This window comes from Lichenostomus cassidix, chromosome 13 (assembly GCF_008360975.1).
Source record: "Lichenostomus cassidix isolate B80296 chromosome 13, HeHo_3.0, whole genome shotgun sequence".
NCBI classification, from domain to species: domain Eukaryota; kingdom Metazoa; phylum Chordata; class Aves; order Passeriformes; family Meliphagidae; genus Lichenostomus; species Lichenostomus cassidix.
Window position 1 is genome coordinate 11,379,686 of NC_139494.1, and position 262,970 is coordinate 11,642,655.

The window sequence follows — 262,970 nt, forward strand, 5'->3', positions numbered from 1 at the left end:
AAAATCCAGTGATCTGTGTAAGCTCTGCTTCGTGGCTGGCAGAGCTGAGCTGGACTTCTCAAGGAGTGCAATGTCCTGTGAGGGGAAGCTCTGCAGTGCCTCACTGCAGCCACAGCCAAACCACAGCCTTGCTCCTGCTGCTGCTGGTCCTTGGACTGGGCCCCCAGTGCCCCCAGGATCCTGCTAAAATACCCCACTGGGCAGCTATCCTGGGGCACTTTGGCAAAGGCAACCTGGTTTATAGAAGGCAAACACTGCAAATATTTTGTACCATTTCTTTTTAAATTGCTTGTTCTCTGTTTCAGCTTTGCTGCTCTCTTCCAGGGATGATCATCCAGGATATGTTCTTGTAGATGCTTGGAAGTGAGGAGTAGTCCCTTGGAGTTGTGCTTACTCCCTCAGGGAAGGGTGCCAAAGAGAAATAGCACATTACAGCCCCCTTTCTAATACTGGTAAGTGCACAAGGACCATCTGTAACACAGTCAGAGGCTATAAGGGCACCTATTGATTAGGGGAAAGGAACAGATGTAAATGAGCAAAGGAAGAACAGTGACGACTTTGAGCTGGCATTCAGTGCAGGTCTTTATTCAAAACTAGACCTCTGCCATGCCAGGGAGCACCCAACTCTCCTCCTATTTTTTGGGGCCAGTTAGACCTACTGAAGCTCACATATCTTTATCTCACAGCTGGTAGCTTGACTAGAGCATCTGAGTGGATACAGAAAACTAACCATTCTGGGGTTTGGGTTACAAAGCAGGCAAAATTACAATTGCTCAGTTCCCTGTAACATTTTGAAATCTACTTTTTATATATTACTAAGCTATGTATGAGGCAATGGTCAGTTCTGACTGAGAAAAGCTGGAATTGGTATGTTCAGCTGTCACTTGTGATATAGGAAGGAAAACATCTGCATCAATTCAGTCACCTCTGTGAGCAACAGCGTAGATCAGACACTACAGAGCAGGCAGAACTTGTATTAAAAATCTGATGATTAGGACATATTTATGCAACACCTTTTATTTTTTAGAACATTTAAAAACATGTCAGAAGACTAACAAACAAAAGCAAGCCTTGGGTTACACTGCCCATAGTGGTAACCAGTTAGGGCTAAACCCAGAAATGTCTGGGGTTTTTTACAACTTGGTTATATGTAACATCACAGCAGTTCAAAAACAAAGGCCCTCAAAATACTGCCCAACAGCTCTCCTGCCAAATGAGAATGATTTTGCACCGCATAATATAGTGTAATACACCCAACACACCCTGTGACGCACGAAGTAACTGTGTCACTAACAAAGTTACTGGAAACTATGTTAAAAGAAGTAATTTTCGTTAAAAGAGGTGATTTTCGTTAAAAGTGCTTTCTCACCCTGAATTATCTGTGTTGGTTTTTTTATCTGACCTAAAGTGGTGGTCTGATAAGCCTCATTTGAATTCAGCCAGTCCAGCACGAAAGAAAATTTTCTTTTTCAGCAGTGCTTGAATGTTTCAATTAATTTTTTTTTTCTTAGAGCCTTTATAACCATGCAAAGCACTCCAACACCGAATTTTAAATACTCCACCAGGTTCAATGGGACCAATGAAATTACCCACATTCATTGCATAAGCACTGAAATGCTTTGTAGGACCATGCTGAGCCTATACAAAGTACAAACCAGGTCCTTTGAACCTACACACCTCACTTCACACTTGGAGAAAGCAGGACTGAGGCTGCAGTCTGCTTTTCAGTGATAACTGACAGAATTCCTGAAATCTACCATCCAAAAAAAGGGTATTTCTGCAGCTTGGCTTTGTCACTGCTGGGTCTGGAGCAGATGTCCCCTCTGCATTCCTGCACGATGATCACCTCCACTCCCCTCTGACGTCTGCAGCTTGGGCTGCTCCTCCTTCTCTTCCAACTCTCCCATGGAGATGAGCCAGAAGGTTCCTTCACCTGCTGCAGTGTATTATGATTCTCTTCATTCAATTGTGTGCTGGAGAGATACAGTTTGTGACAGGGTCAGTGTGTTCCTTAGGGCTGTACAAGCCTCCAGGGATGTACATTGTAAAACATACAGAATAAAACACCCTGAACAATCCTGACCTCCACAAGCATCACCCAAGCACCACAAACACTTAAATGAAAACTCCTCAAGATGAGAAAAACACAGGTATGTTCTGAATCTCTTTGGGCAAAGCTCCAGCTGAGAAGCTCTTTTTTTCTGTCAAACAAGACTTGCGGGACCTGGCCTCTGTAGGGAAATTTGCCACAACCTCTCATGGAAAAAAAAATCTTTTTCCTCTGGCTGGACTCTACTAAACCCAAAAATCTATAGTAAAAGCTCTAAATACATTTTCAGCTTGCCCTCGTTCAGATCCACCTGGGAACACCTCAGATTCACAATTTCCTTAAGTTAAACATTTTGTGTCTGAAAGCTGCAGACATCAAAGGTCAGTTGTGGATTCTTATCAGCTTTACCAGAGTTTTCCATGGGAATCTCCCATCAGGGTACTGTATCTCCACCATGTAGGGTGGAGTTGCTCTAATTACTAATGCTCTCCTTAACCCCCATTTATAGCTAATAGCAGGACACTGTTCCTGCCTGTCCTGGCCAGGAGCCAGACAACTCAGCCTCTGACATCCTACCATTTCAGTAATACACCATGTGAACCACAACCAAGGGGGTGAATGGCAGAATGCTCAAATCAGAGAAAAACCTCTATCAGCTCAGCTGGCCTTTCAGACTGAAGTGCCTCTGTTCCTGTATGAAGGTCTGTGACTTGTCTCTGAGCAGTTCCATCTATTTTTTTTTTTTAATGCCAGGACTGAGAAATAAAGTTAAAATCATTTACACCACTAAACAAAACCAGACTGTCACAGTCCCACCTCCATGCTAGTGTTTATTCACAGCTTGGGTGCTTTTGCTGGGAGGCACAAAAGTCACCACACAAAGGAAGGAATTAGCCCTGGACCCTGGTCCAGCCTCTGATACCATCAGCCCCAGGTATGAGGAGATGGAAGGGAGACTGAGGGTTTAGGTCCTGTTTACAGAGCTGGGCAGTTTCCTGCACATCCACGTCCCTTCTCCAATTCATAGCATGTTCCCTGCTGTACTGAAATTAAATAATAAAGGACTGACCAGCCTGTGGGGGATATCTCTAATAACATGAGCCATCTGCACTCCTACAACGGGTGGTTCTTCCCACGTCACCACAGTGAAGGTTACTGGCAGGACACCCAGTCTACTTTAGGACTTGTTCCCAGAGCTGTCCTATCAGCCCATCCTGAAGGGAATTTTACTTACACACTCTGATATTTCTGCCTGCACCACCCTTCAGAAGCAGCACGTTGCAATTACACATCAGAATTTGGCTGTTTGACCAGCAGCTTCATATCAGTTACTACTTCTAACATTCACTTAAGAACAAATTAAACATCACCAGCAAATCCCCTTATTCTCCACTTCAAATGTGCCTTTCATAGGATGGTTTATTAGAGAGCTTTTTTTTTCCTGTAAACTTTACAAAAAATGCAACATTGACTAAACGTTTTTGCTATTAACAGTTACCATGTGATTTACCAGATACTGGGACACAAAATTAATATTCACTTTTCTGGAAAAGCTGGGGTTTGGCTCAACTACAACTCTGGAAAGCAGGAGGACTGCACTGGTAATTCATCTTCTAGATTATCCAGATGAAAATGAATGAGGTTTTACTGGTAAAAGTTTAATGAAACAAAAGGTTATATTGCCACATATGATAATAAGGACCTGCCCAACACAGGCTTGCACTGAAAAACAGATGACACAGTGGATTGACAACCAATTTAAACTGCACAGAAGTTCTAGAAGATTTGGAATTCTGGAAGTCCTTGGAAATTATTTTTTTTTTCCTGAATTTAAGTTGGGAACAGAATCCCAGCCTTCTGCTGCAGAAGAAAAGTTCTGGCTTGTCAAAATCAAGACATAAAAGCTTGAACACAATTTAGTTACAATGGACTTATACTTCAATACTGAAAAAACCTAAACAGTTCAAAATAAGCAGAGCCAAGTTGAATCACATATTCCTGTGGCAGTATCCATTTCCTAGAGTGGGCATTTTTGTCCTCCCTGCTATAAATAGATATATACAGATATAACAGATTAGATGTATAGTGTTTTTTACACAAGCAGCTACACCTGGAAACACAGGCCATGTAGGAGGGTTCAGTCTCCTGCACTCATCAGCTGGGCTTGGGCCCAGGTCTGACAAGGAAACAACTCTGTGGTTATCCCAGTGACCAAACTGCAGATGTTGTTGTCCACATGTGGGCGTTTTTAAGGGCAGTCTGAAAGCAATTATAAACCCAGTCAAACAAGAAACCTGAGGTTAGATTGTCTTAATTTTATTTAAGACATTTGAAGCTCTGCTTTTCAGGCCACAGTAGACTGTCATAACATGTCAGTTAATTATATAAGTCCAGCTATTAAAAAAACAAACAAGTTTGCACTTTAATTGGAGCTGAAATATTTCCAAAGCCAGCAGTAAATGAAGTGTCTGTATTAAATAAATCTCAGGATGAATGTATTATTGACATATGGATTAACTGGGCTGGATATTTCGAAACCACGTCTGTGCCTTTGTCCATGCAGACGTTCTCACCATGCCAACAAAAAGTACTGTCTTATCACAAACCCTGCAGGAATATTTGTCCAAAAATTATTTCACTGCTCCTGTTGCCATTCAGCTTGCAAGGCAGAGGGATCTGTATATTTTGTCTGCCAGCTGGAGGGTGGGCTCAGCCCAGTCTGTCTGACACGCTGCCCTGGCTACCTTCACACCTCTCAGGAGGATTTTGGGCTGGAAGAGAGTGTTTCCTTTCAGCAGCCCTGGTAGCTGATGCAACCACTTTAATTCAGCTTTAATTCAGGTCCACAGAGCCCGTGTGAGCTCACTGCTGTTCCCAGCCCCGGTGCTCTGCTGGCTCAGCACTACCTGTGCACTTCCACAGGGAAATTATCCTGTAAGGATTGCAGTCAAGCCAAGACAAGCTCTTTCAGTTACACAGTGAAGGAGCTGCTGGAAGGAAAGTGTCTGTAGAAATGTCAGGGGCTTGAGCTTTCATGGAAAAACTGAAAAACTTGGAAGCAAGCCAGGTACTCATCCTCTTCAGAAGCAGCCTTCCCACCCTTTCCCTTTCTAGAAAATCAGATGAAGCTTTGCAAAGCCTAATTCTTTTCAAAAAAACCCCAAAAGTGATGAAATGAACATGTGCTACCACCTGCTGTCCATTATTTGGAAGAGCAGGGGCCCCAGCAGGGCCTGGCACCCACAGTCTCTCCACAGCTCCAAGTCCCTCTCTGGCCCCAGGACACTGAGAGCAGCTTCAGTGCATGTAGGACCAGTCTTGGGGAGCTCAGGGGCACCAGTCACTCAAGAGAGAAGGCATTTTGTTGAATTCTCATGAGCGAAAAGCAGCGTGAAGGAGAGAATTAGGAGATGAGGTTAAAGGGAAGGTCAGAAAGGTGCCCAGGCTGGTGCAGTTTCCTGTGGTGTCAGATCCATGGACAGCCATGGGGGTACCAAGATGGAGAAAACAGCAATGGCAGCTCCAAACATCCACGTCCTGGGTGCCCTCCTGGGGTCTCTCATCACCCACTGGCACATCCCTGACAGGCAGCTGCTGTCACAAACAGCCCTTACAGCAAACGATTCACTGAATAAATATGGGTTTAAATAGACCAATTTCTGCACAGGTCACTTCACTTCCACACGTCCCCAGCAGGGACTGGCAACTCAGATCTGAAGCAATAAATCACCTCGGGCTGGCAAGAATAACGGCCCAGAGCTCACAAACACAAAGAATGCATTTAATCCTTTTCTGTTGCTGTGGTGAGCAAACACAGCGTGCCTGGTGCATTAGGCAGCTCTCAGTGTTAATGTATTACCTATAATTATTTGTAGAACAAAACAGAGACCAGTGGAGTCAGTCCAGGTACTCACCATTCACTGCAGCCAAAGGGCTCCCAGGAATCATCGTCTTCTCAAAGTCCTGGCAAAATAAAGAATTAAGGGACAAAAAGGGTTTGGTTCTAATAGTTGTAAAAAGAGCCACGTATGTCCTGAACCCATGGTTACACATAAGATCTTACAGGAGAAAAAATATGGAAAAAAATTCTGCACAGATCAAAAATCCACATTTATCCTTCTAAACCTGTGCAGAATCTTCTGTTTTTGCAAGGGCCCTGGGCACCAACATTACCCATCTCAAAGTCTTCTCGCAACACATCACTGGTCCATGGTGTTCCTCATCCAAAACCCTCAAAACACCTCTACAACTAATTAATCAAGCACATTGTTTTACACAGATTGAATGAACTAATCCCTCACATACAATGTCACATAGCTGAGCAGCAGACTTCAAACAGCAGCTCAGTGCAGAACACATTACAGACATGTCCTGAACAGCTGAAGTGCTCAGCTCTGCTGGCAGAGACCACACATGGAATGTTTCTGAATAAGAAATTGGGAAGAAGTTGCCTTTTCAAAGATCATGTGTGAAAATAAAGTATGGCTAAATTTAATTAATAAGTGACTCAGATATAATACCCTGATCAACATCAACAGAAGGTTGGATTGCACCAAATATTTCATTGGTAACTCCCCTGGACTTCCCCAGCCTGTTGCAGTTTGCTCTGAAAGGAAACCCTGCCAGGTTGGTTTGGAAGGGATCATTTCCATAAGCAAGTGTACCCCAGTTTTATCTGAAACCATTTCTGCACAGCCAACATGCTGGAGCAGTAACTATGAAGGAATAAAAAGGCCAATACAGCATCAGTGTCAGCAGAAAGGCAAAAGGTAATCAGAGAAAAAGTAAAAAGGCGAGTAAGTTAACGTCAATCCAGGCTTTACAAACACGTCAAGGGCTTTTCTCTTACTTTCCATCTGCCATGAAGACAAGAAAGAAACATTCTATGGTGAAATAAAAATGAGCAAAGGAAGAAAACAACATGTGTGCTAAACCCATTTTTCCAAAGCCTCGACGGCATTTCTCCGCCACAGCACTGCACATCTCTCTGTAGGCTCGAGCCAGCAAGTGGATGCTGGGTTACTTCACTCTCATAGCATGAACTCGTACTCCTTGCTATTCTCAATCTGTCACATTCAACAATCACATGCGAAAATGACTCAGGCTGCCAGTTGTCTCCGTGTTGTGCTCGTTGAGCATTTGCCAGTTCCTCAGGAGCAGGCTTGATATTGAAAGCCACACTTTGGGAAACGTGATTTAGTCTGAGCCTGCTGCATTAGGCTCACACATTTTGATTTTTCTACCCGACAAATTTTTATCCTTCTTTTAATCTTGCAGACCAACAGTTCTGGACACAGAGGAAACAACAGCAGGTCAGATCAGTGGCTAGTTCAACTCGGCATTTTGTCCCTCGCAGGTGCATTTATTCAAAGGGCCTAATATTTTGGAAGCAGTAGAAAAGCCCTTAATGTACCAAACCAATCACCAGCTGTGAACATTGGACAAATCTTCCTGTCACCTGCAGTGATCACCTGGGAAGCAGGCAATGATTTTCATGCTTTTTCTGAGCAAAAGCTGTTTTGTGGTGCAGCCTTTTAGCCAGCCTGGCTGCAGACCCAGAGTCACCCCCTGCCCTTCACAGCACTGAATGCTCTGCGTTCCTTCCACTCACTGAGGTCTCCCAGAGCTTGGAAACAAACCTCTTCCAGTTTCATCATCTCAGCTCCAATGCCTGCCTTCAAAGCCTTCAGAAAGAAATTAGAGCCCCTGGGATGTGTTCTGCAGCCTCCTCTGAGTGCAGGGGCATCCTACGGTGAGCAGCTCACACACAGGGAAGTGCTCACACTGCTTCAGGTGATCCAACTCCAGGGTGTCCCAGAGCAGTGCACCCAGCACGAGGGAACGGATTGAACGTGCAGCTCTGTGAGAAGATGATGAGTTTTAGTATTTCATTATTTTGGCTGTGTTGGTGTTTCACCCAATACTGTGTTGTCCCCTTTCTCTGCAAACCTAATGACCTAAGGAAAGTATTTTGTCAATTCAGATAATATAGAAATAGCCACACTTAACTACCAGGTAAATTTATACAGTCATTTTGTAATTTTTTTTGCAGCCACCAATGAACAGAAAAGAATAGTAGGCCTACCATAGCTTCAGTATTAAAGTGTACTTTATAAATTCTCTGGAGGGTTTTTCCCCACTGGAGACTTCCCTTAGCCAAAATTCTTCAGACAATAATCTCGTATACAAAACATTCAGCAATGAGGACATTCAACATCTTAGAAATGTGAAACATATAGCAAAAATAAGACTATGTATAAATGTAATTGGAAATTTTATAAAGTCACTAGCTGTCAAATAAGCAAAATTTGGGCCTAAGATTTGACACAATAAATAATAAAATTAAAGAGATTGGTTCCAAAGTCTTCATGCAACCATTTTATTGTCATTCAGAGTAATTAATCTGACTTACTAATTTATGAAAGGTAAACAATAAATCACTCATTCTGTCCCTCAAATATCAAAAGTAAGGTCATGGGAATAATAAACAAAGTTTGCAACGTCTTGTAATAACATAGCAAATGGACTTTTTCTTCAGGAAGCCTCTCTAACTTCCCTCAATTACACAGATAGCTGTCTGAAAGCATACGGTTTGTGTAAAGCCTGCATGTGCCATATGCACGTATCACTTCACTTGCCACTGAAACAGTTGTGTCATGGGTGGAATGTGGCAACTCTACCCACACACAGTAATGTGATACAACAGATGAAGATAGTGGAAAGCCGTGAAACTGCATGGAGAAATTTAAGTAGATTGAGTCCATCTCTGCTTCAATGGGAATTAGATCAGGCCCCAAATGAGAATTTATGCATGACAGCTGGATTAACAGATATATTTCCTGAAAGACAGTACCTTTATAAACTGAAGAGTTCCATAGTGTCACACTGGAGCATTAGTTCATTTTTTATTAAGAGAGAAACCATCATTTTGTAATTCACGGTAATTTCCTCCAGGACATAGGTCTCCTTAGTTATCTCCTTTGAGTCCTGATCCTACTTAATTTGCAAGGGATGAGACTGCAGCAGGGACAGCTTAGTGTATATTTGAGTTATAGTCCTCATATATTGTGGTTCATGAGCAGGAAGCAGTGCAAGCACAAGAGACCCAATTAAATTAAAAGTTCAGCACTCTTCCATTTCAGCGAACGGTCAGGCGGCAAATGATTACAGCATTATTGCATTTTCTTACACAAGAAAAACTGCCCACCCTCTTTAAAAAAAAAAAAAACAAAAAACCCATGCCCAGTCAGCAGTGCCCTGCCTGCCTGCTCCACGGTGTGAAATCCTGGCACTCCGGAAGGCTGGAGCTTCCCACCCGGCGTATGAAACTCCATCAGACATGCAGTGCCACGGCAGGGGGAAGCTTTACAATGCGGGAGCACAGATGGGATCAGCTTGCAAGTAAATATGTTTCTGTTGCTAGAGAAAAGCATAGAAAGCAACGATGAATAAAGATGAAAAATCAGATGCTGACAGAGGAAGGGGGGAGAAACCGCCAAAACGGATACAAAGGGAAGAGGATATGGTAGAAAACACCAAAAATCTGGATGGCTAGTTTGAGCACTGGCTTTCCACTAAAGAGAATCCTTCCATCTTACATCAATATTGCCATTATTTCATACTTAACCTCTCAGTTGTGACTCCATAACTGGGCATTCAGGTGTTTCATAGCAATTTGCTCTATTCACTCACATACATAAAGGCTTTTGCTGTGAAAGGCAAGGCCTTGTGCTTTTTCGCAGAGCTCTGAATGCAACCAGGAGCTCTGCCCATGTAATGAGTGCAGGCAGGCCATACCATCAACATTTTCTTTCATATTATTAACTTTGTTCTAATATGAAAAGATGGATATCTTCTCAGAGAAAGGTGACCAAGAACAGGAGAGGCAATTCTAGAAACAAAAACATGCAAGAACCAGCCTGTGTTTAAAAAATGACAATGAGGTAAACAACATCATGGTTCATAAATCCAGCTTCTTAATGGCCTTCAGATTTTAATATTTGATTAGGACAAGTAAGAATTATGGCATTCTTAGATCTGTTACTTCACTGCTACAGTAAAGCAGAAATGCATACACTAGAAAGTATTAATGACTCAATGCTCCGCATACCTGCATGCTCAAGGCAGAGAACAAGATTCAACACACATTTTAAACTGCTAAAATCCTGACAGTTTCTCAAGTATCTAAATAATTATAAGAGTCATTTAACATGATACACAAGCAACTCAAGTGGTGGCAGAGTTAAACAGTAGTATCCATAACTGGCAAAAAGGAGCTAGGAACTCTACTCTCACAGTGGAAGTCTTCCTACTAAAATGCAGATATTTCTAGAAAGAAAGCTTTTGATCATATTCAGTTTTTTTAAAGTACGTATTCCACTTTTGTCTAACAATGCATATTAAAGTAATTCTAAGGCTGCAGAGCCCTTACCTACAAATGGTGCCATCCCAGGATTAAAATTCCTGAATTCATCTCTGTTGTGGATATGCATAAGGGGAGTTTTCAATTACCTTTTTACATAGAGGTCTTCTGGAAACTACTGAACTCCATTCCATGCAGAGGAAAGCAGGAATATTAATTGCCTCAATGCTTTTTGTATGGAGCTTTCACTGTAGTTTTAATGCTCAATAAACATCAAAGATTTATCTTTACTATCCAGCTGTGAAAGAAGATGCTCTTACATTCACTCAGTAGATGGAGAACAGGCCATAAAACTTAAGGCTGAAATCATTAAAAATGCAATGATTTCAGAAGCACAATATGAGTGCTCCAAGTCCTCATTTTTCAGACTACCTGTCATTTTAGGCATATGCCATGTTCAGAGCTGTTATCCCACTGATCTCAACAGCCATGGAAGCTATCCTGCAGTTCAGATCCCTGTATCTACATCCACGCAGACTGAAAATGCAGACCATAATTAGGTTCTGCCCTCCTATTTGGGATCCCTCTCCATCTCCCAGTTACTCCTTCTTTCATCCTCATTATCTCCCCTACTTCTCCACAACTGCACTCTCCTCCCTGCTTCCTTTCCTGCCTCCAGTTACATTGGTTTTGTCACATTTCCTGGGCACAGAAAGTGGGGGAGTGGGTAGAACTGAACCTTTCCTTGACCACCTCTTCTGAAACCCCAGACACAAGAGATTCCACAAGCCATGACACCTCTGTGCCTGCTCTCCCTCAGGATGGGCTGATGTATGAGCCATGCAGGATGAAGAACATGAACTTAGAAGTCAAACAAGCCTCAACTGTGCAATTGTATAAAGATATTTCAAGAGTGTATCTTCACCAAATTTAGCAATTTAAACGAAGCAAAAAAGTACCAATGCTCAGCCACAAAGACAACTCTCTACCACAAGTTTCACATCCCTCTGTCAGTGCACAGAGGCACCAGGACCTTGAACCAGCTCTAAGGGCTGGTCAAATGGACTCAGTGACCTCCTTGGCACACTCCCAGCTCCAAACTCGGACATGTGCATGCACAGGAGAGATGGTGGGGGTACTGAGATTTTTTTAACCACTCACAGCAAATACTTCCATCTCCAAGTGTAAGGTGAGAAATGTTGTAGGACATTTACCTTCATAGGGTGGGACATGCAGCTGTGCGGGATGGGAGTTTGGTCCAACTGAAGGCTTATTCCACTGCACAAAAAGGCATTTTGGGGTTAGGGTTAATGAATGAAAACTTATGCTCAGAGTACAGTACATCTAATGTGTTTTAAACAGTGAGTAAATTCTGCTTAACCTGGTTGTCTTTCACAGCACTTCTGTCCCAAACTCAGGACAACAACACTCAGTGTGACATGGCAGCTCCTGAGATGTATGGAACTGTCACGGGCAGGTAAAAGATTAATGGGAAGGGCTCTCTTTTGATTGATGAATCTGTGACCTTGAGCAACCAGAGCACTTGCACCAAGTATATCTGCCATGAGAGACAGACAAAATGAAAGAAGCTCATGTTACACTCTCAGATCTCATTAAGCACCCAGACCAGAAACACCGATACTGGCACTGGCCATCTGCTCTGCTGTTTGCCTGGTTACAGGTCTGATAACACTTGCAGCGAGCAAAAGTTAATCAGACGTACAGACGAGAAACAGCACTTCTGCACAGGAAATTCAGTGGAACATAACAGTTTCTAAAAAAAACTCCTACATACCTGTTTTTACTTCATTCTGCTGTTTCAAACCACACAAGCTAGCAGATAAAAAAATTGTTGACATAAAAGGTCATAACTTTAGGCTCTTCAAACATTGCTGGTTTTTAATAAATTATCTGTAACATCATCATAAAGTTCATTAACTTGAAATCTGCCAAATTTCTGTGATCTTCTGTTAGTCTATGTAATGGGCAATAATACAGAATTATTTTTAATTGCTTTTACATTTATTCTTCTAATGTTCTCATTTGCCTATCCCAGTTATTTCAGAATTACAGTATTTTCTGCCATTTGTTCTCCACTTGCAGCGATGAAAGCCTCTGCCAGTAGACCTTTCCATGTTTAATGTAATATTACCCCAGCATCCATCCCTGAGGAATGAAGGTTCCCTGCAAGCATTTTTCGACAGACTTATGATCAACTGAATTTTCTTTGCTGAGCAGCAATTCCTGGAAAATCCTGCAACGTATTCAAAGACTTTCCTACTGCTTTTGGAGAATTAGCTCTGGGCAAAATGATATAGTCTATTGAGGCCATATCTGACCCAGAAAGTATTAACTGAAGAATGTGCAGGACAGCTGCTTATCGGAAAGAAAAGACATGCAGTGCAGGAGAATGACATGTAGAGCTACTCGAGTTAGTTCTGAATGACTGTCAGCTCTCCAGAGCCAGCCAAGACTGGGAAGCAGATACGGCATTCTGCCGGAGCCCGTGCGCATCCGTAATGGAGCAGGCTCGGGTATCTTAGCGCAGGACTGCACCATGTGCAGAGGAGATACTTTATCATCCAAGAGCATTTCAGATATATGATATGATAAGGCCGCGCAGAAATCTGAAGTGTAGCAGGATTATTTCCAGCAAAGTGTCAGCCTTTTAGTGGAGGACGTTCTGTGAGCAGGTTTGGTCTGCAGCATGCCAGGGTCATGTTTTCCAAAGCTTTGGCCTTGGTGGATGGGGGTGGTGTTCCTCAGAAACTGGACCACGTATCACCCTCTTTCACATTATGGTAAAAGAGAATGCCTCATTGCACAATAGTGTGAGTGCCATTTATTTCCAGCTACATATCCAGTTATACCTAAATGGAGGCCTCAGTTCCTATTCACCTTGCCCAGATCAGAAACAGGGCTCTGTATCTGGGACAGTGTCTTTTTCTTCACTATTCCTTTGGATGAAGTGGTGTGTATGAAGTGCTCATTTGCTGCCACATCATCAATGCTTCAGCATTTTAACCCTCTGAAAAACGGAGGAAATCCTTAATTTGAAAGTCATTATTCAGGAGTTTTGCTAGCACTACCATGTATGGCACTTCCCCACCATCATTTCACTTGGCATCTCTCATCATAAAATCTTGCTGTGCAGGGACAGTAAAAATAACAACAATTAATAAGAACGTACTTTATTTTTCTAAATATCTTGGTTTGCATCCAACAATTGGTTCATGGCAGAAAATTACATGAGCTGCAACCTGAGCTTCAGAAAGGTGCTGCTGGCAATTCTGGGGGACATTTCACAGTAAACACAGTTCCTGAGTATGTCACAGGAAAGGGTCCAAGGCACTGGTATACCATTAAAGACACAAATATAGAATAATGTTCTCTTTCCTAAAAAGCGTCCGGCCTATCACCCGCACCATGTCCGACCTCATCGACTTCAAGGCTGAGCTCTCCACTTGGGCTTTTACAGGAGAAAGAAGTTCTTTTCCAAACAAGTGCCTATTCCCATTCGCCTTCCTTGGGCTCCTGCTAGGCACGCCTCCCTGCCGCACACCATTTGCACGGTTTCGTGCCTTACCCCGCAGCCCACACGCTACTTTCCCCCGCTTCCCCCCGCCGCCTTCCTGCGGCCGAGCCCCGAAACAGGCTGCAAACTCCTCCCTCCGCATCACCCCGCGGCCCCCCCGGCCTGCCGCCCCCTCCCCGCGCTCCCTCCGCGGCCGCGGAGCGTGCGCGCAGTGCGGGCGGCCTGGGCAGGTGGGGCGGAGAGCGGAGAGGAGCGGAGAGGAGGAGGAGAGGAAGGAGGAGGAGAGGAGGAGGAGAGGAGGAGGGGGGCCGGCCCGCCCGCAGCCGCCGCCGCCGCCAGCGCCGCCATGATGCTTGTTTGCTTTCAATGAGTGTGAGGAGGAGGCGGGGGGGAGCCGCTCTCCCGTCCGGCCCGCGGCAGGAAACAAAGAGCCAGGCAGGCGGCGGAGCGAGGGCGGCGGGGGGACGGGGATGCTGCAGCCACAGGTAGGGGCGGCCCCGGCGCCCGGCCCGGAGCAGGGGTCTCTGCCCGGGGGGGCAGCGCTGCGGGGGGAGTGCGCTGTGGGGGAGGAGCGGCGGTAGCTCGGCGAGGGGAGAGCCCCGGGCTCGGCGGGGAGAAGCCCCCGCGCCGCGGCGCTCGGGGGTGTCAGGGGGGCCGAGGCCCCTCTGGGCGTGGGGGGGTCCCGGGGGGGGCGCTGGGCCTGGGCGGTCGCTGCTGCGGGGTCGGCCGGAGGAGGCTCCGCGCCCGGGGAGGCGGCGGGGATCGCGGCTTTCGAAGCGGGGGCGGCGGGGAGGGGGCCCAGCAGCCCGGCCCGAGCCCGGCGAGCGCCCACCGGCGAGCGGGAGGCAGGGAAGGAGGCTGGGGGAGCCAGGCCGGGCGGCGCCGCGCAGGAGCCCGGCTCTGTTTGCATCGGGAAGGCAATTAAGAGAAATTAGTATAATGGCATCGGGAAGCCTGAAGTTGTTTTTTTGTTGTTGTTGTTGTTATTATTGGTGCGGGTAGGTTTTGTTGTTTTTGTTGTAATTTTTTTTTCTCACCGTGCAATTGAGTTTAAAATAATTAAACAAAAGGCAGGGGGGAAATGACATCAATCGGGGGAACTGCCCGTCCACCCTCCACGCACGGCGCCCCGCTCCGCTGCCTCCCCGGAGGCCGATCCGCCTGGCTGGGCGCGCACCGACGGGCGGCAGCGCTGCCTGTCAGCGGAGCGCTTCGGCTGCTCCGGAAGGAGCCGCGGCAGCCGCCCGCCCTCCCGTGCCTCCCCGCCCCGCCGGCAGCGGGAGCCGCGGCCGCGCTGGCGCCGGGGCCGGAGCGGCGCTCGCTCGTTCCGGCGGAGGGAGCGGCGGGGCGGGCGGCGGCCGTGAGTGGCAGCGGCGGCGGCCAATGGGAGGGCGCGGGGGCCGTGAGTGGCAGCGGCCGCAGCCAATGGGAGGGCGCGGGGGGCGGGTGCGCGAGGCCGCGGGACAGGCGCATGCAGGGATAAACAGAGGGAATTGGGGCGGGGGGCGGCGGGGCCGGATCGGGGTTGGGAGCGGAGCGGCCGGCGGGCAGGCCATACCCGCCCGGGGGGCCAGCGGGGTCACTGCCCCGGCTGGACACGGCGGATGTGCTGCCTGCCTGCCTGCCTGCCTGCGGAACCGCGTCGTGCGGGGGAGCGGCGGTGGGGAGCCCCCGCACCCCCGGACAGCCGTGGGGCTCGCAGGACAGCCTTTCCTCCTCCAGAATTTTATGGAGAGCGATAAGCGTGGGATCAGACAAGGCTTTAGAAAAGGACATACCTAATGCACCTGTCTCTGTCTTGGTACCTATGGTGAACGCATATTTTATCAGCAATTATCCACAAACGTTAAAAAAATAATATGAAATCGACTACGTTGTAGTCCTTGGTTGGACTCGATGATCTCAGAAGTCTTCTCCAACCTGCTTCTGTCAATCTGTGCTACTTTGCTTCGTGTAGTATAAGAAATATATTCAAAACAAATGCAGTGAGCTAAAGGTTTTGTTGGTTTTTTTGTTTTGGTTTGTTTTTTTGTTTTGTTTTGTTTGTTTTTTAATACAGCCGTCTGTATTTCCACAAATGCATAGAAAATTGTATCGCTGAAAATATAGCTTTATGGATGGGTATTTGCTTTGTAACTAGAGTTGCAGATTGCCTGGTTTTTTCATTCGATTTCTGGGGCTTATTTTCATAATCTAGATTTCGCCACAGTGGGTAACTAATTCAAAATCCAAGGGATTAAGAAATACCTGTGGTATTTGTCTGGCTTAAATACAAAGATGTGCAAGTGTTGACTGGTAATTGTATTGTATCTTGCATTTTTTTTTATTCTAGAGCAGGTCTCGTAATTGGGAATTTATCAACATTTCCACTGGGGTAATTTTACAGGATTATCCGCCCTCTGTTCTTCCTGCTGGTTCATCTGGACTCTGTGGAGTTTGCTGCTAGCAATGGAGCCTTCTGTGGGGGTTTATTCATGCTATTACTGAAATGGAGCCCTTCACATTTGGATTAACCCTTTGTTCACTTTTCACCTGAATCGCTTGGATCTGCCCATGTTTAAAAAGGATCCTACCATGAATCTCTTTTCTCTTTGCATTCTGAAGTTGAACTCTGAATACAGTTTCATGTTCAGGCTGTTTACTGTGCTTGAATTTTAGAGGAAGAACTGAAATATAAAGATAGATGAAACTGTAATACTGCATGGGCAGGTAAATACATTTGACATTTTATATATGAAGACTTGAAAACATGTTATGAAGGGTCACAAATCGAATGAGTATGGTACCTTTCTAATATAGGACTGTGCTAGATATTAGGAAGACATTCTTTTAAGCAAGTGCAGTGATGGAATCCACTGTCTTTAAAATGGTTCCAAGACTGAGCCAACTAAAAATTCTTTCTCTACAGATGAACAAAAGAATCTGTATTTAAAAACATGGCTGTAAAAATAAAAATGGTCCTGTTAATCTGTCACCAAAAAACTGGAATATTACTGTTTGTAGAGCAGCATGCCATGTTATTTGGCTCACCGTGATGCCCAAGAGTCCAGGTGGTGAACCAGAATTCCTCCATCTAGTTATGCAGTCCCTGTTGCAGAGGCCCTGGTTCTGTTTGCTAACAGACTGTTAAGTTTTAAATTATTTTCTGGTTTTTTCATGTCTTTTTGGCTGTACACTTGTGTATGTGCAGTCTGACCATTATATCCCAGACTCAAATGGGGCCACATTAAGCAAAGATTCTACACAGAATGAGGATGCCTTTCAGTCTTCAGAATTGAAGGGATGTGCAAGAATTGACACTTCTATAGGGGTTTTAGTGTCAGGAAATATATGTAGTATTGAAAGGTTATGGTTGTGTATGGTGAGCTTTAAAAAGCTACCAGCAACCTTAAAACACCACAAGAATTTTCTGAACAGACCCAACCACCAGATTTTAGTCCTAGTGGCATGAGGCAGAGGTTGACCCATACCCTGTTGCATACAAAGTATCTGGGGTTTTTAATCCATATATTGAGGTTTTACACTACTTCCCATGTCAAAATACTGACATTACTGATTCCAGTCTAAATTTAGCCTTCTCCGTGGTGTAATTTTGAAAGCTTTGTGCATAAATTGCTCAAACTTGAGTCACTGCGGGGTTTCATCTGTTTTGTTCCTTCTAAAGTGTTGGTGCTTCACACTTGGAAGTGTGATTATTGTACAATACCCTGCAAGGTTATTAGCATTGTGTTAAGTGACATAATTTATGTTCGTGCATTGAAATTGGGTTGTACAAGTCCACTCAACAAGGGAATCTTGGCATGAGCTTGGGGATCTGCATTCACAATTTCTACATGGAGCGATTTCTGCAGTTGAAGTCTTGAAGAATTTAGGAATGCTTAGGCAGGTCCCAAAGAAAAAGCTGTTTAAATGCTTAACATGTACTTTTAGCTACTAATTGCACTTCCAAGATGGTGCTTATTTTAAAAAAAAAAAAAGGTTGGCAACAACTCAATTTTTCCTTTTGTAAGACTGCAACATGAATCCTTTTGTTAATGCCTCAGAGACCTTTTTTTCTAGTGTATGAATCAAGGAGGGTCTAAGAGCAGTAAATATATACAGTTGTTTATTTTAGAACTAAAATACTTGCTGTTAGGATTCCAATTTATGCTACAGTGGAGATCTGCAGGAAGAGATTGATTTGACTTCAGATTTTTTTAGACTGGGAATGCTGTTAGTTGTTCTATGGAGGCTGCCAACTCGACATTGTGATCAGAGCCTGGATATTTGGATGGCTCTCTTGTGCATCTTAGTTCATGTTCCTGGTATGCAGCCTTTATTCTGCAAGTGAAGGGCAACCTACCTGAAGACATTCCTAAAGTTTTTGTTCCTTTCTATAATACAGTATCTCCAAAGCATCCTTTGAGCTTCCCCCATTTCCTTAGCAAGGCAGCACTTTCAGTTGGAAGATGAGTTTTCCAGAACATGCTGAAGCAATTTGAGTGATGGCTCCTGTCATGAGGGTGCAGCATCTTGCCATGGTTAGGAGACCAGGAATGTACAATAATGTCATATCCTGCATGTTACAAATAATATGTGCAGCTTTATGGCTTGAGCTATTTTGGAGTATATTGATGGGTGAGATGTGAATCCTGCACATTGATCTGACTTAAATGCCGTTCCACAAAAGTATCTCTCTGCATAGGTCAGTTTGCAGAGTCAGGGATCAGAAAAAAGCTTGCTTCAGAGACAGATCTTTCATGGGATTTTTGCAACAAAGGCCACGTTTGTCCTACAAAAACAGGAAGGCTTGAAACTAAACTAAAACACCACCAGGGTTGGCCATGCACCATCTGATGTGTATCACCTGTCAGCAAGGAGATGGCATCGTAATGGCTAAATATAAGGAATGAGAGCTTTTAGGAACAAGTGCTAAGTGTGAAAAATAATTAAAACTAGGAAGGAATCCTAGTTTTTATGAGGAATATGGTGAAAGATCCACCTCTGTAGATTTGTGGTGGTCAGTCGTGACATAGGTGCTTTCTGTCCGGGGAGCAGTGGACTAGATCACCTCATGGTTTCTTTTGATATAGTAAGTCAGGGCTTCTCTTCAGTGGCAGAATTTGAAAAGTTGCTACTTTGGTTGCTCATTAAATCCGCGTAATCCATGTCAGTACAACTGTTGTTGGAGTAATGCTGCTACCAGTGATGTGGCTGAGTGGTCATATTTCATTATTTAAAAAACCCCAACCCCCACAACCTATAAACCTCACTTTCTTAGCTGGGTATCATTGTTGGTTTTCAGTATTGTCTCACAAACAGCTGCATCAACACAACAGAAGGTGGTGATGCAGTGGAACATGGGGACAGGAAAGAAGTCGAGTTGGCTGTGCTGCGCAAGATTGTGGTTGTGGAAAAACATTTTCAGGCTTGTTGGTTAAACTTGAAGTAAAACCAATCTGTGAATAATTTGCTTGCTTCTGTCAGGATGTGGCTAGATGGGTAGAGCACGTGTGCGATGAGTTCTGTAACATCCTGACCCTCAGTCAATTTAGCAACACTAATACTAAACAAGCATTTAGGTATCTAGAAATTGTGTTTTAGGAATACAGAAATTTTCGGATTTAGATACTGACATTTCTTGTCAAGCTCTAGTTCAGTTCTACAGCTGGAATGCTGAAAATGAGCTCGTGTCCAAACTTCATTTAAGGTAGCTAAGTTCTCTTTTACTCCTTAGTTCTACTGTAAGACTAAGAAATAGTGTTTTGTGTGGTGATTTCATGTTTTCACCCATGAAGCAACAGAAATGTGGGAAGCATTCTGCAGACACATAAATAAAAATGTGGTAAGGAATGTGGTGGTGCATATGCCAGTATTTGGAATAGCTTACTGAGTTGGACCAAGATAAGAAATTCTGCACTAGGTCTCCTAAAACAAGAATCAATGTTCCATGTATTGTGAAGAATCATAAGTAAACTGCCAAATATGATTGGATACGACCAGTGGAGTGGGAGTTGGTACTATATTAATGTTTTGGAATGTAAGACCATTTTCAGCTTTCTAGAGACATTTGTAGGTGAAGCTTTTAAGCCCTGGTGTCTCTGCCTACGTTTATTAAACCTGAAGCTAAATGTTTTACAACACAGCTCTTGCTTTTAAAGCTGGTCTTTTAGGTTCCATCTGACTCGTACAGTGTACAGTTCTGTAATGCAATGCAATGTATTTAAATTCTTAAAGTAATTAGTGAACCTGACATCTCTTTAATGTATTGGCATTTCAGAAGACACTAACAGAATGTGCAAAAAGCTGAATGCTGTGTAGTACTCATTAGCTAGCCAATGTGGTTCCAGGGATACGAGTTAAGGTCAGTCTTTGCTGTGCAATTTGGTTTTGTGTTACTGTTTGTTTTGTATACAGCAGCCTTTTACTATAGTCATAATTAGATACAATTTCTGATAATTAAGAGCTATTCTAATCATCTGGACCATGTTTGTTACACTGAGAACATTTGGACGTCACATTTCTAAATGATTAGATGTTGTGCAGGGTAAGGGGTGGGAATTTGAGGGTTTTTTATCATGAGTCTGATAAAACAGATCTGTCTTGTAGGCCTGTCTAGAAAATGGAGCAGTCAAGGACCTCTGTGTTGAATTGTGCCTTTTGTACTCTGACCATTTTAGAGTACTCTTTTGAACCCAAACTAGTTTTTGTATGGAAGTGACAATTGCTTCTTTGCACTCGTGAAATGATGATAAACAAGTTTTTTGCACTGTGCAAGGTTTAGAGGATTACATGTACACCATTAAAATACTGAGCTGCACATTGCTTATCTGTGGGAAATGGTAATAGGCAGGGGTTGGGTAGGAAAAGCAGAAGTTTGGAAAATGACATCCTCCCTATGCCTGCCACTGCCAGCTGGAACCAGCCAGTTTGCATTTCCGTAAACAAGCAGTTACGAAGGACAAAGAAACCGTAATTAAATTTGAAATACCTGCAGGTCAAAATTTAATATGTTCTTCTTAAAAAGATGAAATGACTGAGTTTTGAACTTAACAAAATTTAAAGCCTGTTCTAGACAGTGCTCTCTAGTCTAATGGAGCCTTCCTGATTTGAAGACAGCAAGTAAATCCTTTGACATTTATGGCCCAATTTATCTGAACTAGGATGCTTTGCTCAAGTTTCAGGAGGTTTATGTTTCATTTTAGTCAGCTTTGGCTAGATTAAGGGGTTTGCTGAACTTTTAACAGCTTTATAGATTTTTGAAAGAATATTAAAGCGTTTGTCAACTTCTGAGAACTTACATATGCAAATTCAAATAACTCATCTGATTAGTAATATTCCAGATATACTTACATGAATTAATGGATATTGAATTAATCAGTATCTTGTATTTATTATTACATAGTTGTGATGCATGTTCACATCCCACTGCATTTTCTTAAGTCTGAAAAAGAGGAAGGGTAACTGCTGGGTTTGTATTGGCAGTCATGTAAAATTACAGTCTTAGAAGTCCTCAAAATACGGTGGAGAAGCATTACATCCCTGATGAAGCTGTTACATCTTAATATGCTAACTGCTACTAAAATGTGGTCTTAGCAGGTAAAAAAGCACTTGGAATGAACCAATTGACTTAGTGTTGATTCAACAGCTTTTTTAAAAATATTTTTAATTTAGATTATTCCAACATCAAGCTGTAAATTGGGTTAAAGGGATCTTGACACTTTCCCACATGTTATGGTTGGGTCTCTTGGGAGTGGGGAGTGTTTCAGGAGTTGTCCTTGTGCTGTTGCAGTTCTGCGTATGCCCACAGCTGGGACGTGCCATCCCTTCCCACACTAGGCAAGAGGAAATTTTTCATTTACAGCATGTGTTTTGAAAAATTCAGGTGCTGGCCTTTAGCTGATTTCCCAATTGGATTTTTCCTAGCCTTATTTTTTTCAATACTAAAGACTTACTGTAAAAAAAAAAATCACTTGAACTGCCTTTTTCAAATAAAATGCCAAGAATGTTTGTACTAGTCCACAAATAATAGGTGTTTACACAACAGACTTGATATTTGCCTTGAAGTAGCATAGTAGTAGGGAAAAAATAAATATGTGGTTTCTTGCAACACTGGTGTTTTCTTTGTATATATTTCAATAGAGGGATCTGCTTCATGCCTGCAAAATTAAATGTACGGTTGTATTTCAGTAGATAAGCAAGTCCTTAAATTTCTGTTTATTCTGAAAATATTTGTGATTTTAGTTCTAATGTACTGTAGTGTGGATTTCTCAATTTTGAGGCAGATTTAATTATTTCAGATTTTTTTTCTTCTGGGTGATGGCCCACACTTGCTTTCCTGAACTTTGGTTTGTCTGCTTGTTCAGTGTAGCAAAATATATATTGTATAAAATACACGAGTAAAATGGGTAGCATAAATATATATTGTATACTGTACTGCAACAAAATATACATTATGTAGCAAGTTATATTTCATAGCAGAATGCAAATATTCTTCCATGTTATGGTGTATGCCCGCTATTAGTCGGGAAATACAAAACTACCGGCACATGTTAAGATTATTTTTTAAAAAATAAAGTTCCAATTTAGTATGTTTTGAATAAGACATTGATAGCAATAAGGTGACTTGAAACTGTTCCTACAAAGCCTTCTAAATTTCAGGATACAGAAAAATACCTGCCTTTCTAGTTTAAATTTTAACTCTTAGATGGGGGAAGCTGGTACCAAATTATTTAAAATAAGAATTTGGCTGACGTACATTAAATTTACATCACTTGGCAGTTGATGTTTATCTGGCAGGCATTGGGTATTTGCTTCCCTTCCTCATCATGCTATCTTGCCCATGAATGTTTTTCCATCAGTTTTCAGTATTGACATCACTGTCTAGTTTGTTGCCCAGGCATGGAACAGGCTGAGGATAAATACAGTCATTGACTCAACTCATCAAGTCAAGTGTGTAAATTCTGCAGGGACTGACCTTTACCATAAACCCTGTTCAAGCTGCTGTTGCTTTTCTGTGAGGAGGTGACAGATGTTGCACCTTGTCATCCTGGCCAGGGATGGTGTTGCTGCTTATTTGCCTGTACTTCAAGCTGAAAGGTATTAAGTTCCCATAGAAATTCATAACTTGCTCAGTAAAGCGCCACCAGTGACAGGACAGGGAAAGCAGCAAGCTTGATTCATTTTGGAAAAGCACTTTTTAAAGAAGGGGTAGCGAGTCTTTAAGTAGCAAAGGGCAAATCTGCAGTTTTGTAGTAAAACTGAAATACAACACGGTGAAATTACCTTAAAGATTTTTTACCAAAGCATGGTAGTTATCTTTTAGAGCTACTTCTGTTCCCTTTGAAGAGGGTCACTTTGGAGTTGAAAGCAATAATTTCTGTTAATTCTAATAAAGCTCAACAGTAGAAATTAACCCATTAAATACAGTTTAACACATCTGATTAGCCTGTACATTGCTAGAACTGCTGCAGCCTTGAGTTATCTGAAAGGCAATGTACTTTGCCTTCAGTTAGGATTTCAGACTTTGTTCAGTGTTACTGTTTAACTGGGTGAGGGTAGCTGGAAGCAAGAGCTTGCTTCCTGCTATGGGAGAGGAGATTTTGTGTCAGTGTGGCCAGAAATGCCATTACGGTGGTGTCCTGATTTCAACAGCTGCAAATCCACACATACATTCCTGTGATACAGGAATAATAACACAGGAAGCTAGTCTGCTTCAAACATATATTTTTTTCGTCTTCCCCCCCTAGCCAGTTTAATTCTCTTCAGCAGCTCCTTTGTTATCAGACAAGGTCCTGGGGAGGAGGAACTGCAGCAGGACCAGCTTAGTTCTGCTTCATGCATTGTAAAACCACAGTGCAAGTGGTTGAGGGTGTGGAGGATCCTAAATTAACTTTGAATTCAAAACAGACTAGTCAATTTAAGAAACATTTATATTTGTGGAGAAGGTCATTGGAACCCATTTTCAAATGAAACTTTGGATTGCATGGAAAAGAGCTTCAGGGTTAAAGGCACAAGGTTACAAAAGAATGGTCTGGGGTGAGCTTCCAGTGTGAGGGTTTGGAGAGAGAAAGGGACAAAAAAGTCTCTCATATGTGCTATTGTTCTCTTACGAAATCTTCGAGCAACTTAATAGATTGCTTTCTATCCTGCTACTTTTCAGTGGTTCAGAAGTAATTTATTTGGCAAGTAATACTGCACTGCATCAATAAATGGAAAATGTACTCCAATTGTCTTGTTACTCACTTTGTTAGACCTAGATTTGCATAGTTTATTCACTGTTTTTAATTAAAGTAGCAAAAAGTTTGAGTAATTCTGCACTTCATCAGGTGTGGTGCTCCTTTGTTTCTTTTCCCCTCCTGGCTATCTCCTGGTCTGCATTAGTTTGCTAGTGATAAGTAATAGCAAGTAAAGGGGATGAGGGGAAGGAGGAAAAGTCAAAAGAAGTCACTAACGTGTTAGGAAGCTTCAGAAGCAGAGTTGGAATGCTTCAGCATTGTGATCTTGACATATTCTAAAGGTGCTCCCAGATTTGTAAATGGGTTTTACAGATGGCATGTAGTAAGTATTGAAATAGTTACTTTAGAATAGTTGATTAGAGCAGTTAAAGTTGTATCTGAACACTATTGCTCTTATTTGTTCATCATTTTCTACACAGTTTTACAATTCAAGTTTTCTTTTCCTCGTTAAAAATGTGATATGGAAGAAGATGCGGTTTTAGGGGCAAACTTGATATCTACATCCCTAGTAACAGTATAAAGGATAGATTGTACTTGGCCTACAGGAGTTGTCCAATACATTTAGTTATGAAATTGATTTAGTTTATCATGGTATTGTAGAAAGCATTGCAGGAAATGAAGAATTGCTCTGGTATTTTCTGTTGATGCTCAAAAAAACCCCCAAAATCCTGCTCTCAAAGTAACTGCTCACCTACCTATTTGGTTTAAATCTTCCTCCTTGCCATCTTCCAGTTTCATAAAAATGGCAGAAGTGTGGAAAGGCAAAAAACAAAGTCATCGTCTTTCCTGCCCTGTCACTCAGAGCGAACTAATTCCTCCATTTAAAAGACATTATTTATTGGTAGTTTCCATAGTCGCCTGGAGCATTACCTACCTCATAGTCCAGCTTCCACTTTGCCCATTGTCCATAGCCAAGGACACTTACCATTCCAAATGTCTTGTCAGGCAGTGAGCTGAACTCTCTTCATTCTTCTACAGGAGCAGTGTATCTAAACCAGCTTGGCCTCCAGGACGTCCTTTTCTAGGCCACCAGCTCCTCCTGCTGTGGTGCACTCTATGGCCCTGGTGCTGCAGCTGGAAGTGCACCCCAGGAGCTCCTGGTGCTGCTAATGACATTGTCACTGTCCAGGACAATTCCAAACCCAGTGCCCAGCCTGGCTGTGCATGGCCTGGTTGCAGTCATGGCTGTAATCTGGAGAGACAGGCAGAGTTGGGGCAGGTGCAGCTCAACATGGGAACATTTGGCTTTGTCTCCAGTGGTCTGTTCTGAGTGAAGCCAGAGCCAGAGCTCCATCACCCACCTGCTGTAGTAGCCAGCTTTGTCAGCTCTTCTTCCAGCAGGTTGCCCTCCCTTGACATAACAACCTTCAGGTTTTTTCCTTCTCTTTCTGATCCTGGTCACCCTTCCCTGAAGGGGCTGTCAGTCCCTGCTCCCCCTCACCCTGTCCCAATACTTTTCTCTCATTACCCTCTGTAAAATAAGGACTTAAAACAGTGTCTGCGCTGGAGGCTGGAGATCTAATTCCCTGTCTCAGAATCGACATTGACCTTATTGGCCTTGTATGGCTCAGTGTCTTTGGGGTTAGGGGTGTGGGGACTGAGTGACCCAGGGTGGGAGTGGGCAGCCACACTCACTTCAACTCTCTTCTGTTTTTACAACTATTAAAATGACAATCTTAATAACCTGGTATGAGATAGTAAACAATTTCATTTAATTTTAATTCATTTTCCTTTTAATTAAATTTATGTAATATGGAGTGTGTTCCAGGAATCCATGTCATATCTTCATAATAAAGATTTTCTCCTTTACAAACGGATTACTGTCTGGGATAACAACCTAACATTAGTGGTGCTTTCACCATCTGTGTTGGTGCAAGTGAAAATTACAAGTGGTATAAGCTCTTTTGAAAATTACCATGATGATTGTTAAAAGCTGCAGTTATCAATGGTTCTAAGGATGTTCAACACTATTTTATGGGTCTTACTAAAAATTGCTTTAGTTTGACAAAATTGTATCACTTAATCTGATGTTTACCTCAGCTTTTGTGTTTAACTGTAGCAGCTCAGCAGGTGCTAAATTTGGATTTGGGGAGGTGGAGAAAGGAGACAGTAAAAGAGACTGATTTTCTTGAGCTATTCCATGCTGTGAAGTTTTGAAATGCAATTCAAGGTGTTGCACTTGTATGTTTTGCTGTTCTGTGAAATACAACCCAAATTTAGCCTTGCTGTCAGTTCCTGAGAAATTTTCAGTTCTGGGTGATAGATGAAGATGTGCTAATGCCTGGTGTGACAGTACCCTTGATATGGCTGATGGCAGTGATGCTCTTGGGCAGCAGCAGCTTCTTCAGCCAGGAGGCTTCAAGCGTTTGCTGCTTTTTTGGCACCTGGTAATCCTAAACAGCAGGGACTGATCCTCTGAGAAATGCAGCAGTGAGAGCAGGAAAAGCACTGAGAGCAGGAACTTTATTGAGAGGAATGGTGGTGCCATGGGTGGACTGGGAGTGCAGGGTCACCAGGATCCAGCGTTAAACCCTCAGATTCTTAAATCTCTAATTGTTTTAGTGTTCATTAACAAAACCCACTGGAAAAGTGTGTCATCCTCTTCCAGCAGCGAGCAGTGATACGCTGCTGGTACCAGCAAAGCTGTTAATTAGTGCATGTGATTGAGTGTGCTCTGGGGAGCATTCGTGTTTCTGTACTGAATGAGATTTCTGTCTTTCCTATACCTGCTTCTCGAAAAATTGGAACATATTTATTAATTCAGGGAGTGGCAGGAAGAGAGAGCAGTAAATATCTGAGGAAGGTAAATGTTTCCTGACAACCTAGAGTGTTCCTAGATGGTCTTTGTGAATTATATATAATTATACATAGAAATTTTAGCAGTGATGCTCTGTACATTACTTTGATATATATATATTCTTGCACCAGTTGCATAGTTATTGGAGGGAGAAGTTATGCTTTTACCTTTCTGATGATTATAATCCACTCTCCTCTCATTTAATTAGTTAAGTTTGATGAAAAAGGTGTTACACTTGGTGATTCCAGCACCCTGGGTACTCAAGTGCCTTCACTCTGGAAGGAGCCTCACCCAGCTGCTATTTATAATCTGATCCTTTTACCCACAATTCACTTCTTAAAGGGGAATTTCTTTTCACTGCAGAAATCTGGTTTTGACCAGTAGTGGGAGTAGGAAAGGAAAGGAGCAGTGTGAATTCGTAAAAGAGCTGTTGTATTAAAGTAAGCATGTGATTCTTAAAAGCTTTACTTTAATTAAGATGCATAGTTAACAGAAAGTTTTTGGTAAATTTCTGTTGTTTTGTTTAACATGCAGAGTAAATACTTTTCAGTAAAATCAATGAACAGATTACAAGTCTAGATAGTCTTACTTACTTACTTACTTAGATTATTTTATATAAAGACAGTATTTTTCACTTTGTCCCAGGACATGAAAAAATGAAAAAGCCTTAAAAGACCTGGTAGGAAGATGTCCTTAGAAATTTGACCAATATAGCTGCTTGTTTATTGAGTGGATTTGAGTAGTATTATCATATTGCTGTAATGTATTTTGCTGAATAATTGCATAATATTGCCTGTAATGTGTTTTTAACTCTGATTTGAGCCAGCATTGTTTAATTTCTCTTTCATATGAAGAGATTTATAGCTCATTGGAGAGGAATATTTGCTTCTCTCTCATGGTGCATGATTGAATATGGTAAAATTAACATAGAAAAATGATTCTTATAAAGTTACCAGGAAATATGTGAAAAAGAGTGAGAAAAATGGAGTTAAATTTCTGTATTGAATACCTGGCTGAAGAAAGTGACAGAAATACCTGCCTTGGGTGCAATATTTCAGATTGTAGAGTTAGGGTGAAGGTTGGATTAGAACCTAGCATTTTGCAGATTTAAAGAATTGAAAATCTTCTTGAAACCTTAATTATTTTCTTGATCCTGATTTGTGTGAAAAGTTGAGAATTGCAGTAAACCTGGAACTGATAGATAATCAAAGTTGTTAACAAATGTGTTCTGTATGAGTATAAGGGAGATCCCAGTGGTTGGTGACCATCACTTTTTGAAGTTTCCTTGATGAACCACCAAGATCCTGCAGTAGGATGTGTTGCTTTTGAAGGACACAATGACATTACCCATGGAAGGTGGTTGTACTTAATGTTTAGGTTGCTTTACAGATTTTGGTAAATTATTGGGTGAGGGGTTAGGCTGTTGTCTGCCATTCTATGAGCATCAGCAATCTGTTTCTCTGTTTGACAGCACTGTTTCCCATTTGTGAATGTTTGTAAATGGGCACATTACCTTTATCTGTAGGTTTGAAAAGTATTCAGAGCAAATGACCAATATGCAATTTAACTGAAACGGGAGATACCTTCTAAAGAATTCTCAGTATATAATATCTCAATTAATCAGTTGCCTTTTGGTTCCAATAGGAATGCCCAAGGAAAAGTACGATCCACCTGATCCACGGAGGATGTACACAATTATGTCCTCAGAGGAAGCAGCCAATGGAAAGAAATCACACTGGGCAGAGTTGGAAATAAGTGGTAAGAAACTGAGGCATGGTCCTGAGTTGGGAACTCACTGTGAGTAGTGTGGGCTTGGACAAGTCTGGAGTGGAGTTACCTACCTTGCAGCGAGCCAGCAGAACCCCAGGATAGCAGCTGCCAGCTGTGGGGTGTGTGGGGGGAAGAGTTTGGGTTGGGATAACACAGGGAGCTGTAGGAGCGGTGAGGTGGGGCAGGTGGGGAATCCCCATGTGTAGGAAAGTTGTGATGGTGAGGATGTGGGTGTGAGCTCTTTGTGTTTTAAGAAGATGGAGTGAGTGAGAGCTTGAATTGAATATCTAATTTATCAGAGAGAAGAGGGTGAAGTTGGGGTTCATATATAGATGTATGCTCTTACTGTAAGTAATGCAACAATGATGTATTACTCCATGACATAGTTTCTATTGAAGCAGAAGGTTTTTTTTTGTTTAAAAGCAGTTGTAAATTTTGCTTTGTTCTTGAGGTTGAAAACAACTCCCTGAACGTCCGAGATTTGTGCAATCTTTGAGATACTGTTGGACTGCTGAATCTTTTCTGAAAAATAAGATAATGCTCAGAATTTATAAGCATGTATTTCAACTGGTGTGGGCCACCTGTGCCTCTTGATTTCTAGAGTAAACCCTGGGTTTGCTACAAAATGTGTGTTTACAAGGAAATTTAAGCAAACATTTTAAGATTAAAAAAAATTATTTTGTGATATTGTAAACTTAGGCTGTAATTTTGTTTAAATATGGAGGTTCTTTAAGTGACTGCACAAATTGCTATGTGGTATTTGTAAATGACTGTTCACTAGAGAAATTTATGAAAGAAGGAATAAACAAACAGTTCTTCAAATTGTGAAGAGTCTTTCCATCCAGTTCACTGAATCTGTGTCTTGCTTCCAGTACCACATGCCTCACCATGTGAATAGCATTCTTTACTGAAGGTTACAGATGCAGAAACCTAGTTAAATGCTGCTTCAGGAATCAGCATTATACATCAGCATTAGGCTTGGAATCCTCTTGGACATCTGCTGCTCTGCATAGGAAGTGCATTAAGTGATGGCTCTTTCCTTTCATGCGTAGTAATCTCACTATAGACTGATTCCCGCCAAGGGAGGTGCTGGAGTGGAGAGCCTGGATCAGGGATGTTGATTAGAAATCCTTTCAGCTACAAAGCTTTCTGTGATCACAGTCACCTGTTTGCATTGGGGGTGGGGAAGAGGTGTTAATTCAGTTTTAAAAATGCAAAGAACTATCGATTTGTATTTAAAACCTCTCAAAAGACTTCTTAACGAGCATTAGAGTAGCATCAATCCTTTAAGAGCTGTATGCATTTGCCTTGCAAAATAAAATGTGTAATGTTTTTGTTTCATTGCTGTTCACACTATCCTTTTCCTTGCAAAATACTTGGTCAAATAATACAGAAAGCCACAAATGATTTAACTGAGCTCGTTTAAATCACTTTTTTTACTGCTGGCTTTTTAATGCCCCTCACTTTGTTATAGCTCATTGGAAATTATACCAGTATTAAACATTTTGCTGCCAGGGCCTGAGTCCCAGATACACATTTCAGTGTATCCTTCCCTGGGTGCTAAATATGCATTCTTTTATTTTGAGGAAAATGATTTAAGGAAAGGAGTTACAAAGTGTGTGTGCTGGTAAAATATTAACCAGACGGTTGTTTAAATCAATGCTTCACAACTGGGATTTTAAAGTTGTTCCAAGTAACTTTTTGCCTTGGACACACAGGTGTTGGTACTCCTAATGCTTTTGGTACAGTGAGATGATCTATGCAAGTGAGAAGGGATTTACCCCGGAAAGAAAAAAAATTTTGGAGAGAAGAAATATTTTGAGACCTTCGGATGATATCTCACATTCTTTGCATGTGGCGCTGTAAAAATCTTGATTCTGTCACACAAATCCATGTTTCCACCTTTCAGTTTATACAAAAGATCATACCTTTTTTTAAATATCTGGCAATAGTTTATACAGCTTTTAGTTGAATGCCAGATGGAAATCCATGTTCTCAACTAAGCATCTTAGTCATCCTAAATATAGTGTTTCTATCTGTTCTTGCCTGGATTAATGCCATAGAATAAAGATTTTTTGGTTTGAAAGATGTGCAGAAATAAGGGGTGAACCGAAGCACTGTCTTTCATCTCAGACATAAACTATAATTGAAAAAAATCTGTTTCTTACATCTCTGTTAATGATAAATTCATGGCCATCTAGTAAATGTTTTGTCTTGTATGGAACCAGAGAAAGACAGATGTTTAATCCTTAAGTATGGATTGAGAAAAACAATCTTCAGCATCCTTGGCAATATCTTGCATTCTCTCACACAATGACAAGTTTTTCATCTATAGAATCAGTGATTAATGGAATTTTCATGGAATAAAATAATAATATTAAAACCCACCAAAAAAACCCAAGCAAAACTCCCCTCAAGCTCCCTTGCCCCATCCATACTTGAAAACTGTGCTGTTATTGCTAAATCTATGTATTTTAAATGTTGTATTTTCTGTTGTACCTTTTTTCCATAGGGAAAGTGAGAAGCTTAAGTTCATCGTTGTGGACACTGACCCATTTGACAGCTTTGCATCTCAGTGACAATTCCTTATCCCGTATTCCTTCAGACATTGCCAAGCTTCACAATCTGGTATATCTGGACTTGTCCTCTAATAAAATTCGCAGTTTACCAGCAGAGCTCGGAAACATGGTGTCACTCAGGTATGGAAATCCTAACAGGAGTTAAAATTGTTCTTTTATTATCTTTGTAGCGACAGTTTAAATTTCAGCAGAAGTAAATTCCCCTTTGTTCCCTTCTTATCTGCCTCCCTGAGTACTTGCTGTGGGCTGTGCAACTATAGCAATACTGCCTTTTCTCTGATCTCCTGTCCTGATGTATGACAGCACAGAATGAGCCTCAGAAGTGCTTGGTTTGATGGCAATCACCCATTTTATATTTTTCCAAGTCAGGTTTCCTCTCAAGCATCTCCTTCCAGATTCTTTTACAAATCTTTTACGTGGTGTTTTTCTCAAAAAGCAAGTGATGTGCCAAAAAAAAAATTGCTTTTAACTCACAGTAAGGTAGGGAAAAGGTCAGATTAAACATTTATAATTGTGCTAACTATAATGTTTTCCTCTTTATTCATATTTAATAATTAGTAATAGTTCTTGTTCTGTGTATTGTATAACAATTGCAAAATGTCTACTATCATCTCCTCCCCACCTTTGCTGTGATGTAACTGCATTCCTGTGCAAACTGGGGAGGAGAAAAAAATGTTCTAATCACATCTTTTCAAGGTTTTTTTTCCCTTCAGTTTTGCAATACCAAGGTGTACAAAGTTAGAGTGGAATGAAAACTCCTTTTGGAAGTGAAATATGAATAATGATGCCTATTTAGATTATACTTAAGGCTGCAGCATTTTACTTTGTTTTTGAAACACTGTTACATAAATATATAAATTATTTATATAAGACTAAATATTTGCAGGCAACAGTCTTTTGCACTTGACCCACAGGAAGAGCCTTATCTTAGGTTTATTCGACAGTTGCCAGTAATTGCCTTCATTGCTATTAATTTAGAAGATATTTATTAACAGCTTTCTCAAATCCAGAAAACATAGAGTCTGAAATGTTATTAGAAGTAAAGACAATAATAGAGAAATGGACTGCCAGCACAGCTTTTGTGAAACTCGAAGCAAAGCAAGTTTGCACATAGAAATATCTGTCATTGCATTTTCCTCCCCTTTAGAAAAGTCTGCTCTGTTGGAGAGGATTAAACTAGCTGATTAAATTGGTACTAAAAGCTCAAATTCCAGAGCAGTTCAAGTCTCAACCTTGGAGGCTGAGCAAAGGGACCTTGCTTTTTGAAGCATAATTGGCAGCTCTGTTTTGTAGCATGTTGTATAGTTGCTTTCAACTGGGAAGGAGTCTGTTCTAAGCTCTAGTTCTTTGCATTACTATTTCAATTAAACACAGTTATTAGTGACAGGTTCCTTCCCTTCTTTATCTAACTCCTTGGATATTGTGAGCTAGCAACCCTAAATTTACTGGAATATTCTCAAATTCATCTTTGTACTTCATTAGCCTCCTTTCAGTCTTTTTCCTTTGAAAACATTTTTGTAAATGTAACACTTGTGACATGGAGATAGCTTAGCGGTGCAGAGTCATCAGTAATGTCAAGTCATTATGCCTTTTTCCCAACACTTCTCTTGATTTATTCTGGCTGATTCTATGAAGCTTCAGCTCTTGCAAGTCCTAAGTTTCTTCTGAGCAAAGAAGGCTAAATCTTGTAAATATGAAATGTGTAGCTATGGTTGAGGATCACGTAAGTTTTGTATTTATGACCAAAACATAACACGAGCGTAGATCTCTAGATGTGAAAAGCTGTGCATGAACCCACTGTGCTCCTCAGTAATTGCAGCTGGTACATGGTTTTTTTTCTCTGTGGTGAAAGTGAAGAAAAACCCATAAGCACATCCCATGTGATAGCAGACTGCAAGTCCCAGCTGGGCTGGGGTTTTGTGTTTCAGGCTGGCTCTCGCTGCAGACACTTCCCCTGGATTCTGGGAAGTTGTTCAAACTAATGGTAATTCAACCCTGGGCATTGCTGATATCCAGAGCCACAGAAATCATTTGTGCTCTCAACGCTGAGAGCTGATAACAGCTCTCCCAGCTCCCACATCTGGAGCGCTGGGTTTAGTCTATACTGTAGAGCTCACCCAAGACTCCTTTCATCTCCCTTTTACTGCAAGTAGTTGAAAAAAGAGGTGTCAGAGCAGTGGGACTCCTGATCCTTGCAGAAAAAGGAGGAAAAAATAAACACTGTAACATGTTATCTTGGAAAGCTCAGCTGTAAAACAGATTCTCTTGATGTGCTTGAAAGAACTTGAGTGCACCCCCAGTGCATTTGCAGATGACACAGAGCTGGGTGGAAGGGTTGATCTGCTGGAGGGCAGGAAGGCTCTGCAGCGGGATCTGACCAGGCTGGATGCAGAGGCCATGGCTGATGGTGTGGGGTTCAGTGAGGTGAAGTGCTGGGTCCTACACGTGGGTCACAAGCCAGCAGCACTCCAGTTTTGGGGAACAGTGTCTGGGATGCTGCCTGCAGGAAAAGGACCTGGTGGGGGTGGTCAACAGCAGCTGGACATGAAGCAGGTATGCCCAGGTGGCTGAGAAAGCTGATAACACCTGGCCTGGATCAGCAGTGGTGTGGCAGTAGGACCAGGGCAGTGACTGTCCCCCTGTGCTGGGCACTGCTCAGGCCACACCTCAAACCCCGGGTTCATGCCTGAGCTGCTTATGACAAGAAAGACATTGAAACCCTCAAATGTTGTTCTGTAGAAATCAAAAAGAGTTAAATTAACTCTTGCCCTCCAGGTTTCCTTCTTTTTTTTTCTCTTTGTTGCCAAAAATACTCGTCAAGTCTCTAGGCGCCAAGTTGTAAACACTTTGAAGCAGCAACTTTATACTGATTGATTCTATGAAAGTCTTCACTGCTTAGTGGGAATGCATTTAGGAAAGTGAAAAGCTCCTAACAAGTCTATTTTCTCTGCCCAGTTTGTTGGGATATCAGAATTCAGGACATGAATTCTGTTCCCGTCTGCATATTGGTTTTGTGAGTTACAAAGCAAATATTTTGTCTTACCACTGAAATTATGAAAAGAAAACCTCCCTAACCAACAGAAAATTACTGTTGTAAATGACTACTGCATAGTAATGTCATTGTTGTAATCATAGTGCCATGATCCTGGATTTTTTAATTTGGTTTCAGAGATATAATTTCCCTTTATTTCTTAATCGCAGCTGACCTGTTTCATGGTCTAGTTTGTCTGAGCTGTTACTGCTTCATCACTTATAGATACAAAAGTGTTGAATTATTGCTAATGTTCACAAAATGTCTGACTGTTTAAGATAAACTCTCCAAACAGCTCCATTCCTCAGTACTTCAACATAACGTGTTTTGTCTAGGTGTGTGTGTTTGAGTACAGCAGGATTTCCCTAACTCTTGCTGTTTAGTCTCTGAGTTTTTCAATAATGTGGTTTGCTACTGTATTGATTCTCTTTTAGTTCAATTCTTGTACTGCTGCAGATAAACATTGCTCTGTTTTCAGCCCCATATGATTCTTGCTCTGTCTACAGGGAACTACATTTAAATAACAACCTGTTACGAGTTTTACCTTTTGAGCTGGGAAAACTGTTCCAGTTACAGACTTTGGGTCTGAAAGGTATTGCTGCTTTTTTCTTGGTATCTGTCCTTGTTTAGTGATACTGCTGCTGAGTTGTAATGGCTGTAGTCTGCTAGTTCATAAAATGTTACTGATTAGCAATCCCAGATGTAGCTGCTCACTCCACATTTATAAATACCGTTATTTAGAGATTATTTAGAAAAATAGCAGGTTTGGCAGAGCAGTGCCCATAGAAAGAGGTTTGCTTTTCTTTTTGCAGAGTGAGCAGAAGCTTTCTGTTGCTTGCATAGGAGTTGAATGCAGTTTTGCTTTAACTAAGAAATAGTCTGTGGTTAACTGTGGTACATCTCCAGCCAGAAAGGGAACATGCTTTGTACAGCTGCAGGGTACTGTGCTGTTTATGCAAGCAGCAATTTAAGTCTTTTCCCAATTTTTTTTCCTCTGAACTGTATGGATTCTAGCTATAAAATTGCTGGCCTTGGGGAATTTTGAGTGACAAAATCAGAAGCACTGAGAGATATAAAACCTCTAAACACTGCTAAGTCTCCAAAGTCTGTTTTTCTCCCCCTTAAAACTGGGCAATGGCAGTGTGCGTTGTCCATTACAATTTTTGCAATCTGCTTACGTTTGGCAGATGGCAGTCTCTGCTCAGATCTGACTGTCAGATCAACTACTGGTGGATGTTTCTCACCAAGCAGAGGTGGCTCCTGTGTTTGTTGTGTTCATCAGCTCTGCCCATTAGACCACACCAGTTCTTCACTGCTCTTAGTCCAAGGAGTTACCCTCAGGGTGCTCAGTCCCTAAGCAGAATCAGCAAGGAACGTGGTTAAACTTCACTAGGGCTGTCCACACATCCAGGGTTTTGTGGGATTGAAGAGATCTGAAACCCCGAAGTAGTTCATAGTAGGTCTTGTCTCCAAGATGCCAGCTTTAAACACTGATGTGCAAGTCTGTAATAGTTTTGTATATTTTATTCAATATTCCTGTGAATTGGTTTGTAGGAAACCCACTTACACAGGATATTCTGAACCTGTATCAGGAACCAGATGGGACACGAAGGCTACTGAACTATTTGCTTGATAATTTGGCAGGTACTGCAAAAAGAAGTAAGTGATCATTCTTAAAACATTTATTTCTGCTGTGTAAAATAAATGTGATTATCACTTGTTGTATCTCTATTTTAAAATGTTCCCGTAGTTTCGACAGAACAGCCACCTCCAAGATCTTGGATTATGTTGCAAGAACCAGACCGTACAAGACCAACAGGTACTGTAACACTTCAAGGATTTCTAAATTCTTCTGTTTTCCTTTTAATAAAAGCTGTTGATCTTTACTGGGAAAAAAGTTAATGCTTGAATTAACCAATCATCTCTGCAGTGCTGACCAGCCAGCTGAAGTCATTCTATCCCAACTGGAGCACCTGTTCCAGATTTACCCATCTTTTACTCTAAAGTAATTTATTTTTAATTAACATCCGCCTCACAGGAATTGAAACTGTTGTCCACAATTAGTTAAATAGTGGAATTGTAAAAGGCTTAATTTAACATTTGTTGAAGATTTTAAAAAAAAATTGAAGCATTTGAGCATGATTTCCAGAAAATGTAGAATTGTTTTAAGTAACCAGGGTATCATCCTTGATTCAGCATTTTTCTTGCTGTTGGGATTCAGGTAATATTTAATTCTTTACTATTTTTTTTTCCCTCACATAAGTTGTTTAAAATACAGCATTTTCTATTTACCTGCACATCAAAAATCTTAGTGTCTTTCTCAATTATTATAGTGTCCTCCCTTTCAGGACTGATGTTCATTACTTTCTCCTATTATTAAGGTGATTGTTTCAAAGATCATGATGTTAATGCAGCTTCTATTTTGATGTACCTATTTATTTGTTTTCAAAATGCTGGACTTTGATCCAAGTCAGCTCAGGATTCTTTTCCTCAATTTTCTGTATCTTCAAACAATGATCTTGTTTCTTTTTTCTGCATTTGAGAGGAGCTTCCAAGTATCTCGTTTTTGTACTACAAATTCTTTAAGTGCTTTTTAAAAACAAACAAACATAAAACCCCAATGAAAACAACCCCCCAAATCCATGCTGCTGGATTACCTGTCAAGTTGCCCCAGGCTGTCTCATTATTACTCCTGTTTCAAATTAATACAGAGATGAAATGTTTCTTGCCCTATGCCTCAATGGCTTTTTGAGGTGGAAGTATCTGGGGGGGTTAATTTGCCTACACTTTGTATGAAAGGATTCTTACCCTGCCTACGGATCTGTTACAGTTTCTGGTGACAATAATTAACCTAGATTTTAAAGAATCTAATTGTAGACTTGCAGACCTTTGTGTAGCTGGCAAATACAAGTGTTCAGATACACTTACATTGTTTTAGGCTTTTCACAGTAGAGCACCACTTAGCACAAAATACATTTGTCTGCTCTATTCTGCATTAACCATATAAAGGGGGTGTTTGTTTCCTAATTAAATGCTAGAAGACAGCTGCCATAAGTCCAAACATGCAATTTGTCTCCCTAGAAGAACCAAAAATTTTTTTTAGCACAGATACACAGGCTGTGTTTTGGTTGAAACAAATGAAGCGTGAATTGATAAATTCACAGAAGACAAAAGTCAAGAACATAATTGTGCATTTTTTTTTAATCTATCAGTGTGTAAGTAAAATTATTGTTCTGCAGCCTTGTTCTCTGTCATGTGTTACAACGTCCTCTGTGACAAATATGCCACCCGGCAGCTGTATGGCTATTGTCCATCCTGGGCCTTGAACTGGGAATACAGAAAAAAAGCCATTATGCAGGAAATACTGAGCTGCAATGCTGACATCATAAGTCTGCAGGTAAGAAATACACCATTATTTCTTTCCCCTTTCTATTCCCGTGTGCTGGTTTCTTCACATTAAGTGTATTTATAGTAAATGGTCTGTTTTCAAAACCTTCTGCAAACAAAAGAAAAAAGAAGTGATGTTTAGAACGTTATTTGTTGCTTGACATCAAAAGAAGGCTCTCAGCCCCCGCAGTTGGAATGGGAACCAGCAGCCCCTGATCAAAGCAGTGTTCGTGGGGGTGTCTTTGTGCCTGTGTGTGTATGTGGGGCTGTAATTGACACATTTTCAAATAAGAGGCTTGAAATAATCATAACTCCAGGGATTACAGAAATTCATTTATATTTTCTTAAAATAGGGATATTGCTCTTGAGTTTGCATTCTCTGATGTACTTAATTCTTAGATTCTTTTTCCCTTAAATCTAATTTGAAAGTGATTTACACTTCTGAAGAGTCTAAATAATATCTGTTTTCCGTATTTTGCTAATAGTATGTTCATGCTGTGCTGCCTTTACTTTACAGGAGGTTGAAACGGAGCAGTACTACAGTTTTTTCCTGGTAGAATTGAAAGAACGTGGCTATAATGGATTCTTCAGTCCAAAATCTAGAGCTAGGACAATGTCAGAACAGGAAAGAAAACATGTCGATGGTTGTGCAATATTTTTCAAAACAGAAAAGTAAGTGATGTGGTTTGCAAAACCTTCTGTGGTCTCTTGCTGTCTTTTACATAATTTCTCAGGTTGGTCTATAGCTCAAACCATTTGGCTTTAATTGCCCTTTTGTAGCCAGGCAGGGTTTCATACAGAGCATTCCTACTCCATGGTTTGTTCGAGAGAAATCAGGCTGTGTTGAACTAGCAATAAAAAATTTACCCCTGAAATTTTGTTAAGTTGAATGAGATTTCATTCTGTTTGAGCAGTGCTGGTTGGGAGCTCAGTAAAAACAAACAAACTTGAGTATGTGTGTGTCCCAACCTTTAGATGGTAACAGTAGAAAATTAGGGAAATAATGAAAAGTGAAACAGATTTTCTTGCCTTTTGGGTTTTTTTTGAGTAAGGGAATTTTTATCTCCCAAATTGCTGAACTGGGACCTCAGATGAGATTGACTTTTTGATACGTTAGCCTTCATTAAAGCAAAAGACAAGGTACCACTGCACACTGCTGCAAAAAAAGAAAAACCTAATCATTTAAGAGCTGCAGCACTTGCTGGTTGCACTTTTACAACTGTTGAAGTATGATGGCAATAATGTCCCTTCCTGATTCCATTCCTGTGTGTTCACAAGTAAATGAAGGTGCCAGGTTTAATATCAAATGGCTTAGAAAAATTATTTCATGTCCCTCTCTATTAAGCCTGCATCTTTGAACTAGGAACAGATGCAGAGTTAGAAACAAACCTGACTTCCCTATAATATCCCTCTCTTAATAAAATCTTCTAATTGTAACTAAGGTACTATAAACTATATGAAAATTACTAGGAAAACTATATCCCTTGAGTTCATTTTAGAATTTTACAAAATTATGTGACTGGCTGAGATTTTCACATTATAAATATGTTTGAGCTTTAATTAAAAGAAGAATTACCCATAACATTTCTTACTGTACCTGGCTGCTGAAAAACATATATATTATGTTTTTCTTGCAGATTTACTTTGGTTCAAAAGCATACTGTTGAGTTCAATCAACTAGCAATGGCAAACTCAGAAGGTTCAGAGGCTATGCTGAACAGAGTTATGACAAAGGATAACATTGGAGTTGCTGTTCTGTTAGAACTGCGAAAGGAGTTGATAGAAATGTCATGTAAGTCCCATCTCGTTTATTTTTTTAATAGATGGTATTTTGTAAATGAAAAATAAATTACTTTTGTCATATTAAACAAGAGGAAGTAGGTCCTGCAGGTGAGTATGCAGGCTTTGTACAGTGTATGTTCACACTAATTTATTTCCAAAGAGGATTTTAGGGAAAAGTCATATTGCTTAAATGATGAAGATTTTTTTTTTCCTCGCATGTATTTAAGGAAAAAAAAAGATACAAAGACTTGAATTTGAGTGATTTTGTTATTGGTTTTTTTGGTTTTGGGGTTTTATCTTAAAATTATGTACAAGTATCAAAGAACCAGGTGCTGTTAGTTGTGTGTTTCTGGATCATGTGTCTGCATCATTTTAACTTATTTTCTTTACTGTCATGCTGACACAACCTGTTTGTTCTGCCCTGTCATTCTTAATTTAGGAAATGTAAATTGGCTTTATAAGTATCTCAGTGGGAACCTACTCAATCTGCGTTATATTTATCCAAATGATATTTTATTAATTCAGATTGTAGCAAACAAGCCTTTTAAGGAACACTTCTAGCAAGAGAGGTAGCTTAGAATGTGGACAACTTAGAATTCAGGGCTTGCTGCCTAGTAAGATGTGAACAGAGCCTTTTTGCTATGATAGCCTGAGGAAAGCTGCTGTAATTTTTTAGAGCAACACTATTTGCCCGTAATTAGGATTATCTGTTACTTATGTTAATTTTCAGTGAATACAAAAGCATTACATGTAACAAGATTGTCTGTTAATGGTCTTGAATGCGAAATACCATTCCTAATGCTTTATATCACCTAAAACACTTCTTAAATGTAAGAGGAGTTACCTGACCCTCTTCATTCAAATTATTTTAACCCTCTTGAATTCACACTGGTATTTTATTTTTTCGTCCCCTCAAACATTTTGTTTAAAATTCTGTAATAGTGTTTTCTGTTGCTGACTGATTTTCAATAAATAACTGATTTTAAATTTTAGCTGGAAAGCCACATCTTGGGATGGAAAAGCAGCTAGTTCTTGTAGCTAATGCACATATGCATTGGGACCCAGATTATTCTGATGTGAAGCTGGTTCAGACTATGATGTTCCTGTCCGAGGTAAAGAACATTATTGATAAAGCTTCTCGTAGTCTCAAACCTGGTGTTTCGGGAGAACTTGGAACCATTCCACTTGTACTGTGTGCAGATCTCAATTCTCTACCAGACTCTGGTAAGAGTTCTATTTCTTATTCTTTAGACTGTTTCAAGTGTGTAACAATTTAAGTTTTTCATCTTAGAGAATGCATTGTTTGATAATATAAGCTCTAGAGGTACTAAGGGAAGAGAAGGTAGAACTGTTTCATTTGCAAGTGACCTTATTTGTCTGTCCCTATTAGTAGAGCTGTGTCAAGTCTTTCAGAAGCATTTCCAGTATTATTATTTTCCCCGGCTTTGTTCCTGTATTTTAAAATATCTTCCAAAAATGACTAGAAACATGAGTTTGTTACTGATAATTGGGTTTTCTTAATTTTAAGTGTGAGAAGATAATTTTTTACCTTTAAATTTGCTACCATACAATCATTTTCTGTAGCTCCAGTGTTTTAAAACTTTAAAACACAGTATGTCCCCTTCAAAAGGGGACTTTCCAGAGCTCTTTACTAACATGGAACTTTGTTTCTTGACTTGGTGGCAACTTTATAAAGTGCAAGAAAAGAACATCTTCAATTACTGCCACCTTGGCTTCCTCAGCTGAAGTGCTGTACTCAATTGCAATCCTTCTTTTTTATAGCTGATTGTTCAATATAATAGTCTCCATTCCTGATCCACTTCTTTGTGGCCTCATCCTGGCAACTGTTAACATTTGTTAGGGGTTTTAGGAGCAGTTATTGCTCAGCAGTAATGGAAATGTGATTCTTTTTGATCCCAGGAATGCCAGTACCGCTAGTGGTGATTGTGTCTTCAGAACAGCTAACTGCTTCTTTTACCTTCCAGAACATTAACACAGTTAAAGTTCTGGAAGTTCACACTGTTCTGAAATTGAGGCACAATCATAGTTTTCTATGACACAAATCTAATCAATTTGGCTTTCCAGCCCTCTTAAAGTTAAGTTCATTTGAAGTAGTGTTTCAGAAGTTTGCTTTTTTGCAATGCTTTAGCTGAAGAGCATTGAAGGGCAGGACCTGAGCACAGAAGCAAGGAGAATGGGAAGCTGATAACTAGCATTGATAGAATTTTACTTCTGATTTTTTCATCTTGCCCTTCCCAATCTATTCCTTTCTAACCTTCTCATTATTTCTGATCAAAGCGTGGCTCATTGTTCTGTGTTACAGTTGTTTTTGATACACATTTACATTGTCCTGCAGTATTTTAAAAGAACTACTGTTGACTATATTGTGTATTGTTAAGGTTTTGCTTACATAAAACCTGAAGCTGCATGTCTGACTTCAAGTACCTACACACACTTGTTTGTTGAATGCTTGTTAATACCTTCTTGTTTGTGATGTGTCTCCTCACAGGTGTCGTTGAGTACTTGAGCACTGGTGGAGTGGAAACAAACCACAAAGATTTTAAGGAACTGAGATACAATGAAAGTCTTACTAACTTCAGCTGTAATGGAAAAAATGGGACAACAAATGGAAGAATTACACATGGTTTCAAGTTGAAGAGTGCCTATGAGAATGGTCTAATGCCTTATACAAATTACACATTTGACTTCAAGGTAAGGACTTGCTGATATTTTGGAAATGTTTTCCATTTTCAAGTGTAACTAATATGATTTGCTCTATGAAGTTGTTACATAAGTTAATCTGTTGGTGTAGCTAAGTTCACCAAGTTTATATTTTAAGCATAGCAAACCAGAATGCCCAGCACTTCAGTCTCCTAGAAACCATCTTATTCTTTTTAGTAACTTGAAATACATTTGCAAGAGTTGGGGTGCTCTTAACCTTCCCTGTAAACAGTAAGTTTGTAGCGCTCCAGTCTAAATGACAGAGGCACTTAAACTGTCTTCTGCAAGGAAATAATCCATGTTGCTTCTGGAAAACTCTCAGTTCTCTGTTGCCCAGGGAAAACAAACATGTTTTTTTCCTCTTCAGAATCAACTAAATCTGATTTGAAGCTCTGTAGGAGGTTGCAAATTGAAACCCACAGAAGCATAGAAGAAGTGATACAGGGTGGGATTGTATTTTGTTTTCCTAATCTATATTGAGCGTCCCATGGGATGCAGGAAGAAGAAATCTCCTGAAGTGATGATGTGCTATAGAGAAGGAATGGGGTATTTCATTACTTGTAACACTGAGCTCTCCTCTTGTTTGGAAGAATAACTTGTGACAAGAATAAATACTAACAATAATCTTTCTTCCCCTCTTCTTTTTTTTTAGGGTATTATTGATTACATCTTCTACTCTAAACCTCAGCTAAACATACTTGGCATTCTTGGACCTTTGGATCATCATTGGTTAATAGAGAACAATATAAGTGGTTGTCCACATCCACTCATCCCTTCTGACCACTTCTCACTTTTTGCACAACTGGAGCTTTTGCTGCCTTTCCTGCCTCCTGTAAATGGAATCCATCTCCCTGGCAGGAGGTAGTCAAATACATTTTAGAGGGCAACCTCAATCTAACTTGTACAATTGTAAAATCTGAATATAGAGGAGTGAGGTATGGCCAACAGGGATTTTTTTTTTCTTAATAATCTTAATCTTAAATCTAATTATTTGCTAAAGACATAGTAAAAGCCAGGTGCTATCAACAGACACAATTCTGAGCCCAATATACTTTGTATACTGTTCCACAGCGATTGGTGCATTTGCACCTTTCTTTAATATGTTACAATTAACCTTCCTGTTTCTTTTCTCCAACGTGACATTTTCATGCCTTGAAATAGGGAATTGTTATACAGTGTACTCTCTTTGCACAGTTATCTGTAGCACTACTTTTTTGAGGCCAGTAGGAACATCCACAGAACATTCTCCGTACTTCACTCCCTCCTTTTTCAGACTTGTTTGTAAAATATAGAATTTGAATTTAGCCTTTATTGATTGTATATGAACAACAGAAAACCTGATTTATGAGATTTTGTACTTTAAAAAAAAAAAAAAGAAAAATCAGATTTGGAAAATGATTGTATTGTAAACTAAGGCTAAATTTTTATCTGTTTTCATGTGTTATAAAGGCCAGCGTATAAAAGAGGTTGTCACAGGTTTTCTCTGCTAATGATTTGCACTGTTAGGGTTTCGTTAGCCCTTTTATACTACTTTTTATGTTCAATTGAGAACGTTGCTTTCAAATTCCAAACCTGTAAAATCTTAATATCTTACAGAGATAACTAAATACATTCTATTTCTGATAAAAAAAAGAAAGAGGCATAGAGTTCTCGCAGAACAGATAAGCTGAGCAGTGAATATAAGTAGACATCTATGGATTGCAAGTTATTGCTGATGTGTATACACTCACATATTTTTCTCATCTCTAACTTTTGAGGTAAAATCTAGGGATACTTGTGTACAGCTTCTTCATTTCTGTTTTCAATATTTGTCCTATCTCCACTGTGCCTGCTTAAATTTGTTCTCAACTAGCACTGCCTGTGCATGCAGAGAGATCCTGTGCATCCTCTTTTATTTTTTTAAATAATGTTAACACTTGTGAAAATTTTATGAAGATACTTTTGTATAAGCTGTGGCATCTTTTTTTCCTTTGTGAAGCATTGAATATCACACTTTGGAACATGTTCAGGTTATGGGTACACAGTTTCTAGCTTCTAATGCCCATGCACTGCTTCTTTCAGTGTCATTGCACAGTGCCGTTTTTCCCACTAATTACTATCATGTGGATTCTCTTTCATTTGTGTGTTCCTCAGTTTCAGAAAGTATAATTCCTTGAAGATAAAAACCTAGCCCTACATTTTCTATTAATGAAGCAGTGTAAAATAAATGCATTTTCAATACAGGTCCCAAAGACAATTCTTCAGATCATATTTTAAAGTGACCAAGTCTTATTTTAAAGTGTCAAGCAAGACTGAAGTTATAGTGTACCCTCAGTGCCATTTGTGTCATGAAGCCAAGTATATAACAGCTTACAAATTTAACTTGTCTATTTGTATCCTAAAAGGGAGAATTCATCATCTCCTTAAACTAATACAACTTGAATAATCAATGTGAAAAAAAAAAAATTAATAATGGAAATAGAGCTTGGTCTTAAACAGCTTTTGTTTCAGCTGCGGGCAGGGAAGCAAAAGGACACTGAGCATTAAGAGAAAACTTTCTAAATATTGTGAATTTTTTATATATAAAGAGAGTGAATTGGTAATAATGATTCAAAATTTTATTGAAAAGTAGTCAGCACACAAGTGTGCTCAAACCATTCTGTTTTAAGCTCAAAGTAAAAATTACAAACAGTTTGGATGTGTAAAATGTACATTTTAAAATTTCAGTGCAAGAAATTTTGATCTTGAATCCTTGTCTGGGACCTGATCTCTTGGGGTTATTTTGTTTTGGTTTTAGTTGTAAAAACACCAAACATGTCCAGTTTATAATCAGTACAATGAAATGCTGGTAGTATTGCTGTAGTAGATTTAATGCGTAGTGTTATTTTTTTTCTGTTTGTTTTTTGGGGTTTTTTTGTAAAGTGTGAATAAAAGGTGTTTTACTCATGTTTCCTTAATGATGTCTTGGTAATGTACATCATGACAATTTCCAGTAATGATGAGCCAATTTAGCTTGTCAGACTAAGCAAACTATTTTTCTTTTCTGATGTCTGGATTGTGTAAGGAGTCCAGGAAGCTTTACAGAAGGGGAAGGGAAGCACTTACTCGTTTTGTATTTTTTAGAGGGGGATAATTTACTTTAATAGATGCTGGAGCTTGAGTGCACTTGTTAGATTCTAAAGGTTTGAGCTTTATCCAGTATGTGTTCTCCTCTATTGCTTAGTCTTAAAAAAAACTTTGAATTTATGACAGCATGTGAAAATATGGCCCCTTGTGCTTTTGGAGACACAACTGTTCCTGCTTAGTCACCTTATGGTCTAAGGGTCCATTTGAATAACCATTTCCTCCAGCTTTTATAGTAGTCCATCAGGTCTTGATTGAAAACCCTCTGAATCCATTGAAGACACTCCTTTGACTTCACTGGGTTTTAACTGGACTGCAGCTGTGACTTGGGGGCTGAAGGAAGGAAGGAGAAATGTTTTGAAAATAGGGAAAGACCAGATGGCACCAAAACACAGAGCTGAGATAAACTTTGTCAAACAATCTTTCAAAGAAAATACATTCTTGTGTCAAACAAATCTAACTCAAAAGTCTCAATTTCCAGCTATAACATAGAGTAAGGCAATAAACCATGTCTTCACAAAATCAAAATGTTTGCTTCATAGTTTTTAACATTAAATCGTTATTTGCAATATTTTTATTCAAGGTGGTTTTGGGTGTTGCCATAATGTACCTTCAGTGTTCTTATTGTAAAAGCACATATAGCAAAAGTCACAGAACATCCTTGGGGTTGAAAGGATTTATTTAGGTAAGACCAGGCTTTTTTCCACTTAAAGTACACTCTGCCATATCTTGTCTGGTTTTATTTACATTTACCAAGAATTCTGGGTGTCAAAGTGTAAATTGAACTACACCTTTAACTAAAACAGTTGTTTAGAGTACAAGACTAATACCACAAGTTACTGCTTTTAACATAACACAAGTAGGGGGGAAAGAGCATATAAGTTGGTGTGTGTTGTAATTATTTTGTCCTTTTAGCAGCTTTAAATTAAAGGTGAATTTGGCTAGCATTTGACAGAACTGATTTTAAGAACATTGTATGCATCTTTGATGTAACTTCAGCAAATCTCTCAAGGTTTTTTGTTTTTTTTAGAGCAGGCTTAGAAAATAGCTTATGCTTTGCTTTTTCAACCACACAAAACCTGCATGAAAGACAAAAGAATTGCAACACCATTGTGGGGGAGGGGGAAAAAGAAAACTAATTACACTGTAAAACTTTAAAAAGTTCAGTTAACCGCTTCAGTTGCAAAGCCTTTCTCATCCAGCCGGACACAGTATTTTTTAGTATGTTAACTGCTATTCTTTTCTTTTGGTTGCATAAATTTGTAACACTTAAGTGTCTTGGTATGTTTAAGTAGTGTCTAAAATAGAATATCTTAGTCTTTATTCACAGTACTTCTGTATAATGTGTAATGCACTGGACTAACTCTTGTTTACCATTCATGTAACAAAAACCAGCACATTATCTGCACTAAGCTCAAAGAATGTTGCAATTGTCTATAGGCAGCTCTTCAATAAGATAAATGGGAAACTGAATATGGTCTGATGGTAAACAAGGGCTTTTACTGTTCTCTTCAGTGGAACTTTCTTCTTGGTCAAATTTTAACTAGTTAGTATTATATTTATATACAGGGTCTTCTTTTTCTTTACCAATGTATTTTCCTACTCATAGCTGACCAATAAATCCAGTATCTGTTTCAAACCTTCTTGAAGTCTAATTCATATTTTAAACTTGATTCCTAAAGCTCTTCCTGAGGAGTTACACACACAGCCAAAGTGAGTGAAGTGTGTGAAGGGTGTAATGGAAGCATAAGGAACTTGGTAATCCCAAAAAGGTCTTGCTTTGCTTCCTGTTGCTGTCTGGGTCTGCACACGAGAAATCTGCTCCAGTCTGTTGGGTTTGGATTGCAAAGTGAAGGAATGATCAGTAATGCCTTCAGAGCCTGTGGTGTGCCCTGTCCAAACCTACTCACAGCTCAGCCCCATATGTTCATAGCTGCCCATCCTCTGGCCTTCAGGTCAGTCTGTAAGGTCAGTTGTGCAGTGGAGGTTTTCTGGTCCTGTAGACCCTGTGCCATCCTTCCTCTTACTGCTCCAGAGGCACAAAGTAGACTTGGGGTCTGTCAGCAAGAAGAGATTCAAATACTCCATTAATTTACTATGGAAGGGGGACAAAGTGAAGATTCCTTCCTTCTTCTTTTCCAGGAATGAGATTCAGCAAACTTCTGTCATTGGTATCTTCATGCCACATTCTTCCTCAGCAAGTGCCTGTTTCAGTGTCATTGTAATGCTGCAGCCTCACCACATTTGCTGTGATGTTCCCATCCCTGCCAGCAGCAAACACCAGACACCTGAGCACATTCGTGTGTGTGTAGCACTGAAGCACCAAGACCTCTCCTGGCACTGCTGCCCCCTCCTCAGAGCACACGTTCAGTATGTTGGTGCTGCTTTGCTATGAAATAAGTGATCTAGTTCAGTGTTCCCATAAATGCTACAGGCCCCAGAGTGTTCAGCTTGTGTGCAGGTTTAAAATATGCTGTCTTGAAGCAGCTGTAAGTCCCTAGCAATGTGATGAGTCCATTGCAGGCCTAGCAATGATTTCTCCTTGGTTTTGTCTCATGGGTGAGATGTTAATTCCCATCACATTTGCAGGATTGCCACTAGATGGTGTGGGAAACACAGGCTTCATCTGCACACAGCCTGAACCTCTTTCAGTGCCGTTGCACAAAGCCTGATTTGTAGAATTATTCTTCAGAATATTTGTGGGAATTCGGGCTCAGGGATGAACCTTTTCTAGTGGCAGCAGCTGGTTTGGTAACATCCATGCCAACTGATAACTGGATTTATAAATCCAGCTGTCATGATGGGAATGAAAAGGACCGAGTTGGTGACAAACTCATTCAATAGGACCTTCCCTTGCTGCAGTAATCTACCTAATGTTATGTTTTCAGATGAGTACAGTTGTTAGATGGTTCCAGATTGGAGTTTACAAGCTCTTAAATAGCATCTGCTAACCTGACATGTTACTGTTGGGAGAGCTGTTTGTAGGGAAACTGCCAAAATTAATGGGGAGGCCACTGTACTTGTCAGAGAATGGAGAGAGAAAAGAGCTTCTCTCCCTCAAAGGCAAAGGACTGAGCTGAGCTTGTGTCCTGTGGTCCTCAGCCAGGTCAAAGAAACTCTGTCTTTCATTAACTTGCAGTAAAATAACTGCAGCTATATTAATAGAATTGACTACACAATCTGTCTGGGCAGACTCGTGGTTACTGGTCCTTCATACCCTGTGTCCACCAGCTCTTCAGTGATAGAAAAAGAATTATATTTGGGCTTTCTAGGGTGAGAACTTCCCAAATCAGAGCAGTTGACTGTATGGCTCGTCTGTTCTACTGACCTGGGTAAAGCAGAGGAGCCTTAAAACCTGTGGAACTGAGCCCAAAGTGAAAGAGGAAAGAAGGAGAAACAGAAAAAGGTAAGTGGAAAGGACAAGACTGCATAAGGTACATGGAGTGACCTTTTGGGAGAACTCATGCTTCACAAAGGTGAGTGTTCTAGTTATTTTCTTGTTTTTCATTCTCCCTTCCTAACCCAAAGGCAATAATTGTTTGCTCTCTAAATGTTCCCTTACTCTGTATGGAAAGCAGTAAATTTAATTAAGCTAATTATAGGGATCTTTGATGCACTTGAATATTTTGTTATTCCAAAATAAGCCTAATGTTCTCACAGAATATCAGTTTTTAAAAGACAAGGTGATACGTTTTGGTTAAATCTTCCTGGTGTATCAGTGGACAGTACTGATTTATTTTAAAAATACTAGATGTTTGTTTATTGTAAAAAAGCACACACTACAGAAAATAAAAACATATATACCCTCCTCCTGGGTTTTAGTGACCACAGAGATTTAAGTAACACATCAGTCACTTGATGAGGCTATGACTTGATGACCTTTTTTTTCCCTAGTTTGGGTTTACTGTGCAGTTTTCTGGGCTCTGGGAACATGCCAGGCTCCAGTGGCTTGTAGGAGTCATGGCCATGGTGGTGGGGATGCAGGGAACCAAGTTCTTGGTACACTTGGGCACCCACAGGGTCATGGGGTAACGAGATGCGGCGCGAGGGAAAACTCACGGCAGTCTCAATATGAGATATAAAGTAAGCTCCAACTTTATTTCGCTAAACGAGAGACTTATGTACTGTTACAGAAGTTTCTAATTATAGATAACACACACCTGCAGCTGTTCTCACACATCAGGGATCCTCTTGTAACTCCCTTATTCTTTTCTCATAACACTCCTGACTCCTAATCTTTCTCATGGCATTCTTCCCACAAAACATTCTCAGGCAAACAACCACTGCAGCTTGTCGGAATTTCACTGAGGCCTGGGAACACTGAAGCTTTGCTCAGTTCTGCTCGGTTAGCATGAATTTTGCTGGAAAATTATATTTTCCAACAATTCCCCCGTTTCTCTTGTGAGAACAGACATTGTCTCGTTATCAGATTAATTTACTTTGCTATAAGTTATTGTTATTATTAGAATTGTTATAAAGTTAACTAGTTAGATATGTTGCCATGGTCTAGAAATTGTCATTGCTGAAAACATTCACTTCACAGGTAAAGCTTAGAGAACCTTTTCCGGACAAGGGTCTAAGTTTACCTAGCAGAAGATTTAGCTTTTATAAAATCAATTTGGTAAATGAAAATTATTTGATCACATTTTGTGCAAAACACTTTGGACTCATGGCATGTTTCCCAGCCAGTTAGAACCAAAGCTTGGCCAGAGCTAGGTGCTAAGTGGAAGGGTTTTCTAGAACATCTTATAAACAAGCTTTGATTAATATCAATAAGAGAGTATCTTAACATGTTACCATTTTTGTAGATAGCTATATAAGGTGAGATGAATATTTGAAAAAGTAGATATTATTACTTAACTTTAACTAAAAAGATAAAACTGCAAAGCTTTTGTGAATAATAATATAAACTAACAAATTTAAAACTTAAAATTAATATCACTAAAATGAATAAAACTTAATCTTAACAACTCTTATCTTAAACAACAATAGGACTTAACTATAATGGAATTTAAAATTAATATTATCTTAACAACTTAACTCTAACAAGATTTAAAACTTAACAGAATTTAAAATTAACATCACTTAATATTACTTAACAGAATTGTAACTTTAACAGAACTTACAACTTAATAGAATTTAAATCTACTATTACTTAACTTTAATAGAATCTATGCTTAACTAAAGATACTTAACAGATAATTTAAACTATTGATAACTTCACTCACAGGTTTTCATTACACACTAAAACTCTCAAGAATCAAAATCACACTTATCAATCACAACTTCATTTACACATTAAAGCATTCAAAAACAAACACTCTCAGTAGGCCTACAACATTCACACATACACACAAATGCTTTAGCAAAATTCAATTTTCTTTAAGGCTTTTAGTATTCAAGGTGTTATTATTTTTTTATCAGGATAATATCTTGTTACAATGCTTCTTTATTAGTATGTTGCTGGAAATAGGTTTTGGCCTGTTGGTCAATACGTGGCAATGGATGTTTCACTCTGCAAAGCGAATAATTAGAGGTTTTGGAGAAAACAGCTGGAGAACGTGTTCAAAGATTTGTTTCTGAAGCTAGAGAGCGCGGCGGGATCGCTGCTGCCATGGGGAACGACATGGACGTGATTCCCGAGCGGGAGATGAAGGATCTCTAGTTCAGAGCATTGAAGAAGATTCGCATCTTTGAAATTCTTAAAAGTTCTCCATGATTACAAAAGAAACAACTCTATCTTGTATCAAACTGCTGTTTCTGCTGGCAACGCTGTTGGTTAGTTCTGGTTCGTTGCTGAAGCTGTCAATCAGTAGAATTTAGAGTTTCACCACAGGCATCACAGTTGGGGCAGTGAAGGAGGCGTGGATGGCTCGTGGCTCCGCCCACCGGGGTACCCTCTGGGACTTCCGCTCTGGTTGTCATTCGGCTGGAAACCACGGTTGGAACAATTTCCGGTAGGAGCCTCCTTTGTGTGGTGTGCCCTGCCAAGGGTAGGAGCCGCCGCTGGTTTTGGTCATTCTGTTTGTTCTTTTTGTTTTTGCAAGCTTCTGTGCTGTGAGTATCTTTGTTACAGTAGAAACACCAACTTTTTCTGCTACAGTTTTTCTGCATGCGTCTCTCACTCCCACATCGGTAACATCGGGATGAGTTCTGGTTACTCTGTTTCTTTACCCGCGAGGAGCTCGTTCTAACAAAATGTTCAGTTGTTCTGGCAAAAGTCCAACAGTGACTCTCTCAAACAAAGCAGCTAAGATGTTTTTCGCTGTAACATTGCCATACTCTATGATATATTGAGACAGGAACAGACTTTTCATCCAATCGAGCAACTTTGAATTCTCGGCTACCAGCAGTCTCTCCCCCCCCCTCCCCGGCGGGGGGGGTTTCCCTGGCAGCTGTGCCGCGGCTGCCGAAGTATTACGCATATCAAAAGCGGCACAGTAATTCACAGGCTTTTCTCTGCTTAATGCGGTACTATGTCCTGCGCCGTGAGCCACGTAAGGTTTTGCTCTGTGGCATGTATTTGTAAGCAGGCTACAACTTTACTCCATGATTTGCCAACTTTCTTGCAATTTATCACAGTCCAAAAGCAAAACACTCCGTAATTCGCCATTCTGTTACACTGAATACTGTAATAGGATTTATAAAAAACCCATAAGCTTGTCCTACTGCCATCAGGCCAGCCAAATAAAACAGGCTACTGAGTTCGTGCTTTTCTAAAAAGCATAACAATAAAATTCGGGCTACCTCTGATTCCATTTTGGGTCCAGCTGGTTTTCAGGTCCTGGTCAACACCGTCTAAGCACTCGATCGAGGCTCGCAAGTTGCCAGAGTTGTGCAGTTTACCGATATAGCCCTCACGGTAGGCAGGTAATCACCTGTGTCTTCCGACCTTTCCCAATTCGGGCAAAGACACGACACGCTGAGGCTGCACTCCCAGCACCTCTCCGTTCGCGCCGCTCTCAGAAGCCGGGTCGTAAAACTCCGTTGTCAGGGTCCGTTGCTCGCTCCGTATCACGTCGGGGTCACCATTTAACGAGATGCGGCGCGAGGGAAAACTCACGGCAGTCTCAATATGAGATATAAAGTAAGCTCCAACTTTATTTCGCTAAACGAGAGACTTATATACTGTTACAGAAGTTTCTAATTATAGATATACACACACCTGCAGCTGTTCTCACACATTCAGGGATCCTCTTGTTAACTCCCTTATTCTTTTCTCATAACACCACCCAACCCACACCCCACAAAACACCACAAACAACACCACCAAACACCAACACAACCCCACCCCACAAACAAAAACCCAACAATGGGGTGCATGTGTGGCCAGCCAGATTGCTGCTGCAATCTCAGAAATATGAATTACAGCTTACTGTGCAAAGGAAACAAATGGAGATAGTGAGTATTTGTCTTGGTTAATACCTTTAAAAACTGAGCTTCAGGGGAAACCTCATCCCACTCTGCAACTCTCTGGAAGGAGGCTGGAGCCACGTTGGGGTTGTTCTCCCAGGTAACCAGCAGCAGGTCAAGAGAAAATGGTCTGTCAGGAAAGGTTGAGATTGGATATCAGATTTACCTAGAAAATTTCTTCGTGGAAAGTGTTGTCTATTGAAACAGGCTGCCAGGGAAATGCTGCAGTTGCCATCCCTGGAGGAATTAAAAAGATGTGTAGCTGTGGCACTTGGGGATATGGTGGGCTTGGCAGTGCTGGGTTCATGGCTGGACACTTTTCCAGTGAGTAACACCAACTACACCCAATAAAAAGTCCACATGCATTGTCCAGTGAGACAAGATCAAATCAAACATGCTTTTCCTTCAAGCTGCTCTTTGATTTTCAGTGTCTGACTTCACGAATTTATGTATTTTCATGCCCTTTGCAGTGTTTTAAGTGGGTGTGTGAGGCAGCTGAAGGTTTTTAGTGCCTTAGCTGCCCTCTGAGAGGATATAGCTCTGTTAGTGGAGGCTATGCCTGCTAATGCCTGCAGGTAGTAAACTAGAAATATTTCTGGTGTAAATTGAGGTAATAGACCACAGGAAGGATTGGGATTACTCTGTGTAACATTTTTTCCCTTAGGTGGAATCATTTATCTAGGGACCAGCGAGAGAGTAGGAGATGAACAAAAGGCAGAAATTTGTGTCTTGGCCCAAAACAGCCTAAAGGAAATTTTCCATTGACTCCACGGGGCTTTCACTGGGAAAACATAATCAAGAGTACAAAAAAAAGAGAAGTTACCACGTGTGCATGTGGAACAGGCTGTCTTCCCTGAGACCTGTCCTAACCCCCCAGAGCCCTGCAGGCAGCAGGGCAGGGTCTGACCTGTGGCACCCAACACAGGATTCACATTCCACTGAACTGAGTTTGCATTTTTGCTGGGTCCAGTGCCCAGTCTCTGGCATGGCTGTACAATTTAATTAAGCTTTCAATTTGATGGTGTGAAAACTGCAGTTTCAACTTGTTACATCATCCTCAGGAGTCAGCCAGCCTTTCTCTTACATTTGTCCATGTATTACTCATGTCCTGTAGGAACTGGTGAAATGAATAAAGAACCACCTGGAACTGCAACACATGTTCCTCTTTTACCTCTGTGATTCTTTGCTGGCTCTGAAAAAACTTTCTGTAAAATTATTTTTTCTCACGGATTTGGCTAATCTTACAAATCTTCTTCCCCTAGGTAGGAATGATTCCCATTCTACAGAAAGCAGAAATAACTCCAAAAGCCAGCAACTTGCTGAAGGTCCTGGGTGTTTGGGTGATGGATCAGGTCACACCTGCAGCCCCCAGCTCAGACTCTGGGATCGGTTCTAGTCCCTCTTGTCCTGCAGGTGAGAATCTTGTCCCATGAGCTGAGGGACTTTAGAAAGGGTAAAACTGCTCTGCATTCAGGCAGATCAAATGGTCTGAGGAGAGTATAGAGCCATGGCCTTGTCCTGCCTGAAGCTGCTCTCCACAGCAGGATGAGCACTGTGCCTTCAGTCTGTCAGGTCACTTGGCTCCCTCCTGTCCCCAGGAAAAGGAATGCGTGTGGTGCAGTGCTTTGTTTTCACAGTGGTTTTAAGAATTCTGTACTGCTGGCCTGGAACACTCTGTACAAGGTTCTGAGAGCAATGACTTCTTGAATACATCTGCAAAGGCCCTGATCCATAAAGATACAGAAGTCTGTGCTCTCTGTTGAAGTACAATGGAGCTGAAAGGCCTTGGGAGCTTGTGGGGGTCAGGATAAGAGTGCTTGTATCAGCAGCAGTAAAATCTAAAAGTCCAACTCTTTTATGGTGGTCTAAGCAAAAAGCACTTCTCTAAAAAAAAAAAAAACCCAAGCATGTGCTTGGTTTTTTAACATAAACTGCCATGTAAATGTGGTGCTTCATACTGTTGGTGAGAAAGGAAAGAATTCTAATAAAGGCTAATTACAGTGTTTGATTTGATAGCTGGGACCTCACAGTCCCTACAGGTCGTGGAGTCTGACAGAGTGAGACAAGCCATATTAGCCATTGCTAGTCCTGGAAGAACAGAAAAAAGGGAAACAACAAAAACATTTTGAATTTCCCTTTGAAATTTAATTGCTAGAATTAGACGCAACAAAACGTGGTGGGGTGGTTCGGGGAGGGTTTGTTTCCTTGTCAATTATGGCAGCAAAACCAAAAATGAGTGGCATCAAACTGACAGAGGGCAGGGTTAGATTGAGTAGTAGGAAAAAGTTCTTCCCCCTGAGGGTGGTAAGGCCCTGGGAAGGGCTGCCCAGAGAAGCTCTGACTGCCCCATCCCTGGAAATATTCAGGGTCAGGTGGATGAGGCTTGGAGCAACCTGGTGTAGTGGAAGATGTCCCTGTCCTAGCAGGGGGATGGATAAGATGATCTTAAGGGTCCAAACCAAACCATTCTGTGATTCTATGAAAATTTTGAATACGATGGGCATCACAACTTCTGCCAAGCCTAATGGGGTGATACTTAAATGCTGATATGTTTTCCTTTTTATCCTGTATTATTTGCAGTGGACTGTAGGAAGAAGGCTTTGTCTTTGGGCACAGAATCCAGAGATTTCTGCTGCCTGTCTGTGATCGCCAGGTAATTTTCTGTTGGCAGCATTAGCCTCAGTGAGAATTTTCTCTCAGAATCCTGTTGTTGAAGACAGTGAAATTCAATGAAGTGAACTGATGTGCTCGGAGCAGCTGCACTGCCCTTGCTGTCACATGCAGTGCCTTGTGCCTTCTGGCCAATTGTGCCAGGAGCACTTTTTCATGTCAGAAAAATGTGCAGAGATTATGGATGTTTGTCAGCATCTTTCTGCTGAAAAAGAAAATCTTGGAAAAGGTTATACTGGGCGCCCCAGCCTCCACCTTCAACCGCCATGGCAGCTCCCACCCTGGAGCACCCAGTGTGGTATCTGCTGACCTGGAGAGAGAACTCTGTTCCAGAATCCTGAGGATTTTGCTTCTTTGCTTCCCTATTGCAAGACTCAATCTCTTCTGCTCTCTTTGGTGGTAGAAACCATCACTCCCAGTACCCCCCTGACACTACCCTGCAATACCACTAGCGGATTTTGGATTCAGCTCTTTACCCCACATGTTTTTCTGGTTAACACTATTGTACAGTTATAGAATTAATTTGGTTAATTATGCTTAGAAAAGGGTTTTAGGGTGGAGACACAACCAGCTCATTTGCAGCCAGTTTATTGTGCGCTTCATTCCCTTCTTGAGAAATTGTTGATCTGAAGCTTAGAGGCAGCAGAGAAAGGAAACTTTCATTTTCTGCCTTTAAAATGACAAGGGGAGGGTTTTGCTGAGCACTGCAGCATGGATCAGTTGTCACTTTGGTCTCGAGGACTTCCAAGAGCAGGCAATGCTTTATTATTCTAAGGGAAGAGAAGACACTTTGCAATAGATCCTGCTATTTGCTTGCTGCTATAAAAAGACTGAGAAAGGGAGGTGGGGAGGAATCTGTTCTAAATCCAGCTGGTACCAGCTCAGCCCTTCAGGGAAGCACAACGCTTAATTTCTCTTGTATTTCTTTGACCCAGTTAGCATTGCACAAACGTTCCTGATCACAGGACTGTCTAATCCTCTCTTGAATCCTGCTGAATTTTATCTTGTTGACATCCTGCAGCAATTAATTCCAGGAGCTGACCCTGCACAGCAAGGAGGCTGATTTGTTTTCTGTCTGGGTACCCTTGTTCCAGCAAGCCAGGTTTGAGCAGAGGAGGTGAACACAGACTGTGGCACCTGAGGCAGGGATGTCACCATCCCTCCAGGGCTGGGGATGCCTCACACCCCACCACACCCAGAGGAAATGTCACCACGGCTTAGCCATGCTTTGTATCACCTCCTAGTGCCTGGAGGAAGAGGTGCTGAGATGTTTTGGAGAGTGCTGGGGCTGAAGCAGGCTGGGAGCAGCAGCAGAGCCCCAGCTGCAGCCTCTCTGGCCCATCCCTACCAGCTCTTCTGGGCATGACCAGAAACTCATCTGCAATATTTCTGCCACCAAACTGTCCTTAACTGCAAACAGTTGTTAGACACCCATTTGTCCTAAACTGAGGTCTGGAGTAGAACCTGGATGTTTCTGGATTCAAAATTGGGCATGGCCAGGCCTGTGCTTGAATTCACTTCCCCTGAAAAACAGATTCATTTTTCACAAGCTGTTTTTCACAGCTGCCTCTGCTGTGAGCAAGGACCATGTGCACATTCCTTTGCTCTTTGTGCAACTCATCCTCAACCTGAAGCTCCCAGCTTGCCCCAAGGAGGCTGGAATGGCTCACAGGCTCAGGGAATCAAGGATGGCCACTGTGCATTCACACAGAGCTGAGCAGGGGCTGGCAGGATGCTGCCACTGCTAAACCATTAAGGGAATTTGGGAGTCACTGTCACAATTTATTCTGTGCAGTTTTGGATGCTTCTGTAGCATGACCTGAGGGGGAATGTGAAGAACATCTGGAGCAAATTTGATGTTTCTTGTGCAATTGCTTTGGAGCCCTGGACAGTGGGATGTGGCATCTCCCTGTTGTGAAGCTGAGCCAGTGTAGCTCAGCCATTGCTCATTGAGTGAGTTGGAAAGATACAAAAACATAAAATAGAATCATTAAGGTTGGAAAAGCCCTCTAAGATCATTGACTTCAGCCCAGCACTACCAAAGCCACTGCAAACCACGTTCCCAAATGCCACATCTACGTGAGTTTTGAACACTTCCAGGGACAGTGATTCCACCACTGCCCTGGGCAGCCTGTTCCAGGGCTTGACAACCCATCCAGAAATTTTTCCCAATATGCAGTCTAAACCTCTCCTGGAACAACTTGAGGCCATTTCCTCTGGTCCTGCCACTTGTTCCCTGGGAGGAGATGCCAACATCCACCTGGCTAGACTCCCTTCAGAGTTTTAGAGAGCACCCAGCACCTCTGGTACAAACCATTTTCTCTCCCACATACTTGCCATCCAGGAAAAAATAGCAAAACACTCAGCTAAGCACAGCTGACTTGCAAATGTCACATTGTGCTGCCAGATGAGATGTGGCAGTGTCCCTGCTGGCTCCTTCTGCTCTCTCCATGCGTGACCACCCTCTCTGCAGAGCCAGGATTTGCTGATCCCGAGGGACAAAGCCACTGCAGGTGCTGAGGCACAGGCAGATAAAGCCTTGTGGTTTGCACACAGTTTTTGCTAAGCTCACAGCAGGCTGATGGGCTTTCAGCTAGGTTAATTTAAAAGCAAAGATAATACACACAAATAAATAAACAAATAAAAATTTGATCTTCCTCATCAGCTGCTATTAGAAATCTGTACTTTAAATGCAGCAGAAAATTATTCCCATTACAAGCCCATTCCAAAGCACTTAAAGGCTCCCTTTAATTTAAATGGCATTTGGTCAAACTTTATGTAGCAACAAGCTGCTATTCTAAAAATGCCCAGTTTTTCTACAGCTCTTTGCAACAGTCCTAGGAAGCGTTGCCTCCAGGACCATTAATTCCAGGAAGGCTGCAATTACCAGGAACAATATCTCTCTATTTACACAACATGTATTTTGCATCAGCTCTAGCTCGTGTCAAGCAAATCAGATTATATTTGAGAATCCCAGAGCATGGGGAAAGGCCACAAGCCCATGATGTGCTGCTCCAGAGATCATCCCTGCTGTCAACTGTGGCCCACATAAGTGGTGCCAGCCACGAAAGCACATGTGGGCCCTGGTGTGCAAGGCAGAGAGCTGTGCTTGAATGCTCTGGCTCTTCAAACACAAGCAGAAAAGCTTTCAGCCATCATTTCAGAGCTCTCTTCTGCCCATGGTTACAGCTGCAAATGCAAAATACAAAACCCTCTGCCATTAATGCCATTGCTGATGGTTCAGTCAAGGTTTCATTCAAAGCTAAGGGATTCCTGCTTAGTCACTAAATGCAGTTTAACTTCATTCTATGCCATGATAAATGAAGTTAGACTCCACTTAGGAAGGCTCAAAGTTAATTAAAATTTGCCCTCAATGAGCAATTAAGCCCACATGCAGGCACTTCAGGGCAGGGGGAAAGCCTGAAGCACCAGCCACAAAGCCACTGCTTTCAGCTGAACCATCCTGCCTTTTGCCTCGGGCTCAGGTCTGATCTCCTTAAAAGGTGGGAGCTTTAAGATTTCCTTGGAGCTTTAAGATTTGGATTTTTTTTCCTTAAATCAAAAATAGCTGCTTTAATCTTAACTTCAGAGTTAAAGACCTTTTTTAGAAACCGATTTTGCTAACCTTGCTCATAGCCCTCCTGCCTCTCCCTGTTAGTGTGGAGCCCTTCAATCTGCTCCAGCTTGTCTCTGCCACTACAATCCCTGGCTGAGAGAGCTCCATTCACCGCATATCCCTGGCTGGAATCATGCTGCACTGGCTCATATTTCAGCTCTTATGACCATCTCTCTTGCTGGCTGTCCGTGTGGGCACAGAAAAGCCCCTCCTGGGCTGGGCGAGGCTCTCTGTGCTGTGGCTGCTGTAGGAGTTTTTGAGCAGCTCCTGCACTGCACAGGTCTGATCAGCACAGAGAGGCTCGTGGAGCTGCTGCTGCCTCGCCTTTGGTTTGAGCTGAGGGGTATCTTTGTCATTTAAAAGACAAGAATCTGAAGAAAGAGTGGGACAGCTTCTTTCTGCCTCGCCGTCTCTGGTTTGTAAATTCTGGTCATGATTTTCTGTGTCCAAATGCATTTACCGTTTGCAGCAGGGAGAGGCTGCATGATCATGCAAGCAAAATTGCACATTAGCTCACAGTCTGCTTGTGAACTGGATGTGAAGTCTGAGACTGAAAGCTGCCTGTAGGATTTGGATACCAATTCCCCATTCAAATTAATCCAAATCCCTTCGGCAGTTCCGATGATCTCAATAAATGAGATTTTTCTGCCAGTGACTTCAAATGCAGAGCCTGCCATGAGATTGGCCGTGGAAGCAGCACGGCTTTTATCTCACTCTGTGACCTAAATTCCTAGATAAGGTTTTCTTTCTTATCTGAGAGCACTTCTGAGCAGGCAGCAACTTCTGCAGGCTTATCCTGACCAGTGATTCCCCAGGGGCTGTTCTGCAGAGAGGCAAAGAGGAGGAGCATTTTCTGATGGCCCAGGTGTGCACCCATGGGGTGAACAGGCAGGAGAGTGCTGTACAACTACACACCATGTTATCCCACCCAACAGCATCCAATTTTTTTTCCTTTGGTAGAACTGCAGGTTCTCTCAGCAGCTGGGGGCAGAGGGGCTGTGACTGGGGAGTGACAAGGCTGCCCCACTCCCCATCCCCTCACTGAACCAGCCCAAAGTGCATCTGCAGCAGGTGGGTGATGATGTACAGCTGCTAAACTGCCTTATCCAGGGAACTGGTGCATATTTAAGTGTGCAGTGATTTCACAGGGACCAATATGGTCATTTCCAACAGAGCTGAGAGTGAAGAAGGCGAGGACTGTGCTTTTCAAAACAGAATTTAACTGAACCTAAATGGAAACAACCCTCCCCATCTGCTGCCTCTGTCCTGTGTTAAACCAGGTTTTCTGTTCTTACCTGTCACAGCTCTCACTGCACAGCTGGAATCCCTCAGCCTGGGGCTCCCAGCCCTGACACCACTCGATGGCACCACCTTTTCCTCCTCCCTTCCCTGCCTTGCCACTCCTGTGACCCTAATTTGCTCATGCCTCTTTGTCCCCATCTTTTCTGCATCCCAGCAGCTTTGGCTCCTCTTGCAAGACCCAGTTGCTTGAGTAGAACCTCACTTTTCACTGAGAAAGAAAAAGTTTGCTCCAGAAATAGACAGCTTGCTCCAAAGCCTCATTGCTCCAAACCTGGCTGCACCTAACTCCAAACTCCTCATGCTCCATGGGCAAGGAGCAGCCACTGCTGAGCAAACCTGGAACTAATTCTTTGATTTCAAATCCCCCAGCTCTGAGCCCAACCTTGCCATCACCCCAACCCCCACAGCCTGCTGCCTGTCCTGCATCAGAGGAGTTGGAGGCTTTTCCTACTGTATCCTGAATTGCACCTCTCATCTGCTCCTGTGCCTCTTTACTCTGGAGAGAAAAGGTGATGGGGTTTAGGGGTTTAGAGACTTGCAGGATTATGTGGCAGCTGAGAAGGAATCACAGTCTAGGGCAGCAGCTGCTGAAGGGGTGAGGTGTGAAGGTCTTTGGTGACCTTGTGGAGTGAGAAGGTGTTTGCACAGCTAGTCACAGCCCATGTGCTCTGGACCAACCCAGCACCAAAAATAATCCCCCATGGAATGCAGAATGGAAACAACAACTGGATGGAAGGATTTTATTTGTTTCCTCTGTCAAAAGCAGTGATACATGCAGTTGGCATAAGACTTGTTAGGCATTAGAGTCATAAATATTCACATGGAGAGAATTTTGAATGACAGCAGAGCAGTGAGGAAAAGCATCACTTAAACCTTTTACCTGAGAAGGGAGGAACAGGTGTGGAGGAGGCAGAGCAGACTGGCACCTCCTGGGTTCATCTTTCTCCAGCAGCTTTAATAAATGCTGGACCTACCTTCACTTTTGTTCTTGCTGTGTGGTTAGTTCAAAAACAGAGCTGAGAAGCAGCTCATCTCCATAGCACTAATGACTCTCAACAGGAGAAAAAAATATTTGAGGTAAGAGATGTGAGGATGAGAAGCTCAAACACTCTCACCTTTTGATCCTTGAGTGTATTTACACTCATGTTGGTACTGAGTAGAAGTTGCTTTTTCATTTAATCTGCTTGAGGGTGATTTGGAAATCACTTGTGAGCATTTTTATAATTGCAACTTTCCAGAGCTGTTTCTCATCTTAGCTGCTGTTGAGCAAACAGCCTGGTCCCTCTGCTCTCTGCTGTGCCAAAACATTTATTCCTAGTAATGTAATAATTAGGCTGGTATTGCTTTGCAGTTTTCTCACCTACTTCTCCCAACTGGCTATGGAGAGTGTGGCCCTAGACACAGGTGGGTGAGGTTGCTCTGAGTGCAGGAGAAAGTGCCAATGACAGCTTCTCTGGATGGAGAAGTCTCTGTGTGGCAGTGAGGGATGGCCTGGGCACATACCCACCACCCCATGCCAGCACCTCCCAGCCATGTGGGAATGCTTCTTGTCCTACAGACATCCCATGTAGCAATACCATCACCATGAGTTGTTTGTGTATGCCATGTGTTGGATGGTTAAAACGTGCTCATCTGTTTTTTGCTTGTTTCAGTCTCACAGCACAAAGCGAAGCACAGTCAACATCGTCAGCGTGGTCAGGGAGGTGAGAATACAGAAGCACAGACATGAAAGGAAACACACAAGTTATTTTTTTACATTCAGGTTCTGTGAACACCAGCCCAGCATCCCTAGGCTGCCCCTCAGCCAAGGCTGCTCTTCTGAGCCTGCAGAGCTGCCTGGGGGCTCCTGCACCTCCTGCACCTGAGCAGCAAATCCCGTGGGGTGCAGCCTGGCTGGGCAGTGCAGACTCCAACACGATGCCTGGTTTCACAGCTGGCTCCAGAACAGCCACAGCACTGCCATGGCACCACCAGGGCTCCCAGCTCTCCTCCTGCCAGGGGTAAGTCCAGGAGTAAAGGGAACAGACTCGTGCCAGGTAAGCACCAGGAAAATCCCCACCCAAGGAGTTGTAATATTCTCCATGTTGCCCTCCAGCAAATCCTCATCAAAGACTTCTCATGATTTTTAAGAAATATTTCTTTATGCTGCTGCTCTAATGGATGACCTCTCCAGTGGGATCCTGGTGCTGATTTGGGGATCTATGATGGGTCTCCCAGTAAATGTGTGTGTCAGAGAGAGCACATTTCATACTGTCCGAGCCTTGGCCAAAGAGTTCCTTTTTGAATAACTGTACCCAAGTGTGAGCAACATCTGGCTGCTTGGCATTGGCTGGAAAACATTGCTATTTCAATGTTCCCACTTCTTCTCCAGCACAGATGGAATTTGTGCTCTCTCCAGCTCTCTGCAGCTTTTCTTCATGCTCAGGGCACTTCTAGGCAGTAGGTGGGAGGAGATGCTTTATGAACTGTTGCCTTTCCAAAATGAAAACTGATTGCTGTTTCCTTAGCAGATGAGACTCTGAATTGTCCCTTTGCCCACGGATGAGGGATATGATGGATCACAAGAGTCTGCCTGACTCGCATGCATGTTCAAGCCATGTTTTCTGTGTGAGGACTCCAGGGAGAGCTGCTAGAGCACAGGGTGGTTATATCTTGTGAATAAAATTATTCTAAGCAGCTACTTCTTCACACTTCAGCAATGGCTGGGAGCAAACAAGCTTTTATCTTTGCTTCTTTCCAGATGCATCTGTGCTCTGAAATCCAGTTTTGGATGGTGGCTTTTTTAGGTACCTGGAAAGACTCAAAGTATCTCTGCTTAGTTGGGACATCACCCATGACATTTTTGTCACAATGAGAAGTTTCTCTTCCTTCTTTTTCATCCATGCCTGCTGTATTGAACAAACTCTGCCTTCTTACAGAGCAGGACACGGCTGAATTTCCTGCCAGCTTCCCTCTGGGTGAGGCTGCCTGCAGCTCTTCAGTGTTAATGGACACAGGGCCATTTTCTTTCTGACTGTGGTTTCTCCCTAAAACTGTTCCCTCATCCCTTCTGAGATATCTCAGCTCTGAGCATACTGCTTCTTTCTGAGCTGGTCTCGGGGAGGGAAGCCTTGGAAAACTGCACACTCGTGGAAAACTGGTTTTCCCTCTGTCTTTTTCTTCCAGGTTTGCAGGATGAAGGTCACCATTTGGGGCAGAAGAGTTGTACTGTGAATAACCAGTGCTGGCACTTTCACCATAGGAAGAAGCCTTGGAGGACCAAAGATTTCCTGTATTGGTGTAAATTTGTTCCAGGGGGTCCTCTCTGGACCAAAAGTCGATTTCTACAGGTGGGACTTTTCCCAGTGGCACCACATTTGAGATGAAATTGGTCAGTTTACATTTTGACTTTTCTTGCTGTGTCCCCACAAGGGGTGGGGACCTTGACACATCTTCAAGGGTCTTCAGGCTCTTTCTGTCCTGCCCCTTCCGTCTGCTCTCCAGAAGGGCAGGGAAGGTGGGCCTGGCGAGGTGGCAGATGGATTGGATGTAGTCATCACTGGAGTACGAGTCTGAGCTGGCTGCAGCACTTCCAGCACGCTTTGGGTTGCTGCTGGGATCTTCCATCGCCTCCTCATGGGTTTCCCGGATGGTTGGGAGAGGCTTTGCAAGGCTCAGTCTGCTGCGGGGTGCCATGGCTGCAAAGAGCAGAGCACACATGGTCAGCATGTGGAAACCTGCTCTGGCAAAGGAATCCTGGCCTCCTTCCTACCTGAGCCACTTGATGTGTTCTTGTGGCAAAAGGGGCTGTTTGCAAAAACTGCATTTGAAAAGTTTGCTGGCAGTACTTTTATATCTGTGGCTTCATAAAGAGCTTCATTAATGTACCAAAGAAGCCAAGTCATTAAATGTGGTAGTAAATAAAAGGTTCATTAAGGAAATCAGCAATGGTGCTCCCTCCTGAAGGGAGCACAGCTGGTGTGGTGTGGGGCAGGGGCATGAGATTCTCTCACTGTCCCTGTTGTAGCAGCAAAGCACAAACTACTCTCCTTAACTCTCCCTGTAACAGGGCCCTGACTTCACTCTGTGTCCAAGCAGGCAGGAGGGGACCCAGCAGGACAGGGGCTGCCCTGTCCCTGTGAGGAGCACCACCTAAGTGAAGTGACATTATAATGGTCTCTTCTGGAAGGTGTAGGTGAGAATGTCCATGGTCACTTCTCTCTGTGCCAGTGGTTCATAAATGTAGTTAGGGACAGGTATATCCTTCACTGAGTGCTTTGAGTCAAAGGGGTTTAATTCATGTCCTTTATATTCAAATAGTCATCCTCAAGTCCCTTTAGGATGGACTTCCACCAAACTGCTCCCACTACTCAGTTAAATATATAGAATTACAAATAATTCAGTATATTTTGTGCTGCAGTGTTTTCTAACTGTACTGATTTTTTTGTTGTTGTTGTCTCTGAACACTCCCCCAGTGCTTTGCTTATCTCCCCTTCTGGCAGAAATGACCACATAGCCTGGATTAAATTTTTTTTTTTACTGCTTCCCCCAATGAAATCTGTATGTGACTAATCTGCAGACACAATATAGCTTTGTTGTGTGATTAAACGCAAAAGTGCTTTGCTAGCTATTTTAATGCCTTGCTTGTCATTGCTGGAAATAAATCTGGCTTTGTTGAACCTCCCTGCAAAGCTGCAGATCACACAGGGAGCACAAATGAGCAGCTCGTGCCGAGCCAGGGCAGAGCTCCCATCGCTTCCCAGGCTGCTGCTGCCCTTACTGGTTTTTCCCAGGTGCTACTGGTAAAGCCAGCAAAGCTGGGATTTGCTGACCTGAGCGCAGGAGATGCTTGTTTTAAACCTTGAGGCCTTTTTATTATCCTTTTCCCTGCCTGCTCCGTTTCTCTCATGTCTTTAAGCATTAAGGAAAAGCCTTGTTCCTTTGCCTTCTTCCCTCCCAGCCCTTGCCCGAGCTCGGCACTGTCAGCCTCTGGGCTTGGGATGAGAGCAGCCGGATGCTCCTGGTAAGGGGCATGTCGTGTTAAATCGCGATAGTGCTAATCGGTAACTGAGTCCTGCCAACACGCCCTTCCTCCGGAAGGAAATTAAATTACCTATTTGCAGTAAAACTCTTCCGATGGGATGGATCAGTTCCCACCCGGATGCGATCCCCTTCGCCCTGGACATGGCCCAGGTCACCTCCCTCTCACCTGCAGCCCCGGCGACCAAGAGTCCCTGCCCTGCAGCTTCCCCTGCACCACACCTCGAGCATCGCTGGCTCCCAGCATCCCGAGTATCCCCAGCCGCCCCAGGACACAGCCCTGGCCAGACCCCTGCCTTACCTGCGGGCTGCGGGCTCGGCTGGCTCTCCCGGGCTGCTCGGCTGTGCCCCTCTCCTCCTGCCTGCTCCGAGCACAGGAGATGTGCTGTCTAACACTAACCCATGCGCCAGCTCCCTGCCTCAGTCAGCTGATCCCGCTGCCTGTTTTGTTGCTGTTGCTAAATATATCGCGCTGGCTGCCTGCCCTGCCCGAGCCGCAGCCGCCGGGCGCCGAGGCACTGGGGCAGCCCTTGGGCACCGCCCGGGATGGGCCAGCGCTGCCACCGCGCATCCCTGCGGCTCACACATCATCCCTGCGGCTCGCACATCACCCCAATGGCTCACACATCCCCACGGCTCACACATCCCCACGGCTCACAAATCATCCCCATGGCTCACACATCCCCACAGCTCACGCATCCCCACGGCTCACACATCATCCCCACGGCTGACAATTCATCCCCACAGCTCACACATCCCCACAGCTCGCACATCATCCCCACGGCTCGCACATCCCCACTGCTCAGCCGCCTGGTGACAATTCCCCGTGTGGAAGGGACCGCGGGTCCCTGGCCATAGTGCAGGAAGGGCTGCCTGTGCTTCAGGCTGGTCTGGGAAAAGAGGAGCCATAGTTCCTCCATGGTTTATTGCTGAAAGATTTTTCGGCTTCTTTTGCTCCTTCTCGGCCTTATTTTTTGAACAAATTTGTGCTGGTTTGCCCAAGAGGCAGAGACTGCAGTATTGTTAGCACTGCTCTCTGCTCTCTGTGTCTGCTCCCATTCTGAGCTGAGCACCCCTGGGCCAAGCTGGACATCCCTGGGCTGAGCTGGACATCCCTGGGCCAAGCTGGACATCCCTGGGCCGAGCTGGACATCCATGTTGCTGTGGAGGCTCAGCAGCAGCCAGCCCTCCATGGCACCTCCCAGGGCTCTGCTCCACCAACTCCCCTCTCCTGGTGCTTCCAGCATCCTCTCCCTGTTCATGTTTCTCTGAGACCACACAAGTGCATTAAAGCAAATTGCTTTGCCAGGAAGACTGGCAGCATCTGACCCTGCAGGTCCCTGGGCAGCAGGGATTTCCCTTTGTTTCCTGGCTTATTAACATGCTGCAAACTGATTGCAATTCTAGAATAACCCCAGTGTCCTTCTCATAGCCCCTCTTGCAGCATCATGTTGCGTGGGGAGATGAATTGTTACGTTGCAGCAGAATCTTCCTTCTGTATTTATTTCCCAACCCTGTCCTCAGAGGCAGCCCAGCAGCTGCTGCTCTTTCCTGGGAATAGCCATCCCACACAACATCCCTGTGAACCCAGCCCGGGGAGTGTGACTGCATTTCTGAGCCTTGCTGCTCCCCACAATGCCTGTCCTGACCTGCTGGAGGGATGGAGAGAAAAAGCAGAAATCCTAGATTAAAAATCACTGCTTTAGTTTTAATGCAAATATTCTCTGTGTTACCAGCATTCAGGCTGCAATTGGCTGTAACTGCTGATTTAGTCACCCAAGCCCACATTCATCATTCAGGTTTTTTCTTTATCTCCAGTAAAAAGAAATAAGCAGCTCAATAGACTTGTGCATCCCTTCAGGATATGGTTCCAAGCAGATTTTTTTTTTTTTTCTAGAAACAGCCATTGCTTAGCATTTCAAAATAACAGGTGTGTAAGCTTAAGCTGTTTGTCTGGACTTCTTGTGCCAAACAGCTGAATTTAGCTGAAAATACTTGCAACCTTCATGCATTAAATTCACTAACAGCAATGATTAGCTGGGATCTTGCTGTAGTAACTTAGAGCTTCAATTTTTCCTTCTTGCTTGCAGGAAACATAATTACCATCAAAAGGAGAAAAACCCTCAGACAGCAGCAATGCTTTGCAGCCACAGTGTCAAGCTTGGGAAAAACATTTCATGTTCCCACTGATCTGGGAACAAATTCTACGTGTGCAGATGTGCAAGGATGCATTCTCTTTAAAAAGAGTCTTCAAGATGGTTCCTCTGCTGTGATAAATCCCTCCTCCCTGCTGGAGTTGCCTCCTTCTCAAAGGTCTGATGGCGTGAATAGAACATGCCTGGTGGGAGGGACAAATATAATATACCTTTTTTTTTTTTCCCTCAATCACAGCCATTTGGTTTCCTCTTTCATCAACTGCATCCTCAAAAATCTTAATTTAAAAGAACAAGGTGCAACTTTGCTTGTTGCAAAACTGCCATGGCTTTCTTCCAAGCACTTGTGAGGACAGCTCTGGGTAAATCATCCTGGTCTCCTGTACTCATATTCCCCAAAAGTGCAGTGAATCAGCATTCCTGGGTGCATGAAAACCATCACCAAATGGGATTAATGGCAAAAGAAAACAGCAACAGCAGCAGTGCCTGAGCTGCAGAGGAAAACAGCAGTTGTTAGCTCTGCAGGGCTTGGTTGAGTGTCTGAGATACAAATTCTGACAGCTATTTTTTGGGGTTGGTTTTCTGTTTGTTAGCTTTTTTTTTTTTTTTTTTTGGAATGCTTCCAGTTTTTGGGAAAGCCTTGTATCCATGCAGTTTAGCAGAGTTGGGTAAGTGTAACAGGTGATTCTCCTCTGGGTATTTTGGAAGCTTGTCGGCTCTTGCCAGGGATGCAGGACAGGAAAGATTTAGATTAGGAAGAAATTCTTTATTGTGAGTGTGGTGAGGCACAGGTTGCACAGAGAAGCTGTGGCTGCCCCATTCCTGGCAGTGTCCAAGGCCAGGCTGGACAGGGCTGGGAGCAGCCTGGGATAGTGGAAGGTGTCCCTGCCCATGGCAGAGGGTGGGATGAGATGATCCTAAGGTCCCTTCCATTCCAAACCATCCTGTGATTCTGCGTTTCTATGTTTGTCATTAAAAGTTCAGGAAAGGAAAGTGTTTTGACCTGATATGTGCCAGATTCCAGATGATTTGTGTTCTCTAATTACATCCCCCAGCCCATTAACCTCCTGTGCTTTACAGCAAGCAACCACTGCGGTGCCAATGGAGATATTGCCATGAAACATTAATGAGCTGTTTTCATATTAACTAGACAGAGCTGGGTTGGAAATGTTGCACCCACAGCTGTTGCCTTGACTGCAGTTCACGCAGCAACTGGTGGTGGCTCTGTGTGCCAACACTGCCACAGATGCACAGAGATTTTCTGGAAGTTCCTGGCTATTTCCTGCCCTTTTGCTGGTAAGGAAGCAGTTGCTGTGAGGGCTGGGTGACTGCAGCACATTGCCACATGGCACAAGGCTTGTTTGCAGGAACTGAGCTCCCCATCCTGCCGGGACCTGGGTGGAGTCTTGTGGGGAGACTTTGCAAAGGCTCAGAGGGATTTAGTCCCATTGTTTCATTGGGAGTTCAATTCAGTTGGAAAATGACTCCTGGGAGCCTTTGCTAGGAGTTTCCAGGCCATGCCAGTGTCATGGCTCCATTGGCAGTGGCTGCTCATGGCCAGCAGACAGAGAGAGATCTGTGCCAGGACAGACTTTTCCTGAAATACTTTGAAGTCTCAGAAATGCAAACCATGGTGACAGCTCACTGGCAACTTCCCCTGGGAATCCAGCCCAGGCTATTTACTTACAATAATATAAACATTTTTATTTCTATTATTACTGGTCTGCATATGATTAAATTGTATCTTTGTATGATGCATTTTTCATACATCACTTTAGATTATACATACCCCAAAGTGCCCAAAGGCTGGTGTGGATTGGTCCCTTTTGGACACACCACACACAGAGGGCGGAGAGCTGAGCTCTGTGGATTGCTGTAGGGCTCAGTGAGGGCAGTGCTGCCATCACTGGAAAGCCTTCTCCTGCCTGGAGTCACATGAAACCCCTTGTCCTGCCAGCAGCCTGGGTCACCTGAGACAGGTTTGTCTTTCCAGAGCTGTTGTGTTTCCTTAATAAAAGATTAAAAAAAATTAAATGACAACCATCAGTGGAAAACCCTGCAATGTTACCAGCTTCTAATCTTTCTTCTTTTCAGAGGAGCTGGGTTGTGCCCTAAGAAATAAAAACACCTAGAAAACTACTTACCTCTTGAGTTATTTTTAGTGGTTTGGGTTGGAGATCAATTGGAGAAATTGATCCTGGCTCTATTTCTGCCCTGCTGCTGCTGTCTGTGTTTCTCTCCTGCAGGATCCCTGCTTGTTCTTCAGCCCCCAGCCGCCGTCAGGGCACAGACAGCAGCAAAGCAGCATCTTCGACTACATCCACCCTGTGCTGGGGACTGAGCCCGGCGGGCTTTACTCCATCTGGCCCTTCCTGAGCCACCTCAGCAGAGCAAGGGATTTTTCAGGCTGGGATCAGAGTCCAGCGGCTGTTTCATAATCGCACTTCTTGTGCCGTGCCACCATCTAGTGGCGACTCCAGCAGACACTGATCCGAGAGGTGAAGCCTGCTGGAGCCCTGGTGCTGCTGGGGCTGCCAAGTGCAGCTCCATGGCTGGGAGGACTCTGCTGATGAGCCATAAAACCCAGCAGACTGACTACGATGAGGTTTCTCCCGTATGTCATCTTGCTCTGCTCCTTCTTGCAATGAGGTTTAAGGAGTGGCACTTGTGTTCGATGCAGTTCTGTGGCTCCATCACCTCAGTCCCTGCTGGGCTTTGGGAAGCTGCTGAACGAGGAGGGGTGTGGGGAGGGGTCAGGGGGAGAGCAGAGATGAGTGATCCTCACACACACACACATCCACATGCACACACACAGTTCTAATGGGATTTCCAGGCATTCAACTCCCAGGAAGGCTCAGCAGCATTTTTTTGACCCCTGTGAGCAAAGCCAAGTGTTGAGCCAGAACACGGAATGGGAGGCTGGAAATCATCCTGTGTCCCCCTCTCTCTGTGGGAAGGGGCAGTCAAATTTGCACAGCACTTTGGAGGAGCTGCCTTCTGCCTGGTGTAATTGAGAATAACCTGAATAATTGCTTTCCTGGCCTGGAGTTGTTCCTTGAGCTGCCTTTTTAAAATATTTTCCTCAGCCAGATGATGCCAAAAAGGGCTAAAAAGCTGATGTAGAGCAGGAGAGAAAAAGGCCTCCTATGGGTGATTTTGGCATTTCGGACAAAGAGAGCAAGACTGAGGGGGAAGGAGAGGAGTTGGATATGACTGACCCCACCTTGGGTGTCTCTCCTGTCTGGGATGTGGACATGAGGCCCTTTCCCATGGCCACTCTAAAAATCTCAAAATCTGTGGGTTGTGAAAGCAGAAGGCAATTAAATATAAGCCTTGTCACAGCTGTAAATGCTGCATGAATTATCACAGTAAATGAACCTTAGGTTTGGGCTGCCCACTGTTTTATCAGGGCATTTAAGTATGTAAATTACTTTTCCATGTGGAAAATGTTGAGGTGGTTCATTACCTGATTAAAGAATGCTGGACTTGAATGCACTGCATGGTGCTCACTGAATAACCACAGTAAGCAGGGATCTTTCAAATCCTCAAGCAACAAACTCCAATTAGATGGGAAAGATTCAATTATGCTTTAAAGGGAACCTGGCTATGAGTGTGCAGGATATGGCAGGAAAATTTGGGCAAAAGAATTTCATGGAAAGGAGCAATTACTTTATCAATACGACATGCAAAGCAGAATTTGCTCATCTGTCCTGAATGGAAGCCCAAATAACTGAGCCTTTTAAAGAGATGATACACAGCCCAGGATAGATTTTGGCCTCAAGCAGGTTTAAGTGAGTTTGATTAATTTCTGTGCCGTTGTCAACTGAGGTTTTGGTCCAGTGACTTCATGATATTTAGCCTTGGATAATGGATGTTGTAACAAGGATGTAGGACTTTGGCAGCAAGTGTATCCCAATCCCACTTCATTAAGTTGTAGAAATTGAATTGGTTTTGAATCTGAAGATGCTGGATCTTCATCCTCCAGCATCTCTGCATAATATAAACTCAATGAAAAAAGCACAGGGAAAAGCCAAACACTTTTTTTTGCAAAAGAACACAGACATTTGAATTTAATAAATTATAAAATTAAAGATTCTAATTTGTATATACATTTTTAATATACAAGAAATGGCTATTTATTGCAATTTCTGTTAAGGCATATGTAAGTGAATGGAAGTTGCATATAGATATTCAGATCAACATAGCTAATACTGTGCATTGTAGGTGAGTAAATAAGACATTAAATGCATTACTTAATAAAATAAAACATAAAACCCTTTGAGTACTGGTAGAGCACCGTTTCTAGAATTCACAAAATATTTGAGAGCATTCTATGGAGATTTTGTGAGACTCTAAATATTGAAAGGATATATGAATATAAAAAGTGATGCATTCATAATAGATAGAAATTTTTAAAGGAATGTTGGTGAAAAAAATGGCAGATGATTGGAGCCAAAGAAACCAAAATTTGTTTGGGATTCTTTTATTCATGAGAGGCTGTCACTTGGATTTTAAGTTTAGACAACCAGAAAAATGACAATTGAGAAAACTGTGTACTCGCATGGTTAGACCATAAATGCATTGCTTCATGGGAGCACATTGCTTTATCTCTCAGATCTCTGAGATGGTCTCTGCAGGAATATATTTGTTTATAAGCCTGCTTTAGTTTCTGGGGATTAAGTTACATTAAAATATTACTGTCTGCTTGTTGTGTCTGAAAATGCAGCACCTGGGCAACAGCAAACTGGTTACAGAAGATTCACTGTGATTATGCTCTTACCCAATAACAGCATTGTAGAAAAGATGAGACAAAGACTTGTCAAAGTTCAACCAACCCAAAAAATGACCAAGTTTTCCACTCCATGACATGAAAGACCATCAGCTCAGGAGACCCCACCCTTGGCCTGGGGCTGCTTTTGCTTTATCAATAGAGCCCTGTGTTCTATTTTCCAGTAGAAATTATGTACATGTTCTTAGGGAACAACCATCATGGGGAACTGCTGAAAAAAAACACCTTCTGAAGAACCCATGGCAGCTTGAAAAGAAAGCATCTCTCCTGGTCTGAAGAGACTTAACTCCCCCCCTTTTCACACAGGAAGACTGTGAAGAGAAGGCAGCTGTTGGCTTCTGCTCCTTGGAGAGATGGAACGTCAGCCTCTCACTGTCTTGAGCAATCTAGACTGAAGCTGCTGCTTCAAGTAGTCCAGTGTTCCCCAAATAAGAGCTAGAGAAATATTCAGTCGAATTTAAACCATTGAGAAAAAAATCAAATTAAGTCCCCCAGAAGGTGACTGAGAAGGAAAAAAGCCCTTCCACAATGCAGATGCCACCAGGCATTCCATTGGGTCCCTAAGGAACACTGGAACAAACATAGCACCAGACCAGCCTTCCAGGAGGCTGTTCCTGCTCCCTGAGGCAGAACTTTCTGCTTTATCTGGAAAAAATGCTTTTTTTGAGCTGTGGGCACTACCTCCTGTGGTATTTCTTCACACTGCCTGGTTGACTAAGCCTATTCCAGAAGCTAAGACAGAAGAGAATCTATTAGATGAGTTTTCTCAGGGTTTGGAGCAATGGGTCTCAAAAAAGTCCCAGAGATTAAGACTGGAACTCTCCAGGCAACAAACCTTTACCTCCCCATCTGCGTAAATCCAGCACCAACCCTTTCTATCTTTGGGTTTGTAACTGTTTTTCCTAGGTTTCACATGCTTGGATGAGCTTCTAGGCTATGAAAAAGCTGGGGGTTGTGGTTTATTTTTATTGTCCACAGAGCTAAAAGGATATTAACTTGAAGGGGAAAAGATGAGCTTTATACTAACCACATCTGTGTAAAGGAAATGTGGAAGGCAAGAAATACTATCACTCCAGGCTGGGAGCCCAGCTACAGCTTGTGTCTCCCATGGCGCAGCAGCTGGAATGTTGTTGATTTAGACACGTCTTCCTTGCTTATAAATAGCATGGTGCATATAATAGCATTTTTTCCCTTCAGTGCTCATTACTACACTGCTGTTGTGCAGACGTGACCTGACCCTACACTGTTACTAAACCTTGTCCTGTCTGTAGGCAGCCCCAAATCCCTTGGCACAAGGCTCCCAGGGCTTGCCTGCACACCGTGGTGGCTATGTGATGGTCAGCAGGCCATGGAGCAGGGTGGGGACAGGGCATGAAGGATGAGCACCCTTTGGCTGCAGGAGAACTCTCCGTGTCCCAGGAGTGAAAGCCTCTGGTGGAACTCTTCCCACTGTGCTGCCAAACTGCTCAGCCTGAGCTTTTCTTCTCCAAACCAGCACAGATTGTTGCTTGGGCTGGCTGCTGCTTCCACATCTGCAGCTGTGTCTGCTTGGCCCAGGAGATGTTTCCTAATGCTCTGGACTCTTAGCAGGACTGTTGGGCTTCCCAGTCTTCGTGGTCTTCAGTGTAACTCTCATCCCTGCAGTGTCTGAGCTGCTCCAAGGGTATCACCCTGGTTCTCTGTAAGAAGAGAATGTTTTCAGCTGTGACACCAGCTGAAAACATTCCTCCTCTGCTTGGGCTAGTATCTCCATATAGTATTTTTCTTAGACCAGGTCTTGTGCTTCAAAGACTTCTGGCCACAATTCAGGCCCAAACAGTCCCACATGCAGGTGCTGTGAAGCCTGAGGTTCCTGCAGGCTCTCACCTCCTTTCCAGCAGGAAAGGCTCCTTTGGAAGAGGAGACTGGGCAGTTCATTCACTTGTGGTGGTCGAGGGCAGAAGCTGAGATCCCAGGGAGTCACATGTGGTACACCTTGCAAGACCTGTGAATCTCTTTGCCAGCAGCTGGGCCAGAGAAGAGCTCACCCATTGCTGGGAATGCAGCACATTCCCAATAATTGTGTGATTCTATGGGCTTGTTGCTGGCGCTGCTTCAAACCAGGACCAGCTCAGGCTGGAGAGTGAGATCTTCCTCCCAGACTGGAAAATCTGAACTTGGAGCCACCAGACCTACCTAGTGGTAAAGGGAGGATTTCAGGGAAGCCCCAGGCTCTGCAGGAGTTTTACCAGCAAAGAGGAAACACATGGAAGAGTCCAAGCCAGGAAAAAAACTGCTCAGATGCCACCCACAGCAGGAACCAGTCCATGCTCCCTGTCTCGTCAGTGTTTGAGCCAAGCTTGATTCATCTTCTGTTTTCCAACCAGGAATTCAAAATGACCTATGAAAACCATGATGACCCTGAGGGGAAAGAAAGTACTCAAAGGGTTGTCAGGTTACACATCTGAAAGTTTTCTAGCAGACCTGGTGCTGTGAATACATGTGTGTGTGTTCATGTAAGGGTACAGCAAACAGTTGTTCACTTCTGCACCAATAAGGCTGTCCTAAGGAAAGGAAGATAATACAAAATTATTTCCTCAAAAATAACTGCATCCTATGTGGGGAAAAAATTCCTTTTCTTAACAAAGCACCAAAGAAAAGATAACAAGAATCCAGTCATCTTTAAGTTAAACAGATTGTGGGTAGGAAAAAAAATCAGACCAATAAAAAAAGCACCAACCAGTAATGATCACTGAGGCTGTTGCATTACAAGAACTTAAAGACTATAAAAAATATGGATAATTGTAAACAGAAAGACTAGGATATTGTCAGTCCAAATTGGCCAGATCTACACTACTAAATGTCTTGCATGTATCCAAAAGTTTAGGAGAATCCTTTGAAATTATTTATGGAAGTATGCAAACTACTGTTTGTCAGTTTTTCATTTACACGTAAATATATGGCTACAGAATTTTCTCTGTATTTTCTTACACAGTCCTGGTTCTGGAAGCTATGTGAGCACATGCTGAGCTGTGACCACAGAGGCAGCTCTGCCAAAGTCAGCCAAACAGAGCCTGGCATGTCCTGAAGAAGCTTCCCGAAGTGGGCTGTGTTAGTGCCAGGGTTTGTGCAATGCACAGAAGCATCACAGGATTGCTGACCCCCTGCTTGTCAGTGTTAAAGGGATTTATTATGTCTTGGGACTGCTTTCCTCCATACTAAGTGTAACTCCCATTACTATTCCCAAGCAGTTTTACACAGGCATTGAAGACTTTCAGGAGCCCATAACTGAGAAACCTGCAAACCCAGCCTAAGGAATATGGTTTGTTTGGATTCAGTGGGACACTGTAGGGATATTGCACTAATACTCTGCCGTACCCTGTACACCTATCCTAGCCATCAAAGTGTTCAGATTAGCACTTATGAAACAATCTGTCATTTCCATTTATAGTAGGCTTGAGAATTTGGTATCTCTGCCATAGCACCACTTCAATATTTCTCCATTTTTAGTCCCTATGATGGCCAATACTATGATGTTGGTAACATCTCTATAAGAGAAAAATGTTGTTTGTGCCATATTTCCATTTTAGTTTATTTTCCTAAGAGTCTCTCTTTTCATTTTCTCAGCAATCAGCTCCTGAATTCTTTGATTCCTTGTCCTTTCATAAGGCCTCCTCCGTGTAATGATGTTGTGCTGTGGTACTTCGTTATCCAACCCATCAACTTTATAGGGAACATCCACGGCATTGATTTCTGGGTGCTCCTCAGTCCCATTGGAAGGGGGTGCCTGTGTTTTGGAAAGTAGAGGAGGGCTGGTGGCAGACTGGGTGGTGGACAGTCCCACAGGAGGGCTGAGTGTTGTCAGGAGCTCCTCCTCAATGTCATTATTCTTATTTACATTAGCATCGGTCACATTGCCATCCTCTGTTATGTTGCTGTAAGTGTTGCAGGACTTGCAACACAGCTTATTGTACCCAGGAATGGAGCAGTAACGGGAGAGAACTTCCATGCGACAAAACATTGACTTGTCTCCTTGACAATGATCTTCTGAAAGAGAAAAAGGGAACAGATAAATAAAGAGCATCTTCACATTAATCAGAAAAAGAAACACAGCTGAAGCTTTGGCAGTGGGCAGAGGGTTTGATATTTAAAGTGGGATGGGAAACTGGCAAATGAGCCTTCTATAAGCAGAAGCAGGCTTATAGTCAACCTAAAAGTCAACTCACTTCAAGAGCTGCAACAGCTGATCTGAACTCTTTTTACCAGCCCCATCCAAGCTCTAGACCATAACACTCAAATTTTTGCCTTCACATCCTGGAAGCACTACCCTGAAGAGCATGAAACCATGATGAATTGTGCTCCTGTCTTGGTTTGAACTCCAAAACACACTGATTGTGCTGTGTTGTTGCTAAAGCTACACTGAACTCCCACAAAGTCACCAAGGTTTATATTAAGAAATCTATTTTTTCCCTCTTTGCTCCTTTTAATGCTTTTCTGCAACCTAACAGTGACTAACCATGGTCAGGGGTAACATATATTTATCTGGACTGTCTGAGGAAAGTCAAGTCTAATTTTGATGTGTACCATGTAACTCTCAGAATTAATCCATCTCCCATTGGAGTGATATTGTTGCCAGGTACTTCTACTCTGATAACTGCAGCATTTTCTCAGCATGTCTCTTGTTCGAGAGAAAAGCGGTGCATTTACCATGAGGCTTTTCTCCTCCTCCTAGAAGGGAGCTAAGATTTTTGGAACAACAAACTCCAGTGCAATGGAGCCAAGCCAGTCCATTAATGACTGGGAGACTCAGTAACAAGTCCTGATTTTTGTGTCAATGACTGTAATAAAAGAGAAAGAATGATAATTGACAAGCTTTAAGCTGTCAATAGCTGTTACAACAATCTGCTCTATAATAGAGGTGTGATGGCAAATCCTGATCTTGCTGAAATGCAGGTGGCAAATTGTAGGCTGAGGCATTAAAGGTGAAGTGGTCAAAGTGTAACTGCCTGAGAAACATAAATAGAAGCCTCCTCAGAGATTCCCCAAGCCCTTGGGATCTCTGCTCAGAGCAGGCAGACTGTATGAATTGGTGGCAAATGGGTGGTGAAGATCTAGCAGCTCCTTGGAGAGAAAGCTGCCTGTCCTCTGTCCTACACAGACACCCCTCAGCTCCTGTGCCTCCAGGATGAAGTAATGGAGCCAGGCACTGCAGTGAAGGAAAAAACCCAACACACAGCCCATGTTGAGAGAGGAGTCAGAGGGTTTGGAGGAGAGGAGGGGCTGAGGAGAAAGGCAGACTGACCAACACTTGGCATCAGCAATAACAAAACATTTTCTCAGTGACCAGAGTGCTGAGACAGAGATGAAATCACTTGTGTCATTTCAACCTACTCTTACAGTAAAGGATGAGAAACTGCAATTATTTGCCTTTATTTAGAGTGCACCCAATGGCAGACAGCACTCCCAGCCTGTTCCTGGAGCTTGTATTTCACCCTCCTGCTATGAGCACTGGCTTGTGTCAGCACCCTACAGCAAAGGAGAGAAGCAGAGCAGGTTCAGAGATACCAGGAGACTCAGAAAGCGTGGGTGCCACCTCTTCACTCATCCTCAGTTAGCAAAACAGGGCATTGTGGGTGTTTAATTGGCAAACATATCAGTCTAAAATAAACTGATAACTGGTGCTGCTGCTTTAAAATGCTAGTGCTGGCCGAGGAAGGTGAAAACACCTCCTGCACACTCTATCTCTGCCCTGATTGTTGCATTTGTTGCAGAAAAGCAAAATTCTAGTTCCTACTTTAGAATGTGTCAGGTAATTTTCGTATTTTTCAAATGCTAAACTGGAATGCTGCTGGAAATAAGGAAATTCTCCTTCCTTAGGAACCTAAGAATAATTCCTTGGTTTTGGAGAGATTTTCAAGCCAGCCTTTAAGGGCTGGAATTGATCATACCTGCAGGCACAGCTCCATGCAAAGGCCTGCATGTGCCTATACAACTTTATATATATTTTTGCATACCCCATACGAGTCCCCTTTGAATATTTTGCCTTGTGTTGCATGACTCCTATGCACATTCCTCCAAATGGCTTGCATAATAAAAGCCAACAGATATAACACTTAATGTGGTTCCAATAAGGCAGGTCTGTTCTTGACTTTTTAAGAATCACTAACAGTACCTTTAGAAAAATGCCTTTTTTCCTAACAAAAATATGCAATGTCAAGCTTAAAAATACATGGAAATAAACCTGCATTATGTAATAAGTTTAGTGACATCTGATAAGTTATATAAACAATCTCTGTAACTTCTGAATGTCAGAATGAAATTCTGTTCCTCTATCCAAACCAAAATATCCAGATTTGCTGAACTTTTATTTATTTTTACTTGCAGTATGCATGACAGACTGGAAGTATATATTCAAAACATCAGTAAGAAAAAAATAAATCAGTTTCACAGTCACTTTGGTACACATTAGTCTCATAAAAAAATATTGAAAAGCAAACTGAATTGGCACATCTTTAATATTATGTTAAATACATACAAAACACTAATAAAATATCCCTGATAAACCAAAGTGCATATAGACATAGTGCACAATGCCCAGATACCTTATTGCACCATTCTCTATAGCCACCCATCTCTTGAAACATCACTAAACATTGTCTATTTAAAGGTAACAGTCATGAATATATTTATACAGTTAAACACCGATTATTTTACATAACAGTATTCAGTGCCAGATACGTGTCTTTGCTTTTTCACTTTGTCATGTAAATTGTTAACATGTTTCAGGAAATATTAACAGCAAAATTTAAATATGTGATCACATGATAATGACAAGTTTGAAGTGCTACACTGTTGACGACCCAAAGATTCAAAAATGCCACTTTTCCAAAAAATATGATCAAAGCAATAAGGTAGTAATTTGCTCCAAGACTGCAGTTTTACAGTTGATACATTTCTACTATTGGTACTGACTGTCACAAAGAAGTTTATGACTTGTGAATTCCAAATCTTCAACACAAACGCGGAAGGTGAAGCACGAATGCCAGTTAAATTTCAGTAAGTCAGGCCACAATCCTGTCTCGATGAAGATATGGATATGCACTGTGCAAATTAACCTCCAATTAAATTTACTGCCTTCCAATAGTTATCATTCAAGTAAAAACACTCCATATGAAGATTAACTCAAGGTACCAGTGTACTGTTCATATTTAAAGCTGGATCTGGTAAATTAATGCCATTTACATTTCAACATTAAGGCATTTTTCTAAAATTCATCTCCTAAGCAAAAAAAGCAATAAAAATTGAGGTAATTCTGTAGTAGTTCACACTGTTATGTTTGCCAGTTGACACATCTACGAGCACACACACGCACACACACACACACAACCGCACCACTCAAGTCAGACATGCACATGGTGAAAAAAGACCAGAGATGTAATGAGTATAAACAGCTCCATGCTGAGCAGCTGGAGACATCGTAGTCAATGAAAACATCATATTGCCTCCGCCACATTAAGAAAAAACACCACCACGCCACCTTCACCATGGACCACGCCTGTTCTGCTTTGGGTTTGTTTCTAAAGTGAAAGTACGCAAAACTGGCAAAAATTGTGCGATGGGAAAAATGAGTGCAGCTTTTCTCGAGAAAAATCCCACCAAACCACCACTGGGAGTCTGGCACCAGAGCAGCACGGAAAGTACCGACAGAAACTCAGCTTCTGCTTCCCAGTGAGCCCTCCACGGGTCACAAACATAAAGGTGAGGGTAGGGAATAAAAAATGAGCAGCAAGGGTGAGGAAAGCAACAGCACCACAAAGGAAAATGGAATGAAAAAATTCTTCCACTCATCAGACTACCCTGTCAGCGAACTGAAACCAGAGAGTTACAAGATTTCGGGTTTTAGATAAAGGAGAACTTTAGCACTACAAGGTGTCATTATTGTGATGTGATCACATTCACAATAAGTTCTCAGTTTTGCTATCAAACTGAACATCAGGAACCAGTAAGAGCCTTTTTTCACCATCACCAAGCAACAAGCAAACCGATCCCAGCTCCCTTTCAGAGGACTGCAACATACTGTGGAGATCCAACTTCACACATCCAACACTTCAAGACCTCCACCACCAGTGCTACGCAAGCTCCAGAGAAGAAAGACACCGAGCACCAAGTGCCTGGTGTGAAAAAACAGATTCAGCCCAAGATTTGAACTTGGCAAAGTCAAGGGAACTTTCCGCATAGAGAGAAGAAGAGAGCAAAAGGCAAAGTCCACATTCGATGTGGCATGCATTTAAGGGCAAAGGCAGAGTTATAAATGGGTCTTTTACTTGAAGATATTTTCTGGATGGGGTAGTCTGGATCGGGTCTTGACAGCCATTGTATCATGTAGGTTTTCTTTGAAGGATCAGAAACGTTTCCTTGAATAGAGGAAAAGAAAGATGCAACACAACAAATGTTAGACAGCATTAAGCAGTTGCCCTGTCAGAAGGGGACAGGTTCATGTGATGAATGGGCTCCAGCTGTGAAGGAGCTCAGGGAAGGATTATGACCAGGCTGTATGGTTTTGGGCAAAGGGTGGTGTTTGGGGAGTTTGCTACAACTCGTGCTCAGCACTTCCCAGCCAACGCTGAAGACAGCCCAAGGGCCAGTTCCCCAGCAGCACTTCTCATGGCAGTGTCACAAATGTCCCCAGAGTCATGCAGTCTAGTTTAGTTACACTGCCTTGTTAAAATCTTTGTATTGGAGTCTAGAATTGACAGCTTGCTTCTAATTAATTAGAAATCAAAAGCTGCTCTGAGAGATACATTGAAAAAAAAGAAAAATACTAATTACTTAATACTTAAGGAATATGTGAAATTATCTCACAAGTATCATTTGTAAACAGCTGAAAAGCTAAAAACGATAAAGGCTTCATTGCCCTGGATTAAGCAGGAAGAAATTAATTATAGCTTTTAAAAACTGAGTTAGATAACCCCTGCAGATAACTTGTGTTTGACAGAATGGAAAAGAAGCCTGGAACTGTTGATGGAGATGGGGAAAGCAAAGAGGCATCCTTGGTCACCCACAGCCCAGCAGCCCTTGCCAAGCCCCGCAGGTCTCAGGGGTGCAGGGCTGGACTCAGGCACTGCTCCTCTCACAGGGCAGCTGTCAGCTGCTGGCCACATCCAGCCATCAGCACCGTGCTGAGCTCAGCCCCAGCCTCTCAGCCTGTCCTGGGCCAAGCAGTGCTCCCCAGCAGGAGAAGAGATCAACCATGTGCCCAAGAAGTCCATCGGCCACAAAGCAGCTCCACAACTGGAATTCTGCTCAAAACAGAGACTACAGAGAGGTGTCCCCCCAGGAAGATATGGCACACAAGTATCACTTTGATGAAGGCTTTGCAAATAATTAATATTTTTTCAACAAGCAATAGAAGCTATAGAAGACAAGGCCTTACTGGGACACGGAGGTAGTCTGCAAATCCGCACGTTCTCTGGTTTGCTCTCCTTGCACAGGCCGAGGGTGTTGTCCCTGGTGCGGCACAGCACCGGGCGATCCTGGGTGCCATTGCCACAGCTGACAGAGCACTGCAAGGACACGCAGCAGTTACACCCCAGCCACCCCCTGCCAACAGCAGATTAGAAATCAGCCTTTCCATTTCAAATGACTGCCCTTGATTTGGCTGATGCAGTGCATTATTTGAGCCACTGCAGTGCCTACAGTAACAAGGCAAGAGGGAGAACCACTCACTGCTTCTTGTGGTGCACCAGTAAATGTGAAATACTCCAAGAATGAGCTTATGGTCTGGGAAATAATCAAACAACTGTACATGCCAGTCACCTATTCACAGAGCCATCTATTCATTAAAAAATACAGGTGTGGCATTACTTGTCACACCTCATCCACCCGGTCAGAAATTAGTTGTTGGAGACCTCCAGAAAGAGACTGACCTGTGACCAGGGTCCTATTCTCCACTGTGCAGGGCACAGCTCCCTGTTGCAGGGCCTCCTGCCCTCGGGGCGGTCGTTGTTGCAGTACTTGGTGTGGACAGAGCGGTTGGTGTTGTCGTGGAGAGGCTGAATGCAGCGCACTGAGCGCACCTGATAGCCTGTCTTCCCACAGGATTTGCTGCAAGGCTCCCATTCTCCTGTAACCCAGCTGGGTTGGTGAAAAGAGAGTGAGCAGAGTAAAATCAGACTGTTGATCTATAACTCTTAAACGCAGGTTTAACAGGATGTTAATACTAGTTCTAATACAGAAAAAAAGGAGAAGATATGAAAAAAACATAAACAGTTATGGTGAGGGTTATTTAACTGCCCCTGAAATATCATTAATCAGACCCAGATCTTTAATATTACTCTTTCTCATTATCTCTGAGATAAGCATTATTCTTACTTGGCTGTATTTGCTGTGATTTTAAGCTGCCATTTCCAAGACTGAACATAAAAACACAGTAGCTTTTATGCCAAAAGCAGCCACCCAAGGGTGCTGCTGAGCTTCCCAGGTCGGAGTGCATGAGATGTGCCTTGTCTCATAATGCAGCATGAATCAGCTGTCTCCACAGCTGGTTCCCACACAAGTGAAGCCAAAACATCTGGGCTAGAAATGCAGCTCCAGCCTGGCCCACATCTGGGCACTCCATGGACCATATCCCTGGCCATGGTAGAGTCAATCTGCTGAAGCTCTGACAAACCCTGTGCTGGAAGTGCTGAGCTTGGGCAAACTGGGGTCCTCATCACCATAAATGTTTGCTCTGGGGGAAGGCAACACTCCACCAAAAAACAGAAGGTTTGAGTTCATAACATTTAAATCTGTTTGGCCACTAAGAAATTAAACCTATGGTTTGTAACATGGTGTATTTGAAAACCTCACTGATCACTCAAATGGGCTTGTGAATTACAGCTAAAAACTGTAAAGAATTTAGAGAGGAACAACAGGGACAGATAGGACCAGAGGAATTTTACCTAGGCTAGTGAAAGCTTGGTTATAATTAATTAAGTGAAGATATAAAGCAGTCTATAAATATTTACAGAGTGCAGAGATCTGCCAGATGGAAATATTGTTCCATGTAAACAGTAGTCATGGGATAAACTTAACCAAAAAATATACATAGTTTGAAGAAATGTCCTGAGCTTGAAGGAATTGTCCTAAAGTACTCAAAAACCTGGGTTTAGAAATAGTGAATAAGTAGCACAAGGCACTGCACTGCACACTCCAGTTGAACAGAAAGTAACAATTTCACCCAACTTTGTCTTTGTAACCCACAGAAATTACACAGCTGTGGAGAAAGGCGAGTGCTGTGGAGCCAAGAATCCTGAGGTGACTTCTGAGACAAAGATGAGTTTTTCCCAGAAGTGAAGAAGGAGCATATTAGTGTAGTGGGTGTCACAGAGCTTTGTAAAAACCCTTAAATAATTGCCTCTCCTATGTACAAGAGCAAAACGCTTGGATGACATTCTATGGAAACAGAACTAACTGAAACTTCAGGGATCCAAGTACAATTTAGGATCCTATTGAGTCTTTGTGGTACCTGGGTCCAATTATATTTGCAGCTGAAAGAAGAATACAGTCCTTCCACAGAGCCTGAGATACAGTTAGGTCATTACTTCAGTTTTCCAATAAATAAACGTTCAACCCTGACCCATGCTGAGTTTATGGGGCATAGTTTCTTGCCTTTTCTCTCTTTCAAATCTCTTTTTTTTTTTTTAAAGGAAGTTAGGAAATATTGTGTGGTATGTTCTATTTATTTGCTATGATTCCTGGAATATATACTTGGTCCCCAGAGATAAAAGCTGGGATCAACATATTCCTTTTTTGTTGCAGTAGCAGCACAACGAATATATTAGACCTATGTGTGGCAGGAATAACCTGCGGCCAGTCAAAAAAATCACCTCTAAAATGTGAATTAAAATATTTATAACTCTTGACTATGTAGAGCAAAAATGAAGGTACTACAGGCATTTTGTGCTGTACAAGGGCAGCCAGAGATATCTAACAGGTCAAATATTTTCCCCATGTTTAAATGTCCAAAAATATGCTGTGAACTTTATGAAGATTTGGATTTGAGAGGCTGGATAACATTGGTTGTCTTACGTACAGCACCCTGTCCATTTGTTCTGACATGGCAAATTCACACTGTGTAAAATCCACTGGTATAAATTGAATTTATGTTTATTTTGTATAACCTCAAGATGGCCTGAACACAAATATCTGGATCAAGACTGAACTTCTTTTCTAATGCAACTCATTTCATAAGTCATAGGAACCAGCAGCCACAGAAAGAACATTTCTATGAGCAGAACAGAGCATGACATCCTCCCAGCTCTGCAGTGACCACAGAGGTGCAGCTAAAGCCACCTTCTCTGAGGTGACAGTGCTGGCTGGCTGTGACATCCCCTGCACCCCCGGGGAGCAGGGCTGGGGTGCTTACATGGGCTGGGAGCACTCCTGGAGGTTGCACACCCTGCGGATGGGTTTGGGCTTCGGGATCAGCTCGCAGTAGCTGCGATGAACCATCTTGTGGTCTGTCTTCCTGCGGCAGCCGTACTTGGTGAACTGAGAGCCTGGGGAAAGACACTTATTCTTATGCTCTTATTCTCAGAACTGCAGAGCTCACACAGGACTCGAGTTCCAAACAAACTGCACACACACTGTCAGAGGAGCTGCGGGTGAGCTTGCTACCAAAGGAGCTGTAAACTGCACTGAATAAACACTTCGCACACAAATCTAACACCCGTAATTGCTCACCCCCTTTACTTTTCACTACTTTAATGAAAAGAACAACATCCAGGATTACAAAAACATTCTGCAAACCTGCCCAGCCACAATCCAAAGCAGGGGAACAGCACCAGGGTTCACATCTGGCCCCAAAAGCAGGACTCTGACATTGAAAAGGTCACATCACAGGGTATGGATTTACAAAGAGCTGCCCCATGGCACCTTGAAGTTTGGCACTTTCACAGCTTGGAGACCCTCATACAAATCTTCCACATTTGTCCAATTTTTCAGTTCCATAAATATAAACCATAAATGAGCCAGGCCAAATCTGCCTCCAAGCCATTTAAGTCAGATTTTAACCCCATTCACTATTTATTTATCTACTAAAATAAAACTCCTCCGATATTCTGGTCTCCCCAATGTCGCATGGCAATGAATCCATTTGGAATGCTCTGGAGTTTTGTTTTTACCTCCTCCACAAGGTTTTGAACATTGGGACCATTTCTTCAAAGCCCATTCATATGCCACTGAGTCCTCTTCCAAAACATTATTGTTATCTACATTCAAGGAATCTTCATGGATCATGTACTTGTAAGTCAAAGATATTTTGGCACCACCGTGAGGAATCACCTAGTAAGCAAAGCAGATGTAAGGAAAAAGGATATGAACAACTGATATCAGGAGCTATGTGAGATGATGTGAAATAGTGATCATGGCTCACATAGAAAACATCCCCGCAGGGATTTCAGCCTTTTAGCTGCACTCAACACATATTTTCCCTGATGAAGAAGTATCTCTATCGTTATGACACAGAGTTTCTAAACTGCATATTAAGAAACACTGTTGTTGATTTAGACTTATTTTCCTTGCCAGCATTGGACTGACTTCATGATCCTAAATATTTTCCATATCCCATCATAAAGGAAGGAAATTTTGCACTGAAATGATAATGGATAGTTCCACTAAAAGACAAAGCAAATTCAACTGCAGAGATAACTGAAAGTGGCAAAGAAAATCGCTTATATTTCTGATAAAACACAAATATTCTTTTGATAATCCTAGAATTCTACAAAGCTTTTTACTTAATCTTGACAGAAATATAAACTATTTAGAAAGAGGTTTTGTTATCACATTGCACTAAGACACATGCAAGAAAACAGAACTCAATGTGAACAAAGTGCAAAATATTGGTCCTTTGGAAACATAATATTTATTCTTTCTTTGAAGTTCAGCTGGTGTAGATCAACACATTACAGTTTTTTTCAGGGGGATACTAAATCAACTTATCCCTGCTCATTGAAGTCTGTTAATTGCTGATTTGCAATGAAAAAAGAATGTACTTCAGTGGTTTGGGGAACTATGGGACTGTCTGTGTCCTGAAAAAGGGAGCCAGGAAGCTCAAGAATCCTGCATCTGACTTGGAGGATACATTTTCGAAACATGGATGGGAGAAGGAGCTATTAGATTTAGCTGATATGAACCACTTTGACCTTTTTTGACTAATGCTCACATGTGAGGTAGGATAAGTAAGCTTCAGAGTCTTTACTCAGTGGCAGATTGCTAGGCCATCCACAGGAAATAATCAGGACAGCTGGTTGCTCAACACATAACCCTGAATTATAACAACTCTCATACAGAGCAATGAATTAGCGGAAAGGAATTAAAATATATCTTCTATTGTCTTATAATTGAAGCAGATGTCTTCTTGTAACTCACAAGAGGAATGTGAATGATCTGCTAGCCCATCATGGCTCTGTAACCCTGACACTGTGTTCCATGGAAGGTGGTTTTTATTTGACTTACCAGAATAACTATTCCATTACGCAGCGGCCCCATGGTCTGCACCGTTTCTCTGTCATCATCATTCCGATATTCCCACTCCACACCCATGTCAATAAATACTTTAGAGTCTGGCACATAGTTGTCTTCACTTAGAATGAATTTCCCCGTTTCACGATTTTTAATAGCTGGGAACAACACAGGGAAAGTGAATGCAAGAGGTTCACATCTCATCTCCAGCTTTGTTCTGCTCATGCCTCGGTGGAAGAAGCTGAAAAGGCCAGTGTGCATTTTCCCCTCTGTTCCCTCACGGGTTTGGAAAGACTTTTTCAGGTGTTTCACTGAACTGCCAATGCTTTTCTGCTCAGTTCCAGAATCATCATTGTCCTTTTCTTTCCTTTTTCATAGCCTGCCTTGCCAGAGAAATGAGGCCAGAGCGGCTGCACCACAGGAGTCCAGCTGCCTGCTCCCATCTAACAACTTCTGAATCCACTGGCCAAATCCAAGCCAATTTGAGAGCCAGTGGGGGTCCCAGAGCTATTCAGCTCTTTCATAGGTTGTAAGGCAGCTCAGGAGGCTGTTACTGCTCCATCAGAGAAAGGCTACTGGGCTAACCTCCAGCAGGTCCTCACAGTGAGAGAGAGAGACACTAAAAATGTCATTAATTCTCCTGCTCAGATCCAGTCCCAGCACCACCACAGCTCTGTTAAGCTCCTGCTGCTCTGCAGGCACCTGCACACAGATCCTGGTTCCTCTGCTTCAGCTCTCACCAGTGCTCCAACCTTCACCTGGACAGACTTCAGCCACCTTTGTATGAGGACAAGTTTCCACCCGAGATGGAAAATTTGCCCTCCTCGTTAGAAGAAGCAGGAACTGTTATATAACACCAGATTTCAACTCCGTTCTCTCTCTGGCAGCTACCTGAGCATCCTGCACCCTGGAATACAGCACGGGGAAATCAAACTGCCAAACAAGTTTCCTAATTTAATAAACTTAGAGAAGGTACGTGATGTGGGTGGGTAATGGGTAAACAAATTTATAAACACACTGTCAGCCTCCAGAGACAAAAATAAACACCAGAAAAAAATTATTCTGACTGGAAATTTTCCTACTTGTTACTTACCAAGATTATGAGCGGTGGCATCTGTTTCCTGTATAAGTAAATGTCTTGCACCAGCAGGAATTTCAAACATCTTAACGTACCCTATATTGTAGTATTGGAAAAGATAGTTATGATTAATATGCCACAAACAGGGGAGGTCTGTCTTAGGTTTTTAAACAAACCTTATTTTCTGAAGCAGGGTGTATTAAACAAGATGAACCAAATCCAGCATTATTCCCATCCCCATTTCTGTGCCAGGTGATGGAAATGGGGGAAAAAGGGCTTTGGGTCAGAAGAAAGATGCCCGTAAGTGTCATCAACAGACTTTACTTCAGAATAAAATGGGCTTTGAGTGCCATATGCAGCCACAGAGACCACACAATCTCCTGGCTGACAGTGCCTGAGCATGACATATTATTGCAGCACTGACTGGGACAGAAAAGCTGGGTGACATCAGCAACACAAGCTCCAGCAAGGAGCAGGAAAACCATCTTCAAGGCATGCACAGGCCCTAGTATCAGCAGCTTTAACTGATCACTGGACAGAAGCCTTATTTTCAAATTATAAACACATCTGGAAGTAAGTCCAGACTGTTTACTGGAATTAACGATGCTGCAAATGACTTGTAATTACCCTGGTACTTTCCATGAAACAGAAGAGATCAAGAAAAAATACCCTGAATTCCCCAGGACAAACCCCACTGAATGTACTGACCTTGCCTCTTTGGCACTCTTGAAAATGTTCTTTTCACTACTTTGCAGTGGGAATTATCTCCTCCACAGACACCACACTTATCTTCCTGCTTCGTGGAACCTATGACCCTGTCACACCCGACTTTCTGTGCACAAAAGAGAAAAACAGTCATTATTATTTATCCATCCTTTGATTCATGCATCAAACCCCAGATTCTGCTACAGCAAAGCAGCACAGCTTGTAGTATTCTCCTAGATCAACACCTAAACAGATTTTAATACTTCCAGTTCCTATAATAGCTGTCAGTTGGGTGATTATATTTTTATCTTATGCTTCACAGTGGTTCTCTCACTGAAGGAAAGCAGCATGGTTAAGGAAAAGCTCTTAAGCCTCAGCTTATCTTAAGGCAGATGCTTAAATTCCAGAAGAATCTAGGCATCTATATGGGGATAAGCACTTCCACCAGGGCTTTGCTAGTCAGAGACTAATTCCTTTGAAAGATGACCTACAGCAGATCCTGACTTAGAGGAACTGTCATTGATTTTTTTAAAATAGCATCATCAAATAGAGACAGAATGCACATCAACCATATCCTAACACCACTTTCCTTGAAAGCTGCTGTGCATTCCTGTTTCATTGTACATTCCACCCCCACTAAACCTCAGCAGGAAAAGCTTTCCTTGAAAGCTAATTGTAATAGTTCATCTTAAAATACTGGATGAAATATTACTTGTGTAGGTAGGCGCTTTTGGAATTGAGTCACATGCATGGCAACTGTGAGTAATCACACATAATATTGTGACAATAATCCTAATGAAATCTCCTTATTGCCCAAAGTGTTATCATACTTAGTCACTCTTGGAGAGAAGCACTCAAGGTGCAATTTGTTTTCCCCATCCTGAGCCCTGAAACAAGCCCCAGACACTCACCAGGCATTCCCCCCTCACACAGACACTGTAAGCATCCTTGTAGGAGCAGCGGGTCCCATCGTGCACCATCCTCTTCATGTACACCACATCCCCTGTCTCCTTCGATTCGCAGTACAGGTGGCACCTCTCCTTAGCTGAAAAATAAAATGCCCCAAATGGTTTGTGTTCACCTCTCACAGTTTAATCTCTGATGTTGTGAGCAGCACTTTCATGAGTGTTGGTTCTCGTTTCTTCCTTGCACACATCACAGAGCCCAACGTGGTGCCCATAAATCATTGATGCTTATCCCCTTTAAAAAATTCTGTGATCCCTTGGAAACTGCTGAATCATAAAGCATCCATGTGTCACCATTAGGAGACAGACTTAAAAATAACAGATCATTGACTTTGATGGGGGGATCTGTTTCATCCTTTGAGGCTGATGCAATCTGGCAGAGCTTTCCTCAGTTTGCTGCACAACCACCTGTGAGAGATGCAGGTTTCTCCTGCACTATACTTAAATCTGAAAAAAAAGCCAGAGTAACTTTGCCGTTAAAAGCAGCTGTTTGACACTGAGTGAACCTGGCATCTGAAATTTCTTTAGAGATGGCTGGGCCATAGCATTTCATCCTAACCACAAAGTTACTTTTCCCTCATGGTTGTACTTGTATTTATGATAATTTAAATCATTAAGATGATATGTCAAAAACATTGAGACAAAACCCAATTTTTTACTGCTAACACATGCACAAACTGCCAGACAAGTGGTATTTTCTCTAGTCTGTTCCAAAGAACTAAGAATAAAAAATAAAGCTGAAAATGCCTAGTCAGTGGATGAATAAAGTTGTATCCACTAGTGTATTTCATTTTCTCCATGTCTCTTGCTGTCCTCAGCCCCATAATAGCACTCACTATGCTTTCCTTGGCACTGAAGCACAGATGGACTTTCTGCTAGATGAAACAAATAGAAATTCTGCTATTTTAACAGGATTTAAAGTTGGAACACTTTTCCCACCATTTAAAACAATAACGACCTTTCCATTATAGCCGTTCAGCTGAAATAAATCTTCACAGGCCCTTTGCATTCTTCCCCTGTACAGTTCCATGGCCTCTGCCCTCTTTTTATAAAGTCCTTGTTATTGCTGTTGATGTCCTCAAGGCCACTGGGTGTTGGTACTTCAGAGACCTTTGTTATCTCTCCCAAACAATGCAGAGAAGTCACAATAAAAATCCAGTGTCTATTAAAACAGGTACTTTTTTTGGTGCAAAATCTTAACAGGAGACTATTAAGATCGCAATAATGACAGATCCACTGTATTTGTGTATGTTAGAAACATTAAACTGTGCACAAGATAGAGGTGCACAGCCACCCCCACCCCACACATACCACACATTCACTGCATGTGATTTAATGAAAATATCAGCAGGTCTGACTGGGTGCCAACAACTCTGTACAAGGGCTTCATTTTAGAGATGGTTCTGTTCCCACTGCTCCATGGGAACAGTAACTGTGCAAGTGCTGTTAAATTAGACCCTGTTATTGTAAAGAATTCTTTTCTTCCTAGTCACTGACGCTGGGCCCAGCAGAGGTGCAGGACCCTGGATGTGACAGTCTGTCTGCTCCCTGCTCTCTGGGAGTCCTTCTCATTTAACTGAGGCTGGGAGCTCATGGCCAAAGTCACTCCCCAGCGCCCTGGCAGATGCAGGAGTCTGTGAGCATGGCAGGGCTGAGGGCATGGGGGGCTCAGAGGGCTTGGAGCAGGACAGGCCATGGCACAACAGGGCATCAGGATGCTCAAGGACACACTGGGCTGTGCCCCAGCTCAGTGGCTCTTCTCTGCCCACAGCATGGGGCTCTCCTCTCTGTTCCTATCCCTGCACAATGTGTCAGACACGTCAAGCTGAGCTGCATGTGAAGTGAATGGATTTGTGTCGCTTCTGAGCCACAGCTGCATTATCTGCACAAGTATGTCTCTGATACGCCTTGTCCTTACAAAAGGGAGCTTTAAATAGATTGGAGTTCAAGCACAAGCCTGTCTCTTGCCTTGTTTTCACACAAAAGCTGTTCCCTTTAATAACCTTACACAGGTAAATGTAACTCTCAAGGTGTCTGCAGTTATACCAGTTATATGGGAAACCAGGGATCAGTGCTCAGACATCAATGAGCTGATTTCTGACCCAGAAGCCATTGAATTTAATAGAAAAAAATCTGCTTTGTTTCAGTGGTCTTTGCAGCAGACTGCTCCAAAGGCTAATTCATAAGCAAAGGTCCTGCAGGCCACAGCCTTCATCCCCTCACTCTGTGCCAGCAAAGCTATTTCGTGAAATTAAGCTGTGAGGCTGTGTCTGTGCCTTTGAAAATCCTGGACTGACCAAGATGGCATGAAAAGAATGAGGGAACTCTGAGAACTCTTTGGGAAAAAAGTCAGGCAAATTAATTATAAGGAATTTGCTATTAATTTCTGGCAGAGTATCCTCACACTGGAATGCAAAATGATTCACCCAAAGTGACCCTTCCCCTTCCAGCTATGGGAGCTGGGCTGAGGACAGGGTGGGTGCCCAGAACCTGCCCCTTGCCAGGCCAACCCTGCCCTCAGCAATTTGTCATTCAAGTAAAGTGACAGGGTTTAAAAATAGTAAGCAGCGAGCACTGCTCATTCAAGTTGAGACTCATTGCCCTCTGCCTTTTTGTTTGGTAAAACATCTCAGTGTGTTTCTGGCAAGAGCAGACATAGCCCAAACCAACCAGCTGCAGTTGCATTGACAGCTAAGCCCAGGCATTAACAGGAACAGGAACATTTTTGTTCTAGGAGGTGATCTCTGCTGAGAGGTCACAGCATCAGCCTGACCTTGCTGGTTGAGAGCAGCACCCATCCAGCCCAACACCTGCTCCAACACTGCCAGCAGCATTTGCAGGGAGATGGAGAAACAAACTGGAAACTTTTTTCGGAATATTCTCTGAGTACCTTGTACACTGCGGTTTGGGGACTTCCAAAATCATGGCTGGAACTTGGTGTTTAATAGTTCTTAATGGACTGTAGAACTGTCAAGAATTTTTCTAAATAATTTCTAAAACTTTGTGGCATCTGCAATGTCCTGTTGCAGTGAATTTCAGGATAATTAGATGCTTTGTACTAAGTCCTTCCTCTTATTTGCTTTAAATCTGCCACCTGATAATTGTATTTGATGTTCCCAGGCTTATGTTATGAGAAACTGAATAATCATTCCATGTTTAATCTCTCTGGGCCACTCACAATTCTGTAACTCTATCTTCTTAATCTACATCCTTGCTTTTCCAGGGTGGAAAGTCCTGGTTTATCCAAACTCTCCTCATCCAGAAGTCATTGTTAGTGTTTGCTTTATTCTGGCCTTTCTGAGTTTGTCTGTGGGATTTTCAGCAGTGTGGACAGCAGTGAGATGAGCACTGAGCTGCAATGGCTGAGTGTTTAAAGTGCAAACACAACATGCAGGCACACAGAGACAAATCCATGTTCTTCATCTCTCCCTTCACAGACACTGAACTGATTTTTCCTAAAGCCATTCCCAGCTCCCAGCCTTTCTCTCCAGAACCCACCGTGGATACAGATCCATACACACATGCACACGGGTTTTGACCCCATATCCATTACTGGCATTCATTAACACCAAACTTCCTTTGCCATCTTCTGTCACTTGGTGTCACAAGGTCCTTCTGTAGCTCTCAGAGTGGGCCATCCTCCCGTGCAAAACCACGCCCTTTTATGTCATGACAACTCAATTTAATAGCTGTCATTGGGGAATAGAATCCTAAGTTTTTTGAAAATCCAAGTACATTATATGACCTGGATTCACTCATACACTGATACTCACTGATCCCTCCAAACAATTCCTGACAGATTTAGGAGGCACGATTTCCCAGGAAGAAGTTTTACCCCTTCCTATACAATTCTTACTCATATCTGCAGCTGAGTTTTCATAGGAAAGAGGCTGCTCACCATCAACATGCTCATAGGGGAGCCAGTGGTGTTTGGTGTTCTGGTACTCAAAATAAGGATCCCACTGCCGGCACTGCTCCTCTCTGAAATCCTCCAGGTCCTTGGGACACTCCTGGGTGTTGCACAGCTGGAACTCATAGCTTGGCCCCACACACGTGCGGCCCCCGTTGGCAGGACTGTGACATGGAGAGACACCCGTGGTTAGTTCTGACATTATTTCACTAATCAATTGTCTATCAAATCTTTGGAGGAGCAATTTATTTCCCAGTCATGCCAGCAGGCACTTGATGAAGGGAGAGCTGTATTTCTGATATGGAAAATACGTATTTCCTTTCAAAACCTGCTGTCACTATTTAGCTCATAAAAAGCAACTTCTGCAAGCAGAGGCTCAAACCACTTGATAAAGGCAAGAAAAGCCATTTTCTTGGTGCAGCCAGGAAAGCAGAAGTAACTCATTCCCATTCACCCCTAGTTCAGCAGCAAAGGCAGAACAGCCCAGCCCAGTGCTGTGCCCCCAGGCAGATGTGTGCCAGATCCCTGGCACATCTGGCAACACAGAGCTCAGGACCTGCAGCTGGGTTTGCACCCTTTTCCAGGAAACACAGAAAACATTTTCAACAGTACATTAGGCTTTTCCAACATGTAAATAGATTTTACAACTAAAACTGTGCCCACAATTATAAAGGTCACTTCCCTTTTGCCAAAGTAATAAAGGCTGAAAAGAGAACTGGCAATTTTTTTCTTAACAAAACAATTTCCATTGGAAAATGCTGCTTCATAAAACTCGATTAAAAAAAAAATCAATGATAAGAGGATTTTTAACATCAGTCAAGTTCAATTGCTTTATCAACAAACCGCAAAATTCAACATTAAAAATATTCTCTCTGTTAAAATAATTTAATTCTGACAATTGTTTTAGTTCTTGCTGTTAAGATCTTGACATTTTATGATATCACACTAAGACAGCAATAATTAAATATTTCATATCACTTGCATATATCAATCTTTATTAACTACACTTTACTTCCACTGTTGCTGAAATGGAATCATTCCACATTATCTAGATGACCCATATGTAAGTTATTAAAGCAAGACAATTCGAAACTCCTAAAATTAACTCTGCGGAAGGTTCTGATCTCAGGAGCTTTGTTCCAACTTGGAATGAAAACAGTTTGAAAATATTTTAAGACCTTCTTGTTGAAATATCCTAAAAGGTGGATTAAAGAAAACTTTTTAAAAGGTTTTTTTTTTAAAAATCCAGCAAATCACTGCTATTATGTCATACTTACATTTTAAAATTATATATATAGGGCCCTAAATTTTTACTCATGCTTTACACAGCAGTATACTAGCAATTTCAAAATCCTTGTAACTGCATAACCAGTTTAATGGATGCATAAACTGAGAAATAAAAGATGATTCACGACTTTCTAAGGACGAAAAGTAGAATTTCCGACAAGTTATACTATAGGTCACATTTAACAACCACCACTCAACATCCTTTACTGCCCTAATCATGCCCTGAGGATCCTCCCAGCGCAGCCACTGCACACAGTGGGACACGAGGGTGTCACTTACTGGGGGTTGTCACACTGCCGGGTCCTGTACTTCACCCCAGTGCCACAGGTGCGGGAACAGGAACCAAACTTACTCCAAGCCCCCCAGTGTCCATCCTGCTTCAGGATGTCTGGTGTGAGCCAGATGCAGTGACCTTTAAAGCAATGCTGAAAGAGAGAATCAGATGTCAGAATGATTGGATGATTAACTTACATCAGATGAGAAGCTGTTGTACCACACATTATAATTTAAGGCACAAATGTGGATATTTTTTTCACCTCTCCAGCAGAAAGTAGAGGGACTTGCTGTCAGATTGTGCCCATGATCCCAAACTCACTCAGATTCTATAAATTTACACATTCAGTATGCAGATGTGTGCATGCAGGTTTCAAGCCTACCAAGTTTGTTAAACTGCTCTCAGAGTTACATTCCCTCATCACCTGTCTGCAGCAGGGATTTCATTTAAGGAAAATGGCAGAATCCCAAACCTTGGAGGCTAACAGTAACATCCTGCCTCCACCACTGCCTGCAGACTCTCCAGGCAGCACTGTCAGGAGCTCTGGCCACGGCAGCATTCTGCTCAGCCGCTCCCAAATCCACACACATATTCCTACAATAAATGTGAGCAGTGAAGTGTCATGAAATTAAAGCAAGCTCTCATTGTAGACATTAATGCTATTAAGTAAAAACTTTTGCAGTGTCTCCCTGGAGATCTCATAGTAAACCTGACCAAAATACCAGTATTCCTTAGGGAGCAGCCCTGGACAGTCCTAATGCTGCACAGGTCATCGTACCCTACCACACTTTCTCTTTTCTTTTACCTGGTTTTTGTCATTCTACAGCAGTTGAAACACATAATTTGCTACATTCCCCAAAACATTAAGGGATTTATTTTATTTCTTTAAGAGCTTTCATAGCTCCAGTACTGATCATCTCTATGGTCATCTCCTGTTAAAGAAACCTGTCAATGCCTTTCCACCAATTTCTCCAGTGCCTAATCACGGAATTTTTTCTCAGCTGAAGTCAGAACGAATTCTTCTCAAGGATCACAGGATTCTGGCCCCTTCTAGCACTATTTCTGCTTTCATAAAAGTCTACTGATGAAGTGTGGGTGCTGGAAAATATATTCCAGCAAACAAACGACTTTGCATGAGACTGTCACAGTTTGTCTGCGTTAACGGTTACTGCTGGGATGAGAGCTCTGGCTCAGGAGCACAGATGGCTGCAACAACAAGTGAAATCAGTCACTTACTTTCCTTAACATTCAAGTCAACAACAACATTTTACACAGCTTAACAAGCCCTGGAACGCAGGAATTTGGCAGGCTGCACAAGACAAGCATATGGCTAAATGCATGCTGCCAGCAAAAACAAAATCAGAAGATATATAACAGGAGAGCATTCTTGAGCATAGAGCGATTAGTGATCTGGAAGGCAAATTTAAAAGTGGTGGATAATCATTAATAATGCTGAATGTAAAGAGAGAATCATTAGTAAAATGGTGACAAGGTGCAGCTTACTGATTCGCTAATCTGCTCAGTGCCTGGCTCTTTATTCATGCAATTTATTTTGGTGCTGATTTGGTTGGACAAGAATTAGAAGAGGGAGTAGAAATTAGGTTTCAACTATTTTTTCCTTTCCCATGACTTCAGATATTTGAAGTCAAAACCTATTAAATAGATGAGCTACCACAAAGCCAATTATACCAATCCTGCTCCAGAGCTGTAATGGGCAGATTTTTCTTAGATGTTTGACAGAACAAGAGATAATTCAGCAAAGCATGAAAAAAATGCAAAATGCTAATATGTCCTTTGCTTTTTTTTTTTTGTTTTGAAGCTCAGGGCTGTATCCTTCAGGGACTGTTTACTTATGGCTTTAGAGAGGTTTGTTTGAACAAACAGTTTGAGTCGTGGGGCCCTGAGCAGCCAGGGAACCATTCAGAGATGCGGGGGAAGCTGGCAATGCTTCAGCTTGTCAATAGAAAATTCAGCTGGGCTTGGAAGCAGATGTGAAGTGACAGCTCCTGATCTGTGCTTGCTCACACATCCTTTTATCAGGGTGCTGCATCTCTCCAGTGTAAGCTCCACAGCAGCCACCAAATCCATTTCAGGAGTTATTTAGCCTATGTTCATTATATGATTATCCAGAATCCAGTGCTTGGACTCATACAGGAGAAGGAGAGATATGTGATGACACTGTGTTTCCCAATCTCTTTTCCCTGATTTAGTCAGGAATAGAGGGATGTAGGTTTGCAACAACCTCTAATAAACCCCCTCTCTGACATTGAGACTGGTCCCTGAACTGAAGGCAAACATGGAAAAGTGTTATTGACTATGCTGTGTTAAGGAAAGAGCAGCACTGATTTTTACTGGAGAAGCTGTTCAGATGCTGATTGTTGGGAAGCTGAGGCAGAGCCATTAGGAGAGAAGCATTTGTGTAAAATGAATCATCCACAGCGCTGCCTTTTTTGTGGATTAAAAGAAAGGAGTCTACAGAAAACAAAATGATTCACTAATGAATCTTACTCTGTGCAGATTTGTGCAAGAAAATGCATGAGAAGGTAAAATCAGAGACAGAGCAATCTCCAGTGTAATAAAGGAAGTTAAAGCCAACCCTTCCTATTGCCACTACATTAACTACATAATGAGGTGGAAAAGAGCCAATTTCAAGCACTATTCCCTTCATAAACAGGGGGTTTCACTTAAAGAATGAAGCATATTAAATCAATTTTTTTAAATGAGAAAAAAATGGGTAAATGCAAATTGTTTTCTTAGTAGAAGACAAGATGACTTCTTGCAGTCTCGCCTATTTTTCTGGCAAACAAGACAGTCCAAAACAAGTGCAATTTCCAGGAGAGGAAACTTAAATTTCTTGCAGTAAAACATTCCATTGCTGTTTTCAGCAGTTCTTTGAAACAACTGCTGTGGACGCCAAAAAAAGAGCCAATGTGTTCCTGTGGGCTTAACACATCTGCAAGTCAATTTTCCAAGAAAAGACATGAAGATCTTCTGTGGGTATCTTTAACTGTTTTATACTGGGCAGCAATGGGCACCTCTCTGATTTCACTTGACACCTCAGTTATCTGCCAAATAACTGCTCCATAGCTGGGGGTCCTCAGTTCCCTCACTCTCCTGAGATCCTATCAGGAGTGGCTTATTTATTTGTATTCCTCATCGCTCTACTCCATCTGCTTGAGAATAATTAGTTGCAAGGGATGAACTGAAAGTTCCAACACTAAAGACTACTCTGAGCCAGTAAAAGTTTCTTCAGTGGAGAATCAAGTATTCTCCCTGTTTCTGTGGTGACTAACACAGCACACACTCACCCATCTGTCTCCTGTCTCCGAGAGAAGCTGAGGTCAGCTTTCTCAGTGGGAAATGATCTGGATTTGCTTTGAGCACACATTAGTGTTTTCAGAAACCTTTCTTCTTGGTCCATTTTTCTTCTCAAAAATATCTATTTATTTCAATATTTAATCATTCCCTTCCTTTCCTGACAGAGTAAAAAAATCATTCCAAGTTTGACTCAGATCATCTCATTAGCACAGTGCAAGCAAAGAGAAGACCTGCTAGGTTTGTGCTGGATCCTTGGCACAGAAACCAAATCCAAGAGCAACATCAGCTTGGTTGGCAGGGGCAGCTACCAGGCTCTTGCCTCTCTCCAAGAAAAGAAAGAAAGGAGGCTCAGGTGGTGCAAACCTTGATGTTAGTCACTGCAGCAAGCAGATGGACTTGAGCATGTGATCTCCCTGCATGAATGACTCTGGGGTTTATTTCTACCCTGTGGAGAGCAGTTAGCTACTTCAGCCGACATAAATGGCTCCCCAGAAGAGTAATATTTTTTAAAAATGGAATAACAAAAACTGATGATATATTTCTGAAGTTTGCCTGGAGTCAGAAGCCCGAGGCTAATGGCAGAGCTGACAGAATTGTATACAAGTAAATAAATTATGCTGACAGCATATGTTTTCTTTCAATTTACAGAATGCCGGGCAGAGCTAAGTTTTGCAGTTATGTCTTGTCTGCATGTTTTACTATAGCAATTTATGGAGTGTCTTTGACTCCACAGTGAGACTCTGAACCTCCATGTGCTTAACTTTACACACTGGAGTTATTTCGTGGAAGTTAATGTGACCATTGCAAGTGGTTGCATCATCAAACCTTCACAAAACTGATAGAATTGTCCCTCTTGCAATTGAAAACCCAATCTGGTTTTTAAAAATCAAGCTGGGAGCAATATCAATTACTCTATTTCCTTTAGGATTCTGTCAAAATAGTAGTTTTCTTTTCTGGCTGGGAAGCTCCAGGAGAATATGTTAGTTTTTTATCTTTAAATCCAGCAAATTATTAGTTTGCTGCCAATTAATGGTTGCTCGATATCTCCATTTGCACAAGACTTATTAAGAAGTTTTTGAAATAGCAAAACCTCTCTCCTTTGGCAATTTAGTTCCAATAGCCACGTGCACGGAAGAGCTAACATACATTTACATAAATATACACTTATCTCTACACATACATACACACATCCAGATGGCGTTAGAAAGCCTAATCTTGCCTTTTGAAGGGTCAATGCTTGGGTCCAGGACACAGCCTGGCTGTGCAGAGACATGGCCCTTATCAGCCTGCCTGCCAAAAATATGCTACAGATTTCGTGTCTGCCATATGTCTGCTCTTGCCCCTTGACCATCAGTTAGGAAGAAGGCAGCTGGACTGGATTCTCCTCGATGGCATCTGCTAAATTTGGGATCAGCTATCAGTTATGTGAACACCAGCCCTAGGTGAGAACATCCACGCACCACACGCTGTGTTTGCCTCCCCAACACCACTTTCGTTTCTGGCATTTGGTCCCCTCAGCTGCAGCAAAGCCAGGATGTTTCTGTGACACATCAGCAGTGTTGTGATTGGGTTTGAGCTTAAAATAGGCCCTGGGAATTAGTGGTATGAAACCATGAGAACTGCAAGTCTCTAAAGTCGGAAACAAATGAATCTTTCTCAATTAACATCTTTAAATGCTTATGTTTCTGTACTTTTCTTTTCTGGCATGATTCCAAAGAAAATAGTGGATCAAGTTTGAAATTATTGTCCACTTTCTCAAGTGCTGATGAGGTATCATGGGATATGTACCTGAGAGGAAGCTGCCCCACAGCAACTGAGTCCTAAATTTGGGCAATAAATGCATTTTACAGCCCTGTGCATTCAGGCAAGAGCCTCTGGTATTCTCCCAGTTGGTGAAAAGAGTGAACAGGGGAAGGAAAAATCAAGGGCAGGGATGAAAAGGAAAGGAACAGATGTAAAAGCATTGATCTGATGTAGCTGTATTAAAACCACCAACATCTATTAAATACACTGGTCAAATGCTGAGCTCAGATACATAAAGTCAGCTATATAACCTTCATAACTCACACTATTTAAAAAAACCCCAAACATTTAGTTCAGACTGCTGAGCTTTATCTAATAAAATGGTTTTCATTTTACAACATTTTCTCAGGTTCTTCTGGAAGGTGGCAGCAAGTTTATTTATCAAAAAACTGGGACAGCTCCCTTGAGAATAAAACAGTCAGAGTCCTATCATCTACTGAAACTTCAGAATGTGCACATACTCTCTTGCATCTCTGCTGAGCTCAAAAGCCTGGCTGTCTGCACAGCTTGCTGAAGCCTTGGATCCCAAGTTCCAGTCCAAAGAAAATTTTTACAGCTGAGTTGCATAATATCCTGACAAACTGTTTATAATGGAAGCACTGACAGATCTTTAACTGTAGGGTTACAAATTCCTTTTTTCTCCTCATTTCTGTTCAAATACTAATATGAATGAACAGCACAGGGAAGAGGGTGATGCAACAAAATGGAATATAACTATTTTTCCGTTGGGGGTCATGAATATTTTTAATATAAAAATCAAGATAAAGAAAAGTGTATCCATATAAATTGTCTAAGATTTTGGATTGTAACCTTTTTCTTTTTTTTTTAAATAAGAAGCAAAGCTGTTATAACAGGAATAATTTAAAGAAAAGAAAACCAGAAGGGAGTGGTTTATATGGAGCGTGACTTGCTGGGGAATTAATTTAACACAATATTTTCATAAAAAAGACTTTTCAAACCATAACAGCAGCTGCTAATACGGTTCATTTATCACATCAATGATGTCATACGTTGGGTTATAAAAAAACCTTTCCAAGTAGCGACATCTTCCTCTCCCCCTCAGTCACTGCATCCAAAACCCAGGGAAGCCAGATTTTTTTCAGCGGACTTCAAAGGACTTGGAGTTGAGACCCACTCTGAGCAGAGTGTGATGTCCACAGAGGATAACTGGGGCTGGGAGTAGCTCCAGTGTGGTGGCTGAGCGGCCAGAGCTCTCTGAACCTTTGCCACCTCACACCATCCCTCCACAGCTCCTCGTGCCTCCCTTGGCCCTCATCAAACCAGCAAATCCACCTCCACAAACCTGCCCTTCTCTCTTCACAGTCCCTCTGGGCTGTCATGTTGGCTCTCTCTAGCTGGCACTCAACTCCCACATCCATCCTTTCCCTCTGGGAAGCTCCTGTGGCTTGGCTGTGTCTGCAGCCCCCACTGCTCTCTGCACCCCCGCACTGGGAGGTCAGTCAGCACCACAGCAACATTGCTGACACAAGAACAACACCCTGACCTCAAAAGAGTCATAGCAGAGCGGAAACTTCCCCGTTTTTGGCTTTGCCACAGAGACTTGCACAGAGCCGTCTGCAGATACTGCGATGACCTGCCCGAGGTCAGGATTTAATGGTCCCAGAGTGGCCATGCAGGATTTGCCCCTGTCCCTGTGCCAGCCCTTGTCCCTGTGTCCTCCCCTCAGGCTGCTCAGAACCACAGAATATTCTGAGATGGATGAGACCCACAAGGATCATGAAGTCCAGCTCTTGAGTGAATGGCCCATGCAGAATCAAACCATGTGTTATTAGCACCGTGCTCTGACCAACTGAGCTAACGCTCAGCACTGCCCTTGCACTCAGGACTTTGCTCCACATCTCAGCAAACCCCAGGTCCTCCAGACAGGTTCTTCTCTTGTTCCTCCTGATTTTGAGGGGAACACCCCCAACTGCACACAAACACGCATGAACACACGTGTGCTCTCACCTTTCCTGGTGCACACATGGTCCCGTCCAGCGGAGGCCCTTTCTTTGTTTTGCAGAAATAGGGGTTCTCGGGGTGGCTACACCACAGCTGCTTGCAGGGGTCAAATGTACGGAACTGGAACACAGGAAAAATCAGAGTGGGTGATGCTTTGAGAGAGCTCCCACTGGAAACTGCAACAGAAGCTGCAGATGGGGAGGAGTTCCTTTCCTAGGTGTAAAATGCCAGCTGTTAGCACTGATTCCTTGAGGAACACTGTGATGTCTGTGGATTGAATATTTGAGCTTTCATACAGAATCATGACTCTGAGTGAGATCCCACCTGCATGTGGTGGAATAAAGTCAGGCACAAGTAGTTTAACACAAGTAACCAACCAGTTTCCCCAGGCAGTGAGACACACGCTGCCTTTTCTTGCAGCTTCTCCAAATGGGGCTGTTTCATTTGGCAAACAAAGCAAAAAATCCTTGTGCACTCATGGGAGATGGAAATGAGCTGCTCACACTGTAGCTCAGCTGCTGTAATCCTCTTCTTAAGGGGATAGAAATTGGAGATCAGGCCCCAATCCAATGAATAAATCAGCATTTTACCTACAACGCAAAGGCTTCTATAGGATAGGATGAGAACCACCCATCTCAAAACATACTAAAACATGACGTCTGTACATGCTTTTGGCTATTTTCAACAAAGAACAATAGAAAGCCTCCATCTCCCAGGCTCTGGAGAAGGGCTGTAAGAAAAGATTCTCTTTGGCTGGGACATTCTTCCAAGGCAGCATCAGTGGGAATTGTGTCAAGACACAATACTACAGCTCATGCTCTGAAGGCTCTCATCCATTATCTAGGGACACTGCTCTGCACATATATTCCTGCAGATGGGAATGAAAGCAGAAATGTTATGTGTCAGCAGCTGCCACCAGCTGAAAACATCTCTTTCCATTTAATATTTTGTTCTACTTGAGGAGCTGGAGGTGGGAGGCACAGCCCTGCTGCAGAACACTATTTTCTGACACCATTCCACTGAGAATAGCACTAATCTTGCATTGCTTTAAATTTAGACTTTGCCTCTTGTTTTCCTCATGCACGAAGAGCCAACCATGTCATCAAGAGCCCTTCAAGTCGTTTTACTTGTTGTCACGCTTATTTTCTCTTGCTAGGTATGAAAATGCATCACACTTTCCATAAAATTGGATCAACAAAAGCATGCTGCCCTGCGCTAACACTATGAGATGTGGCAGCAAATCCATCTCCTTCACATCTGGGTGGGAATTTTGTAGCAAAATAACCAGCTGCCAGCAAAAGGAAGTTCAACAACACAGCAAGTTTGTTTACTTGAAAACTACAGGTACTTATGAAACAACGCAAGAATTACTTCTGTAACTCCAGTTTAAACAAAAACCAAACCAAGAGACATTTAGAATAACATATATTTCAACATTCAGTTGTTAATCCTTGCTTACAGCTAAGCAGGCACAACATCTTTCCTTGTGGGCTTCACTGCTCTGTCCTTATTAAAGACATTTCAGAGACGCTTAGCCCACTGCTGGATGAGAAACAGCAGAAGCAAAAGTTCAATACTCACAGCTGTGCACATCATGTATCCCAGCCCAAAGTCAAAGCGGCACTGCTCATTCATGGAGTAGTGAATCCCTGGCAGCTGTGGAAGAGAAGGCCAGTCGTGTTCGAAGGGATCATCCCGCAGACAATCATAGGAACTGCAACAGGAAAATATTACAGGAACAGATGGGGCTGTGAGGCTTGCACAGTGTTTGTGGTTTTGTTGCCTTTTTGTTCCAAGCAAAATAGAGCCTACTATTTCTCAGATGCTGGTCCTGAAGGGCAGCTAATATTGCAATTACACTCACATTCACTTTAGCATGTCGTATCCACCTTCAATGGATTCTACATATCTTTTTATGAAACCCTTCCAATGTAATTTCCATTTAGCTTGCAGGTAAATTCCTATCAGTCTCCAGGCTCCTTATGTGAAAGGAATCAAAGGAAGAATACACGTGAGACCAAGAAGAAAAGAAAGTTTAATTAATTTTCCATTTGTGGAATTTCTTGCTGCCTGCAGCTGTCTTTCAAGTGAGGTTTCAAAAGCAGAGGCCAGGGTAACCAGCCCAGAATATCACTGAACTTAGAGTTTCCCTGTGTCCTCCCTGAGAAGCAGTGATTCATTTTCAAACTTGCAGAGGTGAACTTTACTGCCTGCATTAACCCCCCAGGTTTGTTCCCTCTCTCTGCTTCTCCTGATAGATCCCAACTCCATCCACAGTTTAAACTAAGTTTCCTTTCTCTGTGATGAATGTGGAAGTTTCTCCTCTGCTCCTAAGGAGTGAGGACAGGCTGTACAATTACATCTGACCAAGTCACGTCAGGACAAAGGACTGCTGCCAGTACCACCAAATGGTTAACACAGCGTAAGTATTGGTTAATTCACTACACCAGCACAGTCCACAGGATCTTTGAAATATCTCCCAGTTATTTAACAGACATGAGGACACCATACATGAGCCTATCCTGGCAATCATTAAGGTTGCCTTGAAGATACCAATAGCTGAAAGCAGAATTTTGAGGTTAGATTTACTTCAAAGCAAACCATAGCTCTGCTTTGTTATAAGACATTTTAAAAATAGTTGTATTTAAAAGAATGTAAAGCAGCCCTCTAGGCCAGATGATTTTTATTTAATGGCTAAAACTCTGGAGGATCTTGCTAATTGAAACAATCACATTTCCCTCACAGTATTTTTATTCCTTATTGCCACACCTAAGATAGCTACAATAATAAAAATACTGACAAAAAGACTGACTCATGGTTACTTCATGTATTTTGCTGTACTTTTTTCCTCTTTGTTTTCAGCTGTTTATTGTAGTAGTTTCCCCATATTTTCCGGTACAACTTGCACATAACATGGGGAAGTTTTTTCTCTGTAAGGAGCGAAACCATGGTCATGAACAACAGAGTTTGTCAGGGGTCTCCAGCACAGGCCTAATGCCTGAAGTGCTAGGTCCAAAAGGAAGGCAAGGGACATGGATAAAGCTGTTTAAACAGATTTTGCATTTAAGGCACTGAAAGAAAAATTAACAACTTAAGAACTAATTCTAGAACAATGTTGGCTCTTCAGATATCTACTAAAGTCAAGAGTAGTAAGAGCAAGCCCTGAGCATTTAAAGGACAGATTTTCCTTTCTAGGCAGCACCATCCCATCACTGACAGTTATCATAAGCAACAAACAGCCCTTGAAGCCAAGTGTGATATCTGCAAGACAGACACCATGCTGCTGGGTGGCCAAGTCAACCCTCAGTTAGAGGTCAGAGTTGGGACGGAGGAAAGTTAGCAATGAGGTTCATAACAGCGCCTTCCTTAACCTTCCATAACCCCTGAGAGGACAGCAAACACACCCTCAATGTCCAGAAAATAAACAGACACAAATGAAATGAGACCAGTTTAAAATGGACTGACATCAAACTGAATGCTGGATGCAGAGCTGTTCTCCCGTGCTCCCTGCTGGAAGGGGAGAAGGCACTGAGCAGTACTCACTGGAGATAGCGGTTGAGCTCCTGCTGGCTGCAGCGGGACCAGTGGAAGCGGTGGAAGGCGGCTTGCACCAGCGGGGCCATGATGCTGCCCAGGCGGACCTCGTCCCCACAGCGGTTCCCTTGGCCGTCGTGCTCCATTCCTAAACTGCCCCGCAACGACAGAGACACAACAGTGACACTGCAGCTGGGCTCTGAGGGACCCAGGGATTCCCCCTCCCCAGTGGCACCAGGGGTCGATGCCAATAAGGTTCTGAAGTGCCACAGCCCTTGTTCACATCAGCAAAGTCATGAGAAATAAGACAGGGTGAGGCTGAAGGTGAAGAGTAACTCCCACATGGAAGGATTGACCCTTGAGACTACTTTTATGCCCTTAGCCTAATCCAGTTTCAAAAAAACTAAAAATGCCTTCTTTGGACTTCTGTGAACACACACATTTGTGAATTACTACAGCTAAATGTGAATCCATTTCTGAATTACTGAGCCAGCCCACCCTCCAGGAATACTAATAGAAATGTACCCATGCTCAAATCAAGAGCTATTCAGGAATTTATATAACTTCAAAAATCACACCTTAGCTTAATTCAAAGTATTGTGCAACTGTAGGCTAGTCCTTTGCATGGAAAAAAAGAAAGGCACCACAGAGAAAGCTAGTTCAGACAAGCTGCTGCTGTTGCCCAGGAGCAATCCCACATTGTTTAAATGTGAAACAGCCTGGAAAGTGATGGGTGCTTTCTAGAAAATGATCTCAAGATAGAGATATTTAAAAATTTTTTTGGTTTTATTATGAATATGTTTTCTCCTTTCCTTTGTTAGGATCTTATATTGCATTTTTTAATGAGCACTATTGGACTAATATGGGCAATATCTGTCCATAGTTAAACCAAATTAACAGATTGGGGCTGAATATGATTTGAGGGATTACAAACTTTCTTTAGTGGTGTATCTTTCAAAGCTCATGCTGTATTCTTTTTAATCCTAATTCAAAAATTCTGGAATTAAATACTATCTGGATATCAAATAGATGTTTCTGTCTAATTAAGACATTTATAGTGATTTCAATAAATTTTGGCACTTTCTTGTTTAAAAAAAAAGAGAAAGGGCCTCCAGGCTTTCTTAGAGAAAACAGAATAGATTGAAACGATTCAGGAAAAGCCTTCTGGTTACTGTTATTCTACCAAAGAGAAAATGGGAAATCAGTGGGAGTTCTCTGCAAACAGGGAAACTAAAAAGATCTGGGAGAAACCAAAGCTCTGACAACTGCTGGCCAGTCATTTGTTCAAATCATATCAATAAGTGAAATGATTGCACTTTTTATATGAGATTTATAGAACAGTTGTAATTGCAGTGCTTGGCACCTCTCTTCTATTCAGTATTGTTTCCTTTTTCAGCAGTAACATATACATATGTAGTTGTTTAGTATGGATTGCTTGCAAGAATACTGTGTTCCACTAACTCAGTGAAGTCATATTTCTTTATTATGAGTACTTCACATTTCCACCAGGAGACTATGATACATCATTCAATCTAGTCCCACAGCAGCCCTGGAAGATATTTTGGTATTAGTTTTTTTCCATTTGAAAATCCCAAAATGTAAGGCTTACTTAAGATTTTAAAGAAAGCTTTGTGAGAGCTGAGACCTGAAACCAGAGCTAACCCTGAATATTGTTTCTTAACATCAATTGCATCTCTCCAATGTCATCAGCATTTGTCTGTACCAGAAACCATTTAAGGTACAGTACAGGTGTTCAGTTGTACTCACACATGTCCAGTTTCATGAGCCACCACAAATGCAGATGAAAAACCATCCTCATGGTTGAGAGTGCAGCTCCGGACAGGATGACACATCCCAGTGACAGGAGCATAGCCTGTGAGAAACACCAAGCATTTCAGAAAATTAACAAGTCTGGAGAGGCAACATGGTGGGAAGCTCTAGGGTGAGCATCTGTCTTTGGTTGTGACACAAATATAGTTGAAGTGGTCCTCTCAAGACCTCTTCCCCCAAACATTTAACAGTGTGCTCCTTCATCTATGAAACAGAAGAAAACAGCCTGTTGAACAAATTAAAACCTCCCGGCTCACCAAGGAAATTCTTAGCACCCCTTGGACTGCCCTACAATTGATTTTTCTAGGTGCATAAGACAAAGAGGCAAAGAACACCACTTGCTGCTGTGTGGAGGAGCCCAATGCAGTTCCTGCCCTCAGGGAGAAACACCCCAGCCCTGTGTGGACAGCAGTTCTGACCAACTCAAAATGAATGGGAAAGCTCTGAGATTTCTCCCCTCTGGTGAAAAACCTGATCTAATAGGAGGCAGAGGTCTGAAAAAAAGGAAAAAGTGGACAGCGCTTGGCCCTGCTGTTCCAGAGCTCTCCATAACAACATTTCTTGGCAATTCGGCTGTAAAGCAGTAACAGCTTTGGAACTTTTTAAACACAAAATCTGTTCTTTAATCTTTGAGCATTTTTAGGACTGTTTACATATGGATCCCATTTTCTTGGCTTCAGTAAGAGCACAGAAATGATCCAATAAGTAATCAGTAAGAAAGGATAAAATAATAAGTGAAGCAGTTACAACTGAAAATGGCCCAATCCGGAGCTCTTGGGGAAAGAAAGCATTGAGCACAGCTAAGCAAAAGATACACAATTAAAATTGTGATGGCTAGCCTGGCTCGGTGATAAATGCCAATGCAAAACAAAGCCAGACACACACCTTGCATGCCCGAGGGACCAAAGTCCTGCCTGGTGAGGAAGATGGCATGGTCGTGATACTCGGCGTGCCCCGTGTCGGGTTTCTGCTGCAAGTACGCCCAGCGACACACGTTCTCCAGACTTTGTGAGGGGTTCCCAATCTCTATCAGACTCATTGACTGCACACACACACAGAAAAATGAAGACACCAGGAGTTATTAAAAGCGTGGGTAATTTTTTTCCCAACTTTTTCAGGCACTTGACTAAACATCCCATTTCCATTACAAGTTTGGTCCTAATTAAGAGATACTTACACTTCAGAAACAAATTTTACTGGATTGAGAAAGCAAGAAAATAACTAAAGTTCATGGTTAGATTACAATTTCTGCATTTAATGAGATCTAAGATATAACAAAAGAAAAAGAAATAAGAGAAATAAAAAGATGTGTATTTTTATGACAAAACTGATACTGGGTTGTGCACTCATAATTATTTCTATGCCACCCTGGTACCAGTTCACATCACTTTATGGTCTCTTTACCATCACTTCAGTCTGGATATACAGTTTTTGATGGAGTTCATGTCCCTGTTGGAACCACAGCAGGTCTCAACCAGCAGAGACTGACCCAGTGTGGGGAATAGTAATGAATGCCTAATGGCCAAGGGAAGCCAATCACAACAGCTGCCCTGCCCTGCTCATCATCTGCTTTTGTCATGAAACTGAGCTGTCAAGGCTGTTCTGTCAGACCTTGGCACAGTCCTGGGTGCTCTGTCTGTGTAAAACTAAGTCTACTTTTTCAGCTGTGCTTTAATCATTACTTCCAGAAATGGACTTTCTCAGTGACTGTCTTTTAAATTGCATTTTCTTTATCCCATTACTCATCTGAAGATCATTCAGAAGGTAGAACACAGAACTTCCCAGTGTGGGATGCCATTCTCCATGTAAACCACACGTTACATGAGTGGTGAACTGACACAGCTTGGCTGGCTCCAGTGAGCTGATGTGTTAGATGAGGTGCAAAGGACAGTTCTCTTGAGCAAGAGAAAAGTATTTTAAAATCTAACTACTACATTTGCCTTTTTTTTTTTGCAATAGTACTTTCTTAGTACTATTGAAGAAAGGTCCCAGATAATTCTGCTTAACATTGTGCGCTGCTAAGACTTTAGAAAGCTTATTGTATGTGGGATACTATAAAATGTATGACTAACTGACCTGTCCCAGGCCTTCCAGGATTTGTAAGAACTACATATGTGAACCTTGGCTTTTCATTTGCAAAAATTATATTACCATGACAACACTGTAACCATAACAAAACCCACTACAATTCAGATGCTATACTGTACTGCAAGCATTTGTCATTCCAAAATACTTAATGTAGAGCAAAACTTAGCCTAAGCCAAAAATAAGAGAGCAGTAATACAATTCATGTTTAAATACAGATGTATTTGACATGCCCTCTAATTGAGTGCATGATGGAGTACATAGAGTATTGACTACATGAAAAAGAAAATCCTCAAAGGGTTGTGCAAGAACAACTGGAATTGATAAAAGAAGTGTCTGCCAATCTGAGGTCTGATTTTGGCAAAACTAAGATATTACAATTCTGCAAATGTTCAGGAAAACAAATTTATAAACCAAATAGGCGCAGTTTGGATTCTGATACCACTGAGGAATGAAAAAGTTGTAATGTAATCCTGTGTTGGATCATACTGCTTCCAGCCATAATTCTCTTGGAAATTGAACTAATAACTGTATTTTAAATGGTGGGACAGTTGTGGTGCCTTTATTGAATCTTTGTATATTTATAAGAACATACTTAAACAAACTTAGAGTCACTAATACAGGGCAAAATCCTGGCTCTTCAAGCAAAAATCCTAGTCAGTTAAACAAGGTTTACTACTGCTGAAGGTCTTTAATAACATCCATCTGTGGTCAAACAGAAACAAACAAGCAAACACACACAGAACTTATCTACATCATCACCACTCTTCTTATTTCTTCGAAACAGCACAAAAGAGATCACTCCTTTCACGGAACTCAGTGAAAAATCTGACTGCAAGACTCAAAAGCAAAGAATGCTGTAAAATGAAGTTGAGAAACCTCCAGTTGTGAACTCTTTGCTAATAGTTTCTTATTCATAATGACCTCCTTGTGTATGTTCTACCAAATGAAAATTACATCATGTAAGACACATTGATCAGAAAACAATGAAAACATACACCCGATCAACTCATGCTTTGTTTAAGGGTATCCAATTATTTGCACAGAAATCTTGAATTTGCATGATCAGCAAAAAGCACAGAAAATAAAACATTAATGATTTCCTAATAACCACTGCTTTATAGCTTTCCTCTGTCATATGTCATCTGTCCAACACAATGGGGAGAATGAAAAAAAAAACCCTTTGGCATAAGAGGGGAAACTGAGAACACACAAGTCCTATAAATCATGTTTCAGCTGACCTAACGTCTTCGCCAATGACACAATTTTAACATCATAAAACTCAGCCTTACTGCTCTTTGTGCTGGGAAACAAGACAGCCAGTAGGAAGTAAATTATTTTGAGTGTCCATGTGCTATGAATATAAGTAGCAAGTTGAGGTCCTGTCAGTGAGGAGGACTTCAAAGAGTGAGATGAAAAACTCAGATTGCCTGCTGAGTACGCCAAGCCCACTGAGCATTCAAATCATCTAGTCACTAATCTCTTGTCCCTCCTCACTGTAATGCAGCAGCTTGAAAAAAGAAACCCACTTGATTCCTAGCAAATTTTCACCTGAAAGGCCACTTTCTGCAATTTGTCAAAGACTTTCCAATCAGAAAGGCTTCAACAGTACCAACAGCAAATATTGCATGAACAGTGAACCATTAGTCTGACAGTGAGTCAAACTCACTGTGGTGTGCAACTGCACTGGCTGAGACTGAAGAACCACAAACACCATGGTCTCCTCACAGTAGGCAATGGTATGGCCATGGAAGGGAATTAGAGGTAGTGTTTTGCTTCAAGGAATGTCCATGGCTCCAGCGGCCTTTGGATCAAAGATTTTTTAAGCAAGGCATGCTTTTATATAGAATTTTATCCTCTTTTCCAGCTGCCTTGCCTTTACAGATAAATGCTGCTGTCCTCAAAGAAAGGAGCTTAGAAAATCATGGAACCAGGCAGAGCTTGTTAGTAGACAGGGCAGATGTCATATGTTTTAGAAGGATGTTGTCCAAAAATTACTCTTCTAGAGATATCAGATAACACTTAATAATATTTTCTCTTGGAAGTCAATGTGAGCTTTCATCAGACACAGGAGAGCCCAACCACTTATTAAATGCACAAAGCAAATGAGAAAGAGGACAAGAGATGAGCTGTGTACAGCAATAAGGACTGTAAGGTAAAATCCCTCTTTGTCACACTGCAAACAGGGAAGTTTGGGGGCCAGAAGGCTGCACATGGAGAAGAGGTGTAGGTGTTACTCTTGGCCAGCAAAGTGCCCACAGTGCCAGGAACACGCAGGTCCTGCAGCTGGCTGGGAGCTCAGACCTGGCTGGGAAGGACCTCTTTCCAAGCAGGACAGCAGGCCTGTGGAGAGCATTATTCAGCTGATCAGCAGGAAAACTGCCAATGGAAAGAGAAACTTTCCTTCTCACAGCAAGAAAAGCAAAAAAATCTGTGAACTGCTGATGGAAACAGATGGAGATGTTGGCCAAGAAGTGGAAAGGGCTCAGCTGGGAAAACATCCCCCAGGGGAGGGGGCACCACAGAGGGTGACGAGGACAGTCTGCCCTACAGAACTAGCTGAGGCCTCTTCCCTGGGAAACTCAACATCTACCAATGGTGTGCATACATATCCCTTCTTTTTTTTTTTTTTTTTTTATTCTGCCTTCATTTCTTCCCCAATTCCTTCCTTCTTAGATGGAAGCAGCAAAAAAAACCAACCCAAAACAAAACAAAAAACAAACAAACAAAAAACCCCCCCCACAAAAATAGAAGGCAACTGAATTCATACAAAGTGGAAAAGCAGGGTAATAAGAAATGGTTGAAAGCCATTAGAGAGGTCTCTGAAATTTCTTTGATACTGTCTCATCCTTTGGGAAGTTATCAATGTGATGTTCAGTTCTTTCATAGGAACACACTGAAGAACAATTCATTCATGAAGCTGACTGGAAAGTCCTTCAAATACTTGTGGAGAGTGTGGGGCAAGGAAGAAATATGGAAATTTTCTTTTCTTTAACAATTTCAAAGTTTTTTCGGAAAAACCTGCAAATTTAGTCTATATTCTACCCAAACATTTCAAGAATGTTCAAGTTGCCAGCCCATGTGAAAGACACACTGGTATCACACACAGAATGGCAGCTCCCCTTAAACAACTGTTTTATTTATCTATTTGGCATCACTGGGTACAACTTTGCAAAAGTGATGATGAGCAGGTACTTTATGATAACAACATAAGAAATTTAGGCGTCAGAAGCTTGGGACCTTTCCTAAGTCATCCATTAGGTGGTGCTCCAAGAGTACCAATGGAGAAAGCTTTGCAGCTCTTCAGTAGCTCCAGGAGGAGCAGAAATACTCTTAGCATGACAGGCTTCAAACTATGGTAGCAAAAGTTGGACCATAGCAGTGCACACATTCAGGAAACAATTTAACATAGGAATTTCCCTTCCTGAATGTGTAAAGTCTCTGCAAAACACACTGTTTACATTGCTTCTACTTGGCACTTCTATTGTTCACTAGATATTGGATTAGATCTTCTATATTCTTCTGTCATCCTGAACAAGACAAGCCAAAGATAAATAAATACAATTATTTAATGTCCATGGTAACCAAACTAACAAAAATAGCTCATTCAGCAAACTGTCATTCTGCATTCAAAGGATTTATAAAGCTTTCTTATGGCAGCAGTTTGTAAACATTTTTCAGTCTCTAATTCTGTATGAATGTAAGCAGATCAGGAATACAAAGCACTGTTTATGCTATCAGCCAGCTCCAAATTCTTCAAGGTCCCAACAAAATACACCAAGAAATTACAGGCTCTGAGTCTAATATATAAATAAGGGAATTCAACAATTCACCCAGATAAAAAACAGGAGGGGCAATAGCTCTTCTCTTTATCCCCACCCTAAACATATGAAAACAGTGCAAAAATATGAACAGCTGCCAGAATGCTACATAATATGTAGGTTCTGGCCTTGCAGCTCAGCCTGTGCAGAACTGGTTACTGGATATGGCCAAATGCTGGGGTCAACAACTCCATCTTCAGACACATTTGTAAGACAAGAGCTTGATTCCTGCTGATTCTTTCAGGTCTTCTGCATCTACCAATGTCAGTGGAAAAATAAGATACTCAACTCACATTCATGATAAAATGCAAAGAGAGGCTGGAAGAGGCTCAGGAAACTCTCAGTGGATAGTTAGGCAGGGGCAGGGAATAAAGATGACTGAGATAGAGTCTTCTCAGCGGTATCCAGAGAAAGGAGAAGAGGCAACGGGCAAGGAAAAGAGCCTTCAGGAGTGTTACTGTAATTTTACCTTAAGAGTGGCCAAACATTGGGAAGGAGTGTCCAGAGAGGTTGTTGAGTCTCTGGAAATATTCAAAACCCAGCTGGACAAGGTCCTGCACAACCTGCTCCAGGTGACCTTGCTTTGAGCAGGGGGGTTGGACTAGATGATGTCCAGAGGTCCATTCCAAGCAAAGATGTTCCATGTCCCTAATGTGCAGCTAACAACCTCCTTGCACTGCCAGGCACAGGTGCTCTCAGCCAGAGCCTTTGCACCTTTCTGGGAGAAGCAGAGATAAGTGGAGGTGATCATCCCTTTCCTTTCAGGGTCAACAGCAAAACACCAGATTTCAGGGATAAACCTGATTTGTGCTTCCAGGGCTACCCTCTGGGAAACAGAGAGAAGAACCTGACTCAGACTGAACCAGCACTTCCCACCCTGGTTGAACCAAGAACATCTCCCCTGCTTGCATCAAGCTTAGACATGAAAAGGTCAGATGGCAGAGATAAAGAGAGCATCATTTTATGAAAAGATCGAAGGTAAAGTCTTGTCCCAAATGAAGGCAGCAGGAGCTCTGCTAATATCTCAGACACACACAATTGAAAAATCCTTCTCAGTTGAACAGTCCTGTCCAGTTAGATTGCAGGCATCCACCCTGAACTGCCACCTCAAAGTCATTTGGGTTTTCTTCCCTCCCCTAAGCTATTTGAAAGGCTCTCTGCATTGGCAGTCAGGCTCCTCTTTCACTCTGACCAAGTTAACACATAGTCAGAGTCCAACCACTTGTTCTGGGGCCAAAACTGGTTTACAGCTGACGTGGGTTTTCTCTCCCTGTTGGTTGCATTTCCAGATGCTACACAGCAGACTCAGCACCATCAGCCCATCCCAGCCTGCTCCAGGCCGAGTACAGGTCACTCAGGCTGTGCATAGTGTCAGAGGGGAGCTCAGGGATGTCCTGCACTTCCACTTTCACATTTCCCAAGAAATAACCCTCACAAATCCTCAGGTGGCCACATTTATTGAAACCCCTGCAGTTCCTGCAAAATTCCTTCCAAGAGTTTTTTCATTAATCACTCTATTAATTACATCCATCCCAGCTAACATGTGCTTTCCTCTGCGCTGTGCAAGGGCAGCTCATCTGCACACAGAGTCACCATTGTCAATGGACAGAGCGTGGGGCTGCAGCCAGGAATTTATGAGGTCTTATCCCCAGCCTGCCAGTGGCCTTCCGTGTGGCCTTGGAAAATAACACTTAACATCTTTGTTTTTTTAGCTGTAAAATGGGAATAATAATCTTTATTCATTCACCTCAAAGAGGCGATGAGAGGATTTTATGCAGTGCTCAGTATTTAAATGTTTCCAAACAAATTATAGAATAACCAGTCAGGGTTTTTAAATGCATGCTCAGCTCATCTCTTGCAACCTCCTCTGCACTTGATGCTCGTGGTTGCTTTGCTTATTTCCCTGAGTATTCTAGAGCTAGCTGGATTACAGAGCTGTTACAACCAAAATAGGCCTAAGTGGAATAATTCGCACAAACATTGAATTATATTAATCTCAAATGTATCTGCAGTTGCCAAAATTTGGAACCAATCTTCCTACTACTGAAGTCAAAAAGGCAGAAGCGAGCCAGCTCATCTTTTTCCCATTTGAAGAAAAATGCACTGCATGTACCCTGTTTACTTATTTGCAGTATCTCATCACATCAAAAAGCCTACGACTTTGGAAGTCAATATCAAGAAAATGCAGAGAAATGCATTGTGGTTTCTGAAGCCAACAGAGATATGGAGCAGCCTTTGCAGAACAGATTTTTCTATCCTAATGATGGAATTGATAAATGAGTGGGCAGCAGCAAGGCACAGTTGAAGCCTTCACATCAGTCTCTGGTACATCATTTGATGGAAGTACTAAGAGAAAAGTGGGGAGTCAGGGAAGGGCTGGCAGCTCCTGGAAAGTCCTGCAAACCTACCCCAGCCCAGCCCAGCTGCACTCTGCCTGCTCCCCAAACTCATCACCCAAGCCTGGTGCTCTTGGCAGGGCTCAACCTGCCACCCCCTGCAAGTCCTGAGGTGAGAACTCACACAAAGTGCCAATTCAATAAAACCATGTCAAATCTTTTGAATTCGTCCCTGAAGTAATTTCAGCATGTGATCACCAAGGAATATCTTACGTTTTTTCATTTTACCAGGGCAATTAACGCTATTCCTGAAATTACTGAAACTTCTGAATGTAGAGCTGCCTGTGCTTGAGAATATTAAAAAATAAGTACATTTGAAGGAGTGGAGTACCTTCAAGCAAGAAAGGTTCGTTGCTATGCAACTCAAGTATTGTCTATATTATTCTTATCAACAGATGACATATTGTATAAAATAATATAATCCTCTAAAAAAGCCCACAATACAGTAGAAGGCTGCTCAGGGGTGGAGAATTGGCAATAGCTGAGAGTGCTGTCATAAACCTGACGTTGATGGTACATACTTCATCAATTACAGAACCATAATGTAATTATTATGATTATTTAAATGGCACCCTTGATAATATATATAAATTGCCTGCAGTGAAGCAAATGAATCTGAAGATGACTCCATGCTTTCAAAAGAGATGCTTACTCAGACAAGACTGGGATAACATTTTCATGTTGTGAAGCCATCAGGCTGCTTCATTCATACACTGCATTAACTTGGACATGTGTCCTTCTTTTTATTATGTACTTTGAATACATATATTCCTAAAAATTGTTAGTGCTGGTGTGGAGGATAGTAAAGTAACAAAACCTTTGGTTTAATTCCCCAGAATAGGTTCAGAAATTAAGAACTATACACTTCTCTCTCTGTTTTGCCACTGCTAAATTATCCCAAACCTCTAAAGAAAAATCTCACCTTCTACTCCCTGGTACTAGTCCTCTGATCAGGAGCTTTAAGAACATGAACAGAAAAGGATGTATTCTTATACAGCCATGGCATGCAGGTCCCTACACTATAAAGAAAAAGAGCTGTGAAATTATATCTTTTACATATAGATTTCACTATTTTTAGAAAGCCATAGATTGTCTTTCACATAAACAAGAATCAGATATGGAAATGCAAGGAAAAATTATCTTAGGGCAAGCTTGTGACAGTAGAATTATTCCACTGAAACCAGGACAACTCAGAAGCTAAAGCACTGTCCACTGCAGATTATGGATGGAGAACCCAGAAGCAGAAAATCCACAAGCAGATTACACAGACCTGCAAATGCTGCTTTTGTAATGTGGCCAAAGACACAACAAAAAATGGTGGCTTCTGTCCTCCACCCCAACTCTCCTCTCTAAATATGAAACAGATAACTTGCAAATTATAAATGGACAAGGCTTTGCTCTTGACGAGAAAACAGAGAGCCTTAAGATGGAATGATGACTGCTGGAGCTACTGCCTGCCATCAGGAGACTGGCAGAAGTTACCAGAGCTCAGACTGGTGGAGATCTAGAAGGCCAAAGATGGACACACATAAAAATTATGAAATACCCAGGAACTAAGGACTGCAAAGAAGTGGCTAGCCCATGCACTGATTCTGCTGGCTTCCACCACTATTGCAACATCAGATTTGTATGAGATTTATTAGTCAATCTGCAATCAAATTTTTGCCATTATAGCAATCACAAGGATATTTCAACTATTTTGTAATTCAATGTTAACCACGTACTACATGAACTTTCAGTCACAAAATGGCAAATATGACCTTTTTAACCTTTTGTTTTAAGACATACATCTGATTAAGCTTATCCAAAATGCGTAACTACATCATCATCATCACTGCAGGAAAAGCAGAGATGGATTGGTGTGTTGAGTTCTCAGATGGGGAAGCCCAACAGAACGATTTAACCCAAATCCAGGTAATCAGTCTCCAGCAAAGTCCAGACTAAACCTCAGAGCTCCCTCATTTGCACCAGGGAGGAAAATTCTTAGCTGATGTCAAGCAGGGTAAACTGGTGAATGCCAGTGGAGCTTCTCCCCTGACACCATCTGCACTGGCTTTTTGCTGATAGCATTCCAGCCACTTACATGAACAGACATGGAGTCATCCAGAATCCAGGTTTACTACATGAACATGCAAATGCCAGCAACTCCAGTTACAGGAAGGTGCATTAGACTTTAACATCCTGCTCTGAGCAGCTGGGCACGATGCTGCATTGGAGAGCACTAAAATCACGTCCTTAACCCAAGTAGTTATTAACATACTTGACATGTCCTATTCCTGTTTCCATGGAATCTGGTGTTGACTTGCCAATTAACAGGACACAGGTACTGAACAGATCAATACTTTTGAAACCCATTTAACATTTTTTTCCTCTTTACCCAAGTTTTGCCTGTGGAGCAACCCCTTCCACTGAGAGAAAGAACACTTGATATTCTTAAATACAGATCTGATCTGCAGAGCTCTTGTCTTCTGGCCCCTATTCCAGAGGGCTCCCATTTAACTTTAAGCACATGTGTAGTTCCACTGATAATAAGCACAAGTATAAATGAGCTCTTAGAAAGAGGCTGTAGCCCTCAGAATATTGCAGAGCTGACCTTGTGTTTACTGTTACTTACATACAGTTCTACCAGAACACATTGTGTTTTCTCTAGGAACCAAAATGTTCTCTATGTTTCATGGACTATTCCAAACAAATCTGAAAAGACAAACTGCCAGAGCTAAGCAGTAACTTCAAATGACGCAGAGAAAACACAGAAGAAATTGAAACTATTTGAAACGTAAAGTTCAAATAATAAACAGATATATATATAAACATGAAAGTTCTTTATATTCATAGCCTGGTAAGGATACTATATGTGAATTAGAATACAAAACCTATACATGTCACCAGTAACTACACTGTCCATAAAAGAATGAAGTCTACAGATATTGATATCTTCCTTTTAAATTAACCTTTCCTTACCTTGCCGTAGCTCAGCAGGATTATCCTCACCAAGACGACGTTAATGTGAGCACCCAGGGACTCATCATGATAAATTTCATTAACCTGCAAAAGAGTTCAGCACTTTAACAACGGTAACTATGAAGGCAGTGATACAGCCAGGACCTTTTATGCTCTGTCATTAGGCCAGACACCCCTTTGTGATCATATTTAAAACATGAAGAATTCCCCTAATGAGAGAGGGAATGGGATTTTTTCCAAACTCTATTGCAGCCTCCCAACAGGTCATAACTTAGGGAATCATTTAAAATAAATATATAATCAGAGACTTTGTGTTGACAGGTATAAAAGTGCCAGCCTAACTGGACTTGGAGGTATTGTGGTGCACCTACAGGATGCAGCCGAGCTGACCCATGTGTGCCCACTGGAGCCTGGAGCACAGCAACACAGGCAAAATCCCAAATGTCTCTCTGCTGAGCAGGACCATTCACAGGGAAGGGGATGAGTGAGCAGAGAGATAAGACCTCTCTCCAGAGAGCCATTCACCAGATCAGCTCAGCTGCACCCTGTAACTCTTCCATCGGGGACCCATCACATCTCACTCTGCCAAGAGGATGTGCCTCCCCCAAAAAGCTGCTCAGGCACATGGGCTGGCTTTATTGTGTGTCAAAACTCATCAGTGTTAAACTTTGCAAGCAGAACAAAAGCTACAAAATGCCAACAAATTAAAAGTGTCTTCTTTATTTTTAATAGTGGAGCGACATAACTCAACATGCGCATGGGGAAATCACCCCAGGAACACTGAAAAGAAAACTGTAAATATTTAGAGTAGAGAATGAAATGTGGATGAATAATGATTACTTAGGAAACACTGCTACAAGCAAGCTGGGCAAACATTAACTGTTAAAGAGGCTGATTTAAGAATTCAGTGATGAAGACTGCATGAGACTTGGCCAAATGGCAAGGGTTTAGCTTTACAAATTAGAAGAGGCAGATGAGATCCCTGCAAGGCAAGTTCCTTTCCTTAAACCCCCTTCCCCTGGTAAAGGTTGCACCAAACTGAACTGTTTTGCTGGCTGGACCTAGATTTCATTTATTCCTGCAAACTAGATTCATTACTTCAAGCTAATAAATAACTTTCAAGGAACCTTTCATTTGAAACATGTCCTGCTACTTCAATCAGCCCCAGTTTTAATGGCCCATATTTTAACTCTTCAAAAATCATTAAAATTAAATACATCAGTGTAGGTTTTGCTAAGCAATCCCCACTGACATTTTAAAGTGAATTTTAATTCGTTTCATCAGTATTTTTTGACAGAAGAGCCTTATTTTATGCCTGGTAGGCATCCAAGTTTTCAACAGTCCTGAGTGTCCTGCTGAACCAGCTCCAGGAGGAGGCTCACACCCTCCAGGGCACCTGGGGAACCTTCTGGGGGATGCCTGGGATCCAGGCTCATTCCTGGTTGATGAGCAAGTAGATCCTTGGATTGAGATGGTGGATGAGGAGCCCATGGCTATGAGTGGCTTCAGGGGCTTCTGTTTCCACTGTGGTGTAGAAGGAGCTGATTATGTTCAGATCTGCTTTGTAAACAACTCCTCTAGAAATCATCTCTTTGCATGTTTAAATAGGACTTCAGGAGACTAACTCTATATTCTGATATTTTAAAAACTCTCTTATTTGAAGACCATTGCTGAACACAGATTGTGAAGAGGTAAGACATAAACACATTTTGCTTTACAAAAATTCTTTCACCCAGGAAAAACAGCCTTGTTGTCAAGAGAGAAAGGGATATTAATTTGCCTCCCTCTTTGTGTAGTGGGAAGAGAGCACTCACATCAAGGATATGAGGCTGAAATAAGCTGTAAATTACCTGCACATGAAATGAGTATTAAACAAAAACTGCTGTGTATAGAGGACAGTAAACACAGCATGTAAATAAGTATTTAATTAGTTCATAAAGCATAATCCAAATTGGTGCACACCGCTCTCTCATTAACTTCCAGAATTTAACCTAAGCCTCTTTTAACAATAGCTGAGTAACTGAATAACTGTATCGCTGCTGTGTGCCAAAGGGAGACTTGGCTTGAAAACATTGATGGAACAGAATTAAAACACTGTTTGACTATTCATGCAAATGACATCTAACAAACAAACTGTGAATGAACAGAAAAGCACAAGCACTGTAAAAAGCTGCTTGGTTCTCTTGGGATCCTGGATTTTCTGCGAGACAGTGGGCCAATTCAGAGCTCTGGGTCTTGGTTTCATTAATAAGGATGAGTCCAAGCCCTCTTCACACAGCATCTCTCTCTGAGCTAAACTGTGGTTTGCTAGGAGTGCCTCACTGCACATGGATAATATGCTGAAATAGATGCTTTTCTTTTTCTTCAGCACAACCTAAATCACACCAGTTTGTTTCAGGAAGCTACTAGAGATACAAGATCCAAGCAAATGTTGTGCTCTCAAAGGCTCATGAAAAGTGCACACACTGAAAGGGTTACCACAGTGATTCTCCCCATTTCCACCTGTTATTTTAACAGGAAAGCAGAGACAAGCTAATGCAGCTCAGTGTATACAGCAGCAAATGACCAACCAGCCTGTGCAATCAGAAAGCTCCAGGCTTGAGAGCAACTCACAACTTTGAAACTTACTGTTTGAAAGCTGAGATAGACAATTGAAATACATGTTCAGATGTCTGTGCAATAAATACACACAGCTGTGAAAAGGAGTGCAAGTACTCTTCCAGCACTGCATCTCCATGTAATCCAGCAGGACATCCTGGCTCATACCAACAGAAGAAAAGCCAGTGTTGATCTCTTGTTGCCCTTAAACCAGTAAGTCTAAAAGTTGCTGCATAGGAAAAAAAAAGTACACAGAGACCATCTCAAAATCACAGCTCCTGAACTGAATGCATTAAATCTTGATAGATGTCCTACAGTGATTCAGCATTTATAGAAGGTGATGAAGAAGGCTGGGTGAATCTCAAAGAATTCAAAGCACAGTGAAACACTGTAAAGAGACTTTCATCAAGCTATTGTAGTTTGCTAACTATTTTGGGATATCTTTGGTTTCTTTTTCTGGGATATTTCAAAGGAAAACATGCATTTCTATTTAAAGTTTCTGTGTAGAAATCAGGCTGGCACAGATTGGTGCTACATAAGAAAAACAAAGACTTTATTTACTTTTTTCAACTGTCCCTCTCTGCTAATTTTATAATTCTTCTGCCTCGAGCAAGTTTCAAGTCAGCACAGTGAGCACATAGAATACATCAAAAAGCTTAAGGCAAGCCAAGCGCCTGTGAGGAGCCTCATGCTTTGTAAAAGAAGCACTGGAAAGTTTTGATTACCGAGCAAAGCAGGGCCCAGTCCTAAAAGGGAATGTTAAAGCTCCAGTAATACAAATAGTAATCAACAGCCTGCAGTTCTGCTAGTCTTGGTGCAGAGCAGGTTACCTGCTGATGGAGCTGGCAGGATTTTTAGGCAAAGTCAGGTGGCTCCCTGGATCCCTAATTAAACCAATGCGCCACAGGAGAATAATCTGCGTATTTTGGCAAACCATCAGCAAACTCATTCATGCAGTTTGAAGGAGTTCCCAGCCTTGCAGAGTTTGTTAGTATCTGCCATGCAAAAGGCAGATCATTTCATCACAACACAGCTCCTGAACCATAAACCATCGGGTTCATCCTGAGGCAGCTCCATGGATCTCTCCTCACGCCTGGGTAAGCACTGCTCCCTCGGGCTCCTGAGCACACACCCCTGGTGGACATTTAACAGCTTCAACTTCGGGCTACATCAGTGTCAAATAGCCCTGACCCAGCAGCAGCAGCCATCAGAGGGCACATCTGACCATTTGGAGAGGGCACAAACCAGGAGGCATCTGGTTTTGCAGCCACCACAAACTGCTGATCCATCCAAGCTGATTAGCCCTCTCTTTGATCACCCAGCATCCTTACAGAACTACTGCTGCAGAAACTACTGATGGCTACGTGCTCCCGGGCAGAGCTGGGACTCCTCCAGAGCGATACTGGAGGAGCTGGAGAGCATCAGCTACTTCCCTGTGGGATGGCAGAGCTCCTGGCAAGCCATTGTCAGAGCCCAGCCTGAGATGCAGCTCATTCATCAGATCATAATTATCTGCAGCAAAGCCTCGGTGCCTGGTGGGCATCCAGTGATTGTCTATTTCTGTAAGAAACGTCTGTTTTGAATTACAGAATAGGAACCAGAAATGTCATGGTGGATACTGTGCACAAACTTCTGTAATCTGACCCTCCCAAAAGCTTTCCCCTCTCACTTTATTTTTCTGTGGTCCCACTTCAAACACCACTATGCTCTTCAATTTTCATCACCTCCTTTATGCTTTTGAAGATCCCAAACGAGCATTTCTGACATTCCCAAAGCTTTATCTTAATCCCACAGGAATAACATTACATCAATTCCTCTGGTGGATGTACTATGGTCATACAGAAAGTCATCAGGCAAAATCAAGGGCTCCTGGTCTCCCTTTCTAGTCCTTAGAAGGTATTTCCTCATTTCCTCAGAGAGGAACTCCTTTTTTTCCTGAAATCTTTGTTGAGCATTGCAAGGAAAAAAAGAAGAATGAAAGCACACAACACACATGGAACTTAAAGGTCAAACTGTGATCTCACATTTGGAAAGCATCTATCATTCTGCTCAAAACCACATACAACAGGCAGTTTTAGAAGAGCTTGGCAATGTACATTGCAAAACAGAGATAAGAATCTCGTATTTTCGATGCAAATATGAATCCAAGTCCTGATTTACCTTCCCTGGTGTCAGAAGCAGTAGATGTTACCAAGTCCAAGTTAGCTGCTTCTGATCAAAATGAAAAACATTCCCCAGATGTGTTGGCAAGGCACTAGGTAGCTTCATGTTACAGGTCTCTATCTCATCTTCAACTGTAACATTGGCTTTAGAAAGGTCGTAGACTTTGCTTTCTGACTTCATGACTAATTTATTTTTCTTAGATCCTCCTGCAGGCTCTTGGAACTTCTCATTCTTGCTTATAAGCCACTGCTGTGAGAAGTTTCTCTAAACACTGTAAATTACCGTTGCACCAACAGACTTAGTATTTTTCTGAATTACTGTCTCAAGATCATGTTAATAAAATCAACCATAGCATCATAAAATAATTAAGCAGATTGATTTATCACATTACGACAAGGGATAGGGGTGTGGTGTCAATGTAATAAACATGGTGACCTCTTCAAATCTAAGTGGTTTGGTTAAGAAAAGCATCCAGAATTTGAAAGCTGATCCTAATTATCCACACTCCATCATACAAACCACACCGTCACAACTCAAAAGTCCCTGGCTGAAATCTTTGTGGCTAAAGCTCATGTTGGTATTTGGAGTAAAGGAAAAAATCTATCTTTTAACAGTACCTACTCTCTGCCTCGAGGATGGTACCAAAACCTGTGTGATGCGCTGTGCTAGGGCAGCAAGGCACATTCCAGTTAATAATAATGAGCAATGCACACCTAATTGACACTGGAAATAATATCCCTGTGAAAATGAGCTCAGCCCTTAAGAGTTCTGAGAGGGTCTTTCCTGTGGGAGCCACTGAATGCCTGGTCACAACTACAACTTCCACTGTAGGGTGGCAATCAAGATAATGAACAAAATAACCTCATGGAGGCCTCTTCAGACACTGTTCACACCAGTCCCAGCTACTGGTTTATAATGAACAGCCTAAACGGGGAGTTAACTCACATACATATATTTAAAGTTTCAAACAAGCTGTAATTCAGTTACTGACAGTCCCTCAGATGAATAGAGTTGGACTTACATTTGTTATTTGTGGAACTTCTTAGAGTTAGTTCAGATTTCAAGTGCACATATTAAAATAAACTGATTTTAAATAATGAGCATTGGAGCTTATGAATTATTTAATTTTCAAAAACCCAGTCAAATTCTACATTATTGAACTACCCTTGCTGTCTAAAAAAAATGCTTTTTAGTTTAAAAAGCATGATTCTGAAGACAGGGTGCACCATTATTTCAATGTATTCAATCATCACTTTCTTTTTAACAGCTTGAATTAGACATGCTTTCAGGTTTTTATCCAACTGTCAGTTAGAAACCGATGGCATTTCTGCCCTTTCCTCTCATTAGGGACTTGCTGTTCTGTACCTGCAAATCTTCATCCCTCATCAGCCAGAGATACGAGAGCAGAAATCTCATCTATAATAGTAGTATCATGTACATCCTATTAAAGAGGACAGATAACACATTCAACAGCGCCTCAGGGCCGCAATTTCAAAGACATGTGTAGTGCTGAAAGACGCAGGTGAAAGACTCCAGGGACTTTCCAAAGCCCCCAGCTGCATAACTCTCATTGATTTCAGTTATTCAAATGAAAAGTTGTTTAATGTATTTGTTCTGGAGTTGAAGTTTCACTTGAAGGCTGGGGGATACATAATCCCATGAGCTAATTTTTAATACTGATTCGCACTGTTTTCAACGGCAGGTAAATGACTAAATATTCGGATAAATCTAGCCCAGAGTGAGGCATAATTCTTATTTAGGGTCTATCTCCCTTGAAATAACAGCAATTAGGGAGTTACCTACTTTGAGAAGATGGGGTTTAGTATCACAAATATTTTGGCCAGATATCCATTACATGAATGTATATAAATATTGTAATATCAGTCCTTTTACGGTAAAGGAATGGAAAAGAAATTGAAGTTTTTTACCCCCGAAAACTGCTTAATCCTGGAAACTACTTTTAAGAGGGTTTTGATACAGAGAATTTCAATACCAGGACTGGGTACCAAGAACATCCACTTGTGAATCACAGAACCATTTAGGTTGGAAAAGCTCTTTAAGGTCAAGTCCAACCATCAACCCCAGCACTGCCAAGGACACCACTAAACCACATCCCCAAGCACCACATCCAAACATCTAAACACCTCCAGGGATGGTGACTCCATCCATTCCCTGGGCAGCCTGTTCCAATGCTTGACAACCCTTTCCATGGAGAGATTTTTCCAAATATTCAATCTAAACATCTCCTGGAGCAACTTGAGGCCATGTCCAGATCCCACTGCAGAGCCCTCCAGCAGATCAACACTCCCATCTACCTTGATGCACCTGCACATGTACTGAGGATGCTCTCAATCCTCTCATCCAGATCACTGATATTAAACAGTGCTGGCCCTGGGGAATACCCCTTTGGACTGGCCACCAACTGGATTTGGTTCCATTCACCACCACTCTTTGGACTTGACCATCCAGCCAGTTTTTCACCCTGTGACCAGTGCACTCTGAGCCATTCAGCTCAATGACTTCCATTCAGCACTTCTCCTCCTCCCAAGCATCCTGCAGTGAAAACCTTTTCTTTCCCAAGCAATAAGGTAATTCTCCAACCCCACTTCCAGCCTTTTTTATTATTTCCCAAACAATTGTACAAGCAGATAGAATTACTGGGGGTTTGAGATGCCTTCTTGCTGAAATTGAATTACCTTCTATGTTCTTGAGTAACTATAGAGCTTCAAGATTCCACCCAAATATCTCTCCTCTGTGGCAATGCTCCTGCATGCTATAAATACAAAGTTAATTTGTGCAATATGTGGGCTCACACTTGGAAATGCAGAGGACTATGCAGGCCAATATCCTTCCCAGGAAAAAACACAGCATGAGGTACAAATGAAAATGGTGTGAGCAAGAGGCAGCCGAGGGTCTCTAAAGCAAAAACAATGGCATATTTTCCAAAGGTGACTGAATATCCCAATGGTGCTGAGCAGAGAAAAGAGAGGAGGTCAAGAGAAGCCAGAGTTTTGTCTGAGGAAGTGACTGGAGGATGAAAACGGGGAGGCATGAGGCCGAGCTCACTGCAGTGGAACGGCTGGCGCACAGTCAGACGATACGTGGCTGCAGCCCAACATGTTAAAAATCCTCTGGCATCTATCACCATTTGTTTGGGAGTGACTTCATTTCCAAACTTTGGGATAAATATTAGCACAGCTATTGAAGATAGCCAGGACACCCAGCCCCAGTTTTTTCTCACTTCATGGCTCTTAGGTGTGGACTGTAACACATCACTTAAGCTGCACAAAACAGATTTTACTGGATTTGCAGTCATTGCACTGGGCTTGAAAAAAAAGGAAATTGTTTTGATTGGGTTGGTGGTAGGGTTCCACCCAAGATCCCTGGGAAAAGTTAGTTAAGGACAACTGCTCATGCCATCACACACAAGGAGATCAAGCGCAGTGGGGAGAAGCAGCCATGCTGGGAGTTGCTTCTGGGAAAGTAATGTCTTGCCCTGGGAGGGACAATTCACCTAAGATTTATTTCATTTTTGGAGCCTCCGAAATTTTACTATTTGATCACCTGTTTTATCTCCAGAAAATATCTTCACTATTATTTTATTTTGTTACCATGCATTCTTGATTTTCTGCTTGCTGCCTTGTTACCATACAAAGCTAATTGATTCTATGCCTTGTTACTACAGGGAGCTAATTGATTACATCCTAAAACCAGCAGGGTACACACAATCTGATGGTTATGGGAGGATGTACAACTGGATTTAAAAATACAGCTGGAATTGTTTGTATCTGTCTCTTCTTTTTCAGTGACCTTGGACCTACACATCTCATCAGAAACACACTGTATACTTGTGACCCCTAACAGCCAGGGACCCCAAGGGTTTTTTATACTGGGCTCATTTTCAGAATTAAAACCCCCAGCTATTCAAAGTGGTAGAAAAGAGGACAATGGGGGAGTGTGGCTAGCACAGGCCTTTCCCATGAGAATTCTTTTTGTTTTTTATAAATAAAGATAATGTTTGGATGTTATTAAAAACAGTGTCCCAAGATCTGGACGGTGCAGGCCTGGCCAATCAGGCCTAGGGGGAGGCTTCTCACTGACCAATCTGGGTGACCTTTGAAAACTCTATATATATGATGAAATCAAAACAATAAAGGTCTTTCCTTCTTGCCACTGAGAACTGACTTCTTTCCTCTGCTAGCTGCTCAACAGCGACAGGGGAGTCACTGTGAATTTCAGGAAAGGAGACCAAAGGAGTGTTCCACGCAGAATTACACCTTGCACCCATCTAGCACTGAGGGCAAGAGCTGGAGCTGTACTGCTGGGGGGAAAGAGAAGTTCTGCCTTGTGGTGTCCCTCGACACAACAGAGGTCCCCAGCACCACCACGTGCAGTAACAGACCCCTCTTGCCTCTCTGTGCTGGAGCTGGAAACAGGACTGGTTACCATCACCCATCCCTCTGCTAAAACACTGACTCTAGAAACCAGCTGAGTTTTGAAGCAGGAAAGAATAGGACAGCACTGATGACTGCCAGTGACTATCCAGAGCCTTTCAAGAGGCCTTGGGGATTTCAAACAGCTCCTCGAATTTGGGCACAAGGCATGGGACACATCCTCAGTCCCCAAAAGACATGTTTCTACCTCAGAGCTCTCAACAGAACAATTGCTGCCTGTGCCAAGAGCTGCTGTGCCCTGTGGGGATGGTTACACAGGCTGCACTTTCTAAACCACTTGCAGAGACAGCCTGCTTAAGAGTTGTTATTTCTTGCAATTTGCGTCTTGGATGGTTTACTAAAATTAGGAAAAAGTATATTCCAGGGCTGGAACATTTATGGCTTCTTTACCATTACTGTATATTTTAATTCTTAAAAATAGATTTAAGTGACATGATAAGTAAAGAGTCCTGTTTAATCTATTTTGGCCTGTTTGCCACATTCCTGGCTTGGCCTGTTTGACTTGTTAATTTAGAGATGCATAAAACCATCTGTTTCACTGTAGACTTTGTTTTAAGCCTCAGAGGAAACAAACCACACAAATAAATGAAATTCACTCTGTCATTTCTGTTAGAATATATGCATTTACAGCCATCAGAGCAGACACCAAGTACCCCATAACTCTAATGTTAGGGCAGGTTTTTAACTATTCACAATGCTGTTATAAAAAGTCATAACTGAATTCATATCACACAAGGGATTTTCTTAAATTGTATTCCACCTCTCATTTAAAGTGAAAAACAGTGATACTCTGCACATTGCTAAGAGAACGTAATAAAGAAAAAAACCCCAAGCTTCATAATTAAAAAAATATATCTTGGAAAAACTGTATCCCAGGCAAATCTACCTAATAGCCTGGATTTCTGCCTCTGTGGTTTGTAAAGTGAAAGGAGTCCCCTACAGGCTCATCTTCTTGACACGACGGTAAACTTCAGCAGTCAGACTCCATTTGTCAAAAACAGAGCAGACCTACAATTTTTTACTCAACACTATTTCACTAAGAACACACATTCACTGAACCCAAAGCTTGTTCAGAAGTGTGTTTTATTGAGAAAAGACTCCTATTCCAGATGAGGAGGAGAAGGAAGAAAGTCATCCCCAAATGAGTTGCCTATGATGGGGGCTGCCACTTACTTCTATTTTTTGGGCAAAACCAGAAAATATATTTTGATTTTGATCTGTAATAGAGATGATTTTTCAAGTCTTTTTTCTTTTCCAAAAAATAGTGTCTGGAGTACTAGAGGGCTGCTGCGCTGCTATTTAGAAATAAAAAGTGATTCTTTCAAATATAATATTCCCTAGTGTCTCCTTTCATCACTCCTACACTATATAGTCTGTTGCATAGACTATGGTTCTGAAGATTAAATATTTAACTAAGGAAACCTAAAGATGTCAGTCATGGAGTAAATACTAAATCAGTTTAAGAAAGCTCACTGTTACACTGCATAATGTTTTACTGCAGTGTGAACAAGGAGCAGGGAGGTGGCTCAGGACCTAAAGTGGCTGTTGAGAAATCAAAGAATTCAGCTGAGTAGTTTTAAAAATGTAAAAGCCAATTGTGATTTCTGTTAGAACCTTATTTGAAGACAGCTCCCCAAGCCATGTTCCTCAGCAGGAAGCTTAGGTTAAGGGTAAAGCTAAAATATAATTACTTCCCAAAAGCCTGAGCCCCTGACCTTGTGTCCCCACCCACCAATGCCAACTTTGAACATTTTAACAGTCCCACACTCAGCTTCTCTCTTGGCTCCTTTTTATTTTTTTTTTTTTTTTTCACTTCTGCCCTATTGGATTTTCTGAAAGTGGCCTGGATTTGCCTCCTAGAGTTATTCTATCTCCTGCCACGAGAAAAATCTGTTACGTGTTATTCAAACGGCTTACCCAACCTACATTCCCAGCCTTCCCCCAGGGCAGCTAGCAGGGCTGTACTCACAATATTCATCAAGGTCAGCAGGTACTTCTGGACATGTTCTTTCCCGTGGAACTGAACAACTGAGTCATCAACCCCCAGAAGGACTTCGATGTTGTAATCATCCTCTGTCGCGTGCCTTCGACGGCGCTGCCGCGATCTCTGCAGCTGCTCTCCGACGAGGCTCAGCGCACCATCCAGATTGTCCAAACCAGTGAGGTTGGAGCCTGAAATCAAACAGACAAACGAGCTATCAGCCACGACAGGTTCATGTTTCAGCTAAGATAAATTCGGAGTAGCAGCTTTATGTTCTGAGTGTTATGTAACAGCATTAGTTTCACGTAATGTCAATTAAAAATTACCTAAATGAGAGAGAAATATGACCCAAAATGTTTTTATTTTGCAAAGTAAAAGCAATGCTTTCTACAAAGTAATACTGGGTAATAAATACAGGCCCAAAAGAGCTGCTACCAATGTCTTGATGAGAAGAATGGAGCTGTTTGCAGCAAAATACTTGTTGCTTAAAAGTACTTTTAACAAAAATACGCTGTCCAGAGGTCTTGTGCTACCCAGAATAGGCTCTATTTAGAACAATTAAACATAGACACATACTTCAAAATCTGATCTTACTGCTGTTTCAAGGTGAGTACAGTTCCAGTACAGCCTTTTGCCATCCAGGCAGGTACCAAACCAGGTCCCCCAGCTTCAACCCATCAGCTCCTTTCCTGATTACACACATTCAATCCAACAGCAGTGACATGGATCCTATTTATCATTACAGCTCAGTACCACATTTTAGATACGAGATTAATTAATTTATAGCTACGTCCACAATTTTTTTAACAGCTTTTCATCCTTCATTCCCAATTTTCCATGTCACTTTGCATTACTGCATGTCAAAGACCAACCCACCAGGCACAACAGTTGTCTCCTTCATTAACAATGATTTCTAACAGTTCCTGTGATATGAAAAGCATGTTCTCTGACAGGATGGACATGCTTAATGTGGCACTTACCTACTAAAAATTAACATGAAAATATGGAATCTTGACATTTCATCCCACAGAATATTAATGATTAGCATTAATATCATTATTACCATTTGCATTACAGGAGACTGGAATCACCACCAAGAACTTCTTGATTTTAGCAAATGTCGGGAAAGACTCACTTAGAGAGGCCAGGAAAGGTGACAAGAGGACTGTGGGTTGAGTAAAGGTCCCAATGCTTCACTCACAGAAATATAACAGGAAGCAAAGGAAGGAAGCCCAAGCCATCACCTTCAAACCAGAAATGAGAAACAACTCTTGGAAATGCTACAAAAGTGAATTCTCCACTTTCATTTATTGAAGTTTTCACATCAAAAGTGGCTGCTTGGGAAGGGACGAATGAGTCACCAGATCACTGGGCTCATTACAAGAACATCTGCGCTCTTGCCTGAACTTTGCTGCCTCAGGCTGCTGTGTCAGCAGGTCCTGGGCAATGTGCAGCCTGAGCAGAGTCCCCACAGCTCCCCACTGGGGTGACAATGACACACCAACCTGCACAGCCTCCGGCTGCCAGGAGGGACACAAACCAGGCCTTCCCAACCCCCATGGAGCATTCCTTATGCCCCAGCCCCAGGCTGGGCCTTGTATGGTGAGAAGCTGATCTATGTCCTCCTTGGAGAGAACTCCAGGCAAAGGACAGCCCCTGAGAGACACAGCTTCTTGCCTTTTTTCCAGCAAGCTTCAAGGATGTGTTTGTCCTGAGATCCACAGCTGCAGGGATCTCCCCTGCACTGCACTGGACAGTGGACAGAGAGAAGGTCCTACATGGTGGTCCTACATCCCCACAGAGCCCCAGTGTCCTTCTCCCTAACCAACAGCCTTTAGTGTAGCTAACAAGCACAGCCACCACGTTGTTATTGCTAGCCTCAAGGCTCTCAGCAGCTTCGGCTCCTAGGGCCACAAGCTTTTAAAATTAGTCTGGTCAGAATCCATGATTCAGCATGAAAATTCATTCTTCACGCAGAGCCCAGCTGTCACTCCCAGGTGTACCATGGAGAGTGAAGGAGTCTGGCCTGGCAGCAATGGAGCAGCTCTTTATCAGGCTCCAAACCTGCCATGCAGCCAGCTCCAGCCCTGCCTCATGGTTTACTCCATCAGGAAAACTTCAGTGTTAAAATTTCCTTGCTAGTGCTCAGAAGTAATGACCAAGCCCTCACTCTGGGGACTCGCTGTGGGACCATGGGGCAAGCATATATTCATGATCTATAAGACAAATCATGGTTACTGTAAAATTTGACCATAAATCTTAAAAGCTCTGTAGAAAAGTAAGCTTAGGCTGGCAAGGGCTGCAGGTCACATCTCTCTGCTGCTCATAAAAAGCTAAAGTGATCAGCAGCAAAGCAGAGCTATCAGTGCTGGGCAGGGGGAGAGCCTGTGCCCTGCACTCAGGTTGTGGACAGGAAGCTCTGCTGGCTGGGGGGCTGTCATTTGGGTGGGTGATTGGCTGTCAAGGTATCTTGAGCTTTTGTGCTTTCATTTCTTTCCCCTACGTGTCAAACTAACTCCTAGTGCAGTATCTTTATTCCTGCTGTGAGTAAATCAGCCAGAGGCAAAATGTGATCCTACCCTCCTGCAGCGAAAACTGCCTGTCCTCCCTCTTAGCTGCTCACTTCATCACTGTCACACTCTAGTCCCTACAGTCCTGCCAGCTCCTGAGAAAAGTTATCAGTAGGTTCCCTGGAGGGCATCTCACTGCCAGTAGGTGCCAACCAACCACTTTAAATTTTCTTTGGGGCATAAAAATTCCCCATACACACAGTTACCTTCACCCCTCAACTGTTCCCCCTCAAGACAACACACCCAGTGTTGGGCACTGGGACCTTTGAGGCATCAAACCCATGTGCTTCCCAGCAGAGAGAAAGCCACACTGGCTCCAGCTGGTGCTGGAACCATCCCAAGAGCAGAAACACAGCTTAAAACATTTACAACAGTAGCTGCAAGATTTCTGGTTGTGAACCAGAAATCCCAACTTCCCACCCAGTGCTCTTTCCCGGAGGCTCTCCCCAGATGGGCAGGGATGCCTCCACACACGCCTGACCACAAACCCCACAGAGTCCTCCTCCAGTGCTGCTCTGCCTCTCAGGCTCTTGGATGATGAATTGTTGGATTTGCTGGACCATGTGATGTTATTCCCATGTTGGATTTGCTCCTAAGTGACAGTTACATCCAAGTGAAATTAATACCCGTATCGTAGCAAAGAGGAAGAGAAACAAAGTTCCATCTGTAGTAAACGAGAAATTTGTGGTGTTTTGGCATCTTAACTTTCCTTAGTTAACATCAGTGACTTTGCTGTATCATTGTACCAGTAACAATATGCTACAAAAGCCCAAGAGGAAGCACAAAGAACTAAATAAGACACCAAATTCCTCCTTCACATTTTCCGCATTACATTCCTTCTGATCACCCCTGCACTTTGCACAGTAACATCACAAAAGTAATCTCAAACTGCACTGTGTTTTACTAAATCATCCCAAGACCTCTCCATCAGATGTCAATTTTCAGCAACTTTTGCCTAATCAGCCACTAATTATTGGTGCCAACTTTGTTCTCCATCTCCCAAGAGCAGACACTTGGCATTTGCAGAGCCTAACAACAGCCTGTGTTGAAACCTTCTTGCTTCTGCTAGGAAAAATTCACATTGCTGAAAATTAACCACTCAGAGACAAGCTTCTCTTTTTCTCTTTTGCTGCTCGTTCAGAGTAAATCAAAGGAGAGCAGCACTCAAACAGTCCATCCAAAAATCCCTCAAACCCCCTCTTTTTTTCTAAAGCCAGCTAAAAACTCAGTGATATTTCAGTAATTTTCGCCTACCACTGCAGACCATCTTCCACTGAAGGAATAAAAAATGCCCAAGTTGTTGATTAGTTTTGCCTTTGCAGGTCTTCAGAAGAATTCTCCATTTGCAACAGTTCGGGATGACACCACTTTGTTCTCTGGGAATTTTTGCCTTGCTCATGAACGTTTGATAGTATGTTCTTTATGGAAACCAAATTACATGACATCTCCTGATTCTGCCTCACCCATCATGGCAGGCAAAGCTCAAACAGATGCTCTGAGTTACTGAAGCATGAACACACTGCCTGCCATGAAAACTGCCTCTCCCTCTGTTTTCTGTCACTCCCTTTAGGGCATTCACCAAATCCACTGTTGCTGGCTCATGATCTTGTTTTGTTTTTTTCATGACCCCTTTCTAAAAGGCTCAGGAAAATACAGCTGTACCTACAGCCCTTATGAAACAACTGCACTTTAACTGTACCAGCCTTAGGGTTCCCCAGTCTCACAGCAGCAATATTGTCCTAGTAAAGCAGTTTCTAAGATTTTACCTCCTTTTTTTGATAGGGAGAAGGGAACTTTCTGGCAAGCCCAGAGCAGAGACCAGGATGAGCAGCTGGGAGACTGAACTGTGTGTCATGTTCACAGCCATCATCTGCAGCTTGTCAGCACAGCAACGAGCTGGAATTTCATTTCAAACCTGAGTGTGCAGCATTCAGACCAGCCAGGCACCATTGAAATGCAGCTGGTTTGCTTTTGTGGACACTTCATCTGTCAGCGTGGGAGCAGACGAACACCTGAGCCGACTGCTGAGCACCTTCTCTGCAGCCACACGAGGATCAGCACTTCTGATGTGCTGCTTTGCCACTCATCTCCATTCCTGGGACACACTGCTGAAGGAACTCCCAGCCTCCCATTCCTTGCTGCAAACCAGCAGCTTTTGTGTTGTTGTTTTTATGTTTTGACCCCAGTGACTCAGACTGAGCACCAGTGAAGCACAGCTGGAGCCCTCTCTGCTGTGGTGGCAAATAAATCTGTGCCAGGGCAGGAGCTGAGCACACCCAGCCCTGCCCAGCTGCACCACAGCTGCTGGCAGTGCCACTCTGAGCCTGGGACTTCAATCCCAGCATGGGCATGAGCCCATCCATCCCTCAGTGCTGCAAATGCAGGAGGAACAGGCTGTGTGGTAGGGAAGCAGAAGGAGGCAGGGTGGACTTGCTTTAGCCCTCAGTTTCCCACAGGTCAAGTACATCTGCACCTCTGGAAAATATCAAACACCACTGACAGCCTGACAGAAAACTGCTCTTTTGGGAATTGCACCTTAAATCATGAGCCATCTTTCTGCAGCACTCCTTGCACATGGATCCTGTGGGCTTCTGCTGTGTCAATCCTCTGTGATCAACTGACTCCCTAATTAGCCTCCAATTAGCCTGTTCATGTATTCTATCAAAATCCTCACTTGTCTTCCACGGTAAATTGGAGCCCAAGCCATGGAGGTTGGAGTCAACAATGAAGAGTAATCAAACCTTGGATTATGTGCCCTAGCAATTTATACTCCAATTTTTAAGTTCCCCATTTTGGGGTTTTGTTTTTCATTCCAGTTGCACATATTGTGTTTTGTTCATTTTTTAATCAATAGTTTCTTTGATTTTTAATTTCTTTAAAAACTTATTTCTGCTGGTTTTACAGCCCTGCTCACCTTCCTGTGCTCTGTGCTTTGTTTTCCTAATGTCCTCTACTTGTCTTTCTTCTCCTCCTTAACTATCCTGCTCAGCTACATTGGTGTTTCATAATTTATAAATCCCTTTCCCATACTAGAGTCTGAATTTGGACCCTTCTGGTATAGATCACTCATAAGAAAACTGGGTAAAGCCAGCAGGGAATTAAAACGGGAGAGAGCTTCTGTGAGGTGAAAGCAAATTGAAAACAGCCTAAACAAGAGAAGGAAATCCCACAGAGTGCACTGGCTGCATGATACCAAGCTAGGCATGGTCAAAAGGCATCTCCAGGAGGACTCTGCCTCAACACAATTTTAACTTGGAGCTCAGTTTTCATGGGAGTCTTGTGATTTCTTGAATCACAGGTTAACAATGGCTGCTACTTGGCAAATCCTTAGCCAAGAACAATTACTGCAGCAGAATTCTCTTGAGGAGTGTGATCAAATTCTTACTCTCACACTTTTTTACATAAATCAAAAGTAAGACCCTGCCAAGTAGACTGAAGACTGGGCATGCACCAGGCATCCTCTCCTACATTCCAAATCATTGTCCTGCCCTTATCTGCAAAGAAGCAACCACTTAAAAGGAAACTTTTAGGCTGCATGCCTTGCTGACCACATGATCTCATTTCAAGCTCCCTGCTTCTGAGTTATGGCAATGCCATTTCTGGTCAAATCACATTTTAACACAGAGCCTGCTCCACCTTTCAGCTGGCCAGGGGGAGTTTGCCACAGCTGTCAGGGGAAGTTGGGTTGGGCTCTCCAAAAACAGGTCTCAGGCTCGATCTGCATGAAGGCCAGCAGATACAGCAGCTGAACTCCTGCTGGAATAATCTGCTCCTGGAATCTGAAATCAGAAGCTCAAAGTATTTAACAGTATGTCATACAGAGAACAATTCTTGTAAACTCCTTGGGGCAGAACTATTGTGCCCCAATTGCAGAGTGAATGCACGTTCTTGCAAACACACAGGCACAAGCAATGCTCCTTTTCTTTCTAGTCACCTTTGCAACAGCACAGTGACTCTAAAACTCAGGACATGCTCAAGGGCCTGCCTGAATCGTAAAATCACAAAACTGGGTTGGAAGGGACCTTAAAGCTCATCTCATTCCATCCCCCTGCCACGGGCAGGAACACCTTCCACTGTCCCAGGTTGCTCCAAGCCCCATCCAACCTGGCCTTGAACACTTCCAGGGATGAGCAGCCACAGCTTCTCTGGGCAGCCTGTGTCAGTGCCTCACCACCCTCACAGGGAAGATTTTTTTCTTAATATGCAATCTAAACCTAGATCAGAGAATCAGAGTTAGAAAGAAAAATGAAGATGAACCTACCGAAGTTGAAAAACAGAGAACTTCCAAAACAAAACAAAAAGAAACAAAAAAAGAAAAAAAAGTCTTTCCAAAGGATAAACCAATTAGTGCAGTGACAATGGCCAGGTGGACACCATGGCAAATGGCCAGGCCAGAGGCACTAAGAATAACAACAGCTAGATGTTGCCAGGGAGATCTTTTTTGGCATATCACAACAAAGAGAAAAGATATCACAATACTATAAAGAGAAGTTGAAAACTAAATTGATCTCATCAGGGCCAGAGTGACACAAAGAGTAACATAAAGATGAGAGATAATTGCACTGTTAGAAGATTAAGTGAGAGGAAGGTAATAGAATACCCCAGGCTAATTTTTTTTTTTAATGGTGAAACATACTGTGTTAAAATTTTAACTTTCGTCTTACAACAAAATAGTCAAAAAGGGGAAATGAAAGAAATGGCAAACCAGCCAGGAAACCAGTCTGTGTGACCTGGTTGAAATGAAGCTCTCTGAGAACTGAACATTTTTTCCAACAGTGAAACTTATCCTTTGGAAAATTTTCAGCTATCAACCTTACTAATGCAAACACAGGTTTCACAATTTAGCACCAAATAATGCATGAGCAAGATGTCCAAACTCAGTGCTTAAAAGTAAGCTCAGAAAGGGGCAAAAAAAGCTACTCTAGAGAATTATTTTAGGAGCCAGCTTCTAAGTTTCACTGACTTAATTGATTACATCTGAGAAGTGCTATCTGGCAAATATTTTGGCAAGTCATTGCAAGCTGGCCTGTATTGCAGAGCCTGTGACTTGCAAAACAAGGTGCCTGATTTACCACACCCCACCCACCCCGAGAGCCCACCTCTGGGCTGGGAAAAGGATGGGAAAAGGGCTCCATCCCTCCCAAGCCCTGGAGTGCACGTTGTGCTTGGGCAAAGCAGGGTTTGCTCTGCATCCCTCACAGAGAGCTACACAGGGAGCTCAATGCTCTCAATCTCATTTGCAGCTGATGCATAATTTATTAAACTGCAGAGCTCAGCCACATCTCCACACAGGCACTGGGCATGGAGCCACAGCTCCGTGGAGCTCCACGAGCCCCGAAGACCCCACCTGAAATCCCAAAGGCAAAGGATCAGCAGCCCCCCACAACTCACTTCTCCCCAGCAGGCTTTAACGAAGTGTTTATGGGCTGCTGGAGTCCAAGTCTGCCACCGAGATACTCAGATGTCCAATCCATATTCCAAGCATGATTAAATTACAGCAAATTAGCACATTAAGTAAGCTGCCAAGCTGACCCCCTGGCTTTGTAGGTGACATGTCTAACAATCCTACTTGCATTTTTAACAGAATGAAATGCCAAGCCAAGGTACAGGACCTGAATAACAACAGATTACATGGGATGGCAGTTGTCTTTCCATAAACTGAGTATTTGCAAGAAAGGGAAATGGAGTTTAATTACAGTTTAAAAAAATAACATTAAAAACACACAGAGATAACAAAAGTCAAATTCCTAGCCAGGGCAGGAGGGTGAGATGAGGGAGAAAAGACAAAGAAATACATAAAATAACCATACAAAATTGGAAATATTACTGAAAAATAATGGCTGAAACAAATGTGTATACTTCCTATGCTTTTTAGCCATAACCTCAAGTCTTGCCTTTTGGTAACATTTCAAAGTGGAATTATTCCATCCTTTTAAAAGGGCAGCAATTTTCTCAGTTATAAAGTCTCACAAAGTTGTAAATTATACAATTGAATGTTCTCAATGTCAAGTAGAATATAAAACTCATCAGTGTAAATAACGTACTGCAAAAATAAAAATGCAAACAGCTCCTGTTTCCTACATAATCATAATGATCTTTTAATTAGACAAAGTAAACAGTCTGCTCATTTCACCTTGTGATGAAAATCATAGGAAGAAATTCTTCCAAATTCTAAGGTAAAAAATGCCTGCATTTTGCAATATTGGTAAGTTCAACCAACTCAACCAACTTCTTGTACATCTCAGAATATTATGCCATAAATCAACAGCCAGACAGACCAAAAAAAAAACCAAACCCCAGGTTAATTTGAGTATTGCAAGAAGAAAACCTCATCTGGACAGGCTGAGCAAAGGCAGTGCAATACACGAAGCCTTGGCTACTTCTGCTGGCAGAATTTTAAACTGAGTGAGAAGGAGTTATAATTTTACCTATGTTTTGAAAATATCCTTGTTCCTAAATCTGCTTGGACCTTCTGCACTAACAAACCCAGCTGCAATTGATTAGAGACTGTAGGAAAGACAAAGCTCACTTGGAGCATGCAGGGATTTCTTAAACAAAATGACAGTAAAAAACCCTGAAAGAGAGAATCAGTCTCTGCTCCAGTGAAAGAGCATGAAGTTTAGTCCCAAGGCATTTCAGAATCAAGGGCAGAGGCTTCTTTTGTTATTCGTACAAGAGCTCTGAATCTGTCAGGCCCTACAAAAGGCAAACTCTGAAATGCTGCCCTTCTATTGTGGTGGGTGGGTGGGAGATGGGTCCTGGCAATGACAGCAGAGAAGACATGATTTCAATGGGCAGTACTCCTCATGAACATGGGCTGGGGCTGCAGAGAGAGGGAAGGAAGGTAGGGAGGAAGGAAAGAAGATGAATGAGGGCAAGGATACCAAACCCCTCCGGGGAAAAAACAGATTTAGAGGCAGAATTTGTGAGGACACAAATGCAATAGAGGAAATTGAAATCACCCTCAGTTTTCCCACTGCAGTTCCCCACTGGCCCTAGGAAAGCAAAGCCAGGGCTTCCTCCCACCTTCCTTCCACCCATCCCTGAAAGCTGTGTCCTGGGAACAGCCCCTGAGCTTCAGGGATCACAGGGACAAGAGCCAAGGTTTGCCAGGCAAACCATCTCCCCAGCCCCTGCAGGCAGGGCTTTAATGTTCCTTTTGCAAGATAAATTTAGCATTAATATCTGTGAGCTTTAGAGGGATTAGAACAGGTTAACATGCATTTATTTCATTTTCTGGCAGGTCCAAAATATTTTCATTCCTTTCAGGTCAAATGGACTTGAATACTGGACTTTTTTTGAAGTGAAGAAACAAACAGAACACTTCAGTTTATCTGAAATCATGTTTTACTCATTTGACATGAAATCAAGCACTTTGAGTCTCAATGCACAGAGTAATTTAATATTATAAAATATCTCAAAGAAAATAAGGGAGATGGTTTGTTTGGAATGCGTTGCCATGAAAACCCTCAATATCTTCAGGATTTTTCTTTCTTTATCCATGTGAAGTTAAGGATTTTTTATCACCAATAAAAAATTTCACCCAACTCAACTGTAAGTGCCAAGACTAAAGGAATGATCATCATTTCAGGGCTTCTGTATTTTTGTTGGGTTATTCACGTTATTGATAAATAAGCTGTACTCAGCACTGACTTGTCCTTCAACTTGGCTTGTAGCCTAATCAAACTCAGGTCATTTGTCTACTAAATGAGATGTAGTTGGTAGGATGTAGTGCTCCTTGGCAGGCAACAGACAACTCTCCTATAGGGACAAATCAGTCCCACTTCAAAATAAAAACTTTTCAAGAATTAGGTAGCAAGGAATTTATCTCCTGAATTAAAGACATCATCTTGTCTGTGCAAATAAGGCTTAAAGTAGTCAGAAAATGCATTTGTATTCATTTTGCAGAGTGCTATAAAATTGCTTTAATAGTAACGACTGCTCTGCTCTTACTATAGGGAATGAAATCAGACTTTGAAAAGCAAAGGCACAATGCCCAGTAAGAAAGGCTGGGAAGCCTCTTACATAGATAGATAGATAGATAGATAGATAGACACACATGTATAGTTATACTTTCATGTTATAATTGCTAAAATAAGAGAACCATGTATTTTAACAAGATACAAAGGTGGCTGGAGAGTTGATGGACAACTCTCTTGATAGCTAACATTTCTATTAGAATTGTTTTTAAATTAAGTCAAACATTAGAAAACTGTCAGAAACAACAGCAATTAGGGACATTAAGGTTTTTTAAACTCAATTAAATTCTCTTTAAATGGTGTTAACTCAAATAGAAGCTAAGAGGACTAGACAAGTCAACAGATGTTAGAGAAACAGTGGAAGCTGTTAAGGACAAAACTAGACAGCTGTTCCAAAACTCCAAGTAGTTTCTGCCTCTGGAACTAGAACAGTATATAAAGACCATTTAGCTTCTAGCCTGTTACTTTTGCATAGTAAAAAATGAAAATGTTACAGCCAACACCAAAAAAACCCTTTCAAATTGCCTTACAAAGCAGTTGCTAAAGTAACCAAGAAGTTGACTGAGAGCAATTACATACATGGTGAAGACATACAGTAATTAACAAGTTCTGTCTAAAACTGGTAAAAACAGAGTCACTCCAGATCTGGGTTCCTGTAATGAATTACGGGTTTTATCCAAATACTGGACTTGATTAGTTGAACTCTATCATCTGTTTCCACCTAGTCAAGAACTGGCTAATCAAGCCACGCCTAGTTTACCTGATTCTAAAAATAGCTGTGATCAGTTGAACAACAATCATAGGGAAAAAACAGAAATACAAAAACCTTCGACAAATCATCAGCTGCAACACCACAGTTTATGTTCCATTTTGGAAATCAAGAGGTAAAAACTTGTTCATGAGTATATTCATCTTCTTCATTCTTCCAAAACCATAAATTTTTAGGTAATAGTAGTGATCATAAACTCTGATAATATTCATTATTAATGCATACTGTGCTAACAGAAGGAGCAACGTGGTTCCCTCATCTGAAGTCAGAACAGACTCCATCCACTTTCAGTTCTTGCTGAGCAAGAGAATATTATTTCTTCAGTGTTTCAACATAGAAATTCTTTATATTTTCCCATTATCCCAAAAAGAAAATTCTACAAAGATAAACAGCAAAGTTAACAGTAACTGAACTTACTTTAAAGGAATAAAGTGACATTTGTAGCAAAGGGGAAGCAAGGCTGGAGGGAAAAGTAATATTTTTTGGCAGCTGAAGAAGGCACATGTTGGGTGTCAGGGTCTGTCTCTTCAACAAATTATTGTTCCCCAAGAGCAGCTTCCTACCTGTCTCCTCAGCAACACAAGTGCCACAAATGCTGTCTCCTTCAGTTCACCTATTGTATCTGTTCAACCAGATCTGAGACCATAAATCAGTGCTGAAAAAGAATGTTTTTGAAAGTCATATAAAACAGCATTTACTTGTCCAACAACAGTGCTACTCAGTTATGAAATCAGACATGAAAGTACTACAGTCAATAAAGACTCCTCTTTGCTGTGGTGCTCTGGAAGTCCCCATGAGTCCTCAACAATTACTTTGGACTTGCAGGACTCTGAATGATCTTGTGCAGTGTGGGAGCTGGACATGTACTCACTGAAGCTGACACTAATCAATACCCATCACTTTCTCACTGGTTTCAACTTTATTAGAAAAATTATATCAACAGCTGCTGCAGTCCCAGTGAGCCTCAGAAGAAAGCCAAGGGTTGATGGCATCCAGGTGCTCTCATTGCCTGTTCTCCAGTCTCTCTTCAAGTGAGCTCCAGGCTGCCTTTTCAGTGCAAAGCTTTCCATTCGACCTTGCCTATATTTCCTCTTAGGATCAGAGAATTTTAATGTATTACTTTTTCACTCTTTCCTGTCTATTTCTGGCTAATCTCTAAAATTTCTGAAGCATTTGGAAAGGTTTCTTACATTCTGGTTTTAGTCCAAGGTGCCTTGGTCTCAAATACTGCAGTGCAGCTGGGAAACTCTTACATTTTGCTGAATAACTGGTTCACCAAAATCAAAGTTGTGATTGTTTTGAAATTATTTTCAAATTGAATCACAGGGCAGTTTTAGTGATTAAAAATAAATTAAATAATGAAGTAAGGACTCACATTTCATTTTGGTGAACATATATTCCTCAATATTAAAGTGTCCAACCAGCTCAGGCTACAGCAGAGAGGAAGACACAGAATCATAGAATAGTTTGGGATGCAAAGGACTTTTAAAGGGCATCTAGTTCAGCCCCCTTGCGATGGGCAGAGACATCATCAATTAGATCAAGTTGCTCAGAACCTCATCCAGACTGTCCTTGAGTGTTTCCCAGGACAGGGCATCTACTGCTTCTCCAGGCACACTCAGCCTTGCTGGCACAGGGGCGTTCATCTTCCAGTGTCAGGAGCCAGCTCTGCCTTGTGAGGCTCCAAGTGAGGCTCCAAAGTAACTCCATACCTCAGGTTTTGAAGGTTTAACAGGAATTAAAGGAGTTGGTTCACAGAAAAAGGCAAAGGGTTGCACCTTGCCAAAGGACTGAAATGTTTGAAAATTCAACACAACCAGGAATACGAGGGAGATCCTCAACCCTCCCACATGAGAGCTTGATTTTTTCTGCAGAGACTGCCTTGCTTTAAGCTTTGAGCTTTTAGTGTTGACCTTGACTTCTTGACCATTTGAATGGGCGATTGTTCTCCGACTTCGGCAATGGCTCTTATCCTGGCTAAAAATCAGAAAACAGAGCAAAAAGCTTGGAGGGAAGGAGGTGGAATCCACACCAAACAAACCCAACCACAATGAAAAAATTTACAATATGAAAAGAAGGGAAGCAAAGCAGCTTGCGAAGGAAAAAAAAAAAAAAAGCATTTTTCCCTTTATTTCCTGACAAAGTGAGTGTCAAACTGTGGTATGAAATTAGTGCAGCAACCATTGCCCATTGCATGAGTTTTAGCCATCTCTTCTGACCAAAGGTGGGCTCCGCAGTGAGGTTTTTATGTTTGGGGGAGTTAAATACTTTCAGACAATTCCACTAAAATTATGTTTTAAAAATTCATCTAGAAAGCCGGGCAGTGCTGTGGGAGACAAAAGAGAACACCAGTATTTGGATCACCTAAAGTACAAGGAAAGTCAGCAAAGAACAAAATGTCTGAAGCATTAACCTGCCAGGATTATATCTTAACGTCACAAATTTCAGGTCCATTTGAAGTCTCACAACAGAGAAACTAAGGCAACCGATTGAACTTCCTTGTGAAAAGATTTTTAAAAACCCAAAACCTATCGAGTACAGCATGTGGTCTTGCCTATATGTCCCAAATTCACCCAGGGAAACCAACTCCTCTTGCACAAACCCTCAGTTGCCATTAGTCAGGGAAAAGCACTTTCTCATCCTGCTGCAAAGGCAGCTCCTGTCTCTTTGTTTCCCAGCCTCTCAGGCCTGGATCTAGCTCAATCCAGACATTACTTACAGCTATCAACCTCAGCAAGGCCAAAACATGCCCAGGGGCTTATGACCAACATCCTGCCCCACTGGCATCAGCAGCTTAATTTCAACAAGGATGTGTTTCCACCTTCTCTCTCCCTGCAACTCAGAATAACCTCCAGAAAAACAACCCCCTTCCCCAAAGGCAAGTCATGGCAAAACCCCAGCAGGTTCTGTAGATAACCATCTGAGCAAGGAAAGGTTCATGCCAAAAAGCATGTGTGAGGGGGAAGAGAGGTTGTTTGGAGAGAAGAGCTGCTTTGTTTGGCAGATACTTGTAGAGTATGACCATGGAGCTAGAGGGCTTTGGGAAGAGGCATTTTAATGTGCTTCCAAGTGCTGGAGCACTGATGGAATCACAGGTGAAGAACTGCAAGAAGGGAGGCTGAGAGGGCCAAACTGAGCCATTTCATGTACGTGGGACCAGCACAGCTCAGCTGGCACCAGCACAGCCTTCTCCTACCCCTGCCTTCCTGACACACTGTCCTGGAATAATGCCCACATAAGTAATACCAACTCTCAGCTCATGAAGTTTCCACAGATTTACAGATGCATGGAAAAGCAAGAGGCCAAGACAAGAGTAGAGATCCCAGGAGCTTCCCAGAGGAAAGAGGCTGGGAAGACACATCCAGGGACTGAACTTGTACCAGGGCAGAGCCAGTGCTTGCACAAGGCTCTGAATTGCTGCACTGGCACCATGGCATGTGGAGCTCCTGCCAGATCTGCTCCAACTGGAAATCCTGCAGGGCAGGGAGTGTTCCCCATCAGTGCTCATGTTTGCAGCCCAGGCTGGGCATTCTGTATAACCATCATGTAAAGCACCTGATAGCAACAAGATATTTTCTCCCTGGAGCCAAATGCTTTCCAAAACTTCTGTAACTCTCTTAACATGGAGCTACCACAGACCCATAATTATGGATGTAGAAGAAGGAGCAGACAAGCTGAATTAGGCTTCCAATTGCATGTCTAATTTATGTACAACTGCAGCAATTACAGATGCAAATTAAATAACTGTGCAGAAAATGGGTTTTATTAGCCATAACTAAAACCCAATAAAACTCAGTAACTCATGCACATCTCTGCACTGAATATGCCTCTTTTGAATGTCAATTAGAAATGTGAGAAAAGACCAGGATTTTCTATTTCCTAATCTGAAAAAAAGAAAAAAAAGGACAAACTGTCAGGACACGTGTCTTTCTTCCACAACAAAACAAACAAGAGACATAATTGGCAATTTCAGAGCAACACATTATTTTACAGACAGCAGTTCTATGCAGCTTTTAAACACATTACTTATACTCAGTCTTTCATGTCTGACATGGCTGAGAAAAGTCTCATCTAATAAAACCATATGCTAAATGTAATTCAGCTTCACAAAAAGCCCATTCTGTCTGCCTGGCAGGTTGGGATTTAGAAGTTTAAACTCTAAGCTGAGGAACACCATGCTTAACTTCACAGCCCTTTTGAGATTTGGGAAGTTGGGGGCTTCTTAGCATCACATCAACTGGGTCCAGGGCTGTGAAAAGCCTCTCTGGATGTTTTAATGTCGAAACCACTCAAATCTTCTGTCATTCAGACTTAGCATGAGAGCTGTCATGTCTAAGGAGCCAGTGCTTACCTGTCAATTTGTTTAAAAGCAATAAAAAAATTGTTCCCATTAAATCAAAGTTAATCCTCCTGCATAGTTCTTACACAATTCCCTGCTATGTGTGATTAAACCTACTCCATACAAACACCTGGATAGAAGTTTATATATATACAACAGTGTGTCTTTACTGTCCGTTTGCGTCATTCCTTGTTTTGCAAGGGTAGGGGTTTTCCTGGCTGGCTGCATTGCACACATAGAAGTTGATCACTGGGAGTGACCACTGGCTCAGCACAGGAACCCAGGTGTGCTCCTTACAGCTACCTATGCCCAGCAGGTCAGAGCAGACCACCAAGGCCAGGACCTCCACCTCCAGCAGAGATAATTCCCACACATACCCATCCAGCTGTAGACAGAGGCTTAGAAAGGCTCTGTTCTTCCAGGACACACATGCCAGGTGGGGTGGATTGCCCAAGTCCCTTCCCCAGGGCACTGTGGCAGCCCCAGGCAGGGCCAGGAGGAGACACAGACACCTAGCTCCTGGCAGGGACAGGCAGCAGACACTAGAAAGGAGCAGGGAGTGCCATGGCTCTTGGGTCCCCTTGTCCCCAGGCTCCACTGAACATGGCTTGCACTGGCACCCTCTTATCCCACAGACACCCACAGACACTCCACTTCCTCAGCTGTCCCACTCCTTGATGGGTTACTTCCAACACAACACCTTCCTCAGTGCACACAGCAATACAGGTGGCATTTAGCTCAGAAGAGTAGCAGGAACATTTTTATTCCTATATCACTTCCCAATGGAGCTGGTGCTGCATTCAGTGTCCTACAGTCATGAGCCTCTCCTGCCAGGCCACAGCGTGGACACTCATTCCAGATGCAGAAACCTCCTTCAAAATTTAAATACACCACAAGCACTGACTTCCCCTTATCTCTTGTGGCAGTTATATCCTCAAACAACTCCAGCAAATTACTTAAACATGACTTCCCTTGCCTGAATGTCTGCCAGGTAGTCTTAATTAAACTGTGCATTCCCACATACACTCTCCACAACACCCTAAGGGACGTTTCCAAGATTTCCTCATTTTGTGTATTCCCTTGAATCATCTATCATTAAACAGCAATAATGATAAGCAAAATGGAAAAGACAAGAATAGTTTTGTATCTGCAGAAAGATAATGCAAAAAAAAAAACTAACTATAAGTCAGTTTTACAGTTATTAGACAGGTCACCATGTTTCTCCCAAACACAGATCCTGAGATGGTGAGTACTTTCCTACAGCTACTGAAGGTAAGGCTTTCAAACCTCAGGGTGATGAACGTGGAGTAAAATCCACGAACAGGTTCAGAAAAGGTCTTACCTTAAGAAGGATAATCTATGTTGCTAAAAGAGAAGGACCAGAAATACTGATGTTTTTTATAATTCAGACAGGAGAAGGATTTACATGGAATCATCTTCAGCTTTCCTAACCAAGAGATTCATATCAAAGGCATTATCATTTGATAATTATTTTTTTATGTTGCTGTTGTAGATGCAGATGTTACAGATTCCATTAAAAGCTTGAAAAACCCCAACTCTCAGTGAGGCCACTGCTCTCCCCAACCTGGTCCCTCCTCTTAAATCAAGATTAGACCTGTGGGAGCATCCTGAGGCCACCGACTGCACACAGCCCTGCAATAAAGCAGAGGGCAGGCAGGGCTCAGCACAGCCAGCCTTGGCACTCCAAGCAAACACCTTCTCTTTGAGGTGAACTGCTCTGGAAATGGTGATTTCATAACACTGGGAACAGCCAAAGGACAGAGAATGAACCACACTCTCCAAACCTCCAGCTGACAGTCACATCAGTGGGGCTGTAACCCAACAGCAGCAGCATCCTGGGCCCCAGGAGCCTGGGACAGAGCATATGACATCCAGAGAAGGTGAGTAAGGTAATGTAAGGCACAGGTTTACTAATCCCACTGAGAAAAAAAATCAGTTTAAGGAGATTTAGGATTTATATTTATCCCATGCCTGATTTAAAAAGATATTTTAAGATAGCATGCATTTGTTTCTAGATGTATTTTGTAGCTGACCCATTTCTCTTCATAATTAATTGGGGTTTTGTTTTACTCCAGGATCAAGATACATACAGAAAAATTACCTGGGTCACATCTGAACTGACGTAACAAGGTTGTTATCTAAATTCTAGGTACAAGACTGTTGTTGCTGATGAGGGGAGGAGGAGAGAAATCACCTTGATTTTGTGACCCAAGCTTGACTCCACATAGGTCAGCACTCAAAGAAATGCTCTATTTCCAACAGCACAATGAAATCTGGCAGCATTTCACAGCAATGCATATGGAAGTCCACAATGTCCTTTCTGCAAAGTCATCTTTCAGAAGAGAATTGCACCCACAGCTGCACCATGCCATCAAAAATTCCTCCACTGCAACCTAGACCAGGCTATGTCAGGCACATAAAAACAAAAACACAGCTGGGATCTTACAGTAGTAGCTGAACATTTAAAAAAAAAAACCCCAAAAAATAAAACCAAACAAACAAACCCCCACCCCCCAAAAAAATCAGCAAAAACCAACCTTTTGATTAAAACCAGTTTTAATAATTCAAGAAACTACCTGCTCCTACACCTGCTGCTGATGGTCAATTGTCTAAGGACACTGATTTGAGCAGAGGGTTGGGATGCTCCTTAAGATAGATGAAAAAGCCAGGGGATATGGAGCAAAGGATGTAATAAGAGCAGTTACACACATTCACAGTGGTCTAGAGAACAGGAAACTCCATGTGAGATAAATGAACTATAGCACAGGAAATACACAGGTACATCCATTTCGGCTTTGGACCTTGTGAGTGCAACTGGTGTGAAACCACAGACAAGACTTGCTCTTGCCACCCGTGGTTTGTGGGCACTGCTGCCAGGACAGGGGCAGGATGCAGACTCACTGCAGCCAGCAGACCTGCTGGGATCGTCTGGCTAGAAAACATCATTTTCTTACGTTGCATGCAGTGCATCTGTGTTAAAAATTAATGAAGACTTGGGTACAGCTATCAATAAAGATGGACAAAAGTGAATACTATGTGCAAGAGGTCTCTGTGCAGCTGAGGAGAAGAGTGACTTTCAGGCTCGCAGGCAGAGCACCACACAGGGGGACTTTGCTAGTGCAGCATCCCCAAGAATCAGCACATCACCAGATGCCATCGATCCCTGCCAGGTTATGCAAGGTCTAGAGCACACTGCCTACAAAAACTTGCCAAAATAGAGATCCTTTCAGTACTTAATTTGAGATTTTGTTAAGATTCAACTAATCTGCCTTCTTAAAGTACATTTATAAAAGCTAAAATGATCAATAACTCCACCATTAAATTGCATTACTTTGCATAAGTAATTTGTGACAATACATTAAGTAAATGAATGAATAATCCTTGAAATCAACATTCAGGAGGACAACAGCTTTAATAGCAAATCTCTGCTGGAAGAAAAACCAGCTATTCAGATGACTAAATCTATGAGGCAAGTTAGGAAAACCAAAAAACAATCAGTTTCATAATGGCAAGTGGATTAACTTTACCAGACACCCGCATAGCAATTTATAGTTATTACAATTTTTTTGACAACATAAATCTCCAATTTCAGCAGCCAGAGTAGGTGAAGCTTTAAGAACAAAGAGCTCATTGATTCAGTATGTCTGTGCAGTTTAATTCTGAGAAATCGATCACTGTGCATTTCCTCCAACACTTTTTTTGTAGCATCCTCCTAAACAATTTATTATTATTGCTTATTGCTAAAATAGAAACGGTGATTCCACCACTCACAGCCCTAGTAAATCATTGTTTAATGCTGCATGGCTGCCCTGCTTATATAAAGGGATAGCTCAGTTTATTTTCAAGACAATTATTATTAAATGTTTCTCAGTTGTGTTTATAGTTGGTTGCTATTATTTGAAGAAATCTGTTTTCCTTTACTGTATTTCCCTTGCCCCACCTATGTCGTGTCAAGCTCTTGGAATCACCTCTAAGGGAAAGGGTCACTTTTGGTTTATGAAGTATCCCCAGGCAAAAGCTAGAAGCTATAAACATGAATTTTTCATTATATTAATTGTCCTAGTTTAACTATGCTACATGACTCTTCAAGATAACTGATACAGAATTTTAATTGTGTGTGAAATATTCAGTCTTCATAAGCCTCCTTCCTAACCTTTTTTGTACTGGAGGGAGCTTCTGCCAACAAACACTGCCTCTTAGCTAATGCTCAACTTTCTCTGTAATTCACTTTCCTGACCTTTTATTTTGACATTTTCACCTCATATATTAATTTCTGCCTGCACTGAATACTGCAGCATTATAATTACTTACATATAAACCTTTCATCACATCTTTCTCTGGATTTTGTTAGAAAATGCTGCATATCAAATAACAGCAAATTTCACGTTAATCAGCTGGCCTTTCAGAAGAACAGGGAGATGGCAGCAGGAGGAGATGATCCCACCTAAGAGCCTTTGTGCCTCCAAGGTTGGTTCAGAAGAGTCTTCAACTTTGAGAGAGCAGCACAGGCACCCAGAAGAGAAGAACCAGCCTTTCCAGACCTTCCAGAGGCTCTGTGGATGTGTTCTCAGCCTTGTCCTTGCCCAGATTTAGGGCAGCAATAAATTAAGCAGGACACTGAGCACCTCCCAGCATATCCCAGGAAAGCCCACTGCCTCATTCAACCTTTAGACAAGCTTGAGGATTACCCTTCTCATCCTGCTCCCTCCACTGACGGATATTGCTGGTAATTTAAAATGTATTTTCCAGTGAGTTTCTTGTCCATATAAAACAAACAAACAACAAGGTTCAGCAGCTGTTCTCTGTGGTATTTCTGATGCTTTAGGATAGAGATGTCATTATCCAAACTGCCCAGCTGTCTGCAATATCCCACAGTGACTTCCACACACCCTCGTGGATTTCAGCTCTCCTCTATCCCACTGGTTCCTCTTCCCAGCACAGTGTTTCAAGCAGTATCTTTCCAGGGACTGGCCAGTGTTGGGATGACAACCCATGAGAAGCAAGAGCAGGATTTATTTGCTCAAAATCCCAGCCCAACTTTTTTCTAGTTCTGTTCCATAAGATATCATAAAAAGCGTTTAAATTCATTCCACAGCAGCTGCCTTCAGAAAGTCTCTTGGATGTGACTGCTTTAAATGCAATTCCAGACTTTTTTGGGTTTTTAATCTTTTAGTTGCACTGAAGGAATCGTAGGACCTTCACAGCTGTCACAAATTTTTGATACGTAGACAGAAGAGATTTTCAAATAATGTGTGCAAGCAGCACAGATGTTCTTGCATTGTTCTTCCAGCTTCCATTCAGCCAAGGCCCTTAGTTCTGTTATTTACCATGGAGACCAGTGAAAAACTAATCCAAATATGTGGGTGAATTGAAGTAACCTTGTCAATAGTTCTGAGAAGTGGGTATGTGCTCAGCTGAGCAAGAGACAGAAAAACACGCCAAAGCCATTTCAAACATCATCCAGTGTGAGCTGCAGGCACACTGGAACTGTGCATCACTGGAAAATCGCCACAATTCTGCTATCCAGCCTTTTATTTTACCAGCTAATAGAGATATAACTCAAATGTTTGCAGACAGGAGCAGCTGAGTATCCTTCATGTAGAGGTCTAAGTCATCTTCGAGTATCCTGGACATTAAACAGACTGAGATTCTAGTGAGGTACTTAATGTGCAGCATACAACTGCACAACTGAGAAAAAGATGCAACAGATTATGCACGTGCTGCTATATATTAAATACATTTTCTGGAGTAGAAAAACATTTAGGAGCAACACCACAGATGCTATTGGGCTGCTCAGCCTTTCCTATAAGGCATTTCATATTTCTCTTCCTTCCTCTTATCAAGGTCCCATCCTGCAGCAGACAGTTCAGTACTGGTTCAAACCTCCACTCCAAAATGTAGAAGCACATTTTCAACTCCAGACAATAAGGAGAGATTTTCTCACTAACTTAGAGCACCACAGTTTCTTCCTAATCTTTGCAAGATAACCAAAATGCAACTAAGAATATAAGCATTAATAAGCAGACATCATCTGTGCCAGAGATAATCCTGTCACTGAGAGGACTGTGAGGTATTTATCTTGTATTTTTGCTTTCCAAGACCACCAGAGCAGTGTTTTGTTAGTACAATTGGAGATATCATTAGCTCAACCAACATGCTGCTTCATTGGTCTCAAAATCAAAAAAGTCAGCCCAAAACCCCAACCACAGTTTTTGCTTCTGACTTGCTAGGAAGAAGCAGAGAGCTCACAATCATTGTCCCACTATATTTTAAATACCATTTCAAATCTCTCTGAGCAGATTATTTCAAAGCTTGATCCCAGCTCACCGCAGAGTGATGCTCTTGTGGAACTCCGGGTAATGGGAAAAAAGCAGGCAACACAATGGATATTTATCAGAGCACATTGTAGGAGAGAAGCCTGTGCCCATAAAAGCACAGCCAGGTCCCTTGGGCCTGTCCAGACACCAGAACTGCTGTTTAATCGCTGGAAGCTGGAGGAACATTCAGAATTCTGGAAAGCAAGTCAGTAAATTGAACAAGCAAAGTTTCTTTTTTCTTTTTAACCCATTCCAAGGAATTTTCAGCAAAATTCTGAAACCCAGATGGTATGGATGCTTTATAGCCAGCACAACTAAATGGTAAGAAACTTTCCCAGGTTTGGCAAAGGGAGAATACAATTAGTATTGTGGTTTTCGGTGTGTATTCACTGAGTACCTGCACAGTCTGCAGAAGGTTTTTTAGAAGGCCCCAGCCATCTTCATATGAAGGATACAGTATGTCCTGTCTGAAGTTACAGAACTTAATCACTAAGAACAGCATCCTGCCCTGAGAATATAGATGCAAATCTATTTTTTAACTTAAAACTTTAAGTTTAAAAAAAGAATTAATGCTTCCTTTGTGTTTTTGTGTCTTCACTTGCTAGGATTTCTCTGACTATAATCTCAGTATTGGATACACCTCATTTTTGTTACTCCTAATTTAGGGATAATTGCATCATCTAAAATATATATCTTTTTAGATTACTCCCAATTTTAATTTCAATATACATAGCCATTTTTGGCAATATGCTATTACCAATCATAAATTATTCTGATTCTTTTCCATCACAGTTAGGAGTAACTGAAGGCAGTTAAGTTGGCATTAGGGAAAACAAAGGTTAAATTTATAATGCAGAAAGATGCTGTCTGCGTGGCTAATGAGACACTATTTAAAACCAGGAATATATCCTGTGCTATCCCAAACCCATAAATTAACTAAAAACTGGCCCAGTAATAACATAAGCATTTTGTTTTATTTAGTGTAGGAATGGCCCCCAGTTAAGTGCAGTAACAGAGATTGTATTCTGCAGAGAGGGTAACAAGCCCTGGGAGAGGCACACACAGCCAGCACCATAAAGCAAAACTGTCTGCAAGAAAGTTTGTTAATCTCTGCTATGGGACATTTCCATTAAAACATGTTTCATAAAGCCACAGGTTTGTTCTGCCAAACCCAGGCAGTGAGACTGACCCGTCAGCAAGCAGAGCCACGGAAGACCTCAGTCTCTGTTTAATGACCATTTCAACAAAACTTGCATTTACCCAAAGACCAACAGCAATTCATGTTCTGCACCATTTCCCAAGCCAGGCACCTGAATCCAAACCTGTGTGCCCACAAACTTTTCTTTATTTTGCTACACAAGCAGGGGAAATTCTTCTAAAACCTGAATACTCATGAAGCAGTTAGAGCATTCCAAAAGAAACTGGGTTTTATATCCATAATAATATTGAAAAACATCTTTAACACTGACTTTACAGTAGGAGATAGCATAAATTTAAGAGATTGAATTGAGACAAGAATAAACAAGACAGAAGAGAAGGCTAAAGCCACTTATTACAAATACACAAAAGAAATATCACTACAACATCTAGAAGTGATAGATTACTTTCAGCAGACCCCAAAGGTCAGTTGATTTGAATGACTTTGGAAAAAAGGAACACATTAAGTCTGAAGCTGAAAATCCACTGCAGAGACAGTCTAGACAGCAAGTCTTGAATCTCACTCCTAAATCAACTGAGCTGCAGCTCAGCTGTCCCTGCCATGTTGTCACACTGGGTGAGAGGAAAGTCTTGGTGAGGAGCAGTTCCCAAAAACAGAAAGGTGAGCTCTGAGGGCCTGGGATGCTGCCCTGAGGGCAAGGGACAGCCCTCCCCACCCTGCAGAGATGCTCTGTGTGAACAGTACCAGGTCAGGGTGGGTTTTTAAGGAGCCAATAATGTTCTGCCCAAGCTTCCAAGTGGATTTAACAACGACATCTGCAGCAGCAGCACCGGGAGCAGGAGCAGGAGCCAAATTTTTAATCTACATGTCTCAAAACACTTACAAAATAGATTTTTATGGTTAAACCATGGTATAGAGAGGGAAAACGCAGCTCTGGGAAGGGAGGTGACTGATGGAGAGCAGACACTGCAGCCCAGTGCCACCACAACATCCCACCTGCAGCCCCCTTTGCTCTCTGGAGGTGCCCACTAGCTATTCTGCACCTTTAATAGCAGCAAATCTTCCAACTCTTATCCTTTTCAGGTATACTCTGACCACAGGCATAAGAAAGATCAACATCATCAAAAGTTTGGAGTCTGTTCTTCCCCACAGTAAAGGATATAAAACTCCTTTTACTAATTTCTGATTCCACTGCCTGTTTGGATCTCCTTCAAAGACTCAGCCACAACATTGGGTTGTATTTTATACACCAGAGGGTAAAAGCTGTAAATTGATTCACTTTGGGTGCTGTCTTCAAACATAATTTATCAGACCCAGCTCACCATGAGGAGTATTATGCAGGGGAAGAAGAGTGATAAATGTCATTAATGACTGGCCTGAGAACACGCAGGATGGAGCAGCAGGATAATGAATAGTGGGGGACTCCTACCTCCTGGTCATGGCTGCAGATCATTAAACAAAGATATTGTTTTATGCTACAACAGGTTCAGACAAACTCCATTCTTTTGTTTAATCCATGGAATATAGATTTATACAAGAAACAGATATACAGTAATTAAAAAACAACAGAGAAACTTTTCCTTTTTCCTGCTTTTTTTTTCTTTAATTTCTCCCTTTTATTCATTCCTTTGCTTGTTCTTCCTCCTCTCCCACCCCAAACATCCATTTCTGTTGATTTTGGATTTTGTTTTCCCTGGATAAAGACAGAAAGAAGCCATCATGACTGTGCCTAAATTTTTGCCAGTCCTTGGTCTGACTCTCTCTAATTTCAGAAAAGATCCCAGAGCTAATAAACAATTAAACCACAGAGGAAAGCCACCTGGAAGATGTATTGCAGAAAGAATTAAACAGCAATTTTTTAATTTTTTTTTTTTTGGCTAAGCAGCCAGAAATTGCAAAAATATTTTGACCAGTCTAACGGCTTTGAGATTCACAGGGTGAGACTTATGAATTTGGTAGCAACTGCATGCAAATATCAGTAATTTCATATAGCTGTTCCAGTGAGGAGAAAAGTAAAAAAAAAAACCTTAAAGAATAAATGGGGAGAGAAAGAAATTAAGGGGTGGTGCAGAAATGGAAATGTCAGAGAATGTCGCAGGCAGAGGGTAGGTATGGGAATAACAGATCCAGAGCAAATCTGCTGGAGATGTTAAGAGCTGGCAAAAGATCAAAGTGATAAGAAGCAGGAATGGAAATAACCTTTAATTCTGTGCCTACAAGAGGATGTCAAAAAAACATTGCAGCAAAGGCCGGCCAAGGTAACATGGAAAGGGGCCTAGTCATGCGCTGGGAGCTCTGCTCAGCTGGTCCAAACCTACGGCTTTTGTCCTACTTTAAAACCGTTCTGCTAAAAACAGAGCACAGAGAAGCTCTGAAACAAAGCTGAAATACTTTGGGGATATTTAGTAAACCAAGGCTGTAATTGCAGTTTTGGAGCTCTTCAGACACCCTAGCTCTGCAAAGATGCATTTTCACTCCTCTTCTTCCAGATATGGAAATGAGCCAAGTCCATTGTCCAGAAGTGCCATTTGTGGCACCATGTCTGATTAGGTGACAGAGCAGGGACAAAAATGACCAAATGGGCCTTTGCTTCCAGCACTGTGTTCCCCTTCTGGAGACACTCAGTTACTCAACAGACTCCAGATATTCACTGTACCCTGCCCTGACTGACCACTGTGAGTTTTCTAGGAAGACAACCAACAAGCAGATGTCTTCTCCTTGGAAATCTCATCATTATTGCTTTGCTACAGAGCAGGTCCAACCTGCCCAGGTGCTCCCACTGCAGGTCCTGCAGCCCAAATCCCCTTCTTGGAGGACACACACGCTCAGACAAGCCCTTACCTACTTGCCTTCAAAGCTTTGCTGGACCACACTCTAAACTTAAGATTTTCCTGAATTGAGAAGAGTGTGTGGAGTAGACATAAAGTAATCCCTTATCCAAACATATTTTTGTCTTTGGAAAACCTGTTTACACCTTCCTCATCCTCATCCCAAAGTGCCAACACACTGGCAGGGAAGGGTTGAGGATATTACAGCTTGCTCCCAATCTAGAAACACTAGAAAACTCTTAACTTTACCAGAGTAACAAAACCAGCTTTGCAAAACTTGAGATGCTTAAAAAACTTGGCAAAAACCTGGAGAACTGCTCAGCTTTTGAGCAGCATCCGAATTGAACCACAGGGAAAAACTGAGGTTCGTTCATCACTAATTAAGGGCTTAACTGACATTACCAATGCTTAGCATATGTTCCTCCCTATTAGCTTCCAAGAACAACAACAGGCACGCAAGATTATTTTGAGCTGGAGTTGAAATAAGGTGAAACATACCTTAGGCCAACAAAGTTTTCCAGAAGGAACAAACATTTTGTTTACTCTGAAGCCAATTCTAAGACACAAAGTGTTTACCCAACTTTAGCAAACACAGCCACAGATCAGCCCCATTTCCAGCAAACTGAAGTCTGCTTTATTCTTAATTCTTCATTTCAGGAATTTCAGTTTGCTAATATAAACCTAAGGGGTGATAATCCATATCATATTAAAGTCCGTTACATTAAATGAGCATATTTTTTGAAGTTGCATGTTTTTCCATGGATGGTTTTACAGGATTCTGCTGGTTGCAACAGGGCTGATATCTCGTGTGTCTGCATTTTTTCTAATGCACATAGATACAATATCCAATATACAATAAATGCAATATATATTTGTGATGGGAACTACCCACACTGAGCTCTATCAAAGACCTCAAAAAGGCTAAAGGGAGGCACTGTGGAGCACAGAACTTGCTGCATGGGAGAAGTTTAATCCTAAAGTGGATTTCTTCCCATATTATGGTTTAAAACTACACAGTGCTCACTAACATCCTTATCTGCAGGCACATATGGAGTTCCAGAAAACTTGCTATGATGCTTTTATATTTAAAAGTTTATACGGTCAGAGGCTCAGATGTCATTATTCATGAGCAAATAAAATTTCAGAACTGCAAGGCACTATGGAAAATGTCAAAGGCAGTTCATCTCATTTTCATGAAAGTTTTTACCCTCATCATTTCATCAACATAATTTAATGTTATTGTTTGCTATACAGGGGGAAAAATATCACTTCTATTTTTAAAATGGAACACTCAGTTAATAAAGCAGCATATTTATTTATTATTTTTAAAAATCAATCTGGCTCTTACTAAAGCCAGCAGAAAATTCCATTGATTCCGCTGGGAAATAGGTCAGGCCTTCAAATATAGGCCAAAAAAGTGAGGTTTCCTGCAAATGTAGAATAGGTTATATGACTGAAAGGCCTAAACTCATCACATCCCAGCTCTCCTACAAATACTGGGAGGAGAGGCAGGAGGTTTCTCCCATTTGGCTCCAGATAACTCAGTTCAGGGCAAGGGGAAAGGCTCACCCAGTGGCTTTTGTAACACAACCTGGATTTGGTGCATGCACCTGAACTGAAAGCAAGTGGAAATATTGTCATTTTCTTCGGGGATCAAAACTTCCACCATTGAAAGGTGCCGCTATTTATTTTGCTAGGTCCTGCCACATGACAGTTTAATGCTTTAGGGCTGAACTCCTGCCAGCTCTCCCTTCCTACCACCTCTGGTAGCTTTTGCTAGAAAACCAGTATCACTGGCTTAAATAAACAGCTGGCAGCAGGCAGATTTCCATCCACTGTGAAAAGGTCAGACACATCCCAGACTATTTTTAGTGTGTATTTAGGGCTCATTCGGGCTTGATTTATGCCTTCTTTTAATTCAGAGAGTAAAGAATAGTATAAAGTTACAGCACTTTAACACTCATTAAGGAAACAACTAAATGGAAAACCTAATGAACTTCCAGTGACCCAAGATTGATTTGAGTATGATTAGCAACAGAAATGAAAATTCATTTTCTTGCAATAAAGGATAGTTGACTTCACCATTATGTTAGAATTTAGTCTTAAACCAATTATATTTTTAAAGCATTGCTGGTATTTTCACGGCATTCACTGTCTGGTGAAATAGTTTCCTCTATCAAAATCCAAACACAGTCTCAGTAATTGGGATGTTCTCAGGCTGCAAGTGCTTTTTGGTGCTTGAAATGTCTTCCGTGAGCCTGACTTCTCAAGCAAGCAAGGCTCAGCAGTTTTTGAAAACAAGGCCTTTGCAAAAGTATAAAAATTGTAACTTAGCAGATACCTTCAAAAATGTAGCTCACCTGTTGCACTCAGCAGAAAAATAATCAGGATTTCAGGATAATCAGAAAAATAATCAGGATTTCAGGATAATCAGAAAAATAATCACTGCTTGTTCTCTTCAAGCCAGCCAAACTAGCTATGAAATTTGATTTCCCTTCTACAGATTGCCAAAGTCAGCTGTGTAAGAGATGCTCAGGTTTGATGTTGCTTCTATGTGGAAAGACAATGTGCTAAGAACAGCTGAAGGGGACTCAATCACAAATACATCCAGGGCAGAGGTCTTCATGAGCAGTGCTGTAAAGGGGCATTCAGCATGATTTCAGGGACTGAGGGGAGAAAAAAGGGGAAAACATGTTTGTGAAAAAGAAGTCATACAGCTCATCACCTAAAAGATCAACTAGGAAACCTCTTCTTCTATTGAAGCACGAGAGAGTTTCCATTCTCATCAAACACACTTCAAATTAATGTAGAACAGTGACCATAATGAAGAGAACCAAAGCAAAGCAGTCATTTACTTCTTCTGGTCATCGATTTGTACATTTAGCTCTCCCTGAACAGGTTATTTAGACAGGCAGACAGACAGATAAACAGGAGAGTCTTTCACCCATCCAGAGCAACAAATGCCAACAACCTAAAAATCTGTCACTGGAGACTGTACCTGTCTCCCAGAAACTGTAATTGCTTTCTTAGTATCACTAATGAACTGAATCCCTGTAACCTACATTCAAGCTGTCAAATCTTGCATCCCACTAATAGTCACAAAAACCAACATATCTCTTTGCTCTGCATACAACATACACTATTTTCACTAATTAAACTGTGGAATATAGAGGCAATTTAACTGTCTTTTCATTTCTTAGACATATGTTGCTTTACTTGAAGAAAATATTTTTTAACTGAAAGAACTAGGCTAACTTCAGAAAAACTACTGTGAAGGCAGGTTGGTAAATTTATGTGCTGGACTATAGATATGGTTTTTAAATGAAATAGCATTTCTAGAAATTAACCAAAAAAAAAGTTTAATTATTAAATTTTGTTTTCCCATATCCACAGGAAGTATAGCTGTACTGCCCTCCCATCCTGCCAGACATCCTCCTGCCACTGGCATATTTACAAGCAAATACAAGAAACATTTGGAAAGGTACTTTCTTGGCCATATGAGCTCTAAGAATTCCTCAATATTAGCTCTATGGATTTAGAAAGAAGCTGAAACTTTTTAACTCAGCAAGTGAGATGGGGTGGTTTGTTCTTATTCCTTCCAGGAGAGTAATCACTTCTGCTTGACTTCTCTGTCTTTTCAGTAATACTCCATCAGCAGCATTTGCTCAGTAGTTCCACAAAATTAGTCTTTGAGTTAAAATCCTGCATAAACTTCATGCACCCCCCCCAGTGAGAAACCTTTTATATATTTCCATGTTTGTGTATTTGTTGCACATCCTTAAAACCATCCACTCAGCACATCCAGTAGGAAGGTGGAGTCAGTTGTGTACAGTTTAGGAAAGCTTAGCTTTTCACGAGCTCCTTTCCATCCTGGAATCTGCTGTACAAAAGATCTGTCCTACAAAAACACTACACAGATGTAGTGGAATTTCCCCGGCACACCCAGCTCCGTGGCTGTTGTTATCCTTACAACACTCCCTGAATCCTCACACACCTTCCCCTGCAGACAACTCAAACTAGGTCACTGTCCATGGAGTGAGTCATCGTGGCCAGCTGGAGCATCTGATGCAGCTGGCTCTTCAGGAATCTGCTCACCTTAGATTCTCTAAGCAGTCAACAAAGATAAAAAGGCATCTCCTGACAGTGATTCAGAAAAAGACACCAACAAAAATGCTCCCTTTCCAGAGGAAAGCAGTGATTGTCACCCAAATTTCTAGAAAATTGTCAGGGCAAAGGAGAAACTATGTGACTAAATATTTTAATGCACATCCTTTGATGTTGCATTTTGAAGAGCAACATTTTTTGAAATGAGAAAAATCAGTCAAAGAAGCCCAGACATTTATAATATGACATTTACAATACCACTTATCCGTAGCATAGATATAGATTATTTAGGCCTTCTCCAGCAGTCTGGTGCTAGAGAAGACCAATGATATTGCTGAGCTGTGGATTAACTCCCACTTGAAGTACTTCAGGAATCAATCAGTGCCCAGCAATCCATCAGAACACACTTTGAATCATAGAAATAGGAAACAAAAATTACAGATGATCCTTTCAGCTCTCTAATACAGAAATATAGAACTCCTATGTCTAAATAGCATCAGTGTCAAAGGTTTTCTCAGCTACAGAGTTTGCTTACTGAAAATGCATTAATGATTTTCAGTAAGCTCGTGTGACCCTACCCTGGACTCCAGGCTTTATGTACTATGATGCAGATTTCTAGGAGATCTTCACATATTCTTTTTTCCCACTGAACCCTTGACCATGCAAGCAATAACCATGCATAGAGATGATTCAGGAGAGGATAGTGAATAATTTTCCATGGAATATCTTTCATCACGTGTTGCAAAAGATGAGAAGTGTGTTGAAAGTGTCAAGGAAGGGATACAAAGTGATGTGCTAGAGAAGCAAACTCTGCTCTATCACATGCACCATGAAGGTTTTCCTTTGCAGGTACCACTAAGATGTGCTGCAGCCATCTGGCTTGAAACATCAGCCTTGGATTTTCAAAAGCCTCGAGTTCTTCAATCTGCAGCTGGACATTAGAGTTGCTCAGTGTGTTCTGACTGTTTAAAGCACTTATAAAAAGGTGCCTCGAATGGGCTGGTCAGAATACCAGGGAAGTTCAAGCTTCAGCCACTGGTTACTTAGTTCTCTCTTCTGTAAGATGTGGAAAAAACACTCTTCTTGTGGAGGGCTATAAAAACAGATGCATTAGTGGCTCCGGTTAGAGCATCAGAGAAAAACCCTGGAGAAAGTTCAGTCATCAGAGCAGGAATGAAGGGAAACCCCAGAGAGCAAACAGAAAACAAAACCCTAACTAGCCTCTCCCTGGAGAGCCTTTTTCACTCTGTTCATCAAGAATGGCCTGAAGAGCACTGCCAAAAGCCAATCTGGCCCAAGCCTCCAGTGTAACTCAGCCCTGGCAGACACCTGACACAAAAACCTTCAGCCCAAACCAGCAAGGTTTGGCAAATTTCTAGCAAAATTAAATCAGAGATCAATAATAGGAAGCATGGTGTAAACTCAGCGATAGCTGCTGCTGCCCACTCTGCTTACAACTCTGCCACCTCTCCAGATAAACCGCCAGCTCCAGCTGCCCACACGGAGATTCATTGAGGCGCCCGGAGGAAAGAACTGCGCTGCTTTGTTCGGGGGAAAGTGTGAAATTTATCATATGCCTTTTATTTTTTGCTTTCCCTTTTCCCCTTACTTCAGACTGACAAGTGCAAATTAAAATTTCACACCCAGCCTCATAGAGGGAGCATGAAATTCTGATTTGGAGGATTTAGGTAGATTTCTCCAGGATTACACAGATGGCAGCTGCCCAAGTCAGTGCCACTGGGGCTGTCCTGGCCAGCCTGCCCTGCCCTTGGGCAAAAATTTATTGATGCTAATGTTTAAAGAGAAGGCAATGCAGATGTAGCACAAACAGAACTACTGCATATGCATCTTTTTAGAACTGATAATAACAAAATATATTCATACTGGAAACTACCCTCAGATCAATTGGACTAAGGCCACAGGCACTCTCTGAAGAGTTGTCTGGTCCTCAGTGTCACTGCAATAGAACCACTTACAGGGTAATCACAGACAACCAGAAGGTTCTCATATCTAAACACCTAAAACTTAATACATTATTAGCACTGAACACAGATTTTTACTGTGTCATTTCTAGAAACAAGGAAAGATTTATTATTTTGGATAAAATGGTTTTTAGACAATACCTATCCTTCAAAGCTTATTGACATTTATGATTTAACTAGCAAAAACTGCAGTGAACTAACAAACAAAAGACTATTTAAAGAAATAGGCTGGCTATTTTAGCTAGGAATTTTCTGGCACCAATTCCTATGTTTTAGTTAGAATACACCACAGCACAGACATTCACTGTGCTGCTTTTCTCTTTGCAGAGAACAACATTCTCCCCATTTTTTGAGATGATCTAGGACATGGAAAAGAAAAAGGTGGGACTAGAGTCAACTCTCAGTTGTGCTGGTAGATATTTAGTGCAATCTCAGTAAACTCAGTGTCTTTGAAGAGTTCTGGACCATCACAAGTGTCGTTGAGAGAAGGTAATGACTCCAACTCTTAAAAATGGCACAGACCTAGGAATCCAACACACATTATTAGGGATTTGGGTTGTCATTACATTTGATTAACTGAAACCTTTTTTAATTTGAAGTCAGGATGGGATGCTATCCCAACACCACACAGCCACAACACTTCTGGAAAAGCATCCCTTACAGAAAAATAACTACACCCAGTGTCAAAACAGCACTGCAGGATTAACAGCGGCCTCCACATTTGAACATTACTTTGTCCCAGTTTTGAATCCATAAAAAACAGCTCTGCTCAGTCAGGATGTTTTAATCACTGAGACTTATTTGGGAGTACAAACGTATGAATAAGAGTCATTCCTCCATCCAACACCACCAAACCACAGCAGAACATGAACTCTGCTCAAGGACACACATTTACTCAGCTGAGGACTCTGCTGCCAAGCTGCCTACCCATTGCTATATTTTTCTTGTTTTCAGGGTGTGGAAATCTTTGTTCACTTAAAGGCATGCTTCTGGTTTATTGTCTTGTATCACTTACCTTCTGGGTGATAATTAGCAGTACAAGTACCAGTGTGGGTCCTGGGATAAAGGTGCTTTATCCCAAGCAGAGTTTGTCTTCCCACAGAACTAAGTTACACAACGACACCAGTGAGGTTGCATCATTTTAACTACAGGAGGTTACATTAGTACGATTTCTGTATTTACATAAAGATGAAGAAAAAAAAATAATGATCCACAGGAACTAAAAAGTACATCTTGATTGAAAGATGGCTGAGACAACCTGATAACAGCTTATATGTCTACAAAACACTGGCACATGAAAGGGAAGGAATTTTTTTTAAGAAGAAAGTGGGGGAGGGTTAGCTACAAAGGATAGATTGTGAAAAATTATTAAACTTAGACCCAAGAAAACATTTTTAAGCAGTGAGATCATTTAGACTACAATGTAGGCTCCAAGTGCAAATTGTTGAATTTCTTCCTCTGGAATTGTGCTAAATGAGTTTGAACAATGCACAGGAGGGAGTGGTGGGAGAAAGGCTCAGGGCGCACCAAAGGACCAAGGAGATCATTTCCGCAGCAGACAGAGGATACTGACACTGCTATACAAGGGACTGCAGAGATCTGGAATATTTGGCTTCTGAATCTAAAAGAACAACAAACAACTCACATTCTAACTCCATTTCTATGGTTTTGCTCGCGCTGAGAATTCATCCATCAATGGAAGGCAGAACGGCGCAGGGAGAGACAGATGTGAGAAGAGTGTGGTGGGCTGTGAGCACTGCAGAGTGTCCCTCCACAGGGAATCCTGCATTTCTGTGGGTTACATGGAAATTAAGTACATTTCCTGCCCATTTGGTCAGAGGGAGTGGATGTGAAGAATAGAAAGTTACAGCCTCTTGAAGACAAAATTTGAGAATACCGCCGTCAAGAAACAGATTGGAAATATTGGAAATAAAATAGGACTTTGATTTCAATACAGCAAACCATTATCAAATATTCAAAGCTAGGACAAAAATAAAGTCAACACTAACTAATAGCAAGGCAAATGGCTTACATCAAATAGTCTAAATGCTTCTCTATCTCATGTAGACAAAGGCTGTTATGTATGAATCTGCCTAATCAAGAACTTAGAGCCTTGGTGATAAACCATTTGCACCAAATCTTCAACTTTATTTTTTAATTTTTTTCCCTTCAGCTAATTATACATTACTTGGAAAATTCAAGCCACATTTCAATCCTGCTTTGATAAGAGAGGCTAGAAAATGAAAATAGGCTCTGATTTTGGCCAAAATTTTTCTGTATTTTTCCAGAAGGGAAAAAAACAAAACCAGAAAGAGAAAAAAATAAGATATACCTTTGTGGGTGGCCTCCTGCAAAACTGGCAGAAGAAACCCACTGCTTTCCAGTTTCACTTCTATATTCAGACATGTTTGCATAACTTTTGCATTTGGAAAGGATCTTTCATATTTCAGGGGAAGATGGTTCTAGTACGAAAAAAATTCTTTACCCAATAACAAATTCCTTTTGTCTTCTTCATTCTAAGTTTAGCAAGGAAAGCTTCATCTCATTCAACAACACAATCCAAACCCCACTGAAACTTGATTCTTATCAAACACAATCCTAACAAAGCCCTTGAGGACAGTATATCCTTGAGACCAAGGTTTTGACATTAGTTTGTTCATCCAGGTTTTCTCCTACTTCTGCTCTTTATCTTCCCAGAAAATTCGCCCAGGTGGAATTAGAGAACACTGGCCTTTTGCCTCACATTTCTAGATGTCCAGATCTCTGACCAAGCTAGTGGTGTTTTGAACCACTCATCCAAGGAAAAGCACTGGCCAGGAGGTAACCAGTTCCAGAAGCCCAGTAAATCTGGTGCAGCTGCAAAGTACTGGAGCAAGTGAGCCACACAGGTACCCAGTGAAATTTGGGACATCCTTCACATGTCTCACATGTCAAAAGCATGCTCTGAAATCTCCTGAGCATGTCCACCAACCAGGGTGTAACTGGTTTGTACTGGGATTGCAACATGGAGGTGGACCAGTGCTCCAGGACATGCAGCACACTGAGTCCCACTTTTGCATATTAAATCCCACACAGCTTGGATACTGCAGATTCACTCTGGTCAAAGCACACACAGATCCCTGTTTAGAAAATCCTGACAGAATGATGATCTACAGAGCTTGACAGATTTGTCCAAGTCCTATTAAAAAATCCATCAAAAATCAGGTGACACTGAAATTTTTCATGCGACTCAATAATTTAGCCGTAAGTATAGAGACTTCTTGCAAGATACAGCTAAATCAGCAAAGAACACTTTAGATTGGAAGGCAGATTGGAAGATTCGAGTATCTTGACACTGCCTAATTAAGCTATGCTGCTTTTCACACCAGGACTGCCGGCAGAAGGCAAAACATATTGCAAGCATACAGTTCTCTCTACAACCAGACACTAAATGGCACTCCTGCCTTGCTTCCTCACTCCTCCCTGTGCTGTTCCACCTTGCCTGCCCACCGTGCTGGCAGGGAGGCACTGCACAGGGCAGGCACCAGAGCTGCTCTTCCCAGGGATCAGGGGAGTTGTGCTGCTGTCCTCACCCAGCCCACTGGGAGCCAGCTTGGCTGGCAGGAACAGGGCACCACATGGCCACGCTCTCAGCACAAGAGTTTTCTCCTTGCCAAGGGCAAGAGCCTGCAGCAAAGGAAGCACCTGCAGCTGTGGTGCATCTTTAGACCCCTCTGCAAAGAGAGAGCAGATCCCAGCTGGATTTCCACAGCAGCCTCCTCTTCCAGCCCAAGGTCAGCACTTCCAAAGGAAGGAAATTCACCCCGAGCTCTTGGCAACGTTTCTGAAACATCCTGTTAAGTACTTGGTGGGTTTTTTTTAAGAGCAAAACATGAAATGAAACAAAGTCCAAAGGCTTACACTGTCATTAAGGTGACTGTGAGAGGGAGAAACAAGACGAGAGCAGCTAATGGGAATACAGAGGTCGGACCAGGAGCTTCAAAGTCTGAAGGGGCCCTATTGATTCTCCCTTCAGATCCTGAAACCAATAAAATTGTCTTCTTGAGATCCTTTCTATAAAGGCTAAAGACAGTGATTTCTCCTGGGTATCTAAAGAACTTGAACCTTGTTGTTAAAAACTTGAACTATTTATCTTTATTATGAAGGAAGTGAGAAAGGTATTTGCACGTGACAATGACTTCTGGAAGAATGTGGAGAAACCAATACTGCAGGATATTTTTTGTGTTAGTGCCCAGGAAAGTGTGTTTCTACCCTTTTTAGCTATATCAGAATTAAGGGCTGCTTTGCTTGGATTTAATGGATATTTTGGGAGCAAAGTTCCATGTTTCAAGCCAAATTTGCCCATGAATGAGAAGCTCTTCTAAATGCTAACTCAATGTCAAATTCTTCCAGCAATTTCACTATAAATTGGGAGTAAGTAAAATGAGTGCAGTAAAAGGCCTCATGCAACATGACATCTTGGCATAAAGTGGTCAAAATACTGAGGGGGCTTGATGGTTTCCTTGAAAAGTGTGGAGGAGAAGCCTGAAAGATACCAGAATATGTGGGAAACATGGGAATCACCAAGACATCACTTAAAGACCTAAATTAGACCAATTGTTGTTTAAAAAAATAAAAAATAATTTTTTTTTTTTAAAAGTGGCTTGGCTAGACAAGACAAAGAGAAAAGCACTGGAAGGACAACCAGCAACAACAGAGTTGATGTGTCAAAATTTTAGATTTCTTGCAGCTACACTGTAGAGCTGAAATAATTTTGGTGAACTGAAGAAACATACAGAAGCAAAGCCCAATGTGAATCTATCAATTATTTAAATCAGTTGAGAAGTTTTCAGAAAATTGGAGCAGAGGGATGAAAGGATACTTCTACATGCACACAAAGCAGTGATTTTTGGAAAGTACTATGGGAAAAGAAGGCACTATGCATTTCCTGAAAATTGGATTAAAAACGAAGTATGAATGGAATAATGAGATTGAACACAGTGAAGTGCATACCCAAAGAGAGAGCTGTACAAAGAAAATTTTAAAAATTATTGAATTGGAAAGCACAAGGAGGACTGGAGGTGCAATTGTTACTGGCAGAGTTTAACAAAATTCAACCCACCTCTAAATGCATCTAACAAACGCTGGAGAAAGACACACCTGACCAGGTAAGAGAAGAAAGACAGTGCTCATTAAAACAAAAAGGAGCAGCACTGAAACCCCACAACAAATAACTTGGTCACTTATGATCTGGAAGATTCTTATCTGGTTCATTAATGACAAATTGGCTGAACTGGTTGAAACTAATGAGGTGTTTCTTGACATAAGGGAGGGTATCCACAAAGTGTAAGTGGGGAGGAAAAAACCCATCTCCTGGTGGCCAAGCTGCTGAAGGCAGGAAAAGACTCTGCCTGAATTCTGAGCAAATGAGATGAATGTGTGTGACATTGTCACAAGTCTTTGTCTTTGTCCTGAGTGGTGAAAGCACATCTGCTGCAACTGGAAAATGGCACAAAGCACACAATCCACAAAGCAGTACAGTGGGAAACCAGGGAAAAATAAATATATTTGCAAAGGGCCTCTGATAATTTTTCATGAACAATGAAAGATGCTGCTGTCTCTCAACAGATATAAAAGGAATGTAAGAGAGCAAGAACCTGTGTAGTGTAGCTTCATTAGGAATACCTGGGTCCATTCCATCGTGTCTGTAGATACACTCCATCATTAGCAATGCACAGGTCATGTTCCCAGTGCTCAATTCTTAACTTCAAGTTATAAAATCTCAAAGTAAATCATGAAACCAGAAGGTACAAATTTAATCTAAACAGAAGCAGACTCTTTGAAATTCAGGCAGATTCAGACATCCAGTTTCCCACAGCCTTGCAATAGGTCTGCTCCCACTAAACTCACTGGGAATTTTTCCATTAAAATTGGTGTGAACAGGATCAAGTGCAAGGCTTGGCTGAACCCTAGCCACTTGCCAACCAGTAATTTATTATTACAAAGACAGTTCCCAGAAAATGCATTTGTATAAGGTCTGTGAGAATTAGCTATCACATAGCACGTCTTGCCTACGGGGATTTTGAAAGAGACACTGTAATTTATTTGGTGGGAGCACAGTTCTGTCTCATGTTGCAAAGACTCCAAGTTCTCCTTTAAAAAAACTTCAAAAAACTGAAATAATCTTGAGGAAGAAATGTGGTCTCTTAGCTGAGGGGATTCTATCTTCCAAGACTTCTTGGAAATGCCTTCACCATCACTTCAGAGACAATCAGGCTTTCCAGCTGTCTGACCTGAGACCCACAAGGTCTGTGAATCTTATCAGTGCCATCAATCTGATCTGCTGCAAATCTCCAGAGCTGAGATGCACCAGTTTCCGTGCAAGGAACACTCTGCCCTTTGCTGGCACTTCTCTCCAGGGTTTCAACAGCACAAAAGAACATCTAATTCTCTTCAAGATGCCTACCAAGAGGCTCCCATGTGGAACAGCAGGCAATCCATCATTACGGAGCAGTAAACACCTCCACAGAGATCTGAGGCTTAACTAATTCAGGCCATGTACCCTTCCCACCCCTCTCCCATCACCAGTGACCAGTGGAACAGAAGCACAAAGGGCCACCTTAGGCTCCTCAAAGTCTGTTAGTGCCTTGAATAAAATGTAATAAGAATTGCTACAACATTTTTACAATCATCTCACCCCTATCTCACATCCACCCACAAATACAAACCAGACCCACAGCCAAAAAATGGCAGAAATGAACCCCTTGGGGCTGGCAAACTTGATGTTACTCAACACCAGTGGAGTCTTAAACAAAACCTCCACCTAACTTTCAAATCCAGATTTTATTCCAAAGCTTGTGTCTCCTCATCTGCATTTTGTTGCTATGCTGTTGCCTGTACATTTTGCAGTAGACTGATAGATTTTGCCAGTCTTCCAAAAATATTCTGCTTCAGTAATATATGACCTGCAGGTTAATATCTGAAATGCTACAATGGGTTGCCATGGAAATGTCAATACCATCCATTTCTCTGCACACATTTAATTGGGATATCCTAGAAAAATACCAGGAAATTTAGTAATTATATTCAAGTCATCTTACAATGACTCAAAATCAGATTTTCCCCATTTGCTATATTTTACTGCATTGAAGTTGGAGCAGCATTTTTGGGCTTCCTTGGACATTTAATACCCTTAGACAGAGCCTTTGGGCTGCTTTTTTGTAACTATTTCATAGTTTAACAAGTCTCCAGAGGCTCTGCTTAAAGAAAAACAAAGAAAAAAAATACTTCAGCTTGCAAGTAGAATATAAAGTTAACATGTATGATTTTCAGCCTGCTCTTTAGTCAACAGTTTCTTAAGAGGAACTGGGAAAAGGCCACATTGAACTGGCAGAAAGAACAGCCAGCAAGTCTGTGAACTAGTATTCAAGCAGAGATTTAATCTATGGCTTTAGACAATACATCATTTTAAGCTCAGGTCCCTGAAAGATCTGATTTCCCAACCTCAAGAAATACATTTATTTTTGTATTGAAAAAAAAAATTGCTTTAAAAGCCTCATAACAAATAGATACAAGCCCCAAATATCTAGAGTTTGGCATCCCCAGTTTCATTGTGAATAAAATGAAAATGAGAGCTCTGTAAAATGAGATCCAAACTTCTGCCCTGCTCCACAGGGAAAAAGGCATGCACAACTGCAGTGTGTTCATTACTATATATAACAGGGTCTCTCTAAAAATGGAAAACCCTAGAAAGAAAGAAACCCAGTGTGATGAATGAACTCTGAACACTATGATCTAGCAAAGCTCAATTAGACAAACTGGATTGCTGCCCACTCATCAACAACAAAACACAGCTCATAAGATGTAATTCTCAGTGCCTGCTAATTTCATACATTTTAAAAGTCAGGCAAGGGCAGTTTCTCATGTCACTGTTGCTACCAGTCACACCAGATGCTTTCCCATGAAGTGACCTGGGTTTGCTGATCTGTGGAAGAATGGCGTTTCCAAAATGTCATGAGCTCCCACATCCAAAGAGCCATTCAAAAACCTACATCACTTAAACCATACCACCCCTTTATTCCTAAAATTCTTCACAAAGTGAAGGAAAAACTATCAGACAGAGAAAAAAAACTAAAAAAAAAAGGTTCATATTTATTTAAAAGTTAAAAAAAAAGCCCTACAGCAGCAAGGTAAACTTTCCCTGCTAAGTGTGTGAGGTGGTTTTTGAAGGAAGCACAGGGATGGGCGTTTTGGAGGCAGCTGCTTCAGGCACAAAACATTTTTCAGTGTCTCTCACATTCACAATCTGCAAACACCTTCAACAACTGCAATATGCCTCCACATGTACCACAGGAAAAAGATCTCTTTGACAGGCAAACAGATGTGGTCACAAAGTGCACAGATACCTGACGAGATTACAAGTTTAAAAAATTCCCACAGGTGTCTGTTCATAGAAACCACCACTAAGCTTGTCTTTTCAGGTTACTTTTAGACTGAGCATGTCTTACGTGCAACTCTTTGGTAAAATAATCCTTCCTCAAATGTTGAGTAAATAATCACTCCAATGTTTACAAAGCTGTGATTGTTGAAGCAAAGCTAAAATATTAGTGTTACCAGGAAAAAAAATAACCCATGTCTCTTAAAATTGACAGTCTGTAGTGACCAAACCCTGCAAAGTGGAGCAGAGCCCAGGGAAATTAATTTTGTTCCAAGGACAACTGTCTGAAGCCCAGCAGGGCTGGAGAAGGTGATCCTCAGCAGGAGGAGGCTCCTGCAGCAGGAGGGTAGTGAGGGACTGCAGAGCTGAGCCGCCAAGGACCGCTGCTCCCAGCTCCTCCCTTGCACCTGCTCCTGCGGGATTTCTGGACACCTCTCCTCACACACCCATCAGGCAACCCTGCCAAGGGCTGCTGAGAAACCTTCCCTGAAGAGCTGCCTACCTGTGGAACTGTCAGCTCTGCAGTGGGAATGAAACCCATGCCTAAACCCCTCACCATCCAGATTGTGATTAATAATTTTTTCCCCTTGAAAGCAGCACACACTGACGGGCAGCCGAGCCATGCCAGATGGTCCGAGCACACACAGAGAGCTGGAACAGGGAAGCTACTGCACAAACTCAGAGATAAAAGGAAGAGAAAGATGCATCTCAGGCTTTTAATCAAAGAACCTGCTGAAAAATTAAGTACATGGTGTTTAACCCATTAACAAACACTGCAGGTCCATGAGCTGAGCAACAGTATCATGTAGAAAACTAAGAACGTGTTGGTCTGCAAGAGGCTTCACCGTTTGCAAGGGGATGGGACAAGTGGACACCAGAACCAGGTGCCACTCCCTGAGGGTCTCTTTCAAGATACAGAGCACAGAGTCTTTGTGGGCATTGAAGAAAACCATGCAGTGATTCAATTGCCTGCCTTGGCTCCGTTGGAACATCCAACAGCTTCCATCTGGTAACTGCAGCCCTTCCAGCAATGAGGATCAGATAGCAACAGCTGGCAAGAGACTGTGGCCAGGAAGAGAGAGGAGTGGTCTGTCATTAGCATGGTGTTACCCTGGCTTAAACCAATTATCAGACCATACATTTGCTCTTATTACAATAGTAAAGTGTCAGTAATAGAGGATCAGGATGCAGGTCTGTTCAGGCAGCATTGCAGGGATAAAGAAAGCTCCTCTGTATTAACAAATAACCATTGTTTGGCTTGAAAGTCCAAGTCAGTCCTGCTGACAAACCATTTTTAAACTAACATGCAAATGTTACGTAAAACAACTCCTGAGGTTTATATTCAAATGAGCAAAGACATTTAAATTCAGACTACTACCATCAAGCATGCATGTGGGAATTTATGCTCAACACAGTTTAGGACAAAATATTTTGAAAAATAGTTATAAATCATTTGTAACATGATGATTTAGGAAAAATCGGAGTTTGTACTCATAGTTTTCAGTAACAGTTTCTGTTACTGCTTTACGCCACTTATCCCACTGTTTCAAAACAGTGTTTCTGCTCCATGGAAAAACGCAAATTTTCAAGAAGAAATTCATTCACTACTGTTACCAAACTGCAGATTCAAAGCAAATATGATCAAAAATGTTGCTGTTTTTCTCCTTGGCTAAAACACTCTTGCCTTTTAGAAATTTGGGAAAGTGGAGGGTAAAGAAGCCTTGCACGAGCTGATAGGAAAGTTAACACTGCTGTTGCTTGCTCTTCAAGTGAAAGTTATTTTTACCTAAAAAGTCCAGGCAGCTCTAAGCACTGCTTAGGGAATTCAAAACACCAAAAAAAAAAAATAGCAAGAACAAAAATAAAAAAGTAAGCAAAAGTTACAAAATGGTTATGGAAAGTTATTACCCAAAACAGGCTTTAGCTATAAACCAAGGCTGGACAGAGCAGGCACCTAATTCATACCAACCACTGGGTTGCTACAGGTGCACTGCCCACCTCCTGCAGAGTGGAACACATGCTTGGCTAAAGCAGAAACATCCAAGAAGCACGAGCTTCCCTGCTCATCCCTGCACTGGCACACACCAGGGGCAGAGTCTGGCCCAGAAAGCTGCATTTTCCTCTCACCCCATCTACAAAAGGCAGGAGAAATGCTCTGTGTGCTCCATCCTGCCAGTTCAGCCAGCAGCAGTGCTGGTGAGCAGCACAACCTGCCCTGCTGAGCTCCCCCAGCACTGCTGTGTCTCACTGACCCACACAGGACCTGTGGCTGCAAGGGGAAGGGAGGCAGGACAAGCAGTCTTGGCTGTGGGTTTAGGGCAGGGGGAAGAAGAGCTTTTACAGGGAAGGGTTGCATAACACAGTGATTAAATACATTATATGATGTATCATATACACAGTCAGCTAAAGGAACAGCCCTTTAGCTCAGGCAGTGGTTTTTACTTTGAAGGTGCTCAATGATGTCTGCAGCACCAGCTCAGGAGCACTGAAAGTTTCTCCTTTAAAACATCACTGAGCTCATGAGCAACACAGGGTTGTAGGAATGTGTTTGGTGGCAACCATGAAAATTACTGCAGGGAGAGACCAAGCCATTTGTTTCTCATTCTCCAGCTGGGCTCACACTGCCATAAACACAGAGAACCTTCCAGTGCACTTCTGCAAACACCAAGATAACAGCACCACACAGCACTGCTTCTCTGGCCAGCCCACAAGGAGCACATCTCACACAGCTGAGAACAGGCAGAACCAGCTGAAATACATTTTTAACCCTTGGACCACTTCACAAGGCCTCACATGTGGCTCTCCTGTTGTGAAAAATGATACAAATGTAGATGTTTGAAGGATATCCATCTCCCTTGCATCTCTGGACTTGCCCATCACTTTCATTTGATGATGTCTTTCAGCCTCATCAAACCACTGCATCATCATTATCATGGACAGCAGACAGAACTTATGCCACTTTTTGTCAGAAAACATTTTAAACTGAAAACGCTTATCGGCATTTTCTACTAGAGCTTATTTTAGTGATGCCTACCAGATGCTATTTTGTGTATTGTTATTAAACACAGAGTTTGAATCCCATGGCACAAACCAGCAAACACTACATGCTACCCATATTTTCGAATTCTCACTTTCAGAATCCATTTCCTAAACAGAGATACATGTTGCAGAGCACTTCCAGTTTGTCAGGACAGAATATTAAGGTCTTTCTGTGAACAAGTTTCTCCCTCTTTGAGCCTGGCAGGTCCCACTGGATCCTTGCCATCCTCTGTTTTTCTCAGCAGGTTGGACAACACGAACACAGCTTGTAAATAAACAAACCCCAACAGGATGACACTTCCCAGAAAAACACACCAGTAAATGTGAAATTGCAAAAACCTCGTGGGTGTGCACATGCATTTTCATAAGCCAAACCTCCCCACACGCCTGTGGGAGGCTGCACACCCTCACACATGACAGCTCTCACTGGGGCTCTGGAGGCAAGCTCTGACTTCCCAACTGCTGCTCCAGTGAACTCTGCCCTTCCACGAGGCTCTCACCAGCAAGACACAGGGTCAGCTCGCAGTGAAAACAAGGTTTATGTTACCCTCATCCAAAAACGCAAATATTTTGTTCTCTCTTTCCTCCCAGGAGACTGAGAAGCCAAATCCATTAAGGGTTGTGAGATCAATGGATATTAGAACGAAGAATAAAAACGAACTTTAATGAAATCTGTTGGAAATGTTTTGTCTCTATAAAAAAGAGTTGACTAAATGTAAACACAAACAAGTGATTGATCAACCTCAGTTTCACACAACCCCAAAGCTGAATTAATCGACGTAAGGGCATGAAAAGTGAAATGAGCGCTTTCTCAATACTTTTATCAGAGCTCCTCATAAAAATTTTGCAGGAGTATTTGTATGAGAACTGGAAACTTGTTTTATAGACCAATATCAGCTTTATTATCATTTTGTTATATTTAGCAACATTTGGTAATATTCAACTCCAGCTGTAAGCTGTTCACAGCAATCATTTTGGAGAGCCTTATAGAGTGTGCATTTAGCAGAGAAGCTAAAATGAACTCATCAGTTGAGAATTAATTTTATTTTTACATTAGTTATTGATACATGCAAATCAGTGATATTTAAACAAGCACAAATAATTAAGTTGTTCACCCTCAATTGATGCATATCTGAATAGAAGTAACTTGCTCCAGTAACTTGCCTCATAACCACAACAGAAACCCATTCAGAATAAAAAAAACATTTAGCCTAAGGTACAACATATCTGAATCCCAGTGAAATCAATTTGATTTAAGTACCTGCTCAAAGCTGAGCCTGCACTGAAGTGTTTCCTTGAAGTCTACGTGGCTCTCAAGCTGCCTAATGAGAAAGGCAGGAACAAGTACAGAAACTGAGTTTCTTCACATACTATTATTATGTCCCTGTATTCCAGGAAGATAATCATAGTTTAGCAACAGCTTATTACAGTTTGGTGGGGGGTGTGGGAGAGGGAGATGAGAGCTCAGTGCCAGGAACCACAGTGGAGCTGGCCCAGGTGGCAGCTCTGTGCTCCAGCTTCAGGCCACCCCACCAATTTTTACCTCTGCACAAAAGGATTTCTGTTCCTGGTGAAACAAAATGGTGCTGCAGCAACTACAGATTTGATATAATGAAGAAATAATAATGAGAAACTATTTAATGAATGTTGAATCCTTCTGGAAGCGATTTAGAGCACCTGGAAAAAGGAGATGTTTAATTAAAAGAATAATCCTTTGAAGATGCAATATACTTCCCAAAGCACTCCAAAATTCAAAAAAGCCCACTGCAAAGGTAGCCCACACAGCTTTGCTGTGGTCCTGATATGCATATGCCTCACCACGCATCTTTAGCTACACGAGCACGTCCCCATAAAAAAAACTGAGCAAAATTACTGGTATTAAGAAAAAAAATTCAATTTATTTCATAGTAGTTTTATTTCCAGGCAAAGTAAAACTGACTACCCCAGAACCACTGGGAGGGTTGACTTTTTACCTGACACCATTCTGTGGCCCAGCTAAGGCCACCTACTGAGAAAGTCCATGTCAAAAAACTCCATCAACTCTGGAGAAAGAGAGGCTATTCCTTGCATTTCCCATCCAGCACATGTAAGAGCATTGTTCATTAGCCTTCACCTAATCATCCCAGATGATTTACTGCCCTGTTATAAAAATAGAAACCTTTAGATTTTTCCCCAAAATTACTGCAAGGATCTCATTTGCCTGTGCTAGCAAAGAACTGCTTTATCAGCTGTAATGGAGATGGCTGAGAAGGATGACATCCCATGGCCTAAGACCACTCACTCTCTGGAGATTTGCCTTTTCCATGAGTGCATTAACCTTTTTTTCTGATTCAAAAGCTATTTGCAACTGAATTCTCAGTCTTCCTATCCCCAGAAATCCCCATGAATCTGCAATGTGGAATTCAGAAAAAACCCAAGACAGGAGAGAAAGACAGATGTATTTATCATGCACAGATGATGTAGGAAGGAGACAAAAAATATTGTCATCAGAGTCTTACTGACTGCAAAATAAGGGAACAGTAATTAATCAGCCAGAGTGCAGGCTGAGAGGAAATATTGATTGGATTTGGAGAAACTTCAGTTTCCTGAAGAAACTGTTCCCCTGCAAAGGTAACCAGGAAAGTTTCTGTAAATTAGAATGGCAACTGGCCAGCCAGCAGCCAATCTGAGTTGTTTCAGGCAATCCAGAAAAATATACACCAGATGCACGTTGGTTTCTAAAGAGTAATTTAAATACATTAGTAAATCAATGGCATTGACAGTTTGATGGACTATGATGGAGGAGTCTTCCCTTGAAATATCATCTCCAAAACCTGCAAAGCTCTGGCAAGTGAGTTGTTACAACTTTATCATATTTTTAACTTTCATCTTTTCAAAAAACTTCTGGAGTGGGGTTGTTTCAGCTTAAATTTACATGGATTTCTCTCCTGCTGAATTGGCCCCTGACTTGTCAGGGTTCCTAAATGTCCAAGAGTGTTGTCCTTTTGCATTGTGGAGGGACAGGAGATGCCAGTGACAGGACTGAGGAGCAGCTCTGCTCAGGTGAGGTTTGGGTGTTTCAGAAAGGAGCTGGATACCATTAAAGAGTAGAAGCAACAACTTATTTCTGTCTTTTTACCTGACGAGCAAGTGCTTATGGCCAGGGGGATGTTAGAACCCCTCAATGTAAAAAAAAAGGAAACAGTTGAAAAAATTACAAAATAAAATAAAATTAAAAATTACAGGGTTTGCCCCAGGAAGTACATCACGGGGTCACATTCAATGAGCACATCATTCAGCACCAAGGCACAAACCCTGTGCAGGTCTGAGCTCCAGCAGTCCCAAGATTTGCCATGGGAAGGGATCATAAGTCTCCTGCAGAGGCTGTGGGTTTGTCCACCCTGTCAGCCCAGAGCTATTCATGATGGGGCTTGTGTCAGAATTGGTTTGGCCATTCCAAGGGATTTAATTAGCACTTACAGAAACAACAACTTTCTGGTTTAAGCACATTTGGGGAGTTACCTTACTGTCTTCATCAGTAATAAACTGTTCTTGGCTAAGGTCATCTTTCATCTGCACAGTAAATAAATCTGTCACTAAAGCTGAGTTTCTGCTTCTCATCAATCAAGTAATACAATAAAACTCAGAGCACTGTATTTAAACAATGATTTTTAGAGAAAAGGCAAACCTTAAGGAAATTTTAGTATAATCATTTCCTCTCAGCTGATCAACATAACAGACACAGTAATTTAGCTGGGGAAATGTGATATTAAAGCTTACAAGCCTGATAATCAAATTGACTTTAGAGGCAAAAATCAAGCTGGCTTTCCAGACCTCCTCATAACCATTAATTAAATACTTACAATCTCTTCAGTTAACATCCAGAGAACATTTAAGCAAAAACCCAGCAGTTTCAAGAAAAAACAACTCTAGCTTATCTATTTAATTCCAGTTCTCTTATGTAGGTAGTTTTACTGCTATCAAGGAACATTTCTCATGTTTATAAGAAGGAATTCAACTGGAAATATTACAATATGTTCAACATGCTGCTTCTTTATATCTGGAGGAAGATAAATTATTATATGCACGCAAGCACTAAAAGCAGCTGCCAGAAAAACTAGGGGTTATTCTCACCACACCTGCAATATTTCAGCCACTACACAAAAATACTTCTCTTTCTGAAACAATTAGCTTAATTTGTAGTGAGTTCACACAGACTTTCACAGTGCTATTCTGCTGAACATTATCGCTTGCCTAAAATATGACGCTTGCATTTTTCTAGTACATTACCAAATAGCATTGTTTGAGAGGGGAAGACCAGGCAGAAGTATTACACCCCGAGCTCTGTGATTCTCCCAAACACCAGATAATCCCACACCAGTCAAAACAAATTATTCGAGTTGCCAAAACAAGTAGTTACATTTCCCAGTCTTCTGATAAGGTTTTACGTAAATGCAGAAGCAAACCTGGCACGGCCTGAGATCAGGGCAGGGCAGATGTCTCGCAGCACATTCCACTTCTCAAAACTCTGCACGTCAGCAGAGCCTTCATAACACAAGATGCACACCTTGATCTCTGCAGGGCTTAGGAGGTTGTGAGGTTTGTTTATAATTTTTAGACAGATGGAATAAAATCTCGATTCCTCTTGTTGTAAAAGATAGATAACAGCACATGGAAAATGCTAGAAAAAATCCATCGCACCACATCTGCTGACATAATCTAGAATTTATTTCCATGGTGGGGAAAATGCAATTTTTTGTTTGGGTTTTTTTGTTTTGAATGGATCTTCCATTAGTCCTGTCTGTCTTTTGGGGAAGTTCAGCTGCCCACCGGCCTCAGGGATTCTGTCTCCTGTCCTGCAGCCCCATGTTGGAGCTCCTTGCCTGGGCAGCCACAGGGATGTACATTGACTTGGGGTATGGAGTTCTTTAATAAATCACCCTCCAAAACAACTGCATTTAGTAGTAAATCCCAAACCCTTGTGCCATGGGAGGTCCAGTGTGACCACTGCCCACTGCAGACCCAAGACCTTGAAATGACAACTGACCCTCTCAACTCCAAGTTCATGGAGCTTTCAATTCCTTCACCTCCTGTTACCCTGAGGAGGGAACATCTTGTCCTATTTCTTGTGAAAAGAGTGCCAGAGATAGGAATATTTATAAGGCATTTGTATCTATCTATCCAAACCAAAACATTCAAAAATCATGACTCACAATCCCCTCCCAAATCATGGGATTAAATTAACATATCATGGGATTTTGAAAGATGCTGTTTTAAAAATTATGGAATACATAAACTTTGTGTCACGCATTACCTTAAAATATTTACACAGCCAGAAACTACACATTTTTATCAACAGTTAAAAGAACCAGAAGCTCACCTAGGGAAAAAAAATCATCACATATTCATAAGATTCCTGGAGGCTGGACTTTTAAAAATAGTCCAAGTGTTACAATTCATCACATGTAAATTTATGGGATTTGGCAACAATGCAGTTGTCTCCAGGGATGTTGGAAAGAAGGGGAGTGCTCTTGGTTAACCTTTTTTTTTTTGATAGATACAGCATGCTGAAAGTTCCCTACTAAGTATTTCCTAACTCAGCCCATCGATCAGTTTAGAGCACTATGGAAATACATAGCAGAGAGTGCTTATCAATGCCCAATCACTAAATGTTTTGGTGTTTGTTAACCAAAACTCGATGCATTCTGGAAAAAGACCAAGTAGAAAATAAAATTACACTTTCTGAAAGCACATCCTGCCCATGCCTTTTGCCTGGAGCAATCAGTGGTGGGAAGCCAGGTTTAATAAAATGTAGAGAACAAACCATTTTAGAGTGGTTGTTCACTTTTTTTGTTAAAGGCAAAGACAATTTCATGGAAAAAATCCCCTTTACAGTATAGTTTTTGTTTTTACTGATTTTGGTAACAGTGGGGTTTCTTTCCAAAATAAAAACTCACCTTTAATCAAGTTTACAAATCAAAAGGTGATGGGGTGGAAGGGAAGATTACTGCCCTTGGCATTTTTTCCTTAGTTTAAAAACTTGAAACACCTGCTGTTCCAGACAAGGTCACTGCTGCATCTCAGCCCAGCCTGCACAAGTTCAGCCTCCCTTTTGCTTTTCAGTCCCACAGTGCTGGCTGGTGGCTGTGATTACTTTGTGCCTTGGAACCAGAGTTTACAAACTGCAGCCATGACATAGGTGAGGTGACAGACAACAAGTCTGGTGGCATCAGACACGGTGTGTGGCTTTGCTGCATCTCAGACACTGCTGTCAGAGCCTCCTTGAGCAGGTACCAGGTGCCAGTAACTGGAGCTGATCTACAGTTTGTGCTTTTCTACGCACCAGACTCCCACTCCTGAGGAATATTTACCATCCAAAACCAAAAATACTGCCATAAGGTGTGAACAACATCAAGTCTCTTTTGTTTAAGAGGAAACGCACTGAGCGGCTGGTATTTTCCAACATGAAATAATTTTATAAACATCTACTAATTGAGCAACTTCCATCATACTTACCAGCCAGTCCTTCTGGGATTGTGACACTGAGACTTCTGCATTGCCCAGCTCTGCTCCACAGTGAATACAATGGCAACCAGAAGAACCCAGCAAAGCACTCTGCCAGTCACAAAATTCACAGCTCATTTCCAAAGTGGAGAGTAAAAGTTGGTTGAATGCTATTGCTTACTTTTGTTTTAATCTTTGTTCCAACCTGAACACTGAGAAATTTATATTGTTCACATGGCCCTAATTTCAGTGTGTCACCCCTTTGGCTCTCTGTCCCATCCTTCCTATACTTGAAACCCCATTACACTGAAATAAGATAATACTAGGGTATGAGTGAGGAACAACTCTGCAGTTTGGTACACACATTTGGAACAAAAATGTAGCTATTTTGTTGTTTTCACTCAAATGACCCAGTTAATTTCAGTGTTAACATCAGCTGTCAAAACATCCACTTAGCACATTTGCATCCCTTATTTATTCAGAAAAAAAAGGTGCAATAACCAAGCAGTTATCAGAGAAACAGAAACACTACACAGAATGGGTGTTTATGTTATTCTTGTTATTCCATCACTGTCTATCACATACTTAGTACATTGAATTCCACGCTTGGCAACACATAAATAAATCAAGAAAGTTTGTGTTCGTACTGGAGACACAATTATTTTCCTGTCGGGACTAATCCAGCCCAGTGAAGGCACTGTCAATGAAGCTCATGTACCATGTCAGCCTTGGTGTCTTCATTGCAGCCTTCCAGCACAGCCTCTGCAAAGCCAGCACTGCCACCTGTCCCCACAGGCACAGCCACCTCTGCACTGCTGTGTCACCTACCATTCCCTTCCTCTGCCCGGACCCAGGGCTCGGGGGGACACACAACTTTGTGTTGGCCACCTCTGGAGTCAAAGAAACTCTTCAAAGCAAAGACAGTCCCACCATCCCGGAGGTGGTTTCGCCTGCTGCAATGTTTGCTTAGCCCATGCAAAGTGTTCAACTCCTTCCCTACTTTTCCTTCCTTGGAGGGAGAAGAACACACTTCCACTTTGAAGGATGAAAAAGCCAGAGGCAGCAGATCACATTGGCTACATGCCTTCAGCCACACTTGGCCACAGCCTGCCTTACCTCTGTACACGGTATCCACGTTCTCCAAAGGGAGCTGCTTCTTGGCGGCTGCTCTGCGATAGACCACGTGTGTTCTGCCTCCTCCCTCCTCCTCCTCCTGGGCCCCTCTCTCCAGAGGCTCGATGAAGAACTCGTCCTTGTCCGTGCGAATCATGCCAGCCTGCAGCGACAGGGCAGAGATGGAACACTTTGCATTACTGCACATACAGCAGACGCTGCGAGTAAACAGCTACAATATGCTTAAGCACACTTTAGTGCTCTCCAGAGAGCAATTAGGATGCAGAGAGGAAACCAGGTGAATTCTTTATTAGAGCAAAACGAAGCATCATTTCCCCAACTTGACAAGAAAGGACAAAAGGTACAACCCTTAACCAAAAGGAACAACCCTGAACCAAAAGGATTTCTCCTTGAGCCACATGAGCCAAGTATAGGTCTAAGAATTCAAACTGGACACAGGAGAAATCTCAACACTGACACACTTCATCTGCTATCTGAGCTTCTGGGAGCCTAAATCCTCTGCTCAGTGAAGCCATACCTCAACCTTCCAGAAGAACCAGTTTGGCTCTTTAGAACCCAGTATCCTCATTTGAAATAAGTAACATCTAAACATTCTTATCATACTCCAGCACTAAAGTTCTCATACAACACATATTTTTCTTCTACAAGCAGCAAACTACATTCCTACTGCTATAAATACGGTATGTTCACTGGTTCCCTCCTTGGAAAAATGTCAGGTTCATTTGTCATGTCTTAACTTACATTAGGCAAGGTTTCCAGTCCCAGAATTCATATATATAATGTATACAAAAACAGATTGAAGAGGAAGGATTAAAGAAGTAAAATTATGTTGAAGCAATTTGAGCTGATGCCATCCTGCCTGTATAGAGGAAACTGAATTTGAAATCATGTCCTGTTTCTTCTTATCTAATTTAGATTCTGCATCAGACACAGAAAAGGTGAGAGGCTCAGCAGCTCAAGGAAGCCAAGACAACCAAGCAAATAAGTGCTGAACCCACAGATACAGCAACTGATCTTTTACTGTAAAGTGGAATACATGAGAAATTCAGACTTAAATTTACTCTCCTTTTAATGTTATTCTAATTGCATTAAACACACATTTCTTCTGGATATTAAATATTATATCCAGAAATTTGGAAATCTTTTTATGATAAATGCACAACTAAGCAGCAAGAAGGAGCAAGCATTTGCAAGTTCAACAGCACAGGTTACAATGCACACACTATATGTACACCCAGGAGAAACACACTGAGAGTGTGTTTCACATTGACTGTCATGTGAAAAAAATGTGATTTTTGCAGGCAAAAGGTTTTTGCAAGCAAAAAAACCCCATAGTTGTGCACATGTTCCTATGTATTTTTGGATTCATTAAGGCTAATATTAACTAAGCAACTAGTGCCAGACCTTAGTTTGGAATGTAGACCATAATTCAGGATATTGGGGGAAACACTGCTGTACACTGTGTGCAGCAGGGAATACTGATGGGAGTTTGGAGGAATTTAGATCTAAGAAAATGAACAGATAAGCAACTTTTACAATCAGCAGCTGAGCTGATTGGACAGAACAACTGTTATAGGTGAACCTTAGCTTCCAGGGCATGGTGGCCTTTTGGAAATAAAAACAGTTGGTCAGAGTGAATTCTCCTCCCTGAGAAGATGAAGGTGACACCCTGGCACAGGCTGTAAGACTAAACAGAAGAGATATTTGAATGCTGGATCCCAAGACATAAAACCAGTGCTCAAAAATCGACATTTCCAGCAGATCATTGTGCCTGGTACTTTTGCATGCAGGGCAATCCACATGGCCCTGGAAGCTGCCAAAGAGCAGGACATCCATCAGGTGCTCTCATTCCACACTCTGCTTCTTGGATGGACATGACACCTCCCTGTACATCCCCACGGCAGCATCCCCCCAATTCTGTTGGGGTGTAGAAAGGAGGGAATTTAACCTTCAAACATAGAATCATAGAATCTCCTTGGTTGGAAGGGCACCCCAAGGACCTCAAAGCCCTGCATAGCTGAATATTTCTTTTCTCATTTTAATCTTGGACTACACTGGTATTTCTCTTCTTCTTTAGTGCTGAGAAACACATCAATTATTTTTGATCATAATTATTAGGAAAGAATGTGTGTTTGAACTGTAAAAGAACTTTATATATTTACATATTGCATGTCCTACACAGTCTTTGATTTAGCCAGCATATTGTCATGAAATAACATAAGAAAGAATGGCTGTTTCAGACTTTGAGAAGAAAATTCATTTAGATGGCAAGGCAGAGTTCCTACAGCAATCCACAGTTCAAGTCATCTGCCTAATAATATAACCACAGCTATAAATGATTCATTAAGAAATATGTGGGGCTCCTGAAAGTCTCCACCACACATTTCCTTACTGCTTTGAGCAAGACATTTAACCTCTCTACTTCCATTTCTCCACCTCTGAACCAGGATAACAACAGTCTTGCAGGATAATTACAAGGCCTGATTTGGGGGTTTTTTTTGCCAAATGCTTTGAACATGAAAAGCTCAAGATGAATCACCTAATGCATTTTTTTCTGATACTACTCAGAACACCCTCAAAAAGCTACCACGAAAGGGAGATTGCTTCTAGCCATCAACTCAACACCAGTATTGCACACAGCCAAGCGAGCGATAGGGCAGCAAACGAGGCAGCAGGGGTTTGCTCACATCCTTCACCTTCACCCTTCATCAGTCTTGCTCTTACCCACAGCTGCCTGTGCCAGCCCATCATGCCAAGACAACTGTCAGACAACCACCAAGCTTGTGATGACAACAGAGAGCATTAAAGTTGCTGCAATTTCCTGAAGAATGCCTCTGGATGACTAAAAGAGAAATGCTGTATTGTTTGAGAACACCTGTGCCTTCCCTTCCACTGGAAGGGCTTCAGAAAATTCTTGGACCATCATCATCTGGGCATTTACCCCACAAGATGTGAGAACAGATTTAAGCTTTTCAATTACCAGTTTCCCCAAAAGTTCTGAACAGAATCACAGCAAGTGCTTTCACTAAGAGCTTAAAAGTACCTGCTAGCAACAGTGTTTTTCTATCCTACAGGGCCAACCACCCATTCCAGGAATGTTGTACCTCCAGGCATTATGGATTAGCAGTGCTCACCCTGCACTACCACCCTGAAGACACTCAAACACTGTGTAATTCAGAACCAGGCATGGGATTGTGCACCTCCACAAAAAGGAAGTCCAATTCTGGAAAAAAACCTCTAAGCTCTAACAACTTCCCCTCTTCTTCTGGGACTTTTAACTTGAAACTAAGCTGAATATGAGAATATTGATGATGGCAGCAGCAACTGTGTCCTGTGACTAGTGAAAATATAAATTAATAGAAAAATGTTTGCCTTTGTAATCCAGCAAATTGTAGCAAAGAGCCTACAATATCCCACTGCTTCCCAAAGCGGGACATCCCCAGGCCTTCCTTCCACAGGCTTTTAGATCCCAGCTGCAAATTACTCGAGTCAAGCACTGCTTGGCACTCATTAATATGCATTAAAGACTAGAGCAGAAAACACTTAATCAAAAGGAAACGGCAGTTCAGAGAATCAAAACCTCTGCCAAGGTTAGCAAGGCGGTTATTTAGAAGTGAAAGCCGCGCAGGAAAAAATTCACAAGGAAGACTGAGAGTGACTGTCCTGTCTAATTATGACACAAATTACACTGATAAGCCACAAATGAGTCCACTGCATCACACAGAGTTGGGGTCTGGAGTTCTACTAATCTCTTTGAGGGTAACAAGGCTCCTTGGAGATCTCCTCCCAAGGCTTTCAAGGACCACAGGACCTACATATATTGGCAGTGGCTGCAGCCACACGGGCTTTGTGCTCAGGTTAATGACACCAATCCCTTCCCACACAACAGAGATCTCCTCTCCAGCCCAGGAGACCTGCCGGTGCTTTGCCACCACACCACAGAGCTCAGCTGAACAGCAGGCTTCTTCTCCCATCTCCTCAACATCCCCAGCCCCTCGTGCATCTCTAAAGACATTCTTCAGAAGCCTAATTTGACAGAAAAACTGTCTGGCATATTTAGATCTACAGAAAACTCCAGGTTTTGGAGCGTTAGCTCCTGTGGATAATTAAATGTCTCTCTGGCTCTGCACTTGGTGAGCGACTTAATTGTCTGCTCATTGCCATTCACATCACAGCTCCCTGTTCTGGGCTGTAATGAAGGAAACCATCCAGCGGCTGCTTCAGGACTCCAGAGCCTCAGCCCATCCTGCAACCACAAGTTTAATTAATGTTCATTTTCTTCCTCATTAGTACAGCTTTACAAAGTTTCTTATTGTCATATAAAGGCAGATTTACGTCCCAATATCTGAGCACATGATACAGATAGGAAGATAAAATTAAATGTGAACAAACCTGAAATTAATAATAATAAAAAATCCACGTGTCTGGTTAATTAAGTAAATCAGTAACCTACAAAACCAGCATTTCAGAAACTCTGAGAAACAGCATTTCTGTAAATAGAGAAAACACTAATTTTTCTGAGTATTTGATTCTCAAAGAGGTAACTAGAAAAATTACTCATCTGTGAATGAACAAATCCTAAATACCATCTTGAAATATCGATTATTTTCTAGAGACAAAAGTGTGGTGCAAACTATCTGATATTTAACCTCAGTGCTTGGGTTACAAGCTTGCACTCCCTGCAATGCCAATGAACACTCCAGATGGGAACTGGCAATATGGGATTCTCCCAAAAATCAATTCACAGAGAAGCTGAGAGAGACTGGCATTTAAAAGTAGAGTTGTCAAAATTACTGTGTAAATGACTTGAAAGGGGAAATATTTATCTTTTCAGGACAAGATATTGGACAAAGTCTTATTCCATGTTTATATCAACATGTCTGTACCCTAAACACAGCAGTTCCACGTTTGACCAAAGTGGCAATAGCAAGCACAGAATTTGAAAGCAAATCCCACAGGTTACTGTCATGATCCTTCTCTAGGTCTTAGAGCCACAGGAGCATGCTTTTTCCAAACAATAGCAGATGTGTCCTCCCCATAAAGCCAAGTACAGAAGCACTCTGCTCAGTTACACTGGAATGAACCTGATGCACCAGGAGCTCCAATGACTGGAGCAAGATCAACAAGGAAGTCTGTGGCAGAGCTAAGGACATAACACAGACCTTCCAAATTCATCCCTGCCCATGTGGGATCTCTCAGTATTTTCCCTTCTGCAATGTGTTCATTCCCAATCACACAGCACATTGATTCAGGAACAGATGTGTTTGGTGTTTTACTTCCATTCAGCTTCATCCATGTAGATAACAATGCAAAAAACCCCAAAAACCTCCTCATGTCATATTTACATTTGATTCTTTGAGAACATGCCCGGAACTACTGAAGCATTGCAGAGGAAGAATTGAGCAGTGCTGCAAATTCATCTTCCTTTACAATGAAAGGACGTACTGAAGGAATTGTGGCAAATATTTGGAACATACTGGCATTTACTGGATGTTGCTGCGGCCCTAAAGCTACACTGATCTATTCAGGCCCAGGCTGGATAGGAAAGAAAGTTTTCAATGGACCAGATATATTTTTGTTACTGTTAGTATTTTTCAGCTTTTTTTTCAAGTAGGTTTTTGTTAGGTCATGTTATTTCCACATAACCTCAAAAATAATTAAGAGGGAGAATAATTATGAGAGACAGAACCTGAAGGGCAACCCAATGGAAGCTGTGTGTTTCTTAGGGCCCCTATTTCTCCTCTGCATGAGGATAAGGTCACATTTTTACTGCACTTTGAGATCTCCTAATGAACAGTGCCATACAGGAGCTATTGCTACTGAGAGCTCTTTCATGACAGGCTGCTTTCTACTGTCCTTGCTGCTCAAGGGAGGATGGGTATCCATCCATTCATGCATCTATGTGCTTCCACTGCTACCAAAAATAAAATTTTGTCCCTGGAGCCCAGCTTAGTCACTACACAATTGCAGGTGTGATTGATAACAGCGGGGGAACAAATCTGAGCCAATATAACCTGAAGTTAAGAGAGCTGCATAAGTTTTTAGCAGATGGGAATCTGGACCCAAATCTTGCAGTTGCATGGTATAATTCATTCTGGAAACTCAAAAGCATTTTCTGTGGTTTTTAAGAGACACAATAGTGAGACAGACTGTGTCTCATTCTCAGTGAACCATCGAGAAAACAGACACAATTAAAGGGATTTCACAAAGCGATGCCAGCAGATTCCAAGACAAGGCTCCTGGCCAAAGTGCCTGGCTTTTACCAGAGAGCAATGCTAAAAACATTGCTTCCAATTTCTTTGCCTTTACAAGAAAATTACCAAATTCTCACCTCTGTCACTCAGCGCCTGCCCAGGGCCAGCAGCAGCAGCAGAGCAGGGCACAACCCCAAGCACTTACCTCCAGTAAATCTCCTGCCTCTGACCTCCACAACCTGCCCCATCCTAGCAACTATGCACCTATGAATCCTCATAGATCCCAAGAGATAAATCTAATTTTCAACAAGTTTAGGTAATATACAAACCCACAACTTTCTGTATTTGCCTCAGATACTCCTTTTGCAGAGCACAGCCTGCAAAAGTACAGCAGAGGCTTCAGAGCAGGGAAATTCAGAGCAGATCTCCCTGCAGCTGCTATCCAGGGAATAGCTTGGCACCTTTGCCAGGTTGGCTTCCACCTTTCGGATACCTTCACCACCACCAGCAGGAACCTCATAGTCCATGAGCCCAACTGCAAAAGTGTTACAATTCTGCAGCTTTCCAAACAGACACAAGCAGTTCTTTTAGCTAAAATGATGCATAAGCGAGAATATTTTGGAAAGTCTCTAGGCTTGATGTCCACAGGTATGTGTAATTCCAAGTGGGAGAGAGGTGAGTTATTAAATAGCTGTTAAGAATGAAAATGATAAATGTGGCAGATCTCTCAGACTCAGGGGATTGCAAACTCAATTGCTGTTGTTGCAAGCAGGGAATAGTAATTGCAGTGCCCTGCAACAGAGTTTCTCAACTTTAATCTTTCAGGGAGGAAAAGCATGAATATCAAGTCCATGAATTCACTAACAGCAAGATCCAAAAAGATTAACTTTCCCAATTTTAACACACGGAACCATTTGAAATAAAGCATTTCTGAGGACACTTTGACAAAACACATGGTTGAGTCCTACCCTCAGCAATAAAACTTAATTGACATTCTGCAAAAAAACAGAACAAGTCTGACTGGAAAGCTCTTCAGCTCAAACCCTCACAAAATGGGACAATTGCTATACAAGTTTCTTTTCAAAAATGTATTTGCTTAAGGCACAAATCACCCACTTAAGTCAACTGGTGTCACATTCAGAAATCTCAAGGCCAGAATTTATAAATGGATTCATAAATACTAAAGCAGTTTAGTCTGATGTTCTATATAAGACAGGCCAAAGACTTTTCACCAAAGCACCATTGCAGCCTCCCAAAAACTGTCTTTATCCTGAATTCAGCAGGGCTAGAAAAGATCCATTAATGGGTAGGAAACAGAGTCCAGGTCTTTGCTATGATAAACAAGATAAAAAGATCTAGACCACAGAAACTGCCTAAAAAGGTTTACTATATTAAAAAAAAAAAAGTTTAATAAATTCATCATAGTAGAAACTCAGCATTTAAAGTAATTTCAAATTATCTTATAAAAATCCTGACTCTGTCCTTGGGAAGATGTTCTGCAGCAACATTTCACATTCCAGGAATGTGTGAGCTGCAGAGCACAAGCTGCAGGGCAGCAGGAGCCAGCCTGGCCTGGGTAATTCCCATCTCCTGCTCCTCCCAGTGCCACCCCACCCGTTCTGGCACAGCAGCCCCAGTGCCCACCCCATGAGCAGGTTCAGGGAGCTCACCCCAAAATCCCCACCCTGGGAAGTTGTGCTCCTTGGCAGAACCTGGTCTGCGGCCTCTGACATTTGCTAGCTCAGAGAAGGCAAGAGCCCCAAGCAGGTCCCACCTGGGAGAGAGCATCTCACACACATCCCATACTGTTCCATGCAACAGCTCATAACCCAAATCCAGCCACATGTCTGGATTTGTGGCTGGGAAATCAGACAGGGCCTTTGCTAAATGCAAGCTTTACTCTAACAGGATGCCCATAAGAGTGCAGGAAAACAAAAGTAACAAAAGGTTGCTGCAGCTGGGGCTTGTTTTTCTTTTCACATTCTATAGCCAGGCTCACTGTAACCTTTTTCTCTTACCATGTATTGCAGAAACGAACCTGGAAAGCAGTTTTTCAAATGAGAGCACAAAAACCTAATGAGAGATGAGCTTTCAATTTTATACTGCACTCAGTTGTAGGCTCCCAGTACAAGATGTCAACAAAGTGCAAGATACAGTACAGAAACGAAAATAATTAATCCCTGGAGGAACAGTCTTATTAAGAAGGATTAAATCAAAAAATTAATGTGCACGATTTGTCTGTATGACAAAGACGAAGGGAGGCATATGATAACTCTCCAAGATCTGAAAGCATAGAAAGAATAAAAATTGCTTATGAAAACAGCTTGGACATTGCTTATGAGAAAAGCTTGAAAACAAACAAAAAAAGAAACTCTGACAATAAATTTTTAGCCTGCAATGTTATAGACAGTCTTATGCAAAACCAACTCAAAACTTGTCCTTAGAAATCTTTGAATTACCAAACCTTATTGTTTCCTTATTGTTTACACTGTACTAGTACCTACAGTTCAAGGATCAAGGTTTAGGCATCGTACAACAACAAAGATATTTTAGCAGACTTCTGCAGAGCAAGAAATAAAGAATATCAGCTGAGTCCAAAACAGGCTCAGGGAGCTCAGCGGTAGCTGGTGATCTACGTCCTTGGAAAAGCAAAATCCAGCATGAGCTAGGTTATGACACCAAAGGCAGTAATTTACTACTGGCTGGTTTTGAAGACAAGATAAAGCCTCACATGGACATCAGGTCCAAAACAGTGGGGCTCATGTGATTTTCTTTCCCTCATTTTGATCGCCTCCATTTTTTTAATGTTTTTTGCTGCTTTAATTTTTCCAGATATTTTTTCTCCTCTCCTCCCTCTAAAGCTGCAGCTACTAATAAAACAACTTAATATTGTGTGAATTGAAGAACAAGAATGTTCCCTCTGTTGCTTAGACTATGGCTCCAGTAACCATAAACTTTTCAGCATACTCCAAGCAGCACAAAAGGACTTATATTACCTACATGCATACACATAACTCTAAAGGACAAAACCACAGTTAGATAATAACTGTAGAAACCTGAAAAAATAGCAAGTGTTGCAGTAGAAGGTAGACTGGTAGTAACATTTTATTTTGGAACACAAAAAGCACCTATACTCTTATGCAAAAGTTAAAGGTGTCTGTTTTCCCAAAATAAATAGAAATTAATATCCATCAGCACTCAGGAAGTTGGAAGTTGGACACAACATACTTTTGAGTCAAATGGAGCCTGTAAAGGAACATAACAGAGTATGGAAAATAAAGGCAAAGCAAGAAGCATAAGTCAGCCTGTAAATCTTTCAGAACTACTAGAAATCAAATTACACACCATATGTCAGTGGGCTAATGTATTCACACCAGTAGAGCTGGGTTAGCACCACCACACATTCTGGTAAGTTTACAACTGGTGTGTGTTTATTTGGACAATACTATTACTATAGAAGATATTAAGGGGTAGGGTGGTTTCCATAATTTTCATATCTACTATAAAATGACGTGGCTTTCTTACTTAGAGTTGCCTTTAAATCTCAAGGGATTGTTTTATAACTAAACAGACTTTATTAATTTAGTTTACTAGGCAGAGAGAAAAAAAACCAAAAACATTTGTAGTTCTTGTGCCAACAACAATGCTTAAAAACTTCTCAAAGTCAATTGTCCAAATAGAATTACAGGAACTGCAAGCCAGGAATCTGGGTCAGAGGAAATTTTCTAGTAAGTGTGCCAGTTATCTACCTCTATAAATGCAAAATAAAATTAGTTTTCAAAAAAAATTATCAGATAATCTGTACCTACTCCACCACTCAATCTGAAGTCAGTTAGTGCAATTTTCTCTCCGAACCCTGTCTCGAGGAGGATCAAATATTCAGCACAGAACAGCTGAGGACACCAAGGGTGCTACTGAGGATACCCAGCGGTAACATGGGGGATCCAGGGCCTGACAGGGAAACATCCCTCATCCAGAAAACAGAGGTTCCAACAAGCTCATATTTATCCCAGACTGGAAAGGTGAACTTACACACTGGTGGTAAGTTGTGGCCACATGACCAGTGAGCCACTGAGCTTCACAACAAATTTACAGATGTTTTTGAAAAATTACAAAGGAGGTCAATACAATCCTTGCATTTCCACTTTGAATTTGCTGCTAGCTACACAATTTAGATTAGAGATAGCACTACCAGCAGCCCAAGAGACAGACCACAGGACGATCAGGGAATGAATGCACAGGAACTTGTCAAATGGAAGCTAACACACACAAAAAACTACAATGCTTTGTTAGAAACATTTAACCAACCTACTCATCTTACCAAGTCCTAAATTAGCTACTTCCCACTCAGGTGAAGGATGGACAAACTATTGCAACGATTTCAATAAATATTTCCTTTCACTCTCAGTCTACAAAATCAGCGCCAAAACAGCAAATTTTTAAAAAGGATGTTTAAATATGGGATAAAAAAAGACAAGACAGATGGCATTGTTTTGTTGTTACACAAGTCAGTGCTGTAGCTGCACTGAAAACACTGGATGCAGGATGCCTGCAAATACAAGCAAACTGAAATGTTTCCCAAGAAGTTGAATGGGAGTGACCAGGATCTGAAAATCACCCCCATTTCGGCAGGGAGACTGAAAATGTTAAATATTTGTTTTAACATGAATGAGAAGGACAGAGAAGCACCATTAATAGTATAATTAGGACTACCTGAAAGTTATCTCTTCGTTTCACAAGAGTGTCAATTAGATTAAATATGCTTTCCCCTGCCTCCCTCTGCCTAAAACAAATCACGGAGTAACTCTACCATTTTTATTCTCCAGCTGACATCTTATAGCAAATTAAAGACCTTTAATACAAACAGTGAGGAGCCTCAGAAGCTCCAGGGTGCCCCACAAAGAACAGAAGCAGGTCTGGACTTCTTGGTCTTGGACTCCTGCCAGACCAAAAGACTTTATTAAATGAAAATGCCCAGAGGATCCTAAAGAGAAAATCTCTTTTAGTTTATTTGTTTAACTAGTGATATTGCTTCATATTTACAGGCTGAGTTTGTACTGGTAGCTTTTTGTTTTTACAAGCCAGTGCTCCAGCTGACCCTGGATTCACAGGACTTACACCTACTGTGACAGTTTTACAACCTGCCCCACGCAACATGGCCAAAGCCAAGCTGCTCTTTTGGTAACACTGTCAGGTTTCCAGCTCTCCTTCAACAGGTTTCAAATTCTATTTAGGTCCTTCATCTCTATGGTAACTGCCAACTCCACGGAGCCTCACAGCACCGTGCTGGAGGAAAGCAATCCCCCATTCCCCACTGGGGAAATGAGATGAGGGTAAACTGGATGACTTGCTGAAGACATGTAGGAACTCTGTGGCAGAGATGGGAAATCAAATGTCCTGAAGACCAAGTCCAGAGCATGATCCACAAGGTGCCCTTTTCACTCCTGCAAAATCTCATGCTCCACGCAGCTCTTAGCATCAGAGTCACTTCCAACCAGACCATGGCTCTCCATTTATGAAGTAGGAGAGTTGTGGGGTAAGTCATTACACACTGTCCCTGTCCTCCTCTGCTGCAATGAGCTGGTCAAGGAATGACCCTCTCTGCCAACTGTTCAACACCAGCACAGCCACCAGCCCTGACTGACCACAGCACTGCAACAAGGAGCTTAACACAATTAGGCTTTCACAGGATTCATCTGAACTCTAGGGAAGCAGGAATTTCACAAAGCTATAAAGGTTGTTTTAAAAAGTTTTTCCAGATTTTACCATTTTTTCACACAGTCTGCAATTCTCCTTCCTGGCTTTTGAAAAACGACACACAGCTGTGCTTTGGATCACAGCTGTGACTTCTGGCAGCAGGCAGAGGGGGCCCAATGCTAGGCTGGGTAGCCAGCATCACCCCAAGCTCTCTGGGGCTCCTTATCAGCCCAGAGGGACCAGTTCCCCTCCCTGGCGTGGCAGGGTGAAGCACTGTGGGCTCCTGCACTGTGACAGCATTTCTGGGCTATGAAATACCTTCTAGATCTGCTCTCCTGAGTAGAATCACCAAGAAAAATGACTGTGTGCATGAATGGCAGTGGGGAAGATACAAGAGAAAAATCCAATGAGGGTTGTGTTTTTCCCTATTTCAAGGCAGTTTTATTTCTTGTGTTTGCTACTTCAAGTGTTTGTTTTGTTGTATTTGGTCTGTTCTGGTGTTATCCAGGCTCCTACCAATTCTCAGCATCTTATTTTCACATCCATCTTTTCCACAGATCCTGAAGACAATCCCTGCCTTTTCCAAAGAGCTCGCTGGGTCTCCTGTCACTGCAGAGCAGATGGCACAATGTTCAGGTTTGCTCTAGCAAATGGACAAATGCAATCGCTTTGTTCTGCTCTGCTCACAGCTGCTCCATGAGCTGTGCCTCTGCAAGCCAAGGACAGGGATGCTGTGGCCATCAGCTGGCACTGGGGCAGGACCAGGCACTCTCCAGATCTCCTGGAGCCAAACTGGGCACCATGGATGGGGACAAACATGGCATCTCCCAGCTGGCAGCACGAGGATCAAACACCAATAAACACCTTCCTCCCAGGTCCACAAGAATTACAAACCCTGGGAAAGCACTGAAGTGCAAGGAGAGGTAGGGAGAACTAGGAGAACAAAAGAACAAGATATGCTGGCTCTCCCAGAAGAGCCTGAGGGTAAGTACTGTCATTTATAGCCATATTTCAACTTCTTAAGCAGCCTCCCATCAGTCAGAATTACAGTTTGTGGAAGGAACCTGTTCCATCTTGGAAAGCCAGAGGCCACATAGCCTCATGACAGCAGACTGGGATCACACAGCTTCTGAACAGAGCACAATTAACCTCTGGCCTGCCAAGTGCTCTGCTGTGGTGGCAGACACATGGAGCAAGCCATCCCTGAAAGCTGTAATTGGTGATGGATTAAAGTCTTTAAACATCCAGGTGTGGCCATGTCACATCACAATTATAGACAGGACCCCACTCGTTCCTCAGGAGAGCTCTCACGTGCCCACAGAGCACAGACACAAAGGGCCCACAGTGCTCAGGGTGTTCCTCAGTTAATGGTGCAGATTTTTCCTCAGCACAAGTGCCCCAAAAGAAGGAAAAAGGTGAGTTTTCTCTTCCAACTGATCACATCAGCAACCAGAGGTGTGTTTGAAGGAGCCTTTCCTCCTCCTCCTCCTCCACAGACTCCCCATCCCATTTCAGAGTGACCAGAGGGAAATTCTTCAGGCCACTTCGATTCATTAAGGAATTTTCAGATACACACTGTTGGTTTCCATTTGAGCTCATACCCATTAGAAAAATTACAAACTACCATGGAGAAGGAGATGTCATTTTTCAAGCCATGGAGACAATCCCAGAGAAGCAAGAGGGGAAGAATAAGGAAGGTTAATGAGCCCTGAGGTCTCACTTTGGGAAAAAAACCTGTGTAGAAGAAAGGGATTATTAAAACACCTGTGTGATCTCAGAGCTCAGACTCCTCCTGGATTTACATTGGGCGTGTGATCCTCAAAGCTCTGCTTTTGGGATCTCCCTGCTTTATCAGCCAATATTAATACAGACAAAATTTTAAATGTATTAATGCATCCTTGGTTATAAACACATCAGTGTGTTCACAGGAACCAAATGATTTTAGCATGAATCAACTTTCTCATCCACTCACTAACTCCTACATTCATTCACAAGAGTGTTGGATTTGTAACTGGGCACTAAAGGTAATGACACTTGACAATAGCTCTGGCAGAAATAGTCTTTGTGATCTACTTCCTACCTAGGGCAAAGAGGAGAGTAGTGAAGGCCAACATTTTTCTATAAGTTTTTTAAGACAGAGTTTATTCTGATGTTTCTATAGTTTATTGGAAGAGAAGAAAAAAAGTCATTTTAGTTCAGTCTCAGAGGAACTGAAAACTACTTCTTTTTTATTTGACTCTCTCCAAGTCTCTTTATATATCCCTCAAGAGTGAACAAAACTTTGCTTTTTTCCACATCTCATAGATTTTTTTAATTAGCATAATGCTTTAAAATTAATTGCATTTTTAAAATAAGAATAACTTCCGTTTTCTTGCAGGCAGCTAGTGAAGTGAAACACATGATTATACAAACCACAACCAATATTTTGGTGCCAAAAATACAGCTCAGCAGAGAGATGTATAAATATTGGCCAAACCTTGGAAATTTTGAGTTACCAAAGTAGATAACAGAACTTTCCTTTCAGAAGCTATTCAAATTTCCTTCCTTTTTAACTTCCTTGGAAAGAAATCAATTAAAAACCAAACATGAATTCAACTTCTGCACCATCTTTTTTTTTATTGCTTCTGTCTCAAGGGGTAAACTAAATCACACCTTAAAAATTCTCCTTAATATCTCCTTTCCAAAAGCAAAGTCACTTGCTATGGCCAGAAATCTCTGTGCTCAGCTCCTGTGCCTGAGTAGTCCTGGGGCTATAAAAGCAAAACCTCAAAAACTACAAAATTCAGGTAGCAGAAGCTGGGCTTTGGAACTCTGTTCTTCTCCCAGACTTGCACGTGACTCTGCAGCAACCAAGACACTTGGCACACATGAAAGACTTGTGCTAACAGAGGGGTTTCCTGCTTTACAAGTGATTCATTGGGGAGAAATTGCTGAAAGACCCACTTACTTTCAAATTCCTTTTTGCTCTCTGCTAAGGCAAACTGGGGCATTTGTACGTTTCTGATCAGCACTTGTACAGATTTTATAGAGAGCTAACATTAACATGCAGGTATTCTTAAATACATATCATTTAAAAAGAGCTGAAAAATAATCAAATATCTGCATTAAAAAGTAACTTGATTTTCAAACCTGAACCTAATCTTTCTTCAGTGAAGCACACAGGCAAAGAGCAGCCAGGTATCTGGCATGTATGACTAAAACAACAGCTAGGGCCTGATACTGGGAGGCCCCTGTGAATTTTATGGGGGAAAAAAGAGTCATTACTTTAGAATGTAAGTACCAGAGGCCAGCTTTGCAGTCCATATACGTGTAGAGATCAGCATAGACCCTGTGATTGCATAATCTAATGTGACCACAAGGTTTTTCAGAAGCACTGGATTCATATGGAAAACATGAGGATAGAGAAGCCTTAAAAAAAGCTCCTCCATTTGTCACCTTTCCCTCCCATAAATCCTGTCTCACTCAACAGTCGTGCTAAGCCTGCAGCTCCTCTCAGCAAGGAAAGGATTAACCACACTCCCCATTCCCACTGGAAATGCCTAACCCAGAATAGTTGCCACTCTTAATATCAGTATCCATGGCTGTAGCAAGACCTTGGACACTGTGTTTAAAAAAGCACATCCCTCCACACAGGGCATACCTATGGAGACCTGGGCTCATTCTACTACTCTGTAGAAAACAGCAGGTGAGTTAATGGGCTGATTTTTTTTCCATTTGTTCTCCACTAATCTGTTCTGCATCTTTTTAGTTAAGCAATACAGATAAGACCTAGGTCCTCCTGAGTGAGCTAATGCTCATTAATAATACACATAGGTTTATTGGAATTTGTTTTTCCTCTCCTTTGACCCAAGTATAAGGAACTGTGCCCTGAAAAAACTTACAGATATTTGGGGATTTTGTCTTTGTGTGCATTTCAAACAGTACATTGTGCCTCCCCTACACATCCCTTTTAGGGATTGTAATGTCAAATCTAAACAGGTTATGTTCATCTCATCTATTATTATCCAAGAATCTTCTGTACAGATTTGAGTATATGTTTACTCTGTGAAAACCTACACAGTGCAATCTACAGCTAAGAGCAATAGTAGACACCTACAGAATCACAGAAAAAGAGGGAAGAATTCTGCAAAGTAAATGAGCAAAAGCTAAATAGATCCTATTATATTGCTCTGACTCTGTGGAAAAGGGAGAGCAAATATTGAACATGCAGTATTTCCATTTATTTCAGCTGAAGTAGCTCAGGAGTAAAGAAGCATTGTGTAAATACACAACCCGCAAATTGCTGATGATCAAACTACAGCCCTCCACACGAGGATTAGATACAAAAAACAAACCAGGAGTGGGGCAAACACCAGGTAATCACAAAGAATTACGATCTGCCAATACACAGCAGCTGGAGAGCTCGGGTTTGCCCAAGCCAAGTGCAGTGCTGCTGTTCTCACAGGAAACCACAGAATCATCCAGGTTGGAAAAAACCTTCAAGATCATCGAGTCCAACTGTAATCTGCACAATCCAAGGCACAGGACCCCGGGGGCTGACTCCATATGGGAGGCACATGTCAGGCTGAGGGCATAAAACCATGCAAGAAATGATGAAAAAGCAACACAGGTTACAACAGATTGCCAGAGTTATCAATTCAAATGCGACAAACGATCCCTGTGGGCAATACTATTTCAAGAAGTGTCTACCTGGCAGGGAGCAGCTGACTCCAGGAGCGTGGGCTGCCAGCCTGTGCTCTCCTGAAGTTGCTCTTTCAGGACTCATCCAACAACAGTTGGAGTAAATTACACACATTTCTTTGCGTTCTTTCAGGATTTTAAATTGCATTTATAATGACAACTTGATGACCGAGACAGACTAGAGAGAGAGGCAGCAACACAGGGTGTTTGACAAGGTCAGCTTCGCTTCCCAGCCTAGCACAGTGTAATAAAGTGCAGCCTGAGCCTCTGCAGCCAGCAAACCTGGCATGGGGAATACACAGCACCTTGTCAAATAAGCAGCACTGTACATGTCTAATGCCTTTAATTTTGTACATTGCAGCCTGGTTCATTAATAAAGCCTGTCATAATGGGCACAAGAAAATTTGGAGCAATTTCTGTGCATCAGTATTGCATTAGCCCCCAATTTAGAAAAAGTGTAAAGATACATGGTTTTCATTAGATGACAAGATTTGTGAAAATTATGGGAAAAACAGTTGAAGGGAACAAATTCCTGCTACTGTGCAACTGAGTCCATGTTTTTAAAACAAAATAAAAAATAAGAACAAAAATTATCAAAAAAAAACCCCTAAAGAAACTAAAAGAAAAACACAAAGAACCCACAAACCAATCTATTTACAGAAAATTTTATGCTCTGTGTATGATATGGAGTTGTTCTGACCCATTATTAGGAGCAGAGAGCACACAAAAAGTCAGCATGCCTCTTCATTCTGCAAGCTTAGGCCTGAAAAAGTCAACATGATGCAGATGGTCTGTGTATATTGATTAGTCCAAAAATCAGAAGTTCAGTCTCAAAGTATGTAGAAGACAGAAACAACTGTGACAGTCTATTTTTAATAATGAAATTGCTTCATCTGCCTTATAATGAAATAATTTTTGGCAGAACAGCTGGCCGAAACATGAAATTCTGGCAAATATTACAATATTCCTGTACACTTATGAATCAGAATACCCTGCAATCTTAGTCAATTCTTTCAACAAAGCAAAACTTAGCAAGTTATGATAATCTAATAAAAAAATGGAAAAAGAAATCCTGGAATTTCTGTGTCCAGTGTAACACATGAGCTTCTAAACATCAACTGCTCACAACAAATCTCTTGTAAATGAGCTACAAAGCAAGGATTGCTGACAGAAATTATTTGGTGTATAATTTTAATTAACAACTAAATTCAAGTAAGTCATGCTTTATTCCCAGGCAATTCAAAATAGAAAGAGGTGACATTCATAAAATAAATTACTCTTTATGAATTATTCACCCAGTTCTAATATCTTTTTCAGACTTTCCAATCTGTTCACTAAACCCTACTGTGAAAAGCTCAATACCATATTCATTAAAACAAACTTAACTGAACCCTGAAGGAAAGCGCACACAGATTGGTCATTACAACCAACTGTTCTGCATCTGAAATTCCTGTTTTACACAAATGCAGAATGTGTTCTCTTAGCTGCAGTTTAAAAGACCCATCGACACCTGGATTACAAGTGCTATCCTTAAAAAGAAACTAAAGATATCTGGGCATGACCTACTGACCTATTTCCAAGACAATCACTGGCACACTTAGAAGACATTGCCTCTCTCCTGACAGTGGTTGGATATAATAAATCTCAGGGTGAAGCTCTGACCACAGACCTTTTCCCTTGCCATGTGGAAGAACATGCTTAAGGTAAGGTGAGTCACAGGCTAAGAGAGTAAATTTTCCATGTCCTGACCTTCCCCTTGCACTAAATCATCACTCAGAACTGTCCTCCAAGAGCAGGAGAGAGGTACAGGCTCCTTAAACTCTCTTGGTCCATACTGCCAGGAAGTAATCACAGACCCTTTAGTGACTCATGAACTTAAATCCTACAATGGAGGCCAGCAAACTAAACACACTCATTGACCTTTGCCTGGGGAATGCAGTGCAGTGATGAATGAAGAGGAACTGGAGCTGCTGCTGTCTGCTTTACTCACCATGGAGAGTTCACTTCTCCCCCATTAGTAAATACAAAAATATGCAGTTTTATCATCAGCCAAATAGCCAGGCTGTGGTCCACAGAGGATAATCTGGCAGTCATTGCTGCAAGGTTTCTCCATTTGGCTTGCTATTACGTTAAATAAGATGTCTCAGATCTCTCTCATAACAGTCATCTGGTGTGTTATCTCTCATGTATATTAGGAGGGCTGTTTTCCCGAAACCTGATGTATCATTGTAACCAGCATATGTCAGGGAATTGCAAATCAGCACATTACAGAGCACTGCTGTAGTCCCAGCCCTGAGAACAAAATGCAGCATCACACCAGAGGACAGGACCACATGTCAACAGAGAGGCCTCTGCTCTGCTGAGAAGCTGAGCACATGCTGCTCCGGGCACACCGTGATCCCAAACGCCAGGCAGCACTGCAGGAAGGAGATTCACAAAGCAAATCTAATATTTATATTCTTTCCCAGAATCTTTGCCAAATTGTCAATGGTTTGTTGGCAGCCCAAGTAAATATAGAAGTATGCAAAAAGCGTGATTCTGCATTATAGGGCAATAAACAAGAGGACCCAGGACAGGTAGGGATGTACCTCAGAGCAACTTGTGTCCCTCCAGGTTACTGTGACAGAGGGGAAAGCCTGTGCTCACTGAGGAGGGACTAGGGGCATCAGTGTGCTTGCTGCTGCTATGCGCAGGGGATGGAGAAAATGAGGAGAGCAGAGGCAGGGGGGCTCTTTGAAAGGCTAAAAATGGTGCCCCCATTCCCTTTCTGAAACATAAATCAGCATTAAATAAACTAACTCTGTTCTCAAATTCCCTGTTCTCATTTTTAGTGACTGAGTTCTCTGCAAATCCCAGAGAAGTTGCTGCTTCTCATTTTTGAAGGAAAACCTAAATCTTATGTAGATATTTCTGAGCAAATGGAGGGCTTGGGAGGGTGGGAGAAGTGTTCTTTTCAGAAGGAAAATGTACTAAAAACTTCAACTAACCCGAATGGATCTCCAGCTGTTTTCCCTCTGCTACGTCACCACCCTGACCCTATGCAGCCACAGCCTCCTGTTTGCATCCAAGAAACATGACTAACATGCTGGAGAAGTAATCTGATGACTCAAAATGCTGGACAGTGACTTCTCATGTCTACTCTGTGCCAGCCTAAAACCCCAGAAAACATTTTCCTTGGAGTCTCAGATGATCTGCAGACAAAAAACACAAAGATAAATCCTCTATTTGCTGTGAGCAGGAAGGAAGATGGAACGGGATGACCCATGACTCAAAACACCCAACGGAAAAAAGAAAAGAGAGAGATATGGGACAGGCAAAATGGGAGAGAAAGCAGAACCTTCAGTGAAGGGTGTAAAGGTCCAACAGAAAAGGATGGAGTGGTGAGGAGGAGAACAGGTTTTCAACTGAAATGTCACAAGTGGTTTGTTATACAGCTGCCACCAATGAATTTTTAGAAATGAGAAATTTATATCACAGGAAATATAAGGTGATGAGAAATGATCATGCCAAGAACATAACTCAAATTTCTTTCTCACCACTTACATACCTGGAATCATTCCTTATTATTCTTATGTTTTTAAAGGAGAGATAACCAAGCCCATCTCGCTGTTCCCAGAGATCACTGCCTGGCACAGCAATACAACACATCCAGCAAGAATGACCCACAGTAAGGGAACACTCATGTGCAGTTCAACAGCTGCACATTGTTTTAAAGATGAACAGAAACAGACAAAATACATTTTGTGCTATTTTAATATCTACATATTTAAACTTATCTAGTAGGTAAAGGAAATCGAAATCCAAAGTCCTAGCAGACTGCCAAAACCAAGGAAAAAAAAAAACCATGGTGTTGCTGTTGGCTCCAAAGAAAATGATTTGTCCCTTCTTCCAAGAACTTTAAAAGATAGTGATAGAAAACAAAAAGAAGGGAGAAAAAAATAGATCTAAAAGGAAGAAAATTACCATGTAAATGGAAACCACATACTGGCTTCCATATGTGTATCACATAGTTCTGCTCATGGTGTGTATCATGGTGGATACTCTCCACCGTCACTGTTCTCTCTTTAACACACACCTGGCTCTGGGCATTAACACATACTGGGGCTTATTTGTTTGTGTAGAGCTAAAGGGAAAGGCCATCTCCAACAGTCAACTTACATCACTAATACAAAATGAGTTTCCATGGGGAGATTCACGGATCAGAGAGGAAGTCCTTATCTTCTCTGTGGCAATGAGTTTTGCACTTCCTGAAGGAGCAGGTGGGGAAGGCTTTGGACCCAGAGGAGCCCCTCACTTGTGATCAAGGAGGAGAGAGATGAGGGGCTGAGGTGACCCCTTTCACAGCCAGTCACATCCAGGCTAGCATTTTTTGTAAACCAGATTATTTAGAAAGAGGACACTCCACCGCACCAGGTAGATGTTGCTGCAACTGATTTAAAAACAGGACTGCAGGCACCAACCAGGAAAGCAGATCTCAAAATATATGAAAGGGGGAAATTTGGATGATGAGATCTGCATTTGAGAGATGTTTAAGGTGTTTGAGGCAGCTTGGAAAGAAATCCTAGCTTTGCAGGCTTCCTACTAGATAAAGAGACATTACGATTTGAAGCTAGAAAAGTGAGCAGAATAAGCAGAAGTAAATGAATCAACTAGTTCTACAAAGTTGGTGCACATAAATGAAAGCTCACTAAGTGCTGGGGATTATGCTCATCTGAAAGAGGAATTTGTTTGTCATAACTTAATCCTACCCAGATGAACATTCAGCAACTACACTCACTTCACTGCCAGCCAAAACCATTCTGGCAGAGGCTTGAGATGTTCTAGCTAAGTCTCAGTAACTTCAAAATTTTAGAGAGTTTTTACCAATTTTTGGGTTCTTCAAATAAACCATCCTCTAGCCTTGTTAAAGAAATCTTCATGCTACTGCACCAAGTAAATAAATCATCATATTTCAGGGAAAAAAAGCAACCCCTCACAGCTTCAGAATGGGATGACTCTACGTCTGCTATTAATCGTCATGTACCTGTGGCTGGAACCTTTGGCTTTTGACCATTTTCAAGGCAGAAAAATCTGATTAATGGGAAAACAGACGGTAACTGATATGATAAAACATTTATTCTTGACAGGCAGAAACAACACAATCACATTTACATCCAGTGCAACCCAGTTCCCCCTGCCCTCCTCAGAAGTGCAATACAATCACAGCTCCTGCTCCACAGCTGTGTTTCCTCAAGGAAGAGGAGAAGGATCAAGAATGTGAACACAGAGAATTCCTATTGGTAGAGAGGCAACAAAAACAAGTCTGTGAATTCAGACTGATAATCTAAGTTTTTACCACCACTTTTCCTCTCATTGCACCACCCAAATTAAATGAACCTGGAACAAGTTATAAATTGGCCTGTATAGAAGCAGGATTTGTTGTCTTTAAATGCACAGGGATCTGCCATCTTGCAATGCATGATTTCTGCAGCCTTTGCACTTTAAGGGACATTAATTCAAATGAATACAGTAGCAGACCAGTGCCATATATTACATTCTATTTTTACAGATGTACATAGTTTTCCAATTGAAAGAGAAAATAATGCAAACCGAGGCAGAGGAATTAGGCATGCAGGCAGAGTCAATGCACAGGTATGAAATACAAAGTAGGGCTGGCATGCTGACAGGACATTGCTATTCTCTAGGGAATGCTAACATTTTAAGAGGGTAGAGTGTGCAGCTTGAGAACATCTGAATGGCCAAACACAGCCCCCTGTTTACATAAATTATTAGAAGATTAGTCTTTTCCAAGCTTTGAGTTCAGCAAGTGACGTGTAAATTCCATGTGACTCACAAATCCTTTGCATATGGCCCGAGTACACATAGGATTTTCCATCTCAAGTCAGCACTTAAGTCCAGCATTTTCCTGTAATGGTGATTTCTGGGAATGGAGATAGGAACTCTAAGATCTTTTTCTCAGTCCATTCTTCTAAATACATGTGGTAACTTTGTTTTGCAGGAGTAAGCCTAGTAAAAATGCAGACCAGATGGAAATACATGGCTATTGTGAGCCATTTGAAGAAACATGCAGTATCTTCTCAGTCTGAGGCCAAAGTCCTAGTGTTTCTCCTGCAGAATGGTGAGATCTTGCTCACTTCACTCCCGACATAAGCATCGGAATAAAAAATTCCTTTACAGATGTCAAAAGTCTACATGGCGACCACAAGGTGATAGGAAAGATGGAAAACAAATTCGTACTGTATTTGGAATTGCATCTGTCTTCCTCAAGGGAAATATTCAAACCCACCTCCACTGCATTTTCAAGCCTCATGCATGCCACAAAAAACAAGATCTGAAAAGCCTGATGGCTTCATTCTCCATTGAGGCCAAGTGCTATCTACTACAAAGAGGGACTGATGATTGCCCCACTGCCAGGGTGGGAAAGGCACGCTCCCAGCAAGGACGGGCAGCACTCTCGTTCCACACTAATTGGAAGAATCGTCTGCTGCCTGCTTTAGCTGGCCTTGCAACCTCTTCACAAACAGTCCAAACACTCCTCGTGGGAAAGCTGGCAAAAGCCCCAGAGAATTACAAAATGATGAATTTTTCTTGGACAAGAGAGATTGCCAGAGTTAATTATGAACCATTATTTAGACGTATTGGTGAGAAAGACGCAACAATTCTCAAGACTCAGACTTATTATGAGGCCTGCCAAATGCTTGCCTCTGGGTTCAACACTGCACGTAGACTAAGACATTTCTTCAGAAATTGGCATTGATGAAATTTTATGAATAAGCAAAACATCCCATTAGCAAGAGGTGTCTGAACACCCATTAGTCAGGGCAGCAATAAAAGCATGGGATGGAGCAGCCTCACTTCTCGCCCTGTCGCAATGACATGGATCGTGAGAAAGATTTTCAGCCACAGAAAGACCCAAGAATCTGGATAGCTTGGGAATAGGCTGAAATTTTGCCCTGTTAAACTAGAGAGACTGGGGAAATGAATTTGCACATTGCCAAGAAATTATATCAAATTTAATTTCCCCATCTTGGGCTTTTTTGTATCTTCTCGACTTCTTGCAAATCAGTCATTATGCCAAGAAAATATCTTAAAAATATCACAACGAACACAAACCCCATACTGCTAAAGCAAATGGTGAGTTAGAAAAAGAAAACATTTTCTCCAATGTCTGAAAAGCTTTGATGCCAACTAACAGGAGATGGGAGGAGTATCATAATAAGAAACTGAGAATTTAAATGTGGAGAGTGATGGGATATTTGGACAATATAATATAGGAAAGTTATGAGAACTGCATTAACAGCAAAGCTCCAAGCCACTCCGAACTGCAATGATGAGATGTGCTGATGGGATTGTGGAGAAATATGTTATTTTTTTCATACTACATGATGCATGACACCAAATGTCTTTCCTGGGCCAAAGACAGACACAGAGTTTTTCTATCTAAATAGAGTATGATAGAGAAAGATATGACAGCAGTGTTTGTGAGGCTACTGATTGCCTGTAAAGCCCCAAGGGTCCCCAGTTGCAATAAGAACAAATATTCTCAGTACTTCGAGACTCCCAAATAAAAGTTCAATATCCTGTTTCCAAAGGTGTCCTGTAACTGCTTCCTAAGAAATTATGTAAGACTAAGGCGAACAAGCAGTGATGTTCTCCAGAATACACCTCCTAATTCCAGCAAAGTGCAAGTCTGGGATTTCCTGCAGCAGGGCTGGTGAATGGATACTTCTCAGCCCTTAATCAATTTTCCTTCTGTGAATCTCTGATGACTTTTTGAGCTCTTGCAGCACTTTACCATCCACAGTATCATTCAGCAAGTAGTTCCATGGCTTCATTGTGCTGAGCTGGCTTTCTTGCGCTTGTCTGAAACTGCTTTCTTTAAGTCTTCCTTGATGTCTCTTAGTTGTCACATAGGCAGAGACATGGGACCTTCTCCTGATCACTCATGATTTTATAGGTCTTAATATCTCAGTATTGCTTTCCATCTTGCTTCCCCTGGAATTGTTCTGCCCTTTAAACTGGCAGCACTGTTTAAACTGCCCTTGAATATAGGTCCATCGTAGTCCCCATTCTACCCTCAGGGTCTAAGAACACAGTTTATGCCATACAAACCATTTGGATGCCACTCTGCCATACAAACAGTCTGGTTTTCTAGAGACTCAGATGAGGAAGACGTGTGTGGAAATGCTAAATATTGTCACTGCAATTCAGTGGCTGTTCCGTACATCCTCAGTTCTGTAATAGTGCCACATTCCATAGCTTTGTTTTATATTATTTTGGTATTACACATCATACCTCCTGCAAACTTGCCACAGAGATCCCAGCTAAATGTGTAGTCTGAATTTAATGTTAAGCTCCAATCTGAATATAAGATTTGCAAGTTGTATTTCAAGGTGACAGAACACTATTGTTGATGAAAAGTGACAGACAGCAAAATTAGTGGTTTATCCTTACACAACCACAGCTTCTACTTTCCCAGTGAAGTCTGTTTTCTACCACTGTAAAGTTCAAGCAATTCATGCTTAGAGGAAAGAACTCATTTCACAATTTTATCACTGTTGTTATGATACCAGCAGGGGTTTCTTTTAAAGCCTTCTCTGGCAGGAGCATAACTCCCTGTGATTCTCTCCCTGCATTTAAAACAAAACAGCTCGAGCTGTTGTGGTTGCAAAGAAACATTTGAACTTTAACACAATCCTAAAAGCTCAGGGGAGGCAGCAGATATAAACCCAAACATGATGAGAAATTAAGCAACAAATCTCAGGATTTTTCACCAAATCTCATTTTCTGAGCAATTGGATTTAGCATGTGAACCTCCCTCTACACTCTACGGATTATCTGTCTGTTTCCTAACGTCATGCCTACAGCTCATACAGGTTTAAAACAGGTTCCTTGGGTATTCATTTCACCACGAAGTTTAGCTCAGGCTCATCACTCTTTTTGGGATGAGGGAGGCCACAGTTCCAGGTTGTTTTGGAGGGGTTGTAGCCTCTCCTTCAAGCTCTTGGTGTCTCAGCAATACTGTGACCAATATTCAATTCAGTTAAAGCTATTGCATGTGGTCTACACAAGCTGTAATCCCACTTTTGACCCCAGGGCCATAGACCTAAATTGAGTTCAGAAGGAATCCATGTCGGATTTAGCAGCTCAGAGCTTCACTCTGCTGCTTTCCACAATTCAGAGTACAACTGAAACATCTTTTTAATTCTGCACATCCCACTAAGTTACAAAATACAAAACACTAGAAATTCATGTTGTAGTTTGTATCCAACTTCTATGTATTTATGTCTCCTTATATGAAATCATTGCATATTTTAAGTCTCTACATAAGATGAGAGCCTAAAAATGGTAAAAGCTGCTCCAGGAAATTGTTATTCACTTACAGTTTGTTTACACTTGATTCAGAACTTTGTCTCAAAAGCTTCTCTGAATTATTATTAGCAGCTTTTATACAAGGCAGAAAACACACAGATCATTTTACAAATAATATGAAGAACATTCTCTGTCCTGAAAACTTAATCATGGACCGAGTTAAATTGGACTCAGATTTCACAATCATCTTCTCAATTTGAGAATATAAATGGCAATGTTTGTAAGTATAAATATAAATGACAATTGTCCCTGCCATGGCAGGGGGTTGGAACTAGATGATCTTTAAGGTCCCTTCCAACCCAAACCATTCTATGATTCATTCCATGAATGTGCCCTCATTTGAACAAAATGGCTTGGAAGTCAGCTAAATACATGTTTGGCTGAAACAAGCAGGCATTTATCTGACAATCTTGGCATGTACAAAACTTATTTACAGCAAATGAAAAAAATGGGGAGTTTGAAGATAGAAAGTTTCAAACATTGAGCGTTATAAAACTGTTCTACAATTGTTCTAGGCATGATCAGTGGAGGCTCACTAGCTGCATTTTGTGCCCAGCTCTGGGATCTGATCCTACTCATCCTCCTTAATTTGTTTGTGGCTTTGGCCAACTCTGAGCCTGTCACTTCCACAAGCACTGATGTGCTTCCCCCAGCACTGCATTCAAGCCTCTGCTCTCCAACCGTGTCTGAGCACATCCCCAGACACTACTGGGAAATTCCCTCAGAAGTTTCCAGGTAGCTCTCTGAGAAAATATTCCAGCTGGGAGATGGCAAATTATTTATATTCTACTTTCCCCTTTTTATTTTTTAGTAGAGACCACATTACATTGCTCCCATATCACTTATTTTAGTTGTCTCCCTTTTGTAGCTACAATGAATTGGCAGAAGACAACTCTGCCCAGATCTCATTCTCAAGCTAGGCTTTTACATTCACTGTATTCCACTAAAAACAATGGCACTATTTCCCCCCTCACTTTAAACATTGGGTGTTTGAACACACATCACTGCCCTCTCAATGACCAGGCAGCTCAGACTCAAGAAATCCACGATGGAGCCACAGGCTACAACCATCTCTCTCCATCTATTCCCAAAAGTCCAGACTTCACATGGAAGTGTTTCCATGGGATTCCAAGGGAAAATTGGTATTTTTGGAAAGGGAAGTCTACTCTACTATTTTACCACTTCAAGCTTGTCGAGCTCTTCTGAAGGAGAATGTCCTGTTCATGGGGTTACTGAGTAGAAGAGGATAAGGATGGGAATATCATTTCCTGAAGACCTTCTGGTGTGCCCTTCTGATGGTACAAGAGCAAGAGTTGCCCCATCCATCTTCCAGAAATGTCAGCACTGACACTCCTATGAGTTCCTGCTTTGGTTTAAGGCTCAGCACATCATCACCTGGAAGCTCTGAGTAGCTACACAAGCTGCAGCCAAAGCAGTCCAGGCCTCTGAGTGGTCAGCTATGACTTGTGATCCCTGACAGTTTCTATTCATTTTCACAAAAACCTGAAAGTAAAAGAGAAGAAAGAAAAAAGCCCCAAGCCCCCATACACTCATGCCTTAAGAACCAGCCAAAATCCTGAGACAAGCAGTACCCCATTTATCTGGACAATCTGACAACCACTCCTGACATGTAAAGCCAGACCTTCTAATCTAGCCAATTTGTAAAACTACAGGAATTCATTCCAATGCTGCACAGCAGGCATGCTCCAGCAGAAAATCAATTTCAGCAAGCAAAGGACTGTGGAAAGCACAGAATACTTATTTTAGTCTTTGGTGAAGGCTGAGGTGATTATTAATTTTTGTTTCATCATTATTATTAATATATTTTCTGATGCATACATCTAACAAATTTCCAGGGAAACAGGGCATCAGAGAATAAAGAAATTATCTTCCTGCTTATAGGTTTGGTGAGTTTAGTGCTTTTGTGACCCTCTTCGAAACATATCACAGATCCCAATGGGTGATGCACTGCAGAGAGAAAAAGACATTTCCAGTGCATTCACAAAACCACACAATCATAGACACAGAGCCTAATTTAGTGGTCTTTTATGGGATATATCCAAGCATGAATCCATTCCACTCTCCATTATAAAGTCAGGTTTTGCTGGTTAACATACCACTATTTCTCAGAATTTTACAAGGAAATCTTAAGCTCAAAACAGGACAGATCAGAATCACAGATTCCCAAATGCCAGATCTTGAAGGCAACCAAAATCCTGTCAGACTGGATTCTCACCTTGAGCTCACAATGGGAACTGAAACACTTATTCAAAAGCAGATGGCTTTCTCTGCCTCATTAAATATTTAAACCACATATCATGGTGGGATGTTTTGTGCATTGTCCATCCACAGCAAACAAATGAGAACTCAGGGAAAAATCCTGACACATCCTAAATATTTGCCGGTAGGCTGAGGAGTGCTGCTGTCCATTGATGGGCTCTTTAAACAGCACAGCTCTGGAACACTTGACAGATCACTGTGTCAGGGAGAAAGTCCCACTGGAAGGGCTCTGCCTGCAGGGTCGAGCACAGAGCTGTGGTAGGAGCAGACCCTAGAGATCACACTGAAGGAACTTCTCCAGCCCTTAGTGATTATTCAAATTACAGCAGCACTTCGAGGAACTTAGTATCAATCAGAGTGCTTGCTCCTCCTGTTCCCAGCGGGACCAGGATATGGTGCAGAAGGAATCTAATAGACTCCCAGACCTAAAATCAATTATTGAAGTTTTTGAAATCTATTGTCTTTTTAATTGTAAGCAACTCTACATTTACTCTCCTGGTTTTATCTGAAGACTCATAGGATCAAGTTTCAGTTCCAGTCTTTAATCTTATATGTTCATATTCATACAGTGGGCTTTAAAAAAAAAGTAAATAAAGAAGCAATCACAATTTGTAAACAACAACTTAGTACAATCAAAAATATATGCTCAGCATCAAGCAACAAAAAGAGAATGACCACAAAAATATTTTTTATTATTTTTTTACATTATTCTGTACTTGAGGGTGGAGGAGCAGGATTGAGCCAGAATGCTTTAAATTGGCTTCACCGCAACACATCCCCAAGAGGATTTAAATCCGGCAAATGAGAGCAGAAGCCTTGGTGTTCAGCCCAGGAGCTGTCTGGATCAAAGGTTACAGAAGAAATCATAAAGCCACTTAAGCATTTGTACTTTGACATGCAGGACCACTCCTAGAGCAGGTTCTGCCCAAATTCTTTGCAAAATAACTGCCAGTAGCAATGATATTTATAAACTGTGTTCACGAGGCAATGATATGTCAGGTTTTTTGAGTTCTTCAAAGGGATTAGTGAATTTCACGCTTGCCAGAAAAGCAGATAAATCTTAATATTCCCCTTTGTTTTGCAACCAAATAATAATTGTTTAAGAATAGTTCTTATTCCTTTATGCCTTGCTTGAGTAATGGAATATTTTATGCACATGAAATTTGTCCCTGTCTGTGACCCCTGCTACCCCATGTAAAGTGCATATTTTAATAGAATATTTAATTATAGGCCAGTAATTCCAGCATACCACAATGAGATTATTTCACAATACCCATTTGTGTTGCAATTCTGATCAGTTATTTTTCACACACGCTTGGTGACAAGGCTACAGCTCCAAGGACTCCATCAAATACACCTGCCAAGTCCGACAACGGCAAGCAGAACAAAATTAAACATCCTGTTTATAAGTATATATGTTTAATGGAGCATAAATGGCAAAGCCTCATGTCTCCCACATCCTTCCCCATAAAGTCAGGTAAGTGTTAGAAGTAGTTTGCCTGTCTGGAAGAGAAACATGCATTTTTCTATGGCTGCTTATCTTAAATTCAAGCTTTCAACCTCAAGGGGTAAATAGTGTGAGGATTTAAGAATAAATCTCAGTGAAACACATGGAAGATTTACTACAGACAATTTGAAAATGTAAAAGGGAAAAAACATTCTGACAGAAAATTATTTAGGTCACTGGGATAATTCATTGTTATGTGCCCTAGAATTTATAATGCCACTTGCTCACTATAGTATTTATATGTATGCATTAACAGTTACACTACACATCATGATTCTGACACATGCACTCCACAAACACTTTTATATCTATAAACATCTTTATATGGAGAAGACTTTTTTCCTGTGTTTTTAAGGGCCAACAACCTTTACTACTTTTCCCCACATCATCTCTAGTACTGATGAATGAAACCACAACAGCTTCAAACCACTCTGTAAAATTAGCTGCATAACCCTTCGACAAAGAAAAGGGCAGACACCCTCCAGAGTTTTTAATTCTCCTCATGCCTCTCAACCTGCTGACTACACAAAACATTTTCATTCCTCAGTACCACTTCCATCTTATTCAAGAGTATTTTAAGACCTGAACTGAAAATCCTGCCCTCTGCTTCCCAGTCTCATTGCCAATAACCTCCACACACCTCTAGCAGAAAGAGAATTTTGTTACATATTTTTTCTATTAACATCCTTGGGATTTTGGAGTGCTTCACACTTCCTAAAATCAGATCCAATGTCAACATTCATACCTTTGGAGACTAAGGAAATTCCTCTGGCCTGATCAGTGCTACTCAAGTGCTGTGCTGAGAGGTTAGCAATCTACTTGAAGTCACAAATTAGGGTGAGAACCCTTCAGGAACTCTAACAATAGTCAAGACTGCTGTTAAGAGAGCATTTGCATGCTGGCAAGCTAGCTCCAAAAAAGAAGTTGATTAGAAAAACTACTTATTAAATACTTTGCAAAAATTTATTACCATTCTCAGCTGTTTTCCAAAAGCTCTAGTAATGAACAAAAGATTCTCATCTCCTCCTCCTCTCACACTTAAACTTGCTAATTATACCCAGCCCATGAGGAAGCCTCATAAGAACTACACTCTTAGCTGGAAAGGCCACCAGCCAGTAACTACTACTGCATGTTCACTTCCATTATCTGCAACTTTCCATGATAGTTGTCAACACTTCCTTTGCCTTTTGATATTTATTCTTTGCTCTTTTCCTAACAATGAGCTACGTGTAGGGAAACTTCTCTTTCTCTTAGACTCCTGCAATGCACAGAGGCTGCAAAATCAACAAAGCACTGGGAGCAGCACTCTTTGGTTTCTGCAGTTTCTGAATTAGCAGGAAGCTCATAATGGCTTGTGGCTACATATCTATGAGACTCTATCCTCCAGCTCAACCAGCTTCCTAAACAGACACCAGATCATAAAACAGGCCCTTAGGCTCTTTGTGTTCATGTAACAATTTCACTGACCACAACGGAGTTAGTGCTTGTTTCCACCAGTGCACGGCAGGGACTTGTACCTTCCAATACCTCCATCGTAAAACACTGAAGACCATTTTCAGATTTAAATTGTTTCAGACAAATATATGTATCACAAAATGAATTTCAGTCGAATTATTCCATTTGCTTCAGAAATCTACAGTAATTATTGGCATTCTCCCACGCTATTTGTAAATCTTCACAGTCATAACACACAGGGATCATAGAAACTGGCAGAACTGCTATGGAGACTTCTACACTTGGTGAATATTCTGTTTAGAGGGCAGCGTAGTGTAACTGCAAGACAAAACCCTGGCTTTGTCCTAGCCCTGCCACTGACCCATCTGTGTAATTGCCACAGATTGCTGGCTTGTGAAATGGAGATGAGGAAGGGACAACCTTGCATGCATGTGGCACCCGCCCCAGCACCAGAAGGCACACAGCAGCTCAGGAGGTTTCTTCCACTCCATGCTCTTAAAAAAACCTAAATTTATGTGAAGTTCTCTGGAGTCCTTAGATAAAAAAAACATTATTTAATTGAAGCTCTTTTCATAGGGCATTTTGCATCAGTTCCCTATGGAGCGTAAAAGGGAAGGAAATAATTTTTGGAAATTTTAAGAATATAATCTGGCCAACGTTTTTACTATTTTAACTTTACCCAGATTTACCTTTTCAAAGCAGACCAATAAAAGATGGATTCTATTCCAGTAAAAAGGTGTAGGCGTACAAAACAAAATATAACTTAAGTTCAAAAAAAAAAACCAAAACCCACCCAAATCCAGGATGGATCTATCTATATCTGCAGCCTATCATTAGTCCAGGCACCACTGCCAACGCATTCACAAGCCTTTCCCAACATCAGTAGCTTCCAGTGAAGTTCCATCACAGTAAGCTGAGCTATACAGAGAAGTTACAAACTAAAGAAAGTGGTAAATATTATCTTTCAGATTATCTCCTATAAAAGTCAGGCTCATCTTCGGCTTTGGTCAGTCCAGTTCCAGAAGCTGTTCCAGTTTACAAGGAAACTTCCATTGCACAGAGCAATGTCACGCTGGAGGATGATACCAAACACCAGAGTACATTCTGTGCAGGGCAAGTAATCTGCACAGAGTGGATGTCAGTGTTGGGATATGTGATTTGGCCATAACAGCAGCTATTTCAAAATTCAGGAGCAAAGGAAAAGATCTTGAGATTAAAGTCTTGGCAGGTACAATAAAATAGATAAATAAAACAGCTTGCGAAATCTCAGATCGTGATTCTTACTAATAGATTAAGTTCTTACAACTGGATTACAAATAAGCATTTTAAAAAGCGTGTCTTTGGAGGAAGGGGGGTTACTATTTTTTTTATTTTGGAGGAGGATCAAAGGCAGATGATCGGGATGAGAAACTGCCTACAAATCTCAGAACAACAGGAAAGAAAGAAAGAAAGAAGAAAAACCTCACAAACAAATGGATAACTGGAAAGAAAAGAATACCTCCGTCTTTCATCATCTTCTGCTAAGTTCCAGGCAGAATATTTCTTAAATTGTAGGCTGGGAGCAGTGAAAAAAAAAGAGATGGGGCATCTGTAATCATGATGGAAGCAAGGGAATATATCAAAACAGCTCTAGGCACAAACGCATTAGCTGGTACAGCAAGCCCACTGCCTAAGCCTGCTACCACAACTCCCTGCCCTGGCCATAAATTAGTCTTAGCATAATGGGAAGCATCATCATCACAGAAGAGGTAGAGCTTGCCTCTGGGAGCCAAACAGCAAAATATGCCAAGAGAAGGGAGAAGATGAAATTCCAGCACTGATCTCCAGTGATGCTCTGCTGCCAGAGCCTCCATGCAGGTCTCTGAGCTGGGACTCTGCAGCTCCTCCTGCTACTGGCACAGATGCTCCATGTGGCCCCTGGCACTGGAAGGGACACAGGGATTTGGCATTGCCTCACTGTGGTCTTTTTAATATTGTTTATTTAAAGCCTTTCTGAAATCTCCTTTCAAACTACGGCAGAGCAAGGGAAGGGTAATTAAAAATAAAATGAAGTTTTCATCTGTTTCATTAAGATCAAAGGAGAAGGTAAAGGAGCATGTCAGTCCTGAGGGACCTGCATTCCCCACCATGGCAGTCAGCTACTGTCATAAAACATGGATCTGTATTTTATTCAGACAGTTTTGCTTAACAGAATAGGCTAAGACGCAACATCTCATTTTCATAAGGGGCCTCAGGGGACAGAGTGAAAACACCCATCCTGAACAAGTAAAAGCATTTAAATATAAAAGCAAGAGGGGGAGAAAAGGTAGAGCAAAACACTTTGTCCAGCTACAGAGACTAATGAACGATGACCCAGGTTCATTTACCATCAGCTAACTGAACTTCCTTAGTGTAAGCAGGGCTTGGGATAAATTGGGACATTTATTTCATCTGACAGGACCAGAGTAAACAAGTAGATGCTTTTTAATTTCTCCTTTTACTTAGGGGGCCATAAAAATTCCATGGCAAAGAGACCAAATAGAAGATTTAGATTAGCACAAGAAATTTAACATTGTCATCTGAAGTTTGCCTTAAGAAATAAAATGAAGCTTTTTAAGTTTAGAATGGCTCATCCTTAAAGAAAAGGACAACTTTAACTCTTGTACACATTCTTGCTCTCTTTTCTGCCTGCATGCTGGTGTCCTGAGCATCCCTTTTTCCTCTCTTCACAAAAGTAGCAGTGGTTTAAAATCCTCTTGCATCTTGTGAGGAAAACAAAACAAACACCATCACCAGTAGTTAAACTAAAACTGGAACACTGAGCTGTGTGTGTAAGTTTGGCTCTTCAAATCCCTATCTGAGCACTTAAAAATGACCTAATTTTAAACACTCAACTTCCTTTCATGCCATTTAAATTGTGGAGCTGGATTAGCCATAATATTGACAGCAGCTGCCTGTATCACTAGCCCAAGGAAATTACAGCCCTGATGTTACACCTGAAGCAGCACTTCTAATTCAAAGACAATTAAAGAAGGGGTTAAGAACACCTTAGGTACTTTATCCCTGAGTAAAATAACACCACCCTATCTCATACATAAAGGATACACCAAGCAAAACCAGTTATCAGTATGCCATGCATGAGTGTCTCTGCTAAATAGTAACACAGGGATATCAGAGGAGTCAATCCCATCATCATTTAAGAAAATTAAGCAGTGCCATGACATATAAGTAATGTAACCAGGACTTTACACACAGCATCAAGTTGTGCTATCTATAGAAAGCGTTTCCTTTATTGAGGATAACGCCTTGGCTCTCATGAGTTATGTCAGTTTTTTATCAAATTTTATCTCACTTTTTATTGCTGCTGTTTAAGCCTTTAGGAATCAAAGTTTTTACAAAACCTTTCCCTAATACAGAAAAAAAAGCCAGAAGCCTTAGGAGTCTGCTGTATACTCTACTTTCCTCGCAGCTATCTCTGTTGAAGACTTTTTTAATTACAAAATGTCTTTTCGAAGGCACAGGAGTGGTTCAGCAAATTACTGCCTAGGGCACAGCATAAAACCCAATGCCAACAAGGGGACACGTTCAGAATTTCGGTCTTGAAGGTCAGAAATTCCAACTGTAATGAAAGATGGTTCAATTTCAAAGTGCTAAATGACAGCTGTGGTCCAGAGATTTTTTTGTCAGATATGCAGGAAGGCAGAATAATAAAGAGGAGAAACTGGTCCATGCACATCTGGTAAAACAGCATCCAGAGATTTCCTAGGGCATAATAAGGTCTCATGGTTTTAAAAGACAGGTTTCAAAAAGGCACAAAAAAAGGCATCAATACATATGAAACTTCTATATAAGCAGTTTAAAAATTCACTGTCTTGTTCTTGGATCCAGTCCATAGCCTGGAGACAACTGTGGAATGCCTCACTCAACATCAGTGATTGAGGTCAGAAGAGCTGCACTGGAGTGAGAGAAGAACAGGAACTCTGCATGGAGAAGTCTTTCAGATACATAGATTTAAATTTCCCTTTTCATATGGGAGGAGGGGGAAGAGCTCTCTGACTTTGGTAGAACCTGAGCCAAAGACAAACACTGTAATTAAGAGTTTTGTTAATGCATTTGATTGATCCTGCAGAATTCTATTAATCACAAAAAATAAATAAAAAAATAACACAGTGGAGACTGGAACTTAACAGTATAAGGTATATACTGCTCTTCAGACTTTTTTCCCTAATCATTTCTGATCATGACCAGATGTATGAAGAATCTCTGATAAGTGCAAAGCAATTTTTTCAAATTAAAAGCAATGTTTTCCTTCTAGATACAACGCAATGTACATTTTGTGTTAAGAAACGCTGCCAAATTTTATCACTTAATTTGAAAAAATTCTCATTTTCCTTACTGTACAAATTGCTACATTCCAAGCACATCCTACACAGCCTGGCCAAATTAACATATTCTAATAAAACTTAGCAGATACCGTTTTCACTTGTCCTGCAAGTCAATATGATTAAGGATGAACATTGCCTATGATGCTATTAGAAATATTTAGAAAAGAAGGTACAAAACATGAATGTGAATAACTCAATAGTATAGGACTTGTCTATTTTTCTTCCCCCAAATTATATTCTTAGTCATCATTCTTTATTATCAGAGCCTATTGCCCAACAGATCATGTGTAATTTTGGCCTTTTAATTGCAAGTTCATCTCTTTTGCATTTTCAGTCCATACTTTTTCGTGGACTTCAGCTCCAGTCTTTCCTCACCCTGGTTTACTCAGTTGCATAATGCAACCTTATTAAAGATTACAGTCTGCTGCAAAAGGCTTTCTTCTGCCTGGAACTACAGAGAGAACGGAACTAAGGCGGGCAGCATTTCAACAACAAGTCAGACTAATTCCAGCAAGGCAAACTAAATCATTTTCTGTCCCAATTACTTTGGATAATCTTGAATTTAGCCTTATGCCATCTCTCTATGCAGTATTTTGCCATGAACTGGAGACTTGCTAACGCGCCCTGACCTGCTTAATTGGAAGCTGAAGCATAATTGATATCAAAACAGATATCAGAGGAAAACGTTAGCCAGTTCACCAGATTTCCCATGCCCAAAAAACTTCAACTGACTCATTAAGAAATTACTTTAAGAAATGAGATATGGAAGAGCAGTGACATCCTAATTAACAGAACAGGAAACACATAATCAGCGGGAGAACCGTTTTGTGTGGTGGATGCACTGTGGGATTTTTCAAGTAAATAAGGCAAATGATGAACCCAAATTCACATTTCCCTGCATTGATGCTGCAGTTTTCTCAATATCACATAATAATGAGAGTTTAAATAAACCTGCCCAACAGTTAAGTCTTAGTAATCTGCCTATCAAAAACAGATCCATTTAAAAGATGTTTGAAATCTTAACCTCAGCTCTTGAGATGATATCCACTTCCTGTCTGTTTCAAGGGTATTTAAAAAAATACTTTTGCTCCATTGCAGAAGAATGTATTTTAACCAGAAATAGGCCAAGACTAAAAGATTTCTTCCAAGCCCTTAACAATTCAGGTGGGGCACCCATCCAAATCCACTTTGGATGCAAGTCAGATGCACAACTGGAGAAAAACTGTTCTGTTGTTCCAGTTCAAATATGGACAAAATCTCAAAATCTGTCTTGAGACAATGAACATGTGCCTCAGATGAAACACGATTAAAAATACTGTTCTCCTTCATCTCCGGTTTTAATTCTTTGTAGAAGGTCCCACTTTTCCCTCTTGCACCATTTCACCCAGCACTGCTGAAGGTCCATGTGACACTGAAGCAAAGCAATCTCCTCTTCCCAGCTACAGACTTTGCAGCACTTTCTCCTGTTCCAACTCAGATTTAGCACTTTACCAAATTATGGTGCGATCACTTCCATTTCCAAAGTAGATTTCCACAGATTAATACACATGGATTTATGAATCAACACATGGGAGGTTTAACTTAAGAAGTTCCTCCCTTTCTGTAACCACAGTCCATATTCTCAGGTACAGGAACTACACTGGAATAGAGTTATATCTAAAATCATTAATTAACACCTTAATCCATCCCACAGGAAACTAGCAGAGGATTTATTTTCTGCAAAACACTGCTGTAAGGAAGGCTGATCTACACTCACCACATGTTTAAAATCAGCAGCTTTTCCTCCTCCTCTAACCCTCATTCATTTTCACTTCCACCTCATAAAAATCACTTGCAAAAAAACCCAGAAACATCAGATTAACAAAACCCCAGCAAATCTGACTTGCAAGGGGTTTCTTACATCATGACCACCTTCCTCACCCCAGCAGCTGCCTCAGAGTCTGAGCAGAGCAGACCACACGTGGGTGATGTCAGACACCTCCCTACTTCCCCCAGTGACTGCTTCCAACCCAGCTGAGCCACGTTCCGGGACAGGAACAGGTAAAGAGGCACAGAACAAAGTTATTCCTCACCCATATATATCAGCAGTACACAAAAGCACTGGTAAGCAACTTGTTATTTGGGTGGCAACTAGCCTCTCCTGTCGTGTAATAGGGAAAATGGGTGAGTTCAATTCCTTAAAAGCTTTAGAGTTCAGCATAACGTATAAGGAACCCTTTTTTCCCTACAACAATCTGCTCTTTGGCACTGCCTCAGAATACTTTACTGCCACGTCTTACTTTGAAATGGGAGGATGCCAAGAATGAGATAAGTGCAGACATCCATGACTGGGAAACACAAGTAAAAGGCTTTCTCCAGAGCCAATTACAGCCTTCAACGCACAAGCACTTAAAAAAAAGAAAAACAAAACCTTAAACTAAACAAACAAAGTAAAAGCAACAGTAAATTTGTCCCTCTGCATTCAAGTAGAAACTCAACATTTATTTCTTTATTTTAAAAGGCTCACTTTTTAATTAAGAAAAAAGTTTCAAAATATCCAGCCTAATTGAAATAAAGCATTTGTTTCTTCACATGAGTCTGAATTCTCAAAAAAATACAAATGCCTGCATTATTACATTAAGAAGAGATAATTCTTCATCTGCTATTACCCATTCAATGAACCCAGATTACAGCTGAGACTTGCATGAGATATAACTGCTGTAGTGGTCAGATTTGTCTCCTGACAGTTCCATTTGGCTTTTGTCTTCCTTAAAAGTCTGATAGCACTTTATTGTGTAATTTTAAAAGTATTTTTTTCCATTACTAAATGTTTTGGTCAAGGTGACAAAAAAATGCCAATGTGACTACAGTCTTCATTTGAAACCTTTTAGTTTGGCACATTGCCTTTTGTAAAAGGAAGAGCTAACTTAAGTCAGTTAGGGAAAACATGGTATGAATACTTTAAAAAAACCATCAGGAAAAAAACTGAGTGGAATTAAATAAGCCACAGCAAGTAATTGCCTATTTAGATTCAGCTTCATACACACTTAAGCCTATCAAGGGTCTCAAACTGACCCATTCTGCATCCACCATTCTTGTCTGGTTAGAAAAATCCAGGTGCACGAAGCCAGAAATGAGCAGAGGAAGGTCCATATAACAGAATGACAACACCAAGGTATGAAGTCACTCTAATGAAAAGAGCTCTGAAATCTCTAACCTCAAGCAAGTTCATGAGTGAAAGTCTTTCAACCAGCCAGTCCAAATGAAACTGAAAATTACCTTCAAACAACAGTAGAAATGTGCTTTAGCTCCTCTTTCTCTTGCCTAACTTGTTCACATTGCCTCATCCAAGAGCTCTTGGAATTTCAAAGTCCTGGGTTCCACTTCTCCCTCTTTGCTAGTACAGTGATGCTCACCACTGCTATTGCAGAGGACAGATATAGGAAATTTCAATAAACATATATATATATTTTTTTAAGCATTAAAACAACCCCTAAACAAACCATTTTGAAAGGAGATGGGGCCAAATTCAGAAGAGGACAGTGAAGCCAAGCACATTACTTCACTTCCTCAGGAGCCTATGAAGGAGATCCAAAAAAAGCCAACAGTTCAGAAACTCAGCTGCGTGGGGCTACATATCCAAAGAGGCAGGTGGGATCTGCAAAGCCCCAGTCCCAGTGAGTTAGAGAGTTAAACTCATTAAGGTGAAGCAAAATAAGACCATAGCTCAGGTCAATGTGGAAGCTTCACTAGGTACCATTCATCTTTTTTCATTCCTTATGTAACTCTACAAAAGCTCAGAGAATTCACCATAACCTTTGATATCAGTGGAAGTTTCAAAACCTCACTATTCTGAGAGGGTTGATTTGAGAACTACTTTCTTAGGCTGGCTGCAGGCACGACTTCAGGAGATTTTGCGGTTTGTGTTGTACAAGAGATCAATCAGCAGCATCATAAACATTCTTGGTGATATTAGAAATAAAAGGCAAAGGACCATAGCAATATTTTTGTAAACATGTGCAAAAACACTCCAGAAGAAGCTAAGGCAGAGCCCTCACAGCTGCTGCACTGTTGGCACAGCAATGGGAAAGGGCCAGGAACCCTCATGAGAGGGGGAATCCGAAAAATGATTGAATTGGTTTTATTCAAAGTTTCCACACAGAGGAGAATTTACCTCTGGCCTAAGACCAGGAATGAAAAACTCACAGTCCAAAAAGAATGCTTTGGCCAGGGCCATGTACAGCTCGAAAAGGGGGCTTCTTGTGAGAGCTGGAGCACTGTGGTTTGTCTGGCATCTGCTGTCACATGTTTTCCATTTTCCTTTCTTAATGACATTACGCTCCCTGTAAGTACTGAAAGTAACAGAGATTTACTTATTTTACCCATTTTTCTCATATGTTCCAGAGGTGCACTAGCATCATTTGCCAAGTTATTCCATTTCATAAGTATTTAACGGATAGTGAATGTACAATAGTCTCAACTATTCAGCCCAAATTTCATTTCATCAATATTTTATGTTCAGTTCCTGTGAATTCCACAGAAAGGTTCAATTGTCTTTTGCAAAAGGTGGTAGTTGGACCAATATACAATATGATGCTTCAAGCACAGTAAAATATAATGATATACACAGACTACTCCAAGAAACCACCCTTTTCCATTATTTTCCATAAATCTTAACCCAGAAACTGAAAAGACTTTTTTTTCTAAGGGAAAGAGCAATATGTACTTGGTAAGGTCTATGGAGAAGATTAAAATAAAGGATATATAAAAAGAAAAACATGACCGTGATGCCTGATGAAAAGAAAATTATTGGTACATTAACTTTCATCTGTTGGCTTTCAATTGTACTGGCCCAAATAACTGAATAATTCTCAACTTCAGAATTGATGCAACAACTACTTTATGTAAGTAAAGTAGTACTACAGTCACTTAGTGCTGGACTCAGCCAAGCTGACCCCTTCCAAGCCACCACAGCATTGCCACTTCCACTGATTTCCTACAAAAGGAAAAGAGAGGGATGCTTTACTACCTCTTTCCCACATGGATCACATGGCCTGGGGAAGATTAAAAGAGGGAGATAAAACAGTCACTGAAGGAGGAGGCTGCATATACCACTTTGCTCCACTTCCCCTTTATGATCCAAAAATTGTCTCTCCCACACCCCCAACTTTACCCTCTCCTTATGCAGGGAGGTTGAACCAGCACCTTCCAAGGAGCTGCCAGGCAGAAGGAACCTGGGAAGCTGCAGCTCGTCAGCAGCTCAGAGGGTGACAGTTCCAGCAAGGGAGAAGGGCAACAGGCATGATTGTTGGGACAGTGAAGTCCCAAATCTCCTTCTCCCAGAAGCAGTGGGTGATGCTGTATTTAGTTTAGGCCTCAACATGCAGAAGGGAATGAAGTAAGGAGATGAATCAAGGAAGGGACAAACACTTTAGAACAGTTCATGGAAGAACAAATCTGGAAAATTCCTGACAAACCAGCGGCAAAAAAGCCAATGCTGAAACTCAGCAATTCCCTCAGCAACAAAGAACAGAACTTTTCCAGTCTTCCAAAGAGGATTTGAAGCTTGCATTTATTGTATTACACTTCAGTGAGCAAAAGATGCAGAAAACTAACAAAGAGAGCAACAAGTGTATTTACACAGCTAGAATTTCAAGAGGACCAGCTGTATTTTGAAAGGAAGGAAAGGCCACTTTCTTCTCTGAAACTGGATTTAAGGAACACAGAAAACACCAAGCTGTATGTTATTTGTATTAAAGATTTGGTTGGTTCAGAAGCAAAATAGAAATTCTTTATCTGAAAATTAATGTCTGCAAAGTGACCAGAAGGCTTCCATTTTTTTCCAAAAAGAGAGATTTTTTCTAATACGAGTTATCTCATTTTCTGATTAGCAAACTAAAACTATGAAATTGTTTTCCCTCTGGCTGTATCCCAACTGGATCAAAGCACTGGCCCAAGAACATACTGTACCAGATTAGTCATGAAGAAAGTCTACAAGAAATTCAAGCATCTATGTCTCATCTCTCCTGATAAAGTTATCACCCCAGAATATAAACATGGGCTCTCCATGCACTATACTGACAGATACTTGCCCAGATAGGTTTATAGCTGTTTTTTGTTGTAGTTATTAGCTCAGCACAAGCAGTATCTGCTCTGCTTTGGGAGCAGAGCTCATGCCCAGTCCTAGATAAATCACAGAAGTTCATTCCACCACCACTTCTTTTCCCAGGTCTCACAGAGAAAGGTTTATTCCATACCTGGAGAAATCATCACCTCTAATGAGTCCTGGAGGGCTAAAGCTCCCACAGGAACTGTGTGTGCCTGGGGGCCACTGAATGGCACAGGGACACCCTGTAAGGAGCAGGGCATGGGGGGAGGTTTCAGCACAGCTCCTAAGAGTTAAACATCACCATGATACCTATTTTCAGTGAAGACAGAGGAAAGGATCTACACCCACATCTTCTGAATGCACAGAGTCATCAATAAAAGGAGTCTCCTGCTCCAAGCCATAAAGTCATAAATCAAGGCAAAACAAGCCATTGACCTGTTTTTATTCTTATGTGGAGATGCACCACTGCAGTGAGGGTTTAAGGCCACGACAAGTCCTGCTGCATAAATCAGCTCTCTCCTATGTAATCATGTGAAGGATAAATCTAAATACACACTGACAGCCAAAACAGGAGAGCGGTACTGTGGTGGGGGGCCACTGGCTGGATGCCACCAAAAGCCAGTCCATCACTCCCCTCCTCAGATGGACAGGGGAGATAAAATATAACAAAATGCTCTAGGCTGAGATAAGGACAGGGAGAAGCCGCTCACCAATTACTGCCACAGGCAAAACTCGACTTGGGGGAAATTAATTTAATTTATTACCAATCAAATCACAGTACGATAATGAGAAATAAAACCAGATCTTAAAAACACCTTCCACCTCATCCCTCTGTTCTTTCTGAGCTCAATTTCACTCCTGAATTCTCTGCCTCCTTCCCCACAGTGGTGCAGTGGGATAGAGAATGGGGTCTGTGGTCAGTTCACCACACATTGTCTCTGCTGCTCCTTCCTTAGTAGAGCTATCCTTTAGGAAGGTGTCTGTATAAATGCTACAAAAACTGAGAACTGATTACTATCTTCCAGAGAGCAGTATTAATACAGGCTTTAAAAAGAGATCAATAGGCATTTTTTGTATTAGTCACATTTTTGGCAGCTTGTCCATATCTGCAAACACATATTTTAGAAGATCAAATCAGCAGCCAACCTGTGCTACAGACAGAAGAAGGAAGACAGAAAAAGCACATATCATACAATTATATTAGTGCTTCCTCCCAGAGAACATTTTGCAATTATGTCAGGCCAGTCAAACTAATTCCTCTTTACTGCTCACTGGAACACCATCTCTTCTATTTCCTAGAAGTTGACTAGGGCTTTTCTGTTCCCCTTCTTCAGTTCTTCCATTTCACAAATGTTTTGCAAACACACTGTCAGTTGGATTAGGCTGCACTTAACCTGAAAAGGGTTCAGCATTCCCTGGGTTTAAAATGAAAAGCAGCAGAGCAGCAGAGAGAGATCTGGTGTACATCACTGTCCAAGGGCTGTGTGTGTCCAGGGTCAAGAGCAACTCTGCTGAACACAGTACAGCTTGAGAAGCAGGTGCACCTGAGAAAAGTCAGACAGCCCAAAAACACACAGTGCAGAGAACCAGACACAGAACCCACTGACAAACAGTCCTAGGGGAAAACTAGACTTTGAGTTTGTTGTTGAACTTGGAGCTGGGAGCAGGAATCTGTATCCCGTTGCTTGATTTGAGTTCAGTGAGAACTCAAAGAACTTCCTTATTCTTTATAAACAAGCAGGAGGTACAAAGAATATCTGACTCCATCACTTTTCCCTAACTTCAGTTGCCTGCAAGAACCCAGTTTTTGGCAAATCTCACTCATGTCCATAAAGGCAGCAGTACATACAAATGCTTTATAGTTTAAAATGTCGTATGTTGATGCTGACAAGTTCAAGACATGAGAAGAGGTTGCTATGGAAACACATGCGGTATTGCCTAGAACATAAGGCAACATTTTATATCAAGAATATTTTAAAAAGCACCCTTGGACCAACAAATTAGTTGGCTGCCAAATTAGGTTTAGGGTAGAGAAAAATTAGTTTGTCATTTGTTCTCAGACAGAAATATTTTTGTTTAGACACAATGAAGTTACATGTAATGAAAGCATTTGCATTATATTTTCAATTATTTCCCTTGTCTCAGAGCAAAAAGTAATTTTATATTGAAAGACTTTCTTTTGAAGCTCATATATAGCAAATACATCTCTATATTCCCATGTGCTGGAGTCTCCATCTAATTTTCTTTTTATAATTAATGAAATCACTTTAATGAATGGTTGTGATCTTTGAGGGGTTAAACCTTTAACTCTTCCATAACCTTATTTATCTGTGTACCAACACTGGCCAACAGAACTAATGTAGGAATGCAACTGATCAGAAAAGAGCAGAATTGCATCCTTGGTCAGTCTGACAGCTCTCAGTTGCTTCCTAAGCCCTGTTTTATAACCTGTCACTGCTGAAAGGTGACACCTGCCCTTCTGGGGTATTGCTGTGCAGTGGCATTCTTCAATGCCAATCCCTTCTGCTTCATTCTCTACCCTCCCAACAAGCACAAGAGCAATTCTGAATTCCCCTAACAACAGTTTTACTCTGCAGGCCTCATGGAAAGCCTGATTCTAAAACACAATTCCTACACACCCATTTTCTCAAGGGAAAAAAAAAAAAAACCTCTCCACTTAATCTTTCTTACATAAAACATAAAGCCTTTTTTTTTCTTCTGAAAACTTTCTATTAGTTATCCACCGGATTTGAAATAGAAGATTTATAAAAAGGGGACATGGGGTTCTACTTCTGACACTTTATTTTTGGAAGCACAGAAGAACATTTGAGCTGCTGAGCCCAAGACTGATTCTTTCATCTTTTCCTATTCTGAGTATTCTAGAAAATTTCAGTCTACTAGAACATTTATTTGTTTGGGAGTTTGGGCCATCACAGAAGTGACAAATCTACTAATCTAAAATTCATCTTAAATTATTCTCCAATCTGCAGCTGCAACTGACAAGACCTTCATGATTTTTGCAAATAGAAGGCCAAGATATGCTTATAAACAGAGAAGATGGGGTCATGGCATCATCATGGCATGATCAACATTTTTGCTTGGTTACTTTAGTAAAATTCTAAACCAAACTGCAGACATCATTTCTTCATAAATACCTGAGCAGTGAAGGTGGAAAAACCTCTTTTTCGCTAACTTTAGGAGAGAGGATGTTTAATAGGTGCTAGGAAACCCAAGGACAAATACCTGAAATGGAACAAACCTTGTGCACTGGCTTGAGAGCACTGTCCTTCAGGAAATGCAGCAGCAGGCAAACAATGCCAGCAAGTTGTTTTTAGAAAACATCTCATTTAGGGCTGCGTTGTCAAGATGCCTAAGGAGAGCTGACAGACAAACACAGATGGGCTCCTCATGTCCTCAAAACCTCAGCTTACATGGTTACAGTTGAATCCCAACACATCTAACTTGTTTAATAGGAGGCGTGTTTTCCAACCATCCTACTGTCACAGGGAAATTCCCATGAATGCTTTTGTGAGTGCTGACCTCCTGTCTCAGCAGGGCTGCAGGCTACTGAACCCAAGGGCTACTGCTGCCACCCAGGCAAAGTGGGTCACAGCAAGAGGAATGAGGAACAGCATTTCTGAGTTTTAAATACAAGATCCTTTTAAGATCCTTTTAACATCCATCCAGCAGCCCCTATAAATTCATTTATTACTGTATTTTTAAGCTGTCTGTACATGATTTTTTTTTTTTTGGCTAGTTCCAGAGCAGCCTTTTTTAATTTTATTTTTTTAAATGCAGACTACTTTTTGTGCAGACCTTCCAGACACATATTAAATTTTCCTTTACCTTCTACTTACAGCAGCAATAACAGTGAAAAGCTATTTCTCTTTTCTTGGGAATCTAGAAAATCTGTGTTCCTTAAGAATCTTACAAGAATATTCAGACAAAGTAAGCACATAGTACTAGTTCCTGATTTCAATGTTGTTTAAAGCATAATTTTTTTTCTTCTGTCACACCCCACTTCCAATTCTTTCTTATTATTACCTTGAGTAAGGTAATATTTGTTGAATAAATAAGTCTATGAAAACTGGTAAATAGGCAGGATAAATGTAAGGACCTCTATAAATTCAGTTCTCTTAAAAATCCACAATGTATCTGTGTCAGAAGGACTGAGGCAGAGAAATATGGAAAAGCTCATGTGTAAAGATGCAGAGACTTTGGCTGCAGTTCACTCAACTTCACAGGGTTCATCACAACAGTATTTGGCTCTCCTCTCTCCTGTTTTCTTCACTACTAATGGATACTTTACTATTTAATTAGTGCAGCATGATCCAAATCCCATCAAAGTCAATAAAACTCTTTTCATTTATGTTAACGGGCTTTGGACCAACTCCTGGTTTAATACTAGAATCAAATAAAACACCCCTAGAAAAAGAACAGCTATACCAAGCTTACACTTTAAAGTACAATCTTAAAACCTTCCTAAGGTTTTTACCTGCTTTTAAGAAAATCTCATTATTGAGCATCTTATAAAAACAGCTGGACAGCTCTTTTTTTGCCAGTCCGATTAAAGTGTCAGAAGGCATCTAAATGTGTGCAGAGCTTTGCTGTGAGAAACTTTCCCACGGCAGAGGGTGACACCTTCCTGAAGCTTTTCCTGGGGCTCTGTGCTGTACAAGGACATGAGGCTTCACCCTGTGGGAGGACAGACCTAGCAATGCAACTTAAAAGGTTCTACCCCAAATAGTTGTTCTTTCTCTGGCACCACCACAGCTGTGCCAGCACTGGGTCTGTTGGGCTGCTCTGGAGAAAACTTCACCAATGGGATTCACCCACTAAGGCTGCTTGGCCAGAGACAGCCACACCTGAGCAGGTGGCACCAGGACAGCCTGTGCCCAGCTGAGGAGAGCTCTGCTCAGCAGAGCAATCACTTCTAGTGCAGCACAGCTGAACCTCAAAAACCACTTTAATCAAATCAGCAGGAGAGAGCACTGGCTATTTTTGTCACACAAGAGGAGAGAGGAGGCTTCCTGCTCCTAGACTATACCCCAGTCACTGCAAAAAGCAATGAACCACAAAGCAAGCAAAATGACACTATATAAACAGGCAGATTAAACCTTCTCCTGATACTTTTGACCCATTTTGGCAATACCACACAAAGCCACCACATCATTTCTTGCATAGCAGCGTGCTTTAATTGACTGGCACATTAAACATCAAAGTTTTGTGTAAAGTTTGACCACAGAAATCACGTTCAGAAATCACATCCAACCAGTGCTGACTCAGCAGCAGAGCCACAGGATACTTTTTTTTAATTCCCAAACCCCCAAACAACAAAAAAAAAAACCAAACTTGTGCTGTTGGTTTAAATGGGGTTTTTTTTCATTTCACACTAGTGCAGCCTGGCAGCACAGCAGGCTGAAAGACAGCTTTCCTTGAAAACAACTTTGGCAGAATGTTAAAAGGGAAAGAAGAAAATTCAGGGTGAGAATGAGAGATGCTTCAGTCCCTTCTGGGCTGGAGCTGTGACCCTTCCCATGGAATAAATCACAGCAGCTCTGGAGGGGACTGTCCTGCAGCACACCAGGACATGTTGGTGAGGAGTGCACGTGTCTCCAGCTCCCTGCTCCCATCTGCCCAGTGCCCCTGGGCAGCCCTGACTCATCGCCTACTGACATGTGCACTGGCTTGGGAGGTGCAGGAACCTCCCTTTGCTCTCACATGGACTCAGTATTCCAGCCCTGCCCTGCAAACATGCAATGATGATAAATGGGACATCACTTCTTGCTTCATTCTCCCTTCTAGAGCTACTCATTAAAGGAGAATATTCACTGAATACGGATTCTGTCATGAATTTCTGAGGAAATACAGTGTTTTCTGCTCCTTCCTGCCGCATGGCCTACTCACAAGCTATTCTCACCACCTCAGCACTCCAGCGCCAGTGCTCAGCATCTTGCCCTGCTGACACTGATCAGATGCCTCCAACAGTTCTTTCTTTTGGCCTTTTTTCTGACGCATCCCTTCCTCTCCCCTAAATCCCACACGGAGACAGTCATCTCACTTCTCTGAGCACTATGCTTCTCCACAGGAACCACAGTGCATTTTTCCCCAGTGAAGGAAGCCTTTTCAGCTCATGAAAAGGAGAGCAGAATTGCCCAGCAGCCCAGCAGCAGCCAGTGGGGAGGGAGGTAGACTTCCAAACAATCTGTGCAGCTTTGGAATTCAAACCCGTTGACTGTGGTGGAGCGAATTCACCAGCTCTTGGCAGTAATTTCAAAGATGGCCATTTGCTCCACATTCCTTGGCTAAGGAGGGATGCTGGCAATGTCCCTGGCTCTGTAGAGGTGAGGAGTGAGAATCTACAAGCTCAACCAACCCCTAGAACCAGCTTCAGGGAGGACATCATTACAAGGTGAAAGCTGCCTCCACACAGACTAGAAAACACAAGTATTAGGGCTAATCTAGCCAGTGCACTGTGAGATATAGAGGATTAGATTTGACCTGATAGGTCTCTGACGTCAGTGAAAAGTGGTCTTAATATAAACAAATATAAAATGAAAAGATAAAAAGCCAATGCTTTCCCACAGTGGGTTAGCTAAAGTCTACTGTAGAACTTGCAAGCAATGATTCAATACTCCAAAATTATATCCTTGGGTTAAAGACCGCATGGAAATGCATCCTGGAAATGCACTATAAAAGTGTTACCTAGGCACAAATATTTTATAAACCCACTAGTCAAAGCAAAACACCCAAAAGGAACCCATAATTGCCAGAAGCAGCTAAATCCTTCAAAGACCTAAGTATATCCATCACGGATGAATTTCACATTACTAACATTGCATTTATTCAACAGTTTTCCTAGTCTTGTCATGATTTCTACAGGCTTGCATAATAACATGAAAATGTCACAAAAATTATGTTAGAATGGCAATCCAGAGGCAGGGAGCCATGATGCCTTCAGTGAGCTACGCTTTGTGTGACAAGAAGCAGCGCCCAGAGCTACGTCTTTAACCCATCTGCCCATTTGAGACCAAGGACCCTTCAAAGATCCTGGGATTCCTGGTCTCCTTTTCCAATGTACTTTGCCATTCCCAAGTACGTACACAAATCCTGAATATATTACTTAGTGAAATCTCCTGATGCTAGCATACACACATTCACATATCCTGTGTGTCCTGCTGCCTCCCAAGAAGTGTATCTCTTTTCAAACCATGGAAGCCTGGAATCCAGACTGTCGGAGGAGGGCATATCACCACAAGAGTGTGAAAACATCTAATTACATAAGGCCAGGTCCTCAGCTAATGCAAAGTGACAGAGCTCCCAGAAATCCATGGAGACATGATGATGCAGATTAACAGAGGTTTGGCTCATTATAATTGAATGGACCCAACTTCCAATTTTCCCATCTGGTGACAGATTGTTGGAATCCTGACCACCAGAACCTCTGAGTGCAGTTGGGAGTTGAAAGGAGATTGCATCAGGGAAAGTAAACTCCAGTTTGGCTGAAAGCATATTTATGATCCAGGAGTTTCAATTAGCTGTTGCTGAGTTATCACAAAAGTCTGTTGAACAGATGTGCAATTAGAGTTTTCCTCATGTTGTTCTCTCTCGTGACTTGGGCTTTTTTGTTGCGGGGGTTGTATTTGGCTTTTGGGTGGGGTTTTTTTGCAAGTGATGCTAGTTTTATTGAGGTCAAAGCTAACAGCTTAGGCAGAGAAAGCTCTTCCCACCACCACGCCTCCAGCAGTGCAGAAGCAAAGAGGGCAGTCTCAGAAAGCAGAAAAGTCTTTCTCCTTTCTGGCCTCATCTTCACAGGAAGATGGAGACAGAAAAACAATCAGAATGAGCCTGCAAATTCAAGGCAGCTGGAATTGCCTCATCCTCCTGGCATGGACTAGAGGGTTTCTCCTGATCCCTCCCCCTTACTTAATGCATCACCTCTTCTGTGGTGGGGATGTGGTGTGAGGCAGAAGGGGAAGAAGGTTTAGCAGAGCTATTTCAGGTTTAGAAGCACACAGTTCTGTCCTGTTCCATCCAGCACACGGGATATAAACAGCCATGGGAAAAGCTGCACTTGAGCCTCTCCTACTCACCTCCCTCCCCACCACCACTGCACCAGGGATGGAGAAGAAGGTGAAAGACAAGGTTATGATGTGGAATACTCCATGGCCTGCTTTTTGTCCCAAATACTCTGCTAATCAGCCTGTCCACACAAAACTAAAAGGAGCCAGTGAAACTAAACATATTCACTTCAGCAGCTTTGGAACTGACCCGAAAACCAGCTACTTGCCGTGGGACCTCCCTGGCCCTTATGCAAAATTATTCAGGATCATGACACAAACACTGACAGAGATCTGGTTTTTTTCCTGTGTGACTCTCTGTTTAGATAAATGCAAAATTACACTGTATTTTCATAGGTTCAGGGTTTTAATTCTATTTTATAAGATGCATATGATTATTGTTGGCCTTAATTTGACTGCAATGAACTAAGCACTTTATTTTCACAGAAATTCATTGTACTTTCCTACTGAGGAGTTTAAATTAATTCAAAACATCTTGTAAATTGTCTTGTCTTTCTTTGCTTGTCTATTACTTATCCAGACTGAGTTTCATATTCTTCTTTCAGAGTACTAAATCATCCTTTGATTAATCCCATTTTTACACTTGCTGCTTATGTCAGCTTTAATGTGCTGTAATTTTGCAAACAAATTTAATGTTGACAGACACCTCTTAGCACTTATTTGGGAATTAAATATTTTGGTTTACTGATGAATAGTGGATTTGCCATTTTTACAATGAAACCTAAAACTATTAGAAAACTCTGATTTCAAGCTTGGTTATAAACCTGAAATCAATCCAAATTCATCTCTAAAATGCCTTTATTGCTGAGTTCCTTAGTGATATTGAACAGAAGTGGCATAAAATTTCTGCTTCTGGGTTTTGGGGTCGGTTTTCTCTGTCGTTCCCAATACATAAAAGATTGTGACCTTATGTAGGTTCACAGTGTTCTATAGAGAGCATTTTGAAGTCTGAAAGACATCATTTTATCTAGCTATTACTTTCGGTATACAAAATTTTTAGACATTTACAGCCTTGCAGGCTTCAAAGCCTGTCAGCTTCCAATATAACTCCTGTCATGTGAGAGAGTGTTGGCACGTGAAAGACTCTTGGCCCAGCTGAGCTTGTCTTCATCATCAGGTAGTGATTTATTTCTCAAAGACTGTTTCTTAAATACATTTTGGTTTGCAGAATGCTTTCCAAACAACATCTCTCACATTCCTTCCGCATCTCCTCTGCTTGGAGAAAGAAAAAAGCCTTGCAATTTTAACACTCTGAAAAACGAGTAAGTACATCCTTCTGCGTATGACTTGGATGAACACGATTTACCCAAAAGCCATGATCTAAAACAAATAAACCCACTATTAAAACAGTAACCACAGCCTGTGCTGCCACCTACCCTTGGTTAATCTCTGCGTTTCCTGCAGGCTCTCTTTCCAAACCATTGGCTCTGTCCTGGGCACAGGTTGGCCCTGCAGGTGATATAATGGCCATGGGCACCAGCCCTTGTAGCAGCCTTGGGAGTCACACACTTCACCATGGGAGAAATGCGAGATGCAGCTGCTTAGGACAGGTACTGGATATTAGTTCTGCCTTTTGCAAATGGGGGAAAAAGCAGAGGAAGTAGAATCACAGAACCATTTAGGTTGGGAAAGACTTGGAAGATCTCTAAGTCCAGCTGTTAACACAGCACTGTCAAGCCCAGCACTAAACCATGTCCCCAGGTGCCACATCTGTACTTCCCTGAGCTGCCTGTTGCAAGGTTGACAGCCCCTTTGGTGAAGATGTTTTTTCTAATATCCAATCTAAAAATTTAGCAAGTGCTTGGAGTAAAATCTGTGCTTTCCCCTCTTCCTTTCTAAATTCTCTTATTTTACTGAATTTGAATTAAAATGTAAATGGTTTCTTACTATGCTTAGTTCTTGAAACAGTTTTACTCTCAGGAAAGTAATCCTTTCTTTCCTGTTGGACTGGAAGTATTATTTTGACTTTCTCTATTCTATACCATACAATACTCATTAAACCTTGCCAAAAAAGCCCATATTCAGAAACACAACTTGAAAGAGAAATCCTTCCCACAGACCAAATTGTGCAAGAGTAGCCCTGAATCCGCAATGCCCAGTCTGGGTGTGTGGTGTGAAGGTGTATTTGGATGGGTTTGCCTGAGGGGGCTGATGCATGTCCAGAGCTCCACTGGACATGCTGGAAGCTGCTGCTGCAGCCCAGCAGCCCTCAGGGCCCAGAGGGGGAGGCAGGTTGTGAAAGAGGGACTGCCCACAACCTTGGGAAGCAGGCACAGCAGCAGCCTGAGAGATCTGCACTCAGGGCTCCTGGAGAAATTTGCTGTATCATTCACAAAATTCAATCCCCCCTGCCACTTCATGGACTGCTTCTTGTCAGTACTGTAAGTGATGGGGTAAAAGAAAAGAGCTGCTGGCCTGCTAATTAGCCAGCCTGCTCATTAGCCAGCCTGCTCATTAGCCATGCAGGTTCTTCTCCACACATGTCCACTTCATTATTCTTACAGTGACAGTAAATCAGCAAACACATTAATAAAGGCTTAAAGACTCGGGGCCTACATCAAGGTGTGGCTCTGTGCTACCTCATGTAGATACTTTGATTTTATGTTTTTCAAAAAACAGGTTAAATGTTCACCATATGCCAGGTATTTCCTTCTGGTTTTCTTGCCTCAAAAAAAGTAGAAATCATTCACCTTCATTAAAGGGCAATAACAGCAACCTATAGTCAACAAACTTAGAGAAGAGAAATAACTTAAATGCATGTATTAGCTGTATCTAGACACAGGTAAAAGGAGTTCTTCTTATCCACAGATACCAGCAATGCCCACTGACTTTCTCATTACAGAATTAGTAGGCTTCACACTTAATTTCAGTGGAAAACAGACTGTAATTTGTCCCCTGAGACCCACCAGGCTAGAGGTTAAATGCTGGGAAAAACCAGTCTGACCATATAATGAAATTCAAACACAGAGGTGGCAACTACAGGAAAAGTTAAAGGGAATGACAGTAGGAAAGAAGTTCAAGTAGCTGTATTTAGAGCTCACCACATCAAAAGTAAAGTGGTAAAATGGTACTTTGCAGGTGGAAGAGTCAGAAAGTACCAGGGACACTGGGCAATTTCAACCTCTGAATTCTCCACAGAGAGTTGCACGAGTGAAGAATTAATTGTACATCTTTATTTTGAAGATGAAGGTCACAAATGCAGCAATAGCAGGGCAAAATATTAAATTTTACATAAACCAATCTAAAAGGAATTTTTTAAAAATATAAACTTGAAGGTAACACTGAAAAATTGAACACCGTTAGGATACCAAGACCAAAAAGTAACAGCAAGTTGTACAAATGGGTCTTCAATTTCAGCAAGAAAAAGATCTGTAAAACAAACAGATGAGTAGATATAGTCCTACAAGGGGCAGGAAGAGAAGGGGAAAAACCAAACAAAAAAACAAGTATATAAATTAGTGGTGAGGGCAGGTTCTCTCTATGGAATTAGAGAGGATAAAATGATACTGAAGTTATCATGTTCAGCAAATGAACCTCCCCAACTTGGGGGGCAGCCAGCCCACTGAACCCACACCAGAGCACAAACTCTCCCACAAGACACAAACACACAAGGTGTAAAGAGAAACTCATCTGTACTGTAAAATGACACCTTCAAAACAACATACTTGGGATGATTTTCACTGGCCTGGTGATTTCTGAGACTTCAAGAAAGAGAACTGGCATCTCTGTCTTTTCCTTGAGGGAAACTCTTACTTTAAAACACTTACTTTAAACAGAAAACAGTTACTTAGAAGAAAAAGCAGAAACATTAATGCTGAGATTCACACTTACAACTCCAAGAACTCCAGATCTGAAGAAAGTACCAGACATTTTGAGACCTGGGAATAACTCAGAAGATCTATAACAGAAGCTGTGATTTAGATATGAGGAAGCAGCGTGCTCTCCTGCACTTGAAGAGGACACTCTTCTTTTCAATGTTACAGTTTAATAGAACAGCGCTGAAAATAGCGTGTGAAATGTGGGCCTTTCATTTGCAGACTATTAAAACTGGGAACCCGCTGTGTCAAGACTCTGCAAACAAAGATGAATTTAAAACACACTCGGATAAAGGGGCTAAGGGAACCAGATGTGATGTGTGAGAGAACTTACTGAAACTTTGGTAGAAAGAAAGCAATAAAGGGACAAGGTGATCCGAATAGGAGGGTGTGCACATCAGAGCAAGGTTGTGCAACCCACTACAAGACACTCCAGACCTGTTCCCTGGTTCTGTTTTAATCAGACCCAGTATGAGAAATGTCCTAGTGTGCCATTAAGTAATGGCATGACCTGCTTACAAAGCAACAGTCACCATAAATAAAAAGTACTCAGAAGTAGGTCGAATAAAACACTAGTGTGATCTCTGGAGAAAAGGTCCTACTCCATGCAACAGCTGGAATTCTCGTTGACTAAAAATAATATTTTTTAAACTTCTGTAGCAAAAAGTAAACATGTAACTAATTTGAAAGCTGGTAATAATGCCTTGCTGTTTGCAGGAGGCTTGAATTCTCAGGGAATACCCTCCCCACATCATGAGGAAGCTGCAAGCCGGCAGGCAAGTGAGCCAATAGCAGCACTTTTTGAGGGACACACCTTTGGAAGCTGAGGAGGGACAGACTTCTCAAAATAGATGTTCTGCTTACCCCAGAAATTAATTATGACCTTATCAAAATTAGTTCCTATATTTGGGTCTTTCAAGATGGAAAACAGAAGGAGCCACTAGGCACCTTGCCTTGAATGTACAGAGTTTAATATTCTGATTGGAAAATTAGCTCTTGTGTGGTCAAAGAGCATAGCACAACTGAGACATTACTACAGCGAGGACAATGCAAACACAAGGTCAAATAGGACATAAAGAAATACTTATGTTTTATCCAAAGGCCTATGACATACCACAAAGATACCAGTTGTGACTGCCTGAGGATACTCTGTCCAGATGGTGTCCACCTGTATGATGTAGGAAATTACTTGCTGTGCTCTCAGATAAAATGTAGGTGACACAACCCATGCACAGAAGAGGCAAAGAAAAAAAAGATAGTATTTGCTGATGACAGAGTCTCTTTTAAGGACAGCAGAGGATAATTTACTCCAGTCAGAGGCTGAATCATAGTGTTTACGCTCTTTGTGTTTCACACCATAACTTTTAAAAGGGAAAGCCTGTGAAATTTACACAGCAGAAGGGACTGTCCAACTAGGCTTGCGCTGGCCAGGAAAATCAACAGCAGAAACCCAGAGAATGGGTTACAAAGCAAAGTCTCTGTCCTGTGAAAACATGGACATGCTGGAGAATTAGGCATCAAAACAGCTCCATGGCTTTGTCAGGCAATGCAGGTCTTTTTAATGATGTGTGTAGATGTGGATGTGCAGTCAGGCTCTCATTGTGCTAGAATTCACATACATGCTTTGCTAACACATGTGGAAACCCCAGCTGAATTCAAAATACCCTTGGAAAAGGGTGAATGGTGATCCCACTGATCATCTGCAGAGGAAGGGCTGCTGTTCCCTTAATGAGAATGGCTTTTACACTTTGTTCTATACAGTTACAGAAATTATTTGAACTTCTTCTGCCCCTGTATTACAAAAAGCAAAAAGCCCACAGTGAGTTTTGCCATTACATAAAAACTGGGGGGAAAAAGCCAGAAAACCAAACCAGATAGTGACTTTGGTTTGAATTTGGTTTAATTTAACGAGAAGACATTCCCAAATGAAGAGATTATGTATGCCAAATTTTGATCTCCTTAAAATGGATGCAACCCAATGATAATGTAAATGCTAAGAATTTAGCATACAGAAAAGGAATTTCTGGAATTATTTGTAGCAGGCATCTGTTTTAACTGTCAGGCACTAGACCTGACCAGACTTTGAAGATAATATTGTGCTACCTTGAGCTCTGCTTTTTTGCTACATCACAAACCAGTGTAATCCAAAAACCAGATCAAAAAGAAACACGACTAAATTGTAAATCCATATGAAAGCAGGAGATGGATGTCTAAAAGGAAAAATAACACAGTTATATAAGCATGTCTGCCTTCTCCTGGTATTTTCATTGTGAGCAGCTCCTTCACCCTCTTATCCAGCTAAATTACATGATCCACCTAAGGTGAGTTAGATTCACCTTCAACTCTGTGGGCAGTTCCAAGAAAGCACCTCTGTCAGGACAATATATAAGAATATAACTTTAAAACTCACTGACTTCAAAGAGCTCAAACTCATGCTCAAAGTGAAAAAGAGCTATACTTAACAAGACTAGACTTCACAAGGTGTTTAAATGTCTTCAGGAATGCAGGGAAGGTGTCAGGAGGGAAGGGAGAAATGTTCCCCCAGGAAGGAGAAAAGTGGGCATTTCACATGGGTAGCTGGAATTGCTCTTAGAAATCACCATGGACTGGATCTGATCCCAACCTTCTACATTTACAATTTACAAATTAGATTATATGAATACAACTCTGTAAAATAAAAACTGAGGGAAAACATTCTGTTCTGTGATTTAAAACAGGAAAAAAATACTCATAATACAAATAATACATCGCAAAGTCTTGGGACAACAGATAGACGTGCACTTGTATTGGCAGCAGCCAAAGGACCAGCTGGTTCCTGAGGATCCATGACTGGTTAGGAAAGGGAAATGGATCACCATAAGCCCACCCAGGTCAGCCCAGGGCTACAGATACTGTAACATTGGGCATGAGTCAGAAAAGCACTGCTGGTGTCCCAAGCATTTCTAGAAGAAACAGCATCTGGGCAAGTAGCCAGCCAGCCAGCAGGCTGCTCTCAAACAGTTTGGGAGGGTTAGCACAGAGCAGAGGAAAACTGAAATGTTGTAGAGCAAACCCTGCCTAGTTCATCACGTAAGAAGAAACAAGTCCACTGCACTTGTAAGGTGCCTATGGCTTGGCACTCCCAGCCATGTAAAGCTTGCAGCTCATTAAGAAAACAACCAACCACAGATGTCTCAAAAAGCTCAGTTTCTATATATCTTCTTCTAATAACTTTCCGTTTTGATGACAATACTGTGAAATTTTTGGACAGCTGATCTTTTAACTTTAAAAAAGGAAGAGGATTATACTAATACGGCCAAACTAGGACATCATGATGTGTTACTGAAACTGATGTTCCTTCCTTTGCTTCAGAGAGCGCAGCCAGATCACACTGATTGTTCATCATGAAGTTGTAATCCTCAATCTTCTTTGTCCTGTCAGTACATCTAACTCTGCACTGCAGCCTACGTCAATCATGTGCTCATTGTCCACTTCAGATGTGGTGTTGATATTGTGTTTCTCCAGTCTAAGTACACATTCTAGCTGACAAACTACAAGTGTCATGAGGAGACTGGGAGGGAGTTTATGCCTCTGAATTTCCACAACCAAATACTGCCATCCTGTCAGCCTGAAGAAGACATTTTTGGCACGTCTGCCTCAAGCACTGGAGAAGTATTAATCAAAAATCTAGACGCGTAAAGAGTTCTTCTACAATGGCAGTTCTTCTCATCTGCTGAGGCGAAGAAAGGGAGTTCCCATAGTTCAGACAATAATCTGGAAGGATTAACGTAATCCTAACTTTTTTTTTCTTTATGGCATTTTTTACAGCCTCCAACCATTTCTCCTTCATATCCTTGGAGAGGACAGCCAGCTCCCATATCCTCCAACTGCATCCACAAGTAAGAATCTGGCCGAGGACCAAGAACAAACTCAAAGCACAGCACCTTCCACCAGAGCTTGCAGGCCACAGACAGCTGACCATGCTTGTTGTGGTCACTCACTGGAGAAATAGTTTGAATGCTATCAGGCCAACCAAGACAATAACAAGTTCTCCAGAGTGTTTTTATCTTAAGCGAGAAAGCTCTCACAGTATTTTTTTTTTTTAATATGGTAAAAATTGCATTCAAAATTCAGAGAACTGTTAAAAAACCTATTGATTAGCTTAAACTTTCCCATGTTTTTTAATGACCCACTTCAGCTCTGATAACATACCTAGATTGCATACTTCAGAAGTTCTCTTCATCTGCAGATTTGATTTTTAGGTCAATAAATTTTGTCATTGACTTCTGATACAGAAAACCATGAGTACCCAAACTAATGTCATCTCCTCAGTGAGGGCAGCAGATCTTCATCATTTATAATAAATTTATAGTTCAAAAGTCTCTTCACAGATCTACTATTTTCATGTCAATCCCTTCCAACTACTTCTTATTTGGCAACACCAATTCCACCAGCCAGACTCTTCTCAGACAATAACTGGAAAATAAGACGTAGTTGGCAGTGCAGTGCAAACCAAAAGGGATGTTCAAAGGAAATAAAATCAGAAGTTGGCAAGGTGGCAGATGCATTTGCTGACTTAAACCAGATTCAGTCAAGAAAAGTTTGCAATGTAAAGATCAAAGTAGGACACTTCAAATCCAGTATTGGTTCAACCCTGACAGCTGATGCAAAAAGATGGAAGACCACAAGAAGCACAGACAGATGTCAAACCAACTTCAAAAGCAAGCACTTCAAAAATAAATACTAGGAATTAAATTAATTACGTTTATAACATAAAATTCTAATACTTGTCTACTGAGCTGACCATTCAGTTGTAAGGAAGCTCCACCATCCCTATCTCCAGAGTAACCTAGAAAAGGAGGTGGAAATACTTGGGCCCATTGAAAGAAACTAGGTTTGAAGTAAAAAATGGACATAGAAAAACAGTGGAGAATGCCTTGTCCATGTCTTTATTCACATCCAAGATGTCAATAAACCCAAGAAAAGCATACAACCCAGTGGTTTCTAAGTATGTCTTACTGGCAACACATTGCTCCAAGGACTCTTCGATACTCCTTGCAAAAATAAGAAATAAAAAGGTAAAGAGAGAGACAGTTACATGCAGTATTAACTTCTGTGGTTATTTGCTTATTATTTCTGCCCACAGAGCAGTGGCTTTTGGAGAAACATTGGTATAATTTCTTGAAGTTTGTGTAATTCTATTGATAATCTCTTTTATACGCTCACCCCAGAAGAAAGAAAGAAACTGAGATGGAGGGAAAGGGTAGAGATGGAACATGGTACCCAAGGGACTGGAGTTCAATTTGTTGGTCCAAAACAGATTTACTGCACAATTTCAGGGAAATCTTAACAGCCTAAAGGTATTGAGGCAATGCTTCCTGCAGGAAGGCTTCAGTGACTTGGGCAAAAAAAAATACATGTCTCTGCCCTGCAATATCTACCCCGTAGATATATCCTGGAGGAAGCAATAATCCATTTCCTAATGTATTAGCAGAACCACAGAAGTTGTAATTCCATGTGAAAACTGTCCAGATCAGAATGTGGCACCTCCCATCCCAGACCAGCTCTTCAGCTTCTCCTAATGAAAGTAGCAACACTGGAAAAGGCAGGCACATGGGTTGGGCATCCAGGTTGAAAACTACAACTCCTTTGGTATTCCTTTCTGGATTCCAGTCATTTATGAATGCCATTGACTTGAGGCCTGGCTTCATTCCTTTGCATTTGAGAAGTTACAAATGCGAAAGGAGCAGTAATTTATAAAGCCTCTTCATTTATCTTTTCACTTCATTTTATAAAACCATTGTCATTCTTTGTCATTTTTACATGCAATGTGAGGCGTTGGACCTTTAGAGACTCATCCATACTTTGGCTTTAACTCCTGTTCTATTTTATCATAACTCTTTTTTTCCAAATGTAAGGAGCCCTCACTCAGGCAAACATTGGAAAGAAGAAGGAACAAGCTCCTCCTCTGCCCTGACAGTCAACACCTGTGCTGAGAAGAGCACAAGGCAAGGAGTAGCCTTCAACAAGATCTTCCTCCACCTTTCAGCACAGATAAACAAGGAAGAAGAGCTTTGGCTCTGCCCCAGTTCTAAAAGTAAAGAGCAAGTAAATCTTGAGCAAGTAAATTTGCCTTACACAAAATGATCTGTGCTAGATGTAGGGAAAGCACAGAACTTTTGCTTCCCCCCCGAGGCAGAACTGCAGGCTCACACTCTGCTCTCTGAATGGCTCTTTTTGCTCAGTCCTGGTGCTTCTCTTACCCTGAGCCAGCTGTCCACATCAAACAACTGCAACATTAAAACCTGCTTCTCAAAACTGGAATGCACATGGCTAGGAGAAACCACAGGAAAGGAAAGACTAAGGGGAAAAGTATTTGATTCCCTTCCATTCTCAGATAGCCAACATACTATCTCCATACATGTCATCTTCTTGGCACAGCAAACTAACAACTTCCTATGACTAAATAAATAGAAATACAACTGACTCCTACTGGCTCTTTATGCAGAGACAGAATGCATTACAATTAAGCAATCTCAATATTACAAACCTAAAGTCTATAGCAAGGAAATACAGGCTGGATAAACTGATCATTGTTTTTTTAAAAAATATAGCCCTTTTTAATTAAACAAGTTTCTGTGTAGTTATTACTGCTTAAATGGCAGTGTGACAGTTTAGGATGTCAGAGACAAATAGTGATAATCTGAGTGCTGAACATGCACTCCAGAACAGAAAGCTGCAGCCAGTTTTAAAACACACAGCTTTGACAAATGTAACACAGGGGGCTGTTTTGCTCATAAAACTCAGAGTCTTCTGCAACTTTTCATCAATCACTTGATTAGGCAATGAAACTCACCAAGTGAAATATCCAAGAAAACAGACTCTGAATAAATTAAAATTTTCCAGGGCAAAACCATATTTTACCTATCAAATTTGTTTCCAGGGTAGTCCAGCCCATTATTTGGGATTAACTCTTCCTGACATTTACCCTTGCAGGCTGGAAGTGAGAAGCAGAAGAGGATGCTGAGAACTTGCCACTTAACCCCCTGGTTTAGAGCATCAGACCCCTCAAGTTACTTTACCACAAATCAACATAAACACTGGTTTCAGCTGCTCTGCTCCCGAGTAGCTACCTCAGAGCATGTGCTTAAACTTCTAGTGCCACTGTCTGTAAAGCAGCGCCTGGTGCAGCGCAGCTATTCCCACACAAGGGAACATTAGTTAATTTGCATTCACAGTTACCATATGAGGTGTGAGTTTCTGACAGTCCACACATTTTATATTTAAAGACTGTAGGAAATTAATATAATTATCTTCGATATAATAACAAAAGTAACTTACCAGCCCATCGCAATTGCTGATAGCGACTGAAGCATTTGGCAAATCAGTGATATCCCCAACATAGAGGCAATTCCCATAGAGAGGTTCAATATGAGTCTCCTCAGAGTCCTCCTGCCACTCAACTGTTGCTCCAGGGGCCACGAGCCTGGAGTTTGGCCGCAACCTGAAGTGAAACTCTCTTCCAAAAACAGTGACATTGTAAAATATTTGCTCATTTGCTGCTTCATGTTGCAAGTCCTCCACAGCTCTCCTGAAGCGTGCTTTTGGCGGTCCAGACACCAAGTGGGATAGGAACCTGCCCTCTGAATCGGTGCTGGTGGGGATGACAAGGCTGTACTCCTCTATATTCCTCAGGATTGAATCTTTACAGGGAGAAAGCAACAGAGGACAGAGATACTAAAACTAAACATATCCTGATGCCGCGGGATTTTTATTCCATTATTCATTAGCACAACAGACACTTACATAAGGCAGACGGACACTGCACTCCGTGCAGGCACTTGGTTCACCTGCACGAAGTGTGCAGAGTTCACTCAAACTTGCCTTTTCCGCCCCAAAATATCAGACGGCAGCGTGAGCCTCCCCACCCCGCCAGGACCCCGCACTCCTGCCCCTGCAGAGGGATGCCGCTTCCCTTTGCCCACCAGCCGGGACCCCGCACCCCTGTACACCCGGTCAGTCACCGGCTCGTCTCGGGGACTTTGGGGGTTCCCGGGTGGTCAGCGTTGAAGAAAGGGCGTTGATTCACTTCGGGACTGCTCGCAGGGGCAGGGGCAGGGGTAGGGGCTGGGTTTGCAGGTGGCAAGCCTGCAAAGCAAAGGCACGTCGCTCAAATCACCCCCGGTGCGGCGGGTTTGAATCGAGCGGTGATGGGGACGCCACGGGCAGTGATCGGGAGCGGTCCCAGCGGGAGCCCCGGGAGTTTTGGACGGAGGCGGTGGCCCGGGCAGGAGGGTGAGGAGGAGGCAGACGAGCTGCCATGTGTTTCATCCCGCACGGGGAACTCCAGGCACCGCGCCCTGTCCCCGGGGCTCGTCCGCTCCGCGGGGCAGGCAGCGGGCGGCGCGGGGCTGCGGACACCGGCGCAGTGCTGTCACTGCCGGGCGCTCCCGCGTCCTTCCCCGCCGGCGGCGCGGCTGCCCCGGTCCCCGTCCCCGCCTGCCTCTTGCAGGAAACAACTGGAAACCTGGCAAAAGTAGCGGCAGAAGAAGTTCAAGGGGAGCCGAAAGCCGCGGGGCGACTAGCCGCGACTTGGGACGGGCGGGCTGCGGGCACCGGCCGGCGGCGGCGGGGCAGGGCAGGGCAGGGCGAGCAGCTCCGAAGGCGTCCCGGCGGAGACCTACCTCTGTCCCCGGGGCGTCGCAGGGCGCCGGCGGGCAGGGCGAGCGCGCAGCAGAGCAGGACGCAGGCGATGCCCGCGGGAGGGTCCATCGCGGCGGCCCCGGCCCCGGCGCCCGGGCTGCCCGCAGCCGGGGCGGGCCAGGCGGCAGCCCCGCTCCGCGCTGCTCCGCGCCGCTCAGCGCTGCCCCGCGCCCCGCCGCCCGCGCATTCGCCCAGCCGCAGCCGCAGCGGCAGTGGCGGCCGCGCTCCCGGCTCGCAGCGAAGCAGAGACACCAGGAGGCGGCGGGGGTATAGTACTGGAAGCACAGGGCGTGCGGAGTGAAGTCAGGCTGATTGACAGAGGCGCTGCCACACGGCGCAGCCGGGCCGCGGGGAGCGGGGACGGGCCGCGGGCAGCGGGGACGGGACCGCCCGCCCCGCCGGGCAGCCCCCGCGCCGCCCCCGCCGGGCTCCGGGCTGCCCCGGCCGGTACCGCCCGCTCCGCGCCGCTCCCCGCTCCGGGACGGGCACGCCGGCGGAGACGGGAGTTGGCAGAACGCGTGTGGAGGCGAAAAGAAACGCCCCGCGCCGGGATCGGAGCCCCCGGGCACTGGGGCAGCGTCCCGCTAGCGAGCCCCGCGGGCTGCGCCGTCCCGGCTGTGCATCCGTATGGAAACTGGAGGTCAAGAAACGCCACAAACAGACGAGGGAAACTTAAGGCACCTCGGCATGAGTTGTATTGCAGTCTTGGTTTCCAGTTGACAGCGGGGACCCAAATGGAAAAAGTGCCTCCAGCAGAGGCAAATCACGATCAGAGATCTTCATCTGATCCAATAAATCACTCTAAGCAGCCATTTCATGGGGGAAATTGTTTGGACTATTTGCTAATAAGACTGAAAGTGCTTCCTGCAACCTTACATTAAATATCTGCAATTGGAGAGATAGACCCTGAAAGTCTTTAGGAATACTAAAAATACAAGAATTTTTAAATAATTAAATAATCAAGAGTGGCCTTTATGGTAAAAAACAAGTTATATTTGTTTCCATATGGCCAGGATTAATGCTATACTGCTTATTCCCATCAGATAATGTATATATTTACTAAATTTTTACATTCCTGGGATCATCTGCTGTTTTCACCACTTTACTCTTTAACCTTGCAGAATCCTATTAGCCCTTCTTGGTGCTCCCACTGGCCCCGGCAGCCCACGGCCTTATCTACCCCAGGCTGATTCTCACTGTATCTGCATGTGTTAGACCTCTCTGGAAAGCTGCAGGCAATGGCTTCCTGCAGGAAGCTGGTCTTCTGCCAAGGAATTTTCCTGGGTATCCTTGCTTATTCTTGCTCCTTCATGACTGTGGGTCCAGCTATTACCTTCTACCCTATATTATGGACACAAATGAAGGCTATAGAACAAAAATAACAGTAAGTCAGTTCTGTTCCCTGCCTGTGATGAGGTTTTATGGACCCCAGCCCTGATCAGTTATGGCAGTATATGATTTCTGCTCGCTTGGTTTCATGTTCTGGTTTGGCTTTCCCATATTTTAGGTTAGGGATAAAAAGAGAAAGATTATTCTGAATGATGAGGTAGATCAACTTGGACATTGCATTCAAACCTCCCTTTTCTTACCTTTTCAAAAGACCCCTATTTGGAATTGCTGTCTGCACCAGTCTTCTCCTAGTTTTTCCTTTTGGTTTGGTTTTCTGTTGGGGCTCTCTCTTTTTGGGTTTTTTTTTTTTGGTTTTTTTTTGTTTTGGTTTGGGTTTGAGTCCATATTGAGCAGCTTCTCTTACATAAAATCTCATATGCTTTCATCAGTACACAGCTGGTAAAGTTCCAACTTCATTTTTATTGGACTTGTATTTTAAGCTGATGATGTGGCTTTTTTATGTTTCATCCATCCCATCCTGCTCAAATTGAAAAAGCTTCTGCACATAAACTTGAAAGGGAGAGGGGTTGGCCCTTTACACTTGAAATCAAAGTTCTTCTTTGTATATAATTCATCCAAAAGAAAAAAATAAGGAAACAGAATAGATTATAGAAATACAAAACAACCCGGCCAAAAGTTCCACTAATTAAGATGGATTTTCACTCTTAAAAATACTGGAGGTTAGAAAATATGCTTTAATATGGATAACAGCTGTACTGCAGAGTAATGATATAAACAAAAAGAATCAGTAACTGCCTTCATACAGTTTATTTCTATACAGAAACCGAGTTCTAGGTGCACACTGTTACCTTATCACATGGAGACAAAAGCTCCACAGGCTCCAGGGCTTGAGGGGATTGTTTTACAACCTCCTTTAAAATTTTAAACAAAACCAAGCTGAGAACAAGTGTCAAACAATGGAGCCAGATCTGCAGTTGGTAAAGACTTTGCTTCCACTGCACTCGCTGGAATAAATCCTGATCCCCACTGAAGTCACCGAGAGTTTTGCCACTGACTTCAGCAGAGCCAAGATCTTCTGCAATGGATTCTCAGTGTGATTTAGACCAACTGAGGATGTGCCACATGGCACAGCAATGAGCCCATTATCCTCCAAGAGGAAAAATGGGTCCATGTTGGATCCTAAGGAGCTGGTCGAAAGCATGCCAACCACCACAGAGCACAGAGTGGAATTCAAGAAGAGAAGTTCTTACATCCTTGCCCTTATACCACTGCGGCAGAGAAATTCAGGGAAATACCCTCCTCAACACTAGTCCTTGCCCATTTCCTAAACTGGGATTCTTGACACAGACAGATGAGGTTGTGGCCTGGGTTTCCTTAGCAGGGCATTGCCATGGCTCCCTCCAGCAGAATGCTTCAGTACTTTTTAGAATTAACTAGAAAAAACTCAATATGGAATGTACGATTTGCTGCATTAATTAAAGTCCACCAACCTCTAAATTAATTAATGTGAATGAAGTAATTTCATATTTATTTTACTGGAGTGAAGGGAGAAGGACTAGATACTGCAAGTGTGCTTGGATAGTTTGATCTGAGTGTATGGCTGTGCTGCTGCCAGCCATGACTACAGTCACACAGATGTTTGCCTTCACTGGATACAGGCATATACAAAGGAGAAAATGATGCTCTGTGTGTCCTGAATGAATGCCCAGGCTGAAGTAAAGGTGTTCTACCAGCTGAAATACCTGAAGTAGCTTTAAATAAGCCAGCAGAGGTATGAACAGCCCTGTAACTGAAGTGATATGGAGCTCAGCACAGACTGTGGAGTATTTATTGGATTTACAGATCTTTAATCCACACCAAGTTTGTGCTATCTGTTCCTGTTCCATCTAGGGTACATCTGCATAAACTGCAGCCAGACCTTCCCTTGGAGACATTCTCACAGCATTTAATTTTGCTTAGGAAAATGAAAAGATCCTAAGCTTAATCACCAATACTTCTCAGAAGGTGTTTAAAACACATATAACTGTGCATTGCAGTAAGAAATTTACTCTATCTGAAATTTCTAAGATCGCTTGCTGTTTTCAAGGGAAAATTCTTTTTTTCCTTATGTTAGTGGTGCTGTGAGGGGAGATGCTGCTGGACTGCAGAACTGTGCCTTCTGCAAAGGGCACATCACCTAAGCAGGTAATTTTGAGTCTGCTTATGGCCCAAAGCAGTCCAAGCTCTCAGGTGAGAGGTTCCCCAAAAGGGGAATTCTCATTCCTGACCTCCTGATGGGCAATACGGTACCTCTCTGCACAAGGATTGTGTGCTGCCTGTGTTTCTCATGCAGATGGCTGTCTTTGCTCTCACCCTTGACTGCCATGCACACTTTGTGGCTATGCAATATTATAAAGCTTAATAAAAAGGAAGAAAAATTAAAATAGTGTGCCAGTTCATTTCCTTCACACTTGACATTTCCAGGCTTCTTATTGTTTGAACCCCTTTGCCATTACGTGGCACTATAATATACTACCTAGGGGAAAAAGCATGTATTTAATGCTGATTTTGAAGCAGTGCAAGCTAAAGAGCAGTAATTAAAAGTGGAACAGTCCTACCTTCCCCCCCTTTACTTCAGCATAGTGACAAAACAATCCATTGCACAAAAAATAGACCAATGGAACTATTAATAAATTATCAAATTATTCAGCACTTGCTAATAATTTCACTTCCACTTCTTTTTTAAGAAAGTGCCAAAGAAATATTCTAAGATAAGTAAAGTGAAAATGAACTAAATTAAAGCAGTAATACCCAGGCTAGTCCCTTCAACTCTTGGAGTAAGGAATCAGGTAATATTACAAAAGATATTAACATCTTTAACTAATAAAATCCTGTCTCCAACAGGAAACTACTGACTGAAGGTATAAAGGAAGGGCATCCCCTCTGCCTGTTCATCCTGAGATTTCTGAGAAGCAGCTCTTAAGCCCTTCCCAGACATGCTCATTGTGCCCGGGCTGCTCAGGAGACTTGGCGATTCTGTTGTGCCAGGAGCAGCATGGGACAGATCTCAGAATTTCAGATGCTTAAAGAACTTAACTTAAAAAAACTTGGGCAGTTTTACACTTTGAAGCCTGTCACTGTTGGACGAGGGGAGTTAACTCTCACTTTAGCTGTCTAAGATTGGAGTGTCCATTCTTTCTAGACAGAACAGAGCAGCAGGCATTCTTCCCAACCCCACTCCATGTGTCACTGCTGGGACACCTTCAACCTGGGACAGTAAAATCTCAGGCTGCCTGCAATTCATTCCAAGAGATTAATCTGCAAGATGCTGCTCACACCGGGACCAGCTGTGGGCATGTTCTCAGGTCTGTGGTCATTGATAACACAGATTCAAATTCCTTCTGTGCTGGCCCAGAGCTCCTTCCTGACCACAGCCTTGCACCTGTACTATCCACACACACATTTGCACTCAGATCCAGGGAAGGAAGTGACAGAACTGCAGGGATGGATCCAAGTTTCCTTCAGCACCTTCAGTATTTGGTTCAGTCACTTAGTCCTGATTTTGTGGCCCATCATAGATGTTCCATCTGAATTCCCCTTTATGTATTATGCTGACAGAGAAAATGCAAAATTTCATTGTTACCTCTTCTTCCACTAACCATCTGTATTTACCAGCTACTGTAATTGTCTTTTGATAAATAGTACAATCCCTCCCCTATGTTTTCACCTTGGTTCTTTCTTCTCACATTTATTTTCTTGCTATTAATATTCCAGCCATGTGATTTATCCCAGCATGTTCCCGGAATACTTGCCTTCTCTATATAAATATTTGAATTATCTTAATTTCAACTAATTAGTACTGGGACATTTGATTTCCCTCTTGAAGGATTCTCATTTGCTGCTAACCAATTCCTTTCCAGTATAAGAGCCACCTGTTTTGAGGGGAGAGAATAGTCACTAAATGAACCAAACATTTTTCCAACACTGCTCTACCCTTCTTCATATTGTTCATGTCAATCTGATGCCAAAGTAACTCTCCCAGGTCAGAAATCTCAAAAAACATCTAGTACACAGGCAGTGACAATAAAGCATTCCTATGCTGCCTATCAACCTGCTTCCAACCTTACAGAAAGACAAGCCTTCTTTAACATCTTATTCTGCCACAGACTGGGACAAGTCACTATGTGCAAATTTGTGCAAGATCTGGGAAATATAACAAAAGTTTGATGGCCCTGAGATCTGTCATTCTCAGGGAAATCACTTTCCCTGTCAGCTTTACCTATAAAGGAAGTTTAGGACTCAAACAAGGGTTTGGGATTTTTTCCCAGTGCAAATCTAGCCATCCATAATTTTCCCCGAAAAACATTTAGCAAATTTGGCCAAAATATATTGGCTTTGTGCACTGTGACTTTTTAAAAAGAGAAGGATCAACATCTTCCAGAAGAAACATTTCTGGAGGAAAAACATGTTTCCAGTCAACATACTAATTTATTGTTGAGAAACAATTTTGATGGAGCAGTTTCAACCAACCATACTTACAAATCATTCTGCTAGAAAGAAATCACTTCAGAAGCATTTCAGCCATGCAGATTTCTTCACTCTCCAGAAAAACCACACCACTCATTTTCACTGATTCACCTACTGCTGACATTAATCAGTCATTCGTTTTGTCTAAGCATTGTTTTAGTGAGTAAAGATACTCCTAAAGAGTATATATTAGGAAACAAAGCAAAAGTATTCCTTACAACTTCTAGCAAATGCCTCTGAAATTAATAATTCTGAGTACAACCAAAAAGCAAGATTTTCCCAAAACAGAATTAGGAAACATGAGAATTTTTGAAAATTAAGGCTTGTCAAGATCTTCAGATTCCATTTTCTCTTCCAATAAAACAAATTCTACTTTGCTGTTGCCTGTTTCACAGCTGCAATTCTGATAATAGGACATCTTAGTCATTTATATCTTTGCTAAAAACAAATACCCATTTAAAATATACTGGGAGATTTTCCAGTTTCAGAATCATTATTTGCATATTTGTATTGAAGCAATGCCTAGAAGGCCCAGCTGAGACTGAGGTCTATTGAGTTAGTAAGACAGTGAAGAAAGTGACCTTCCTAAATACAAAATTCAATATAGCAGTTTAGTGAAACAAGTACAAAAATAAGCATTTCCATCCCAAAATACTAAGAGGTTGGATAATATTTTAAAAAAACATCTCAGCAGTCCTTATCTATTACTCGTAGGCACACTTTTGAAATAGTATTTATTCTTTACATTTACAAACAATTTATCTGAATAATTTTATCCTTGAACAACAGAAGTCTTAAGCTAATTCCCTTCTCACCGCCTACTCCATCTCCTCAAGAGATGCCGCGCATTTGCAACTTTGCCTTTTTTTCCCCCTTAATCATGCTTGCTGGGAGCCATAGAGCTGAAAGGGAGAAAACCGTAAATAATTGCATCTTCAGAGATGGGTTTAAGCTTTAAGCAGTGGCAGAAATACTGAATTCATATGCTTCACCACGCTTCATCAGAGAAGGCCTTACGAATTAGGGTAAGGAAAATTTACTACTACCCAGGACCCTATATTTTAAGAGGTTTTTCATCAGTCACAGAAATGATAGCATTTCTGTAGCTGCCATTTCAGTATATAAGTAACACAGAAGGAAAAGCACAGCAGATTACTGGGATCTTATCCAATATGGAATATCTGCAGCCTCAAGTCAAACAAGCTTAGAAGGTTCATGGAATTTGACTCAGTGAGAACTGCCAACTCAGGGGGAAGGTCACAATCACAGTGCCTGAAGGATAAATGAAAACAATTCTCAGGCTGTTGGGAAATGGGAAACTTTTGGGAATGTGCATTTTCTACCTTACAAAAAGAGAGTTATGTTAAGATTGTGAATTTCGCATTTCCTTTAGCTCCAGTCTCCAAGCCTGCCAAATGATGTGGCACTGCACATGGAAGCTCTACCTAATCCTTCACTCATTCACATGAGGAAATGAGAGCAGGAATTCTTTAGGAACATTTAAAAGCAAGCCACTTGCATCATTTGTCACTAAGAAAAAATTGAGACAAGGACTAAGAATAGAATAATTTCTATTCACCTTTATCATGCAGAAATTGAATCCCATCCCCGCCTTCGATTTAATCCCTGAACAGAACTTACTTGAGTGTGAGCTGGCACTCCTAGAGTGAACTATAAATTGTGTCACATTATCATCAAAGGAAAATAGCATGGAAAATCTCTAGTAAGCTCAGGGCTATTATTGAAACACATGCAGTAAAACAACCAAATGTTTCTGCCTGTTCTTCAGCTTATTCTTCAAATGACATGTCAGGGTCTAGCCTAATATGAAAATCTTTAACTTGGGTAAGCCTGCTCTGTATTACACAAAAAGAATTGTTGCAGCTTCAGAAAGTCCAGTTTAGTGGAAATAATACAGCAAGCTCACAGAAATGGAAATTTAAGGAAACACATTCAGAAAGCATAATAAGAAATAATTTTCACCTGAAAATTCAAAGCTGCAGAAAGCTGGCTTGGTGCAGTAAGTGCAAATCACACATTAGGCATTTCAGTGCCCCAAGGCAACAAAGGGAAAATCTTGATGTTTTTAATGACCTTCTTCATTTCACAAATGTAATAAAATCACTTTCAAACGGCTATCTAATGTTTAGCAAATTTATAACTGGTCTTTGCTCCACTTTCAACCAATGGTTGACAAGTAGACTGCAGCGCTCAGTCCACAACCTGAAAGCTTGTTAGCAGCCTTCCTTGTTCTTTGGTCCTTTGTATTGATTTCAGAGTATCACAGGGAGTATCTCATGATTGTTCCTGTCCTTTATAGACATATAAATCAAGAGTAAATTCACTGGACTAAGAGCTGTGACCCTCATGTGAAATGGATGTTAATACAATCAGGATCACCTACTGACAACGTGGTTTTGAATCATTTCAGCCTGCTGTGCTTACAGCATCCCTGCCTCTAACTTGTAGTTCAGGGCAATTATTTAAGGTGCATTTCATTTGCTGTCAGACAGCAAAGAATCCCTAAACACAGAAGCAGGTGAAAAACATTATGTATATCTACAAAACGCTATGCCCTACAGTTTATTTCCTCAGGTGCCATAGGGCAGTTTGGGGGATTTTGGGCTATTTGAGTTAGAATAGTTAACCAACTGCAGTGGAGTATTTTATCCATGTGTTTTTATGCTCACAGTAATAATGTGATACTACATAAGGGATACTGTATCAATGATCAAAGTGCATGTTCTTTGCATTCCCTGACAACTTTTTCCACCAGAAATAACTTCTGCATTCTGTCTTCTTTAGGCACTGCTGTACACGAATTACTGAACTTCAGAAGTGGTCTGTGTATCTTGTCTATGTCAAAGACGAATTCCTTAAAAGAAGGAACTGTGGTTTCTGATCTGTGTTCATGAGTGCAAGGTCTTTCATTTCTCCAAAGCATTTGTGGAAACAGCATGATGGACTTGCAGGACTCCCTGCAGCTCTCTCCAGCTCGAAGGCGTGTTGTGGTTGAGTGGACAGAGCCCTCAGCCACCAGAAATAGCTGAGCCTTTCACTTTGCATATTTGCTTCCAGCATTCCTGTTTGCAAATGTTGAAGATTGTGGCACTCATTTCTGCCAGGGCAACCCCTGAGTACAAACAGGATCAAACTCTTCCAGTGAAGCAGTAGGTAAAATGACATCTGCCTCCTAATTACGACTGATGCAATTTGTGATAGAATATCTCTACTTAATGTTTTACACTTTAATAAAACTGTGTGAAATATCCATCTTCATTAGGTGGCATATTACAAAAGGATTTCAATAGGACTAATTGACAAATAGTCTTTCTACACTGAGCTTTGGGTTCTGTAGAGACTGAGAACATAATTTCCATTCTAGGGAGTTCAGAATAACACAGGTCCTGACTAAATATGGTGAATTCTCATTGCTGGTCAGACTGAAGACACTAATATAGGCCTATGCATCCATCAGATTCTCTCAGTTCATAAGATTCCAGCTTCTGTCTCTCTCTGGAAACATCCCATTCACTACAGAACAGAATTAAGTTGTTTTTCTTTTTAAATCAAACCTACACAGGCTCGTAATCCATCAGGCAACTTCATAGCGTATACACATCTGCATAATCCTCCTGAAGTTGCATAACTCTCCAGCTGTCCTCATAAAAGGGATTTCATTTTGTGCCTGGCAGGTTTTGCAAGAAGTACATGTTCGGTACAATATGCATGTACCGATGTGCGTGATCCTGGGGGAGATTCTTAAAACTAATCAGTTTTTAATCTCTGTACCTTCTCTTTGTAAAACCTGCCTTCCCTGGGGCTGTGTACACACAAATACAGATGCACAAACTAAGGAACAGACATCAACTTCTTTGGTTCTAAAAGTGACTCCAGTTAAATATTTTAACAAGAGCCAAATATTCTTCTGAATTGTATCATCTCTTAGAAATATGCTTGAAATATTCTATAGAAATGTCATACCATGTCAACTGACAGTAGTTAAATTAATAATTTATCATGATGGTAATTATGGGGTTTCTTATATAGATACAGAGTACTAAAATGTATGTAGGAGCTCCCAAGAAGACATAGCTCTGACTATAAATTACGCTGATTATGAATGGGGGATCAAGAGCAATGGGGGAAATGCAGCTGAGCACAATTGGTAAACAAATCTAGAAAAATCCTAGTCCACATGGAAAAGGAATCTCTTCCTAGAGAGTTTCAAATACCACCTCAATGACTCCTTCATCCCTTCATTCTAAGTGTTTATTCAAACATTATTTGCTACTGGATATATATCAAAAATATGAGCAATTTTGGTTTTGAGGGACAAGTGAAAAATAAATGGGTTTATTGTCTTCAAAATTTACTGTTCTCTTCCTCCAGCTGGCCTTGTATTTTATCTAGTACCTCCCATATTCCATAGGAGAAGAAAGGAAAGCAAATGTTTTCATGACCAGACTAAGTATTTCTAAAAGGTTGCCTTTTCCAAGGTTATTCAGGTTTCTAAGACAAAGAGTTGTTTATTCTTTTCTAGGTTTCTTTAGAAATTTCCCTATTCCAATGCTACCCCTTTCTTGCCTACTGATGGTGTTCCATCTGGCTTCAGTCTTTAATTGCAATTTAGCTCACTCATTGCAATGATAGCATACGAACCTGAAGCTTCTCATGAAGCTGATACTCTCCTATATTTAACTGAATGTTGCAAGCAGGAGAGCAAAAGGGAAATAATATTCAAAACAGAATTTCAGTCTTATGGAAACGAAAGGGTGGGCAAGATTCAGAAAGTTCTTAAAACTTCTGCCCTCAAACTGAAGGGAGGAGTGAAGGACAGCCTGAGCTACTGGTGACAAGTGTTAATACACAAACTGATATTCCCATTACTCTGAATTTTTTCTAAACCAAATAGTTCTCAGAGCTCTCTGAGGCTATTAAATAACTAGATTTGAATTTTGCAGTTCAACCTCTTACAACTCTAATATCATTATGACAATATCAGTATAAGAGAGGATTAATGCACAGATTCCCTAAAGAAAATGTGCCATTGGTGACTGCAGTGGATTAAGAGTTATGATTATAAGTAATTATTTAATGCAAAGCAGATTCAAACACGACCAGAACATAGTGTGGTAAATCCTATTAAATACAGTAAATGACTCACTCTTTTGTAAATATCTTACTATTTACATAAACAAGACAGGATAAACACGGTAAGAAAATGACTGGCAGGGAGTAAGGGTATAACTTGCCTAAAATCATACAGCAGGTCAGCTAAAAACATGTCTCAATGGACCATGTAATCATTACTTCAGAACATAATCTCACCTCACCATAATGAATCTGCATTACACTTGGATAAACATTTGTTCACTGTTACAAGGTTTGGTAATTTGATACATTAGAACAGTGAAAGAACATGCAACTTATGTTAAACATCTGCATTCAATCCTTTCTTAGATATTACATCACATTAGATATTGATCAAATAGTATGTTAAATGATGAAAGAAATGAAAAGGGAAAACATACACAAAAGCAAAAAAAAATTGATCCTTGTTTCAAGGTCAACCACAAGCATGTCTTCACTCTAATAGGGCTAATTATGAAAGAAAATCATTGGTCCCTGCTGTTATAATCATTAAATGCTGCTTAAACAAAATGCTACTCATGTCATGATGAAAAGAAACTAGTTTGCTTAGTTTTATATTTCAATAATCTCAAAATATCTAAATATTACCCTTTATGTGCTAATACTCCTACATATTACATGGTGTTTCTCTTTGAAACAGAAGAAGAGCTGAGCTCCACGGTCCTGCATTAAGAACCTACAGGATCTCACATCTGCTGAATTCAGTTCCCAAGGCAAAGGTTTCTCCTCAGCCCCATCCCCATCTCATTCAACAGGCTTCTGAATCCACAGTTTCAGTCTTCTTCCTAGGAACTCTCTCTAGCTGTGCAGTGATTAATATCTTTCCATTCCTGACATGACATTTTAAATTGTTTGAACTGAGGGACAAGAGAGATTGTTATTGTAACCAATCTGCAGATATTGAGACCTCTCACATCCACCCCGTGTGGCTGCTTGGAACATCCTGGCAACAGCTGTAATAGGAGGCTGGATAATACCAATGGAAAAAAAGCCCTGCATATTTATTTTAAAAATGAGGCATCGAGGGAAATTAAAATTGAGCTGAAAGTTCAGCAATCAATTTGGGTTTGAATACAAGATTGTTTGGAGGCTCATCCACTTTTTACTCTACAAGCTGATCTTACATCTGCCTATTTTCTCTCTGTGCACAGTTACAGCTATGGAGACAAAGACACAGCTCACTGTGAGCAGCAGCCCAGGGTGTGCACTGCTCTCCAAAAGAACTGGAAGAAAATGTTGTATTTTTTTTTAAATTAAGACAGAGGAGCAGACATTTCCGACTGAGACACAGCAGATGGCTGCCAGAAAATGGTAAAGAATTCAGGAAGATGAAGGGCGAGGCAGCCTGTGGGCTTTGGAAAAGAGACAAGAACCCACGAGCAGTTAAAGTGCTCTGTATGTGTGGGACAGAAGGGTTTTGAGTGGTAAAAGTGTGCAGGACTCTGTCTCCATGCCCTTTGGTCCTGCTGGAGTCAGCTTCCCCCTGCAAATTCAGTTCCAAATCCAAGCACTGCATGGCAGCAATAATTCAGCATTCCATGTATGACTAGGAAATGTGTCTATAAGTGCCCTGCTCTGGCCTCTTTGGCCTCTTTTCAATACAACTGTAACTGGAGCTGTATTTCCTGGGAAAGGTGGCCTTATTCTGGTACAGCAGTTCTGCAAATACTTTTCTGAATATTGCAAACAGTTAGCATTGGAAGGGTTTAGACAATTCCACAGGAAACCCATCTAGCTGTGGAGCTTAAGAAACATTTTATTAGCAGAACTAACAACCTTTATAATAATAATAGGCAAAGTCAGTACTTCCATTCATTTATGTTGGAGGTGTTGATACAGATGCTTTCTTTTGCAATATGTGTTATTGTAATGATCACATTTCAGGAGGGTGGGAGAGGAATTTCTTCTGTAACTATATAAAAAATTCTTGAGCTATCCCTAATACAAGCCTTTTCACCTTCTTATTCTGAACTGTTCTGCATCTGTTTATGTGAAGCCTCAAAATAAAAAGTAATCAGATGGAGTAGCACAGGATGGCATACAACAATTCAAAAGTATATTATTTGCTCATGGCTGTGGTTCAGTGTGTTGTAATTAGCACATGTCCCAATTCTGGGGAATTTTTTGGCACTGATTTCTATGAGTGCAGAGCACCTACACAGGAAGGTCGATTTTCAGCATCGCTAGGCTCCTGTTTCAAGGTCTCAGGAGAAAAGCCACATTCCCTGAGAGTACAGCACTTCAGGTTTCTCAGCCCTCTTCAAGGCAATGGCAAACTACTTCATAATCCAATTACTTCTCAGCAAAATACAACAAATCCAGGCTTTGCTGTCTGACCACAGCCCCCAAAACAACCCCTTCCAGTAAAAATACCCATTCAAAGGATTTGATTGTATGAAAAGCCATTTCCTCCCTAATCCTTTTGAATATCTGAGGTGATTACCTCCAAATTAAGCAGAAATGCTATGAATGCAAAATACAAAATTCAACAGCTCTGTGAGCTGTTTATTAAACAAGTCCCAAACTTACACCAAATGCAAAGAATAGATATTGGAGCAGTGGGAATTCTCCACTTATGAAAATAAAAAGACATGAGGTTTCATGGTCTTCTTCATGGACTGCAAGGCCACATCAATATCTGTTCCAAGTAAGATAACTCTGTAGATCTCTTTCAGACACACACAAATAAAAACACCTTCCATACATTTTTGAGGGTCGATTAGTAGCTGAAACTTTATCCTATGACCAGTCAGCTCTTTGAAGGAACTGTATGCACTGATCCTCTTCAGGATGCATGGCCTTGCACAAGACCGATTACAGGAAACTCAGCAGAGCATCTGCTTTTACATATCAACTAGAGAAAGTTCTCCTTAGTTCAAGTTCACACAAACATGGACAGAGAATAAGAAAAGCCTCTGTCACCAGCAATTGTTAGCAGTGGCATTCAGGAGGGTACTGATTCTTCAGTCTCTGTATTTGCCCTACTGCAATATTAACAGAAGAAAAAAATCTTCCTAGAGTCTCTACCTAGTTGGAAGCTATTGTAAAAATTATGACACTGGGAAAGTTGCTAGGTATCCTCTCATACAGAACATCCCACATTATAATCCCAAATCCTTAGTAAAAGCAAACAGAATATTAATTTCCCTGTATTTTCTCACCTGCAAGTGGCTGCTCAGGGCCACAAACAGCAGGAAAAAGCTGTTCAGCAAGCCTGTGTTCCTGTAGGCTGGGGAAACAATAGCTGGGGACACACAGCTCTCACCAGCTCCCTGGAATAACATGGGGAAAACTTCCACAAAGACCCTCTGGCCCTATCTCTTGCTATTGTAGGAACAGTCTGGAGCTGCACTCCTGTTTTTATTGTCATCTTGATTAATTCTATAGACCAACAAAAACTAATTTGTTCCAACTGGGTTTTTTTCCAAAACAACTCACATTCTCTGCCACACCTCTGACAAAACCTTAAACTGTTAACAAATGGTTGAGGGCTCAGTCACAATGAAAAACAACAATCATGAGGCGGAAATAACAATAACACAAACATGGCCCCATCCAGTTCTTGCTGGGGTAAATTATTCCTGCAGAGACATGGAATTGTAACCTAAGGGTATGCAGTGACTTTATTATTTGGCTCAGTGATCTCTCACTAAGTATTACTGCTGGTATTTATTAGTAACAATGTCCTCTAATAGCTGGTTACAAAGAGGGTCAGTGGGGTAGTAATTTTCCTGAGGAGTTCTACCTTAAAAGCACAAGTTTTCCTGTTAAGTAGAAAGCCTGGATGGCACAATTGCTTATCTAGTTCACAACATATGGTTGCTGGTGAGCACTTCCCAACAGCTGGCATGATCAACTTGTGGCAAAAGATTTTAAATCAGCCCTGCCCGTGTTTCAAATACTTGTGTGCTCTTACTTCTCAAAAGATGCCATTTGCATCATCCATGCTGAGGCACAGCCAAGCATCAAACAAAAAAAGGCTGGGAATAAACACACTGACAATATGAGATTAGCTGCCATTCTGTTCACCTACAGAACAGATGTTCAGCTTCCTAGTCACCTAAAATCATCCTCCAGGAGTGCATGGTTTGTATCTAGCTGCCTGTGTCTAAAACATTGTCTATGGACAGTGGAATCATGAACAGATTCCAATAGTTCACAATACACAGGACAGTGATTGTTTCTTTTATATTATTGTGCTTAGTAAAGGAATTGTTGAAGAGTATATTGAATTGCTGAGGTTTTAAATGACAAGGGGCAAAAATAAATATCAAGAACAAAGTATATAGTAATAGTGAAAAAAATTAATCTGAAGTAAACACACTTGATGTGGAAATATACACTGAAAATACCAGCTATAAATGAATTTTCAAAGTGCAATACCTTGTGAGGCTCAGGAGTCCTGGAAAATATTATCTTTCAATTCACCGAATTTTTGTTCTGAATGACCATGGCAGCTGAACTTTTCTACTGTTCATATACCATTTTAAAGTACAGGGAATTATCAAATATACAATATTATAGAATTGTCTATTGCACTCAGTTCTATGAAACAGTTTTAAAATATAATCTAATTTTAATATGAGAAATTGGAATTAATTGATGTAAATTTTAATCTGAGATCAAATACAACTGTAATATCTTTTGACCATTTCACATACAAATAATACCTTACAATCAAAGCCAAACATTTTAAACACATGTGCCATTTTAAACACATGCACAAGAGAACCTTCTACCTTCTGTCTCAAAACCCTACACTTCCCTCACATTTTTACTTGAGCACTTAACATCTTTTATCTCCTCCAGCCATTAGAAACAGTCACTTCTAGGTAATAGGCACACAAGCAGCCCAAACACCTATGGAATAAGAAATTAGAGATAAAATATTCTGGTTTTCTTTCAAGCCTGTCCTGGTGCTGATCCATATTTGATCCATGGGAAATATTGTGTCTTCCATGGTTTCCTGCACTTGAGTTTGGTGAGTTGCTGTCCCTCAACCTTCTTTCCCTTTGGGTTGTCCTCATTGCCTTTCACCTGAACACTAATTCTGTCATTTATTGGGCTGAGAATAGGATTAGATCCTGGAAGGCCATGATCACCTTACATTTGCTGAGTAAAGGCTTCAGGACTGCCCAGCTGGTGCTACTCACAATCTGCAGAAGCTACACTGTCCTGCCTTTAAATCATTCTTGTTGGTTGACTCTAAATTCCTTTCACATTTCTGCTATTGAGCTGGTCAGAACTGAATTCATCAATTCCTCCACATATATAAGCTTGCAGTTCTCCAGCTTGAATCTCATTTTGCTTCCTGCACATATTTCTGAGCTCTTTAGATCCCTTTTTATTATTTCTCCTTGCTCGCTTTCGCTTCAACACCTGCCAGTTTAGAGTATGATTGCACCATTAGAAAGCAGGGCAGCTGCAGGGCAATGCCCCAGGGAAGCTCCAAGCAATATTGGGTCTTAAACTTTTGGGAATTTACCCATGGTAGAGAGGAAATATCAGGAACAGGTGCCTAAAACAATCTGCCTGCAGATGCAGGGCACACAGTGCTACTTCAGAACAACAGAGAGTCTGTTGCCATTATTTTATCTGAAGTAGCTGCTGCTGACTGAATAGAATTTTACCTGGGCATGAGGGATCCAAAGCCTCTTCATGAATATGTCTTCCAGGCATGGGCACCTGTCCATAACATAGTTGGGCCTTTGCATCCTCCCACTGATTTCTCTGTGGGGATCACTGAAGTACAAAACAATTCCTTGAAGCCATAATTCAAGCATAACTGGTTTGCTGGGGGGCATTTTTTGGCTTTGTGGACATTAAAATATATATTTTGAGGTAGTTAGGACTTAAAAAAATGCAACAGCCAGTGAGTCTGGTACTGATATTATGACTTCTAGTATTACTTAACTCTGAAATGGAAGCACAAGGATTAAAAATTTGGGAGGCTTTGTTCAGACCGAGTACAGACACTCCTTTTACTTCATGAATTTTTGTCTGGAGCCTGATGTTTGGCTCTTCCATGACATTTTCCATAGAATTACCTATTCTCCTCATGTCTTATTATTTCCCAAGGCAGTTCCCAGGGTGATTATAATACTGACAGCTACCTCCAGGGAGCACTGGGTTTCAATACATGTGACTAACTGGGTACTTTATCTAACTAGCTGCGAGCGCAGCTCACCTGGGCAGAAACGTTTCTTACCCTTGAGGAAATTCAGACAGTTTAAAACAGGGACGTTAGTTCTCTCTGAAGAGAGGTGGCTTTTCAGTGAATCCATGATACTGCCTTGAGCAAATATCTCCCCAAAAATTTACATTTCTCTGTTTTATTCAGAGTGTGATCAATTGGGGGTTTTTGCGACTTTTCTGCATCTTACCAATTCCACAGAAATGTGAGTTACTGAATCAGTTTTCTAACTGATTTTAATTTCTTCTGCCATCTTTTCAGTTTTAAAACCTCAAATTTCTAAAAAGCAAATTTCAGTGTAGGAATTTGCTGGGAGTAATTCCTGTTAGAAGCTTTTTTTGGAAACACGTAATTGCAAGGGACAAACCTGTGCCCTGCCCTCCTCCTGCCCTGCAATGAGCACTCAGGGCCTCTCCCTTGTTCTTCACACTGGCTGCAATAATGGGCTGAGTAAATTGTCAAAGATGTCAATACATTGACAACAATAAACTTAGAATCAGTCTATTAAAGAGCTAAGGATATGTGTAAAACGCCCCTTTCAATGACAAACTAGAGGAAATTATACCATTCCCTTGACAGAGTCCTCATTTAAAAATAGAGTATTTAAGGAAAAGCTCTAATTGTTCATGTCTTTCTTGTTTCACAGTTTGGATAACAGCTTTATAAATAAGTTATCTGACTGATCACTTTACTGAATCACCTACCCTAATTGGAGCACAGTACATGCTAGAGCATACTGTAGTGTACATAAAGGTGGTGAATAGAACTCAACTCCTAAAATGATCCATCTGTAATAAATGTATATATTTATATATTATAATAAACACCTCTGTAGTATTAAATGGGGGTTCCCTGAGGTTTTCTCCATCATTTCTATTCATTAATTAACTATAGTAATTACATTTACTTTGAAACTAATGGTTCTCTAATAGGTATTACACACAGTATAAAAGAACAGATACTTAGTAAACAAGGCCCTTATGTTTAATTGAATTTTAGACTGACTTCACAAAGTGACATTTAGTTCTCAAAAATTATTCACTGTTTTCTGTTTGAATAGTGAGTATGGCAGATAAGGCAGCTCCTCAAAACATGCTGAGTAAAAACTTATTTCACTTAAGAACTTCATCTTTTTTCCTTTCTGTCTCACTTTCCTTTAGAGACAGATAAGAACTCCCTTATTTCCAATGGCTCTTCATTTTAGGCAACTATCTAACATTAAGCTGTAGTAGTATTGACACCCAGTATAGTCAATGGAGCTCGGAGAGAGCGATTCAGGGCATCCTCACTACCTACCTCTATTCCCTTTCCTGATTATGTGCAGACTCAGAGGTCCTATTGCAGGCAGCTGAATTAAATATCTAAATTTGGATGGTATGAGTAGGTTAACTTTAGTGTCTTGCTTTCGCCATAAAGGAGGCTGAGTGAGACATGGATTTTACAGTAGAATTGGGGTCTTCATAAAGTCAGAAAAGCTCAGCAATCTGTGGCTGGAAAAGTATGGCTTAATTCAAAGGACATATGATGTTGTTTAAGAGAGTAAGGAGACCTGATTTAAATTCCTGTTCTGCCACAGACTTCCCCCGTGACCTTCGGCAAGTCGCTCAGGGCAAGGTTTTTATGGGCATCTGGACATCTGACTCCAGGGGATTTTAAATAACTAACTTTGCAAATCTTGCCACTGAGCACTATTCTTTAATTTTCCATTTGCAAAGTGTAGACAGTGTTATTTCCTCTTTCATCTTCTACCTACAACAGCTTCCAGGTGGAATTCTCTGCTAAAAGAAGAATGTAAGGCTGAGAAACTATGCACCATGCTAAAAAAACAACTGCTTGTGAATATTCTCTAAAATATTGGGAATTTCTCTAACCCATTTTTATTAAGTTCTGGGGACAATTCTTCTGATTCTGTACAGTTTAATAATTAAGTTTCTTCACAAGTATTTCCTGTCTCCATCTAAAAAGGACAACAGCCATCACTAAAGCAGTCAGGTAAAGTTATATACTAATTGTTTCAATTCCCAAAATAGAGTACAAATATTTGCAATTCAAATACCTGTCCATTTAAATTTAAAATTTAGCTTTCAAGACCTGCCAGATAACATAACCTGGCACCAGCACTACAGTCTCTCTCCCACTCCCTGCTCCCATGTATCCTTTATCTGCCAGCCACGTTTGTGCCCAGCACCACAGGGCATGGAAAGGGACACAGCAGTGAGCCTGGCACTGCAGCTCCTCATGGAAGAATGTCGTTAAATGGTGTTGCTGGATGGTGCCAAAAGGTTGTACCACAGCATTACATCCCCTCAAGTGTCATGAAAATTTCTGATGTGCTTCCCTTGACATGGCTCAAGGCTGGCCTGTTCCAGAAGCCAAAGCAAAGGAAACTCAGAGGTTTTCCATTAATTCTTGCCTATGCTGCTTTGATTCACTTTCTGCAGACATTTTGCCAATAAAACATAACACAAGCCAGATTTCCTCCTGCCATGCTCTCTAACGAACAGATGACTT

At 41.7% G+C, this 262,970-nt stretch overlaps 3 protein-coding genes across 8 annotated transcripts; 1 reads left to right on the top strand and 2 right to left on the bottom strand.

The window, feature by feature from the left end:
* The first annotated feature begins 14,263 nt into the window (after positions 1-14,263).
* Positions 14,264-46,976, top strand: CNOT6 (CCR4-NOT transcription complex subunit 6). 4 transcript variants are annotated; one of them, XM_085073642.1, is made up of 12 exons: positions 14,264-14,432; positions 28,606-28,719; positions 31,244-31,430; positions 34,848-34,933; positions 35,896-36,000; positions 36,092-36,160; positions 37,581-37,738; positions 38,246-38,400; positions 39,366-39,520; positions 40,504-40,734; positions 42,020-42,222; positions 42,884-46,976. In XM_085073642.1, exons 2-12 carry the CDS (start codon positions 28,608-28,610, stop codon positions 43,094-43,096), a joined length of 1,674 nt encoding a protein of 557 aa, XP_084929768.1. In that variant the 5' UTR covers positions 14,264-14,432; positions 28,606-28,607; the 3' UTR covers positions 43,097-46,976. The 4 variants fall into 4 exon arrangements, with proteins under 4 accessions (XP_084929768.1, XP_084929771.1, XP_084929769.1 ...); XM_085073645.1 differs by having other exon boundaries at positions 35,896-35,985; XM_085073643.1 differs by lacking the exon at positions 14,264-14,432 and adding an exon at positions 16,328-16,656.
* Positions 46,977-61,060: 14,084 nt separating this feature from the next.
* Positions 61,061-65,912, bottom strand: LOC146431237 (uncharacterized). Its single transcript, XM_085073646.1, has 2 exons — positions 65,655-65,912; positions 61,061-64,011 (listed from the first exon to the last, which is right to left on the bottom strand). Exon 2 carries the CDS (start codon positions 64,007-64,009, stop codon positions 63,020-63,022), a length of 990 nt encoding a protein of 329 aa, XP_084929772.1. The 5' UTR covers positions 64,010-64,011; positions 65,655-65,912; the 3' UTR covers positions 61,061-63,019.
* Positions 65,913-71,525: 5,613 nt separating this feature from the next.
* Positions 71,526-243,540, bottom strand: ADAMTS2 (ADAM metallopeptidase with thrombospondin type 1 motif 2). Of its 3 annotated transcripts, XM_085073647.1 has the most exons (22): positions 243,238-243,535; positions 241,895-242,256; positions 181,024-181,183; positions 129,890-130,092; positions 118,706-118,789; positions 108,328-108,484; positions 107,380-107,485; positions 105,622-105,765; positions 103,660-103,792; positions 102,085-102,198; positions 95,001-95,146; positions 93,423-93,598; positions 89,471-89,604; positions 88,563-88,686; positions 87,870-87,950; positions 86,771-86,934; positions 85,438-85,597; positions 84,681-84,813; positions 82,201-82,408; positions 81,708-81,837; positions 80,599-80,688; positions 71,526-76,321 (listed from the first exon to the last, which is right to left on the bottom strand). In XM_085073647.1, the coding sequence occupies exons 1-22, from the start codon at positions 243,323-243,325 to the stop codon at positions 75,861-75,863; spliced, it is 3,558 nt and encodes a 1,185-aa protein (XP_084929773.1). In that variant the 5' UTR covers positions 243,326-243,535; the 3' UTR covers positions 71,526-75,860. The 3 variants fall into 3 exon arrangements, with proteins under 3 accessions (XP_084929773.1, XP_084929774.1, XP_084929775.1); XM_085073648.1 differs by lacking the exon at positions 80,599-80,688 and having other exon boundaries at positions 243,238-243,540; XM_085073649.1 differs by lacking the exons at positions 129,890-130,092; positions 181,024-181,183; positions 241,895-242,256; positions 243,238-243,535 and adding an exon at positions 119,077-119,241.
* Between the last annotated feature and the right edge of the window lie 19,430 nt (positions 243,541-262,970).

Excerpts from the sequence above, each read along its gene's own strand:
- CNOT6 (XM_085073642.1), top strand. The coding sequence starts at position 28,608 with ATGCCCAAGGAAAAGTACGATCCACCTGATCCACGGAGGATGTACACA. Across the intron at positions 37,739-38,245 it reads CTGACATCATAAGTCTGCAG|GAGGTTGAAACGGAGCAGTA; the intron begins GTAAGAAATACA and ends TTTACTTTACAG. Across the intron at positions 40,735-42,019 it reads CAATTCTCTACCAGACTCTG|GTGTCGTTGAGTACTTGAGC; the intron begins GTAAGAGTTCTA and ends GTCTCCTCACAG.
- LOC146431237 (XM_085073646.1), bottom strand. The coding sequence starts at position 64,009 with ATGGCACCCCGCAGCAGACTGAGCCTTGCAAAGCCTCTCCCAACCATC.
- ADAMTS2 (XM_085073647.1), bottom strand. The coding sequence starts at position 243,325 with ATGGACCCTCCCGCGGGCATCGCCTGCGTCCTGCTCTGCTGCGCGCTC. Across the intron at positions 242,257-243,237 it reads GCGACGCCCCGGGGACAGAG|ATTCAATCCTGAGGAATATA; the intron begins GTAGGTCTCCGC and ends CTCCCTGTAAAG. Across the intron at positions 87,951-88,562 it reads AAGAGTGCCAAAGAGGCAAG|GGTACGTTAAGATGTTTGAA; the intron begins GTCAGTACATTC and ends ACTACAATATAG.